General features: G+C 50.6%; 5 protein-coding genes across 18 annotated transcripts; 3 read left to right on the top strand and 2 right to left on the bottom strand.

Annotated features, from left to right (window-relative positions):
• Positions 1-285: 285 nt before the first annotated feature.
• SYT2 (synaptotagmin 2) lies at positions 286-22917 on the top strand. The gene is made up of 9 exons (XM_030233294.2): positions 286-342; positions 13833-14015; positions 14155-14324; positions 15643-15759; positions 15978-16145; positions 16296-16463; positions 16883-17000; positions 18214-18347; positions 19125-22917. The coding sequence occupies exons 2-9, from the start codon at positions 13850-13852 to the stop codon at positions 19329-19331; spliced, it is 1248 nt and encodes a 415-aa protein (XP_030089154.1). The 5' UTR covers positions 286-342; positions 13833-13849; the 3' UTR covers positions 19332-22917.
• Positions 22918-24032: 1115 nt separating this feature from the next.
• Positions 24033-158256, bottom strand: PPP1R12B (protein phosphatase 1 regulatory subunit 12B). Of its 13 annotated transcripts, XM_030231071.2 has the most exons (27): positions 157900-158255; positions 123450-123580; positions 121842-121960; positions 118831-118990; positions 114399-114543; positions 112016-112090; positions 109211-109290; positions 108505-108644; positions 103664-103773; positions 100477-100674; positions 99603-99685; positions 97393-97518; positions 91657-91842; positions 90949-91134; positions 77857-77947; positions 76729-76872; positions 75841-76024; positions 75198-75310; positions 73860-73904; positions 40962-40978; positions 40348-40495; positions 38552-38656; positions 38232-38282; positions 36854-36904; positions 36481-36521; positions 27766-27814; positions 24033-27300 (listed from the first exon to the last, which is right to left on the bottom strand). In XM_030231071.2, the coding sequence occupies exons 1-27, from the start codon at positions 158185-158187 to the stop codon at positions 27214-27216; spliced, it is 3153 nt and encodes a 1050-aa protein (XP_030086931.1). In that variant the 5' UTR covers positions 158188-158255; the 3' UTR covers positions 24033-27213. The 13 variants fall into 13 exon arrangements, with proteins under 13 accessions (XP_030086931.1, XP_030086935.1, XP_030086939.1 ...); XM_030231075.2 differs by lacking the exon at positions 27766-27814; XM_030231079.2 differs by lacking the exon at positions 36481-36521.
• Positions 158257-178452: 20196 nt separating this feature from the next.
• LOC127060777 (serine/threonine-protein phosphatase 4 regulatory subunit 3-like) lies at positions 178453-179097 on the bottom strand. The gene is given in 2 exon segments (XM_050984948.1): positions 178453-178586; positions 178589-179097. Coding segments are annotated over 2 exon segments (561 nt in total). The 5' UTR covers positions 179016-179097.
• Positions 179098-187637: 8540 nt separating this feature from the next.
• CSRP1 (cysteine and glycine rich protein 1) lies at positions 187638-202035 on the top strand. Of its 2 annotated transcripts, none has more exons than XM_030233189.2 (6): positions 187638-187785; positions 194546-194658; positions 198823-198991; positions 199335-199461; positions 201234-201327; positions 201600-202035. In XM_030233189.2, the coding sequence occupies exons 2-6, from the start codon at positions 194547-194549 to the stop codon at positions 201674-201676; spliced, it is 579 nt and encodes a 192-aa protein (XP_030089049.2). In that variant the 5' UTR covers positions 187638-187785; position 194546; the 3' UTR covers positions 201677-202035. The 2 variants fall into 2 exon arrangements, with proteins under 2 accessions (XP_030089049.2, XP_009095585.2); XM_009097337.4 differs by lacking the exon at positions 187638-187785 and adding an exon at positions 188349-188488.
• Positions 202036-206444: 4409 nt separating this feature from the next.
• Positions 206445-208743, top strand: PHLDA3 (pleckstrin homology like domain family A member 3). Its single transcript, XM_018922262.3, has 2 exons — positions 206445-207675; positions 208047-208743. The coding sequence occupies exons 1-2, from the start codon at positions 207324-207326 to the stop codon at positions 208166-208168; spliced, it is 474 nt and encodes a 157-aa protein (XP_018777807.1). The 5' UTR covers positions 206445-207323; the 3' UTR covers positions 208169-208743.
• Positions 208744-218619: the final 9876 nt, after the last annotated feature.

The raw sequence follows: 218619 nt of genomic DNA, 5'->3' as shown, positions 1-218619 counted from the left end.
GGTGGCAGGTATGAGGTGGCCGGATGGGGTGCCCGGTGCCGATTCCCTGACGCCCGCGGGCGGTGCCGCTCCCGCACGAGCCCCGGGGCGCGCCCAGAGGGGCGGGGCGGGCCGAGGTGCGCGGGCGGGGCCGTGGGCGGGACCTCCCGGTGGCGGGAGGAGCCTCGCGGAGCCGCCGCACGCGAGTCCGGAGGGGCCGGGGCTGCCGCAGCGCCGCGCAGGTCCCGCCGCCCGCCCGGCGCCGACCGCACCGACCGCTCCCCTCCCGCCCGCCCCGCTCCGAGCGCTGCTCTCTCGGACCGCTCGGACCGCACCGCTCCGCTCCGCCCGCCGCCCCGGCCGGTAAGTGCCTGCCCGCGCTCCCGCCGAAGTTTCCCCGGTGCCGCAGCGGCGCAGACTCTTCGGGACGGGGCTGCCCGAGCTCTCGCCGAGCCCGTCCCGGCGCCGCGACCCGAGGTGCGATCGTACCCCGTGGGGTGTGATGGAGTACTCGCCGTGGGCACCGGGTAGTTCACCTCCCCGTGTCTCGGTGCCGGGAGCAGGGCAGGGACCTGCGCTTTTCCCGGGAACCCATCCCAGGACACGGGTTCCAGAGCTGCCCAGCACGCGGAGGCTGCCCGTAGGGGGCTGCGCCCAGAAGGCGGCTGGGGACGGAGCCTGGAGGGATGGAGAGGGGGGCGGCGAGTGGTGCAGGAGGTTGCGGAGCTGGCAGGGAGCACCCAGGGGCGTGGGGACCCTCCCGAAAGCGTGAGATCCCCTGGGAATGCGGGGCCACTCCGAGGATGCCGCGCGGTGCCGCCAGGTCAAAGGTGCCCTCTGGGCGCTGCGGGATGCTCCAGCTCCTCATCCCTGCGGATGCCCGACAATGGGTGCCCTTGGGGTGCTGGCCCCGGGAGTGGCGGGGGCGCGGGGCTGTTCCCGCAGCATTGCGGGGAACCCACCCTAGTGCTGGGAACCCGGGGAGCGGCGTGGCCCCAGCGTGGGCAGCTACAAGCCTCGCTGCACTGACAGCTTCTTCGTAACGGCCTGGCCAGGAGCCAGCTCCAGGCAGACCCTCGGTCTGGATTCCCCTGCCGTGGCTTACACCTTCTCCGGGATCCTCCAACACTCCCCACGCTGGCTGGGTGCCGTCAGGGTGCAGCCGTGCAGAGGGGCTCGGTCCGGCGCCGGGGATGTCACACTGGGGTGCCGCAGCCCTTGCTGTGCTCAGCACATCGCTGCTCCCCTCAGCCTAGTTTTAAAGAGTGATTCCAAAGGAGCTCTGCAAATTGCGCAGGGGACAGGCAGCGTTGCAAGGTGACTGTGGCACGGGGGTGGGGGGGGGGAACACAAGTCTGTGTCACCCATTGCTTCGTGGTCTCCAACTGTATCAGCGCCTCTGTGTTTCTCTCTGCACGGGCACTCCTTGGTGAAGAGCTCTTCTGTCCTCCGAGAGAGCGGCCGGGGTGCTGCGGGGTGTCACCCACTGCAGAGTGTCCGACAGCACAGCCTCTTGCGCTGTGGAGCTGCAGGGCGCTGCCGGACTCCCCGCCTGCTCCTCTGCTGCAGCAAAACTTCAGTCCTGAGCGCAGGCTGGCTGGTACGCGAGCTGCTGCAGCAGCGGTGTTACTCCTGCACGCACCAAGCGTCAGCGCAGCCACCGGCAGGAGTCTCCAGCCTGCTGCATTATTGCCCGCTAGCACAGTGCCTCGGCCGCACGCTGACGGGGCTGCCGGACCCCCGGGGCACCCCTGGGGCATCCCCGGGGCTCTTCGCCGTTGCTGTGCTGCGCGCGGGGGCTTTTGACCGCAGGGTTTGGGTGGGAAAAAGTGAGATTTGCGGTGGTCTGTGTGCAGGTCAGTGTGAGACATTCAGGGGGAGGTGATACATCCAAGGTCATTGAGGCCAGCAGTGGCAGTAGGAGTCACCTGTGCTGCTCGAGAACAGCACAGCCCAGCAAAGCACCCCAGTGCCCCCAAACCTGAGCGCCTCTCGGAGTGATGCCATGTCTCCTCCTTGCTTATGGGTGTAGTGCAGGAATGGGTCTGACCTTGCCCAATCCCCTGGCACCTTGCCCGGCTTCCCCTGGTGAGCACCCCTGCCCTGCTTGCCGGGAGCCAGCCTGAAGCCCTGGTGCCCCCGATTCTGCAGGGCGAGGACGCGTCCCTGGCTGCCTGTGAGCCTGGTGGTGGCAGCGGCACTGAGCAGCACTGGTGGCACTGCGTGTGCTGGCTCTGCACCCCACTGCCCACAGCACCCACGGTCCCAGAGGAGGGAGGACACACAAATACAGTCATATAGACCCTGTATATACATGTACATGGGTATATATTATATATCCATGGCAGGGGGATTTCCAAACACAGCCACTGTGGCATTTGCTGCCGACTGCTCCCATGGGAGCTGCCTCTTGCTCCATAAGCCCCAGGGATGGTCACTGGACTGGAGCTCGAGGCCACTGAAGTGAGCCAGGATTCCCACTCCCCCGCAGGCCCTTCCTCCAGTTCACCATGGTTTTGGCAAAGTCCCAGCTCTGGGAGCCGGCTGACTGCGGCTCCTCATTACGACTGGAATTTCTCCTTCCCCGGGCTGCGCAGAGAGCTGCGAGCTGGCAGCCGTGATGTCCTCCAGCAGGATCAATGCCCAGTGTACAGATGGGACCCAGTGCCCACTGGTTTAAAATCCTGGATTTTTTAATTCTCTACTCCCGGTAGTGGAGCTCGGCACTGTGCCCAACCGTGCTCCTCCTCAGCCTGGTGGCCACCAGCACCTTCCCTGTGCCAGTTATCTGGAGCCACAGGGAAGTGCAATCAGGAAAAGGCTTTTGCCCTTGGCTGTGGTCAGCCTTTCCCTCCTGGGTGAGCACCCAGCTCTTCCCCAGCTCATGCCCTCAGCTTAGCTCCTGCCTGAGCCTGTGCTCCCCAAAGCACTCTTTGATTATTAGCCCTAATAATTGTGTTATCACATTGACTGAACTGTTTCAGATGCCAAAGCTAATTTTGCTCTTCATGCCTTCCTTCATCAGTAATGGGATTTTGATAACATCACGCATCCGAAAGTATTGGATAAACTTGGCATAATTCCCCATTTATTAATTAAACTGTAAATTAGGTAGCGTGCGTCTGGAATCTGAATGCCCCACACTGGTGTAATCCTGCTGCTGGGGATGGTGCTGGCCCATTCCTGTCAGTCCTGGGGTGTGGGATCCTGGTGTCTCCTGCTGAGTTTGGGGGCTGCCACATCCTAGAGGGACCACCTGCTCCATTGCTTCCTGTGTGCTGGAAGTTGTGATGTTTCATCAGATCTGGTGTTTGGAGCAGGAATTGTGTTGTCCCTGAATTTAGTTGCTGGTCAGCAGTCAGAGTCTGGCAGAGCTCCCTGTTCCCCCAGGGTGGTTCTGCTGGTGCTTTGGGAGGGGTGACTGCAGCCAGCTCTGGCAGTGCATGTGGCAGTGCTGGGCTGTGCCAAATTCCTGCCACCTGGAGCCACATCCCACTCTTCCACACAGGAATTTTTCTGACTTTTGCCCAAATCCATCCCCATTGGCTGTCTGTGGCCCCACTGGCCTGGAAGGTACTTCTGGCACTGACCGGGTGTCCTTCTCCTTGTGCATCTTAAGGAAAGCTGGTGGGTTGTAATTAATCTGGGGTGTTTCATGCTCCCCAGCTTTTCCCAGCCCTGCAGGGTGCAGCAGACGTGGACTCTGGGCTTGTGCATCCCTGGGGACATGGGGAGACCAGGAGCAAAGTGGGTGCTTGTGGCACGAGGTGTAGGTAGGTGCTGTGGGGTGCAATGGGGTAGTCCAAGACCTGAGTCTGGGCTGACCTGGAGGTGGCCTGGGGGGACTGTCCTGCTGCCAGGGACCTGGGGAGCTGCTCTGGGACCAGGCTGAAGCCATGGGCGCTGGGGGTGTCTGTGAGCAGCAGACAGGGCCTGTGTGCCAGGCTGTTTTGGGATCAGCAGAGATGATTTGGCAGCTGACATTCTGGCAGTGCTGGCATGGGATGAGGCATCCCTGACTCCTGTGAGCCTCATGTAGTGCCTCACACCATAGCAATTCCACCAAAACGCCATGGAGGTGGGATCAGCCTCCAAACTGCTCAGCATCATCCCAGGGAGATGCCTCCTACCTTCTCCTGCAGGACAGAGGGTGTCCCTGGGGACATGCTGGGACTGAGGGCTGTTGGTTCTGGGGAACCCCAAGTGGCACCACAGCTCCCACTGGCCTTGAGCAGAGGATTCAAGGAAGAAAACAACCCCAAATTTCAGAGCCATGCATGGATTTACAAGCTCCCAGTGGGCTCTGTTGCTGTCTTGCTCTGTTTCCAGGGGAGTCCCAGGGTTTTCTCCTGGAGCTGAGGTCTGGCAGAGTTGGGTTAGTGCCTGGGATGAAGGTGCTGTCTTGTGCCCACTCTGCCCATGCAGCATGATGGCAGCACTGCCAGCAGCCTGGCGCAGCCCCTGCCTGGTGCCACAGTGAGCTGTGCCAGCTCAGCCACTGCTCTGCGCCACGGGAGAGTCCAGCAGAGACCTCCTGGTGGAGTGGTGTGGGCCTGGCCATGGGGGACCCTTGGAAGGGATGGTGACCACCAACACTAGTTCAGGAACCAGGGTGCTTTGCATCTGGACTCTTCAGGTTTTTCCAGGGGAGGAACAACCTTCTCCAGGATGCATTGGTGGAGCAGCTCCTCAGTGCAGCCCTGAAAGTGTGTGCTGCTGTGCTTGTTCTGACAAAACACTTGGAGTCACGCAGGGATGCAGTTCAGAGGGGCTGGGCAGGGACAGACAAAACCCCTGTGGTGTTCAGGGGCTGTGCTATGACCCCAGCCGTGCCCTGGCTCTTCCAGTGACATTTCTCCATCTGCACAAGGTTTGTTCATGGAAGTCAGTCCTGTGTCCTGGCCTTGGTGGGGCTTTGTACCACAACAAAATCCCCTGGGCTGCTGTGGTGCTGTGTCCTTGCTGATCCCATCATTGTGCTTCCTCCATTCCCTTTACCACACCAAATGTCACAAGGCTGGAAGGCCCTGGGGACACAGAGCTCTACTCTGCCTCTGGGCTCCCCGTGCCTTGGAGCTGGGCAAGCAGCACCAGCATTGCTCCTACAGGATCTAGTCCTGGGGGACTGAGCCCAGCCTGACAGGGAGGAGGCGGATGAGCATTGGTGGGAGCTCCTCAGGGATGGGAAATGGTTCCCTGGATTCTAACACCAGCCCATCACGACCTCGTGCTTGGCTGGGAGCTGTGGAGATCTCCCTGGAGCCTCCCCCTGGAAATGGCCCCTGGTGGCTGGTGCCTGCTTGTTCGGCCCATGCTCTGAGCTGGGGTGCAGCACGGGGCGTGCACTCCCTGCTCCGTCTGGGATCGATCGCCGTGTCTCGCCTGCTCCTGGAGCCGCTTCTGGCTCTTCCCCAGGAGTTGACCTGGCTCCTTTGCTCTCCTCCCCTGCTGATCTGCAGCCATCAGTGTGGCACGGGGCCATGGCCTGGAGTGCTGGCAGTGTGGCCCTGGTGCCAGCAGCATGGTGCCCACCTGGGAGGCCACAACTTTGAGCTCTTGGCTGTGTGGTGGCTTCAAAGTGCCAGGGCAGCTCAGCCCATCACCATCTGGTGCCCTATTTAGCTGCTCTTGTGTTGCCTTCAGAGCAAGACACTGCTGCTGTGGCATCACAGTGCTGGGGAGCAGGCTGGGCTCTGCCAGCACCTGGAACCCATTTCTTGGGGGGCTTCTTTGGCCATTCGTGGCTGTGTGTGCCAAGGGTGGACTGTGTGTGCAGCCTGGGGTTGGGGTGAGCCTGGTGGTTTGCTGTGGCAGTGGTCAGTGCCATGTGGGATGTCCCCACAGCTCAGGATGTGGTGTCCAGCATCCCCAGCTGCCTTTTCTGCCTGTGCCATGGTGGCACATGGCATGAGTCAAAACCCTCTGGAGGTGAATGGTGCCTGCAGCCTCTGCAGCATTCCTGTGGGATGAGAGAGCAGTGCAGCAGTGATGGGAGACTGTGGGAAGCAGAGAGCCACAGTGGAGAGGGGGACAAGGTGCTCATCAGTCCCTTCGCTGTTGGCACCCAAATTTCAGGTGGCAGTGGCTGTGGCAGCGCCTGCCCTGGCTCCTGCAGGAGCCCTGGCACCAGTCCCAGCTCTGCTCCCTCCTGCCCTTCCTTCCTGGGGCAGCTGCAAACCAGGGCCTGATCCCTCTAGAAAAAGTGGGCTTTGGGAGATCAGCACCTCTGGGTGCCAGGCAGGGCTTTGAGTGCCTAGCAGTGGGTCCTTCTTCCTCTGATGTAGGTGCTGGCATCATGGGCTGTCACTGCCCTCATCCCCCATTTCTCCTCTTTGCTGTTCTGATTTTAGAGGCACAGAAAATCCCTGAGCTGCCTTACTGGGCACCCTGGTGCTGGTGGGTGGCAGCAGTGGTCTCCATGCAAGGAAGTGTCCCTGGGTAGGGACAAACCTGCCATCTCCCTGAGTCACAATGCTCTGGGGGGCCCTGCCATTGCTGAGAAGCTCCCCAATACCTGGTGGGTGTTGGTTGGTTGGTCTGTGCTTTGCAGAAGGAGATGCACAGGAGTGAGCAGGGCAGGGTGGGATCATCCCTTCCCCACATTGACCTTTAGGTGTCCATCCAGGGGGAAACTTCTGGCAGCAGGAGCTGATGGTTTGGCTTGGGAACACCAGAAGCCATCAATCTGGAACCCAGATGATGGACAAAGGCTGCCTTAAGGCTGCATTTACTGCTAGACCTCATTCGGTTTTGCTGTGAGTAATGCAGATCCTCTATCATAGGCAAGCAGTGGCTGCAAAACCACCATCATTTTTAAATTTTTTATTTTACAAACTCCCCCTTGTGAGCTGGGGGCTGAGTTTTCTTCCTTGAGGCCAGGGGCTCCAGGATGAGGAGCCCAGATTCTAGCAGTGGGGCAGTGAGGCAGGAGCTGATCCCGAGCTGGGCAGTGTGGTGCCCTCCTCAGATTCCTCATCCCTGGGGAAGAGCCTGGGCTGAACCCCAGCAAGTCATTAGTTTTAATTAGGGAGCTGGTGGGTGATGAGGCCATGAGTGGAGTGTGCCCTGGTGGGAGGAGGGTGCTGGCCAGCTCTGGTCCCATCCAGGGATGCTGCTGGAGCCTGCAGGATGGGGAGCAGTGCTGGGGGTCCCGGTGAGGTCTGGTGGCTGTCACTGGCCCACTCAGAGCTGGGGGAATGCTGAGCTTCAGCCCTGCTCAGGGATTTCCTCTCTCAGGATGCTGCTTCCCATGCTGTGCCTCAGTTTCCCATGGAGAGTGGGGGTGTCTGGCCAGCAGCACCTGCTCCTACATGGGTTTGGGGACCCGAACACGGGAGAGAGGTGTCTCAGCAGCTCAGGTACTCTGGTGCCACTTGCTACTAGAGTATCCTCACCCCATCACACCCCTCAGCTGTAGGAATACCCTCCCCTGAAAAATGTGGAGCTGGGGGACCAGAGACTCCCCTTGCCCTCAGCACAATGGATCAGGGTGGGAATGTGGGGGGATCGTGGGGGAAAGTGCTCGCCAAGCCCTGGGAGCTGCTCCACCATGCTGGGTGCTGAGGGTCTGATCTGGCACTGCTGATGCAGCTGCTGTAGTGTTGTGCTGGGGCTGGGGAAGGGGAGCAGGGATGAGAATCCAGGATTTGCTGTGCTGTTGCAGAGTCCCTTTGCAGCAGGGTCCTGCAGCATCTCCCCACCCAGCACCCTCCCTCCTCCCTGGCCCTTTGGTCTGGTGCCTTCACACATCCCTTGCCGGGAATTTTCTGTTAATTAAATGACCATTAGAAGCCAAGTCATGTTTTTGCCTTAATTAGAGTCTCCTGTCTCACTGCTGTGAGCTGAAACTCAGGCCCAGCGTGTGCCTCCCATGCCCCACTCCGGGCCGGTGAGGGCGCTGGGGAGCCGCTGTGCCCGGCCCAGGGATGCCCGGGCACTGTGCCATGGCTCCAGCAGGGATGGGATCTCCCCCTCCAGCTCCTGACCCCAGGAGCAAAACACCTGTTGGCATCAAAATCCAGATGGGGCACTGCCAAGTATCTCAGCTGTACTCTGGGATCTCTGCTTGCTCCCGGGCTGCACTGCAGAATTGTGTGGGCTCTGTAGGGCCCAGGCTTCCCGCTGGCATTGGGGTGGGAGAGGTCTCACCTTGAAACTGGCTCGGGATTTTCATTCATGACCATCCAAGCCCAAGCCCTGGCACACGGCAGCACAGTTCCTCGTTCAGCTCAGTCAGTTCCTCGTTCGTGGAGGTATGGGGGGGTTCCCACATCCCTGTCCCACCAGGACAGCTCAGACCTGGCTTTGCCATCCCCCAAAGGAGCAATAACTCAACCCTCTGGGCCCACGGCCACCCTTCCTTAACTAACGAGCCTCCCCCAGATCGGGGTCTCCCTGGGACACTTCATCCCTCGGGCTGGGGGGGCCAGAGCTGGGACCCCCCCTGTGCCCGCCCACACCCAGCCCATACTCGGTCAGCGCCAGCTGCTGCTAATTGCTGCCTCAGCCTCATTAATCCTTATTTGTCGCTGTTCCTGCCCTCCATCATCCCCGTGGCCTTCAGCTTCCTGGAGGGGAGAGGTTCCTGCTGCTGGAGGGGGAGGCTCCTTCTGCCCCTGCAGAGGAGCGGCTGGATTCCCCAAAAGCCTCACCCTGATGGGGACTGAGCTCCCGGGGTGCTGCTGTGTCCAGGGACATCCTGGTCCTTCTGCGCATCCCCAAATTCTCATCCCAGGTCTGGTCCTTTGCAGAACATCCTGGCTGATGAGAGGTCCTCAAAGCCCCCCAGCCTGTGACTCCCCCCCTCCATCCTTCCCCATCACCCCAGACAGGGAGCTACTGCTGGGGCAGGGGATACCCATGATGGGACCAGCCCTGAAGAAGCCCCAAATCCCCTTTTTTGTGCAGCAGCCTAGTGGGGGGGTAGTCTCTGGGATGGAGTCTTTGATGGAGGAGGAGGAGGAGGGATGAAGGGCTCAGGAAAGGGATTTTCCAGTGTCTAAACTGCTTTTCTGTACACAGGGGATGCCCTGGGGATGGATGGGGATGGGATCACTGGCTCCAGCCAGGGATTTTCATCCTGCCAGACCTTGGGGTGGTGCCAGCAAACGGAATGCAGCAAATGGAATGTGTGCGGGGGGGGAGGACACCCCCATCCCCTCTGCTCCCTAAAACCAGCAAGGAAGCCAGGGAGGTTTATACCAGGAAGGGCTGGATCGGAGCTCAGTGCAGTTTCTCGGGGTGCAGTATCAGCTTTACCGGGGGAAGGGGGGATGGACACCCAGAGCCAGTTTGGGGGCTGAGCCTGGAGGGAGTTCGCTGCATACAGCCCCGGGGGGTCCTAGGCCAGATGTTTAGAGCTGGGGGACACTGCCTGAGGGGTACAGGGCAACATAGTGTGGGGTGCAGAAGGGTTTTAGGGCTCTGAGGGTGGTGCAGCATGCAGGTGCACGAAGTGGGGCTGGGGTGATTGGTTAGGAGGTCTGGGAAGTGCTGCAGGCACAGGATATGCAATGTGCTCTGGGGGTGGGGGTGCTGCAGTGGTGGATTTGGGGTGCTGCACTGAGGGGTGCAGGATGAGGCATTGGGGGCTGCAGGGGGGTGCATTAGGGGAGCAATGCACCATGGGGGTGATGGTTTGGTGGGGCTCAGGGTTACACACTGGGGGGCTGGGGCAACACGGAGCAAGATAAAGCCCTGTGGGGGCAGAGGTGGCAGCTGGGGGGCTGTGGGGACCCCACAGCCTGGGGGCAGTGTAATGAAGGTGCGTTGGTGATGTGCCACCCTCCCCGCCCTCTGCCCCTGTGGGTCTCTGCAGCAGCTGCCGAGCTGAAGCCTGTCCTGCTCCATGGGGAGCTCCTGGTGGAGCTTTTTTGTGTGTGTAGGGAGGGGTGTAGTGGGTCCTACCATTCCCATCAGCCTCCCCTGATGGATGCTGCATCCCACGGAGGGGCTGGGGGATCCCCAGGGACCAGTAAGGCAGCAAGGGCCCCTTCCTAGCCAGAATTTATTCATGATGCCTTAACCCTCGCTTGTTCTTCGGCCAAGGAGTGATAGAAATGGTTAATTATAACCCTCATATATTCTTTATGTCCCTAACCTGCGATCTTGGGGCGGGGGGGGGGAGGGGTGCGGGAGCAGGGGGGGCTGGCGGGGAACAGCTCCGAACCAGGCAGGAATAAAGAGGAAACTTGAAGAACGGCAGCGAGTCCTCGGCAGGGACAGCCCAGCGGGGTTTGGGGGTGCGGTGGGGATTTCGGGGGCCGAGCTCCCTTCCCACCCGCACCGCCGGCCGCTCGGCTACTCGCCAGCGGCTGCCGCAACTTGCAAAGAGGAGAGAAAAAAATTGCAAAAGGAATGGAAAAAAAAAAACCACACAAGCAGGCAGCGGAGCCGGAGCAGGACTGCAATGCAGTGCCGCAGCCGTGCCCGCACGGTCCCCGCCCGCTGCCGGGGGAAGGGGCTGGGACTGGGACGGGCTCCCACCCCCTGAGAATCTGAGCCCTGGGCTGGAAGCAGCTCTGCCCCCACAGCTGAGGGGTTGGGCTGCCCGCTTGTGCCTGCTGGGGACACGGGGTGTGCCCGGGGACACCCAGTGAGGCAACGTGGGGACTGGGACCTGGAGGTGAGGGGACATCCCCTAGATCACACGGCCCCACTGGCGGCTCTCCGTGCCCCACAGACTGCCCCCCTCCCTGCCCTCCCCGGCTGCCCCCACGGCACTGCCCTGCCCTGCCCATGCCGGAGGCAGATCAAAGCCTGGTGCAGATCAGCCCCCCGACCCGTGGCAGGGGCTGTAGGGCGCTCAGCTGGAGGGGAGCAGCAACAGGGGCTCCATTGCTTCGCTGCCCGCAGGCCCCCCCGGGCCTCAGTTTCCCCCGGGCCTCAGCTCTGTCAGCGCCCGGTGAGCACCACGAGGGAGCAAGCAATTAGTGATGCTAATTAGGTTGGCCGGTTCAAAAGCAGCCCCTCCAGCGAGGCCTGATGCTGCCTTTAGCCCCCCGCCCCGGGCAGCCCCGCAGAGTTCCCCCAGCAGCCCCCGAAGCAGCCGTTCCCTGGATAAATGTCTGTGCGGCATCTGTGCCCCGCAGCCCCCCTGGCACTCGCGGCTGTGCACGGGCCGGGGACAGCCCCGGGCACACACTGCCTGCGTGTGCACTCACACACCGCCCCGGGCAGGTGGGCTCGCACCTGTGCCCGGCCACGGGCACACGCCCGAGCACGAGTATTCACACACACACGTTGTGCACGAGCATTTACATACCCTGTGCATGTTCACACGCACACATATACACTCATACCCGGTGCACTTTTACACACACGCACACTCATACCCATACCCTGTGCACTTTGACACACACACACACACACACACACACACACACACATCCATACCCTGTGCACACAGCTTGCACAAGCGTTCACACACTCACACATTTGCACGTCCCACGCACGCCTGCTTGCCTGCACCTCCATGTCCCCGTGTGCAGACGCGCACAGACCCTCCCCGTGCACACGCACCGGCCCTTGCACACTGGCGCCCGCCCCTGCACGCTCGCAGTGCCCAGGCACCCCTGGCAGGTCTCGCTCTGCCCGTGCCCACCTGTGGCAGCCCTGGGCTCCCCGCGGCACCAGTCCCTGGGTGGTGGCTCCGTGCTGCCGAGCAGCACCGACATCATCGACATCATCAAGATCATCGCGTCCCGATGGCAGCGGGGCTCTGCTGGATCCCCCCGGGCAGTGCTGGCCTGAGCGCCCGAGGGAGGAGAGGCGGCTCAGCCAGGTGCCCCCTCTGGGTGCTGCCCAACTTGTGTGGCAGGTTTGGGTGCAGAGCAGGTGCCGTGGGGTGTGTTGTGGTGGGCTGCAGCCCTGGGATCCCCCCCCTCCTGTTTCCTGGGGAGCTTGCAGGTTGTCAGTGGCCTGGACCCCACCCCTTTGTCCCTGGGTACAAGGCAGAGCCAGGACCCCTGCCCCAGACCAAGGGGGCAGGAACCAGCACTTGGAGGTTACCCCCAGCAGCCTTTGCTTTCCAAATCCTGGCTCTCCTCCCACCCACCTGGGGGGTACCCTGCACATAGGTAGTGATGGGGACAAACCCCTCCAATGTTGGGGACAGACCCAAACACATCCAGGTCTCCTCAGCTGCTGGAAGCTTTGGGGAACCTTTGAGGCCCTCAAGATCAAATAACCCTCAGCTGGTTAAATGCAGCAGCTCCTGGTTCATCCCAGGAAGGATCTGGGGGTTGTGGGGGACCTCCAGCATCCTGCTCCAGCCCCCCAGTGCCAGGTTTCAGGGCAAGGTGATGCTGATGCTGGTGTTTGGGCTGTGACAGCCCCTCGGTGGGGTGGGAAGGTGACTGTGGCCAAGGATGACAAAGCTGCAGGCTTGCAGCAGGGACCTTGTCTAGGTGGAGTCACAAAATCACATTTTGTTGTGTGAAGGACTGCCTCTCCCTCATAGGGGGCCCCCCCTTGGCCCCCACACCACGTTCCCCCAGAGCAGTGGTGCAGGAGGAAGGTGTCCAGGTGTGGAGCCACACTCTGGGTAATTCAGTGCTTAATTCACCTGCGAGGTTTCTGGAGACACAAGGCAGTGTCAGTTCGGGGCAGCAACACCCCCAGGTCTCTCTGGCTGCCTTTTTTGAGGTGAGAGCACTCCTTTCTGAGTTCTGCAGGAAAGGCAGAGGAGCACCTGGCCCCAGGGGACAGTGCTCTGGCTGAGAGGCTTCTTGAGGGTGAGGAGGAAAGAAGAGATGCAAGGAAGAGGGGGCACTCAAGCCACAGCTCACCTGCCCCCAGAAACTCCTTCCTGGGTTATCTGTGATCCTGCTCGTCTCTGCTTCCCCTGCTGGAGAGCCTGGTGCTCTCCTTAACCCCACTGGCACTGGGCATGCCCTGGCATTCTTCCCTGCTTTGGTCTTGCAAGCTGCTTTCTCATGGGCCTGTGGAGGCACTTTGGGGCTGGAGCTGGGGTTATGGGGGTACTTTGTATGAGGTTTGCCTGCAGGAGTCAAAGCCACATTTACAGGACAATGGCTGTGCCCGTCCTTGGTGGGTGCTCAGACCCAGCTGGGCTGGGGAGGGGGTGCAGAGCATGTTGGGCTGTTTGTGACCTGAACACCTTCCCTGGCTCCATGGAGGAGCAGAGCTGGCCAGGAGAGCCCTGTGGGGTTGGGAGGTGTGGCACTCAGGACATGGTACCTTTGACATATGAGTTGACCCATTAACCTGCGCACTGAACCTGCTACTGATGTGTAAAGCCAGCTCTTCCCTGCTTCCATCCATCCTCAAAATGTGCTCTTCTTCCTGGGGGCTGGAAGAAGAGCAGTGTATTGCTGCTGTTCCCAGACTTGGAAACTACCCTGGGGCTGGGAGCAAGTCCTGAGGTCCCACACCAGTGCTGGGTCCCTGTGGCTGCCCCATGCCTGGAGTCCCTGCCTGAGAAAAGGAGGAGATGAGAGGGCTGGATTTGTCCCAACCGACCTCATTCTTCTCTCCTGGGGTTGCAAACCCCTCTCCTCATCTCAAGGGGCCTTGCCACTTGGCACTCCTGGGAGGAGTGTCCCCACTACTGTCTCCAGGAGGCTCAGAGCTGGCACCATCATTGACACAGGGCTGGGTGATGCTCCCAGTGGCTTTGGAGATGTCAAGGACCAGGAAACCCAGGGGCCAGCTGGGCTTCCCACGGCTTGTGGGGGATTCAGGTGACCTCTCACAGCCATTGGGTCTGTGCCCCTCTAGCAGAAGATGAGGTGTCCTGGTGCAGCCCTGCTGCCCACGCAGGTGCTGTCCTGGGGACACTGGGGAGGAGTGGGGGCAGCAGGGATGTGTGACCAGTGGGTGATGTGTTCCAGGGAGCCCCTGGCCCACCATGACGTTCAAGCAAGCGTCCATGATGGCCCCGGAGGCCACGGCCAGCACGCTGCCCATGAGCACCATGGAGAACTCCACTGAGGCTGCGGGGCCGGGCGAGAGCAAGGAGGACATGTTCACCAAGCTGAGGGACAAGTTCATGAATGAGCTCAACAAGATCCCCTGTAAGTAGCTCCTTTCCCAGGTGTTACCCTCCTGATGGCCTCCCCACTGCACTGGTCCCAGTAGAATCTGTGGAACAAGGTTTTTGGGTGGCTGGGAGGGAGCTGCAGGGCTGACCAGGACACTGGCTTTTGCCCACAGTGCCACCCTGGGCCCTCATTGCCATCGCAGTCGTGGCCGGACTCCTCATCCTCACCTGCTGCTTCTGCATCTGCAAGAAGTGCTGCTGCAAGAAGAAGAAGAACAAGAAGGAGAAGGGCAAAGGCATGAAAAATGCCATGAACATGAAGGATATGAAGTCAGGCAACCAGGTGATGTCCTCCTGGGCTTATTGGCCAACAGCCCCTCTGGCTGAGTTATGGACTGTGTCAGGGCACTCACAGATCAGGCAGCAGATTGGGATGGAGCCACCAGGACCCTGGGATGGGACAGTGGAGCCAGGACCTGAGACAGCAGCACTGTCCTCTTCCAGTGTCTGGTGGCCCAGATGGACCAGGCTCAAGCCAGCCTTGATCTGCCAATGCTTCACCTGAGCCAAGAAATGTTGATTTAGTCCCACCTCCCTCTGGGTCAGATTCATTTCTCTAAACCTTTAGCTGAGAGGGGAGGCCCACCAGGCCAGAACACCGGGCAGTTTGGGATCCCCAGAACATCTGTGGTGAAGTGGTAGGTGCTGCTAACTCATCCTGGTGGCCAGCCCAAGGTAGGCTTTGGTACCCACAGGTTTGGGGCCACCCCAGCCATTTCAATGGCCTTGACCCGTGGCCATTTGGAGGGGTGGGAGAATTTGGCTATCTGTTCCTGCTCTTCAGAGCCATGTGGGCACCATGGGCATGCAGACAGGGCTGGAGCAGGAGAGGGGGGAGGTGTGAGGTGGGATTCCCCACTGGAGAGCGAGGGCTGTGTCCTCTGGGGCTCCACAGGTGGCACAAGCCCTGATCCCCCATCCTGCCAGGTCTGTGTAACACAGTGTCTGTGTCTCTCTTTGCCCATGGTGCCCTTGCTGTCCTGCCCTGGCTGCCTCTCTGCTCGGGGTCACCCTCCACGTAAGTGTCACCATGAGCCTTCTCCATTACCTGCTTCTGGGTGGGATGGGGGACTGGGGACACATCAAAGAGGGGGCAAGGAGCTGGGACTCTCACCCCATGGACTGTGCTTGGAGAGGCAGGAAGAGGGGTGAATTTCCTGGGGACAATCTATTTCTGAGTCTACAAAGCCTGGAAATGGCCCTGATAAGCCCTTAGCTCTGGCTGTAGTGCTCCTCCAAGCATGGACTGGGGGCACAGGACCCACCACCTGCAAGCACCAAAGCTCCCTCCACTGCAGTCAATCCCTTGTCCTGGCACCCTTGGCAGCCCCCCTGTCATTTTGGCTGGACCAGCACCGGGGCCTCCCTGGGAGCTGCGTGTCTGTGCTACTCCCAGTGCCACCCCCAGTGCCACCCCAGCCTGCTCTGTCTATGCTTCATGTGCCCAGCACGTGGGTCCCCCTCCCTGTGGTGGGGAGAACCTGGGTGTTGAGATGCCAGGACGGTTGGGGTGCTGAGGTGCCCAGGGCTGTGGGGCTGGGGCTGCTGGGGTGGGGCCATTCTGCTGAGCTGGACCTCGGCTGCCATTGCAGGACCAACAGGACGACGATGACGCAGAGATGGGTCTGACAGAGGGGGAAGGTGAGGAAGAGGAGAAGGAGCCAGAGAACCTGGGCAAGCTGCAGTTCTCTTTGGACTACGATTTCCAGGCAAACCAGGTGATGGAGGGGCTGGGGCTCAGCTGAGGAGTGGGGTTTGCCCAGGGTGGGAGTTGAGAGGAAGACAGGTCTGTGCTGGACCTGGGAGGCACATGAGGGAAGAAGCAGCTGGGTGCTGTGTCAGAGGAAGTCCTGCCCCATGTTGGACTGGAGATGAACCCTTGGCAGCTGCAGGGCATGGCTGGGCTGTCTCACTGAGGACTCCTCTGCCCTTCCAGCTCACAGTGGGGATCCTCCAAGCTGCTGAACTGCCAGCTTTGGACATGGGTGGCACCTCAGACCCCTATGTCAAGGTGTTCCTGCTCCCTGACAAGAAGAAAAAGTATGAGACCAAAGTGCAGAAGAAGACCCTCAACCCTGCCTTCAATGAGACCTTCACCTTCAAGGTGAGCCCTGCATCCATAACAAGGAGCTTGTCTACCCCTCCAGTCCTTCCCCCTGGCTGTAGCAGTCCTGTGTGCTGACTCTCCCTTCCAGGAGCAGGTGGTCCTGACTCAGGGTCCCCCTTGCAGCATGGTTGCTGTCCCTTTGTGCAGGTGCCCTACCAGGAGCTGGGTGGAAAGACTCTGGTGATGGCCATCTACGACTTTGATCGCTTCTCCAAGCACGACATCATAGGGGAGGTGAAGGTGCCCATGAACACAGTGGACCTGGGCCAGCCCATCGAGGAGTGGAGGGACCTGCAGAGTGGAGAAAAGGAGGAGGTGAGACCAGCCCACACCAGCTGAACCCCTGGCTGGGGGCCTGGGATGGGGGCTGGCTGCAGGGTGAGCTCTGCTTTCAGGGCCATCACAAAGCTCAGGGTCCCAATCACTGTGGGGTCCTACCAGGGTACCGTGAACATCCTGGCAGTCATTACTGGGATCTGACCTGCTGTTACTCTGTGTGAAAATGTTTCTACAACAAAAAAAATCAAGACTATAAAACATCATGAGTGCTGTGCTGGGCCTGGCTTGTCCTGGACCCAGTGATTAAACTCTTGTGTTGGTGCACAGGGTGCCAGCTTGAGTCTGGACTGAGCAGGGTTTGGCACTGAGCAGGTTTGAAAGTGTGATTGTGTCCAACCACTGGAGTCCCAGGCACTGGTGAGGCTTTGATCTCCCCTCCTTGCTCTGCTTGGCAGCCAGAGAAGCTGGGAGACATCTGCATCTCCCTGCGGTACGTGCCCACAGCCGGGAAGCTCACTGTCTGCATCCTGGAAGCCAAGAACCTGAAGAAGATGGATGTTGGGGGCCTCTCAGGTGGGTGTTGCTCAGGGGCAGCCTCCCCCTGCCCTGCTGGGGGCTCTCAGGATCCTCTGTGGGAAAGGACTCTGGGGCCACCTGTCTGGCAGAGCTTGGAAAAGCCCCCAGTGCCTCCTCATGCCTTGGAGGCAGCCCCAGGTCTGGCTGGGGGTTGAGGGGAGATGGGCTTGGGATGCATCCCCAACTCTTGGGAAGGACCCTTTGAATTTGGTCCCCCAAGATGCTGCAGGACCTGGGTGGTGAAAGTGCTCCTCTGCCATTTGCTCCTGGTCCTGCTCCTCCTTGACCTCGTGGCTAGGGACCTCGGTTGACAGCATGTTTTGTGCCTAAAGTGTCTTCCCATCCCCATCCTGGGGCTCAGCTCTGTGCCCAGGGGAACTCAGCTCTCTCCAGACATGCTTTAACCACGACAAGAGCAGTACCTGCATGGCTGGAAGGATTCAGCTTTATTGTGGGCTTTCCTGCTCCAGAAATGGATCAGGCCAGAGCCCACCCAATGTCACTCACCTGACAGGTCAGCTGTCACTCTGCTGTCCCCTGCCTTCCTAGAAGGGGGCCCACAGCATAGAATCCCAGAATCACTACTGTTGGAAAAGACCTCCAGGACCATCAAGTTCAACTTGTGCCTGGTCCTCACCTTGTCACCCAGACCAGAGCACTGAGTGCCATGTCCAGGCATTGCTTGGACAGCTCCAAGGATGGGGACTCCACCACATCTCTGGGCAGTTCCAATGCCTGACCATCCTTTCAATAAACAATTTCTTCCTGATGTCCAACCTGAACCTCCCCTGTCTCAACTTGAGGCCGTTTCCTCTTTTCCTGTCCTTTGTTCCGTGGGAGCAGAGCCCAACCCTCCCTGGCTGCCCACTACTGTCAGGGAGTTGTGGAAAATGAGAAGGTCCCCCCCGAGTCTTCTTTTCTCCAGGCTGAGCTCCCCAGCTCCTTCAGGCTCTCCTCACTCTCCTGACTCTCCAGACCCTTTCCCAGTTCTGCTGAATGCAGGATAGCTCCATCCATTGGCCAGTTGCTGCCACAAGTCTTCCCCAGCCCAACCATTTTGTCTTTGGCATCCATCCACAAACCTCAGACTGTCTTTACTCAGGGCAGTCTCTCCCTCACCTGGGCTGAGATGTCTCCTGGGACCAGGAGGTATCCCAGGGGTATCCCCAGGGCACTTCAGCCCTCGCTAATGCCCCATCCTGACCCCCAGATCCCTACGTGAAGATCCACCTGCTGCAGAATGGCAAGAGGTTGAAGAAGAAGAAGACCACAGTCAAGAAGAAGACCCTGAACCCCTACTTCAATGAGTCCTTCAGCTTTGAGATCCCCTTTGAGCAGATACAGGTTTGTCTGATGACTCCCCTGGGATGGAAGATGTCCTAAAGCTGCCTGAGCCTTCATCCCAGCCCTCCAGCAGCCTGAGCCGCTCCTGCTGAGCTCCTGGTCTGGTTACCCAGGAGATTCTTCCTGTCTCATCTGGGGCCTGGGCTGATGCTGAGGACAGCTGTTGTGGGGGCAAAGCTGGGAGGCTGGGCAGCACCCATGGCAGATGAACCCCAACCCAGATCATGGCTGAAATAGGGCTTTCCTCTGCTCCTGATCCCACAGTGCTCACCCTAAGCTTAACAGAGTGGTCCTGGGGGTATTTTGGGCTCTTGGCCACTGCCTTCTGCCCCTCTGTGTCCTGTGCAAGTCCCTGCACGTGGCCCTTGCGCCTGCCCAGTAGCCCACAGCTCTTGCCCAGCCCCACACCACACCTTGGTGACCTTTCCCAGGTGAATCAGCTCAGGATGAGCTGGGCCCCCCCTGGACTCCTTGGAGAAGGACATGAAGGAAGCAGGGAGGGGCCCCTGCCCCACAATGGGCCAAATGTAGCTATAGTAAAATCTGATAAAAGAAAAGTGAGATTTTCTCATATATAACGTCCAGCAGCAGATCCTAAAAGGGGAAGTTCACTATCTTAAAGAGATGGTTTAAGAATGTTTTCTTCACATTTGTTAGGGATTTTCATTGCTTCTTCTTGGGGCTCATCCTTGGGGGATCCCTGGGGCACCATGGGGCTATGGAGCTGTCACGACCACTGTGCCTTTCCACCCCTCTAAACAAGGTTTCCTCCTTTAGAAAGTGCAAGTGGTCATCACAGTGCTGGACTACGACAAGCTGGGGAAGAACGAGGCCATCGGCAAGATCTTCACGGGCTTGAACTCCACGGGCACGGAGCTGCGGCACTGGTCTGACATGCTGGCCAACCCGCGGCGGCCCATTGCCCAGTGGCACTCGCTGAAGCCAGAGGAGGAAGTGGATGCAGCTCTCGGCAAGAACAAATAGGCGGCTCTGCCGCGGCACGGCGCTGCGGACAGCTCACCCAGAGCTACTGATACCTCAGTTCTGCAACCTTCCGTTTGGTTTTTGTTCTGTTCTAAGCTGAAATGCCCTCTGATGCCTCTGGAGGGGTATCCAGGCAGTCCCAATAGCTTCCAGGGGAAGAGGTTAAAGACATGGATGGTTCTTTTTGTTCTTCAGCATTGTTCCTTTCTGCTGCATGTCCCATTGCCTCTGCTCGCCATCCCTTCTTAGTGCAAAGCCAGCAGCACACCTGGGACCTTCCCCAGCAGCTGTGTCACCAGCCTGCAGCATTGCTGCCACCATCCTGCTCTTGGGATCACGTGGGGAACCGTGGAACGTTGCATGGAGGTGATACTGGAGCCTGATGGTGCGAGATGATGAGACCCACTGTGCTTGGTTGGGGCATGACCAGCAGTGAGACAGAAAAATGGTGCAGAAGACCCTCTGAAGAGACGCAGGTGCATCCCCCTGGCCCTCCCCAAGGAAGGTTGAGTGCCCCTGGCCAGCTCCAGGTTTGGGTTCTCTGAGGAGAATCCTTGTTTGCAGGGGCCATGGATCCTGCTGTGGTGGTGGGGTGCCAAGCCCTCAGTGTTGCAGCAGGAGCTGTGGAGGCCAGTCTGGGCACAGGGAGCCTCCAGGGTTGCTCCAAGGAGACACAGGGTGAAATGTGGATGCACCAGCAGCACTGTGTGGATCACCACCACCACCAGCACCACAACCTCTGTTTTGTCCCCAGAGGGGCAGCGCTGGGTGATTTGCATCTGTGTCCCACCATGCTTGGTGAATCCCATAGATCAAAATGCTTCCACGAGGCAGGTTTACAATGAGAGGTCTCCAGATGTGATGGGGGCAGCCTCCCCAGAGCTGCACCAGGTGTCTCCCCAGAGACTGTCCATCACATGTCCCATCACTGCTGTGGGCACCCCAGCCTCAGGGCAGCTAGGGGGCCATGGGGAGCTCCAGCCCCACCACCTGCTGTGGGTGGGGATGGCAAGAGCAAGCCTGGGGCCAACAAGGGAGCAAAGCCCCCGACCCCCATGACCTGCTACTCCCCACCAGGCCATTGGCTGTTAAACCCACCCCGTCCTGCTCCCCTTGGGGGTATAAGCCATATCCATGACCCTGACAGTGGCTAAGAGCTTCTCTAGGCTACTTCTCCCACTGTCCCAGAAAAGCTCCTGAGCCAGAAACACAGTTCTCTGCAGCTGGAAGGGGGTTCAGCAGCCCTACCCAGTGCAGTCCAGTCTGTACTGGAGCACTGATGTTAGCTCGTGTCCCTGTCCCAGCTCCAGCTCCACAGCAGCCTCACGCTCTGGTCCCTTTGGCTTCCCTGGACTCAGTGCTGGGGGTTCCAGCACTGCAACAGTGAAGGGTTGAGTCCCAGGGATGTGCTGGCACTGGGGACACTGCTCTGGGGGTTCAACACCTGGGCTGGCACCTAGGTCCAGGGACACAGTGCCAAAGCTGAACTCATCCCAGTGCTGTCGGATGCTTTAGGAGCTCCCGCAGCTCTGACTTCCCAAAGGGCATCCTGGCCGTCTCCAGAGGTGGGGAGACAATGGGACACTTGGTGGCAGTCACTGGGTTTGAAACTTGGCTCGAGGAGTTCAAATGGACATGGGGACCAGCCCCTGTCTCTGGAGGGTTGTGCAGCTCTGGGACAGGTCCCCAGGGCAGGACATCTCCATCTGTGGGAGGTTTGGGGCTTGGATGGCCGAGCTGCAGTGTGGGAAGGGGATGTTGGACAGGGTCCTCTAATGACCACCTCCACCACCACTGCAGCTGCACTTGGCCATGCCCTGGCAAAGGTGGCACTGGGGCCATGCTGGGTCTGCAGGGGTCATCCAGCCAGTGGTCTCTCAGGGCTGTCTCCAGCTTTAATTAGTCCCTTTTCCTAATGGATGTGTCAGTGTCAACAGATGGGGTCCTGCCCTGCCCCTGTAGCCAAAGGGAGAAGTCTTGGGATGCTTTTAGTAAAGGGAAGCTGGAGGGGGGCTGATGTCCCATGGTCAGGAGTACTGGTAGGACTCAGTCTCATTTTGGGGTCCATTGGGGGAGAGGGGGTGTGGGGTGTGTGGGGGCATTTGCCTCGCATGGAATGGGTTAAAAGGGGAGGAATTAGAAAAAGCATTGAAATCCTTGTTTGCAGCCAGCACGTGTGCATGGCTTGGCAGCCCTCCCAGGGAAGCAGGTGGAGGTGTGTCTGCACACCTGCACATCTGCACATCACACCTGTACACCTGTACACCTGCACACCCCAGATGCACCCACTCCTGTGCTCCCCCCCGCCCATCCGCCCCCAGCCCCACCGCATGGGCCGGGGTCCGGGGATCCACGCCAGGAGTGGTGATCCCACCTGGCTGCTTTCCATTCAGACTCTTTAAGCCTTGGGGGAGGGGGAAGACTGTGACTTTAATACATGATTTAATTTTTTTTTAATAAAAAAGGGAAAACCAACCAACATCCTGAAGCCATCTGCGCTGCCTCTGACCCGCCCCTTAGCTGTGTGTAGATAAATTATATGGAGACATAGCTGTATATACCACGAGCAGTGCATGTGATGCAGCCACGTAGCAGCAGCAGCATGGCCCCAGCCCGGCGGCGCTGCCACCGCCCCGCCACTGCCGTCCCCCATCTCCGGCCTCCGCCAGGGAGGAGGCGGCGACGACCAAAACCCATCGCTCGAGAGCTCTCCACCGCCCTGATCTTTTCCTCCCAATTAAAATGAAAATCCCCGATTAAATCACATAAAAGAAGAAAATAATGCCAAGAAGCAAAGCATGCCAAGCCCGACCCGCCAGCGGAGAGTGAGCTATCACTGCCGCGGCCGTGGCGTCCATGTGTGTCGTGTTTCTGTGTCTTGTCGCGTTTGTCCCATGGCCGGGTAGCAGCAACATCGTGGCTTCGGTGTCCTGTGTCGCGTTGGTACATTTCACCGTCAGAGCAACTTTAGAAGCCATATTAGAGCACGGTGCACCGGGACTACACGGACAGGCCCGCGGTGAGCCGTGACCCCCTTCCCTCCGTGTGTCCCCCCGGTTCGTGGGGCTCGGGCTGCCGGGAGCCGCCTCGCTGTCCTTGGGTGCCGCTGTCACGCTGGGCCAGGGGACGGGACAACGCTGGGCACAGATGTTGGAGTCGACCTGCTGGTGGTGAAAAGGCTTTTTGGAGCAATTTGGGTTATTTCTGCCATGTCCAGCCGGTGGTTTCTGTTTTGGGGACGAGGGCTGGCACTTCCCTCTCCTGGCGGCACCGCGGAGCAAACCCAGCTGATGGTCCCCAGGTTACAAAAGGAAGTGAATCCTGGAGTCTTGGCAATAGGCTCGAGTTCCTTTTCCTTTTTTTTCCCGATCTGGGAGGGAGGAGCCAGCTCCTTGGGGAGTCGCAGGCTCGGCCACCCTTGGACCCGCAGTGCCGGCCCCGGTCGGACCGTGCCAGCCCCGCAGCGCTCGGCTCCGGCGGAAGCTGCTTTTAATGCCCCTTCCCCTCGTGTGGACTCTGTCATTCCGTCTCTGATCGTTTGATGGTTATTTTGTAATGATTTACGTCTCCTTATTAAAGAAACAAGCTGAAAGGAGCTGGTTCCCTTCTGGTCTTGCTGCTGGGGCTCACGGGGCATGAGGGGCAAGAGCCAGGGCAGCGAGCCCAGGGATGATGGCGGAATGGAGGTGTGGGTGGAGCACCACAAGGGCCTAGGTCCCCCAAAACACAGAATCATGAAATCACTTAGGTGGGAAAGGGCCTCTAAGGTCGTGGAGTTCAACTGCTAACCCAGCACTACCATGTTTACCACTGAACTATGTCCCAAGTGTCACATTCACAACCATTTGAACACTTCCAGGGATGGCGACTTTGCCACTGCTCTGGGCAGCTGTGCCAGGCCCTGACAGGCTTTTCAGAGAAGAACTTCTCCCCAGTATCCAACCTAAACCTCCCCTGGCAAACCCGAGGCCATTTTGTCTTGTCCTGCCCCTTTTCCCAGGGAGCAGAGCCTGACATCACCTGGCTGTCCCCTCCTGTCAGGAGTTGTGCAGAGCCAGAAGGTCCCCCCGATCCTCCTTTTCTCCAGGCTGAGCCCCTCCAGCTCCCTCTGACTTGTGCTCTGGGCAGCCTCAAACCCCAGCAGGGCAAGGCTGGACCAGACCTGGGCACAGGTAGGAAATACCAAAGGTACCCACAGAATTCTTCGCCCCCAGCACACTGAGTCTGGCCCACAGTCACATCCTGCTCCACCAGCCCTAAGGGAAGAACTCAACCTGCACCAACCACCTCCAAAGACTGGAACACTTGGAGGTTTCAGCAGCCTCACCTGAGACAGAGGTTCCCAGATGTGACACCAGCTCCCAGATGTGACACCAACTCCTGCCTATGCCATATTTTGTGCTGAGCAAACTTCTGAGCAGAGCAAAACCAGGGCTTGCCACCACAGTGGGAAAAGGGCCTGATCCCCAGTGTGATGTCATGGAGGAGACAGGACCCTCTTCTGTTTTACCTTTCCACTGGTGGGTGCTTTTCAGAGATGTGCATCCCGGTTCCTTCATTTCAGCTTCCCCTGAAAAGGTACCTGTGTGGTAGCTGCAAAACTTTTGTGCTTTATTGTTATGCCACAAGAATTTTGGGAGAAACAGGGAATTTTAGTACAAACAACTTGTAATTCCAGAAAGATGGAACCAAAGTCAAAACTTCTATTTTATCAACTCTTACTTTATTCATTTATAAATACTGTTGTGTTTACAAGCATCATAGCTGTGAATATTATTCCCAAACTTTCAAACACATAATACTTATAATACTATATAACAACAACCAGTAAAACAAATCATTCATCTCAGGGTTTGAAAGGCCACTCAAAAGTTGCATAAAAATACATTCTCTCCCCATCTCATCAGCCAGTCCTGCTTCTCCAAGGAGTTTATTTACAAAGAGCCATCACCAAACTTGCAGCCACAACAGGTGGGTTCACCCCAAGCAATAAAAATTAACTCACCCCAAGCAATTGCTTAGAAAAAAAAGCTCATGTTCCCCAAGGGAGACCACGTCTGGCAAATGCTCTGGTTCCGAGAGGGATCAATTTTAAAAACCTATTTGCTCTGCACCTTGTGCCAAGCACAGGGTTTGAGGTGTCCTGTTTGTCACCTCCTCAGTGCAGTGGTTATGTCAGGCATGAAGTGAGACAAAAAAAATCCATTCTCAAGAATGTGATTTGCAGTTGCGCCGTCACCATGAGACGCTCACAGCTTTGGCTGATCAGGGACACTGAGCTGGGGGGCCCAGGGCTCAGAGAATCCAGTGCTAAGCAGACACTGCAGCTACAGTGGTTTGGCTTTGCAAGGTGCCACTCAGAAGAACGAGCCTCCCACAGCCTTTCCACTGTTCCTTGGGAAAAAGCGCAGCAAGTGTCCTGTAAGAAGGGGCAAAACATCAGTGCAGGATGGATTTGTCAGATTGGGTTGAACCCTCTCCCTAAAACAGACACCAGGCTTCTTCCTGCTGCCAGGAACCCGCCTGTGAGAAGGACAGGATCTTGATTCTGAACTCTCCTCATCCTGCCAGGATGTGCGGCCTGAGGCGCCAGCCCAGCTGGGGAGTACCTCCTGCTCCATGGGAGGAGGGACAGGGCTCCTGACCCTGAGCTCCTGAGCACAGGAGGGACAGGGCTCCTGACCCCGAGCTCCTGAGCACAGGAGGGACAGGGCTCCTGACCCCGAGCTCCTGAGCACAGGAGGGACAGGGCTCCTGACCCCGAGCTCCTGAGCAGAGCAGAGCCTGAGGCTGAAGCGAGGAGTGGTCACCAAGAGAGAAAACACCAAGAATGGCAGAAGTACTCACAGAAAGAGTGCACCAAGAGGGGATGGCGTGCAGGGGAAGCACTGACTGGATCTCAAGACTTAAAGCCATTAAATAGCGCAGGGTTAAAATCAAGGAATATAAAAAGGATGCCTGGCTTAGGCAGTGCTCTGCAGAAACCCTGATGCCTTTACCAGCTTTGGTCTCTTCCTCCCAAAGCTCAGCAGCAGAGGCAGGGCCTCAGTGTACCAGGAGAAACGGTGCCTCAGCTGCACAAACGGCTCCACCAGCTGAAGAACAACTTGTGGTCAGAGCTGCCTGGGGAGAACTGGCAGCTCCAGGAGGAGCAAGAGAGGTGGAAACAGGCAGGACAGGGAGGGGAAGGGGGGAAAATGGAGAATTAGGGGGAAAAAAAAAGAGAGAAAACCCCAGAGAGAGGGAAACAGAGATGCTTTCTGAGGCAATAACCAAAAAAAGGTTCAAAAAAGCCCAGGATTGCCTGATAGACAAGTTTTACCCTGCTGAGCAAGCTCAAGTATTCTGCTCATGGTCAGGTATCTCATCTCTCTGGTAGTGGAGAGTCCCCCCAGCCAGAGCCAGCAGAGCTACTCAGGAACATGGCAGAGCTGCTCCATGGCCACCCCCAGGTCCAGTGACCAAGAACTGCTGCCCTTGGCCAGACAGAGCCTGGGGAGTTGAAGGACAAAGGGGATGAAAGGACAAATATGGAAGGATGTAGATGGGAGAATGTTTTGGATACAGCAGGACGTCTCTGAGAGGGAAGGTACTGTTTGGGAGGAGTCTGTTAATGGGAAGATGAACAGAACTGATGACGTCCCACAGCATGGAGAGAGGAGCCAATGTCTAAATGCCCATGGGAGAGAACAATTCCAAACTGTTTAGAGTGCATGTAACATTAAAGAGGAGTATTTTTTGGGGGTTCCTTCAAGGTCAAAGATTATCACAAGTTTCTGACAGGTCAGAAGACTTTCATCATGGTGATTAAGTTACCAGTAGCTCCTTGTCCCTCTGACACTGACACACCCTGACCTCTCCAAGGTGTGTGGGACAGGATGCTGGCATTCTCTGTCTACAAATCCTGCTGCAAATCAAAGGGAGGGTACCTGAAACACCAGACCAGGCTCTGCTATGGGCTCTGCCATCAGGGAGGCAGTGGGAGAACATCCCAGATGGCTTTTGGAAAGGGAAGCCTGGTTTCTGGCACGGGCACAACTCCCTGCAAGGTGATTCATGCTCACACACAGGTGAGAGCAGCAGAGGGTCTGTAGGGGTTCAAGTTTGTCCTTCAGAAAGCTCAGAAAGTGCCTGGGATATATCCTGTCCCAAGGAACAAGTGTCCAGGTGGCAACTGGATGCTACCAACAAGAGACAGGAGCCCTGGAAGGACACCCAGGCTGGGGGGGGAAAGGGAGGGCGAGGGACCAGGGTCTGACACTGAGTGTCAGCACAGCACTGATGTTACTGAACAGGTTCAACAATCTTATCTAAAATAGAAGACTCAGTCTACTGGGGCAAGAGTAGAAGGTGTCTGTGCAAAACAGCTCATCAGCCTGTGACAAACATGAGCTCTGGTTGCTTTCACAGCATCACATTTAACCAGAGTCCCACATCTCAGTGGGCTGATGTGCATCCTCAGAGTCCCAGCCCAGGTTCACATTTCCCACCTGTAAAGGGCTTGGATGTGCTGAGTTAGTTCTTCAGATGTCACTTTTTACAGTAGGAGCTTCCCACTCCAGGTCAGAGTCCAAAACCAAATACTGAGCTTTTGGAAGAAGTTTTGGCAGCTCAAACCCAGTCCTCACATTTCTCCCTTGAATAAAATGTCCGAGATACCACAACATGCATAAATTAAAAAAATTAAAATGGCAGGGGGTGTGTTGGGGGGAAATAGGAGTAGAAAGGGAATGTACAGCAAAGGGCAGGGCAAGGCAGGTGTGACATTGATCCCACGGCTGAAACACTTGCTGTACGTGACGGGAAGGAAGGGGTAGGGCTTGGTGGTGGGGTTGGCAGCTGGTGTAGGACACCCCTCCTTGTCCTCCCTTTGCTCTGATTCCTATTTGGAGAGTTTGCTGATGACTCGAATGAGGGCTCCATTCTCATCCTTCAGCCTTTGGTTGTCCGACTTCAGCTCTGTCAAAATCTGTGGAGAGACAAAGACAAGGTGGGATCAGAGGGACATCCCTTCCAGCAGCACACTTCCATGGCTCTGCAGCATCTCCAGAGCTTCCACAAGCTGGCTGCCAGGCGTGAGGGGTGAGGGGCCTCAAGCACAGCACTGACCAGGGAGCCCTGGGCCAGGGAGTCCCTGGTGCAAAGCAAGGCCACAGCCCCAGCAGCAGGTCAGGACCAGACCAGCAGGGCAGCAACCATTTCTGAGCTGGTTCATCTCCTGCCCAGAGGCTAAATACAGCTCAGCAGAAAAGTAAAGCTGGTTTTCCTGATATGCTTTTTCCATTTTGCCAGGACTAGAAGGGAAACTAAATGTCTGGAATCTTCATTTAGAACTGGACCTTTCAAAATCTCTTGAGAATACCCCCAAATCTCCTTGCAGATGCATAATACAGTCCCAAGTGCCAAGGCCAGAGGACTGGTAGAACACACTTACACTGGAGGTACCTCCTGGGTGCTCAGCTGAGGTTGCAACAGACAAAAGCCTTTGGAAACAGAGAAGAAATAGCTTCAACAAGACTCTTCCAGAATTTCCCATTGGCATAAACCCTGCTGGCTTCCTGTGCTGCAGTCAGTGACCTTCCCTGGACTGTTCCCAACCACTGGGCACCAGAGGGAGACCCCTGCTCCTCTCTGGGGTGAGGCACACAAGGGGTCACTCCCACTAGGGGTGCCAGCAGATCACAGGGTGACCAGCCTCAAGCCTTCAGGGGCACCCAGGGCAGAGTGGGATCACACACATGGCACCTGTATGAGCTCAGCCATGACTGCTGTCTGTCAAGGTGCATCTTGGAGGAATTCCCTCAAATTAAAAATCTGCACTAAATCTTCTTCCTCCTAACCTGGTTTGCTTTGACCACAATGTTCTGCCTCTCTCCACCTGCAGTCCCTCCATAATCACCAGCTCTGAGTGTGGGCAGCTCCTGGGGCAGTTCCAGCTCCCACCAGAGCAATTCCCTTCTTACATGGCTGGGCCAAGCCATGGTGGGCCCCAACACACCCAACTCCATCCCCGTGGGCACCGCTAGTGGATGTTTCAGCTGGGAGGGTTTTGAGAAAGGGAAGAGGGGCTGGTGCTGCATGGTGGGATATTGTGGGAAGGGTAAATCCATGTGCTGGGCTGGCCAGAGCTCCAGCCAGAGATGCTGAGTGTGTCTCCCTAGAGCCAGTGTGACACCATGGCTGGGCTGTCACCAGAACAGCACTCATGGCTCCTTGTGCCATTTCATGGCCAAAGAAGAGGTGTTGCCATCACCATCACCAAAGTGATCAGGAGCTCAGAGACACAGCAGAGCTCTTGATAAGTCTGCACTTCTCTGTTTCCTCCTGAGCTCCAACTGCCACTCACACTCGTGCCTCCCAGTGCCCTGCAAGAGCCCCTCCATGCACTGGGCAGTCCTGTCAGGCCCCTGTCACTGCCTGGGGTGGCTCTGCAGAGCCATTGCTGTGATAATGGGTGTGTGAAGTCCTGACACTCATTTTGGTAGAGAGAACCTGTCACAGTTCCCAGAAACAGTGCGAGAGAACCACTGCAGTCCCAGGGCTCAGCTGGAGCCTGATGGGGCTGTGCCTCATGGGGGACTTGGTCTGATCTGTGTCACTGATTGGAAAATGGAGGAGTGTAAGTACCTGTGAAATAAGTGCCTCTGGACACGTTTCCTGGTCATAACCCAGCTCCACCAGTGCGTTCCTCCCTTTGAAGCTGAGTAGTCTGAAGTCAGGTGAAATGAACCCCATGGGAACAGGCTGGAAATGCTGGAAGTTTCTATCAGCTTTACAGAAGTCTCACAGGAATGGTGAGCAGGGATGTGGCCCAGCCCCAGGGAATGGCAGGGCTGACCATGAGGCAGTGTTGGTGTCACCTGGGCTTGGGCTGGAGGCTGCTCTGAGCAGCAGGGCTGTGTGTCACCTGGGACATGAGAACACAGCTCCCCAGAAACCATGTGCATTCAGGAAAATGAGATTCACTGAAAAGCACTGCTGCCAGAGCGTGGTACAGCTGGCAGAGCCTAAACCAGTGACATCTCTGCACAGCTGTGATGTCCACAGACACCACTGAGGCAGAGTTTACATATACCAGCAACATCCTGTGTTAGATCTACTCAAAGAGTTGAAACTAAATCAGCAGAGCTCACAGACCATGGCTCACCCCAGCTCAGGTACTGGCAGGGAACTGCAAACCTGTAAGTGAGGAGGGAAGTAGGAGCCTCAGGCAGAGCAGAGAGGGGATGGAAGGGCAGTCCTGGGAGGAAGAGAAGTGACTTGCAGGTTGTGAAGCATCAGTTCTTTGAGTCTGGAAAGAATTTTGCCCAATTTTCCCTCTCAGATCTCAAAGCATGTGGGGAAAGAGAATGACTCAACTCAAGTTTTATGAGAAGAAATGAGGCACAGTCAGGTTGGACTATAGTTCCACAGATTAAAACCAGAAAGGCTGTGAGATAATTTCACCTGACTATCTGCACAATCCAGGGCACACAATATAACACCTGACTCTCCCGGCCCTTGTGACACACATGTGGGCTTGAGCTGAGACTCCTGGAAAGGGAAGCCACAATTCCCCTGATTAGTTTGTTTCTATGGTTAATCAGCCTTGATATAATTTGTGTGCTAAGAATAGATTTTTTTATTCTGTGGTGCCACTTCCAGCCCACAAGAACACACAACGTCTTGTGTCTCAAGGGATATGAATATCCCTACTAACCTGCAAAGGACAGGTAGGGTCTCAAGAAAGGAGCACTTACAGCTTTATTTTAGCAATGAACCAATGAAGTAGCAGGAAGAGATGTAATTTAACTGTGTGGTGTGTGAAGGCAAAGCTTAGGGAAGACTCCTCCTTGGGTTTCCACCATTAATTGTCCTGCACTGGATTTAAAACAGAAGATGAAAACACAGAGTGCTCCTGGTCTGGCTCCTGCTGCATCCCCCACCCTGTGCCAGCCCACAGAAGGCAGGGGGGCTGAGCCTGTGGAATCATACTCAAAAATTTCAGTTTAAAATAAGGAAAGTAGTTTGTCCTTTTTGCTCAAGTGACCAAGAAAACCTGCTGAGGACAGTTCACTTTGTAGTTTTTCTAAAAATACCCTTTCTGTCTAGAGTGTTAGCTTTTCACAACATCCCTGAAAATTTCCTGACTTTGGATAATCTGATTTGCTGAGTGCCAGCCTCTCCCTGAACTAAGTCTAAATAAAAAAGAATTATGTTATAAGCAGACATGTAGCATAAACCACCTATTTTCAAGTTCCAAGGCCAGGCTGGATGGGACTTGGAGCAACCTGGTCTAATGGAAGGTGTCCCTGCCCATGGAAGGGGGTGGAAAGAGATGAACTTTAACTCCCCTTGCAACACAAACCATTCTGTGGGTCTGTTTCAAGGCCAAGTACCAGGCAAGGAGCTGCTGGCATTGCCAAGCCACCCCAAAGCCATTCGCAGTGCTAAGCTGGCAAGGGCAGCAGCATCTGCCAAGCAGGGCAAGAGCCAGGGGGTGAGCAGAGCTCCAGCAAAGCCCTGCCCTGGCAGCAGCACCATGCTCTTGGAATTCAGAGATCCTTTGCCACAAGCTTCTGAGCCACAAGCTTCACAGGCAGCCTGGAGAGCAGAGGAGAGCGGGAAGTGCCCAGCCAGGAGCGGAGACCTGCCTGGAGGAGAGGAGGAGGGAGGCAATATGAGCCCGAGGGAAAGCAGCTACAGCTCCTCTGACTCCGAGGGCTTGGAGGGCAGAGAAAGTCTGGCTACGACCCGGGTCAGAGCTCTGTTCTCAGCCAGCAGCTGCTCATTCATCTGCCTCAGAGTGTGAATCTGTTTGAGCTGGTGGAGATTCTGCAGAGAGTGAGAGGAGTGGACAGAGAAATACAGAGAGAACATCACGGAAACGAACGGGCACAGAAATGGGAGTTTAGTCCATAGGCAGTGAAAGAAAAAAAGAGAATAAAAGAAATTAGTAGCAGTGAGTGCTGGGTGGGAAAAGCCTGACAACACACCGAGGATATTTTGGGAATCAGCCCTTTCTCCAGGGGCTACCAAAATCTTAACAAAGGTCAAATACAGGGATTTCCCATCACAAAGCAGGATTATATTCTAGTTTACCCAGACAGCTCAGGGACTTGGGAACTGCTGTGAGACCTATCACCAGTGACTTAACACCTAGACAGGCCCTGAAATCACTGCTGGGAACTGAGAATTTCTTTAAAACTCCTTTTCTTCATGTAACTCTAAAAGCCAAAGCAGCTGTGTGGAGCAAAGAGGAATCAAAGCTTCCTGGAAGATCCCAAAGGCACAGACTGAAGCACCTGAAAGTGTCACTGTCCCACAGCAGATCACCAAGACAGGTACTGTGTCTGCTTGTGTCCCTCATTCTTGAGTGATGCTCCTGGGTCTGCCCAGGCTCAGTCCTGCCAAAACCTCTGGGGTTTGGTTTCTCATCCTTGCCCAGATTCAACTCTTCTCTGTCTCAGGGCTCAATTTATCATTGACCTTCAGAGGGGACAAGTCTGAACCTTAAACTGTTCATTTTAGGAAGAGGAGCCTGAATAAGAGCATCTCTCACAGTGGGGATGTGCCAGGAGGGCATTCATGGTGACAAAGGCAATGAGGGGCACAGGACAGAGCAGAGATCAAGCCCCTCACTGGAACTTGCACAGGAACAAACTGGACATGGGTACAAACTGTGTGTGGGTACAAACTGGGGCTTGCACAAGTACATACTGGGCACAGGTAAAAACTGGATATGGGTACAAACTGGGCTTGCACAGGTACAGCAGCAGTGGGAGGTCAAGAACAGAAGAGCCATGAGGAAGCAGAACAGAGAAATGGTACAAACCATGCAGACATCCCAGTGCCACAAGGATGACACTGTTCCCACTAATGCCAAAGTAAATTAATGTGCTGGACATTTACACCACTGCAGGTGCCAGCAGATGCCAAGAGCTGTGGAGCTGCTTCCAGAGCAGCATCCCTGCCCTCCTTCCTCCTGAGAGGTTGGGCAGCTGGGCCACAAGAAAACAAGAACCTCTCCTGAGCAAGAACCCATCCTGCATGATGGAGGGAGCCCCAACACTGGGCAGGGGCAGGCAGGAAACATCCACAAGAAGAGTTGTAAATTCAGTGGCAAAATCCCAGTCCAAAACCAAAGCAGTCCCACAAAGAACCATATTCCTCCCTATGTCCACTTAGTGGCAGAAGAAGACAAGAGGGAAGGGTCTATGAGGAAGAGGGTTCCTTTCTACCCTTTCATTAGCAAAAAGCACTAAAAGGGAAGTGCTGTCTGTCCTGAACAAGGAGCACCATGAAAGAATCTACTGTGACACAAAGACAATGACCATCCATCCAACCTGCACTACTCAGGTTGCCCAGAGAAGCTGCGGGTGCCCCATCCCTGGCAATGTCCAAGGCCAGGTTGGACAGGGTTTGGAGCAACCTGGGATGGTGGAAGGTGTCTCTGCCCATGGCAAGAGGTGGAACAGGAAGGGCACCCTCAAACCCAAGTCACTGGAACTCTGTATGACCCAGAGCTGACTGCAGCTGGCAAGGAATCTGCTGTGTCCCAGGACATTTTGTCCAAGGGCTCATTCCTGTACAAAACTGAAGCACTCTGTACACCCCCCAACCATCAGCTCTGTTCTTAGCTGCTTAAAAGCACTACATTAACTCTCTATGACACCTCTTTGGAAAGCTTTGCAAAACCAAGGTAAGCAAGACAGGAAGGCAGGGAGCCAGCAAACGATGGGGTTTGAGCCCCTGATATCATCAAACTGACAGAGCAGCTCCTGGGACACACAAACACAGTTCTGACACTGGATAAATCAACAGATCCCAAGACAGAGCTACAGCAAACAAACTGCAGGAAAGCTGCAGTGATACCACAGCAGTGAGATCCCTGCTCACCATATCCCACCCATCCATCCATCCATCCATCCATCCATCCATCCATCCATCCATCCATCCATCCATCCATCCATCCATCCACCCATCCCTTCACATACCCAAGATTTGTTGGCTGCCACTGTGCTCAGTGAGGACAGACAGACATGGCACAGCTATCCTGTCATACATCACACCAGGAGCTGCTGGAAGATGGCTGTACTGGAATAGTCACTTCTTTTGATAGTACCAAAACCAGCTGAGAATACTCGGTCTGTTCGCCCTGGAGAAGCCTGAGGTCAGACCTCACTGGGGGCTGCAGCTCCTCCCAAGGGGCAGCTTTGATCTCTGCTCTCTGTGAGCAGGGACAGGACCCCAGGGAAGGGCTGGAGCTGTGTTAGGGGAGATTTAGGCTGGATATCAAGGAAAGGTTCTTCCCCCACAGGGTGCTGGGCACTGCCCAGGCTCCCCAGGGAATGATCACAGTCCCAAGGCTGCCAGAGCTCCAGGAGTGTTTGGACAATGCACTCAGGGATGCCCAGGGTGGGATTGTTAGGGTGTCTGTGCAGGGACAGGGGATGGACTGTGGATCCCTTTCAATTTAGGATATTCCATGACTTTATGATACACAGATAATAAAGACTCTCTGTTTTAAAACATGGCTCACAGCTGGCAGAAAGCCTCTAACATACTAGCAGGGGCATTGTGCTGTGCGAGGTGGAAAGGACTGTGATCATTTCAGAGACCACCTTTGTTTTTCCACACCAGCACAACACAGAACCTCAGCATGGTCCCATCAGCCCCTGCTCAGCCTCCACATGCTGCACAGCCCACAGAAAGGATCATTTATGTAAAAATGTCTGTGTGCTGCAGGTAGGCCAGGCTCCTATTTATGCACCAAATCCAGCAAGGGCTGGGAAGCTGGGACTGAAGCCAAGGGCAAAGACCAGGATCTGGATGATACCGCTGTGATTGCTTATCACTCTGCTTGATACTTGGCTTAGCAAAAGCAGGTTTCTCAGTTCTCTGTACCTGTCTTCAATTAACAGATTTTGTGCCTGCAACACTAAATAAAAATGCCCAGAGCCTGCACGATGCTGAAGCCAGGAGCTGCAGCACTGCTATGGAATAAAGGAGCTTCTGTGACCTTCAAGAACAATTGCTGTGTTAAGTTGGGACCTCAGGCACTTGGCAATGAATTCAGCTCAGTGCAAATGTTAATTTTCTTTCTCAAGCCTCAGCCAAGGATCTAGACCTCCAGTTGAATTGTGCAGCCACTCAGGGAAATGCTGAATGTCTGTCAACTTTGCAAGAGCAGGTCTGAGGAGCAGCTCTGCCACCAAGGTTCTTGAAGTTACCAAGCCTGTCTTGCTCCTCTTCACTTCTCTATGGCTTTGGTAGCAGGGGTCACAGTCCAGACATGAACAAAGCTCATTCCCTCAAACACAGGCCGAAGTACTGCACATTTCTGCCACCTCTGCCTTTTCTTCCTCAGAAGTCAGCTGCAAGGAGAGGACAGCCCTGGCCAGGATATCTCATGTGCACAACTGGATATAGACACCCCTGGATCCAACAGCTGGATGTGAGTCTTGCTGGATTCAAAGACTAGTGGGAAGAATTCCCAAAAACAACCTGAGATCTAATCACCTGACAGGTTTGGTTGTTTCCACTTGCTGCTTTCCACATTAAAGGAAATTGGTGGATTTGTCTTTTCCTTCACGACTCCTTACTTATTCTGACTCTGCACAGAAGCTACTCAGGTAATGCCAGGAGCAAGAATGAAAGCCCAGCCAGAATTAGTAGATTTTCCTGGCTCAACTCCCACACTAGTGACTAACAGGGATGCTCTGCAGAGATTATCTCCCTCTAGGCAAACACAGCAGGGCTGCTTATCCCACTTCAAGGCATCGTGAAAATGGATACAACAGTTTCCTTTTGGAAAGGTCCAATTCAATGCTTCTTTCTTAAGGGATTTTATATTCCTTTTTTTTTGTGTAGTTGTCAAACAAGGCATGTCACAGTGCTCTCAGGTACTCACTACATGCTTAAAGTTTTGCAAAAACTAGTATAAATGTAGTTGCACCTCAGAAGAGAGATTTTCCCAATCCTTGGCTATTTGTTCTACTAACAAAAGGCCACTCTTGTTGTCCAATGCAGCAAGAGCAGACAGAGAGCAGAGTCAGCACCCCTCTCAAGGACCTGAAGCTCATTTTCAGCTGGACCACAGGTTCCTTCCCCTCATGTCTCTCAAGGCAATGTGAGAACACATCCAACTTCCAGCAGTGCTTCTCCTTCTGCACTCCTTTGGCTTCCATGGCTCTGCAGCTCCAGACCACCTGAACTGGAGGTGCTCTGGCTGTGTCCAACAGACCCTACAGGCACCTTCCCTCATTACTTCCTTCCAGAGCAGTATGTTTCCAAACTGAGGCCACTAGAGGCCACCACCTTGTCTTCTTACTCCATGGGCTAAAGTTGCAGGTTTGCAGTGATCTGCAGAGCTGAAGGACCAACACGAACTGCTCATGCCTGTAGCTCTCTTGAAGACCACAATGCTGTAATTACAGGAAAGTCTCTGGGCAGCTGAAGGTTCCTACCTGCTCACTGAACAAAGAGTTTGGAATTTAGACATATTCAATCCTTTCTCCTTCTCCTCCTGGTTCACACATTCATGCTTATTTTCCCCTCTCTGAGAGAACAAGAGATGTTGCAGCAGAAGATGCAGCACAAGCCCTTCAGATTTATGTGCTCGGTAGAAACAAAAGCTTCAAACAGAAACAGAGCTGGAACCTCCTCCAGGGTGGCAGGAAGTCGTTCCTGTCAGTGCATGGTGCAGGGAGAGCTCTCAGGTGGGTCCTTCCTTCTGAGAGCAGCTTGGTCCCACCTGCTGATGTCAAAAGGGAAAGGAAGCACGGGGCAGAGCAGAGGGACACCCACTCTGTGAACACAGCACTGACATTCAACAGAACGTGCTGCAGCACTGCTGAGCCGGGTGAGGCTTTGGGGGTGTGAGGGCAGCCAGACACTGCTGGGCCCTGCAGGGCTCCCCTCATGGACAAAGACATCCTGGAAGCCACACCATGGGAGCAAGAATGTGCCACAGCACCAGTGGCCATGGCTTGTGACAGCAAGCCATGCTGCACATCCCATCAGGAAGCAAATTCCTGTTTGCTGGAATTATCCCAGGCTGCTGTGGCCTCCCAGCGACATGCTGTGGGAAGGGAGCATAGGAACACAACCACTCTGTGTTTTCTCCTGGCCAGTGTGCGTGAGCTCAAAGCCAGCTTTGTCTTCTTACCTATCCGGAGAGAACCTCAGTGGCTTAACTTGGGCTGCAGACTAGTCAGAGCACAGGGGGTCAGCACACTGGAACTCAGCGATGCCACAAAAAGTTAGTTTGAGAAGGCATTTAAGGAGAACAGCTTCACCATTCTCAGATTAAACAGCAGAACAAATCAAACATAGGAGCAATCAGATGAATGAGAACCAGGACAGTTTATTAGCATTTCATGTTTGGAGAACAGGGCCATTAAAGCGAGTTCTGACTGCAGAAAGGAAAATGAGATCCTTCCCATGGACACCTTTAACATCCTCCTCCTGGGTGACAATCCCCAAAGACGTGAATACAAAGCATATAAAATGGAATAGACACAGTGAAGATTATTTCTTACCTTCATTTCCTCCTCCATTTCAGAGAGTTTCCGCTCCAGGGCTCGCTTCTCCTGTTTACAGGGATTCATGACAAAGAAGGTCACAAGGATTTGGAAGAAAAATTTACAGTATATTTTCTATTAAAAAAAAATAGGAGTCTTGTGTTTCTGTAGCAGCATTCCCTGAAGAGGGGAATGCAAGGCACAGGTTACAACCAGGAGCTGATCAGCTGGGAGAGGGCAGCAGGGATATAAGCTAGGCCTGTTTGGGCAGATCACAAGCTCTATTCATACCCCTAATGAAATTATTCCCCATTTTCAGTGATCCCAGTTCTCAGGAGCTGCTGATGTAATGTGATTTTGAGCACTGTAGGTGAAGCCATGGATTTACTTATACTCCACAGAAGGTGGCAATGAGAAAAGTCCCTGAGCCGCTCAAATGGGAAACAGAACAAGGATATTCCCTGCCTGGAAATCCTGTTTCTCCCAGATAATCCAGGGCTGCAAAGCTGAGTGCTTTCAGTGCACTTTAGAAAGTGAGGATTAGACTCTGCTGTGTGAGTGGCCTCAGCGACACCTGTGCCAAGGTAAGGAGAAGAGAACTCCTTCAGTGACTTTCCCAACATGAAGGGGCTCAAATTGCTCCAGGGACATGCCCTGAGAAGGGGGAAGTAGGAAACATGCATCAATAACAAGATTTACACTCTCTGCCCTGCTCCTTTGCCCTGTGCAAAGAGCCGTGAGGCCAGGATAGTGAAGGAAAGGCATCTTCTGAGTGTGCTGTGGATGATGAGTTCTGGGTCACTTTTTGCCCACAGCACGTTTCATCCAGGGATTCAGCAGTGCAAAATGCATGAGCCATCCTGGAAACAGTTAATGCATCTTCACTGAGAACAGCTGGACATGTTTGTACTTTCTAACTCACAGAATTTGTGCTGTTGTGATCCTAATTCAAGAGAAGTTATACAGGATGTTGCCCTGACTCCAACAAGACCAAGTTCAAGGTCCTGTCCCTGGGTTGGGACAATCCTTGCTATCAACCCAGGCTGGGGAAAGAAGGGATTGAGAGCAGCCCTTCCAGGATTTTGCCTTGTTCCTCCACCACCCCAAACCAGTCTTTATTTGTAAGGATCAAGAATGTTTTAAAGCATAATGGACCAACAGTCTCCCAGTGTGATACAATCCATTGGTCCTCAGCTGCTTAGAACCAAAGAGAGGAATCCAAATGAAGCTGAGAGCAGCAGAGTCTCAGGCCCTGCAAAGGTCAGAACACAATTATCATTGTGCACTGCTCCTCAAGCCAAAAATACAACTTATCTCTTAATTAACACTTCCCTTCTAGAAATGACTGCCCTGCACAAGGCACAGCTGTGACTCAGAGGAAAGCAGAGACACGTACCCTCTTCTCCATCTCCAGCATGCTGGATCGGTCAGAAGTTTTCTCCTGTTTCTGGTATGGAAATTAAAAATAGAAGGTAATTAAACCCGAGAGCACTCACAGGGTACTGCACAAAGGCCAAGAAAGCCTACAGATGCTCTTGCTTGGGATGCAACATGTTGATTTACAAAATTACTTGTTCATTTCTGTTTCCTCTATGGCACCTTCCCTCCCAAGAATATCCTTCCAGGAGCTCCCCTCCCTTTCCCATTCTGGAACAAGTGTTGCTTTGTCATGGCCAGTGCTCAGTTTCTCCAGTCAGGACCTGGATTTTCCCTTACCTGGGCTGCTTTTTCCAACTTTGCTTTGATATCAGCCAGCTCAAGCTGGGCTTCTTGCAGCTTTGACTTCAGCTTTTGATTTTCAGACAGGGCACTCTCGTATAACTGAAATGCAAAACAAGAGCTCAATTAACCAGGCTGCTCCTGGTTAATTAACCCCATCCTGCCACACTGTTCTGAGCAGACATTGCCCTCAGCACTAAGCTGAGGGGTTCACTTTGCTCCCACACATCAACAGATGAGAAGGTAAAACAAAACCAACTTGGATGCTTTAGTTATGTTTCCATAATTCATAAATTAGAAATAAGAAAACAGCTGTTGAATTTTGATGGGAGTTCAAATACAGCCAAGAGGAGACAGTTTTAATCTAGGTAATTCTTTACTCACAGGGTGGTCAAGCCCTGGCACAGGGTGCCCACAGAAGCTGTGGCTGCCTCTGGATCCCTGGAAGTGTCCAGGTCCAGGAGCGTGAGAAATGGTTACTCACTTTTCATAGTTTAGGAAGGTTTATTAAACCTTATCAAAAATACAACAGAAGACTGAATAGAGAAGAAAGGTTACAGCATTGAGAGCAAAGGATTTCCCCCACCATGTGCTCTCTCTCCCACACAATGGAGGTTTCCCTTTTTAAACCCTTTAACCCCTCCCAAAGTTCTGTCCATCAATCCCTTCTTCACTGTCCAGTGGTAGAGATCTCTTCCTCAAATCCTGATTGGAGGTTAGATGTCGCCATAGTGACAGGCCAGCCCTCCCAGATGTCCCAACTTCAGCTGTCCCTTGATAACCACACAAGGGGGTAAAACATAACTATAAATCTATAAAACTTTTCTTAACCTATATACATGATATTTATCTGTTGATTGTGAGAGTCAACCATCGCATTACTCATCTATCACAGTGTCCCAGACTGCAAGGCAAGATGTATTCCATTTGTCATATGTATGGCAGTTCTCTTCTGTTCAGCAGGCAGTTTTCCTTATCTCTTCCACACCCACTCCTCCCTCTGGGGTGGGGGCATCTGCTGATTAGAGGCCACTGAATGTCCCTGCATGGCTGATAAGAGCTACAGCATCCCATTGGGAGATGTGAGCCCAGAGGGAGGAGCCAAGCATTCCTACCCGGATATAATCTGGAGATTCTGGAACACCAGCACGGCTTCTCCACTGGATTTCCCAGAGGAACAGCAGCTGCCTCTTCCCCTGGATCTTCAGAGGAAGACTACACCTTTCTCCAGGATCCCTGCTCCAGCAGAACCACCCCTGGCCCTGCAGGAGGGCTGAGCCACAATTCCAATAGGACTGCTGCCAGCACCCTGACCCACAGGGTGTCAGGCTGTGTTCTGGCTCTGTCAGTGTTGTTTTGGTCTACTGCATTGTTTATTTTATCCTTTTATTTTCTTCCCTGTTAAAGAACTGTTATTTCCTGCTGCCATATTTTTTGCCTGAGAGCCCCTTAATTTAAAATTTATAGCAATTTGGAGGCAAGGGGTGGGGGGGGATGGTGGTTCACATTCTCCATTTCAGGGGAGGCTCTGGCCTTCCTTAGCAGGCACCTGTCTTTCAAACCAAGACACACAGGAGCAACTTGGGATAGTGCAAGGTGTCCCTGCCCATGACAGGGGTGGAATGGGATGAGCTTTATGGTCCTTTCCAACCCAAACCGTTGGATTCTTTGAAACAGAGAAAATGAACATAAACATCTTCTCTTTCTTCCCACTGATTCTTGGTGCTGGTTTCTGCAGAACAGGCAGGTACTGCAGTGTGTGCAATGACAAGAGTAAGTTTTAAACCCCCTACTTTCTTGTAGTCCCTGCTGCTCTCCTCCTCTGCACGGCTGCTGAGCGCGGCGAGCCGGTTCTCCCTGCGGCTGTAGGCACTGGAGCGGCCAGAGGCGCGCTCGCTGTACGACGAGTCACTTGTGCTGGGATTTGTAGCTGCTTCCAACCTGAAACATGAGGAAGATCCAGCACTGTGGAGCTGTGGTAACTTGGAACAGCCAGCACAGAGCCCAGCTGGTTGGCACTGCAGGGATGGCAGAGCCAGCTGAGCCAGGGCTCTGTGGTCTGTGGGAGCACCCTCCACTTGGCCCTGGGGATCGCTGCCCCAAACCTGGCAGCCACCACCACTACAACAGCTGGAAAAAATCCCAGGGTACCAGCCCAGCCTCCCATGGGCACTGACTTCCCACGAACCTCTCATCTCCAGGGTGGGAACCAGCTCCATTTCTAAGATGGCACTGAGGTAAATAATTTGGAGAGTAAAGAATGGAAGCAAAATGAGCTAAGCTCAGGAAAGGACCAAATAGCCAGTACCAGACTGGATTTGAAGCAGAGGGAATCCCCAAAGGCATACAAAAACATGCTGCCAATAAATATTACACAGGAAAAAAAAAGAAAAAATAAGATTCTTACCTGGAAAGTCTTTCATGCTGATGGGAAAAAAGAAAAAGAAAGCAAAAGGTAATTAATAATGAGAATGAAACATTCAATTCAAAAACTGCAGAGCTTCCAGGCAGCAGCAATTTCCCACCTCAGATACCAGCACCCAGCATATGCCAGGCTACACAGAGATTTCCCAGCCCAAAATGGGAATCTCCAATCTCTGCCTGAATCAACTGCTTCAGCTCATCTGAAGCACTTATTTCACTCACCTAAGAAATCCTGAACCTTGCTGTTCAAATCCTCATTTCCAGAATTGAAATGCCTTACCTGGAATCCAAACCAATCTATTGTTTCCCTTTTCCAGTGAAGTTATTCTTCCTGACTATGATCACTGTGCTGTGCGATGTGGGTGAGGGAGATTAACAGACACAGGGGTCTCCCAGTGTTTGTGCTGAACTTGAGAAAATCACAAACACTCTTCTCTCCATGGGCAAGCAGCTCCCCATGGAGAAAAGCTTCACTGTTTGTTGTGTCTCCGTGGTAGACGGAGACACAACAAACAGCAGCTGCAGGAGGGAGGGAGAAGATCCTTACACCAGGGTGGCTGGGGCCTCTGTTGGGTTCTTCTTTCCCCATCAACACCCAAACCTCTGCTGTGCTGTCCTGAGCTGCCTTTGGACATTGAGGGGCTGGAGTGTGTCCAGAGTGGGGAACGGAGCTGGTGATGGGTCTGGAGCACCAGGAGCAGCTGAAGGAGCTGGGGAAGGGGCTCAGCCTGTTCAAGGGAGGACCTGGCTCTGGGCCCAGGGAACTAGGGACAGGACCCGAGGAAAGGCCTCAAGTGATGTCAGAGGAGGTTCAGGCTAGGTGCATACCAGGGAAAATTTCCTCCTTGAAAGGGTGGTCAGGCCCTGGCAGAGGTTGCCCAGGGCAGTGCTGGTCACACTCCCTGGAAATATTAAAAAAATGTACAGATGTAACACCTGGGGACACGGTTTAATGGTGAACATGGCAATGCTGGGGAAAGTTTAGGCTCAACAATCTTAGAGGACTTTTCCAATTTAATTATTCCATGATTCTATGAATATCCTACAGAGGCTTGATGTGGAAAACCACCATTTCAATGAAATTTTCTGGATCAAACAGTTCCTTCCTACAGTTGCATAAATCCAGTGGTGACAGCATCACTATCTTGAAGAACATGCCACACTGACAGTCACCTCCTCTGACAGACATTTACTCAAATTCCAGGTGCATTCCAGCTCTTCATGGTCCCTTGAACTGGAAGTTGATCCCAGTATTCCTCTGCTGGTTTATCAGTAGCATCATTGTTCTGAGTGAGAACAAACCTCCCACGGGCACTTCCAGCCAATTCCCTCTGCTCTTTTTAACAGAGTCAACACAAAGGACATCACAGAGCAGATGAGAGGTCAGGCTTTTTGTGCCTAGACATGCTCACACTGCTTGTGCTGTCAGCTACACCAGTAAATCCAGTGCTAAGGCCTTACTGGGAGACAGATGTGCTGCCGGTCTGGCACCCTGGTGCTTGAAGACTTCAAACCACCCACTCCCACCTGGCACCCAGACAATGCCTCTGATCCTGCAGGGATCTGGGAGTACACCCCATGGAGAGAGGGATTAAGTCACCCAGTGAACAAGTGACCCATCCACCCCTCCACTCCAAGCCAGAGGAGCAGGGAGCAGATCCCAGAGCATCCTGCCCCATGCCCAGCCCTGCCTGCTGCTTGCCAGGACATGGCAACCCATTACATGCACTTGGCTGCTCAGTTTTTAATTCATCCAGCCCAATGTGACTCTCATCTGGCATCCTGATTCAGGCCTAGGGAATCTGCAATGAGTGGGCTGTGCAGCACAGCCTCTCACATGCTGTGCTGTGAGCACCAGCACTAGGAAAATGAACTGCTGGACCCTGCAGGTGGAGCCTCGAGGATGGACCACAGCTCAGACAAAGCTGCTCCCTGCAGAGATCAAAAGGACAAGAAAACCCTGCTATGAATTAGCACATTCTCCCTCCAGCTGTGCCCACAGGGCCATCCTCAGCCAGGCTCTTGGGCAGGTCTCGTGTCAGCCTGTCTTAGGTTGCAAGATGCAGCTGGGGGTGTGTGTTCTATCCCCATCTGTCAGAGCTGGGGCAGTTCTCTCTGTTCATGGGGCAGTTTTCTTTATCTCTCCCACAGCCCATCCTCCCTCCAGGAGATCTCTGCTGTCCATGGCCACTGAGTGTCCCTGCAGGGCTGATCAAATTCCACCATCCCATGGGGAGATGCTCCGCCCAGGGGAGGAGCCAAGCATTCCTACCTGGATCCAATCTGCCCTGGAACAGCCCAGCAGCCTTTGCCCCCTGCATTCCCAGAGGAGCAGCTTTCTGCTGCCCTGCATTCCCAGAGGGAGAGCAGGCCCATCTCCAGCAGCCCTGGAGCTGCAGAGGAAAACTCCTCCCTTGTGCAGGATCCCTGCTCCAGCAGAACCACAGCTGGCACTGCAGGAGGGCTGAGCCCCCCTGGGATGGGACTGTGCCACCCTGGGATGGGACTGTGCCACCCTGGGATGGGACTGTGCCACCGCCCTGAGCCACCTTTGGATGGGACTGTGCCACCACCCTGACACACAGGGGTCAGCTCCTGTTCTGACTCTGTCAGTGTTTTTTTTTGTAGTATTGCTTTCGTATTTTTAATTTTCCTAATAAAGAACTGTTATTCCTACTCCCATATTTTTCCTGAGAGCCCCTTAATTTCCAAATTATAATAATTCAGAGGGAGGGGGGTTTACATTTTCCATTTCACAGGAGGCTCCTGCCTTCCTTAGCAGACACCTGGCTTTTCACACCAAGACATGGTCCCACCCTGTAGCCACCATAACCAAAGCTCCAGGAGGCCCCAAGCCAGGGCAGTGGGTCCAGCCTGCTACTATTTTATTTGCTCTAATAAAATCTCTTTCCTCTTTTCATCTTAGAGATGAGAAACCTCCCAAGGAAGATAGCAGATGCATTTCCACCATGGCTAAGCCCTGCCACTCAAAGCCTGGCAGCTGCCTGATGTCGTGACAGGGACACAGCCCTCCCGTCCAAACAGCCCTGGCTCAGGCCATGCCCTGTATGACACTGGAAGGCAGCTGGGACAGTTTCTGTACAGATGGCCTCTGGCAGAGGGCTGTTAGAGGCCACATCCTGGGCTCACGCAGGGGAGGGGGGGATTCTCCCCTCTGTCCTGCTCAGGTGAGACCCCACCTGCAGAGCAGCCTCCAGCCCTGGGGTTTCAGTACAGGAAGGACGTGGAGATGCTGGAGTGATTCCAGAAGAGGTCACAGAGATGCTCCAAGGCCTGGAGCCCCTCTGCTCTGGAGCCAGGCTGGGAGAGCCTGGAGAAAAGACCTCAGGCCTCTGAGGAGAACTTAGAGTCCCCTCCTGTGCCTAAAGTGGCTTCAGGAGAGCTGGTGAGTGACTCTGGATGAGGATCTGGAGTGACAGGAAAAGGGGGAATGGCTTCCCACTGGCAGAGGGCAGGGTTACTTGTGATAGTGTGAGGGTGGGGAGGTCCTGGCACAGATTGCTCAGAGAAACTGGGCACAGCTGCCCCTGGATCCCTGGAAGTGTCCAAAACCAGGCTGGACAGGGCCTGGAGCACCCTGGGCTAGTGGAAGGTGACCCTCCCCATGGCAGAGGGTGGGACTGGATGACCTTTGATGGTCCCTTCCCACCCAACCAGTCTGGGATTCTAAGATTCTACAAAGGATTTCCCATTTTCAGCCACACATGCTGATCTCTCCATGGTGCTTTGTTAGCTGACCTTTCAACATTTGTTTCTTAAACCCCTCAGCAGCCTGACAGCTCCTTTTGAATCCTGGCCCAATGACCCAACCTCCCCTGAAGAGCCAGAGAAGGGAATTACAGTGATGTACAAGGCTCTTGTTGAAAGTTCTTTGTGCACTTCATGCTAATCCCCTTCAGTGATGACTTTTGATATGATGACAAATGGCTGGGCAAGTAATCCACTCCTCAGCAAGCCTGAATTTACTTCAGCAAATGCATCTGCTAAGGGATTTGAACAGTGCTAGGAAACACCATGTGGCTGGGCAAGGTGACATGGAAACCAGGCAATGAACCCAGGCAGGTCCCCGAGCTAGCCAGAGCACTTGCAGCAAGTGGAAAAACCACTTCTGTCCTTTTTCCTGCTAAGAAATGAGAATTTCCATATGCAGGGGGAGCAGGACATTCTTCCACAAAGGAAGGCTGGAGTAAGAAGGGAATCACCTTAAACATACACAGCAAAAAGGGGGAAACCCCTCAGGTTTATTGTATTTATGACTTTCTTGTGATGGATACTGCAATGGCTTGGTTAAAACTGTGACTGTCTCTATGTGTTTAAAGAAAAGCAAAGTGCCAGATGAGAAGGGAGGCATCCCTGCTGCTGTCAGCATTGAGCAGAGCCACCCTGCAGTAACCTAGAATCATGGAATGACAGCACCATTAAGGTTTAAAAAGCCCTCTAAGAGAAAAATGATGAAGCTGTGGAAGGGTCTGGAGCCCCAGGAGTGGCTAAAAGAGCTGGAAAGGGGCTTAGCCTGGAGAAGCTCTGCACAACTCCTGACAGGAGGGGACAGCCTGGGGCGGGGGGGGTCAGGCTCTGCTCCCAGGGAACAGGGACAGGAGGAGAGGAAACGGCATCAAGGGGAGGGTCAGGTTGGGTAACAGGGAAAATTTCTTCCCTGAAGGGCTGGTCAGGCCCTGACCCAGCTGTCCAGGGCAGTGGTGGAGTCAACATCCCTGGAAGTCTTTAAAAAACATGTGGATGTGGCACTTGGGACATGGGCTGGCACTGAACATGGCAGTGTTCCTTCAATGAGCTTAGAGGGCTTTTCCAACCTCAGGGACTCTGTGATTCTGTGGAACACTGGAGGAGGTGCTTAACTGAGACATCCCTGCCATTTGTTCAAAGAGAGACAAACATCTTCAGAGGCCACTGAGAGACATAGTTTCAGCAGAAAACAGCTTCTTTCCTGCTCAGTTCTGCCCAGTCTTTGACCACAGCATCTTTGGAACTCTCTCCAAGTGCTTCCAGCTGCACCTGCTCCATCAGAGCAGCCCTCACTGGCCCTGCCCTGCCCTGTCCAACAGCCACCAAATATTCACTGAAATCCCAGCAGCACTTGTTGGCTCCCTGTGCTGCCCATGGCAGTGAAGAAGGAGGTCTTTGCTCAGAGATGTCATCCCAGAGCTGGAAATTCCAAGGTTAGAGTAAGAAGGTGAAGGACAAAACTCTTCTTCCTTCATTGCTGGGAAGAGAAGTTGGGAATGAACAGCTGAGGCATCACACGTGCACCTGACTGAGCTGGTGCAAGAAGGGTCTTTTCCTTCCTGACTTTCCTGAAGGGAATTGTTAGGATTTGTGAGGGAATGCTGAGAAACTGCTGTATCCACTCCAGTCATTATCAACAAATGCACTGGAGGCTTTTTTCCTTCCCTGGCAAATTTGGAGCAGCACTGCAGTTTTGCCCAGATTCATTTATTTCCCTTGGGATCAAAATTCAACTAAAAACATCAAGAGCCAGGGAAGCATCGAGTTGTGAAATTATCCTTCCATAATTTAAAGAGGGTCAGAGCAGGGGTTGGGGTGGGGGGAACAGGCTGTCCTGGTTCAGAATCCAGCATGGCAACCAAGCTGAGCCTTGCTGCTGCTGCCCACACACCCAAAGGAAAAAGCACAGAGTACTTGCAGACATGCTCACAAGCTTCTGGTACTCCTCAAGTCTTAGAGCTCTCACCAGAGAGATCCCATCACCTTCCCTCCCATTCATCTCATGGTGGGCAGCACATCCAGGTAGTGCTGAGGTGGTGGAGGACACAGAAGGGATTCAGCCCATTTTGCCAGCTCAGAGATCATCTAACTCAGGTGGGCTGGAAAATCATCAGGATCTGAGATGGGACCCAAGAAAAAGGACAAAGAACACCGCAGAACCATGGAGTCACAGGATGCTTTGGGTTGGAAGGGACCTTAATGCTCATCCTGCTCCACCCTCTGCCATGGGCAGGGACACTCTGCACTATCTCAGGTTGCTCCAAGCCCTGCCCAACCTGGCCTTGAGCACTTCCAGAGATTCTCAGGGTGCTGACATTGGTCAGTCTCAGGGAAAAGGCACAGCTGGGTACCACCTACCCAGAGTGCTGGGATGCTGCCTAGTGCCAGGAATATCATCCAGGACTGATTTTAAAAATGTACTGGGACTGTGGAGGGCAGGAGCCTTTCCTCAAAACCAGAAAATTTTGCAGCTGTTGGGAGCTCAGTGATGAATAATTTAAACCAAATTCCTCATGGAAGGTTTCAATAAAATACAGCCCTGAACTGCAGTGACAAAAGGGGGATTGGCTGCTGCTTTTGCCAAGGCAGAAACTGCTCTAATTGCTTCCAATTGCTTTCTGTGGCTGAGGTAGGAGCCAGTGAAGGCACAATTCCCTACTATTTACATTTTTTTCAAGAAAAAAGAAAAAAAAAAAAACAAACAAGGAAGAAAAAAGAACAAAATAGATGCTTTGGGAACATTTTATATTTCTTTATCTCCAGCTAGCCACTCTCAGGACAGTGTACACTATTTTAAGAGAGTTATCAAGGAATTTATTTTGGTGTGTTTTGTCTCAGAAATCCTGATCAATGCCTATGATTAATTAGCCACCATGTAATGAGACGCAGGGGCACAGCTCCAGCTCTGTCCTTCTTTAAGTAACAGGGGAAGTTTTAGAAACCCCTCAAATTATATTCTTGTGCTGGCAAATATCCTCTTGATGAGCTGTGTTTATTTTAGAAAGCATATGTAAAATAAAGCCAGCTGGTTTTGGGGTTCTTTCCATTTTATAAGCAAAAGTCACTATGTTCCTGCAGTTACGTAGTTCAGCTGCTCCTACATGAGCTCCAGTGTTTGGGCCAGGCTGATGTGCGTTCCAAAGGACAGCCTCCCCCCTCTTAGGAGCATCAAATCCTGAGCTGGAAGGGTTCCATGAGGATCCAGACCACCTTGTGGCCCTGCCCAGGACACCCCAACAGTCCCATGTCGCCGACATGTTTTATGAAAAATCCTTTACTTGGGATTTTTCCTCTCCTGAGAGCTGAGAGGCCTCAGGAACAAACTGTAAACAATTCTTATCTGCTGCTGTGGAATGCAACGTGAAGGTCTGTGATTGGCCCCGTCAAACTGTTTCCAATTAAGAGCCAATGACAGTTCACCTGTCCAGCGGGTCTCGGTCTGGGAGGACATTCCTTTTCTATTCTTAGCATAGCTTAGTAGTGAAATCCTTCTCTCTATTCTTTTAGTATAGTTTTTATATATTATATATCATATAATAATAAATCAAGCCTTCTGATACATGGAGTCAACTTTGTCGTCTCCTCCCTCATCCTGAGACCCCTCTGAACAGGGTAACAGTCCCACCCTGGGAATCCCTGGCAGCGCTGCCCAAACACTCCTGGAGCTCTGGCAGCCTCGGGGCCGTGCCCATTCCCTGGCGAGCCTGGGCAGTGCCAGCACCCTCTGGGGAAGAACCTTTCCCTGATACCCAGCCTGACCCTCCCCTAGCCCAGCTCCTGCTGTTTCTCTCAGGTCCTGTCCCTGTCACAGAGTGCAGAGGTTGCAGCTGCCCCTCGTGAGGAGCTGCAGCCCCCAGTGGGGTCTGACCTCAGGGCCCAGGGTGAACACACCAAGTGCCCTCAGCTGCTCCTTGTGTGGCCCCTCCAGACCCTTCCCTATTTCTGGGTCCCTCTTTTGGACACTCTCCAATAACTTCAGATCCTTCTCATATTGCAGTGCCCAAAACTGCCCCCCGGACTGGAGGTGAGGCCTTGCCAGGGAAGAGCAGGACACTGCTGAGGGCAGGAATCCTCCAGGAGCCAGAGCTGAGCTGGAAAGAAGAGAAGCCAGGAGGAGGCTGTCTGGGACACCTCGGACCATCCCCAGTGGGTACAACTCAGGTCGGTGTTCCCCCCCAGCTGCATTTGTCATTCCAGGCAGGAACAGCTGGGATCAAGTTTAGTTTTTCAGTGGGCGCAGAATAATTCGAAGGTCTGGCTGAACTCTACTTTTGAGAGTTATTTTGAGGTCATTGCCTCCCTCAGAAAGCTGCTCCTCTGACCTGAGAGCTGAGGTTTGTGCAGCATCCTGTTAGCTCCACTGGTGTGATGGATGTGCTGCTTCCAGCTCAAGCCTGCAATCGTGCAAATGCAAGGATTCCAAAATCCCATGGATATGATTAATAATCCAGTGCAGCCAAACCACCTCCATGTAACCTCCAACTCCCCAAAGCCTGATGCAAAATATGTTTTCTCAAACTATAAATCAATAAACTTTGCTTAAGAAAAACTGCTATTACTGAAACATAACATTAAAAGCTTCTCCAAGATGGAATAGTGGCTTTGGCAGCTGGCTGCAGCAGATTCATCGTTTTCAGTACAAACAGCACATACTTAATCAGAAACAAACATCCAGGGCTGTGAGGGACTGATGGCCACATCTCCTGCCATCCCAAACAAACTACAGTTGGATGCTGGTCTGTGTCATGTGTGCCATGGCCAGCCTGTGGCTCTGTGCTCCAAAACTCTCATGGGCCATGGGCTTTCCAGCAGCTGCAGTTTATTCCCATTGTCTCCTGGGGATAAAACTCACCATGTAAAACATCAGGCTGGATAGTATTTTAATTTAGGAAAGGCCATAATTCTGAAACCCAGGGTTCATTGCCCTTTTCCCCTTCTTTTCTAAGGGATCAAATTTTATTGGTGAAAAATTTAATTTCGCAAAGTGACGTGATCTTAGACAAAACTCTCCAGACGTGTGGAAATAAAAACCGAGCAGCCAAGTGACATGAGAGGAAAAGATTTCTACTCCTAAATTTCTTCCAGATGAGAATGCCATAGGTCTTCAGGAACCCCTTCCCTGCCCTGCAGAAACTCTGGCAGGATGTTCTCAGATGTTTCATTAGGGACTTGAATACCTCTTGAAGCAGCAGTGAGGGTGAGAGCTGCCAACAGCCAACCGGGAACTGTTCAGTGTGAGGTTCACTCCAAGATGCAGTGAACAGCTCCTGAGCCAGCAGCAACATTCCCACAACAGCACTGTGGCCATAGGCAGCACATGGCAGTGAGGCTGGAATCATGGAATCACAGAACTCTGAAGACTGGAAAAGCCCTCTAAGGCCATCAAACCCAAATGTTACCCCAGCACTGCCATGTTCACCACTAACTCATGTCCCCAGGTGTGATATCCCAGGTGCCACATCCACATGTATTTTGAACACTTCCTGGGATGGTGACTCCATCTCTGCCCAGGGCAGCCTGAGCCAGTGCCTGACTACTTTTCATGGAAGAAGTTTTCCTCAATATCCAACCTGCACCTCCCTTGGCACGACTTGAGGCCATTTCCTCTTGTCCTGCTGCTTTTCACCTGGGAGAAGAGAATGATGCCCACCCAGCAGTGCTGGGTTAATGTCTGGACTCAGTGATCTTAGAATGCATTTCCAACCTTAATGATTCCATGATTATATGATTCTATGCACCACCTCCCATGAATAGCATAAGTAGAGCAGCCAATACACAGGGAAATGGATGAACTGGGCTCTGCCTCTCTTCCAGCCATATTTTTGATGGGTTTGTGTTCATTTTATGAAAAACAGAACTCTAGTGGGCCCCTGCAGGAAAGCAGACACTGGTTTCCAGCTCAGCAGGATGAAGTGGTTTGCTGCACACTGAGGTTCCACCCACTCTCCCCATCACTCCTGTGGCTGCTCATTCCTGTCCTGCAGCACTTCCCCCATCTCCGTCCCTGGTGTTGTGGCTGTACCATTAACTGACCCAAATTAAGGGCATCGTTTTTCTCCTCCTGCCTTCATCCCTTTTAAAGTCCCAACTGACTCCCAGCTCTGCTGGAACCTCAAGCTGCCTCTGACCTTGTGACCTCCTGCACTGAGCCGCGGTTTTAAGGCTGAGCTATCCTGAGGGATTGCTCTCCAACTGCTTAACCAGCTTCTCCAAAGGCAACACCTCTGACCAGGCAGCTGAGGGTCAAACGGGAGCTTCAAATGAGGCTGAAGTGTTACATCAGGTCCTTTAAATCATCCATGATTACTCAGAGCCTTTAATAGTTAACAGACTCCCTGCTCCAGCTTTGGCTTGGATCAATTCTGCTGCTCAGGAGGGAGGAGAGCTGAAGGAACTTCAGCCTCAGGAACAGAGGCTGTTCAGCCCACAGGTCACAGCACATGCCCCATGCCCTGACCCATCTTGTTTATTCATCCAGAAGCAGGAGCATCGTCTGGCTCCTGAGTCACAGCAGGGAGCATCTCATGGGTGGTGCCCTGGGAATTACCACAAGTTCCCAATATGCTTCCAGATATGGACATTTACAGAGGAGAACTCAAAAAAACCCAAGGACAAAAAACAGAGAAGGATTTCATCCTGATACCCATCTGAGAAACTCTGTGCTCGAGGAATAACCAAAGGCAGAACAAAGCAAAGTGCTGGAGAACACACACAAAGGTTAATTGCCTGAAAGTTCAAGTTTCAGTATCCCACATTTTTTGTTGGCTGATGGGAGAGAAGGGAATAATTTCCACAAACACTGTGTAACAAGTCAGCAATCCAGAAATTAGATAGAAACTGTCTTGAGACAACTTAAATTTGATCCTCTTTCAATTTATGCGGCATCACTTTTATCACAATCAAACGGGTCCAAGACACTAAATGGAAACCCAGGAATGTAAAGGTTTCTGGAAAAATATTTTTGTAACACTTTCTATTCTGTAATACACTGGCAGTGGCAGCACAGCAAGTTAAATGATTCACAGCAGAAAACCCCATGTGAGAATAAACCTGTGACCAGGAACCTGTTGCAAAAACACCACAGAGCAAAAACTGACCATCTTACACATTTATATTCCAAACTCAAGGAAGGCTGTAATCCGATCAGGCATTTCTAATGACCTCCCAGCACTCTGGGACATTGACTTTTTACGTGGGCAAGTGACAGGACAAGTGGGGGGACTTAAAGTAAGAGAGGAAAGATTTACATCAGATATCAGGAAGAAATTCTTCCTGCCCTATCCTTGGAAGTGTCCAAGGCCAGGCTGGAAAGGGTTTGGAGCACCCTGGGCTAGTGGGAGGTGTCCCTGCCCTGGCAGGGGTGTGATGAGATGAGCTTTACGGTCCCTTCCAACCAAATAATTCTGGGATTCTGTGATTCTATGATCATTTAAAGGTTAACACCAACCCTGTCACAGTGATTTGCATGCTGAGCACCTGCAGCTCAGCCACTCACTCACATTTTTGTACATTAGCTTTTCTTTTTGCTGCAAGATTGGCTTTGCCTTCCCACTGTGTGTGTGCACACAAGCATAGCCAGCCTTGGTGCATTTGCTGCCATGGCAATCAGTGCTCAGAGCCCTGCTCAGAGCACCTCAGGCTCAGGCTCGTGTGGGGGCTCCTTAACAGAGACAGTGATTTGGGAATGGCTGCTTTTTATACTCAAGTATTACTATCAAGTGACTTGCTGCAAACATACGGCCCATAAAAGGTGATGCTCCTACATCCCATATTTCACCCAGCACGGCTCCTTCAGATGCTCCAATGAAAGGCAAAATAAAATAAATCAGTGCAGACCACTGCAGACACTTAGAGCTTTATTGCTGAGCTCTTCCTGATAAAATTCAGCTGGAAAGCTCAGGTTATGTACTCTGAAGGTGGCTTAACAAGGGAGTGGTCTAACATCAGAGGGAAGAGCCTTGCAGTGAAAGTGTGAGCATGGACAGAACAAGGATAATTATACAGAATCTCTTGAAGAGTGAATAACAACCACTAAGCAGCTACTTCACAGCTGGGCTGGGCAGAGAATGGGCAGAGAGCAGCCCTGAGGAGAAGGACATGGGGGTGTTGGTGGATGAGACATTCAGCGTGCTCTGGCTCCGTGCTCTGGCAGCCCAGAACCCCCCTGTGCTGGGCTGATCCCCCAGGGGGGCAGCAGGGCAGGGAGGGATTCTGCTCCTGTGGCACCTGCAGAGCTGCCCCAGCCCTGGGCTTCCAGCACAGGAAGGACCTGGAGCTGCTGGAGCGAGCCCAGAGGAAGCCACAGAGCTGCTCTGAGGCCTGGAACCTCTCTGGGAGAGCTGGGAGTGTTCACCTGGAGAAGGTTCCAGGGAGTCCTCAGAGCCCTTTCCATAGCCTAAAGGGGCTCCAAGAGAGCTGGAGAGGGACTTTGGACAAGGGCCTGGAGTGACAGAACAAGAGGGAATGGTTTCCCATTGCCAGAGGGCAGGGTTAGATGGAAAAGTGGGAAGGAATTTTTTGGCTGTGAGGGTGGGGAGGCCCAGGCACAGGGTGCCCAGAGCAGCTGTGGCTGCCCCTGGATCTCTGGAAGTGTCCCAGGCCAGGCTGGACAGGGCTTGGAGCAACCTGGGCAAGTGGAAAGTGTCCCTGCCATGGGACAATGTGGGCTTTAAGATTTCTTCCAACCCAAACCATTCTGGGATTCTAAGTGATGGCTGTCACACAGATGCAGCCACTACTGCTGAAACAGCAGCCCACACACATCAATGACAATTTTAAATTTTGATGTTCTTTTTTACAGCCAAAAATATCAGCTAATAAATCAAGAAGGAGCAGTTTATAAAAAAGGGGAAGGTTTGACAAAAAGGTGGAAAACAAATAAAAAGCTGCAATTGGAATCTCTGCAGGAAGTTAGGAGCATGCATTCTCCTTAACTTTTGTTTTCCCACCTAACCAATAGCCTGTGGAGAAGCACAAGGGTTACAAAGAACCACAACAAACAGATGGATAAGTCTAAACACAAACTACATGGTACCTTCCTGTGAAAAAAAATGACCAGCCCAGCAGTAATAGGAATGAAAAAAAAAAAAAAAAAAAAAAAAAAATCAGTCCTCGACTTCACTCTCACCCTTCCAGTCCTGTCATTTATTTGCTTAAATGCACACAACAGGTTACATGCCACTGAATGCCTGTTACATTCTTGGAAGTGAATATTATTTTTTTCAGGAGGAGAAACCTCAAGCTAAAGCACTGTGGTGCAAAACATGATGACAAGGTACCCACTGCCAAACAGTTGAAGCTTGTGCCAAATAATGGGACCTTCTGAATTGATTTCAAAGGGGTTTGAGTTTCCTCTTTTGAGGAACATCCTCATTAAAGGAACATTTACCCTGGGGTATTTAACAGGATTTGTGTATTTTGGTTTGTGGCAGTCTCAGGGCTGTGGGACAGTGCTGACCTGGCACAGGGACCCCATCCCACTGTCACCAGAAGCTCCTGTGCAGGGATATTCCCTCTCTTATGGATTGCATGAGTTCACTGCAAAGTGCCCCCTTCCTTAGCTGTGCATTTGGGGACTTCCCATCAATCAAAGGAGGAAAAACCCCAGGCATTATTATCCTAACTCCTAAGGAGGGGCACTCCAAGCAGCAGTGCAAGTGCAGAGGGAATGCCACATGAAACTGCTTGGCAAATGACACCTAATGGAGCTTTTGGCACTGATGCCTTGATCAGTCAAACCTCCTTTGCTCTGCCTGCTTCTCCAAGAGTTTTCTCCCTGTGTGCACCATGTGTGAGACTCCTGCCTGCTGGTATGTGCTCACACCCCTGCTCAGCTGGGAATGTTTAGAGCCCACAGCTCTGCTGGTGTCAATGGACTGGATGGAAAGATAAAAGACTCCACGATATCACATTCCTACCTGCTTTATGAAGGGTGGTGGCTCCTTGTGGCACAGGCCTGTTACTGTGGGCATGGGGGAGTGGGTGGGGAGGAATAAACACACAGGAGAAACCCAAAGTAAACCAAACTCCCTTCTCTTGCTTATGGCAAAGTTACATTGTCTTGGAGAAAGAGTTAACTCAGATCCTTATTTTAGCCTGAAGTCACTCCTTCCCTAATCAGCCTTTTAAGGCATGGACTATTTCCATAACCCAGATAGCACCAGGGCTGTTTCCTACCCTGAGTCGATGCTGCTGCATTCCCCACCTGGTTTTTCCCTACAGATGCTGTGGAGTCACCGCTGGCACTGCCTTACCACTGCAAGGATTTCTGTGCTCATGTGTTGGTTTTCATCAAAACCTCACTAACAAGAAGCTCTTCTCCAGGCCCTCTCATTCCCACCTGGCACCTTTCTGTAAACACCTGAGAACTCCCACCTCCTTCTCCAATACCCACAACTCCCCAGGAGCCTGCAAATCTCATTGTGGTGATAGAGAGAGAAATAAGGACCTCCTCTACCCACCTAAGAGTTCCCAGCACTTTCTCCAATACCCACAGACCCTCAGGAGTTCTACAGTCCACCCATGGCTCTGGGCAGAGATACCAGCCCCTCCTGTCAGTCTGCTCCAGGCACAGCTCAGGGCTCTTGTAAGATGTTTGTCACTCACTTGTATGCCCAGATGCATAAGAGGGAGAAATGAGTCAGTCTGAACATGCCTCACCTTAAAAACTTGGGGTTTGAAAGAAATGAAACCATTTCCAGGCCACTGGGATGGTTCCCCACTTGTTACCAGGCTGGTGATCAGCAGTGCAGCCCTTTAGGGAGGAGTGGCAAGCACAGTGCTTAAACTGATGAGGGAAGCCCATCCAAGCCCATGCGGGAATAGTTTTAGATGATCTGAACTATCCCAAAGACACTCCAGCTGCAGAAGGATGAAACCACCTGCTCCTGATTACAGTTAACAGCCCAGAGCAACCAGCAGCCACAGAAGACTCGAGGCTAAAGTTCCCTAAGTCAGGAACTGCTTCCATTAATGCCACAGCAGTAGTTTAAAACTCAAGTATTTTGGGTAATACTTTTTCCAGACCAAGATCTGTCCCTTCCAACAGAGCAGGCAATGCATATCTGATTTGAGCAAATACCAGTGCTGGAATTAATTTAATGCTCCCGTCGAAAGTTAGCCTGGCGGTTAAAAACTAATTCCTCCAGGCTTTGACTCCAGCATGATAATATTTCTTGATGGTGAAGAGGCTGCCTGTACAATGATACGGACCCAGAGGGTTTGTGACAGCTTCTCCCATGACTCTGGAGCTATCAGCAGCACTGCTGGGAAGCATTCCCAACACCCTGGGAGAGGAGGATACCAGCTCTGGTTTGGGGAGTATGGGTAACTACCTTGACTTGCCTCCTGCTACAGGTGGTCTTATTCAATTTTTTGTGGTGTTGAAATTACTAAACTACAGCACTGGCCAGCTCAGCCCCAAGGGTGAAAGTAGAACATAAACCTTGTTTCACCAGCAATATCAAAGTGTTTATGGAAAAAGTGCAGTTTAACAAGCTGGTCAGGTTCTGCCTCGTTTTTACCAGGGAGGTTTTCACCCAGCAACAGCCTACCAGGAGAGCCATGTTCCAGGATAGGTGGAAACTACCATCCCAGCAATTCCCTACACAACTAACACAGCTAATCCCAGTGCAGGGACTCTGGCAGCTGCTTAAAACCTGTTGCTGCAGAGGCACCATCCCAAGTTTCATTTAAATCATCCTCTTTCCACAGGAAACCACAGGCACAGGTCTCCAAGGGTAAGACAACAAACCGCCACCACCAGGCTCTGCTCAGGGCATGTGCTGAGCAGGGCAATACAGAAAGGAAAAAGCTGCTTACTCTGAGTGTCTTTGCGATCGGGGAAGGAGAGGACGGGGGAGAGTCTGACTGAGCCTTCCTGCTGCGAGTGTATTCCTTACTCCTGCTGTACAGGGACGACATGGCCTCGCGGGCTGGCTGGCTCTGAGATGCAACACCAGTCTTGCTCTCCTGTCGCTCTACGGTGCTGGGCAGGTCCTTCTTCCAAGGTCAGAACAAACTAATTAAACTATTCACAGCTCTGGTAATTAAACCCTCCTGTTTAGGGTGTATAATTTTAGGCATTAATCTGCTGCAGGAAGACCTGAGGCTCCACAAGGTTTCTTGTCCGAGCAGAAGCAGAGAAGGTGTCAAGGACTCGCTGTGCTCCAGTGCCGGGTGCTGCTCTGTGCCAGCCTCACTGCCTGGGCCCCGTCCCGACTTCTCCGCAAAAGGACATTTCCCCTCGTCCAGAGCGTGCCACGGGCCCAAAGGGATCAACCTCTCCCCAGAAGTGCAGGAGGCAGAAACTCCCGGCTCAAGGAGAGAGCTGGAAACTGGCTGGGTATATCTAGACACGAAGCTTTTGCCAAAAAAAGCTAAAAAAAGGAAAGGAAAAGCAAACCCTGATTTACTCTGGAGTGCGGCCGCAAGCTCTGCCCCTGCTGCATGGAGCTGCACATTTTAAGTGAAACACAAAAGCATAAATCAGGAACAAACGCTGGTTTGGAAAGGGGCAGTCCAGCTGAAGTTGGGTTTTGTTCCATCCTCCTTCTCCACCTCCTCCTCCCCCCTCCGGCGCCCTTACCCATGCACAGGCTTCTCCCGTCCCGTCCCTCCCGCCGCTGCCTTCTGACATTCTGACATTCCAGATCCTGACTCGCTCCAAGAAGAATGCTGGAGGGCAGCCAGCAGCAGCGATTCACTTTCAGCTTGGGATTTGGGCTGCCAAATTGGGTTTGGGATTGGTTTTGGGATTTGAGCAGGAAAAAAAAAGAAAAAAAATGGAAAGGGAGAGAAGAGAAAATCCCTCCCAAGCTTCTGAGGCCTGGTGGGCTGTGAGTGGGATGTTGGAGGTGAGCTGACAGCACTTTGCTGAGGCTGAATTCCAGAAGTTGTGTGTGGCTGCAACAAAGGGAGATGATTTAAAGGCCACCGAGCAGCTCATGCCATGAAAGGGAGGACACACTTGGACAGCACAAGATTTCTGTTGTTTGCTCATAAGCCTGTTTGAGCTGTGGAAGGGCGGCAGAGAGCTTGTGTATGTACGCTGGTTCAAGGGAGCCTATGGAATCAATGAGGAGGGAGAGGAGCTCGGATGAAAGGACAGAGGGTGTGGAGAGCATGTACATCTCCCAAACTCCCCTCTCTCTGCCCAGCTCTGCTGCTGCACAAGCTCAATGGAAGTGGCTCCTTGAGAAGGTGAATGTGTGTCCCTCATGTCCCACTGCAATGGGCCCATGGGATGTTCGTTTGAAAAATGCCTCAAACAAGCTCACACAACCACAGAGAATCACAGAATGGTTGGGGTTGGAAGGCACCTCTGGAGATCATCCAGTCCAACCCCCCTGTCAAGGCAGGGTCCCTTAGAGCAGGTGCCTGTCCTGCCACTGCATTAGCAGCATCTGTCCTGCTTCAGCTTCACATCTGCTTAATATCAAACATTTCCTACCAAGGCCAGGTTGGAAGGGGCTTGGAGCAATTTGGGATAGTGCAAGGTGTCCCTACCCATGGCAGTGGAGTGAGATGAGCTTTAAGGTCTCTTCCAATTCAAACTATTCTGTGAAGTGCAGAATAGTATCTATATCAAAGTATTTTAAGAGTATTATCCCACTCTGCATTGCTCTGAAATCTTGCTCCTTTTTGCACCCTGCTTGGCGCCTGAGTAATTTAACTGACACAGAGCTGGGGAAGGGACTTGGAATAGCAGCTACAGTAATTCCTCCTGCCATCCAGCATCTTCACTTTTCAGGGGCAAAGCAGCATCACTGTGTAACCAGGGCAAGCAGGAGGTGGGGCTGCCAGATTTTCCTGCTCTAAGAAAGTCACAGTGATATCAGGTTTCTTGATACCTCTTCACAAGGAAGGAGGGGACTAATCATCCAATGACTGCAGGAGAGGGGAAAAGGGGTGAGGAAAGGTCTAATTCTGCCTGGTAATATCTCTGCATTACCCTTTCAAGGTAAGGAAATGAAGTCCAGACACACGAGAAGGCAGTGACAGGCACCCCGCTGCTCCAGAGGGCTGGGGCAGGACCTGGATCTTTCCAGCCTCCATCTGTTGCACTCATCACACACCTCTCCCAATACCTGGAGCCCGAATCTGCTGTACAACAAGGTAATTCAGATGCTTCAGAGGCATATTTATAGACCCTGCACACAGGGTGATCCTTTTACACCAGTCTCAGTTTCTGGAGTTTCAAAACAGTGAAGTGAAACTGGCAGAACTGGCTGGTGGTGCACTGGAGTGTCCCAATCCCAGCTCCAGGGCTGACAAAGCCCAGCTTAATCACCAAGGTGGAGCTACACAGCTCTAAATTGCAGGGTTTGGCTTCCCCTCCCATCCAGTCCCAAATAAACCACTCTCACATCCCTTCACAGTCACGTTGCTGCTGAGGAGGGGCAGGAAAGCTCCAAAATCAACATTTTGGTACAGAACTCACAGCCCAAATCCAAAGTACACTCTGAACCATTCAACACTAATTATTTAGCGACCCAGTGTAGATCTCACACACACTGATTAATACAGCTTGGTGGACAGTAACTCAATTTAGAAAGAAGGGGAGGCTTGATTAGCCAGGACACAGAGAGCAGCAGGAGATGCAACATGGCAAAACACGCCAGGTTTCAGCATTATTCCAACAAATGCCTGATTTAGGGGTTTCTTCCTGCTGGTTTGTACAGTTTTCTTTCAAGTAGTCCCCAGTGGAATTACGAAACATGACTCTCCTTCACAGTGCTGCTATTCCTCACAGCCTCAGCTCTGTCATGTTCAAGGTCATTGTTTAGATCTGACTGTTCCTGTCTGTTCAGGAGATTCCTCAGTCAGTACCAGGCTGGTCCATGCTTTAGCTGTGGTGCTGTATACTTTATAAGGAATATTTATACAACTTTCAGAAAGACATGCACAAAAATCATCTTCCATGAGCATTTCCACAACCACTGCACACAATCCCCCAAGGGTGTCTGAATGCTGACCTCATGCTCTGACCTATTTCTGGGCAAAATCACCTTAAAGTTTCTTCTCACCTTGGACTACAGCAGCACAACTATGCTGTAGTATATACTATACAGACTAGTATACACTATATATACACTATACTACAGCATTGTGTCTTTGTCATATGAAAGAGTGTATTCCTGTAGTTAGAACTGTGGTCTTGGCTATGATCACTCTCTATTCACCTTCACCCAAAAATTGGTCAGGTTCTTCCCCAGAGGGTGCTGGCACTGCCCAGGCTTCCCAGGGAATTGTCCCAGCCCCAAGGCTGCCAGAGCTCCAAGAGGGTTTGGACAGCACTCTCAGGGATGCACAGGGTGGGATTGTTGGGTGCAGAGCCAGGGGTTGGACCTTGTGGGTCCCTTCCAGCTCAGCAGATTCTGCTTCTTCCTTTTCCATTCAGATGTCTGTCCTCTCCCTTCCTTCGGTCATGACACCTGTGTTTGTACTCCATTTTTAAAATTAGTTAGACAGGAGAACTCATATGCAGGAAAATGATGTATCAAAAATAGGATGAAACCCTGAGCTGAATATTTGAGAGGAAAATACATATACCTTTTTATCTGTGTGGAAAATCTTCACCTACAGAACATGATGCTGGTAAAACAAATGTCAGCAGTGCTGCAACATTCCAACCTGCAGCAGACAAAAATGGGAAACAAATCTGGGAGTTAAAGCCAGAGCTGCAGTGATGCTCAGGGATGATGCAAGCCCACAGTACATTCCCTGCGTGCAGAGGAGGAGAAGCCCTCTTGGGAGACCAGAATTCTAATACAACTTGAGGAATGAGAGTAGTTGGTATTTTTGGAACAAATTATCCCAAAACTATCTCCTGAAAGTCCCAGCTGTCATTTTTCACACGAGGTTTACCACGTACCTCACCTTCCCATCCAGCTGAGTTCTTTCATCTGCAGCCAAACCTCCTCTATCTCCCAGTGCAGGCACATCCCAGGGAGCACAGTGGTGTCTCCAGCTACACAGGGCTCAGCTGGGGCAGGAAACACAAACTGGGCCCACACACACCAGGACATTCTCAACACTGTGACTTTCCCCCAGGGCCTCCCTGCCTACATCCGCTAAATTAACCACAGCCAGGGACCCCCCTGCCCAGCAAGGGGAAGGTCTCTGGCACCATCTTGTCCTTGGCCAACCAGGGCTCCTCTGGGTACCACTGGGCACTCTGGATAGCACTGGGCACTCCTAGGGACCATTCCCAAAACGCACCTTGGACACTTATCTGGAGGGTGGGAGGATTCAGTCACACTTCCTTCCCAGCTGGCCTCAGGGCTAGCAGCAGGTTAAGTTGGCACAGCGGTCCTGAGCCTTTGAGGATGGGTTCTCACAGCCCCTGCTGTGACTCCCTCCTGTGCTGGGCCAAGTGATGCAAGAACATGGGGTGGCACAGCTACCTGGGAACTACAACCCAACTGAAGGAGCAGAACAGGGAGAGGCAGGCAGCAGGCTTCATGTTTTCCTTTGAACCTGTCACAGAATCATTGAGGCTGGAAAAGATCTTTGAGTCCAACCATTTCCCCAGCCACTGCCATGTTTACCAGTAAACCATGTCCCCAAGCACCACATCCACACATATTTTGAACATTTCCAGGAATACTGATTCTACCATTGCCCTTGGCAGGCTGTGCCAAGGCCTGACCACCCCTTCAGAGAAGAAATTTTCCCCAATGTCCAACCTGACCCTCCTCTGGCACAACTTGATGCCATTCCCTCTCCCCATTCCTGGTCCCCGAGAGCAGAGCCTGACCCCCACCTGGCTGTCCCCTCCTGTCAGGGAGTTGTGCAGAGCCAGAAGGTTCACCTGAGCCTCCTTTCCTTCAGGCTGAGCCCCCCCAGCCTATCACTGAGCCCACTTTGCTCACTTTTCTTTGAGAAGCAGAGACCCTCTATAATTGCTTCATGCCACTCCAGACAATTCTGATACCTGCTGGCACCTCCTTTTACAGAATTCAGCTCTTTGCTCTTTAAGTAAACAAATCTTCCCAATCCTCCCCTTCTGGGTTTCCCACTGCAGGAGCAGAACGTGCTGTTTGTCTGTGGAGTTATGTGCTGGTCCAGGGAATCACTGAAATCTGTAATTTTATGCAGTACCTAAATCAACTGTAACACTGCATTTATTCCCATGACCCCTCTCTGGAGAAATGGAACAAAATAATCTGGCAGCTGTTTCCAAGAGTCAGGCTACAAAGTCATTATACGTCCAGAAAATAATCTTTCTAGGTATAAAGCAGTTCTGTAAAATATCCAGAAAAAAAAGAGAACCTTGGAGTGGTTTGGGCTGGAAAGGACCTTAAAGCTCATCTTGTTCCAAGCCCTGACATGGTCAGGGTCACCTTTCACCAGATTGCTCCAGCCTGGCCTTGAACACTTCCAGGGATGAGGCAGCCACAGCTTCTCTGAGCAACCTGCACAGGAAACTCAGTTTAAACATAAAAACCCATTTACCATTGAACTACCCTCATGGGTTCTAGAGAACAGAATCAGAATTCAATTCCCCACTGCTTTTATGTCACTGGACTGGCCCACAAAACTGAAATCCACAGTGCCACAATCCTGCACCTCCCCTTTGCAACAGTGTTTATATTGTGGGCAAAGATTAATGATCCTGTGATTGGCATCACCACGGGATGTCCTATACTGGTGCTTCCTTCAGCCCAAAACAGCAGCCATCTTTTGTGTCCCCCTTTGTGCCCCCTTTGTGCCTACCCCTGCTTTGCTCCTGGAACAGGAACCTCCTCCTTACACCTGTCTCCCACTACATCAGAGCACACCAAGAGCTGTGATCTGCAGACAACAAGCCATGACCAGCCTGAGGGTGGCTCCAACAGCCAGGAACAGTTCTGGTTTAACACTCAGGGCTCCACAGCCAGAGAAAGGGTTACACCCAGGGGGCCACTGCACCAGGGAACCAGTCACTGCTCCCTCCACACAGGATCTTGCAGTAAAATATCCCTATCCTATCCTATCCTATCCTATCCTATCCTATCCTATCCTATCCTATCCTATCCTATCCTATCCTATCCTATCCTATCCTATCCTATCCTATCCTATCCTATCCTATCCTATCCTATCCTATCCTATCCTATCCTATCCTATCCTATCCTATCCTATCCTATCCTATCCTATCCTATCCATCCCGTCCCAGGGGATGGGACCAAAAGCCACTCTTCAAAAGTGATCACAGAACCCAGAAAATCACAGTGTCGTTAAGTCTGGAAAATATCACAAGTCTTCTCACCTATTCTGTCTTCTGGGTGGTGTTTGTGGTTTTTCCCTGACAAGGATTTTCTGCTTTGGTTGATGAGATACTTACAGAGCAGGAGAAAGACTGGACTCCAGCTCAGGACTTGATGGCACTGGTTGGTTGGTGGTTAGTTGTTTTTTGTGATTAATTGGTCTTTTTCAACCTAAAAAATGTAGTAGCTCAGCTCCACTCTTACCCTCTGCATTCCTTATTAACAGTCACGTTCTCACGACACTATGGAACCTGGGCAGGTAATTTTGACCAAGTATGTCTTTGTACAGTGACAGAACTAAAACTGGCTCCAAAATGCAGATTTTTGTTCCTGGGATATAGTCATGGGCAGCTGAGGAGCTGCTGGATTACAGAAATTAATGTGCTATACAGCAAGTATAGCCAAAGAACTGTCTGTATATAGCTGTATAAACACATATGTATGAATTCCTTTAGCAGTAACAAGGCAAACACCTATTATCTTTAAAATAAGTTATAACTTGTACTCTAGTCTACAATTTGTACTTCTGGCCATTTGATTTAGCTTATTTAATGGACCTCTGTATCTCAGAATTTAATAATTCAAATTATTAATATTATTATTATTACTACTGCTACTGCTATACAACAACTGTATATGATATATAAATCCTACTGTAAATAAATGACTTTTAAATCAACCTCAAGCTTCACCAGGGTCAAATAGAGCTTGCAGGGCTTATTTAGCACTGCAGAAGCAGTCAGCGTTATGCTGGGCTGCAGGACTGGAGCAAAGCAACATGGTCAGGCAGTAGCTGTTCTGTAAATGGGATGTGCAGGCTCTGCTGGAGTTTTCCATAAATGGAATCTGAACTGGAGGATGGAACACTTCCATCTGCAGAGCCCAGGCCAGGATTCCCAGGAGCAGATCTGCTGGGGTGCCACGTAAGTAGGGAGTAGAAGGAAAGGGTCTTCCTCTCCTCCAGACACACACAGCAGCTGACAGTCTATAACTGCATCTATAGCATCATTCTTCTCCCACTTTTTATTCCCATCTCAAAATTTATCACAAAAAAGCTGGAAGCACCATGCATTTGGCATAAGCACTGAGCAGCACATGCAGATCATTTAGTGGGGGCTGAGAACAACACAAATTAAATATAAAATTTCAGAGTCTTTTTCCTTTCTTATAGAGGTAATAAAGAGCAAGGGTTAAGACAGTTCAAAAAGCAGCATTTTCAGCAAGGAAACATCATTTTAGCACCTGCAAGTGCCCAATTCTGCATGCAGGAGAAACATCTTCCAGCAGTTCTGTGGAGCAAAGTTGAGTTTTTGGAAGAAAAGGTAAGGTGTCTTAGACACTCAAATCCAGCAGGTACAGCAGGATGAGAAGCTGGGCTGTTCACTGATCCCTCTGGGGACATCCCTAACTTCAGAGGGGGAGAACTGGATCTAAAGCAAAGGCTGCAGAGAGGGAGACGGTTTCACTGTCTTGAGTTCGTCATCATTTGAAGATGAAGCTCAGGACAAGCCCAGTAAACCAATCTACATCTGCACTTCTAGAGCAAAGGCACAGGGAACTTGAGACAGGGCCTGGATGGGGCAGACAAACCCCACAGAGTATCAAAGACAGAAATGCTTCTGAGAGAGCCCACAGATGTTCACTTTCCCCCTCTGAATGTGCTATTAAACTGTATTTCAGAGAATCCCAGAATATCCTGGAGTCAGAAGTGACCCACAAGGATCATCCAGTCCAACCCCTGCCCTGCACAGACCTCCCACCCTGGGCATCCCTGGCAGTGCTGCCCAAACCCTCCTTGAGCTCTGGCAGCCTCAGGGCTGTGCCCATTCCCAGGGGAGCCTGGGCAGTGCCAGCACCCTCTGGGGGAAGAACCTTTCCTGAGATCCAGCCTGACCCTCCTCTGGCACAGGCTGATGGTGAGAGGTAACAGAAATGGTGGCCACAGTGGCAATAACCAGAAACAACAAACCAGCACCACAAAGGGCTCCTGTTGCACGGGACAGATGCGTGAGCTTTGCAAAATATAAATGTCTCTAAGACCACAAACAGGATTCCATTCAGGATGTAAATGTAGCCATGGGCACAACCCCTGAGGTAACCCCAGCACTGCCTATTGCCATGTCATAATCTTGGCCAGGTCCGTACACCAGAGATTGGTCTGGTGGCTATGGACAGGTTGCTTCATGTCCACCCAAAACCTGATTCTTTACTGAATACCAGGCTTTGTTAGAAAAAAGCATCACAATAAACTCAGAGAATCACAGGATGAAGGATTGTTGGAAAAACCTCTGAGCCCAACTGTTCCCCCACCACTGCCATGTTTACCACTAAACCATGTCCCAACTGCTACATCCACATTTTTTGAACACTCCCAGGTATGGTGACCCCACCACTGCCCTGGGCAGTTGTGCCAGGGCCTGACCATCCTTTCAGGGAAGAAATTTTTCCTAATAACCAACCTGAACTTCCCCTGTCTCAACTTGAGGCCATTCCCTCTTGTCCTGTTCCCAGGGAGCAGAGCCCAACTCCCCCTGGCTGCCCCTCCTGTCAGGAGTTGTGCAGAGCCAGAAGGTCCTCCCTGAGCCTAATTTTCTCCAGGCTGAGCCTCTCCAGCTCCCTCAGCTGCTCCTCATCAGAACTGTGCTCCAGACTCTCCTCCAACTCTGCTGCCCTTCTCTGGACAGGCTTCAGCAAATCCAGGGAGATGCTTTGCTCTGTCCACTCACGAGTCCAGTTTGAGCACTGCTCATACAAAAAATCAACTGATTTCATCCAGTTCCAACCATTAAAGGATAAAGTAGTGTTGGAACATATTTTCCAGGGGAAGCTGTCTAGCAGTTGCACTCAGCAAGTGTTTCCTGACAGGTTCCCTCTACTCACCCAGGTTTCTTACAAGGAGGAACACAACAATTTGCACAGCTATGAACAGGCCACGCCAGAGAAGCTGAGAAAGCAAACAGCAGTACAAGAACCAGATGGAAACAGCTATTTCAAGCTAAGGGACTTTCCAAAATATGACACAGAGAAATAAAAATCTCAGGGCCCTGACAATAGTCATGATCCATTCTGCTCTTTATCTACATTGATCAGATTCTCTGTACCCAGCACAGCCACTCTGGGGCTGTAAAACCTGTCTGCCAGCTCAGCAGTGGAAGTGAATGGCTGACACACAACAATATCCCAGTGCCACTGGCCAGGCAAATCTGTAACTTCAGCACACTGTCATCTCACTGTGCTTCAGCCTATTTCTGACCATCCCTCAGCAGCAGCACCTTGTGGTACAGAGGGTCATGTCCACTGCCAAGGCTGAAATCCAAGATCAATAAAAAGTCAACCTATATGGTAAAACAGCCACTCAAACCCCTCCAGCACTGGGATTCTGGATTCTGTAGTAGCACCTGGTAGGTGCCTACTACAGAATCCCAAATGGCCTGGGAAGGGACATTAAAGCTCATCCTGTTCCACCTCCTGCCATGAGCAGGGACACCTTCCACTTTTCCACAAGCCCTGTCCAGCCTGGCCTTGGACACTTCTAGGGATCCAGGGGCAGCCACAGCTGCTCTGGGCACCCTCACAGGGGAGAATTTCTTCCAAATACTTGATCTAAGCCTCTCCTCTGACAGTAGGAAGCTGTTTCACCTTGTCCTGTCACTACAAGCTCTTGTAAAAAGCCTTTCTCCATCTTTCTTATAGGATCCCCAAAATGAGCAATGAAGTGTAAATTAACCAGAGCAGGCGGGAAATTCCTGCCAGGAGTTTTGCACCTTAAGGATTCAACATCTTGAAACACAAATTATGAAGCAGCTTATGCCTCATTATGTTACTTTTCATAGGGGAAGTCCATGTCCAAGAGTAGAAAACTAACAATGATTTTCCAAACATGAGGCTTTTTCTCTAGAGAGGTATGTGGGAGGATATAAACTCTGAACAAAAGTGACCTTTTAGAGACACAAAGGACAAACCACATCACCACTTATATCACAGCAACATACCATTTTTCCTACAGTGGTTGTTTCCAATGATATATTATTGCCAGAGAATTTGACTCCAATTTTCCAAACAAATTTAGATTACTCCTAAGTTCTCTGCTAGCCATGAGGCAATACAGCTTCTGCTTTTTGTTCATTCTGGACATGTCTGGGAGATAAATAATTTACTACATAAATGTGGGATGGCACCAGCCTGCACGGGATGGCAGGAGATGAGGACAATCAGCTTCTGTCTTTGCTAGAGAAAAGCATCCATAGAATACTGGAATCACAGAATGGTTTGGGTTGGAAGGGACCTTAAAGCTCATCTCACTCTACCCCCTGCCACGAGCAGTGACACCTTTCACTTACCAGGTTGCTCCAAGACCTGTCCAACCTGGCCTGGGACACTTAAAGGCTTGGGGCAGCCACAGCTGCTCTGGGCAACCCTGTGCCAGGGCCTCCCCACCCTCACAGGGAAGAATTTTTTCCTCATACCCCATCTATCCCTGCCCTTTGGCAGTGGGAAGCCATTTCCCCCTTGTCCTGTCATGCTATGTCTTGTCCGAAGTCCCTCTCCAGCTCTCCTGGAGAGGGGCTCTGAGGTCACCGGAAGGGGCTCTGAGGTCTCCCTGGAGCCTTCTCTTCTCCAGGTGAACATCCCCAGCTCTCCCAGAGCAGAGGGACTCCAGCCCTGGAGCAGCTTTCTGGCCTCCTCTGGACTCCAGTTCCAGCAGTTCCACATCCTTCCTGTGCTGGAAGCCCAGAACTGGGTGCAGATTCTCACACTGGGGAGAAGGGCCAGAAGCGGAGCCCGAGCATGGCACATGCCAATTCCATGTGCTGCAGCCCGTTCGCATTGCTCCCAATCCCCTTGTCCAGAGCAGACACTGGTGTCACCATGACACAGCCCACCCAGATATCTACTGCTGCAGGCAGGAAGTTTAATTCAGCAGATCAGATTTTTTGGAGGATGACTTCAAACATGTCAGGAGAGACATCCTCCCCCAGCCCACTGGATGACTGACACTGAGGTAGGATCATCAGCTCCCAGAGGGGCCCAGAACCTGCTCCAAACAGTTCTGCAGTCACAGACTCCTTTCCATAGTGTTGAATATGTCACGAGGAGACAGATTTTGACAGGTTCCCACAAGAAGTGGTGGGATGCTCTGTTACATGTATAAGCACAACCACATATAAAGCATCACCTTAAGAAAGTAAAAAATTACAAACATAAATAGATGTAAAACAATAGTGAGATTTATTCTGTCTCTGGGGTATGGGGCAGGAGCAATGCTGCTCCTCAGGCCGGTGGGTCTGGGCTAACATTCACCCAGGAGTGAGCACTCCTGTTTCCTGGAGTGGCTGTGGTGTGTCCACACAGCCCTGGAGAGACGCACACAGATGTCATGGATCCTGTTGTCACCCTGTCCATCACACTGCTCCCAGCTCCTTCTGAGGAGAAAGCAGGAGAATTCCCAGGACTCTGTGCAATAGCTGAGAAGGAGCCTGGGGTGAGCTGGGATCATCTGAACTGACTGCACAGGCCTCCCAGCAATGCCATCAGCAGCCAAGGGAGCTGTGGGTGGCTGCTGCAGGGCCAAGCCAAGCCCCATGGCTGCAGGGGAATGACTTACCAACAACTGAGAAGGATCAGTCACCTCAGACTGCACTGCAAGTCTGACAGCAATCTACTGAACAAGATGCTAAAGCGTAAAGTTACCTTAAATAATTATGAGTTTGTGACCTTGGGAATCACTCCTGGAGGACTGGCTGTTTTGCTTCATCTTCCCAGGACTCACAGATTGGCTTTTAGCTGGTTTTGTGTTACCCATCCCCATCCCCATCACTGCTTCACATTACACCTTCCTAATTCAGCAACTTTGTGAGTTAGAGGAATTCACCTGAAGGCATTCAGCTGTAACCCTGTAGTCACATAACCCACTTGGGTCACTTGGCTTTAGGCACAAACAATATGTTTTCCCAGAGCTGTAAACTGGTGCTCACAGCCAGGCTGAGGAGTGAAGTGCTGTACCAACACAGAGAGCAGCCACCCAGGCTGATGCCCTTCTCCACATACTGAGGTTAAGAAAAACCAACACAAGCACATCAGGCTGGAGACTCACAAGGCAAATCCTCTGTGCAGATATGAAGCCTTTTTGTAGGAATATTTGCAGAATGAATTTTAATTTCTCTGCTGTCTGCCCCCTTCACCTCCCAGAGAACCCAGGGCACTCTGCACACAATGAGGATGTTCTTCACCACACTCAACTCATGGCAAAGCCTCAGCTCATGCTCCTTCCTGCAGCACTTTGCTGCTGTTTCATATTGCTATACATATTAAAGATCTTTCTCTGCAGCATACACAGCCCATTAGAGCAATTTGTTTATAAACAGGACTAAAGAGAGCCAATCTCTCCCAGCCTTATGTTACACAGAATTAAATGCTCTCCAATTTAACTACATGATGCAAGTGACGCATAGTGCCATCTACGTGCCCTTGGACAGGAGCCAGATGGTTTCCTTCCCATATCACACCACATCTCTTCTAGAAATAAACATTCAAGGGTAAAACCAGGGGAAAATACTCATATCCTTAATCCCCAGAAGTGACCCCGGGCCAGCAGCAATGAAGCATAGGATGAGCACCACCATACAGCACTGTCTGGATTGAAAGGATTCTAGTTTCTTATCAGCTGGCCAGAAGTTCACCTATTTTGCTTCTTTTACTGGTCAACTTTCCTTTGTATCCCAGCAAAACAGCTCAGCTCTTGCAGACATACCTTACCATATTAGGCAATGTGAGCCCTGGAAGTGAAGGACTCTGAGCCTTCCTTGGCTTCCAAATACAGTCCACAGACACAGGGCTGGCTGCATGACACTGGAAAAGGGGCAGCAATGACTGGGGACTCCCAGGGCTCCCAGTACACCCAGTCTGACTACAACAGGACATTCACAAACAACTTAAAAAAAGCTATTCCTGATCTTCTAGTTATTCATCATATCCATCTTTCACAAAAAGGAAAACTATTTGGTGACAAAAGCTGAACTGAAGCCTTTGTGGAAGGATAAAGGGGCACTAAAAGCAAAAATATGGGTGAAAAATAGGACACACCAAAATCAGGACTCCCAGGTCATAGCTCTGAATCAGCAATAACATGAAGACATTGAGTTTGTATAATGAATTTTCCAGTTAATTGGTCCTCCCTTAGAACTTGTGGAATTAAGCTTAGAAATTCAGCCCTTCTAAGAGAGAGATTTAGTTTATATTGGTATCCAGTTGCATCTGGTGATTTCATGGTAACAGTACAAGTAGGCAGAGCACTTATTTACAAACCAGAGTGAGCCTGGTTCATTCCATAAATCAAAGCGCAGGGAGACAGGAATGGAGCCTATTTAATCCACTTACTGCAACTGTAATTGACAATCAAACGTTTCAGTGCTATTCCTCCATAAAACTTAATTCCATTAGTGTGTCTGGGGTTTATACTGGGCTATACAGACTGTCCTGAAGGCAGTTCATGACAACAGACATTTTGTTTGATACTTTTACTGCTCAGAAATTGTTATTTTACGAACATAACAATCAGTGTCTTCCTCTAAATTTAAAGTTTTTCTTTGACAAACTCTCCTGTGGGTGAGGCACATCTGTAATGCTCCAGCAGAGAACAGCAAGGAGAAACAATCCTTTAAATGATTATAAACATTTTCTACTTGTTCTCTATGCTCTGGCATTTAAAATATACTTTTCTTCCAAATTTGTTCCTAATTGTTCCTGCTGTGCAATAGCAATGGCAGAAGTTTCCCAGAGAAGCTGCGGCTGCCCCATGCCTGGAAGTGTCCAAGGTCAGGTTGAATTGGGCTTGGAGCAACCCGGGGTAGTGGGTTTGTCCCTGCCCATGGCAGGGCTGGGACTGGATGGGCTTTAAGGTCCTTTCCAACCCAAACCAGTCTGTAATAGATTCTATTCTTTTAAGTCAGGGCCAAGTCAAAGCCAGCAGAGTCAGGGATAAAGAAAATTTGCTCTGAAATGGAACACTGGAACATTCTCTTTAGTCTTCATCATCATCCTCCTGCTGCATCCCAGACCAGCCCATTAATCCCTACCCACACTGTCTCTGCTGCATTTGGCCTCAGTGGCCTCACCAACACTGGAATTCCCACTGGTATTCTGCAGTCAGCGTCTTGAAGAAACAGGGAAAGTTTCCCAGCTCCAGCCTCCCCCCAGCTCAGTCTGGGTATAACATGAGCTTTTGACTCTCCCAGTCTTTATTTTCTGAGAAACAGAGACAAGATTGTCGCCAAGCTTCTCCCCCACCTTTGTTTTGAGCTCAGGTCTCCCCAGACCACACAAAACTCCTTCCTTTGCAGCTCCTTCCTACTGGAATCACAGAAAAACTTCTCCTAAAGCTGCTTCCCCAGAGGCTTTTTCCAGCTGAAGTCCTTGTACCCTTGAACATTTGTTCCACAATAAAACTTTGTCTGCTCTTCCAACTTTCCACAGTGCATCCAGGCAGTCTGTGTCCCACGGAGGGAGCTGGGGTGGGAGCAGAACACATGAAGGACACTGACACATCCCACTATGAGACCTCTTAGTTGCCTAAACCTCAGCCAAAGCGTCTGGGCTGGCTTCCCACTCTGGTGCTCATGAGCTCAGCCAAAATAATTCATCCACTTTTGAGAATTAGAACAACATGTATTTGCTCCTTTTTTTCTTCCCAAAACTGCCTTTACCTTTCCTGTGCTAGTCTCCAGCACTGCAGAGTTTGGAGGAGGGATTTCAAGCAAGTCCTTTTTTTGGCTTCCATGAAAATAATCCTGATATCAGCCAAGATATAAACATTGGAGGAAAAATGTAACCGCTCCCACAAAATCAGATTCTTTGGGGTTCTACTACTAAAATGGGACACTCCAGACTGTTCAAGTTCACAACCTGGTGACATTTGGCACCTGCCATCCTAGAACTATATTTACTGAAGAATTAATGATTATTAACTGTACTTTCTTATTGGCACTAGAACTGAAAACAGAGAGCTGGTCTATGATTCCTGCCAAAGTGATGGCCAGTTAGGACAGAAATCTCTGATTTGGATCTCAAATAAATCAGTGAAGGCTGACTAAGTGACATGATGCTGGAAGTATGCATTCAAGAAAATAAACTGGGAACTGGATAAAAACAAGAGGACTGGGAAAATGGGAAAACCAGCTCTAGCAGAGTGGGAGGACAGTCTAATCCAGGTCTAAGGTATGTTGGGTGCATAAGAAACCAGGATACTGGTGCCATGAAGCACCTGCACAAAGGGGATGATGGAACTGAAAGAAGTGCCTCTGCTTTCAGATGGAGTCCACAAGAAAATCACTGAAGTGTAAGACAAAAGGAATCCTTGCTGTTAATTTGGGGAAAACCAGCATTATTAATTGTAAGAGACTGGGTGACCTTGAATTTTTTGGGCAGCTGGGTTCTCCCAAAGTGCAGCTTGTCCATTTACATGAGCAGTGAGGACTGTGCTCAATAAAATCTTCAGCAATTTTAGAATTAGACTCCAGGAAGACTCCAAACCTGCAGCCTCAGCTACTCTTTTGTCTTAATTTAGGTAATCTGGGACAACTTCCCAGAAGAACAAGACATTCCCAGCAAGTCCCAAACATGCCTGTTGGAAACAAGGTGTCCCTATTATGATTATTACTTTTAGACATTACAAAACTCCCCTCCTTCAGTCTTACTGTGAGGCAGCAGAAATGTCAAAACAATTTTAATGACGATAAATGGCCAAATCTTTGCTGCAGGGTTCAGTGAAGAATTCAGGAAGCTCTGCACTGTGATGAGCAGAAACTCCTGTGGGAAGAGCTGGCCTGCTTGAAGCAGATGATGCTTCTGTGAGCAGGAATATCTCACATTTCAAGTGGAGTAAAGTGCAAAGTAAGCACTGGGAAAGCAAGGGCTGGCATGGAAAGATAAGCACATGCTAAACACCATCCCAGCACCACGTGAGGCTCTGGCCCCAGCAAGGCTTGCCGTGACTTTGCCGCATTCTGACTGAATATTGCAAGAATGAAAACAAAAACACAGTTTGAAGAGAGTTATTGTCAATTTTCAGCAAAGAACCAGTTAATTCCAACTAAATGATGCTTTAATCACTCTACTGCATTGCAAAGCATAGGGAAAGGCTCCCCCAGCTTCAACGTTTCCCAGCAAAAATGGAACATCCCACAAGCAGGCTGACCTCTATGCAACCTTACATTTGCTACTTCTCCCAGGTCTTCCACATTGCACTTTAATAGCTTGGAAATGTATTTAGCTTTGACATTGTCAGAGTCAGTCATGTTGTCAGGCTCAAATGTGTTTCAGACAAAGACAAACAAAACCAAAGGAAACCAAGGCAATTTGGAAAGACTCAGTAATTATTATAAAATGAAAGAAAGGGCCTCAAAGGATGAGACTATTGCAAGAACAGGGGAACACTGAACAACCTCTGATGTGCTGCTTGCAAAGACCATTTCCCACAAGAAAACAAATCCGTGAGACAGAAGAGCAGATTCCAGAAATACAAAACATCCTGTCCAAAATAGCAGTGATTCCAAGGTCCAAGGTCACACCTTCCCCAGGACACTTGGGATCCCACTGCCCCAGCACCGCAGCCCCACCACTGCATTCCCTCCATGCTCCACAACTCCTGTGCAGCTCTCCAGGAGCCAACACTGAACTCAGGCCACTCTGCAGATATACCTCATCTTTCAGAAGAGAAATCAGTAAGGAATTTGCTGCTTGGAACTACCTGCCTGTTCATACTCCTGAGCAGAGCCTGAACTCTCTTATAGACAAGAATAAAAGTCACAGAACACTCTGCCACCAGCACCAATGAATGACACATCAGTGATTCAGATACGTGGTCTCACCCGAGTTTCCTTCACCTCCTCGTTTCCACCAACTTCATCTTCATCCTAGGAGGAAAGGCAAACAATAAAATTAGGCAGCTCTGGAGACAACAAAACTTTATCCCAAGAAGATAATGTATTGTTTATAGAATCACAGAATCATTAAGGTTGGAAAAGACCTCCAAGTCCAACCTTTGACTAAACACACCATGTCAACTCCACCACAGCACAAAGTGCCACAACTATGTGTGTTTTGAACCCTTCCAGGAATGGAGACTCCACCACTGCCCTGGGCAGCCTCTGCCAGTCCCTAACACCCTTTCAGTGAAAAAATTATTTGATGCTAATGTTAGGAAAACTTCTGTCAAAAGAAATGCCTGCCCGAAAGCTTTTGGCTAATTATCAGATCAGGTTTGCTGTCCTAATGGCCATTTAGAAGATCTTGGTATTGAGGACAGAATTACTCTCTTGAGATGACTCCTGCCATTTCAATGCTTCTGAGGAGTTGGGAGGAAGTCCCTAATACACTGAGGGAAAAAAACTTGGAAAAACTGCACATCTGAAATACTGTCATAATACTGACTTCCTGTTGTAATATTGACTTCCAAAAGTATCTCCAGTTCAGTTAGAGTCCAGGTGGAAAGACTCATCATCCCAGGTAACTTGTACTTGCATAGCTTCTCTAAGCCACTGCCCTTTGTAACTGCTCCAGGATTTCACAGAACAAATGTGAACTACCATGGCATCTCTGCTGACTCTGGACTCAACTCATGAACCATAATTTCGTAATTCTTATTCTCTCCTGGAAAAGGTGATTTATTTTCCTACCTGAGGCTCTAACCAAAGTTTGGAGGGTTGGATACCTTCCCTCAGACTGAAGAAATCCTTTGAAACCAGGACTAAGAGAAATGACCCTGACACAGACAGCTCTTCTGCATTTATGCTGTGAGTGTTCCCTGGCGCTGGGAGGGGACCCAGACATGAGTTTTCTTCCTATTGTCTTTCTTTCAGGGGGCCTAAAGAGCAGACAAATCTGGGCTTGAAGAAATTTGAAAATACTTCAGGTGACTTGTGACCTTCTTCCAAAGGAATTAGACTTTGAATCTCTCCTCTCCCATGTGGGCCTTTCCCAGTCCTGCAGGGTTCCCATGATATGGCTCAGAACAGGCTGCCCAGAGCCTGCTGCTCGCTCTGACATGGGCCAAACAGGGATGTAAGACCTTTGGATAGGCCAGTCTGAAAGAGAGCTGGAGAGGGAAGAACTAAGGGGAAATCAATGGACTGGGAAGAAAATCATGAAGCTTGGAATGGGAAGAAAATTCACCCTGGAGTTTCTGTTTCTAAGGAGCTCAGACTTACATCTTGTGTGGAGAAGATGATGCCGGTGCCTCTCCGTCTCTCTTTTGGCCGTCGCCGTTCTCGGATCGACTGTTTGTTCAGGGATCTGTCATCTGAATCCTGATCTTCACACTCTGGCCAAGCAAAGAAAGACTGCTTTGGTTTCAGTGATTTACATCTCTGTCTTTGTTAAGGTTCTGGGGTTCTCTTCAAGCTGATCAAGGTCATCTTGCCTTGTGTTATATTACAAAGGAGTTATTAAACCAAATGAAATGGAATCTCCTACTACAGCTGGATACTCACACTCCTTCCCTCATCAGAGCCAGAGAAGTTACCCCAGCTGCCAGCACTCCTGAAGTCATCCTGACTTACTCCTGTTCTGAGGACAAACTGTACTAGGGGAACCTCTTTCCCCAGCTCAAATAGCTAAATGCTCCATGATCACTATCTCATTTATTTATCCAAAATGAAAAATATCCTTTTATCCCTCTGTTACAATCAATAGGAATTTGTTTAACTTCATTTAAACAAATAACACTTGTTTTGTGATGTGACAGCTTCCCTCAGAGTAACAAGTAAACGTGTTCTCTCCATCTGTGCACACTGGAAGTTCTAAACCACAAGAAAACCCTTTAGCTTTGTTCTTTACTCTCCTGGTACATACCATTTTTCTCCATCTCTGTGCCTGCTGCTCTGAAATCTGCTGGATTCACAGAGTCCAGCCCTAGATATTTATTTGTTCGAGTCAGGTAGGAGCTTGTATAGAGCAGAGGTGCTGCTGTGGAAGGAGACACAGGTGTTGTGGGTTTGTCGGGCTGTGCTGGGCCCCTCAATCGCCGATAGACGGTCTAGAAACAAAGAGCCATGACAGAAAAATAGTTCAATGAAAAGGAAGTACCAGATTTTGGATTTCAAAGAATGGAGTAATTTTTCAGAGTGCAATGTTTTCTTCACTACTGCTAGAAGTGATCACCTGCACTTGTCAGATCAGGTCCATTCCATCAGATAAGGATGGATGTTAAAGTCATTGCACAGCTACAGTGTAAAAGCACCTTCCACAGCTGGAGATCGGGGATCAATCCCTTTGCCCCTACAGCTCATGGCAGGAGACACAACTTCTCTAATAGAAAGATATGATTTAGAGTGAAAAAAACAGAGGTGGTGGCAGGGGCAGAAAACTGCTTTCCCATTACATATTGAACATCTGTGAAACACAAAGCCTCTGCCCAGACTGCACAGCAGGATGGATACAGGCCACATTTCTATCATTAGCCTTCTCATTACACTTTCTGGGATTTACACCATTTTATTTTCTGGCAAGAGACAGAAAGGTGAAATTCCCAGAGGAGAGCAAAGGCAGAGCTAAGCGCCACCACCTCCACGTGCACCTCCCTCATGCTGAACTGCTGCTCCTCAGCCAGCAGTGCCTCTTTCCAGCTAGTGTGCCCCCCTCAGAATAAAAAGATAACCACCAATGAATATCTCTTGATGTCAGCTCTCCTAAACGGTTTTGGCAGCTCTCAGGAAAGGGGTGCTGAGGCAGAAGGATCACCTCGTCGTCCGTGCTCCGTGCCCAGCGTGCAGGTCTGTCACTGCTGTCCTCGGCTCTGTCACCCTGTGGCTCCTGCGCCTGGCGCTCCGCCCGCGACCGGCTGAACGTGCGCTCGGCCTCCTGCAGGTCCGTCAGGGTCACTCCCTGCAGGGAAACATCAGCCTTCCATTCATGCACAGAATCACAGAACCCCACACTGGTTTGGCTTGGAAGGAACCTCGAAGCTCATCTCATCTCGCCCCCCCAAAGGGCAGGGACACCTTCCACTAGCCCAGGTTGCTCCAAGTCCCATTCAGTCTGCCCTTCGACACTTCCAGGGATGGGACAGCCACAGCTGCTCTGGGCACCCTGTGCCAGGGCCTCATCACCCTCACGCCAAGAATTCCTTCCCAATATCCCATCTAACCCTGCCCTCTGGCAATGGGAAGCTACTGCCCCTTGTCCTGTCCCTTCAGGTCCTTGCTCAAAGTCCTTCTCCATCTCTCTTGGAGCCCCTTTAGGCACTGGAAGGGGCTCTACAGTCTCCTTGGAAAATTCTCCAGCCTGAAATTACATTTTCAGTCTTCCAGGTCAGTTTAAAATGCCACAGACTCACATCTGGTCAGGCTCACGTTTCATCCCCATGGTAAGAGAAAGGGAAGAATTCTGTTGCCTTTACTGTGTTTCTCAGCCTACTGACATAATCACTGACTCAAAGCAACCCAAATATATGTGATCACACTACAAACTAGGAGGCAGGTACATTGCAGAAAGCAAAGCTTGGAAATCTAAGTCATGTATGTCTGTGGGAGGGTTTTGTAATAACTGCTTGAAGGAAATTTTGCCAGAACCTCTCCAAAACAGTGTGAGTGCAGACAAGTCCCTTGTCCTAAGAAATAACATAACCAAAAAGAAAATCCTGCCTCTTTACAGATTCATGGAATGGTTTGGATTAAAAGGGAACTTAAAGCTCATCTCATTCCACCCCTGCCATGGGCAGGGACTCCCCCCACTATCCCAGGTTGCTCCAAGCCCTGTCCAGCCTGGCCTTGGACACTTCCAGGGATGAGGCAGTCACAGCTTTTCTGGGTAACCAATTAAGCAGCTCTCTTCATCCTCCACATGAATGTGAACATTTCCATTCTGTACCTGGGTAGACCTGCGAGTCTGCCGGGCCTGTCTGGATCGTGCCTTTCTCAGCGATTCTGCTTCCTCATCCCGCACTGGAGTCAGATATGACCTGGAAAGAAAGAAGGTGCAGAAGAGGTTAAAGTAAAAGCAGATGATCTGCCTTCCTGTCTCTGTAGACTCCTGAGCTATTATTCTCTTTCTCATGGACAAAAACTAATTTTAGCTCCATCTGCTATTGCTGTTTCTTTGGGATAACTTCCCCACGAGCACACAATGCACACGTGTTAACAGCACCTTCTCCCCAGAGCCTCTCAATAAACCCTTTAGTGTTGGACATGCTCTGTTTAAAAGGTGCACCTATCCTCGACATTAATTGCTCCATTCCAAATCATTGCATCATTAGGAAAAGAACCCCGCTCCTCATAAAGGCCCTCTCATTCAGACAAAAATCTCAGAACAGAAATCCTGTGCTGGTGCATTCCTCAGACCCTCCTTCCTGTCATTACAGTCACGATCATATTCCTGCAATCTGCTGCCTTCATCAATATGAAACCCATCACGCCAGGAGCCACTGAACTGCAGGCATCACACACACACGCCTTGGAACAAGCCATGGAAATAAAGAAATGACCTTCACACTCTGTGTAAATCAAGATCCTTAACACTGAAAAACCCACAGTTAAACACAGACTTGTGCACAACTAGATTTCATCAAAGCTGGGAGAATTTGAAAGAATTATTCACATGAGAATACATAAACTGCAGCCTCTGCCCTGGCATTCACTGGGAGGAACTGGTGAGGAATTGAGCAGTGCTCTGAGTCAAGAAGTGCACAGCAGTAAATGATTTCCATTCTGGAAGAGAGGCTTCAGTCTTATGAACAGTTAATTAAACTTTACTCTTCAGCCTGGTTAATATGGAATGATTATTCACACTGTATCACTGTACAGGGATGAGGGTGCTGGAATGTTCTTTGCAGGTCTATCACTGCCAGGTTAACGCTGCACCAGAGGTCTGCATGTGTTTAAAGGGCAGTGAGCTAAGTGAGGGATGAAGGTGAATACACTTACTTTGTCCTTGGACTCTTTTCCTGGTTTTAGTCCAACACCTTCATGGGAAAGGTAATGTGCTGAAGAGGATTTCTGATCCAGTATGTTAAGACATTTATTAGAAAGTTCACTAAACTGCTGCACTGTGACAAAACCACAGAGAATCTGGAAATTTGGATCATTCTACAATAATCTGCCATGGTGGGTTTTATCCACCCTCAGGACCTGTGTTCAGTGCTGGTTCAGCAGTGCAGCAAAACAGCCTGGCTTCCAGAGAGAAATCCCCTTTACAGGGTTTCTTGGCTTGTGGGAGGTACAGACAGTCACCTCCCAGCTCCTCAGGTGTTGTGGGGCTCATATAAGAGCCGTCTCACCTGAAACTGGCGCAAGGATTGACCTGATATATAATGCACTGAACAACCCTGATCTCCAGAGGCCAAGGAAAGTGCAAAGGATTGAGTCTGTGCCAGGGATGCTGCACTGGAGACTCCTGGAGGGGCAGGCACTGATCTCTGCTCTCTGTGACCAGGCACAGGACCCAAAGGAATGACATGAAGCTGTGTCAGAGGAGGGTCAGGCTGGATATTGTGAAAAAGGTTTCTTTCCCAGAGGGTGCTGGGCACTGCCCAAGCTCCCCAGGGAATGTGCACAGCCCCGAGGTTGCCAGAGCTCCTGAAGTGTTTGGACAGCACTGTCAGGGACAGAGTGAGATTGCTGGGGTGTCTGTGTACGGCCAGGGGTTGGACTCAATGATCCCTGAGATCCTGTCCCACTCAGGAAATTCCATGATTCTTTGAACTGTGCCCAGGGAGCTGCCTGCAATGGAGATGAGAGGGCTTGCAGAGCTGCACTAGCAGGGTGTGATTTATCACCTTCACAAGGAGCCTCCAGCACAAGCCATGTGCATGCACTGCAGAGGAGCTCATTTCTTCTCATTGATTGTCCAGACAGACACATGAGCTGTGATGGATATGCCAACACGGGAAGCGCCTACACTCCAGAGGGATGACTGTCTCTCAAGGATTTGCTGTTTCATGAACAAAAAAAGCTGCTGTTTGATGAGTGAAAGCTGTGCAACTCCTAATTTTGCAGAGCAGGAACTCTCCTGTTCTCTCTGCTGCAGTGTGTGCACTGTCCAGGTAATGGCACATTAAGGAAACAATAAGCATTTTCTGCAGCTTTTGACACAAGCAGAATCACTGCTGTTTGCCCAGCAGTCAGAAGCAATAAGCCACCTACAGGAAGAAGGCATTTGCAAAATATACTGCAAATTAAGTTCAGAGCAGTAGTAAAATCATATAAATTCCTGAAATTTTTAAACCAAGTAAATTTGTAGCTCAGTACAACAGGCACTTTGCTGCAATGGCTTTGAATCAGTAGAATTTACTCTGCAATGAGGACACAGGTATGTAGGAGCTACAGGTACAGAGAGGACAAAAGAGGTTTGCAAATGAAATTCAGGAATGGTTTGGCAAATCTGTGGGGACCAGGTCAGCCCCAGGCGTGGGGAGGGGCTCTGCAGAAGGGGCAGCCCAGGCACTTGCAGGAAGCTGCTGCTTTCCTTGGAGCAGTTCAGCCACAGCTTTGCTTTGGGTAGGGCAAGAGAAAAACCATTTTGGGTCTTTTACCCATCATCCTCCCAGGCTTTTTCCCCTCTGCTCCCCCAGAATTTATATAAAAATACAGACATCTTACAGCATCATTAGCCATTCTAGGAAACCAACCTGCAAGAGCAACTTGATTTTCTGTTGAGCACATCCTGCAGGTCAGCATGGCTCAGCCTGGCATAGCCGCAGTCATTCGCCAACTTTTGGGTTCTTTCCATTTACAGAATTCATCACTTCCTGGAGCTCACCCAAAGCCATTTACAGCATGAGACAACCAAATTTTCTGAGGCAAGTCAGCAGAGCCACTGCACAGTGACAGAGCTGGTTTCTGCAAGGGAGCAGCCACAGCCTGCTCCAGGTGCTGAAGGAGGGGCTCTGATGTCAGTACCTGTAACTGCTCACTGCAGCCTGGCAGTGCAGGCCAAGTGTGTCCTGCTTGGGACCCTGCGTGCTTTGCTTTTTAATTTTGGGGGAAGGCAGAGAAAAGACAGATCTTACAATGTGTCACTTCACTTACAAACTGAATTTTGAAAGACCTGAGTGTGCTAAATGGGCTGGAAGAGAGAGAGAGAACAAATGGACACGAAGGAGATGGAGAGTTGGGCGCAGCTCAGGGCTGGGCTAGGCTGGATGGCACAGGCAGTGCAGCACACTGCTCTCCAAAGCAGGAACACTGCAGAGCACAGCAGGCTGCAGGGCACAAGCACCAAATGGGGTATGAGGCAGCATCTGAACAAGCCAAAGAGTTTTTAATTATGTTTTAAAGGAACATGCTGCTGCCTGAAGTGCAGAGCCTGTGTCACCCTCTTATTTCAAGCAAATATCTCAGGGTCCAAGCCGATCTTCAAAGGAAAGGCCCTTTGTGTTGTGTTTCCTTGCAATAAGCTTTCTCTGAGAAATACTTGCAATAAGAGCAGCCATCACACCAAGCCCAAGGCATGTATAAAGCAGAACAGATTTTTACCAGAGTTTTGGCTGTAAGTTCAAGGAGAAGAATAGAAATTGTTCAAGATGTGTATGTGAGAGTCAGCAAAACCACTGCAGAGTTTTACAACTCTCACAGAGAAGAGTGTGTCCTGCTGCCCTGAGAGAGCTACAGGCTTCTGGTTTGTATATTACCTAGGAAAAAAAACTGGTAACTGACTGATGAACCTGGCTCCCACTTAATCCTGCCTATTTTCAATAAAAGACCTATTTTCATCTGTCAATTCTTTCACCAAGAACAGTGTAAAACTCAAATGGATCCCAACTACTCATCACCATATCAAGGCAAAAGGAGCTGCAAGACAATACTAATAGAAGGGGAGATTCAGCCCAGGAAATAGGAAGGCTGGGTATTCAGGCTGGTAAACCAGGAATACTGGAGCAATCTGTGTGTTAGAGAATGCTGGCCAGAGGGAAAGAAAATACTCACCTTGGGTGAGGTGAAACCCCTCCCAAGTCAAGGATGAACGATGCAGAAAAGAGAGGTACAATGCCCTGTTGGTTGGTGCATGGGTAACAAGAACAGAAGATTAATTTCTCCAAGAAACATACAGTCTTCTGATAATCCTTTTATGACACTGGTCTCCATCCTGCCATCCTGAACTCCTTCAGGCACTCAGAGCTTTAAGTGTTTCTGGCAAACACCATTCACCATCATAGAGTCCTTTGGCAGAACATCACCAAGACCCAGAGGGAACAGCAAAAATGTGCAAAACTTGGAGTTTTACATCACCTACGTGTGGCAGAGCAGCTGTGGCTGCCCCATCCCTGGAAGTGTTCAAGGCCAGGCTGGACAGGGCTTGAAGCCACCTGGTCTAGTGGAAGGTGCCCCTGCCCATGGCAGGGGATGGAATAAGATGAGCTGTAAGTTCCCTTCCAACCCAAACCTTTCTGGCATTCTATGAACACCTGGCAACAAATTTGGAAGCTAAACATCCACCAAGTTCTACAGCTGCTCTCTTCTCAGAATTTCTTCAAGGAATTTAGTTCTGCTGTCAGGACTGAAAACTGAGATACACCCTCAACAGGAGCTGCATTGGGCCATGACAGGTTCCCTCCATCCCTGTCAGGTCCTTCTCCAGTATATCCAGGTCCTGCAGCCAGCACAGTAAGAACATGAACTGCACACAGTAACTGGTTCATCACCACAGTTTTCCCCAGTCTCTGGAAATGAGACTCTGCTGGTCATGAACTGGAGCTGGGCTTGATGGGGCTGTTCTGGAGGCAAGCTCTTCATAGGCGCTCTCCAAATCCTCTCACCTCTTTCTAGCTTAGAAGAGACTCTGAACTAGACTCACTAGACTAGAACCAACAGTGACAGTGTTCCTGGAAGCCAGGACAGACTTTTGGCTCTTCCAAATCCAAGTAACACAGGTCGGGGGAGCCAGGCACAGGTTTGGTTCCCTGTCCACAAGGAGGTGTGTTCACCACATGGAAAGCTATGTGGCTACTCAGACTTAAAACGTTTGAAATTTCTCTTCTTAAAAAGAGTACAGTATCCCTATTCCAAACACTGTAGTGATTTAACAAGTCTTTGTCCCACATACATCTATTTCTCAGGCATACACACATATAACTATGTTTATATATACATGTATGTATATTAAAAGCTCACATGCACTGTGAAAAAAGGAAGATAAAAAAAAAAGTCAGCAAAAGTCTCAAGTACAGATACTGTTCTCCTGGAAACTGGAAAAGTACAGCATCCCAGCAATGCATTCCTCCAAACTGGAGAGCTGCCATTAGTAAATAACTATCCATAAGCTGGAGGAGGGAGGAGAAGCAAGTATGAGTTCTGCAGGCAACAATGCTGACAGCAGTTCCTAAAATACAATTCCTTAAGTTAGAAAATGAACTATATCCCCAGCAGAAAGTCAGTCATTGGCAGCTACATGGAAACAGTCAGAAAAAGAAACTTTCCTGCTCTCTTATCCAAGCAACAGGTTTTGGTTCTTCCCTGAATTTATCCCTGGCTGACACATTCGGCCCATCAGCCCACTGCAACTGGAAATAGTCATTAGAGAAACTGCCAGAAGCTGGATGTGCTCTGAGAGACCCTTCAGGCAGGAGAGAAGGACAACACATCAGACTGTAAGTGCTGGAGCTCAGAATGAGGTGGGAGACAGCCTGACAATGCTGAGTTATTTAATAAGCTGAAGACAGAAGGATAACAAGATCATAGTCCTAAAGCCTTTCAGAGCTGGCTTGAAAAGGCTTGGCTAAGAATTCCACATTTTCAGGCTTTTGCTGCTGGGAGCTGTTTTTCAATCTGGACAATGAATTCTCAGCTCCTGCAAGTTTCAGTATCTGAAACTTTGGTTACTGGTTGATTAGCAGGTTCACTAGCAGCAGATGAATTTCTTTATTTCTCACAGCTCTGCTTCGCTCAACATGTTCAGGTGCTGATCCAAGAGATTGTGATCTGTGCCACTTGTTAATCAGAACAACCAGCTGCCTTTATACCTGCAGAACTCCTCTTTCCATGGGACATTTACAAGGGGGTGAGGTTAAATGTATGACAGCTGAGGCTACAAGAACATTTCCCAACAGGGAGTTCTGAACAATTTTGGTGCTTTCCCATGCCCCATCCCTGGTAGTGTTCAATGCCAGGCTGGATGGGGCTTGAAGCCACCTGGTCTAGTGGAAGGCATCCTTATGACGAGATGAGCTGTAAGATCCTGACCAACTTCCCAACCCAAACCAAAGCATTCCATGGCTCCATGTTCAGTTCTGTCTGTGCCCCTCAGAGAGCAGAGCTGCTCCTTCTGTGCTGTGTCCCCACGGCAGCTCCTTGTGCTTCCCTGGCAGCCTGGATGGCTCCAACACGAGGTGAGGAGTGCTCAGGTTGCAGATCCAGCTGGGAACACAGCCCTGCAATCCCTCTGCCAGAGGAATAAAATACAGCATTGGTTCTCCTGAAAGCTCACCAAGTTTGGGCTGGGGGGAGTCAGCACATACATGAGAAGCTTTTAATGATCTATGTAATCCCTTCACATTAATTAATGTCACTCAGCATTATGGTGAAGAGTGAAAAGGCAACAAACATTCTCAGTGATCACATTCCCTAAACTGGCTGCAGTAACTGTTGCTGTGAACTCAGACCTTTAAACTTCTGCCAGAAGAGAAGAACACTTACTTTTCTAAAAACCAAAAACAATCCAGGAACTCCTTCTGTAAGAGGAAAGCAAAGAGTGCTGCAATCCCAGAGCAGAGACAGCCAACACCACCTGAAGTGGCAGCATGACCCTGTCACTGAATGTGTCAGCTGTGACCATCACAAGCACAAAGCTTACCAGGATGGAATATTTTCGAATTGTTTGTGTGCAGCACAGGACTTCAGGTGTCAATACACAACACTGAGTAAGTTATCACTGTGATAGGGAATAAGGTGCACTGTTTCAGGAGCTGCATCCTTGCATTAAAAATCTGCTGCAGGAACTGGAACAGGATGGAACTTCCTGCCACTGATAGAGGAAACCATTGTCCTGCCTCTGCCAGCATCCCTCTCATTTGCAACCGAACCAACACAATTTGACATTTTTCACAACTTTAAGCAGACCTGTTAGGGCTTTCCCAAAAGCTAGCTTGCAGTCTGAAACAGGAAATTTTCCAGGGCAGAAAATCCCTGGGGAAACAAAAAAAAAAAAATTTACTTGGCAAAACTCTGAGTGTTTGGTAAATTGTCTCCTGCAACTAAAAAATAAAGTAAAATCAAAACCTGATGGTGGTCAAATTCAGCTGCTGAACCAAGTAAGCCCGAGGAGCAGTGTTTGCCTGCCAGTGCTTCCCAGCAGCCTCTCACTGCCACCTTGTGGGAGCAGGAGATGTTTGAGCAGCTCCAAGGAACGGGATCACAGATCAGCCCCAGATGAATTATGCAAAATATCACTCAATATTAATAATGTATCAAAGATTTCCATTTCCTACTGAGCTCACATTGCAATTTCTTAGCCAGTGGCTTTGGTTCAATTTCCAGTGTCCACTGTTATCAGGTACAAAAGATAAAGTCTGCCCAAACACTTTTCAATAGAAATGCCAGGGAAGTTACTTGGCTTCTTTGGCTCCTCCAGCTGTCACATCCCCAGGTCAATACCGTGGAGCACAGAATTTAAATCAGATTAGCTGATTTAGTGCTGAATTAGCTCTCAGCTGTAGTGACACACAGGATCTCTACAAATATTTCAGGTACATCCTTGGCTTTAAGAGCCATTTTGGGCACAGAGAAGTAGCTGAATTTGTCAAAGTTAGTAAAGGCCAGCCCCTGAACATCCAGGCAGTGGCACTGGGATGGCACTGGAGCCAGAAGGTGCCATTATTGCAGTTAAACTCAGGGTGAAGCACGTGCAGCAGGGCAGTGGTTCCCATTAGTAAGCCAAGAGGAATTGCACACACACTGGGCATGGACAGGGCTGGGGAAAAGGCAGTTTTACCTGCTGCTTGCTCCACGTTGCCAAGCTGCAGTTCTTTTACAATGCTTAGCTCAAGTGGTCCCTGCTTCCTTTCCTTGACCATTCCTGAAGGATCCTGCATGGATTCCTGCTTTTGTTAGCAGGCCAGCCTACAGCCTGGGCTCCTCCACCCAAAGCAAATGCCAAAATATCCATCACCCTTCCCCTGAGACCCGGGTGGATAAAGCTCTGCTGGCTGAGCATGCAGCACACACCTGCTCACCACCCCTACAGGAAACAGCACTGACTCCAGCCCACATCTTGACCTTACTCAAAATAAAAATGCAGCCTGAATTCTGATCCAGCAGGAGCAATCTCGCCTCTTCCCAACATGGACAATCCTAGGCCAGCAGAATTCCTGACCTCCCACGTCATCTGCTCCAGCAGCCTTTGAAAAAGGGACAACTTTATCTGAAAGTGATTTAAGTGCAGAGGCAGAGGCAGTGGCAGGGAAATGCTGTCACAGCAGGTGCCAGATGATCGTTCAGCTCTTCACAGGAGAGAGAAACCTCTTAACTTCTTGTTGTCCACTGTGTAGTGTGGACAGGAATCCCTCCCTTTGCCTTGCAGCAGCTCCTTGCATGAGCATCCCACTGCTCTGCTTCCCCGGGGACCCTTCCCAGGAGCTACAGACCACTCAGCTTTACATCAGTCAGTGATAAGGATTACAGAGCCAAATGCTATTAAAAATATGGCAGCAGTGAACTATTGCTCACAGCCCTTTCTGCCAGCTCCTCTCAGTGAAATTTAAATACTCCTAAAGTGAAATTTAAATACTCCTAGAATGCAAATCTCATAGTTTAACTTTCACAGAGATCAGGGTCCTTTATTCCATTTGTCAGATCATAAGGGTTAAGGGACATATCAGGTGACACATCCATGCTCTTCCTAGAGGAGACACACTCAGAACGCCCACAGGACAAGAACCACAAGGTAAAATGACTTGCAAAAAAATGTTCATCTAACAGTACTGGTGGAGGAGGATTCAGTTATTAATATATTAATAATATATGCTACTATAATTAGCAGCTGGATCCTTAGAATGAAAAATAAATTCCTCTTGGGAATGAAGCGGGAAACAGAAGTGTTTGTCAAACACAGTTACCTGGAATGTCAGTGAATTTCCTTCAGCTGAAAAGTATTTCTAGGGGAGACTTTAGAGGGCAAGAAAGCATGGTCTGAGAAGAGCTATCAGCCCTAAAGCTGCCCAGAAAACAAGTCCACCTCACTCCTACTCTGGATTCATCATGGAATCATGGAATGGTTTGGTTTGGAAGGGACCTTAAAGCTTATCTAGTTCTACCCCCTGTCATGGGCAGGGGCAGCTTCCACCAGGTTGTTCCAAGCCCTGTCCAGTCTGGCCTTGGACACTTTCAGGGATTGGGCAGTTATGTGAGAAACTGGACAGAATAAATTAAAAAGTAAGGAGAGAGATGAGTTTCCTGTCTCTAAGAGCATGTCTGATGGCAAGTGCTGGAACCACTCTGCTGGAACCTTCCTCAGGAACAGGAAGAACACACACAACAGCAGAATTCAGTTGTATAAACACAGTGGGGGGGGGGGGTGGGGTAAAAAAAAATCCCAAATATTGGCAAACAAGGAGAGATTTCAAATTCAAGAGTCCTTTCAAACTGGCCACGTAACTGAGAGCACAGACTTGCCTTTCAGGAGTTCTCAGGCAAAGCATCTCACCCCACGGGCCAGCTGTGGGCTGCACTGTCACATTTCCAGCTGTTCTGGGAAGTAAAAGTTCCATAAGAAGAGTATGAAAAGCTTCAGCCAGATCTCCCAGACTTTCTTTCCAGCACAGATATCTCATGGCTCAAGTGACATTCCAGTCATTTGAGTGGAATTCCAGCATGGCAGGATCTCCTGTAGCCCCTTTCTAAGCCCAGGGGACAGAGCTCTGAGCAGCCCAGACCTGTGACACCAGGAATACTCTGGTGGGGACTGCAGTGCCAGGACTGCCAGGAGAAGCTGTGACCAGAGCCCTGCATTGCACCTGCACAGACAGGATGCAGAGAACTTGGGTAAGAAGCTTTTGGTGGCACTAGAGGTCGCTGTCACCCTGGATGAAGGTGGGTAATCCAGAACTGAGCTCCAACCAACAGGAACCCCCATTCCCCACCATCTACGGGCACCCAGCAGAAATGAGGAAGCTGATAGTTCTGCCCTAGGAAGAACCAGGTCTGTGTGAGGTACTGTAGGCACAACATCCACACAGCTGAAATCCACCCTCAGCAGAGCCAGGGCTGTTTGAGTTCAGTGGACAAACACACTGACAAGGGGAGCCAATTTGCTTTTGGCAGGAGATCATCCAAATGGCCAGACTACACTGATCATCAGCAGCTCCAAAATTACCAAAAAAAAATCAAAAGAAACTGCCTGGCACAAGCACTGGCTGTGGGAGATGGCACATTTCCAGCTCACAGCATTAGCACACTGCAGTGCTGCAGAGGAGCACCAGGAGGCTGGGATGTGCAGCAGGACACACAGAAGGCTGGGATGTGCAGCAGGACACACAGAACACACGTGGCAGCAGCCGGGCCCCAGCCCTGACCAGGCACAGTCCAGCTGGCACCACGAGGCATCGTACACCCCAAAGAGATCTCTGCTCCAGTGCCCCTCTGCTGTTTGTTCTTTCCTCCCCCTGTAATTTACACTATTTTCCAGCACTTACTGGAGCCTGACCCATTCAGGAGCAGGTGAATCACCACAGGTCAAACTGTGGTGGGGCAGGGTAAGGCTAATTGGCCACCACAGGTTGCAAACCAGCACCCCAGAGCACTATGCCAGTCGTTCATTCCCAGCTCTGAGCAGCCTCTTCTGCTTTAACCTTTTGGCTTCACACAGATAATTATAAGGCCACAAGTTGGGAGACATTCCTGTGATCTAAAATTAGATGATCAGGCTGTTTATGTTTTTGTTGCTAAGAGCAAGCTGGTGCTTTGGAAACACCGAAGGAGCCCAAGCACTCCTGCAACAGCTGCCTCTGGGAACTGAAATCCATACAGCACTGCCCTGACAACTGTTTGCCATTTGCCTTTTTATTTTACTAGAATTAGTCTCCTTCCCTAATAAGCTTTTCCTGCTTAGGTGACTTCTCCTGTCTCCCTGGGTCCATGTGTCCTAGTTCCAACATGCAGGTAGCTCCCAGTGACTTTATCCCACTGGGAGAACATACATTCATCAGTAAGGTTTCCTCTTCCATGATCACAATGTATAATTTCTGGGCTTTTTTCCTCTCAGTAGTTTCAAAGCATCAATTAAAGGAGGGAGGAATTTTCTGGTGTTTTCTCTTTACATTACCATAATTCACAGGAGATGGTTCTCTAATAAAAATGCACGAGACAAAAAGATCTTCTGTATTATTTATAGAAACAGATTTGGCAGTAAATGCCAATGCAGTAATATTAATGGATGCTTTTTTGGATATCTACAAATAACTATCCCAGTCCAGTTCTTCATCTGCAGACAGTTCCAGAAGACTGGGGGGGGGGGGGGGGCAGGCTATGAGCAGCCCACTTCTGCAGGGAAAAACCTGCTTCTGCAACTTGATTCTGGGCTTGCTAAAATGGAGAGACCATGGTGAAAGGTCTTTAGTGAGAACTGAGAGTACAATATCCACTCTGTCCTCTTGCACAACCTCGCTGGGCACTGGCAGTATCTTTTGGCAGCTCATCTCGATTCAATTCCAAATGACCCAAGCCAAGGGACCTCCAGCTATGCAACAGGAGCACACAGAGGCACTTCCAGGGCTAACCCAAGTGTTTTCACACCTAAGACACCTTGCAATGGCTAGTGCAAACTGTCCCCGTACACAAAGCTGATGAATGTGGCTCCTCCTGAATGTTTTAATACCTTCCAAGTGCTCCCTGTGCAAGCTCTGGGAAAAAAAAAATCCCAAGCAGCATTACAAGTTTGAATATTTTTCAACAGCACGGCCCACCTTGCTTGGATGTGCTGCAGGTGAAGCTGAGCAGCAGCTCAGCCCCACCACCTTTAGCCCTGTAGGCTGATAATCCCCATTATTGCTTTTGCCATCCTTCAGCCTCAGGCCATTTAAGATGTGTCAGAGCACTATCTGCAGGAAGGGTTGTATTTCAATAAATCACTATGACAGTTTCGAAGAATCCAAGCACTGGGTACTCTGCATGAACTCACTGCTGGTTAGAAACACCCAGTTCATCACCGCATTTTATTTATTACTATTTGTTTTCACTGATGCCATTAGAAGAGACATGTTTTGGAAAAGTTAACCTGTTTGCAGGAAGAATGTAGGGATCATTTCATACTCTGCAATTAATGCATAGGGTAGAGCTCCTTTGAAAAGAGCTCTGTCTCCCCAGGTTTGTATTTCCCCAGTCTTAAAATAGCACCACGTGATAAGAAAGAGATACCACCAGCCGGAGTCAGTCATTCCCACTGCCGCTACTGCTGGAACAGCCTCAGCTGCACATGGCAGTCTCCTACCTCTGGCCTTTCCAGTCAATCAAAGCCATACCTGCTGCTGGAGTCCATCTTCTACTGTGTCACACACCTACACACCCCAGGAATGTGTGTTTTCTCCCACTAACTGTAAAGGGAATCTGGGGGACCTGTGCAGCACAGACATCTCCATCAGGGCATAAGTAAACACAGCAGAGCTGAATCAGAGGGACAGATTTTATCTGAATGTATCTCAGTGCAACAGTCTTTTTAGGGTGGGATTCATTTGACAGAACCCACTGCGAGTGGATACACTGCTGTGTGTCTGTGCAAACACACTGGGATGGGCTGAGATTAGGAGCTGAGATTAGTACTGAAGAAAAAGACTGAGATGCTGAAGAGACAAGTAGAAAATTATGAAACTAAATTTAACCTACAAGCCAGTGATGATTCAGTTCAAAACCTTCAGACAGAGTAGGGACAGCAGCCTGGAAACTTCATGGAACACCTAAAAACCAGTTCTTACACCCCCACCATCACCACCATGTGAGAGCTGCCCACGTAGAGGGCCACCAGAGCCCTGTCCTCACTGACCTTCTGCGCTCCCTGGCCTCCTCAGCCGAGAGGTCCTTCCCCGGGGCGGAGGCAGCCCCGGCATTCCCAGTGCCGTTGGCAGCGCTGAGCACAGCATGGTTTGTGATTACACCTAGAGGGGTGCTGGCACAGCTGCCCTCTGTGTTTTTCTCTACAGCAGAATCACTTTGTTGCCTGAAAGGGGCTCTGAAATAGAGAAGACATATGGAAAGCAAAGCAAGTGAACTCCAGGGCTGACCAAGTCCAACTTCCTCGACAGAACATGGACAGTTCATCCTCCTTGCTTTACACTCATGTGTTTGTAGAGAACAGCCACGGTAAAATGAATTTTACAAAACTTGGAGAAGAATGAGCAGGAGGAATCGCCTTCACATCCCTGTTAGTAGCAAAAATGATCAGAAAAATGTACCTGGTGAAAAAGCAGAAGAAAGGAACTCCAAGAGCCTGTACACTGAGCACCCAAGGGCAGCCTGAGCTCGTGCTGTGTCACAGGGACAGAGGGCACAAGGGACACACTGCGGACTGTCACCTGCCTGCCAGGCACACCCACCTCTGGGACTGTCCAACACCACCATCCTGGGATTGCTTATCATTCTGGAACTGCTTATCATCACCTCCCATGTGGAAGCACACCTCCAATCCCTAATCCACTGCAGAACTTCCAACCCAAACGCTGACTTTTGGAGCGCTGTCTCTGGGAGCCATTACCTGGTGCTGTGGCAGGCTGGAGCAGGAGTGTTCACACCGAGAGAGGTGGGGCAGCAAGAGACAGGTTGCCACGGGGTGCCCGGGGAGGTAGATGAGCCAATGGCAGTGGGTGAGGTAGCTAGAGATGGACTGCGACTGGCTGAAATGTAGGGACTGCTCAGGTCACTACTTCTACCAAAGGAAGCACTGTAAAACATCACAAAATCACGTCCTTCAGAGCACAGTAAATACTCAACAGCACATCCCACAGCTGGGCTGGCAGCTGGGAAGGGAGCAGGTACCACAGGGCAGCAAAACGTGTGCAAGGAGATCAGAGAGCAAAGGAACTGTTGCCAGTTGCCCACATATGCCAGTGCCAGCAGAGCCCTGCTTAGCTAAGCCCAGCTCAGTTCCAGCAAGAGAATAATGGCATGGGGGTGAGCTGGGGAGGATCAGGGAAGGAAAAAACCCTGCTGTGGTGAAAGCAGGGCATATGGAGCACCCTGTGCCCTGGGGAAAGGCAGGTGCAAGGATGAGGCTGCTTAAAGCAGGACAGGAGAGAGTGACAAAAGCTGGTCTGGCTGCATGACCTATGAGGATGTTCAGGACTTCCAGTTTTAAGAACTTATTTTCAGTGGCTTAAAGTTTTGGCAAAGATGATCAGTTCAGACTTTAAATCTCTTTAAGACATGTTTTGCACAAACTGTATTTCTGGAAAATAGCTAGCACAGCTGTCCAAAAATATTCAAGAATGAGCAAGGGAAATAATATTTTGCCAGTTTAAAGCAAGCCCTGAAAACCAATCTTACTGAAAAGCTGTGTTTGTGTCAGTATTTTGGAGAAGATGGAGGAGGAAAGAAAAAGGGTTCTTATACAAGGATGGACCCTTCCACTTTTTCAAAGAAAATCCAGCCTAAGGGGAGAGAAAATCCACCCTAATGGGACAGAAAATCCATTCTAGTGGGAAAATGTGCATATCTCTGAAAACAGACTTGTTGAAATCTGGCAGAATCTCCTTCTCACACATGTCCATGCCCTGCACACAAGCTGCTCACTGCCTGCACAGAGCAATCCAGTGGCTCCTAGGGCCCTGCCAAACCTTTCCCAGCATCTGGCATGCCTGGTTGCTACTGGTCAGACTGGACTGTCTGAAGGATCAAAGGCTAGGAAGGCTGGAAGGCTGGCTCTCACCTTCTGCATCGTAATGGCTCCCATGGCAGGGCACACGGAACAAAGTGGTTGCACAGGAAGAAAAGCTGATCTAGAGGAAAGAAGCAGGCCAGGACAGAGCTGCAGGTTTTAGGAAAAGCCAGAGACAACAGAATGAAACTGGAAGTCAACTCTAGAGTAAGAATCCAGAGAGTAGCCAGAGGCTGAAATAGCACTGGGGAGGGGCAGGAACACAGCCAAGGACAAGAGGCCAGAGAAAAGATCCAGTCCTGTTCACCCAGGCACCCAATTTACAAGCCAATTTTACATGCCAAGGCCCCCAGCAAGCCCAGCATGAGCAGCTAGTCCTTGGGGAGTCAAAGGGGACAACAGAGCATCCTGGAAGGCCTCCACAGGGAGGAACCTCCCATTTGTGCTGATGGCTGCCTGCCATATCCAGGTCACACAGGAACAAGCAAGTCATTGTCACCAGGTAGCAACCACCAGACCCTAAACAGAGCTTTCTCTGGAATGCTCCATGCCTGGAGCATGCAGGAGAAGGAAGTCCTGTTGGAAGAAAGTCCCTCCCTTCTTGGCTCTCTGCTCCAGAGGGAAAAGCCAAGCCCTGGAGATGGGCTGGGAGGAGGGTGGGAGGGGGAAGAGGAGCCTGGCTGGGGGGGGTGTGTGCAGCAAGTGCCGAGGAGTCACATAAATGAATGTTGTGAGGAGAGGAGGGCAGAGGAGCCTGTGTCTGGGGAGGGGAGAGGAGGATCAGCAGGGGAAAAGGTGATGGCAGCCCTAGGGGAACACAGTTGATGTGGAGAGCCCAAGGGAGAGAGGCTGGGACACAAGAGTGGCTACAAGAGAGAGAAGGAACTTGGTCAGGAAGGGAGGATGCAGGAGGGTTATCAAAAAAGCCCTGCTGAGGATTGTTTTTCAGAAGGGAAAGGCAATGGGTGAGGATGGAAGCAGCACCAGGTGCTTAGGAGAGCAGTGATGTGGGGGATAAGAGGAAAGGAGGAGGAGGAGGAATGGAAGAAGAGGGCACAGGGATGGCATTGTGCCAGCTCCAACACACATGGGCAGATAAATGTGTTGCTGGGGCACCAGGAACAGCCTCCTGCTCCAAAGGGAGCCAAGGCACTGCCACCTCTGCAGGAATCCACCTCCCAGCGTGTCCCCTGCATGGGTGGCACTGCACAGTGTGAGGAGCACTCCAAGGTATTTGCTCCATTGTTCACATTTGATCTGAACTGGACCAGAAAATTGGAATATAAAGGTTAGCCAGGGAATCCTGTTAATTAACAGCTGTGTCCACAGGAGTCTGTGAAAGGGAGGACATATGAAATTATGCTGAATAATTCAACATCAGAAATAAAAAAAGGCACTGACACACTGTTCCTCATTCTCTAACATTATCACAACAGAACCATCAGGGAATAAGCAATGAAATGTAAAGCAACATTTCAAAGCAATAAAAAACACCCCCAACTTCGGACTTTAAGAAATATTTTAAAGGCATTAAAAACTTTTACTTAAGAACTTTCACACTCCTAAAAAGCTTCCACATGTGGCAATAAAAAAGGTTTGCACAAAGCACATAACTATTCTTTAAACACACTGCCATGGGGTATTGCAGAGATCAAACTAGGATTTGGGTATGGAAGTTGGCTGCAGTGGTGGCTCTTAAGAACAATGGTTAAATACAACCCCTGGCTCCTAAATTCCTGATTGCTGGAAGCAAGGAGAGAGTGGGAGGTAGAAATCTGCTCTGAAGCTATCCTGACTTTTGCAACTTCTCCTTCATAACCAGCTGCTGTCAGAAACAGTCTGGGCTGCAGGGACTGTTGTCCTGGCTCACTGCAATGGCTTTTATGTGACCAGAACCAGCAAGGAGGTATTTGCAGAAATATGAAATAAAGGAGAAACTGTGTGGCTGAAGGATTTCATTCCAGTGTGAGCCCTTCCTGGGAGGCAGCACTTCTGATGTCAAAGGCAGGATGCTGAACTAATCCAACCTGCTATGCCAGTTTTCCTCCACATCCTTTCATTTACAGTCAAAGTGACCTAGATTTCTGAAGGCCAGTACACACTAAAATGGACACCAGGATATTAGAGCAGGGTTCTGTAGATTTCTGGGCCAGTGGCACACACAGAGAATGCAGGACAACTACCAGTACCATGACAGAGAGAGCATCAATATATGCTTCAACTAAAGCTGAAGAACATTTGTAACATTGCTGCAAGTTATTTTGTTTCCTTTTATGAAAAGACAAGAAAAGAAAAGAAAGAAAAGAAAAGAAAAGAAAAGAAAGAAAAGAAAGAAAAGAAAAGAAAAGAAAAGAAAAGAAAAGAAAGAAAAGAAAAGAAAAGAAAGAAAGAAAAGAAAAGAAAAGAAAAAAGAAAAGAAAGAAAAGAAAGAAAAGAAAGAAAAGAAAACCCCAGTTTTTTCCCCATCTTAAGATGATCTGCTGCTGCTGTTCATTTTATGTTTGGGGTGTCATATAAAGCACTTAAAGAACATAACTAGGGGTTAGAAGGGATATTGGGAAGGAATTGTTCCCTGTGAGGGTGGTGAGGCCCTGACACAAATTGCCCAGAGAAGCGTGGCTGCCTCATGCCTGGAAGTGTCCAAGGCCAGGTTTGTGGAAGGTTTCTCTGCCCATAGCAGGGTGGGGAAGGAGATGGGATTTAAGGCCCCTTCCTTCAAAAGTCTGTGATTTTTATGGAGATCTGTCAAATTCTGAGACAAAAGGAAGCTGCAGATGTATGCAGTCATCCCCTGAGTGACATCCAAGCATGTCATATTCCCTTGAATTCCTCTCTAAGAAGAAGCTTTCACCTTGTGGAGTTGGGTTGAGAGTTTTGCTAATACTTGGAAATGACAAAATGCTTATGTCTAACCAGGTTCCTTTCCTCATCTTAGGGGTGGATGCACAAGGCTGGAGAAATCAAAAGTTCAATACAATTATATTCAATTTCTCTGTGCTCTCGTACAGAACACTATATGGGACAAAGGTCTAATTGATCATGGTTCTACTTTTTGTATATGAAATGCAAACCCATTGATCTCTCCTTTAAAAGCACATTTATTCCTACCTGACAAAGCTGTTATCTGTACCTGCATGTGAACCACTCACTCTCTTATGAAAGTGCAGAATGCAGCCTTTGGGAGAAGAACTAAGTATAGTGACTTCCCAATGCAGCCTAAACCTTCCCCACTCTCTGTACAGTTTAACCAAGGAAATACAGTACAACTGTGTGAGTGCAACACTAAATCTGGTGCAGGATTAGCTGGGATAAACCAGCAATGTTTGTAAGATTGCCTGGGGGTGACTGGGCTGTCCCTCAGCTCAGGGAGCAGCACAGGTGTGCCAGCTGCAAGGGACAAAAGTTTTCCAATGTAATCAGCTGCAGCTTGTCAGACCAGCTTCAGAGAGAGATAAGGCATAGAGGCTGGGCTGTCATCACATCCCAGGATAGCTGTGAAGTCACCAGAATAGGGCAGCAGAGCAGAAGCTCCTGCTTGAAGGGGCTGCTTCACCTTTTGTGGCAATGGATCTGTACAAGCTCAGCAATTGGCCACACGCATCCTTGAGCACCACTTACCTCTACAGAAACACAGCATAAACACTGGAACAAACTGCCTCTTCCCAAGTATCTCAAGCAATTGTTCTGACTTCAGGACAGTTATTTAGTTCAGGGTGTAGAATCTCATGAAACTCAATCTAAAACCTTAAGCTATTGCTGCTGTTTTCCTTAAGCAGAAACACAATGGCTTTGCAGTGTGACATGTTTATTACAGGCTGTTTTGGTGGTCTTCAGTATCAGCAGAAATAAAGGTGAGGTGCTGGCACTGCTGATCCTCCTGCTCACATGAGAACCCAGCAATGCACTGTTTGCTCACCAGAGCAGGGCATTGCTTCAGCTCACTCAGAGAGAGCCCTGAGGTGGCACCACAAGGACACCGAGGCTCTGCCTCCCAAGGGGGTCCAGGACACTGCAGTTACAGGAGTTCTGCCTGGAATTGCCTTCCTGCTTCTTCCTGGCTCCTTTACCAACAATCATCCTCTACAACTTCACACACACTGTGAACAAACTGCTTCTTACTGCCTTACAAAACAACAGTGGAAGCATCAGTTTTACTCCTTAGCAAGTGCTCTACATCATGCACAAGATCACTGCCACTTTCTGAAAATACTATAAACATGGACTAATATAAACCAAAATTAGAGATAAGCTATAACTTACTCACCAAGAGCTATCTGAACAATGCTTTTATTACATTAATCTGTTTTATGATCAATTTTAGTTTTATTTTCTAACCATAACACCAGCATTAAATAGAGAAAACTTTGCATTTGAATTATGTAAAGAAGAGTATTTAAATTCAGTACAGCAATTTGCAAATTAATAAAAATTACAGCCTTTAAAAACACTATTTAGCATGACAAATATCACAAATCTTTTCTTTCCTGCTCTCAGCAGAAGAGGGTCCAAAGACCAGTTACAAGATGCAGGAGGCAACAAGCAGGAGGCTGGGGTGTGGGAGGCATGTTAAGAGTGGTTCTGACTGCTGAGAACCCATGGAAGACAGCCTGAACATACCTTTTCAAGTAGGTGGATACATAGGTAGTGGGTGTACCAGAGTGGGGAGCTTCGTTTCCCTTTGGCTCGTCCCGCCAGGGCTGCCGGCTGTAGGAGCCACTCCTCACCAGGTTCACAGCAGATTCCCTACAGCAGCACAGAGCACAGGCTTGGCTTAGAAAAACCTCTGGAGTCTGCTTTTGGTTCCTTCACAGTTTCGCAACACAGATCCTTCCCTTACACCTATGTGCTTCATTGTTCAGGTGAGACAGCTCAGAGAAACACCTGCTCTGGCCTTAACATCAGCTCCTGCTCTTGCCAGCTCACTCAAGAACCACAGATGATGTAATGTTTTGCATAAAGAGGAACAAGATCCTTTTTAGTCAGAAAACTTGCAAATGAAATCCAGATTGTCCATAAAAGTAATTTAACATATTAAATAGTGTCATTTAATATTCTCACTGATGTCTGTATCAATCAGCAAGGTATAAATGGGCAGATATTGGAACTGCAGGGCAGCTTTTATTCTTGAAGGTATCCAGGCAAAGACAAAAGCAATTCAGCAGAGCAAAGCCTTTCACAAAATCATTAGGCTTGGAGAAGTCCTCTAAGATCACTGAGTCCAACGATCAACCCAGCACTACCAGGTCAACCACAAAATCATGAAGCAGAAAACAACAAACAAAATATTTACAGTATCTAAAGCTACTTGACAAGTTATCAAGAAATTCCTAGTAGTACTGTTTACCCTGGTTATCTGAAAACAGGGCTCTTTCCCTAATGCTAATGCACACTCTGGCAGTGCATCCTGCTCTCTGCTGGTGCTGGACCTGGAGTTTGCAATGCAGCACTAATCCATTCCCCCATCAGCACACAATTATTTCTCATTTCCAGCTGTCATGCCTAGACTGATGCTCTCTCAAGACATCTGTGGGTTCCAGAAAGAAAAACCCAAATGTTTTGAAAGAATATTGGGAAAAAATCTGTACTACACAGCATGCCTGGGCACCATCTGTTCCTGAAGGCCAGTACTGCTCAGCCAATCCCAGCGCCACCCAGAAAAGGACACAGCTCCTACAGCGGGATGTGCCACTCGATAGCAACTTCTGCCAAACCTTCTTGAGCTGATCAACAGACACAAATTGTCTGTGAAACTCTGGATCTCAGAGACTGCCTGAGAGTGAACAAGAGCACAGTGGGGAGGTTCCAGCAAAAGATCAGCAAAGATTCTCAAGCTGTGCTGAAATTCTCTCAGGGTGTCATCTGCCACAGCTCCTGCCCAGCAATTACAGTTCTGCTCTGCATGTGCCTTTCCTCCTCTGTTGGGGAAGTAGCTGGAATTGAGACTAAGGTCAAATTTTACTCCTTCTAGTACAAACTGAATCATAGAATGGCCAGGGTTGGAAGGGACCTTAAAGCTCATCCTGTCCTACTACCTGCCCAGGCAAGGACACCATCCACTTGCCCAGGTTGCCCCAAGCCCCATCTAACCTGGCCTTGGACACTTAAAGGCTTGGGGCACCCACAGCTGCTCTGGCCACCCTCACAGTCAAGAATTCCTTCCCATTATCCCATCTAACCCTGCCCTCTGGCAGTGGGAAGCCATTTCCCTGTGTTCTGTCACTCTAGGACCTTGTCCAAAGTTCCTCTCCAGCTCTCTGGGAGCCACTTTAGGCACTGGAAGGCCACTGAAGAAGCTGCTAGTACAGACCAGCTCCTCAAATACATCTGGAATTCCTGGACATACACACACCATTTACACCATGGTTAGGACCAGGGGCATTTACACACACTGACTGTAAAAACAGTCATGCAATGAAACAGTTCCTACATGGCAGAGCTCACAAGCTCGAGTGAATCTCAAGCGACAGAGGTGTGAACAAAGGGACTGAAGGTGACTGCTGAGCAAGTGACAACTACGAGTGCAGGTGGCAGCTACAAAATGAGGCACTTGCATATTAAAAGGAAAAAGGATTCATAAATCTGGTTGCCTGGATGGAGCCTGTACCTGTGTGAGTAAAGGGGTGGAGGAACCAGTCTGCTGATCCCTGCTCACCTAAATGAAAACCAACGTACCAGAACTTTTATAGACAGAGCTGGCTCTTGTTGTTGTGAATTCCTGTGTACTTGAGACTGCTGAGAAAATATACAGAGCATGACTACAGAAAAATTATATTCCAGAAGTACTATTGACAGGATGGAAACTGAGCATTAACTTCAGCCAGTCTCACCTGTTTTCTTTTTCTTCTGTATCACTCGTACTGCTCAGTCTTCTGGGGACTATGGTGGCAAGATAACTCTTGTTGTCTCTGTCCTGGTGAAGCAAAAGAGGAACTTCAGCTACACATCTCTTACTCTTCCAGCACGTTCAATGGTAAAAAAATTTATGTTCAAATTTCTTCAACTAAGAAAGCATCCTCCTACCAGCTGGTTTAAAGCAACTTCTTGCTTCTCTTATGTTGCTTAAACATACATCAGCACAGAAATATCAGCTCTGAAAGGGATTTCCTGAGGACCATGGTAGTGAATAAAAGCATCTTCTAACTTAGAGAATTCTATGATTTGTCAATCACAGAATCAGGGAACTGGTTTGGGTTGGAAGGGATCTTTAGTCCACTAGACCAGAACTCCATCCCAGGTGGCCCTGAACACCTCCAGGGATGAGGCATCTACCCATGGGCAGAAAAGTTACAGTTACTGAATACATGGGATGGGATTTAGAAATGCAGAGGTAGATAGAGGTAGATAGAGGAGGAATCTATATAAATGATGGAGAAGGAGAATCTCCACTGCAGGTATGTGCTGTTGTCTGGATTGGACATTTTCTGGTAAAGAACAGGCTGTGCCAGACTGGCAGCCCCTGTTCAGTAGCAGCCTGGTCCCAACTGTCTTTCCTACTCAGGAATTAGGCCAAAGGGGCACCAAACTCCAGTTCTGGAGAAACAACTGACAGGAGAAAAATATTTTTCAAAAGAAAAAGAAGGTAGGAATGAAAGAGACCCTTGTTTGTTATGGATACAAACTCCAGCAATAACTCAGAGGGAAAGGGGTTTACACCTGTGGGGTAACGTGGATACACTGAAATATCCTTGCTGAAAGCCAAACCTTTTCCTTGTTGTCCAACAGTGCAGAAATCCGAGGGCTGGATGAGGAGCGATAGATGGAAGAAGTTTTATCCCTCTGTGCCTCACGAGTGGCAGAGACTTCACTCAGCATGTTGTGGCTGCCAGTCTTCCTCAGGCCCAGCCGCCACGACGAAGGCGACTCATCCTTCTGCTCGTCTGACTTGCTGAGCCAACTGAACTGTGGAGGAGAAAATGAACATTTGGAAAAAAGGAAAGCACTGCAAAGCATACTCTAAGTTCAGAAAGTGTTACAAAAAGCTCCAGGTTTTGCTGGGCTAGACTTGTAAGGTAGAATGACTTATTTCCTGCTTCACTTTAATTACAGGACAGAGCTCAAGGTGAACTCACAGGGATGCAAACTGCTGTAGTGTCTCATCCCCAAGGACAGAGGATGAAAGGAATCTTCTGTCACTGTGCAGGTCTTTGCCTACACAATGCCCTCCCCCAGCTTTGAGGAAAGAATACAAGGAACAATGAAGCTTTTATTATCACCAATTTAGGAAGGGGGAATTATTCAGTGAAGGCAGAATACCAAAACCAAATACTCAGGTGTTACGACTAGCTGCAAATAAACGCTCACACCAGTGGAGTCCAGAAGAAGCCATTGAGATCACCAGGGAGCTGTAGCCAACAACACTGTAAAGGAAGAAACTGAGGGAATCTGGATTGTTCAGCATGGAAAAGAGAAGGCAAAGACACAATTTAGTTGTTCTGCCACCTGGGGGTGGGTTTACAGAGGACATGGAACCAGACTTCTCTACAGTCTGCAGTGAAAGGAGGAGAACAGACAAGTTTCCAATTGGGAAATCCCAGCTGACATGGAGACATAACTCCTGGCAGGATGGAAGCTGCACTGGGACAGAGAGTGAGGGAGTAGAGCATCTCCATCCACAGACACCTTTTAATACTCAGCTGAGCTCAGGTAGGACAAAGCAACATGACATGAGCTTAATCCTGCGACTTCAGCCTCGCTAAGGTCCCTCCCATGGGCAGGTAACTGTGCATAGCATAGAATGGGCCTTTGTGCTTTTTCTTACATGAGGCACTTCTGACCTGAATGTATTAGTCCTTAAATGTACAACTGCTTCAATGTACAACTTTAGCTACAGTGATCAACTCTTTCAAAAGGCTGCACACTGCCATTTGAGAGTGGAGCCTGAGCATCACAAGAGATACTTGTACAGGGCTAAGCACCAAGTTGTACAGGAAATAAAGGAAACAAATTATTAGGAATTTTGGGAAAAGTACAGAATACAAAACACACAACCACTGTGTGGCTCACTGCAGGGTCCAATCACACCTTTGGTACCACACACAGCTCAGGTCCAGCAATCAGCAGCAGTTGAGAGGAAGGGAAGAGTTCAGGGAAAGGCAGCAAGAATGAGAAGAGCAAGAGAGGCTTTGCATGAGGAGATATTCAGTGTATCAGTAGTCTCCAGGATGAGATATGACCAAGGTACATGAAACCCTCAGTGGCACACAGAAGGATGAGTAAGGAACAATTATTCCTTGGTCCTTCCCATAAAAGAATGAGGGACAGTAAACAAACCCAGTTTGTTTGTGTGTCGTTGGTTAATGGGACAGGGAGCTTTGCAGAGTTTTTAACTAAGCTGAAGGACTCTTTTTACCACTGGACATTAGAGGATCACAGTCAAAATGTGACTGCATAAAGGAAAAGTCCAACAGGGACTACCATGTTCAGTGAGTCCCTGAAATGCCAATTGCTGGACTGTAGGAGGGAATTCCTGCAAGACTCTAGTAGCTTCTGATGGTCCCTTTTGGGCAGGACACTGGGCAGACAAGGCTTTTGATCAAAGCTGATTAAAGCATTATTATACCATATTCTATGTGACACAAACCATCTGACACTATTCAGAATAAATGGAGCTACTGGAGAGCTCTGCCCTTAGACTCACTGAAGACCGCCAAGCTGAAATTATCTCTCCAGTATTTGAGCAATATTTTCAGCTCGTGTCATTTCAATACAGATGCAAAGAGTTAATCTGTACTCCACCATTTCTAGCACTGCCAGTCTACTGAGCAACACAGCTCTAACATTTTCATGTAGTTTTGATGCTTTCCTCAGAGAATGCTCAAAACCACAGCAAAAGCTGCCATCTCTAAATTCTGAACAACACAGGAACAGCACATACTAATAACTCCCCTAATAGAGGGCAACACAATCTAAAGCCCAGTCTGTCAAACAGAAAAATCAAACAGGTAAGAGAAGGTAAAGAAGCTGATCTTAAGTGACTGAGGTCAAATCAATAATTTCTCCACTCACAGGCCAGCTTCTATAACCTAGCACCCTTATTCTGCGTTCAACAGCTCAAAGGAGTGAGAGACCAAACCTCTGCAGCTGGGAAAAGGTTAACTGAAGTACTCACACTTCCCAGCATCCTTCTCCCTCTAACAGTTCCCCTGCTAAGCCAGCCTGAGCTGAACAATGCCCAGAGGAGCTCCATTTCATTTGATCTTGGTTATGCTCTGTTACATGTGAAAAATAAAAAATTGTGACTAAGCAAGAAACACTTCCACCTGACAAGCACTGAGTGCTTCAGCCCTGGGCCAGGTTTCCGTGTTATTTTTCTCCACAGTCTGGTGCAAAATGAAAGTCCTGTATAGAGCCGAGTCTCCTGGTGCCATCTAGCTGAGTGATCTGAGAGCTGGAGGATTCACATAAGATTTCAGTGACCACTTCACCTTTCAAAGCTTTTATAGCCCAGCTGGCCAGCCACATGCAAACTACCCTCTGCTTGCTGGGCAGTAACTTCACACCACTGACTCAACTGGCTCTGGCAAGCCAGAGGCACTTTAAATGATGGTGCTGAACTCATCACTGGCACACAGGCAGAAATCAGCTCTGGTGACAGATCTGCTGAGAGGACATTGGCACCAGCCCCCTCAGAACTGACTGCACACAGAGCATGTATTGTAGGCTGGCTTTCTTCACCACAATTGGCTTTGGAGGGTCTGAGATTCAAGAGGAACCGTATTGTCCCTACACTGCTGTTAACACACATCTTTATCAGAATTTCATACTACCAGGCTTTTCTAAATTCAAGTCTTAAAGTCCTCTGAAGACTGGCTTCAGAGCATTCATCTCCCAGTAACACCTTCTGCTTCTGAGCACTCCTGGAGTCCCCATTGATTGCACATTCACTTACTCTTCTGGCAGATGCAGTGAAGGAGTTGGGCTCAGGTGCTGGCATCTGCTCAGTGATGCTGGGCCTGGATTCACAGCTCGAGTGGTTGGCAAAGGGCTCTTCCTTTCTCTCTACAATTTTAAACAAGAAGAGAAACCAAATATTTCAGTATTGCACTTCTGAGGCCCCTCTTTACACAGAGTGTGGTCTGCACTCAAGTTCAGTGCTGTGTGACCTCCTTGGATGACAGAGATGTCGGTGCCTTCTGCACTGTCAGTGTCAGGGCTTTCTGCAAGGAGCTTCCCACATCCTAAAGAACAGGATGGACACATTTGCAGGCAAAGCTTTTGTACTTTATCCTCACAGACAAGCAAAATCTTTGCAGAAAGCACCGTAAAGAGGACACACAGGTTTTCTGTTTTTCACAATTTTGTTTCCTGTCTGGGAATTTCTTCCCTGGTAAATCTTGGGACGAAAAGGGACACGTGCTGTTCCTCCTTCCTGTACTACAAGTGTGGTACAGGCCAGGGCCCTGAGTGCCCAGTGCTGGGTTTCACTGCAGTTCTCTGCACTTGCTTGTGCTGCTGGGCAGAATTTCTGGTCTTCTGCAGCAAAATCCATTTTTTTACAGGAAGCCAGGACTGCTGCCCAACAAAACCCCTTACCTGGGCTCCAAGCAAGCTAAGCAACCTTTGTCTAAGCTCACAGCTGGCTCCCTGCTTGTTAGGTAAGAGCAGCTGTCCAGTATCACGTTGATTTTTTGTATCTATGCACATGCTTGAGAGAAGAACATTCAGCAGACATTACCAGGGGGAGAGTAAGCAGGAAGTGTGACTCAGGCAGTAGGTTCACTTGACAGGAGAGCACAGGCTGGAGACAGACTATTCATCATAAACCCAGGCACATGGAACCTGCCTCAGAAATGATGTACCTACACCCACCAATCAAAGCTTCCCTTATAGCTATGAGTGCTCATACAGTCATGGCTTGGAAAAAATAAAGCAATTTTAAGCATAAGCACCCAAACAGTCCTAGCAAATAACCTATGTGCAGAGAATAAAAATCTGCTGTTACACATTTGGAGTTGTTTGGGATGGAGCATCTGGGAGGATGGCACTTTGGAGTGTGAAGATCAATCTTTCTGTAACAAATATCCTCAGTCCTAAAAAAATAAGGATTCAAAGGACACAAAAAACAGAAAAGAGCAAGCCAAGAGAAACATTTTAAAATAACAGGAAGTTACCAGGACTGACAGAGCCTGAACAAAAGAGACAAAGACAGAATAATGGAATCTCCTGAGTTGAAAGGGACACACAAGGACCATCCAACCCCTGCCCTCCACAGACACCCCAACAATCCCACCCTGGGCATCCCTGTCCAAACCCTCCTGGAGCTCTGGCAGCCTCGGGGCCATGTCCATTCCCTGGGGAGCCTGGGCAGTGCCAGCACCCTCTGGGGAAGAACCTTTCCTGATACCCAGCCTGGCCCACCCCTGGCCCAGCTCCTGCTGTTTCTGTGGGTCTGCAGAAGAATGGATTCCTAGCCACTTTCCCCTCTCTCTGAAGCAGTAATTTCAGTTCTGGAGCAGAGCTTTCACCCAGCCCTGAGGAAGGGCCAATGGATCCCTCATTCCCCCCTGCAGGCCCTGCCTGCCACACTGGGCATCCAAGTCCATGGAAATGCCCATTTGCTGCCAGCTGCTCTCTGTTGTGACTGAGGCTGTAAAACACAGAGCACTGCAGGAAGAGAAGGTGGCAGCAGCTCTCCAGGCTGGAAGTTCTGGAAGTTTATAGCACACAGGACAGCTTTTAAGGTCAAGCCTAATTAGAAGGGCAAAGGCTAAAGTGGTAATGACAGGATGGGAAGGACTAACTGTGAGCAATGTGACTGGGACATTCTGGGACATCTTCTGTCACTGCAGAAGAGGGACAAGCAGAGGGACTCTGTGCTGGCAGGGCTGGCTTTAGGCAGGATCCCACATTTTATTCTACCAAAATTTCAGTAATAAACATTATGAATTCCAGACAAGATAAACTGGAGAGGATTAGTTCAATCTCCTCAAAATAAATTTGATAAGAGTAAAAATTTAGGTTTCTAATTCCTTTTCTGTAAAGGTTTTTGTTTAATTGCTTTCTAAACAAAACAACATTAAAAGCTTCCTTGGTCTGCTTTAATTCCCAGTAATTACATATTGTAATAGTTCCCAGCACAGATAATCACCACAGAATTTTACACTGATCTTTCTCTTGTTTACAGGAGGTCAATGCTAAATTAATTGTCTTCAAAATGAATGAAGTGACATGAATGCTCTTAAGTTGCTCTGAAGTGACATGAATGCTCTTCAGACAAGTTTCCTTTGTCTGAAGAACAAAAATTTCTTACAGATTATAAGAAACATACTACTCTGCAGCCTTCCAACAATTTCACTACTTCCCTCATCCAATTTCTCCCTCTCACAGTCTCTGCAAATTCAACAAATTAATTGCAACCTGAGACTCTTCAAAACACACCTCAAAATAAACTCATGTGTTACACTGCCAGCTTCTACATGTCCTGCTTTATGCTCAGCTACCAAAGGGGTTGGAATTTTTAGGTTTAAAAAGACCGCTCAGAATTTTTTTTTTTCACCTTGACTTTGAACACTTTAGAACAACAGTCATAATCTTTGTGTCCAGCACTGCTCAGAATGATAAAGGTATGGGAATATTACAGAAAATGAAGAAAAATAAGGGAATAATATTCATGTGTTCATACTCCTGCCTCCTGTACAATGCATGTAAAATGATGACCAGATAAACACAGAAGAGAGTCTCTCTTCATCTTCCTTGCAGGCTCCCTTCAGGTCCTGGGAGGTCACAATGAGGTCACCCCAAACTTCTCTTCTCCAGGCTGAGGAATTCCAATTCTCCCAGATTTTCCTCACAGCAGAGCAGCTTCATCCCTCTGATCTCCCTGGTGCCCCCTCTGGAATCACTCCAGCAGCTCAGGTCCTTCCTGTGCTGGTCCCCAGGGCTGGGGCAGCTCTGCAGGTGGGGTCTCACCTGAGTGGGGCACAGGGGCAGAATCCCCCCCTGCCCTGCTGCCCCCCTGGGGGATCAGCCCAGAAACATCACTGTCTGTCCTTGAAATCAGTAATACTGCAACATTTTATTATTTTTAGTACCAAAATGAAAAATCCTACTTCTCTTTGCAGGCCTCCTATAATGTGGGCTGACGCTGTTACCTTCCAGAATCTTGCTTTAAAAAGAGTACCAAGGATGTGACCCTCCACTCACATCTGCAGCAAGTCAGAGCTGTGTCTCCATCCAGCTGAGCAAGTCCATACTCATTTTACCAGAGATTTCAGAAGTTTACAAGGTGAGATTTCAATTCTGATGAAAATTTCTCAATGGACCCAATAATCTTCCCAGGAAAGGAGAGTACAGGTAACAAAGCCTACAGCTGAATCACTACCTGAATTCTTGTTGTCTCCCATTTCTATTAGCTTCAGTGGTTTAACATATACTCCTATAATGTGCTTTGCTCAATGAATTAATGCAATAAGAAGACCTGTTCTGGCTTTAAAGAAAATGTAATGCTGAGTGCTGTAGACCTTTCCTTGCTGAAGGATCTTAGGCTGCTCCTGACTCAGTTAAACCCCACACAGCTCCAGGTCTTAGAGGTGTGCAAATATTTGAGTTGTTTTGGTCAAAATGCCAGCACGTTTACAAGGACTACAAATGTTGACACCCAGCTAGGTAGGTATAATTTATATTTATATAAATATGTATATAATCAGGGTAAGCCCCTGATTTATGGAGAAAATAAATGTGACCTGTAGTGCGTGTCTCTTTCTACCACTGTAATGTCCACTAGACTTGCTTGATTTAAAAGCCCCAAGATCATTTCCCTGTGTTCCTGCCATGCCCACCCAGCTGGTGCAGCAGTAGCTCTGCAGAGCCCAGCCAGGATTTCCCACCCTCTCACCCTGCCCCAACAGCATTAACTGAGAACAATCCTAACACAGTGACAATTTCACTGGCACAGAAGCACAACAAAACTTTAAACCACACTTCTAATCAGGACCTATTTCTTAGTATATTGGATATAGACCAAGTAAGCTGATGTTAAAAGTAGTTTAACCATTAAACACATTATAGTCCAAGATCCATCTTTGTTTGCAGAATATTAAGTACAAATAAGTCTTGGCTAACTGTACAATTAAGTATCTGTATTTAAACTTTCTGTGCTGCACATATACACTTTTGAAATTAATTAAGGTAGCCACAGAAATTATAGAAAAGGAATGGGAGTAAGATGCCAGCAATATACTGTAATGTAAATGCTACTGTGACTCTGTGTACTTAATCCTTATTTTCCACTATCTTTTGCAATCATTATTCATCACAGCCTAGAAAACAGAAGTTCCTCACCTCTATAATCAGTCAGAACAGCTTCAGTCCTTCATTTCAGACTGATCCAAACACAAGAGGCTACTGCCTTCCCACATATACACCTGCTTCCCTACCATCCTGAAGGATTCTTCTTGAACTGGGCCAACAAGAAAAACACCCTGTTTGAGAACAAGCTATGGACAACGTGTTATTTTCAATACATGTGAGCTGGAAGTAGGAATTAAAATAGGATCTGAAGGATTTTTTAAAAATAATTATGCTGACCTGCGAGTAAGGATTTCAATCAGCTTTTTTAGCACAGTAGCTCCAGGTTTCTCCAAATTCTGTACATATACAGTGGAAGTAAAACTTTCAGCATGTGCTTAACAACTAATTATATAATTAGTTAACAATAACAACAACAACAACAACATTAATAATGGTAATAGCTAGGCCAGTTATTAAATCCAAGGCTCTACTAAGTCTTACCTGACTCCTTTTCAGCGTCCGATTCTGAAACTTCATCTTCAGCTTCTTCCTCTTCAGAACTAGAACTGCTCGAGTCCTTGTTCTCTTCCTCAGTTTCCATGGACTTCAACGTATCTTCCTCATAAAGAATCTTCTCTTTGCTGCAAAATAGGAAATTTTTAGGACTAGGCAAGCAAGCTGTACTTCTCAGAAAGACACAGACATTATTTACTACATACAGAACAAGCAAAGGATAAAATCCATCTACAGACTGAACGCTCCAGCACTTCCATCATGGCCAATTTGCCATGGATTCCACTGCCGGTCTCACATTTTCTAATTTTGCAAATATTTTTCCATCCACAAAATTGTGATCTCTCCTTTTCTAGTGCCACACAACACAGCAGCTGGGCTGTAGGGCATTGTGCAACAAAAAGGTGCAGTTCTCAGCCCAAAGATCTGATTGATCCTCAGCCAGAGCAGGAGCTGGAGAACCAAACACCAGCCCAAACCCTTGATCCACCACTCACTGGTTAAGAAACAACACAAACTGCATTTGACACAACTAAAACTGGATTTGAGAGCACTCAGATTAAAAAAAACATGCATGAAATAAACAGCAGTGAATTGTTTTTGACCCAGCTGAGGCCAGCTGTCTGTGAGAGATGAAGCTGCTCTCCCATTACTTTCTGGGCAGTTTCTTTTCAACTAAGAGAGAGAGACTTACTTGGTGAAGAGTCTGTTTTGAGGCTTCCCATTCATGTCAGCTTCAATCAGCTTATTCCTTGTCTCCTTCTCACTTCGCAGCTGTTCAAAAGTACAGGAAGATGGGAGAGAGGGAATGAGGACAGCCATTAACCAGCCCTGTCAGCAGAACCCAGTGAGCACCCAGCACGAGATCAGCCCAGCCCTGTTAGACCAAACCACTGCAGATTTGTGTAAGATGCCACTGGGACAGCAGCACATCTGCAATGGCACTGTGAGCCTTGGGCTGGAGCTCCACCAGGGCACAGCACCCAGCATGTCCTTGGAATGCAGCTGCCATTTAACAAAAACTCCAAAGGCACCTGCAGCTGTCCCTGCCAAGACCAGGGATGAACCTTGACTGCTCCCCAGAGATGTTGTGGGCTCCCCATCCCTGGAAGTGTCCAAAGCAGGTTGGATGGGGCTTGGAGCACCCTGGGATAGTGGGAGGTGTCCCTGCCCATGTCAGGGAGTGGAATGGGATGAGCTTTAAGCTTCCAGCCCAAACCATTCTGGGATTCTGCTGGAGGTCTGTCCATGTGTGTGTGCCCACGAAATCAGAATAGATTCAGCTAAAAATTTGCTGCCTTTGTGGCTGTCATTTACTTGCTACCAGAGGAAAGCATTCAAGTCTGCCCTGTACAGGCAACCAGGGAATTCCTTTGAGGATGGGTCACTTCTTAAATCTCTCAAATGCACAAAGCAATTGCATGGGAATACATGGGATCACACAGAAATGGAAAGATTTTGTCTAGAGAGCAGCAATATTAATTTTACCACCGTCACTGGACAAAATGGTACCCAAAAATTGTTTTAGTACCTTCCAGAAGCACAGAAAGAGCTGAGACAGAAGTAGGGATGGCAGTTAGGGGCTCAGTTTAAGGCTGACTCTGCTGTGTCATGGCTCACCAGGTTATTCTTTTTCTTTTGCCAGCAGTTGACACCAGGCAAAGGAAGTAAAAGCACTGTAAATTCTCAATCATAGAATCCCAGAATTATTTGGGTTGGAAAGGACCTTAAAGCTCATTCAGCCCCACCCCCTGCCATGGGCAGGGACACCTTCCACTATCCCAGTGGCTCCAAGTGCCATCCAACCTGGCCTTGAACACTTCCAGGGATGGGGCAGCCACAGCTGCTCTGGGCACCCTGTGAAGTGGGAAAAGCTGCATGGATTCCAGCGAAGAGCAAAAATCTGTGGCACAACATTGTTAAACTGACCAAACTGCTGGAGCACAGCAAAGGGAAGTGCAGGAAACAGCCTGCTCCATTCACAGGTAATTCAGTAACTGGGAAGAAAAATCCAAACTCAAACCAAATTAATTGCTTCCAGCATACAAAAATCCCCCCTGCTTTCCAATAATGGAAGCAAATATTTCAGCAAGGGTGGCACAATGCTCTGCCTTAGACTGAAAAACAGATTATTCAAATCAAATATTTGATTTGAAAGTCATTTTGGAAGAGAAATAACGACATGGAACTGCCTGGTTTATCCTTAACAAATACAAGTTTTCTGGTTTTAAGTGATAGAAGTGGGACATGATAAACACATGATAAATTGGCTTTTCCACTAAAAAAAGCATATCTACTGAAGAAAAAGTGTAATAAAATCTATATTCTTCTGCCCAGTTCTACACTGACTGATTAAATGGAGATGGTCTTCATACAGTGCTTCTATATAGAGAACAGGGGGATTGCAGACCCTGCAAAGCAGCCCTAAAAATAGGTGAGCAGTCACCCAAAAAATTCTTCTTTTTCTTTTCTTTTAAGAAGTGCAGTTATCTCCAAAATCCTGGGTAGTGAGAGAGAGGGGAATCCAAAACACAACCCTGATACTATTTATCAACATCTCATTTAGGGAGAAGTTGATTAATTTTTAAGAAGTTCCTGTGAATACTAAAGCTGCTATTTGAGGATGGCAGCAGCTGTGTTGTGATCAGAGCTGGAGTTCTAACCACCCACACTGTCAGTTCCTGAAAATCTGTTCCTAGGGTTTATCAGCAGTGCTCCCATTCTGTCTGTTTCTGAGCCCAATATTTTAAGTGATACTTACAGATTTTTAATTCTTTTTGAAAGAAGGTTAGCTTGTGTTTTGGAAGCACCCAAATGAGATAACTGAGTAGACCAGATGAAATAGGGAAAAATTCAATCCAAACCCAACTTTCTGGCGTGACAACTGCCCTTACTTTGAACAAGACATATTTTGCTTTCCTTTTTTTATGTCAACTTTTGGCTTATAATCTCTTCCAATCCCTTCCACTGCATTATGAAATGACAATTTAATATAATTTTGAAACCAGCCATTTTTTCAGTCCAGAATTCCCTGAAGTTTATAATTTCTTCTTCCTCAATCCAAAGCCTCCCTACTGTAAGAAAGACAGACATGGTAACAGATCTCTTTCTCAACATTGACAGTGTATTTCCCTGGATGCAAAAGCAAAGCTGACTTGGGTAATCACTCATTAGGAACAGGGCACTTTGATACTATAGAACCTGCCAGCCAACAAAGCAACTGCAGGATAATAACAATTACAAAGATGAACACAAATTCCTTACCAGTTCCCATAATTCTGCATGTCATCACACTACTGGCCTCCTTGCTGCTGTCATCCACTTATCTAGATTTCTAGCTATTAAAAATATTCCTGTGATTAAAGATTGCAAATGAGTAACTAAAGAAAATAGCTAGGCCTCAGCTTCCTGCATCTGTTGGCACCATATGTATTGGAGAACACCTGTGTGTGAAAAGGTAATTGGAGAGGTAATTGGAAAATGATCTCCAGAAACTCACCACAGTCTGTTTCTTCTGCAACATTTCTAAATGCTCCACAAGTCCCTCGTCAGAAACATCAAAGGGCGTCTGGCCCTGGAGCAGAGAGAACACAAGAGAATATTTGAGATGGCCCAGTGGTAATATTACAAAAAGTCCTATTTCCCAGTGCATATGCTCCACATCCTCCCTCCCCAAGTGGTGAGTGACATTGTTTCACTCCAGAGCAAGGAAACCCATGTTTGTGGAAACAGTGATCATGAAATAACAGAATCATTTTGGCTGGAAAAGACCTCTAGGATCATGTTTATGTTCAGTGAGCAGCTTTTACCAGGGCAGTGCAGCTCCCTGCTTGCTGCTGCTCAAATCCAACAGCCAGGACTATGCCTGAGTTTCCAAGTTTCCAAAAAGGACACTCTTGTATTGAGAGGGAATGTGATCAACCTCTCCTTACGTTGGATCTCAGGAAAGGTTCTTCCCCCAGAGGGTGCTGGCACTGCCCAGGCTCCCCAGGGAATGGGCAAAGCCCTGAGGCTGCCAGAGCTCCAGGAAGTGTTTGGGCAGCACTGCCAGGGATGCCCAGGGTGGGATTGTTGGGGTGTCTGTGGAGGGCAGGGGTTGGACTGGATGGTCCTTATGTGTCCCTTCCAGCTCAGGGGATTCCTGATTCTGTGTCATTTTATCATCATGTATTTAAACATTCTTAAAGGCTGTCAGCAAGCCAAAAAAATTATAGTCCATTTCCACATCCATGGGCATTTATAAACTAAAACAAACCAGAAAAAATACTCTAGTGCATAAACCAAGAAATTGGCTACATTTTCACCAAATTAAAGCTCTAAATGCCATTAACAACCTGAAACCCAACGGCTACAGGTCAAAACATAAAAGGTAGCCTTGTCCATCTGACCCAACAAGGAGATGATTCTGGGCTGGAAGGAGTAGGTAACACAGTAAATACACCTGTGGCTGTTTCAAGCATGGCATGATACAAGACCCCATACACATCCTGAACACTGAACAAGAAAAGCACCTGATGGCATTTAAACAGAAAAGATTTCCCACAGTTTGGGTGCCAAAGAGCTCACCAGGCTGAAAGGGCTCCTGATGGGGCATCTGAGTTCCAGCAGTTTCCAGCACAGCTGGATGCACTTGAACACACAAGGCCCTCTCTTAACACATCCTCCTGCCTTCATCCCCTGGTGCTCCTCCAAGCACATTCATCCTTCCCTCCTCCCCCAGAGGCAGCCACGGCACACCTGGTCCAGTGGGAAGCAGCTCACAGACCAGTGTGGACATCCCAGCAGGGATGGATGCCAAGAGCAGCCCTGGACAAGCTCTTGAAAATCCAAGGGCTCTTCAAGGAAAAACCTGCAACTATTTGAAAGGAAATCGTTTTGCTCCTTTTCTTCCATCCTATTTTTCTTCGCTCATGTCTCACAAATCTTCAATTTCCTTTTTTATTACCAATACATAGAAGAGGGAGGATTTAAAACTGCCAGTTTCTCATGGGTTCACTTGTTTTCAGTGCCTTATACCTTAATATTATATTATTTTGCACTCCAAGACTGTTTCTTTGCTGTCATTTGATTTCTCAGGGTTACACTAACTCAGGATGGCACAGATCAGCTCCCATCTCTTCTTACAAGCTCAGTGCTAAAGTTTAATAAGGTCACATCTCCCATAATAAATGAAATCTTTTCTGTCTTCTGTCAGTCAAGATTCTTCATTTACTGATTTATTTAAATAATCCAGTGCACAGGCAAGGACTGCTATGACTTTGTCATGTAGATGGATCATGATATTGGATCTCTTATGAGACCCCACCTGGATCTCTGTGTCCAGCTCTGGAGCTCCCATCTCAGGGCAGACATGGACCTGCTGGAAAGAATCAAGAGGGGCCCACTAAATTGACCACAGGGCTGGGGCCCCTGCTCTGCTCTGGAGCCAGGCTGGGAGAGCTGGGGGTGTTCACCTGGAGAGAAGGCTCCAGGGAGACCTCAGTGCCCTTTCCAATACCTAAAGGGGCTGCAGGAGAGCTGGAAAGGGACTTTGGACAAGGGCCTGGAGGGACAGGACAAGGGGGAATGGCTTCCCACTACCAGAGGGCAGAGTTGGATGGGATATTGGAAAGGAAATTTTGGCTGTGAGGGTGGTGAGGTCCTGGTACAGGGTGCCCAAAGAAGCTGTGGCTGCTCAACCCCTGCAGGTGTCCAAAGCCAGGCTGCACAGGGCTTGGAGCAACCTGGGCTAGTGGAAGGTGTCCCTGTCCATGGAATGAGATGAGTTTTAAGTTTCCTCTGAATACAAACCAGTCTGGGGTTCTATGATTCCATGATCAAGCAGAAGGCAATAGTCACTATTAATGTGGCTATAGAATACCCTGCATTAGTTGTGTACTGACCAGCTTGTTCCTGACGTCCATGTCACACAGAGCCTCAGCCAGGATGGAACATGCTTCCTTCACTCCCCAGTGAGCAGCAGCATGGAGTGGAGTCCAGCCATCATTGTCCTGGACGTTCAGATTAAACCCAGCCTGGATCAGGAGCCTGAGAAAAGCAGCAAGATTGATCTCAGCCCATCAGGAATGACCTCCTGACAGAGCAGTTTCCCCTGTTAGGCACCAAGTGGGCAGCCTGGCTCCATAACAGTCAGGAGCTTCTGGACTTGTTTATTAACCAAAGCAACATCCTAGCTGATGTGCTCAAAACTGTAACAGAAAGGGCAATGAACAAAAAATGACTTCAATGTAAAACCTGCTGGAACATGTCAAACTGATAAGGTTCCCTTTCAGCATGTCCTGAACTGGGAGAACATCTTGACTTCTCATCTGGTATTGGTGACCCAGTCTGAACTCCTGCTCCAGCAGAGGAGAGAGTTTGGACTGGCCCAGTTGTATCACTGTGCCAGGGAGCCAAGCACAGCACCTGCCAGGAGAGAACTGGAGCTCGAGCCTGGTTCTCTGAGAGCACAAAGCCACACTGGGGGGTGGTCCTCAACCAGACCAACAGGACTGCAGGGAAGCACCAGTGACAGTGACAGAGGTAAAATCTGTATGCTAAACAACCCCAAATGCATTTTTTGAGTGTAGCCCTTGGACAGTTCAAGCAAATCTTCCACAAGTTAATTTGCCTGGGAATCTCCTTTCCTTACCCTCACTGCTGTGCCCCTTCCACCCTCCCTTCTCCATCAGAGGAGAACACTGATGTTTCACAGCACCTGGAGCTTGAATATTTAACACCAAAGCAAACACAAAAGGTTTGGGACAGTCTGGAGCTCCAGAGCCATCTATGTGCACACTGATGTGGCAGTAATCAGGCAAGAGCACTGAGCAGCTCCTGTATCAAACTATTCTCCAAATTGCTTAAATAGTGAAAAACATCCCAGGGGAATTCTGCAAGTCTGGTAAAACTGCTCCTGAAAATTTCCATTGTAGGAATTTCCCTCATGCAGAGCCACCATTGCACAGCATGAGGGAAATCCAGCAGGACCCCAACATGGCAACAATAGCTTGGAAACTCCTGCAGCTTTACACCAAAGTGCTACTGTGCAAAATAAAACACAGTCACAGCAGAGCAGCTGTAGGCTTCTCTGTGAAAGAAATTGTAAATTAGGTGCTGAGTTTCTGTTGATTTTCCAGCTGGCAGAAGGGAGAAACAGAGCTGCTAAGAGACTCAAGGTCACGGACAAATTGCATGTCTTATTTAGAGTTAGGTGGCTCCTGGCTGTCAGCCCCCTTGGTTTAAGTCACTAAAGCTCTGCATTTGAACTTCAGCACAGCCATCACATACACAAGAGTGAAACAATGTCAGCTTGCTGTGAGATGTGTTTATCATTACCACAATTAATGCCAAGGAGAGGCTGTCCAGAACTAAGTCATCCTGCACACACTGAACTTCATCAAGGAGCACTGGATACACAACCCTCCCCTGACAGTTGACAGGACCAACACCTCCAATTCAGAGATATTACACTTCTATTCACATGAGCTGTGTTAGATTCCTGCTCCTGGGCACAGTACAGGCTCATCACTCAATTATAAGTTCTAATGACTGAATACAAATCAGAAACATGAAGTACAGTAAAATGCTTGAGCTTGATATGAAACAGCTCTTTGACACCAAGTCATGTCACTTAAAGTTATGAAACTTAGGATCAAGATAGATGAACACTTCCAGAATGGATTTTAACACAGGCAATAGAGTAGGTTTGTGTGTTGGTTACACACAGCCTGGCTTTTGGTAGCAGGCAGGCTACAGAGGTGGCTTCTGTAAGAAGCTGCTGGAAGCTTCTACCATGTCTGGCAGAGCCAATCCCTGATTGCTCTGAAGATGGACATGCTGCTGGCCAAAGCTGGGCCAGTTAGAGAGGCTGGTGACACCTCTGTGACAACAGATTTAAGAAGAAAATCAAAACAAAGTGGGCATGCACAGTTTTTCTTCTTGTCAGAGAAGACGAGGTGAAAACATGTGAGGGAAACAACATGGAGACACCAAGAAGAATGAGGGGGAGGAGGTGCTCCAGGCACCAGATCCAAGATTCCTCTGCAGGCCATGGTGAGACCATGGTGAGGCAGCTGTGCCCCTGCAGTCCATGGGGATCCACAGGGGATGCAGAGATCCACCCACAGCCCATGGGGATCCACGGGGAAGCAGAGATCCACCCACAGCCTGTGGGGATCCACAGAGGATGCAGAGATCTACCCACAGCCCACTATTCCAGCTTGCTGCTGGGCTAGTTTGCCCCGAGAAGGCAGCAGGGATAGCTCAGTCCTCTGGGGACAGACTGTCCGAGTACCCAAGCCGCTGTTAGCCGCAGGCAACCTTAGCAATCTTAAGGGATATCAGCTCTTTAGTGATTTATCAGCTCTTTAGTGATTTATCAGCTCTTTTATGATTTCCAGCTCTTTGCTTGCTAAGGTGCCTTGCAGGCCGGGAGGCAGACACGAGAGAGGAGAAGGCAGCCTGGAGTTCCACAGCGATGGTTTTACTGGGGGTCTGTGAAGGGTTCCAGCGACAGCTCTTCTGACCAGAACGGGCTAAAGCAGCCCCTTATATAGGGCTAGAGGGGATCAGAAATTGTCCAATAGCAGGGGCTAAGGAGAAGTGACCTATGGAGTCACAGAGAGGTAAACTGGGGTCCAAAAGGAGGAAGAGAGGGGCTTCTTTTGCTATTTCACCATGACTTGGCATTTTAAGCCTCTTCCCTCCATGAGGCCCTAGCAAGCCCAGAGCTTGCTACAGCCCACCTCCTGGGGGAGGTGCTCACACTGCAGAGGGTAGATGCCTGGAGGAGGCTGTGATCCAGTGGAGAGAGGGGGCTCTGTTTCCAAGCTGGAGCAGCCTGTTCTTGGAGAACTGCACCCCGTGGGAAGAGAGACCCAGGCTGCAGCAGTTTTGGGAAGACTGTGAGCCTCTGGGGGGAATTCACATTGCATCAGTTTTGGGAGGACTGCTGCTTGTGAGAGTGAACCCACGCTGGAGAAGTTCATAGAGAACTGTCTCCTGTGGGAGGGACCCCAGGGTCTCACAGGGGAAGGACTCCTCTCCCAGAGCAGCAAAGAAAATCTTGGTGATGAACTGACCAAACCCCCACACCCTGTCTCCCTGTTCTGTCAGTGGGAAGGAGGGAGGGGCTGGGGGTAAAAGGTGTTTTAGAGGCTTATTTTACTTCTCCTCTGATTCTGTTAGTAATAAATTCAGTTTGTAACTTTAAGCTGAGCCTGTTTTGTCCTTGAAGGGTTTTCTCCAGTCCTTATTTCATCTCATGAACCCTTTGTTAATTTTTTTCTCTCCTCTGCCCATCTGAGGGAGGGGAGGGTGAGTGAGTGTCTCCTGTGGGTGCCTGGTGTTGGGCAGTGTCATCAAACTACAACACTTTGTAAAGACTATTTACAAGAGCAGGTAGTAACAACACAAAGAGGAACAGATTCACATGAACAGAGGGCAGGATTAGATTAGATAATGAGATAAAAATTCCTCCCTGTGAGGGTGGGCAGGCCCTGGCACAGGGTTCCCAGAGCAGCTCTGGCTGCCCCATCCCTGGAAGTATCCAAGGCCAGGCTGGGCAGGGCTTGGAGCAACCTGGGATAGATGAAGGTGTACCTGCCATGGCAGGGGATGGGACAAGATGAGCTTTAAGGTTCCTCCCAACCCAACCCAGTCTGGAATTCCATGAGCTGTATGTTAATGGGGAGCTCCAGCCACAAATAAACAGCAGAGAAGAAAGTTTTATTGGTGGAAAGCCTAATTTGACATTACCTGTAACAATATTAATTTTTTTTAACAGGAAATGCTACACTGGGCAGGTTTATGGACATAATAATCTTGTTAGTGCCAGGACAGCAGAGCTGTCAGGTGCTGGAATCCCTCTGTCACTGCAGGAGCAGTAGCATGAAGGGGCAGGACAGTGAGACAGGGGTGGACACTGCATTTTCCCACAAGACTGGTCATGTTTGTGACTGTCATGGAGTATGTGTTGTCACTTTATATGCCAATATTATACTTTTATCCCCTACTACTGTTTAACTTGCTAGTCCTGAAATTATTACTCTAACAGTGAAAATCAGACGTTGTGATTAGAAAAATTAGAGACCTCCTAATTTATGTCTCTTTCTCCAAAAAGCTCTCATTACTCAAAAAGGCCTGGAGGTATTAAAGGGAATCTGCCAGTCCCTGTGTATTTCTGGGTGAACCACTGTGGTTGCACACATAAGACCACAGAGCTTTTTGAGAAACAGCAGCCTGAAAATCTCAGAATGGAATAAATTTCTCTGAATGTAAAGCAAGATGTCTTCAGCCTTAATTTCATGCATTAGCCCTGGGAGGAGCTCCTACCTCATGACTTCAGAATATCCCTTGGCTGCAGCAACATGAAGAGCTGTGGCTCCTGTCCGAGGCTGCTTTATATCCTCAATTCTCCCACTGTTCAGCCACTGCCGGGCATCCTGGAGCATCTGCTGCTCCTCCTCTTTCCTTGACAGCTCCAGGTCTACACCTAAAGGGGTGAAGCACAGAACAAAAAACCAACAAGAGATGAAAGCTCTGAAGTTCTTGTTACACTTAACCTATGCTTTATTTGCTATAAAATATTAGTAAACTATTTCTGATCTTCCACAAAACAATCAGCAAAAGCCTCTTCTGTGTCATTGACTGAGACTTTAAAAACTACCTGAGTTAAAAATTTTGAAAGCTGGGCCAGTGGTTGCAACCCAGTCCAATTAACCAAAAGCTCAGGTGTGCATTAAGGGTAGAAGGATTGAGCTCTACACGGGCTGTGTCCCAGACTGAAATAACAGAGTCATGAACAACAGCTTAACTGACTCAACTGACCTGCAGTGAGGGTGTAATCTACAGGGAAGGTCTGAGGACCCTCAGATGTCTCCTGCAAGAGCATGGTGATGCCACCTCTGTGCTCACTCCATTTTCAGGACACTGCATATGACACACAGAGGAATCTGCACTGCTCCAGAGGCATTCATGACAGGCATGCTGAGAGAAGAACTGAGTTATTCCACTGAGTAGCATACCCCCAGATTCTGACAAAACACAATTTGAAACAATTTTGGCATTAGAAGGCCAGAGGAAATCTATGCTGATGGCCTAAGTGACTGCTTAGGGCAGGTGGAGATGTGGAGAGGCAGGGGGATGATGTAGAGAGGGAGGTGTGTCTGGCTAACAGACTCATTAAACCAGTAAGAGGCAAAACCAACTTTGACTTTCTTCCTAAGTGGAGTTTTCACAGCAATGAGATCACAGAAGGACAATGTATCAATCACAAGTGTTGATACCAATCCAAACAAGATTAATCAGAGTAGAACTCTCTGAATGAGGAAAACATACAAATTAGAAGATGACAAATCTCAAAAATCAAGAAGGGTCCTGAAGAGCAAGTGTTTTTATGTCTTAATACTTTCAGTATAAGAATGACATGACTGCCAATTAAATTATGGGACATTACATTTAAAACAGAACCAAAGAAAACATTTAACTCAGAGTGAGACCCTGTGAGACCCACTGTTGCAGGATTTTGCAAAGATCAGAAATAAACTGGCTTCAGACCAAGGACTAGACAAGTTTGTAGCTATTACACCCAATTCCTGAACATGTTGGAGTTCCCAAGGAAGGCTACACGAGCTCAGAAAACAGAAAGCCATGGGGCACTTACAAATACACAGAAAGCCAATTTGGCTCAGGACTTTCTGGAGGCACAGTGGCTGGAGGCTGGGAGGGCAATTGTACACACTTGAGCTGTTGTCACAGTCTGCAGCAGGCATCTGCTCACAGCCCCTGCTGAGGACAGGCTGCAGAGCTGGACAGATGCTTATTTAAAGTTCAACCCCATTTCCTCCAGCAATATGATCCTTTAAACTGTGAGATGGGAATCTTCATCTGGAGACAGATGGTTGTTTCACGGTATCTTAGCAGGATGCCACAATTGTGGTGAGGCAATGCAAGCAGAATCCCAAAAAGTGTCAGGCAAAATACCTGCAGGTAAGGCAGAACCACTGCCTCAATGTCCTGTAAAGTTTCAACCACATTATTGTCATTTAAGGAACCTGAAAGTGCACAAGTCCACAGAACCAGTGAGATGCATCCATGGATCCCAAGGGAGCTGGTAGAAGAAGTATCTAAGTCACTCCTGTATTTAGGAAGCTGTGGCAATCTGGTGAACTTCTCATGGACTGGAAAATGGGAAACATAAACCCCCATTTTTAAACAGGGACAAGAGAAAGACCAGGAGCACTACAGGCCAATTGGCCTCTCTTCTGTGCACAGCAAGATCATGGAGCAGATCCTCTTGGAAACTATGCTAAGGTCCATGATAAAAAAGGAGGTGACTGGTGACAGCCAGCCTGGCTTCTCTGAGGGCAAGCTGTGTCTGACAAATTTGGTGGCCCAGGAACATTAACACAGGTGACAAAGCACCGAGGGACTGATTCCTTCTTAACTGTACCTTAAAAAATAAAGTCACCACCGTGTGTCAAAATATATCTGATAGAGGGACTTGATTCAATCCAGCATGTAGGCAACCCCCTCCAAACCAGCAGGAATAAAATAAACCAGACCAGAGTCTTTGGGGGTCTGTAGCCCAAACACACACTTCTAGGAGAGTAACTTCAAAGCCAGAAGAACCAGCTAAGACATGAATGCAGCTGAGTTTTGATTATGTCCAAGGATAGAAGCTCCAGGAATTCCTTGGATTCCTTTTCCAACATTGCTGCTGAAATTCATAGACATGATTTAAACTTCTCAGACACACATGCAGACATTCAACCACTCCCAAATGCATTCCATGAGTATGAAGAAAACTTAAGCCTGATAAAGTAATTCTTTATTTTAACATCAGTCCAAAACTATTCTTTAGCCAGGGATGTTTGTGCAGGGACAGCCTGGAGAGCAGCCCCTCAGCACACCTGATGAGAAAGGGGATATGGCAGAAGAAATCTAGGGAAAGATCAGGATAAAGCATGTCACTCCAGGCCTGGAATATTCATTTCCTGGTCCCTGCCTTTGGCAGTCCCATAAATCTCACCTTGGTTTTATCAAGCCTTAGTGAAACAAGACCTATCAATGATATCAGAGGTCAGAATTAAATCTCACTTTAAAAGTAACTAGATCTGATGAATCAGATTTCAGGACTGTGGTGCCTTGCTTTGAAGAGTCCCAAGGACAGAGACCACAAACCTCCTGCATCTGCTCCACTGTCCTGATAGCAAAGCAAAATTTGCCTGCTGCTTCCCAGGCCAGATCTCAGATCTCTTCACCAACAGACAGCAAGGCAGCAGCATTCTCATACAGAAACTCTTAGGGGTTCCAACTCTCACTCATTCAAACCCCTCCTTTACCTTGTTTCTTGACTTGCTCCAGAAGCAGGTCCTTCATGGCCGCCTCCTCCGCGATGTCGGACGGGACCTCCCCCTCACTGTTGACAGCAGCCACGTTGGCCCCGTGGCTGATCAGGTACCTGCAGCAAGGACAGCCAGGCCAGCAGGTCACACCTCTGGGCTTGGCTCCAGAGCAAGGCACAGGCAACCAAACAGCACCACAGAGTATCTGCCTTTCTCATGCAGGTTCAATTACCCAATTAGGACCTTATTCTTAGCCAATTTCTAGACTAAAAATGTTCATTGTAAATGCAAGGTCCTTGCTCGGGTGCTCACAGTTTTTCTTTCTCCATAGTTACTTAAATACCCCTATTATTGCATTAATCTGTTTTTTTTTGTTTTTTTTTTTTAAGAAAAGGAAATTTTACAAATTTTAAAAAAAGCGTCATCAAGTGTTATCAATTTTAAAATTTTTCCTCTTATAACTTTAAGAAAAGTTCATTGAAGAACAACAGAACAACATCTTCTTTGGCTTATACATCTTTTAATCAGTAGAATTCTGAGAAGTAAAAGAAGTATCTGTTTAAGCACACAAATATAGGAGGGTGAGGTTGCCTGTTTTTATCATTTATTTTCGATTCATTTAAGAAATAGTTATCTTAATTCAAATTTTGGAAACTTTCTGGTAGCTGTGGTGGACTAAATATATAAGCACAGTATGACTGGTAAAGAATTAAGGGTTGGTGTTCAGCCTGGAGGAAATGAGGCTCGGGGGGGACCTTCTGGCCCTGCACAACTCCCTGACAGGAGAGTGCAGCCAGGTAGAGGTAGGGCTCTGCTCCCAGGGAACAAGGAACAGGACAAGAGGAAATGACGTCAAGCTGCACCAGGGGAGATTCAGGTTGGAGATTAAGAGAAATTTCTTTTCAGAAATAGTGGTCAGGCCCTAGCACAGCTGCTCAGGGCAGTCGTGGAATCACTATCCCTGGAAGTGTTCAAAAAAGGAGTGGATGTGGCACTTGAGGTTTAGTGGTGAACATCTTGCTGGTGCTAGATTGACAGCTGATCTTGAAAGTCCCCACTTAACCACAGCACTGCTCACACTAATCTGTCTGTGGTAAGGAAATGTACTCACAGAATCCCAGCCTGGTTTGTCAGAAGGGACCTTAAATCCCATCCAGTCCTACTCCTGCCATGGCAGGGACACCTTCACTATCCGAGCTTGCTCCAAGCCCTGTCCAGCCCGGCCTTGGACACTTCCAGGCACGGGGCAGCCACAGCTGCTCTGGGCACCCTGTGCCAGGGCCTGCTCACCCTCTCAGGGAGGAGCTCCTTCACTTCACATCCCTGTAGCAGCTGTCCCATTTTCCTTTTTGCTTGGCATTTTAGCTAAAGTATCTAATGAATCATAAGACAGTCTAATGACAACAGAAAAAGGCAACCAGTTGAAGGCTTCACCTTAATCCTCTGAAGTTCAGAATTCAGTACGAAGAGAAAAGCACCTATTTCCAGCATTGCTTTCCAAAGCATTGTACAAGGCTTAGAGTATTCATCACCTGTGTACCTGCTCTGAATAGAAAGGCACAGGGAAGTGTTATAAATACCCAGAGCTGCTCCAGACTCACTCACTCTGCTATGTTCAGGTAGCCACACGATGCCACTGCGTGAAGAGGGGTCCAGCCCTCGTTGTCTTGCTGGTTCACATTGGCTCCATTTTCCACCAGGAACTTCACCATGTCCAGGTTCTCATCAATACAGGCCTGAGGGAGGGGATGTCCAGGGGGCAGAAGGATTAAAGGAAAAAGGAAGAGAGAGGAAAAAATTGTGTTGGTGTTAAATCAAACATACAACCCTTACTGGCAGCAGGCAATATCTGGGTTGAGCTTCCCATGCTGTGAGCAATCACACTTTAAAGCTTAGGGTAACTTCAATCGTCAATGAAAACAAATTAATTTCAGAACTTTCAAAAATTAACTGTAACCCAGAGTTCCCAGATGGACAACCTCTGAATTTGCTCAAATTTCACTTTTCACCAGTGATCTCCTTCCCCTCTCCCACACAGTACCCTCCCCATAAAGGGGACACTGACATGATGGATCTGTGGTAGTTTTAGGTACAGCATCAAATCCCTCTAAGCAAGGCAAGCTGTGTATTTACTTAGATTATACTGGTCCTCAAAATGTCAGTGAATAAAGGCTGTAACAGTGAACACAATGAGGCCTCACTAGGGGCAGGGATGAGAAGGGAAAGCAGCAGCTCCAGGAGCCAGACTAAAGCAGCTCAGTTACAGAGGTAATCATGGCAAAAGCAGAGTTCTAGGGAAGTTAATAACTTCTTTATTCAGCAGTATCTCTTTGTTTTGCTGAGTCTAACACAGGAAACTTTCCCTGTTTGTTCTACATCCCCATGAGATACTGAAGAGAATGACAGCCCTTGATTAGCTGTTGTAGTCATTCCTGAGCCTGCATTTACAGAGAGTTCCCTGCTTTGAAGTTGCCAGAAGAAAACCTAGCTTTATTTTCAAGTCTCAGCAATTCTGTTGGGTGGAATTCCTCCTTCCTCAAATTCCTGTCTCCAGCACATTCTTTGTTACATTTACAGTTCACTGGAAGCTGCTATTTAAGGATGAGCTGGCAACTTAATACACACATCCCAGTGTGTGTGCCTCTGCTGGGGAGCACAGGGCATGACCAGGAGGTGCAAGGACTGCTTTTTACTACATGTCCATCCCCAGGCAGAAGCACAGCTCCCCATTACTAGACAGGGAAATAGCTTGTCCAGGATTCCTCCAAAATCCCAATCCTTTTACACAGTTTCATGTGGGCACACCTATTGTTTACAGCAGCCAGGTGACTCACAGATGATCAATCTCAAATGAGCAGCACTGACTATCCATCCATTCCTGTCCCAGCAAGAAAAAAAAAAAGAGGAAATCCTCTTGAACCAATATCCACACACCCCAAAAATAAACAATCCTGGTTTATCCACATGTTCTTCTATGCTGCATTGCTCAAGTCAAAGGAGAGGCATGTCCTGGACCAGGACAACCAGCTCTTGTTATTCTTACTGCAAAGAGAGTTGGACTGGATGATCCTTTTGGAGCTTTTCCGACTCAGGACACTCTAGGGTTCTCAAGGTAAATCCCAAACTGCCTGCTTAGGACACAATCACTCCTCCATTTGCTTGGCTCACAAACAGCCATGCACAAGCCCAACTTTGAAATCTCCAAGGAAGCACATTCCAGATTAACTCCTAGTGCAGGTACTTGGCAAAAATGAGACAACACAGGGAACATCCACAGCACTGGGAAAGGATGCCCCAGGAGCAGGCTCAAGTCCCAATAAAGCCTGTGCTAAAGCATCAGTGTGTTTCCTGGCCCTGCTTTAGACTGGTTTACCTGAACCTTGGCCAGAAAAGCACAAGCAGAAGTCTAGAAATCATTTCTTTCAGGGGCTGCTCCAAACCCAGAATGGCTGAGCTCAGTCTGGACTGGCTCCATCCCCCCTACTTAGTCCATCTATGATCTCCCACCCTCAGGCCCAAAACATTTTTGTCCTGTAAACCCTGCTCTGAGAGCCTTCTCTAAGATTATTTCAAGAAGTAAAACCGGGAAAAAAAACAACCAAAAACCAACCAACCCAACACAAACAAAAAAGTCTTGGGGACTGAAGGGCATCACCATAAGGTTGGAGAAGCCCCAGGTCCAAGCATGATGGGGCAGGACATGGTTACATCTCAGCAATGTGGGTGCAAACCAGGTTCTACCACCAGCTTCAGGAGCAAAGGTTTGGTCTTCTTTTAGTTTATCTGGTTTGACCCCCTGCTCACAGCATGGCTAAATCTTGTTAGATCACACAACTCAGGGCCTGCTTCAGTTCAGTCTGCTGGGATGGAGACTTCCCATCCCTCATGCTTCACCATCCTCTCTGTGGATAATTCTTCTCACAATCTAATCAGGATTTACCTTGCAACTTGTTTCTTTTGCTTCAGCAACACAGATGCAGCCTCCAAGTCTCAGCAGGTGATGGGGGCAGGAAATGCAAGTCAAATATTCCTACTGTCCAGGAGAACTCAGCATGCCCAGTGTATATCTGATTAATTTTAAGGCACACTGTAGAAAGGATAAGTGCCTGATTTCCATAATCCCACAAACTACACAAACAAATCTATGAATGTCTTCTGTCTGTACCAATGCACTGAAATGCAGCAGGAAGGCAAAGGACGTGATGCATGCAGAGATGCATGGAAACACATGGATCCATAATAATCCCTCTTCAGCTCAAGGAGAAATTCTTAGAGAATTCAAGTCTGATCCTGCAAAACTCAGATCCAATCTCTGTTTTGCTGCCACTCGTATTTATTGTGATTTACTTCAAGCCTTCCCCCAACACACTTCAAATAAACTGCACTTAACATCTTCCTGATGATTTACTTACATTTTGACCTGGAACACCACCAGTGTTGACTTCATCTAAAAGCATATTGCTCTGGAAATAGCCAGGAAAGGCTCACCCACGCAGTGCTTTCCTTTTGGGCACAATCCCTTCTGGCTGCCCACAGCACTGGAGCCTCACAGAGGAATTTTATCAGCCAAGGCAGCAAGGTGGATGGATGGTTCCTGCCTGTGCACACTCACTATTCTGCTGGGTTTGTTCAAGTGTTACCTGTAGCTCGAGTGTGAATCCAAATTTAGACTGAAGAATGTCTCTAGAGCGTGAGCTTTGTACATATTTGACAGAGAATTGTATTTACATTGTTTATCAAATACACCCACTACATCTGCACAGGCTGGGAATCAGCCAAGGGAAAAGCATGGTTCTTGCCCAAGCCACTGGATAAACTAAACTCTAAAGTTAAATGCCTGTTTAAATGCCTAAAAGAGCCCTGTCACTCTTAACAATTTCTCCCTGTTATTTGCCTTGCTGTTGTGCTGTGCCCACTCTGCCTGGTTCTGATGGAATGCATGCTAGAACCAGCAGCATAATGGGATCAATCCCCACCTGTTCCTACACAGAAATCTGCAGAGATTTGCCTCTCCCAGCTCCTGCAGAGAGCAGTTGATGATGAGGAGTCAGGGCTCTGTGGGTGCTGACAGCACCAGGGACTCCCAAGGGAGCCAGAACCATTTAACACTTGCTGTCTGCACTTGCCACCAAGAGAAAGGCAAGTGCAAAGGTCTCCACCTTTATCCTTAATGGAGCAGAAGAATATTCTTTAATATGTAAGAGAAATAACCCTCCTCCACTCTTCTGTAATTCATGAAAAGCTGCTGTTCAATGTATGTGATCAAGGAAAAGCTGCTGTCCCACGTATGTGATCCAGCCATGGAACACTGCCTGGCAAATACTGATTTTAGTTCAAGCTGACAACACATGGGAACGGAACTGAGACAGAGTAGAGTAACATGGATGGTTTTTAAGTGACAGGTATGACCATGCCTACCTCAAACACCAAAAGACAAGATTTTTTTGCATTGTTGTATCATTACATGCAACTAATTACATTGGCTGAGATTTGAAAAAATGAGGTGGAAAAGGAGTTTCCAAAACCGGCATTAGACAAAAAAGTACTGAGTAACTCCTGTTCAGCTCTGAAAATCTCATCATGGTGTCATGCAAGAAACTATCAGACAAGGGACTATTTACATAATTTTTTAGTCAAACACCCTAAAAGAGTACACTTCTCATATCTTAACATGATAATGACATGTTTAACACAACTCAGAGCAAGAATTATGAGGTCAACAACTTGGATAATGAGTAAAATTGGTAACTTCTAAAGATCTTCTGAACTTTAAGAACTTTAGAAAGCCTTAAAAATGTTACAACAGATTAAATGGCAACTTTTAGGGGTTGCAATGTATTTCTGTGAGTACTTTAAAGATATCAACTGATTAACACTGATGTTATCAGGGAATTCATACTTGCACATACATTAATGGTATTAATAGTTTCATATATGTCACCATTTAACCAAGATACACAGTAAAGAACAAAATTCTCAGTGTTTAGAAGAACTTAGGGCACACATTTGTCCATATAAAATTTTTGAGAGGCCTGACTACTGATACCCCTCCAGCACATCTCTGCTGTGTGTTTTCTAGTGCAAATCCACTGAAATTAAGCACTGTGAGCCAGCCTGCAGGAAAAATGGCCTTCCTGGGGTTCAGGGGTACAGCTCACCTTCAGGCTGACCAACTGGGTTACCTGAGGTTACTGGAGGAAGGAGAAGAGGACAAAGAGGAAGTAAAGGGGTAGATATGTTCTCCTTTAAGTACTACTAATCCTCCAAGAGATTTAGGAGAGTGGATAAGTTTAGCAACCCGAGAGATCTATTGCTATAGAGTTCTCGTCTCTTATTTGATCCTTCATTCCTCAGGAACATGGTAAGGACCGCGACCTCGGGGAGCAGAGTCACAAAGCAGACACCTGCCCTCAGCCCCCGAAGGGAGGGGAGACAGTCAAAAAGGATTGGTTGAGGAGTAATGTTGCCTTTTTGGTGGGTAGTTTCTTCATGTAAGGAAACACTCCCTCTCTTAAACTGCCCTTGGAATCAGGCATGAAGAAAAATAGAGAAATAGGCTTAATTCTTTCCATTTCAGGCCTTGCTAACCCTCAGCTGCTTAGTTCACACGTAGGAGAGGCTAAAAGCGAGGTTAACTACAAAGCATAGCAATTTTTTCTTTAAATTTTTAATTCCTACTTTATCCTCTGCCTCTGTACAAGCTCTAACACAACCTTCAAGGTGATGTGGCAGGGTGGGAGTACAGGGTCAATATCTCTCCTTCTCATCATGGATCTTCAGCAGGCTAATCTCTTGCCACCCCTGTATTTTTCTTGGCAGTTGATAAGCTTCAAGGGCTTCTGGAATGGTACTAATGTATTACAGTTTTAGCAGTTCTTGATGCAAAACCACATCCAGTGTCCAGAATTACCCACTCAACACGCAAAGAAAGTTGGCTCATAGGATTTGAATCCCAGGCATTGCTGGGCAAGTCTCCATCCCCAGCTCATGGTGTTCCTCCAGCTCCTGGCAGGAGACCAGCATTTAGCAGTTTTTCCATAGGGAGGAAGTGCTCAGTTTCTAAAATTTGCAGATATGGCATATTAGCTTACCCCCTCTGCAGAGAACAGGTGGAGCCCTTTCCAGCCAGGGACGCTTGCTGCAGATTGGAGCTTGCCAGGAGCTGTTGCCAAGGCATTCTTCTTCCCAGCATGAAGTTTACATTACAGTAAGGAAACGGGGACACCAGGAAATGGGACACAACAACTTGGCTTGTCTGGCAAGGCTTGTCCAGCAACCAGACAAAATCTGCTCTTATCTTGAATGAAACCTCATTATTACAATGGTGTTGTGTTTGCTCTTTCCTCTGAGCACCCAGAACGCACAAGCACTGCTGAGCCCTGATGAATCTCTGCTCCAGCTGCCTGCCAAGGGTTTGGTCTGCATATCTCCTAAGCATCCCCTGGTTCTGAGATTGGTGGATCAGGGAGGAAAAGGAGACAGATGGGACGAGACTGAGGGTTTTCAGAGGACTGGGAATCGAGCTCCAAGAAGGTGTGAGCAGTGTGACACTGCTCACTTTCTAGGGATGCTACACATTTAGCAAAGCCTAGGACTGGTGTTACATTTCACTACATATTAGAAACACACAGGATAGCAGTGAGGAGAGCATCTAAACCACCTCACAAATTCCTAAGAAATTGCTTGGGATCAGCTGAGAGGGAAAAAAAAAAAACCTTTTCACCTCCACAAGGAGAAAAGTGGTTACAAACCCAGGAGAACACAGATGCCAGGCAGTAACTGCACATCCGCAGTGCTGTCACAGGCACCCACGTGGAGGTGGTTGTTTTCTTCACAACTTGCCCAGTTGTTGGTGATTTAACATAAATACAAGAATAACATTCAGTGCAGCTGTTTGCAGGAAGAACAGTTCTGGCCAGGATGTCAGTAAAAGCCACTCAGCAGCAGGGCCAAGTCCTGCCCTGTGTCTGCACAAGGTGCTGGCCCTACCAACAGCAACACCTGTAACAAGGGGGAACCTGGCTGGGAGCACAAGGCTCTGCTCCCTGCAGCCCCTCTGAGCCAATAGTCAGTTTACAAATAATATATCACATCTGCCAGTGTCATGATCATGGGATAAAGCAGCATGTAGACACTTGGCATCAGCCAGTCAGGAAACCTGTAATAACTGCTGTGGGCTAATTTTGGCTGTGTTTAATTCTCTGGTGCTCCCAATGTGGTTAGTTGGGATTTGAGAGAGAGAAACCATGCATTTGCTCCAGGCACAAAGAAAATGCAGGAAGGGGAAAGCAGAAAGGGCTGTATGCTTGGCTGCTGTGTTATGTGTTTCTACTATGAATACCCAGTCTTGTGACAGAACCCAATCTCAGCGACTTCTCTGTGCAAAGAGTGAAAATCTCGTAATCCTACCGTGTCAGATCCTGGGGCAGCAATCCCCATGGTTCCCACATGGAAATCATACTTGGCAGTTCCACTTGTCACACATAAATGTGATACGTAAACTGCCTGCTCAGGCACATGCTGGCTTTGGAAATGGAGTATGAGCTGCCAGGCTAGGAGAGGCCATGCTTCAACTCTTCTTGATTACTCCAGGAAATACCCATCTCCAGAGCCTCCCAGCACTATGGTGCCTCTTGTCCTGTGCAAAATCGTGCAGCTGCTAAATCAGATTGCTCATGAAACCACCATTATTAATTCTTCTACCAGACTCTCCTCCAATCTAGAAATCAAATGTTGAACCATGTTTACACACCCACATGGCTTGCTTCCCTCTGTTCACCACCGACCCAAATTTCTGTAACTCTTGAGTCCTCTGAGATTCTCCCATACAACCACACATCCATCATTCCTGCACTGATCTTCAGGACTTTTCTCCACACGTCCATGTGCTCAGAAGGCCACTCCTTCCTTCCATCTGGTGAAACCCCTTACAATTCAGATGGAGAGACCCTCAGAGCAGGGACCACCTGCTACTGCTTGAAGAGCGCCCAGCTCTCAACACACCCCAGTGCCAGTCAGGTACAGACCAGCCACAGACACACCAGGGAATCAGTGCAGCTGGGAAGTACCTCTGGACACTCCTAATCTAGTGCCTCCAGTCTCAGCAGGGAATTCTACTCGCCCTTCTGGGCTGTGGATTTCCATGTGGATTATCATAAGCATGTGCATATATGTTCATACAGACATACACAGACACATTTATTCCTGAAAATTCAGGGAACTTTATAATTGTGGGGAAGGACTAGAAGACATAGATTTGTGCAGCCATTCTGATCCAGACCTGACTCACCTCCACAGCTTTGATGCTTTATATGCCCAAGCCTCTGGCTTTTGCCTCCTAAATGATGTCCTTATGCTGAAAACCTGATGTAGACTCATTTGAGTGACAGAGGCTAAACCACCCAGGAGCTACAAAAAAATCTGCATGAGACATGGGGTGAACAAAGTCGGTTTTGTTTAAACAAACCAAGGGGAGACAGCACGCTCAAATTATTAAAAGGTTTGACCTCTGTGGTAAGTGAAGTGTGGGACTGAATAGAGGCCATCAAAAGTAGTAGTCTACAAACAGAATGGTTTCTCTGAGTTGATGTAAGTGCAGTCTGAATTCAGCCTAAGATCTCCATAAGAGCCCCAGCAGGTTTAAGCCCAGCTTACCAGGGTTCCTCCTTCCCAGCCATTTGCTCCCACACCTTGCCTTGCACAGGATCAGTTTCATCCACATTTTCAAAATGTGCTCAGAGGACATTGCCTGCCCAAGCTGGGTGGGATGTGCCTGTCCTTTCCCATGGCCTGCAGAGCAGCACAGACCCACTGACACCAGGTGAGCTGAGCCCCATCCTCCAGGACTGACCAGCAGCCACAGGACAACCCTCCTCGAGCCAAGATCTCCCAGGTCACTCCTTAACCTGAGCTTTGAGAGGGTTTTCTTTATAACAACATTTTCTACAGGACTGGTGTAACGAGATCACTTTGAAGTTCTGGAAATGGTTAAAGGGCTCCGGCAAACCAGAGGCCAACACTGACACCAGCAGCACCATTAACTGTTACACACTGGGCTGGAAGCACTGGCAGGGCAATTCAGTCATGCTGTCACAGCACAGCCAAAAGGATTAAATGACAAGACTCACTTCTCGACTGTTCTTCTGTCATAAGTCTAAAATACATGGAACAAGGTTAGCCAGGAGATACGAGAGTCCATCTTCCAGCAAATGCAAGGCAAGAGAAAATACGTGATGTCAACACACACCTCAAAACCACAAACAAAGGGAGGGCTGATGACAGCTGAACAGCATGAGGGTTAAATCTGGGAGCACAGAGAGAGGAGTTCACAGAAAACAAAGGGAAAAGCGCTCCCAAAATAGCCTGGCAACTGTCAGCACTTGGACTCTCGGCACTGGAAGCTATGACCTTGCCATGGTGTCCCATGATCACAGCTCTGCTCTTAAGGGGCTTCTGTCAGAACCAGCACTGCCTAAAATTCCACCTCCAAGTGATCCCCGTATCTCTAGCAGCACAGATTACACTCACCAGTGATATGGGAAACAACAAATAGCTCATTCTGCTGCTCCTGCAAAACCACAGAGCTTTTGCACCTTCTCTCTGCTCAGCCTTGGCTTCTGCATGTCCTCATGCCTTGCCACCCTGCACAGGCACTTCTGTACCACCAACCCAGCTTTAAAATCTTAATGCTTTAAAAATCTTGGCAAAACTAATTCTGAAATGGCCACATTAGAACCAGGAGAGAGAGGTAAATTCTACTTTTAAAAGAACAGAGGAAAGGGAGCGAAATGAGATAAAAAGATTCATTTTCTAGTCTGATTAATTAGCTATGGAGGTTCATTTCTTTAACAGCAGTTGAGTCATACTTCTCATGTAAGCAGGAAAAGAAATATATGGATTATGTCAGATTTTTCCACTGGAAAAAGCCCCACACACAACGAGAAGTACTCAGCAGTATCCATGTCAGTCATCAAAAGAAACCAACAACAAATCTCTTATAATGATTAGCACAACAAAAAACCCAGCAGAGCACATGGGAAGAGAGGAGTATGTGCAAAGGCATAATTATGCTGTAAACATAGCATTTCCAAGATGAAATAGCAGCATGAAATGTCAGGTGGAGAGGTGCTTTGAATAGAAGCATCTTTGAATATATTTTGAAACTCCCCACACCTTCATATATGTACTGGGGCCATCATCTTATTTACAGGGAGTCAGATGTAAATACCTGCTGCACTAAAGCAGAGATAGTTTGGCTAAATGTCTGTGGAATTCTTTCCAAATGCCAGGACTCCTGCATGTGCTGCAGCGCTGGTGCTGCCAGTGAGTGCTGAAGCATCACACTCTGCTTGTCCCTGCATGGACAGGACCTGCCCTCACCCTCGGAATGCCAAAGCTTCCAGCTCAGCTTCTGTGAAGAAACAGGAGCCACTGGGGGAAGGAGAGAGAAGGTCAGCTGGACACTCACACTCTGTGTTACTGAAAGGGGAGGGAAATGGGAAGAAAGCTAAATTGCTCTGCTTTGCTTTAACTCTTCTAGGATGAGAGGCACAGGCATGCAGGATTGCCAGCTCTTTGCCTCTCCTTGAACATTTCTAATCAAAGAGCATTTTGGCAAACTTAGGAAGATCAGCATGGACCACACAGACATGGCTTCACTATGCAAAGAGCCCCAGGGACCAGGGAATGGTTACAGCCCCAGGGCTGCCAGAGCTCAAGGAGGGCTTGGACAATGCTCTCAGACACAGAGTAAGATTGCTGGGGTATCTGTGCAGGGCCAGGATTTAGATTCCATGATCTCTTCCAACCAAGGATGTTTTATGGTTCTATGAACCCCTCCAGCCTCACAGTATTTGTGCTCCCATGCGCCCGGCAACTTGCACTGAATTCACCTCTCATCCAAACAGGGCCCAAGACATTGATTTTCCACTTCCACAGGGCTCCTTTGCAGCCAACTGACTGGTTTGCCATTTGGGTTTACAACCCACAACACAGCTCTAAACCAGCACCAGGCCATGTGGGACTGACTTCAAAATTCACTCTAGATCATTATTTTACTCCCTTCCTTTTCATCATCATCATCATCCCACTAGTTCCAGCATGATTTTTAATACCCATTATTTCAACAGCAGAGGCTAATGCTTGGTACCATCTGAGAAGAGCTTGAAATGAGTCCAGTATGTGATCAACTGCCAACACTAAAAATAAAGTCTTTCTGTCACTAAAAAGCAGGGACTGCCAGTTTTCTAATGGTGTGGAACAGCACTGGCTTTTCAAGTCTCACCAGTTTAGTCATTCTGACCACTAAGTATGAAATTTCTCTCCCCCTCAGCCAGCGCTCCCTGGCACTAGATCAAGACAGTCTATATAAAACCTTGCCTTTAAATTACTGAAATTTTCATTCCTGCCCAAAATAACTATGTTTTATAATTAGAAAACTCACAAGTATCTCAATCCTGTGTGAAAAATGGAAATTTAGGTACTGCACGTTTGCTTAGCAAAGAAATGTTCAGCTAACAATCCTCTGACCTGACAGGAGCTCCATCAAGGGCTACACTGCACTATTTAATGCAGCTCCTTAAGACTTCATTTTCACAACACAAGCAAATACAGATATGGTTCTGCCATCATCTCTACAACACAAACATATGCTAAACTTCCAAGATGCAGCCTTAGGTCAGCTTCAGCCAAACCAAGGTGGTGCCCTGCAGGCCAGGCCTGACACTCACCCCAATGCCTTGCAGGGCCACTGGTGGTGACTAAGCAGCATGGTGTGGCCAATGCCAAATGGGGACTCTCCTGGTGAATAATGGGAGGAAAAAATGTAAAATCACTTGGTGGCCCACTTGGAAAGGTGGCTCCACTCACACCACACCTGCTGGAAGAGCAAGGTGGGGTGGGAAGGCCAGGCAGGGCCCCTCTGCTCTGGCAGAGAATCCTCTACAGGAAGAGCCTCTCCAGGTCTTCTACTCCAGCAGAGACATGGAAAAACAGCTGCAAATGATTTAGCTACAACTTGGCAAACTAAAGGTGAGATTTGTGTTGCCTAACTATAGACCTCAAAGGCAGACAGAAAAATCTCTGTGGATCACTCCAGGCTTTCTTTAGTCTCTGCCGTGGCAGGATTTTGCAGCAGGCTCTGCTGAAGCCAGGGCTGCCCTCATATAACCAACACCCTGCCAGCAGACCCTCTCCCCCAGCAAGGGCACTGACACTCATTTGATACCCCAATGAACAGATCCAGGAGCTAAACTGGCTCACCAGTGGGACCAGACAAGCACTTGCACTGGTGTCAAAGGCACATGACAGGAGCAGCAGGAAGGGCAGGACTAAGATAGTCTTAAGCTGCCACATAATACCTTGCTTATGTCAAGACAGACAGCTCATGCTGCCTAAAGCCCAGGGGAAAATGGATTTTTCAACACAGAAAGCATTCAAGTCACTCCAGGGCCAGTACTGCTTTCACAGAAACCTGCTCTACTGTACAGACACCAAAGTTAATGTACGAGAAGTTTCATGAACTCCTGCAAATGCCAAAAATGCTGAATTAGCAGTAAGTGACTAGAAACCAATGTCTGTGAGCAGAAACACCTCAACACAACTACAGGTGAAGAGCAAGAGGAGATTCCTTGGAGGGATTCATTGTCAGTTTATTCACAGACTTTGGTTTCCATGCACATCCCTGTCTTGCCGCCACATCAAGTTTTGTTTCAAGACCTGAATTTTACCTTTGTGGTCAGAAAAAAAAAGGTGGTATATAAAGAGAAAAACATACAGTCAGTAATTCTATTTATTCATTTTCCTTTCCAGTTTCGCAGCATGCAGGAAAGTTTAAATTTGCTACTTTGCAATTATATATTCAGTGGCTAAAACCTCTCTAAGGATCAGTCAATGTGCTCCTAGAAGTAAAAATCATCCCCAGACAGATGTGTGGCAGCTTGCTTGGGCATTTTCCAGTCCCATGCCACTCAAAGCCTTCTCAGTCAAGCAAACAAGGGGTTTTTCTGAGTTTTGCCACTGCTTCTGCCCACACCTGAACAAGAGCCTGGCATCTACCATGGCTCAACTGCCACATTCACTATTCCCAGCAGGAAAAGGCTCCACATCAATCAGAGGACACAGAATTTTCTTTGAAGCATAAGAAATTATGGAGCTGACAAAGAGGGGGCTGGATAAAGAAATCTTTCTAAAAATAAAGTGATTCCACACTATTCCTGAAAGGTCCACAGCTACAATTTTGCAGCATTTCCATTTCTAGTGCCATCACTGCGATTTGCAACATCACTTATCACAGTTCAGCTTTAAGGAAATACTTTCTTTTAAATGCTGCTGAAACCTTGATATAATTAGATATTATAGCAGAAGTTAGATATTTTCCCAAAACATAGCAAATAAACCTATCCAAACATAGCAATTTAAGCCTAGACTACAGCTGGCATTTTTAGTGTAGCAGGTAAAGAACACAGGAGTTCATGGTCCTATAACAGAGTCTGCACATCCTTCAGAGAATCCCAGACTGGTCTGGGTTTGAAAGGAACTTAAAGCTCTGAAGCCCCTCTGCTCTGACACCAGGCTGAGAGAGCTGGGGGTGCTCAGCCTGGAGAAGAGAAGGCTCTGGGGAGACCTAAGAGCCTCTTCCAGCGCCTAAAGTGGTTCCAGGAGAGGCATGGGCAGGGACACCTTCCACTTGCCCAGGTTGCTCCAAGCCCCATCCAGCCTGGCCTGGAACACTTCCAGGGATCCAGGGGCAACCACAGCTGCTCTGGGCAACCTGTGCCAGGGCCTCCCCACCCTCACAGCCAAAAATTCCTTCCCAATATCCCATCTATCCCTACCTTCTAGCACTGGGAAGCCATTCTCCTGTGTCCTGACATTTCAGGCCCTTATCCAAAGTCCCTGTCCAGCTCTCTTGGAGCCCCTTCAGGCACTGGAAGGATCCCTAGAGTCTCTTAGCCTTCTCCAGGCTGAACACCCCCAGCTCCCCCAACCTGGCTCCAGAGCAGAGGTAAAATTTTTTCAAGAACTCCCAATACTGAAAAAATACATGTTTGAGGATGCAAGTTGTGTGAGTTTTCAAATGCCAACCACACTTTCAGGCAGATCTCATTTGTACTTGCCTTTATTAACAGGAAAAAAAGAAGAAAAATAAATCAATTGACACTGTTAGGGCTGCTTGGTCACAGCAAAGTGTCTTGGAGTTTTTTTATTCTTGTGGGAAACAAACCAAAGCAAATCTCAGCACAACCAGTAACAAAATTCTTCACTGTTTGTTTCTGAGCACATTTCATTCCTGCTGCCATCAGCAGTCCAAAGAAAGGGCAGGGAACTCCATTCTGGTGATGTCTGTGGAAAAGAGAGGTGGTGGCCAACATGGTATAGAGAGCACCGAGCTGTTAAAGGAAATGACCTATGAAATAAGGTCACTGCAGAGGGAGAGGAGCTGCTTGACTGCCCTGTGAGCCTCTCACAGGGTAGGTGAGTGTGCCAAAGATGTGGCCATGCACTGCCCCTTGTCAGAGCATGACATCAGATACTTGGTAGTTTGAAAGATGGACACAGCTAAGGTGTCAGCTTTCCCCAGTGGCATGAATCACATTTCAAATCTAATCAGAAACTGTGGTCTCTGAGATCTAAGAAATACAGACCTGATACAAACTTTTATGTGTTCCTCAGAGTAACATAAACCCAGTCATTGCCTCAGCGCTGTGCACATACCCCACTGCCAGCCTGCTGTGAACTCTGCCTGAGTGCCCCAACAGGACTTCCACAGTGTCACACACATGGCAGAGGCTGAAAAAAGGTCACAGCCAGAAATGGTGAGAGCAATGAATGCATCCAGTAAAGGGAGGGTTGGCAGCAGAGCAAACTCCCCACCTCTGGAACCACCAGGAGCACTAGCCAGGCAGCTGCCTGGGCTTACAGGTGAACTACAGCCTCTACTCATCCCTGAAGTAAATCAAAACCTGGTGGAAGTCCAGCTGGAGGATGGTGAATTCTCTGTTTATTGCACTGTGTCTCCTGAGCATGAGTCTGCCCTGCGGGTGGGTGGCACAGGAAATCCTCAGGAACAGAGTACTACAACCTGCATGGTGAACAGGAGAATTAAGGAGAGGGCGAGGTTTGTCAACAAAGCCCAACTGCCAGAGGTATGGAACAACCTCTTGTCTGAGTGGGTCACCCCAGTTCAGACAAAGCCACCAAGTTAATCAGAGGGATGGAGCACCTCTCCTATGAAGAAAGGCTGAGGGCATTGGGATTGTTCAGCCTGGAAAAGAGAAGGCTCTAGAGCGACCTAATTGTTGCCTTTCAGTGTCTTAGAGAAACTTAAAGGAAAGTTGGGGCAAGACTATTTACTATCTTGCTATTTACGTGACAAGGGAGAATGGGTTCAAATTGAAAGAGGGCAGCTTTAGATTAGATCTTAATAAAAAATTATTTACTGTGAGGGAGGTGAGGCCCTGGAACAGGTAGCCCAGGGAAGTTGTGGATGCTCCACCCCTAGAGGTGTTCAAGGACAGGCTGCATGAAGTTCTGTGCAACCTGGTCTAGTTGAAGGTGGCCCTGCCCATGGCAGGGGGGTGGGTTGGAACCAGATGGGTCTTCAAGGTCTCCTTCCAACCCAAACAATTCTATGATTCTTTGGTTTCTGCTGAAAAGTAGAGACACAAAGAACATCACACAGGAAGACTTTCAGAGGGATCAAAATGCAGCCCCATCTCTGTGCCAATTGTAAGGGAAGAACTCAAAGGAGGAAGCAGTAAAATGATCCTTGGGAGAGCAATCCTGTCTTTCTCCCATTGCAACATGACTGCAGATCCCCAAGACCATGGATCCACCCCTGCCTGCAGGCTGAGTTCCCAGCTTGAAGCAAAAGTAAGGCCATGAGCTGGTGGATTTCAGGCAGAAGTCTGGGCAGGTGGTGATGGCCATGGGATGAAGGTGAGTTCCCTGCTGCAGACATGGCAGGTGCACAGCCAGGGAAGGCTCCAGAAACTCAAAGGCTTGGAACAGGAGATGGGACAGCAGGAGTGCTTAGGCAGCACTCCTGGAAACCGCATCAAGGCTACATCCATCAGAATCATGGAATCTTCTGAGCAGGAAAGGACACACAAGGACCATCCAGTCCAATCCCTGCCCTGCACAGACTCCCCAACAATCCCACCCTGGGCATCCCTGGCAGGGCTGTCCAAACACCCCACGAGCTCTGGCAGCCTTGGGGCCGTGCCCATTCCTTGGGGAGCCTGGGCAGTGCCAGCACCCTCTGGGGGAAGAACCTTTCCTTGATATCCAGCCTGACCCTGCCCTGGTGTAGCACCAGACAAATCCACAAACACCAAGTGTGTCACTATATGACTGAGAAGATGGAAAGAAAGTCACTGATAAGTGAAGAAACTCCTGGAATGGAGAATGGGAAAGATTTCACCAAACCCAAGAACCACCACCCTGCTGGGGTCACATCAGTGGATGGTACAATGCAGAAGAGCAGGTGTATAAGAAATGGTTGTATTTTGGAAATTATCCGCTAAGGCTTTTACAGACGGAAGTCATGTGACAGAAAGCCACTGGAGTCTTTTGAAAGGTAAATAAGCATGTAGACAAGGAAGGTCCAGAGGTGACATTCACCTCAGATACATGACGTGACTTTTTGGGTTGTCCTGTACAGAGCCAGGGTGTGGACTTGATGACCCTTGTGAGTCCCTTCCAGCTCCAGAGATTCTATGGGATTTTCTAAAGGATTCTTAACAGGCCCCTCACTCTGGCTCCTGAAGCCACTGAGTTGCCCAGGTAAGACAGAAGATTCTTGCACAATTCAACATATTCTTCTAATGAGGAGACTAGAATATGAGACAGATCTTCCTGGAGAGCTCTGCAGAAAGCTCTCTCCCAGGGTCTGTGCTACCAAATGCACTACATAAAGGCCGTGGAAGAGGAGGTGATCAGTGAGGTGAAGTTTGCTGGTGAAACTATTCAAGGGGTAAAGCAAAGGACAAACTTGAAAAATCTTACAGTACTGAGCAACTGCTGATAGAACAGCAGATAAAATGTTGTGCAGATCACTGCAGAGTGAATCACAGGCACAAAATACACCCAACAAAACATACCAAAATGAAAGGCTCTGAGCTTATTACTGAGTTCAGGGAAAAGCTCTTAGGATTATAACAAATAGCTGTAGGAAAATACCAGCTCCAAGATCGGAAATCAAAGCAAATTCTAGAAATTACTTGGAGCCGAACAAAACAAACCATAAAATATCATTAGGCCTCTATATAATGCAACAGATTTTCCGTATCGTAAGAAATTCTAAACTCCGCAACTGAAAAAGATACAAGATATGAATAGGACATGAATGAGAAAAAGCTCAGCTAAAAAAAAAAAAGAAAAAAACTAAACCAAAATAAGAAACAAAACTCACTCCCAAAAAACCCTAACAACTTACCCCATTTTCCAATAGCATTTCTTAAGGATTTTTGTGGCATCACTAATATGGTTTATGCTATTTCTAGGGTACCACAGAAATAATCTCCTTGGATAAAACAAGCTGGCTGAAGAAGATTTCAGAAAGATAAAAAGAAAACAAGCTGTAAAAAGTTGGGGAAACCAGGACATTTGTTCCACATTTGCTCCCCACAGCTGCTACTCCGACCCACTGCAGCCACACAGCAGGGATGGAGCTGGGTAGGGAATCCACTGCCTGCAGTTCCCTGAGCTGTGGGAACACTCCTCCAAAGGTCCCACCGGCACAAACTAACGAGGCCCAGCTCTGTCCCTCCTGTTCAGCAAAAAGAGAATCAGAGATCACCTTTTACTGGTGCAAGATGAAACCAAAGGAGAAGGTGGAGAGCTCCAGAGAGCAGAGCCCAGCCTCTCATAAACAGTCTTACAATGAAGCAAAATAGGAATATTCCTACATTTAGGTGGGAGAATCTAAAGTCAAAACAAGCACATAAAGGACACAGCACTAGGGAATCATGGAGGAGGCCTGAGCAGCCCCAGCACTGCTGTGCTACAGCACACGCTGGCCCTGCCAGCTCCCACACTGCTTCCTGGGGGTCTCTGTCCAGCACTCACTAAGGTGTTGTTATAGCATCAGTGGCTGAGAGCACTACTTTTAATCCAGCATTTCTATGCCCTCCTCTCTGTCCCCAGTGGGTAATTGAGAGGGCTGGCTGAATGACTCAGAGGAGGGCTGCTGAAGCAGGAAGCACATCACCCATGGTTCCAGCTGAGCCTGCCACGCACTGGGGCTCTTGCCTTCTGTGGGAGGTGCAGACAAGTGCTTTGTGACAATGTTTAGGAAGGGGATAATTAACTGTATTCTCTAAAAAGCTCTGATAAACCCGATCATGTCTCAGTACACAGGACTGAACTAGAAGGGTTTCTGTGACCGCTTCCAGCCGTGTCTGGAACTCTCCAGCAGCAACCATCTGCTCTCACCTGTCTGTCACCAGAGATAGGTGACACCTCACCACTGAGACAGCCCAGTCTGGTTTGTGGGCAAGCAGCAAAAGGCCAAACACATGGCAGCAGAAGAGGTGCAGCTTTCAGCATCCTACCACAGAAGGAGAATTACCCAAGCACTGCTCCAAGAAGCCAAGGCATTAGGAAACAAGTTTAACCAAACTGGAGAAAAGGTGAGGTGAATGGTTAGAGACTGAGGCCAGGCCAGCACAACACATTAGCAGGACAGGGGCTGGCTTCCTCTCCTAGGCTAGGGAGAAGGGACAGGACAAGAGCAACAGCTTCAAGCTCTACCAGGGGAGGTTCAGGTTGGACATCAGGAAGAATTTCTCCACAGAAAAGGTGGTCAGGCATTTGAAGGGGCTTCCCAAGGAAGTGGTGGAGTCCCCATCTCTAGAGGTGTTTAAAGACCAACTGGACAAGGCATTCAGTGCTCTGGTCTGCCTGACAAGATGGTTGGTCAAAGGCTGGACACGGTGATCTTGGAGGTTTTTTCCAAACTTAATGGTTCCATGACTCTATGTTTAAAATAAATAAATTATAAAAAGAAGTTAGTAGCTTTGTCAACAATAGGCATCACCCAATCTCCAGGACTCTGAAGGTTTGTTTCATCACCACAACACTGTAATTTAAAAGATGCAGCAGTTCTTGCTTAGGCCAGGGCTTGAACTGAAATCCCAAGCACAATTTGCAGGAAGCTGGGTGTGCAGTCAGCATATGGATCCCCTCCCAAACACTACAATCAATATTTTATTCCTTGTTCATTTTCTGAAGCATTGAACCATTTTTCACAGATTAACAGCACCTAAACTGAATGAAAAAGAATGGATTTTGAGGACAGAGTTGTAGACTGTAAAGAAGCCAATACTCGGAGTAACTGTAAGACAGGATTTGGCCTTAAGCACAGGGCTCCTTCTACAGCAGCTGTTAATATAAGGGAACAAAAATAACTCTTGCAATATGCTCTGAAGTTCAAACCCTGACTCTGCTGCTGCACAGGCTGGCACAGCCCTGAAGTCTCTCATCAAGAGACAGACAGACACTTTTACCACTTATCTTTTTCAGCACGAGGGAATGCTTGTTCAGAATGACTCAAGTGATATTAATTTAAAAGACAAACCTTTTAGGGCTGTGAAGGTCGAATTCTGTTTGTCAATCACCCAAGAATGAAAAGAAAAGCCAGTGCAGATGATGAAGAAAGAGGAAATCCACCCCTTGCATGAACACCTGGACACTGCGTTCAGTCAGATGTATCAGTTCAGTCTACTATGAGCCAAGAAGAGAAAAATGCTCAAAACCTCCTGGATTAGTGAGATGATATCCATATAAATATTTTTTATAAATACATATAAATATTTTTTCTAGTTTAGAGGACATTATGAAATATAATCTTCATACCACTGCAGAAAGTTACCAAAAAATTAAATAAATTGCCCACTAAGCACAATCACCGCAATTTCTGCAGGATAGTATTAGGAGCCCTCTAAAAAGCACCAGATTTTAATTTTGAAACTCTTGCTTTCACATTTGAGAAGGTTTTTGGCCTTACTAATTTTCCCCCATCTTATTTTTTCTTCTTGACTCTCACCTGCAATAAATAATGTTTTTTTAATTGCTTTTTGTATCTTCCACCCATCCTAGAGCTTGGCAATCCAGAGCTTAACTTACACAGTTAGAATTGTACCCACTATGCAGATCCTGAACACATTGATGCTTTTGGCATCAGCTATGTCCTAAAGCAATTAGTTCCACAGCTGAATTTTACACTGGATGAGAAAAAGTATTTGTTTTAAAACTCTGAAGTCCTTAAATCCTTCCTTGTAGGAAAAACTAAACATCCCTAATGCCATTTTACATATAAATTTGGAAACCTTTATCCTATCTGTGCTTGTGGCTGTCAGTCAGAAGGAATCACAAAGTTTTGCTCTTTCCTGGTATAGAACCTAATCCATGACTTTGATCCCTTTGCTGTTATTTCCCATCTCTTTCCCTTAACTATATTTTTTTTTTTTTAGAGATGGTGGAAAGAGAACTGCACATACTAATCTACACATGAGCACAATAAAAGCTTTTCCAGCTGTGGCAGCTGGATTGGAAGCCACTGTTTCCCCATAAATATTACTCCCCATTTACAGACCAAATTTTGCCAGCCATTTCATCAGTGAATTGGCCAATACAGACACCCTTCAGGGCCAGCTCACACTTCACTACCTTGACTGTGCAGGAGCCTTAGCAAACTGTAACCTCACTCTATTCCCTTTCCTATCTCACATCAAGGTGTGCAGAGCAGCACAGACTCCAGAGGAGATGCACAGGATAACTCTCCTTCCTCTTGCAAACTGACCCTTTATTGCCAGCTTTTGTTTTCTCTCTTTCAGACAGTAATTAATAAGATCTCTTTATTTCACAACAGCTTTGTTTCTTAGAGCTTCCATAGAGGAATGTTGTCAAAAGTGTTATGGAAATCCAAACACACCATCTCCACCAGCTTTCTCCTCTCCACATGCTTGTTGCCTGCTTTGGGTTCATCACTTCACAGGTTCTTGGAGTCCCTTTTCAAACTGACACTTCCTGCTGACATCCCCTGGTAGCTGCTTTAAATGATACATCATACACAATGGATAATAGCTCAGTGACTTCATCTGCCAGTTCCAACTGATGCTGAAGACCTGATACTTTTCATTTGTCTGAGCAGCTCTGGAACCTGTTCTGTCAATACTACAGCTTGGGAAAGCTTAGAAAGCTGAATTTTATGTTTTTATCTTAAGAGATCTTTGTACAGGAGACTGACAGCAGGCAGCCCTGGTATCACTGAGAAAACACTACAAAACTGTTCTGCACACAATGCCAAAAGTGGGACAGATTTGTCATTTGAAACTATTTTGTTGAGCTGTATCCAAGACTCAGATTCTCCCAATACACTCAAAAAAATCCTCCCAAAAATAGACACTGTGTGCTCCCTGAATAGAGCATGTACCTATTACAGTGATTTAGGATAGAGAAGAGAATGCACACAGGCCACAACACATAAGAGATATGTCACAAAGAACAATATATCATTCTTTCAATTTTGAAATAATTAGGATTTAAATTCTTCTAGATCACCACTTTTCTATTTTCTTCATTGGAAGTCCTGTTTCATAGGTCCAGTGTGTAGATGTTTGCAGAAGTACCATGTGTCTGCAGCAAATATGCTTATCCTCACATACCCACCTCTCCCCATACACCCCACCCTCCAGATCCATGTGTATGGGAACAGGGAAGGGGTGCAAACCTCAGCAGAGGTGTGGGTGATCTAACCTGAAATTTGGAAAGTTCATGCCCAGAGCCTTTGCAAAGAGGGCTGACACACCAATACCTGAGGACCTTTGGCTACAGCAGTATTTTGGGTGCAGCTCAGATGGCACTGGGCATCACAGAATCACAGGATGTATCAGGTTGGAAAGGACCCCAGTGGCTCATCTGATCTCACCTCCTTGCTCAGGCAGAGTCATGGCCCAGGTGGATCTGAGATATCCCCAGGGAGGGGCACTCCACACCCTCTCTGGGCAGCCTGTTCACAGCTCCATCACTGCCCAGGGAAGAAGTTCTGCCTTATGTCCAAGTGGAACTTCCTGGGCATCAGCTCCTGTCCATTCCTCTTGTGCCAGTGCTGGGTCCCAGGGAGCAGAGCCTGGGCCCTGCTCTGAGCCTTCCCTGCAGACACTGACAGACAGGAATGAGATCCCATCTCAGCTGCCTTCTCTCAAGGCTGAACAGCCCCAGCTCCCTCAGCCTTTCCTTGGCAGGGAGATGGTCCAGGCCCTTTCTCATCTCTGCAGCCTCCACTGGCGCTGCTCCAGGAGCTCCAGGTCCTGCCTGAGGAGGGAGGTCCTGTCCTGAGGAGTGCAGACGTGGACACAGCACTTCAGATGTGCCTCACCAGGGCTGGGCAGAGGGGCAGGATCCCCCCCTGACCTGCTGGGAACACTCATCCCAATGCACCCCAGGACACCACTGGCCTTCTTGGCTCCCAGGGCAGCTGGATAAAAAGTGGACCCCTGAGGACCTGGCAGGAACTCTACTGCCTTTCAGCTTTTCACTGAATTAATCAGATTAGGTTACTATAGGGTCTGGGAAACAAATGGCAGTTGGTAGGCAAGTGAAAAAGGGCCTGGCACAAGCTCAACAGCTCCAGGGAAGTCTGAAGCCCCAGAGCAGCACTTTGGTCCAGAAAGCATCAAGGCAGCCCTGGAGTAGCACTGGGGATGCAGAGCAGCCAACACATGGTGGAACTGCCCAGGAACAGGAAACAAACAGTCCCATCCAGGACTATCCAAAGGAACGCAAAGCCACAAGCTGTCAAAGGCTGTTATCCTCACGGTTCCTTCCCCTCCTAGCCAGAGTCTATTCCACTTGGTCCAAGATAGGGACTGCAGCTGCCAAGCCCTGCTCTCCCCTCACTGCCCTGCTTGCTGGTCTCCAAACCACAGAGGCCACTGACCCCCACCCACCAGCCCAGTTTCCTCACCTGCTGGCAGAAGCAAGGTTTTGCCTGCACAAAGCTCTGGCACTCAAAGCTACTCAAACCCAGCTCCCCAAGGTGGCACATGTGTCAGCTGGGCACATGGGACTGACTTGTGACAAGCTCATGGAGTGCTGAGGTTAAGCAAATGGGACTAAGACATTCCTTTCTGCAAGGACCAAGCTGACCCTGCTGACTTATCAGTCTTGAGCAACTATCACTCACAGGCTGTGCATCCTCCCCAGAGCCCAGCCCCCACCTGGTGCCTCCTGCACTCCCTTCCCATATTCAGAAGGCACTGAGCAACACTTGAAGTGCAGCGGTGATTAAACTGGTAGCTGGACTGAAAGTAGAAAGGGCTCCACTAAAGTGGGCTCAGGAACCAAAAATGTCTGTTGAGCTTTATAGCATTTCCTACAGTGTCAGCACACTGTAGCAGCGAGAAGCATTCCTCAGCAACTGGAAGGAATTGCTAAGCCCATAATTACAATTAAGACAGCCAAGTTCTATAAGAGAATACATCCAACCTTAGGAGCCACTGATGTCTCCGCTGCAGGATGGGGAAGAAACATTTGCCAAAGTGGTAGCAGAAAGCAGAAATCTACAGTCATCATCTCTCCTGGGAGACATGACGTAGCAGCACTTCTGACTGCGTGTCTGCTCCTGAAGAACAGAGGTCACGACATGCCTTAGAACTGAACTGCTGCTGACAGACAAGCCACTTGGAACTGATGGTGAAGTGCTGTGCAAGTTTGCGCCAAAAAGTAGGGAAGGCACCACAGGCATGACACAACAGCAATGGCTCACTGGCTGTTCCTGCAGAACTGAATGCTGAAGAATGAGGAGACAAGTGAAGTGGAAAGAACATCTCCTATTTCCCTCCTGGCAGGGACTTCACCAGGGCTGGTGGAGGGGAAAATCAGGGAGATAAGGAAATCAGGAAAATGCCCTACAAATTGTTAGTTTGTGCTCACAGGAGTATCCCAACCCTACAAGAGTCCAAGGCCAGGTTGGACAGGGCTTTGAACAATCTGGATTAGTGGAAAATGTCCCTGCCATGGCTGGAACAAGACAATCTTCAAGGGCTGCTCCAACCCAAACCATTCCCTAGTTCTGTGATTCTAGGAATGTCTTACAGTCACTGCAGAGTCAGAGGCAAGTGTGGCTAAAGCTTCCTGCAGGCCCACAACTCCAGCAGCCCTCCAGACAACAGCCCTCGTTCAACAAGATGGACAGGTGCTCGAGGCAATGGAAGAAGTGCAGATCCCAGGAAGCACAGACTTGTCCTGTTAGCTCCACTGTGCAGCACCAGAGCCCAGACCCAGGGAGGGAGGGGGAGGAATGACCATGGACCACTTTTGAGACCAGGTGGGATACAGACATGGCTTAAGAGGGAGCTGGTTGATGTCACTGCAAATCACTGTCAACTTTCAAATGTCATGGTGGCAAAGAGAGGCCTGATGACATGCAAACACCCCCCCACCCCATGTTAGAAGGATCCAGGGAACATCAGACATCTCAGCCTTACCGTAGCCCCTGCAAAGGCTGTGTAATAAATCTTCCTGACAGCCATTCCCAGCAGGAGGTGGAGCAGCCAGCGTGGATTTACTGGTGGCAAATCTTGCCTAACTTGACTGCCCTCCAAGCTGCCTGTGTGGAAGACAGGAGAGCAAGTGTGGTACACCTTTGACACTGTCTCTGCAAGTGTTTTCAACAGGCAGGAGCTGGACTGCAGAAGCAGATGACTGACACTGGTGAGACTATCAGGCTCAAAAGCTGTTCAAAGTCCAGCCAGCAGCTATTACCAGCAGCATCCCTCAGGGCTGATATGGGGTCAATACAAATCTATGTCTTCATTACCAAATTCAATTAACACCAATTATGGGACAGAGAGTGCTCTCACCAAGTCTGCAGATGATATCAAATGTTGTGTTGCACTAAATAGTTTATTTAGTTGCTGTTTGCACTGGGTGGTGGGAAATCTTTACTGAGTAGGTTAGGTCAGAATGGTAGGTTAGGCAGAATGGTTCTTCCCCTCCCTCATTACATGGTCTCCCCCTCACACCCCCCCTGTTATACACACCTGGTCTGTCCCATAGGTAATTTGCCCCTCCCCAATGGCATCCCATTGGCCCCGGTCCTCTCTCCCCCACCCCCATCCCCTAGGGTATAAAACCTCCTGTGTGAGAGTTCCATGCCCTCTTTTCCTACCTGGGTGACCTCATCACCAGAGTGTCTTGCACCAAGCCAAGAAACAGGATACTTGCACCCATGTGGAGAAGAGTGCCTCTCGTCTTTTACTTTCGTCTATGCGGGTCCGTGTGGGCTAGAGTCTGAGCTAGCCGGATTGGACTCATATAAGGCCCAGGAAAACCACGGAATACAATCAAACTGCTGGCATGGCTGGGGCAGGAGATCCTTCTCAGAGGGACCTACACAGACTGGAGAAAAGGGACTGATGGAGGGTTTATGAACAGAGGCACACAGTGTCCTGCCCTGGGCAGAATAAGCTCTTGCACCAGCACAGACTGGGGCAGCTGCCTGTAAAGCAGCTCTGCAGCAAACAACCTGCCAAGCTCTCAGGGAGAACAAGGGGACAGAGGCCAGACAGACACAATAAACTGTTTCTACAGACCATCCATACAACTGTCTGGAAGACTCTGCAACTCAACAGTGACTTTCTGCCTCTCAAAAGCCTTTGAAAGAGTCCCTTTGAACACAACTTCTACCTTTCAAAGCCTTGCAGAGTACACAGAATCCTAAAAGAGTGTGATGAGAACATCAGCCCACACTAAGTCAAGCTGGCTGAAGCATGGAGCAGATCAGTCAGCTTCCTGAGAACACTTCTTCCTGAGCATGAAGCCAGGGCAGAACTGAAAGCCAGCATCAAGTGATGGAACCAGCTTTGAAGGTTTAACAAAGACACTGCCTCCTTTGGAAGCAAGTCAGCAGCTCTTTCTACCTCTGTTCTAGAGAGCTATTTCAGCCCAGAACTCATAATTCTGCTTGAAATACTTGCTGCAGACTCTCAAAACCCACATCTTGCATTAAAAAATGGAAGATTATCTGATAATAGGCTAGAATGTAGCATTTCACTGCCATCAAGTTGCTTTGAAAGCATCTTGGCCAGTGGAATATTTTTTGGTAACACAAATGATTACATTAAAACAACGTGTCAGCCATACCAACATCACTTGTGATATTCATTAAAAGGCTCAAGTAAGGGCCTAGGGTTCACTACTGCAGAAACTACCACTGGCATGTTCACTTGAAAAAAAATTAAATCACACAGTTGGCAAGCGTGAAGTGTGTCACAGGTGCAGACATCAGACTCCTACCCAGGCACAGGATGTGCACCTCTTCCGGGACATGTGTTTGTTCTGCTAATGTAAGCAGTTGCTCAGATTTAGGTGCTATCCACAAAAACACCAAAGCTGTCTACACTGAATGTGTCATCTCACTTACAGAAACCACAGAGCAAATGGGGTAGAAAAAATGACTTGTTAGATAAAAATTTAGAACATTTCATCCTCCAGTATCACAACAGTATTTAAGGTAAATATTCTGATTATTTCTGTTGGAACAGGCAGGGTCTCTGTTGATGATGTAACTCAGAGCAATTATATATACATATATATATATATATACACATATATATTTGGGTATACTAAAACAATCAAAGCTCAGCACTCACCGCCAGCTGGGTTAGAGCTCCTCTGTCCCACCAATCTTCTATGGGGGAAATCCCTATTTAAATGTCTCACATAAAGTATCAAATTGTCAGAGATCACAGAATCCCAGGCTGTTTTGGGTTTGAAGGGAACTTAAAGTTCAACCAGTTCCATTCCCTGCCATGGGCAGGGACACTTTTCACAAGACCAGGTGGCTCCAAGCCCTGTCCAACCTGGCCATGGACACTTCCCGGAGTGGGACAACCACAGCTTCTTTGAGCAACCTGTGCCAAGGCCTCACCACCTTCACAGGAAAGACTTTTTTCCCAATATCCAATCTAAACCTCTTCCCGTTTAGCTTAAAAGTGTTCCCCCTTGTCTTATTGCTATTTGCCTGTGTAAAAATCCACTTTTTAAATAAAGTTCCTGCTTTTTATAATTGTCACTCAAGATAATTCATCATTAATAGCTGTTTTGGGTATGACAATCCATATGAATTGAAATCCTGGAAGATGCTTCATACTTTGACTTCAGAATGAAACCAGCAGCACTTCTGGATGCTTCAATTCATGCAAAAAGCCCATGTGGTGAACAGGGAGCAGCTCCCTATGCAGGCCCTACCAGCTTCATGCTGGTTTGCATTCCTCTGGGTGATGCTACTCTATTTACAGGTCCAAACTAAACAGACATAAGCTAGGTATGGGCAGAGCCCACACACAGTCACCTAATTTCCCTAAATCACTGCTAGAGTCCCCTCACTGAGCCAGCACATATGTTTGGACAAGCCTGGACCAGGACTTGCTGCTATCCCACCATTTCAGACGTAAAACCCATCAGTCTTTGATACAAAATTGCATTAACTGATTTATAATTTGTCATTAACAGCAGGGAATGACAAATTATAAATAGGAGGTGGCTTCAGAGAGATTCCAGAAATGGATGGTGAGCAATCACTGTGGCAAATCAATGCTCTGGCTCAGGGGATCAGACAGGGACCAGGTTTAGTTTTACCCTGAAAAGGCAGTGACACATAAAAAGCTAATGGCAGGTGGTCACTCTGCATTCTGTACATCTCACAAAGATTTATGAGCAAGGCTGAACACTGGAAAAGCAAGGCTGAAGCTCCTTGTGTCCCTCTGCAAGGTCAGCTTATTGTATTATAGAAACATTTCTAGTGAAACCCCTAGAAGTCAAGAGAGGCCTATTTTGTCCAGCCACAGGAAAGAACTTACAAAAATCCCAAACAAATCAGCATTAAGAAAAATAAATCATACCATTTACTCTTAAGGAGTGAATTTTCAGTTATTTTGGTTGTTTTCAGAGCCCTAAAGACTATATTTAAACTTGGGAGTTTAATGCTGGAAGGAGACTGATTTTTCCAAAATTTATTTAACAAGGAAACTATTTAACAGGAGAACACACAAATGTATCTTCTAAAATACTGATCACCTGCAAGCACTGCATGTTATAATTATTATGAATGAAAACTGACACGAAAAATTTCATAGGTGTTTAAATCAGGAATTTTGATTACCTTGACTGCCAGCTTGATGTGAAAAGAGAAGCCTGACTCCCAGGATCTGGCTGTTAGCAACGTGTGGTATTGTGCTCATTAGGCTGGAAATGCAGAAAGCAAATCTCCTCTGAAAAGCATTTGAAGACTTAGGTGTTTAAGAAAGGTGGTGTTTCACTACAGTGAGAGGGGGAACATCTCCGGAGTGGAGGGAGGAAATAAAATTTGTCTCCCTGAAGCTGTGCACGTTGGAGCTTCATCTCACAGCCATGCTCTGGGTTCCACTGCTTCCATTTTAAGTTCACAGCAGTTTGAAACATCTCTGCACAGGCCTGGACAGACTATACTCACCATGAGCTTGTTCTTAAGTCCATTCATGCTGAAGTTAGCGTCATGAAAATAGGCACCTAAATCCCCACTAAATCGTTCTTTCATAGAATCACAAACTGGTCTGGGTTGGAAGGGACCTTCAAGTTCATCTCACGGAACACCCTGTCATGGACAGGAACACCTTCCACTAGGCCAGGCTGCTCAAAGTCCTGTCCAACCTGGCCTCAAAACTTTTAGCAAGTGAAATTTTCCTGCTAAGGTCCATGGCCAGCTCCTCAGGAAAGCTGCACCTTTCCTCCCCGTGCAGATCAGTTTGCTGCAGCCCAAGAAAGGAGATGGCAGGGACAGCTGTGGCACCTCCCTTTAGAAGGACGGCTGAAAATAAACTGCAGACTCAGATCCCAGGATTTATACTGGGCACCCTCAGCGTGCTGGGGCCATACCATCATCTCTAGGTCAAAAAGTTCACTCAGCTGGGGATCCTGTCACTGCATAGCAGGGGCTGCCATTCCCCTGAAAGGCTCTGGGTTTCTCTTTCATTCTTTAACCCCAGCCCTCTGCAAAAACACAATTTTTTTAAATACCATGTTTCAGAATATTTCATGCTCCACCTGCCCTCATTTGTATTCAAAAGTTAAAAAGAATGAAATATAAATTTATACAACCACTTACATAATATTCCCCTCTCCTAACTCTCTTAAAACTGATTGCTCTAATATGCACAGTCTGACAGGCCTTTTTGACTTATGGTATATAATAATCCTCAACTAGGAGCCAGCATACCAAAGTCCTATATTTTAATATTAGCCAGTTATTATCTCAGTATATTACAAAGGACAGCACTTGTGATGTCTCACAAGCCCCACAGTACCTAGTCTGAATTCTAAACCTCTAAAACTGTTTGAAATAGAAACAGATCCCAGCCCAAACACTCCCCGTTAAAATAAGCAAAAGACATTATAAATAGCAAAAAATAATGCCAGGATGATGGGAGCTTCATCTAGGTTACAGCTGAGAGTTCTGCACATAAATGTACTGAATGTTTGAGCACAAATGCTGAACGTTTCCAGCCATGCCAGCAGGAGCTGCAGTACCCTGTGCTGCTGGAGCAGGGACTGTCCAGGCACTGCATTCATTGCTAATTCCTGCATTTCTGCTGAGCTGGCTTTCAATCTTATCAAGCCATGTTGATTCAGACAAGTATGCAGCATGGAAAACTTGTCTCCATCTCTGATGTAGGCTCAAGAATTTCATTTGCACAAGTCAGAAAGCTTTCAGCACACATTAGGTACAACAAGCTTTCCCTAAAATATCTTTGCTTTCCAAATGAGCTTTCCATGTGAGACCAGTACTCCAGACTGCCCAGCAGCTCTAGTGGAGATGAGAACTTTTCCACAGGCAGCACTACGGGACCAGGGTCAGCATTTCCAGCTGCTGCCATGAAGGAAGTTGTTGCTGCAAATCCCACCAGCTCCCTTGCTCAGTATTAATGGGGAGCAGCGGAGCCTGACGCATGGAATCACTGGGTAGGATAAACAAAGGCTGAGGAAGGAAGCAATGAAGATGCACATTTCCCCTCCCAAATACCCATTTACTTACTAAAATGCAGTTTCCTCCCAGGCGCCCAGTACTGAGTAAATGATGTGCCTGACTTTGGTTTCCATAAGCCAACCCAACCAGTAGAAAGTGCCCCAAACTAAACCAGGGGAAGGTTTCCTGCCCTGCTGCCAGGAGTAGCAGCTCTCCCAGGCTATAACTGCAGCTCGAGGGTAGCTTATGTAGTCTACAGTTAATTCTGCCCACTCAGGAGATTGCTTGGAAATAGAAATGCCAGGGAAAGACAATTGAACCCTTCACGAAAACATAAGGCAAAACAGGGACTGAGTAAGCCAAAAGGAAGAAAATAAAAGCATGAGGTTGATAAAACAGCACTTCAATTTTTAACTATTTTGTCTCATAAATTCCTTGTGTATTGTAGGCATTTTCCAAGTGATCTCACTTTATTCTGAGCCCTGTGGGATGGTACATGCTACTAAATTCCCATTTATAAATGAAACCCAAAAACCCCATTCCACCCCATTCCACTAGTGATAAACCCTATTTTTGACAGTACCATATTTAACTTTGATGAGCAGTGTTACATGCAGCACCAGAAGATTGCAACTTTTATTTTTCCTGGCAGAAGAACACCTTCAGAAAGGAACTCTGCACAGCACAGTGGGAAAGGTATGACTCTCCCTAGATAACCTTCTGTTCCAGGAATGAATGTATTTTTAGGCAATGTAGCCACCCAATCTTAAAAAATGCAGCCTGATTTATGATGCTATCACTACCAACTTAAGATCAGAAGCTGAACTACCTTAAAACACAGCTGTGATATCCCAAAGATGGGGCTCCTGAACATTCATTCCAGAGTTACCATGCCACTGTAATTGTGTTATCTCCTCACCTTTCAATGCACAGACTGGCTGCTACCTTTTGGTGATTAAGAAAGTCTGTGTCCAGAGAAGGGAAGAGAGCTGGGGAAGGGGCGGGAGCACCAGGAGCAGCTGAGGGAGCTGGGAAAGGGGCTCAGCCTGGAGAAAAGGAGGGTCGGGGGGGACCTTCTGGCTCTGCACAACCCCCTGACAGGAGGGGGCAATGGGGGGGGGTGTCATCTCCCAGGTAACAGAGACAGGATGAGAGAGAACAGCCTCAAGCTGTGCCAGGGGAGGTTTAGATTGAATCTTATGGAAAAGTCCTTGCCAAAAGGATGGTCAGGCCCTGGCAAAGGTTGCCCAGCAACATAATGGAGTCACCATCCCTGAAAGTGTTCAGAAAGTGTATAGCTGTGGCACCGAGGGACATGGTTTAGTGCTGAACATGGAAGTGGTGGGGGAATCCTCTCTTCCTTCCCCCCTCAGTCTCCAGATTTTGTTCCAATGCTAGCACCTCAATGACTCTTCCAACCATCCCCAGACTGCTGTGATAGGCAGAGTGCTCTCTAATATCTCTGTCTGGTTTCTGGACCGTCCAAAAATTCTGCTGCTACCTGCTTTGTTACAGCTGCACACAAACTGTATGAGGAAATTTCAAACTTACTGAGCAGCAACTGAAAACTGCCCAAACCTTTTGACACAGATGCCACCTTATAAAGCTCTGAGGACCCACCAGGCATGCCTGCAGTTTTACAGCTCTGGCTCAGAAGGACAAATAAAAACTGAGAATCACAAACAGCCTCCACCTAACCCAGAGTTACTGCACAAAGTACCTGACTATTCAGGAAGCAGCTCCTGAATTATCACTGGTACCCAGCACCTGAAAACAAAGTCAACAGCGAGCACCAAGGTACTGCAGAGTACTGTAAATGACACAGGAGTTACTTCATGAGCAACTCACTTCTCCTTGGAACAGGCCAAAGGGAAACAGAGAGTAAATCATCAAAGGGCAGACAGAGGATAAACAATCTTTGCTGTCATCCTTAGTGAACCAGTCCTTGAAGACAAACAAGCACTGCTATTATTACACTGGGAGATGCTTTCCCAACTAGAAGCAGCAGAATGTTTTTCCCTTAAGACTCAATTTTCATACGAGTTTACTCTTTGGTTTTATCTGTCACCCAGGAGACAGAGGAGCAGTTCATACCATTTCCCACCACCTGCAAACACCAGAGAAGTTCAACGGCCACCAATAGCTAATTTCACCAACTGGTAGCAGTTTTCTTGATGATTTCTAAACATTCACTCACATTTAACTAATATCTCCCTTTCCATTCTGCATTAGACACAAAACCATTGTCAAAAATAATTCAGTGAATATAATTACGTTAATTATTGAAAATACAGGACTGATGTCCCTCCAGCAACATTCTGCAGTCACTGAGGTAGACAAAGTACAGCTGAAGCCACCATACAGGTTCCAGACATGGTCTGTGTGGCACCTGATGCTTCCAAAGAGGGCAGTGACACAGGCTGCAGGCTCAGAAACATCACTTGTAATTTAAAAGGTTATTTTCAAAATACAGCTTTGTGGCTATAAATAGCCAAGCCAGCTTCTCACACAGCAAGTACACAATGGGTCTTAGCCACAGTGGCCCAGATACCAGAGTAATTTTACCTTTGTGAACACACAGAATATTTGGGGCCACCCTGCACTTCAAACAAACTAACCTGATCTGTACGATTGGTCCTAGGTTTTGTGGGAGCAGCTGCTGAGTCTGACAAATTAAGTCAATTGACTTGGTTAACCCTTCCATTACCTAAAAAGATCTGATTGCTCATCCAGAGCAAGTCTCATGTATTAAATTCTTTAATCAAAGAAAAATATTTTACCTGATCTTTCTGTCAACAAAGACAGCTCTTTTCAATGAGTATGATTTCCTTCTGCATTGTGTGGCCATTTGGTTGCACAGGTATTAAAACAAGGGCAGACTGTCACTACCATCTCCCCTGTAATGTAACATTGTGTTTCTAATACTAAAGAGAAGTTATTTAAATATCCTCACATGTACTACATCATTTCAGCTGTCAACCAGTGCTCTGGGGATCCCCAACCTAACTGGCCTTGGCTGATGCTTTACCATAGGCAGCATTATTCTCCAAGCAACATGAAAACAAATCTATTTTGGAGAGGTTCAGAGAAAGAAACTCAAAACAACCTCCCTGACCATGCGAATAAACATTTTCATCTGATAGAGATTTAGAGACTCAGGATACACATGCAGAGAAAAACCTTTAACAAAACAGTGTTTGTTGCATTTGGGTGTGCAAGAACATCCTGTCACTCCTCAGCAAAACTGTTCTTACATCCATGGGACATTGGAACAAAGTTTTTATTCCAATCACAGTAAGGTCACCCTCTCTTTCTGTCAAGTTTGTGAAGAAACACTTCACGTAAGCAGCTGGCTGGTACTGCCAGCATCTGCTCCACCGCTCACTCATCCAAGCTCTTCCAAGTATCAAGCCCTAGGTGTTACTGGTCAGTGTCACCTGATACTGTGCTCCTAAGGCACATTTGATACAATTCTGTATCCTTTAGGTATACAGAATTCAATTTGCAGCCTGCCTGTCAATACATGGTCTGCCACAGGCTCCAGGAGTGTGACCTTGCTGAGCTCACTGCCTGCCATCAGAGTCCAGCTCACCAGACACCTCACAGTACTCACAGCAGCAGGAGAGCCAGGCCATTCTGAGGGGATCACAATCCATTCTGGCTAGAAACCCCTCATGAAGTCATCGCAACTCTACCATGTATCCGCCTTAAATTCAGCCTTCTTGGCTGTCAAAATGCTGTGAACAACCTGCTTTTCAGTGGCTAGTTCTTACCAGTGTCCACAGGACTACTTATTTACCCGATAATAAATGTACACGCCCTGTACTGGAAGCTACCAACACAGGGCAACTTATTTGCTATTGCTACACCAAACTCCACAAATAACCAAGAAAAAGGCCCATCCATTACAAAGGTCACTGCTTTGCCAGCTGAAGTCTTATTTAACCTGACAGTCTGTAAGCTTGCATGCTCTTTACTTCACTACTTATTTTTGGAAGCCTAAACCAAAATGAATACATCTCCCTGCCCCTTGCCCCCTGACAGCTGGGAGCCAGCAAGCTCCTGAACCACCTTGTACACGTCCCAAATGCTTCCATAACATCAGTCCAGCAAAGAAGAAATCCTGATTAACTCAAGAACTATCCTGCTATTTGTGCTGTTAACACATTATTCTTTACAAACACATTAGTTCCAGATGTTATTCCTGAACTGTGCTTTTTTCCCCACTCCTATTGCTATACTACATGCTTAATCTACACTATCTTGAGCTAAGAAAATTTTCTTCAGGAAGTTGGCCTGGATCCAAATCAGATTCATTTCGCTGACCAGATGCCCCAATCTGGGACACTGATTTCACATGCCCTGCTAAATCCTCAATCAGTCTTGGACAGCAACAGGTTTCCCAATATTCTGTGGAGGCAATTTTACATGTTCCCTTGCATTCCTGCTCATTTATACAAGGGCAGCCAAAGCTATGGATAGAGCACAGCACATGTTTCTTGACAGTCAAGGCGTTACTGCTCTGCAGCCAATTCCTGCAACCACTTTGTACCATCTTCACATTTGGATGAGTATTAATAGAATCTATGTCGCTTATTGGCCATGTGGCCACTCTCTGCTCCTGGCCAAGGAGCAGTTTGGGGAGTTTCAAACAAACTCTGGTAAAACACAACACAGGAATTGGCCAGACACCCCTGATCTTGCAAAATTCACACTCCTCCAGGGAAACCTTCCCAGCACTTCAGGGACCCCAATCGCATCCTACATTTTTAAAAAATTAATAAATTGGATGCCTGGTCAGGCCCGCAGCCCTGCCAGCCCCCGCTTTATTTCGCTAATTAACCTACTTAATAACCCTGTGAAAAGTTGGTACATCCCACTGGAACCGACTGGAACCACCTCGGTCTGTTCCCTGACACAGGCTGAACGCGCCGCACGGGGCTCGAACCCTTTGTTTACCGACAACCCCGGCCGGGGCTGCAGGTTCCGCTGTGCCCCCCAGCCCGGTGCTGACCGAGGGCATACACAGCCGGGCCGCCTCCCCCGTACCTGGTGCAGGGCTGTCAGCCCGTCCACATTGGTGGTGTTGATGCGGGCGCCGCGGCCCAGCAACTTCTTCACCTCCTCGGTGTCTCCGCTGGAGCAGGCGGCCAGGAACACGGCGCCCTCTTCGAAGCGGACGCGGGACCCCCCGGCACCGCGGTGCCGGCCACGGCCGCCCGCCGCCGCCACCGGCTCCTGTTCGGTCAGGGAGCCCTTCCAGCGCCGCAGCTGCTCGGCTCGCCGCAGCCGCGCCGACTCGGCCCGCTTCCCGCCCAGGTGCTCCGGCTCGGACATCGCCGCCGCCGCTCTGAGGGCCGCGCGGGGCCGCGCCGCGGTCAGCCCGGAGCGGGGCGCAGCGCCCCCGCCGCCATCTTCGCTACGCCCCCACCGCCGCTGCGCCCGCGCCGCGCGCGCCCCGCGGCACCCCGGGACATGTAGTTCGGGCGGGAGCGGCGCCGCACCTGCCCCGGAGCGGCCGCGGCTCCCGACGGCCCCCGCGCGGCGCCGCACCTGGGCGCGACCGGGACTACAACTCCCGGCGGCCCCCGCCCGCGGGCGTGGTCGGGCGCCATTGCCGTGGCTTCTTCGGATCCCGCCCTTCCCAGAGTCACAGACGCCGGCACCGCTGAGGGTGGGGAGGAGCTGCGGGAGCATCGGTATCAGCCTGTGCCCGACCGCCACCTGGCCACCCAGCCCAGAGCACTGAGTGCCACGTCCAGTCGTCCCTTAGACCTAGTGCCTTGAGGTATGGAGACTCCACCACTGCCCTGGCCAACGCCTGACCGCCGTTTCCGGGAAGAAATTCTTACTAATATCCAACCGAAAGTTTCCCCTGGCACAACTTGATGCCGTTTCCTCCTGTCCTGTCCCTGCTCCCAGGAAGCAGAGCCCGACTCCTCCAGTCTGTCCCCTCCTGTCAGGAGTTGTGCAGAGCCACAAGGTCACCCCTGAGCCTCCGTTTCTCCAGGCTGAGCCCCTTTACCAGCTCCCTCAGCCTCTCCTGGTGCTCCAGACCCTTCCCCAGCTCCGTTCTCTTCTCTGGAGCCTCGGGATAAATGTCCCGCTGCCATCGGGACGGACAAAGGGGTGCGGAGCTCCCAGAGCGGCTCGGTCCAGCAGCTGCCAGTCTAAAATCAGTCACACAAGTGGCTGATTTTATTGAGGAAGTGCCGGAACCTGTAGATTTGCAAGCAAGAACTTAGCAATAATCACCAGTAGGTCTGTGAAAACTCTCTAACCCTGGCACAAAGAATATTTAAAAAAAAAAAAAAGTATGGAATTCTGAAACCTTCATGAAACCAAAAAAAGCTCAGAAGGCAAGAAGGCTTCTCAGAACTTTGTGCAGCTCTTCCACCACACTAATACAGGATTTGTGCAAGGTTACAGACATTAGAGAATAAATACTACAAGAAATTTTGATTATCTGGGTATTTAAAGATGTATTTAAAGAATCCCTGGGGAAAATAGCGGGGGACAAACGTGCGTGATCGCATACATTTAGTATTTCAATGTCTGGCTTCCCTGGTTAACCCCGAGCCCGGGCGTCCCGGTAGGCGAGCGGGACCTGCACAGCCCCGGCCGCTCCTTCCAGCGGGACCTGCGGAGCTCCCCCCGGCACAGCCCCGGCCGCTCCTTCCAGCGGGACCTGCTGCAGCGCTCAGGGCTTGGGATGAGACGTTTGCCTTGGCTTCGTTGTGCCTTCCCCGAGCCCCCTCTCGTGGCTGCGCGTCCGTCCCGTACCGCTGAGCATCACGCAGCACCTCAGTGTTCTCGGCGGAGGGGCTGCCTTTCTCCCTGCGGTGGTCAGCTGCCGAACGGAGGATTTGCCTCAAATCGTTCACTGGAGGAATCTCAGGATGGCTACGCTGCTGAATGATGGCATTTGCAGATGGCATTTGCTCATTAGCCTTAAAAGAGCTCCAGCAGTTTTCAGCAAAGTTTCAGGGAAAACCCCCAGAAGCTGTGGAGCTGAATATCTGATATCCCACAGCGTGCAAAACATCACGACCCACTCTAATGAACAGTTAGGAGGCACAGGGCTGTTCAATGTTCATAGAAAGGCCAGATAATGGTTGACATGACAATATAAAATCACACACATGGAGTTTGGAATTGCTAGAACAGAAATTGTTCAGATCAGAGCAACGAGGACAAGGGCCTCACATGACAGAGTTCCGTGTGGAGCTCCTGACAGTGGGCAGTAAGGACAGTGGCTGTTGAGATGGTGTCCGTTCCGCTATAAAAGTATGAGTCGGCAAGGATTCTTTTTGATAGATTTCTCGGAGGAAAATAAAGCGCAAATGCAACAATATTATATCTCAGAACTGTTTATTGATAAAAAAGAGTAAGTGCTCTTACTAAAGGGGGATAGGAAAAAAAGAGCAGAGAGGGAAAACGAGAGACAGAGAACGAAACAGAAGACAGGGACAGCATCAGCACAAGAACCCGGCTGTGTGTCAGCCTAGCTTGGCAGACCGAGCGTGTACGCTGCGAACCGCGGTGCGTCTGCGTGGCTGCCGAGGCGGGCCGGGCGGGATTTCCAAACAGCAGCAGGCTGTGTGCTCCTTCCTTCGGACACAGCGGACTGCCGAGGCGGGCTGGGCGCGATTTCCAAACAGCAGCAGGCTGTGTGCTCCTTCCTTCGGACACAGCGGGCTGCCGAGGCGGGCCGGGCGGGAATTCCAAACAGCAGCAGGCTGTGTGCTCCTTCCTTCGGACACAGCGGACTGCCGAGGCGGGCTGGGCGCGATTTCCAAACAGCAGCAGGCGGTGTGCTCCTTCCTTCGGACACAGCGGGCTGCCGCGGCCACGGGCGCGGCCCTGGAGCCGCCGCGTGTTCTCGCTCGCGGCACGGCGGCTGCGGGCCGGGCGCCGAGGCAGTACTGCCCGCTCCGTCGGGAGAAGAGCCGAACACCGGCTCGTCGCGGCGGCGAGCTGCCTCGCGGCACCGACCAGGCAGGGCAGGACGGGGGCAGACAGGGACACAGGACCACAGGGAGGAACAGGCGAGGCGGAGAGGGGGCCGAGCGAACCCTATGGGCGAGCCCCCGCTCCCCCTGACGTACCCAAAAGAAATGCTCCCGGTGTGTCGGGAGCTGCTGCCGTGTGCTAACGCTCCCCTCATAGCCCTCTTTGGCGGGCATTTGCCCCGCTGGCCAGGGGGTGGAGGGCACACTCACAGCCCGATCCTGGAGGCTTCCTCTGCCCTGATTGCCTGCCAGGTGAAGCTTTCCTGGGGACAGGGCTGCCAGCACATCTGCAGTCCCTATAAGAATATAACATGTGCTGAGGCATAAATAAAAATCAGATTGGTACCTCTCAGGTGAATGTGAAAGCAACAGGACAAATTATTTTCAGTAAGTCAATAGCAAATAATTATCCTTGGCTGAAAAAGGTTTTCAGCTGTGGGTTGTTGCAGGCTGGGATCCCTCTGCACACACTCCTGGGGAACAGGAGACTGGTTGTGGGGTGGACAATCACCTTCCCATGCTTCATATCATAGAATCATATAATCCCAGAATGGTTTGACTTGGAAGGAATCTTAAAGCTTATCTTATTCCACTCCCTGCCATGTGTAGGGATACCTTCCACTAGACCAGGCTGCTCCAAGCCCCATCTAGCCTGGCTGGATGAACACTTGAACACTTTCACAGATGGGGCAGCCACAGCTTCTCTGGGCAACCTGTGCTAGGGCCGCCTCACTACCCTTACAGGGAGGAATTTATTGCCAATATCCAAACTAAAATCTCTCCTCTTACAGTTTAAAACTGTTTCCCCTTGTCCTGTCACTCCAGGACCGTGTAAATAATCTCCCTTCATCTTACTTGTTGGTTCTGTTCAGGTACCAGAAGGTTGCAATTAAGGCACCACAAGGCCTATGCTATTCCTCTATGAACAACACCAGTTCTCTCAGCATTTCCTCAATTCTCTAAGTCATCTTTGTGGCCTCCTCTGGGCTTGCTGCAACAGCTTCATGTTCTTCCTGTGCTGGGCTCCAGGGTGGGAAGCAACTCTGCAGGTGGGGTCTTTCCTGAGAGGGGCAGAATTCCTCCCCTCCCAGGGGATCATCTCAGCACAGGGGGGGTTCTGGGTGCTGGCACATGTGGATGGGCCATGTCCACCTCTCACCCACTAGGTATCCACAAGTCCTTCCCCTCAGGGCTGCTCGCAATGCCTTCATCCCCCAGCCTGTCTCTTCCCAGCAGGATTGGTTCTTCCTGAGGATGGGCATGCTGGGTCTGTGCTGAGCAGGCCTGCAGCTGCTGAGTTTTTCCCTCTTGCTTCCAGAAGAGAATTCCTTGGGGAATTCAGAAAGCCAGGCTGGCATGAGCTGGAGCCCTGGCCAGAAGCTGTGAGCATGGCCACTTTGGTGGCTTTGGGTTCAGCTTTGGGTTCTGGGATCCTCTTCCCTGCCTGAGCTGTAGGACTGGGAGAAAGACCACCCTGTTTGCACAGCTGACAAGAGCAGGCTCCTGTGAAAACTGCCTGGCTGGGCCAATCAGCCATTTGAAACCAGGCCTTTTCTTGTCCTGACAGGAAGTTGACCCTGGCATATTTGTGGGGATTTCTGCCTCTTCCCAGAACTTCGGAGTGAGCTACCAAATGCCAAGAAGCCCTGCACAGCCACATTATTGTGATAAGGCACGAAATGATGACACAGACACTGCTGCTTTCAAGGGGAACAAAAAAGAGGACCTTTATTTCCTGACTCCAACATTTATAGTTTTCCAAAGTTGACAGTGGATTGGAGGGTGACAGTGCCACCTCTCCAAAGTCACTGGACAGACCAAGGGTCCATCAATTCTCTCCACCTCCATGAAAGAATGCAAAACATAGGTTTTTTACAGAATGGTGTGTGAGAAAGTTTGTTGAAAGAATGTAAACTTCAGAAGGCTTAACAAAATTTTTCAAAATCAGGGCGACATCTCACCCTTCTCTGTCTAAAAAAGAAAAAACGAAAAAGAAAATGAACAATGTGAAAAACAAACATGAACAATGTTCAGTGTCCATTTGCAGAGGAGTCATCAGAGTGAGCACTCGCGTCGTCTGCATCCGAGTCATCACCCGATGAGTCACCCGCTTGATGCCTTTCAGGTTGGTCACGGTCTCCATGTTGCCCGTCGGCCGGATTCTGTCTCTGCGGTCACAGGTCAGGGCGAACACACTTCGAAGGTACCCAGCGTACCCCAGTATCTGTGGATACACAAGCATACCCGCGCCCTGAAGCGATAAGGTCATAGGGACCTTCCCATTGTTTGGTGACTAAATTCCGCACCCGAACCTTCGCTCGAGGCTGAAGTGTCTCATCCGCAGCCTGCAACGAGAGATGATGGTTCAAAATTACAGGATTATTTGAGTTCTGCGGCACAGTGAGATGATTGATTGTGTACAAAGCTTTTGCCAACCGACTGTGCGGGGTTTCACCCTGCATTCCCCGTTTTTGTTTTTGAAGAACCCGCTTCAGAGTACCATGAGCGCGTTCTATAATAGCTTGACCGGTTGGAGAATGAGGGATACCAAACTTGTGTGAGACACCCCACAACTGCAGGAGCTGACGCACCTTCTGTGATGCGTAAGCAGGACCATTGTCGGTCTTCACAGCAGAAGGTATGCCCAGAACGGCAAAGGCCTGCCTCCAGTGGGCAATGACATCACGGGCCTTTTCTCCAGTGTGAGCAGAAGCCCACATCGCAGAGGAGAACGTGTCCACCGTGACATGCACATACTTGAGCCGGCCAAACTCGGCAATCTGGGTGACATCGGTCTGCCAAAGCTCCAAGGCCCTAAGGCCTCTGGGGTTTACCCCTGCCGGCAAAGGCGGAGCAAGCGCGTGGCAGTCGTCACACGACTCAACAATGTCACGAGCCTCAGTTGGCGTCAGCTGAAACTGCTTCTGCAGGGTATGTGCGTTTTGGTGGAAAAACCCATGTGATGCCTTGGCCTGCGCGAGTGTATCAGGCTGAGGTGCCACCCACGCTGGGTTAGCCAACTTGTCAGCCCTCGCGTTACCTTCCACTATAAAGCCTGGCAAAGAGGTGTGACTCCTCACATGCAGAACATAGAAGGGATGAACCCGAGCCTGAATGGCACGCCACAAGGTCTTCAGCAAATGAAACAAGGCAGGATTACTGACCTCCTTCAAAACCGAATGACCCAATCGCTGCGCGATGTCGGCCACATAGGCGGAATCCGTGACCAAGTTGAAAGGCTCCTGGGAAAATTTCTCAAATGCCATGACAGCAGCCCTCAGTTCAACCAATTGGGCTGATCCATCCTCATGACCTTCCAAAACCTGCCACTCAGATCCATCCTTCCAGGTAACAATGGCCTTTCCGGTCCTCCCGGAACCGTCAGTGAAGACGGTGGGTCCTTGCACGGGTTCCTGACTATTTTTGGGCCGCAAAGACATTTGTGTGAATCTCGCCACATGCAACAGCTTATGGCTGGGCAGATGATAAGTGATCTGCCCTGAAAAGTTTTCCAGAGCACTCTGCAGGGACACACTGTTTGCAAAGCTCCAGTCAAAATCCTCCCGTTGCACCGGGAGTACAATCTTTGCGGGATCCGCACCCATCAATTGCAAACACCGTTGCCGGCATTTGATTATCAAGCGAGCGATTAGCTCAAACAATGCAGTTGCCGTCTTCTGCGGCTGATGGGGCAGGAAAACCCATTCCAAGATGTGCAAGGAATCGGACCATTTGTCACTCCACTGGCCAATGATACCTGTGGGATGCGAATCTGGAGTGGTGATGAACACAGTGACATCAACGGAGGGATCAATGCGATGAACTTGGCAAGCCGAAACAGCTTGCTGAACCACCTCCAGCGCCTTTTGCGCCTCAGGGGTCAACGTGCGAGGTGACTTTAGATCATTGTCTCCTTTCAACAAATCATACAGCGGAGACAGCTGTGCATTGGTCAGTCCCAAATATGGACGCAACCAAGTGATGACACCTACCAATTTCTGAGCATCATTCAGTGTCTTCACAGAATGCACAAATTGCACCTCTTGGTGACAAATTGTCTGTTCCAGAATTTTGACCCCCAAATACTTCCAAGGTGGTTGTTGTTGAACCTTTTCTGGAGCCACTTGCAGCCCATGAGCATGCAAAGCATCCAGCAACCGAGGCTGAATCCTCAGCAGCTCATCCTGGGTGGACGCAGCCACCAAAATGTCGTCCATATAATGATACAGACGTGCATCAGGAAACTGCTTGCGAACTCCAGACAAGGCCTGGGCCACATACCATTGGCATATGGCTGGGGAATTGCGCATGCCCTGGGGCAGCGTCCTCCATTGATATCTCTGTGCCGGCTCAGCGTTGTTAATTGCTGGCACCGTGAAGGCAAATTTCGGCCTGTCATTTGGATGCAAAGGAATTGTAAAGAAACAATCCTTCAGATCCACAATGAGGATCGGCCAGTCCGCGGGAAGCATGGTAGGCGATGGCATGCCCACCTGCAATGTTCCCATGCCTTCCATCACGGCATTGACCTTTCGGAGGTCTTGCAACAACCTCCATTTCCCAGATTTCTTTTTGATGCAGAAGACAGGAGTGTTCCAGGGACTGGTAGAAGGCTCCAGATGACCCTGGTCCAACTGCTCCTGCACCAGATTTCGAAGGGCGACCAATTTTTCATGAGGGAGGGGCCACTGGTTCTCCCAAACAGGTTTGTCTACCAGCCACCGTATAGGAGGCGTAGAACAGTCTGTGCCCTTCGTCGCAGTGGCCCCCATCAAAAACCCGTCCCGATGCGCACCCCCCAGGCGGACAGAACATCCCTCCCCCAGAGGTTAGCAGGGGTAGAGGTAACATGAGGCCTAACCCAGGCCGTCTGTCCCTCCGGGTTTGCGACCAGCACGGGCCGCTGGCTCACGAAACATTGCGCCGTCCCTCCCAGTCCTGTGACAGGCGTCTCCACCGGATCCAGGGGCCACTCCGGGGGCCAGGCAGCAAGGGAGAGAATCGTGACATCAGCCCCACTGTCAAGAAGTCCGCGGAGGCGGATGTCCGACGGCGTCGCACCAGGGTTGGACAGGGTGCACAGCATCTCGGGACGGTCCTTGGACAGGACGGTGGTCCAATGAACTTGAGGCGACCCAGTGGATCCAAAGCCGCCCACAGCACGTGACCGGTCAGCCGTCCTGTGAACAGAGGACTTAAAAGGCACAAGTTGAGCAATGCGCGTCCCTTTTGGGATTGTGACGGGGGGGTGGGTGTGGAAACCATGGCACAAATCTGCCCTGTGAAGTCTGCATCAATGAGCCCCAGGTGCACAATGATGCCCTGAATGGTGGCACTAGACCTCCCCATCAGGAGAGCACTCATACCTCCACCCAAGGGACCAAAAGCATCCAGGGGAATCTTGTGTATCCGACAAGATTCTAAGACAACAGTTGCTGCGGTGCAGACATCCACGCCTGCTGATCCGCGGGTGCTGGCCGTAAGCCGGCAGAGCAGACCTCCATCAGTTCCGGGGTCTGGAGAGAGACTTGTGTCGGAGCGCCTCTCTCCGGGGCGCTCCGCTTCCAGTTTCCCGAACCCGGCAAAGCCTGGCCATTAACATGAGCCATCGCCTTGCAAGCATTGGACATGTGACCAGGCCGTCCACACCGACCACATAAAAACATGGGATATTTGGCCCTCTGCGCTGCCTTCCCCCGCTTCTTGCCATTCCGCGCATTCCCCTGCTGCGGCCACTGGCTCTGCGGCGCCGCCCAGACTGGCTGCACAGCAGTAGCCACGGCACCCAATTTTGGCCTCACAAGGTTGAAATTCGAACAGGCCTCCGCTATGTCTGCGATAGTAGCAGTCGCAGGCAGAGCCGCTATGACCATCCTACAAGCCTCATTGCTGTTAAGTTTTAACATGTTCGAAAGGAGGCGATCCCTTGTCATAGCATCAGACACCTGCCTCTCCAGAGCTGCAGACAGCCGCGATGCATAGTCCATGAACAGCTCATCAGCCCTTTGGCGAATGGTCTCATACGGCGCCTGCAGAGCAGCCACCTCCACAGCCTGAATCAGTGCCGCCACGCCCAGCTCGTGGGCCTGTTGAAGCACAAGAGGAACATAGCCAACCTGCCCCTGAACATCACTAAAATGCCCCGTGCCCAACAGCATGTCAGCGACGACCGCCCGCCGGGGGTCTTGAGCCCCCAGCGCAGCATTCTTCTGCACCGCTGCAGCTGCCAGGCGAGTCCACTTGATGTCAAAAACCACAAATTGCACAGGGTTAAAAGGAGCATGGCCCAGCTTGCGGATGTCGTGAGGCGTCAGCACGTCTGCGGTAATTCTCCGGAGAACGTGCATAACTTCCACAGACCCCAGACCATGCTTAGCAACCGCATCGCAAAGCTCCTGCTCTACCTTAAACAAAATAGGTTGATGGGTGTTGTGAGTAACACCCCTGAGCACAGGGAAAGCCTGGAGACTCCCTGACGAAGCTGCAGCACCTGCCACATCCCGTCCTGTGGGCACCACAGGGACAAAAGCAGATGCTGGGCTGAGAGCCAGCCCGACAGCGCCAGGCCCTGCATCCCCTGCAGCACCAGCAGAACCAGAGGAGACTCCCCCTTGATCCCGCAGCTGCCGTGGGGAAGCAGGATCACACATTTCGTCACCCTTAGCTTTCACTTCCCGCCAGAAACGGCCAGGTTCTTTCGGACGCACCGTGACCTGACATGAAGGCAGCGTCCACAAAGCTAACGAGGAGTGACCACGGCCCCGAGGAGCCACCGGCCCCCCGCCGGCAGCGTCAGTAGACGCGCTAAATTGAAACACCTCAGCGCCCTGCTGCGCCGCAGCCCCGGCAGAGGGCTCCGCGGGGGAAGCGGGCGCGGGCGCCGGCACGGACCGTGAAACTGGCGTGGGACCCCCCTCCCCCGACACGGGGGCGGGGCCGGGTGCCGAGAGGGGCACAGCCCATGGAGTCACGTCAGAGCGGGCCGGCACAAGGGGGGCGGGCAAAGCCTCGATGAGGGCCGGACCCGTGCCGTGAGAAGCGGCGGCGGGCACCACCTCCGTCGGGCGGGGTGGGGCGGGCGGGCTGCCCGGCCGCAGGGGCCGGGCCCGCCGGAGGAGCGACGGACGGCCCGCCCCGGGCTGCGGCCACAGACTGCGCTTGCCCAGGGACGGGAGAAACCGCCCCCCCCTTTCGAGGAGCCGGACCCAGGGGCAGGCGAAGCCGCCCCCAACGCAGCCAAGGGGTACGTGGTGGATACCCCACAGTGCGGACACAGCGCCGTCACGGAATCAGAGTCAAACAGAGGCGGTACCAGGGCCCATGACTGCCCGCCGTCCCCAAGCGCCGGGAAGGCGCACAGGGAGGGAGGGTCCCCCCCCGTCCCGCCGGCCGCGCGGGGCGGGGCGGGGCGAGGGCGGCCCCCCGGCTCCACCGAGCCCCCAGATGCCCGCGGGGCACCCCCCGCCAAGCTCGGGACCAGCTGGCCAGGAGCCAAATCCACCCCGGGGGAACAGACATCGCCCTCCGAGGCGGAGCCGCCCCCCAGCTCTCCCTCTCGGGGCGGGGTCCTGCGTCACACAGAAAACCAGACTCCCCCTCCCCCACATCCGAGACAGAAGGGGTCCCCAGGGAACCCCGAGAGCTACCACGAGGAGACGCCCGCCAAATGCCATTCAACTTTTGCCAGTGCACCAGCAGTGATCTCACATCCACCGAGCAATCGTCAAAGAGAACAACCATGAGACGATCACCCACGCGAGACCACGCCTCCCTAGAGAGCGCCTCCAAAGGGTCCGAAAAAAACCCTTGCTCTCTGGCCCACAGAAACAGACTCCCAAACTCACTCCCGGAAAGGGAAACCCCTCTCCAGTCGAGGAGAACCTTCCAGAGGTCGAAAAGATCAGAACCATCCGAGGGACTCACAGAGGCTGCCATCTCTCACAAGAGCAGCAGGCAATGCCAAGCAAACAAGGGGGGGGGAAAAGGATACAACCTCACCCAGCAAGGCCGCACGACACTCGAGGTCTCAAATCCACACGAAGGAGTTCACCAGATGTTGTGATAAGGCACGAAATGATGACACAGACACTGCTGCTTTCAAGGGGAACAAAAAAGAGGACCTTTATTTCCTGACTCCAACATTTATAGTTTTCCAAAGGTGACAGTGGATTGGAGGGTGACAGTGCCACCTCTCCAAAGTCACTGGACAGACCAAGGGTCCATCAATTCTCTCCACCTCCATGAAAGAATGCAAAACATAGGTTATTTACAGAATGGTGTGTGAGAAAGTTGGTTGAAAGAATGTAAACTTCAGAAGGCTTAACAAAGTTTTACAAAATCAGGGCGACACCACATCTCTGGAGAACTGGCTGTGACCCACACCAACAGCCAGCCCCAAACCCCTGCACTTTGTGCCATTGTTTCTGGTTTTTGTGAAAGATACAGTACATTGGAGTCAAGCTGTCATGTCCATATGAAGACCAGATTATATAATTTGACAGACATTTGGAGCAGTTTCCCAGCCTGTGGGTTCAAGTTTGCTATAAGCACAACTTGAAGCAAAAGAATTGCCTTAGATGCCAAGCTAGGGCTGTCCCCAACAATTGATGTGAAGAGTCATAAAAATCTTTTGGAATTCTCTCCTGGTTTGGCGTGAGGAGACTGGAAATGAGACCAGGAGAGGTCCCCCTTTCCCCATGGCATTCCATGGCTGACTGTACTGTACAAGAACTCTCAGGCAAACAAACCCATTCCAGTTTCAGAGAACATTTTATCCCAGTAATATGTATCAATAATACATCTTCTACAATTACAGAGTCCAATGTCAATTCCTGAATTTTACAGCTCAGCCTTAATCTATTAATCTTAACACCTACTTTTGAACAAGCTCAAACAATTTTATTGGGAACTTGAAAAGAAAGCAAACTTCTTCTTGAACAAACTACCAACTTGTCTATCTACAGAAAACAGCAAGTCTTTTAACAAACAAGAGCTAAACCCAATACAAACTAAAACTATTTAACATCCAATTGTTCCTAGCCTGAAAATCCTCAAATGTAGGTTTCCTTCCTTAGGCCAGATGCAGCCTTTTCTTTGGAATTACTTCATCTTGATCATTGTCAGACTCCACTGGTCAAGGTCTCTGCCAAATAGAAAAAAGAAAAAGGAAATTCTCCAATTGAAAGAATACTTAGAAAGGTGAAATGTTTGTACACCCAAATGCCATCTCCTCTGTCCATGCCCCAGCCAGACCAGCCAGGGGGCAGGGCAAGAGCCAAGGAGTGGGCCCAGTTCAAGGATACCAAAGATGGAAGACGAGACTGTGCCCCCAGGTCAGCAGCAGACTCCAGGGTGAGCCCATCCTTTCTTCAAGCTTCTCCCCCAGCAGTCAGGGTGTTCCTGGGCAGGGCTGGGTGACTTGAGCCCTAAATAAGCCCCCCTGCAATCCCCCAGGCTGTTGCTGCCCGTGCTGCATTGCCCTGGTGTAGTGGCTCTGCTGTCCCTGGGCCCAGTTCTGCCACCCTGGGGGCCCTCAGCAGTGGCCACAGAGTTGCCTTCCGTGAAGAGGAGCTCTTGAAGCTCATTGGTGCTGTTTGAGCTGCCCTCCTGGGCTGCACTGATGCTCGTTTGTTCTTTCTGCTCTGAGGCTCTTGCACCTCTGCCCGAGAGGGATGGGACCCTGCAGAGAGCCAGGCCAAGTGACTCCAGCTTTGCTCGGCCAGGATCAGCAATGACTCCCAGAGTTTGGAGGGAGTGGGGCCCATTTGGGAAGGCAATCCAGCTCCATGGGCGCTTGTGTTCTCTCTGTAAGACTCAGCAGCTGCTGGCTGAGGCCCAGGCAGGCTGAATCCTCCCTTGCAGGGACAGAACAAGATGCTGCTCTGGGGAAGCTCAGGGCTTTCTGAGAGGAACAAGGAACACCCTGAGCAAGAGCAGCTCTACTCCAGGGTGCCGCAAGGAAAGGCAGAGGTGGTTTTCCTCTCATCCTGGAAGTCTTACTCCAGAAGGGAAGCCAAGGCCAGTGCCAGCCACCTCTGGCAAAGAGAAAAGCAAGGAGCAGCCCTGTCATAGGGCAGTCCCTGTCAGGCTCCCAGCACAGAGACTGGGGCCTGCCTGTGCACACTCTGCTTTGCTCGTGCTTGTCTCTCTCATATTTCCTCTTCCCTGGTATGTCTGCACATAGGATGCATTCCAGTACAGGATAAAAGTTCTCAATGACATGGGCAACCAGGGACTTACAATCTTCCTGTGGAGGAACAAAACATAGTCTCAAGTCTCTAGTGGTCACAGGCCAAAGTTCAGAAAGCTTCTGAGTTCCCTTTGCAAAGGAACAGATTCCTTGGCCAGACTAAAACACATTTGTCTGGAGCAATTGTGAGGCAATTCAGATTGATCCTGAAGGCAAGAGTTGAAATCTGGAAAGAAGGATTCATCTTCCCATAGCAAGGGACACGGAGTCAGCAGTGTCTGAGGCTGTTTGTGATACTTGCATTGAAGTGGGAGGCTGCAACTGGTCCTGTTGAGCTGAGAGGCCATGGCTGAGCTGAAGCTGCTGCTGAACTCACCAGTCTGAGGAATTCAAAGAGCTCCAGCACAGCCCAGTGGAGCAGGTTGGATGCAGCTGCACTGTCCAGCAGAGCCTGCACAAGGGGTGCCAAGAGATTTCCCTGGGTGATGGAATGGGTATAAAGCTCATCCTTCAGGCCAATGATCTTCCTAAGGAAGTGCAGAGCACCTTTGTGAAGAGAGAAATGCAAGGATTCCAGAGCCACAGGCCAGGGCTGCAGTCCAGAAATTCTTTCCCATCTGTTCCCATGAATCCTGAGTTCAAGCGTTCCCTGGAACACCCAGGACATGCTAAGCTTGAAAGAAGGAAATGCCAAAGGCTACTCACTCAAGGCCAGAAATGTGTGTTGGGAATTGATCAAGAGCACAAGTCTTCTTAGCAAATACCATTGGAGAATGCAACCCCTCATGTGCTCCTTACGCCACATCACACAAAAACTCAACAGCTCCAAAATTAAGACCAGGAGTTGTGCTGTTTGATAATCATCTACAGGAAAAGTAATACCTTCAATGAGCAACAAAGAAAAAAAAAAAAAAGAAAAATGTCCTGTGCTGTCCACCCAGCTCAAGTGCTCCTGCACTTCTAGACATGGCTTTAGTGGACTTTGGCTTTCCTGGGTTGCTTTACAAGACAGAACTTTGGGGGAGAACAAAACAGCTGACACAATGGTGACCTTTTGGCCCCTGAAACAAATCTTGGAAAGGATACAAGTCCAACTCCTGAACAACCCTCCTCCAGGAGGTCCATCTGCTACAAAGCACAGCCTGAAGCTATGTCAGAGAGAGGCAAGAAGGGGCTGAAAAGTGCTGCCTGCAGAAGCCCTGTCCCTGGGGAAGCAGCCATTTTTCTCAGGTGCATTCCCAGCTGGCCTGACCAGCTGATTGCCGAGACCACCCCTGTCAGTCCCTTCCAGACTCTACAATCCTCCAAAGGGGAAAACAAAGAAAAATCCTTATTTGCTATTTCCCAGGTACCTGTTGCTGCATTGGCAAGAAGTGGTGGAGTCAGGATGGGAAGACAGAGGGAATAATGGAATTGAAAAATCCAAGTATTTTGGATACCTAAGGGAGAAAATGACTTCATTAAATCCTGGCCTGGGCAGAGACCTTTCCAATCAGAAAGTAGTGTTATCTTACTGCAAAAGTTCCATTCTTTCTCAGTGATTTCTCACAGGCAGCTCCTTACAGCACTAACTCCTTCCCAGCACAACCAACAAACTCCAACTCTCTTCTTAACCACCTAACGCACTCTTTTGTAGCACTCTTCTTCTTATTGGACACAGCTGTGGCCTATTAAGGGCAGGCCTGTTCCTAATCTTTGGTGATTAGTACAGTTGCAACTCCTCAGGGGTGACATTACCTTCTGCACTATCTTTATTTTCTTACATTCTATCCCTCCACAAGAGAGCACAGTATAAGCAGAAACAGCCTACAAAGAATTCCCTTGGCTCCCAACACCTCTGCCTGTGTCTTTCTGGTGGGACCTGAAGCATTTAGGTGTCCCCTGCACAAAGTGCAATTTCTTTCTTTGGGAGGAAATCTGAGAGACATCCAGCCCACCCTGCTATCCCCAAAAGAATCCTCACCAGGGATACTAATCTCTCATGTCAATCCATCCATGACTCCCAAGGTGTCCTAGGGTGACTGTTATCCCCATTCGTGTGTATGTAATTTATGCTGGATATTATGTTCTGTGCCTTTAAGACTGGCAGAGTGAGAGTTTTGTTTTGGGCCTCCTATCAGCTACTCGGCGGGACATACAGATAGCACCAGAGCATGTTGCGGCTTCTCTGCTTTTTGCCCTGCTTTTTGCTCTCGCTCTTGCTTCTGCTTCGCTTCTGCTTTGCTTGCTCTTGCTTCTTTCCCCCCTTCTCATTAGTTACCTTAGCTAAACAGTCCAAATTCCTTTCTGGACTGTTCTCCCCCCCCCCCCCCCCCCCCCCCCCGTTGGACCTGCTGACTGCTCCAGACTGGGATTCAGAACACCGAGAGAGAGAGAGGTTACACCTTGTGGCTGCAGCAGCTGCCTCAGCACCGGAGGGACTGACAACAGCAAACCCCCAGGAGAGACTTTTCTGAATTTGTCATCTTTCTCAGAGCAGTGGAAGAGTGGTGTCATCCGGTATTGTTCATTGTGTGTGCTGGGGGGTGCTGTGCTTGTCAAATAAACAGGTTCTTTCCACCTCTCTCCGAGGAATTCTTCCTGAACCAATTGGGGAAGGGGCCTGTGGGTTTGCTTTTGGAGAAGCCCTTTTTGGGGATTCTCTCCAAATTTGCCCTAAACCAGGACACAAGGCTTAGCAAAGTGTCCTTCAAGTTCTCTCCAATGCAGTCATTGCATCATGACAACCTGCCAACCTTTTCCCAGGTATTCCTGTCCATTCCAGGGTATGAACCTGGGCTGGGGGGGCCAGGGCCTCTCCTGGACTCTGCTGCTGCCACTGGATGTCTCCCGCAGGCAGTGGGGGCTCTGGCTAGTGCTGCGCTGCTGCGTCGAGTGCACTTTACTCCCCTGAGAGCGGGGGGGAGGCGGCGCCGGCTAGCTCGGAGCACAGCAGCAGCTAGCAGCTGGGGGCACTACCCGGATGCGTCAGGGACGTCTGGGCAGCGCCTTTGACAGGGCAGCAATATCGAAAGGAGCGGCAAAAGCGGAGAAGCTTGAGAGAAAAGAGGGTCTTAACTCGCCTGGTGCAATCCAGAGATTTATTGTATTGTCTCCAGGGGATGCAGGTGGGAAAAGGCAGGGAACAAAGAGCAACAGCAGTATATAAAGGGGGTGGAACATAGGTACAAGAACCAATGGGGGAAACTGAGGAGGGGAATTGAATATAACTGACAAGGACAAGAACTAATGATATAAAAGCCAGGGAGGGGCTCGGAGCACCTGCCAAATCACTTTCTGGGGAAGGGAGAAGTTTCTGGAGAAATGGGCAGGGCCCCGGGAGATGGACAGGGCTCTGGAGGAGGGGAAAATGTAACAAGTGGGGTGGCTGCTAAGGGAACAGGGGTGGATACAAAGGCTTGGCAGCTTTCTCAGAACAGGAGGGAACCAACTCAGGGAGAGGGGGAAACCAGGGCTGAACCATCAACATAGGCTTAGGGATGCAAAATGGGGAGAACATTATAAGATGGGGAGAACAACACCAACGGGGAAAACAATACAAATGGAAACTGAACCCACACCACAACAGGCTAGACAGTGTCCCTGTGTCCATGAAGCACTGCTTGGCGAACAACTGTGGGCACAGTGCCCCAGACACAGCCCTGACCTCAGCCAAAGGCTCTGGAAACTTCTGCTTTGGAGCTTCTTGCCATTTAGGCTCAGTACAGCAGTACTCATGCAGTACAGCCAAGCACTGAGCCCAAGCCACACCTGTTTGGATGCTGGGCCCACAAGAAGAGCTCTCGGGAAAATCAGGGTTTCCCTGGGCTGAGACAGTCCCGAGTCTTCAGCCCTTTGTATTCCCTTACCTCAGCTGTGGCCAGATGCTTCTCTGGATCAAGCAGAGTCTGCAACAGCTCCATGACCTGATTAGCTCTTCCAAATGCAGCAGCATGATGGCATAACATCATGGCATGAGCGCACGGATGAGGTCGGTACCCTGCAAAAATCCCAGACAAAGTAAGCCCTAAATAATTAGAGTGCAATGGATTTCCTGGTTTCTGTCAGTTTGGTTAGCTTCTTTTAATAAAAATGAAAATTAAATAGAAAAATTGAGATTTTGTTTGGCTGGTTTGTTTCCTGTTTGCCTTAGACTGGTCTATCCAAGCAACTCCAAACCACTTTTACTTACATGGTCCCTCTGCTGGGCCTATTGCATGACAAATTCTTGGACCAGGAATAGACAAGAGTTGACAAGACAAGGTATCTGTGGCAGCAGATGCCACTTGCAGATCATCCATTCCCTGGGAAAAAAAGAGATTAATTTGGTAGGGTAAACAGGTTTGCTGTTTCTCATCAGGTAAAGCTGCAAAGAAAAGGGAGTGAAAGCTTTTGGGAAGGTTTCATTCCCAAGTTTCTCTGAGAAACAGTAATATGGTTTCAGAGAAGCAAGAATAAACCAGCAACCTCTTTTGCCCACTCGTGGCCTCCTTTAGAAGGCTTTCTGTGAAGCTGTGAGTCCTCTTTTAAGCAGGAACTGTTCCCACTTTCATGCCACTTCCTGTCTGGAATAGCTGGGACACTGATCTTCTGCTAACCACAACTGATTCATTTTATACCAAAGGACTGATAGTACAAATCAATCTGTCTATTTCTTCTCACTTCTTCTCTTCATCCAAATGGATTGTAAGCCAGACTAAACAACTCCAGTCCCTGCCTTGTTGTGTGGGTAAGTAAAAGGTGGTTAAGCTTAAGTTTGCCAAGGTCAGGTTTGTGATGGGCCTTCCTTTGCCTGGATGTTGCTTAAAAACTTGTCAAGTGCCTCATTCTGCCTTCATGTCCCCAAGCTTGTGAGTCAAAGATTGTTCTTGAACTTGCTGGGAATGTTAGTGTTTCTCCTCACAGGGCTGTGAGGGGTTCAAACAACCTTCCCCTAAAGCTGCCGAGGTGAGCAGGGCAGAACAAATGTTTTGCTGGCAGTGCTCTGCCTTGCTCAGTTCCCAGGTTGTTCCTGCAGCAGAGAAAGCCCCTGGAGTCTGGTGTTTGTGAGGAACAGCAGCATTGAGCCTGGATTGCAGTGGTCAGGTGGCAACAGCTGCCCCAGCAGAAGGAGGGACAAAATTCTGGTTTCCCATTGCTGCTCAGGACAGAGAAATCTGCTGCTGCCTGGAGGACAGGGTCTTCTGGAAAGGAATGAGCCAACAGCCCGAGAGGAGCTAAAAAGACTCTGGTGGCCCTGGTCCAAGCACAAGCACAGCAGTCCCAGGAAAATAACACTGATGCAGCTGCCCCGTGGCAAAGAGTCTCTTTCCATCTTAACTCTGCCTTGTCCTAGGGACTGCATTGAGCACAGAACTTGCCCCTGGTGCAGAGTCACAAGAAATGAGGGCAACCAGGGTAGGCACTTGCAAGAGCTGTGGGAGCTTTGGCATTGGGGTGGTCCAATCCACTTCCACTCTCAGCAGAGCCACTCTGTGCCAGCAGAGGGACACAAAAGTGCTCAGCAGGTCCAACAAGTGTGCCAGTGGCTCTGGCCTTTCCTGCTTTGAGGAAGAGCAGGTGGAAGTTGTACTGTTTCACTTACCAGTAGAATTTCAAGAGCAGGAAGAAGTCCCAGCTTGGCCCAGCTTTGTAAAAATGCCTCTCCCTTCTGGTGAAACATGAGGGAAAAGGCACAGAAGTCCTTCAGAAAGTTCACCTGTTGCATAGGAAAAAGAATTTCCGGTGTCTTGAGTAAGACAAGTGTCTGAAAGGAGGAAAGGGTTACAGTTTCTGGCAGAGTTAGGGTCCTGGCTGGCCCTTCCTAGAGAGTGGTCTTCTTGTGGTGTCTCCTCCAAGCTTTGCCAACACCAACAAAGCAAAGCCATGGAAAGGAAAAACACAGAGAAAGAAGAAATCTGTCACTTGGCCTTGACCTCAGAAAGACAGTGATACAGAAATAAAGTTCTCTGGGATGCTGAAGCATTCTGGGAAGAAAGCAGAGCTTGAAGTCAAGCGTGTTGGCTCTGTGCTGGTCCTTGCTACTCAAGGAAATCCTGATTTACAACAAAGACATCAGAACTTACATTGCCAGAAATATTTCTTTAAGTGAGGACTTAAATGAAGATTGAGCTGCTCTGGCAAGGATTCCTGGGTTCCAGAAAGACCTCAAGGACTGCAGAAGGCCTCAAGAGCAGTCTCCCTTTCTCTGCTTCCTCTCTCTCCTTTCAAGCCTGTGAGCACTGACTCACCAGTTCCCATTGCTGGTGGGCACCTGTCGCTCCATCTGCTAACTGGGCCAGAACTTCTGACCAGAATTTCTGGTCCTTCTGTTAGGAACACCAAAAAGGAACACAACTGACATGGGCCCTCTGGAAAGGCAGAACTTCCATCTTGAGAGGATCCCCTGCTACCTCAAGCCCAGCTCTGCACCCCTCCATTCACTGTAGCCCAACAAAGGCCAATGCCAGAGCACACAGATCCCACAGGATCCTTCCTTCCCAGGGCATTGTTTCAGCAGTGCCTGTGTGCAGCAGAAGCAGAGGCAGAAGGCCAGAGCTATAGAGGAAGCGGAGCTCAGGGGAGGCTCCCAAAAATGCAGCTCCCAAGAGGCAGCTGAGACACAGTTTGTCCCATGAGGCACCTGCCCTATTCCTCCTGCCCCAAGAACATCCCACAAAGATCCCTTTCCCTCTTGCGCACTGCAACCCTGCAAAGCATCTTTTCAAGACCTCCAGGCAAGGGGGGGCAGATGAACAGGTTCCCAGCTGGCTGCAGCCATGGCCTGGATGCCCTTCCTCACACTCAAACCAGCTCCCCCATGCAGATGCTCTGCTCTGCACTTCTGCCCCAGCCTTGACTTGGTACAGTCACAGCCTCTCCTTCCAAGGAACACTTCAGTACCTCTAGGACAAGAGCTCCCTTCTGGCCACGACTTTCCGTTCCCTCGTTGCTTAAGCCTTCAGAGGGGCAAGAAAACCACTCTGAACATCATCAGCATCATCACCATCATCATCATCTCTCAAGGCTTTGGAAGCTTTCTGCCCTCTCTGTCTCTGCATTTCTTGTCACTCCTTCCCGTGGGAAGCAGCGCTGGCAGTGTTCTCCCTGAGCCTGCTCCTTGGCATCTGAGGTTCAGAATGAATTCCACAGACATTGCCCCTGGCCTTGAGAGGGAATCCCAAAAGCGGCTTGTTCCCCAGCTTCCCCCACAAACCAGCTCCAAAGCAGTCTGTTGCTTGGCCATCAAAGAGAACTTGAGACTCTTGACAGCCCATTCAGGAATCTCTACATCCTTCCCTGAGCTCTTCCCTTTCTAAATTACAGAATCCAAGGGAGGAGAAAGAAGGGGGATCATTCCCATCCTGTGCTCATGCAAGCATGTCTGAGGAACAGTGATCCCTTGGCAACCTCAGCTCCAGGTCCCAAGCCATTGAGAGCATGTCAGAAGGCACTTACCTCCCACACATGGAAGATCTCCTCTTTATTGCAGCTGATGAATGAGGTGAGGCTGGACAGAGAACCCTCTCCCAGCCCAGTTGCCTTGGCCAAGATGACGACCTGAATATACTGTGCCAGTGTGCCTGGTGGAAATTTTGCTGAAGCTCAGGGTCTTGGATGGGAAGAAGCTCCTTCGGCTTGGTTGTTTTCTGAAGGAGCTGCTGCTTCCATTTGGGCTGTGCCAGAGAAGGGCCATACTTGAGGCATCTGACCACATCCATGAGACACTCCTGGGACAGCATCACCTCCAGCAGAGCTGCTTGGTTGAGCCACAGAATTCCTTGCACAATGGCTAACAAATGCTGCAAGGCCCATCTGAGCTGTAACTCCTCACAGATTTGGAAAAGCTTTAAGAGTTTGGGAATGTGGCCTTCCTTCTTCAAGGCCAGTGCCAGCTTTTCTCTATGGCTGACTGAGGAGAGAGCAGAGGCGACCAGTTCAGCAACCTCTACCAGTCTGTGGGTCTTGCAGGGAGGAAGGTTGATCCCAGGGCCAATTGCAGCCATTTCTTCCTGCTGTTCCTCTGGTGGCTGCAGAAGATGTGGGGTGAACTTCCAGTGAAGGTCATGCCTGCCAAAAGGCAGCAAGAGGGAAGTGACAGGGAAGCACGAGGAAAGGCCACGCTGCACTTGCCTCCTGTTGACTCTGCCCCTGGAGCTGCCTCAGCTTCCTCTGGCTCTGCAGCAGGAGGCTTCCATTGCTCTCCTCCTTGACAACCTGGCCTCAGGCTGCCAGAGCACCTACATGTCACCGACATGTTTTATGAAAAATCCTTTACTTAGGATTTTTCCCCTCCTGAGAGCTGAGAGGCCTCAGGAACAAACTGTAAACAATTCTTATCTGCTGCTGTGGAATGCAACGGGGAGGTCTGTGATTGGCCCCGTCGGACTGTTTCCAATTAAGAGCCTATCACAGAACACCTGTCCGGCTGGTCTCGGTCTGAGAAGACTTCTTGTTTGGACATTCCTTTTCTATTCTTAGCATAGCATGGTAGTGAAATCCTTCTCTCTATTATTTTAGTATAGTTTTTATATATTATATATCATATAATAATAAATCAAGCCTTCTGATACATGGAGTCAACCTTGTCGTCTCTTCCCTCATCATGGGACCCCTGTGAATGGGGTAACACCTACACTCTGCTGTGTCCCCAGTAACCAGTTGGCGGGACTTGAGGAGAGAACTTGCAGAACTGAGGGGACACATCCCAGCAGCCTCCCAGTACCCACCAGGAGAGGGCTGCAGAGGGACATTTCCTGACGGCCTTCAGGGACAGGTCAGGGGGAATTGCCTGAAGCTGAGGGAAGGCAGGTTTCAGTGAGGTCTTGGGAAGAAATTCTTGCCTTGAAGTGTGGCTGGGGACTGGGCCAGGTTGCCCAGAGAGGTTACGGACTCACCAGTCCTGGAAGTGTGCAGTGGGTTGACCCTGGTTGGACACCAGGTACCTACCAGGGCAGCTCTGTCCCTGCCCTCTGCACCTGGACAGGGCAGAGAAAATAGAACCAAGGGTCCCTGGGTTGACATAAGGACAGGGAGAGATCCTTCCCCCTTCAGCATCACAGGCAAAACTGCCTCAGTTTTTGGATATTGATTGAATTAATTACTCCCAGCATTAGGGCAGGAGCATGAGAAACCAAACAAATCTCACAGTCATTTTCCCCCCAGCCCTACCTCCTTCCCAAAGTCTCCCTGATCCCCCCTCCAGAGGCACAGGGAGATGGGAATTGGGTTCTGGTCGGTTCATCCCATATTGTTGCTGCTGCTGCTGCTGCTGGTAGAGGAGACAGAGTCCTTGCCCTGCTCCAGCATGGGGTCCCTGCCATGGGAGACTGTTCTCCAGGAACTCCTCCAACTGGAGTCCATCCCACGGGAAACAACTCCCCACAACCTGCTGCCACATGGGTCACTCTTCCTCAGGGTCGGTCCTTCAGGCCCTCCTGCTCCAGCCTGGGTCCCTCACGGGCTCCCAAGGCCTTGCAGCAAACCTGCTTCAGCATGCAGGGCTCCTCCCTGCATGGCTCCTTGGGGCCCTGCCAGGACCTTGCTCAGCAGGGGCTTCCCAGGGGCTCAAAGCCTCTCTCAAGCATCCCCCTGCTCCAGCATGCAGGGCTCCTGCAGGGGCTGCAGGAAGATGTCTGCCCCCTGTGCCCTCCATGGGCTGCAGGGCACAGCTGCCTTTGCATGGGCCACGCCATGGGCAGCAGGGAAATCTGAACCTGGCGGAGTTTGTCCCAAACTTCTGCACAGCTGCTTTCTCTGGAAAACTCTGTGCTAAATGCCATCAGTCGGGGATTCACAAGGCAGGGCTTGGCCCTAAGTAAGCCCCCTGCTCACAGTCTGCTATTGCCCATGCACCAGTACCCCTGAGTCCTTCCTCTCAGGGAGCACCACTGGGTTTGTTTGAGGTCTAAACAGTATTTTTGATGCCTTGATTGGTTTTGGTCACTTCTTTGGGCACCTCTGGCCCCATCTCACTGCCCCAGGACACTCTTTGGCTGGACCTTCAGTATGAGCATTCCTGAGTGTTAAAAGTGACCAGATAATATTGGCTTTCACATTTATGTATTAGCTTTTGCATGTTGTTATTGATCATAAGTATTTAGATAGGGTAGAAATTATAACTTTTTTATCTGCTTGTTAATATAATGCAATGTAATGTAATGTAATGTAATGTGATGTAATGTAATATAATATAATCCATCAGCTTATGTACTGTATTGCTCATAGAAATAGAAGTGTAATTAATATGATATCTAATGTATCACTTATAGAAACAGTAGTGTCATGAACGTATTGTACTATAGACCTTAGCCAACATAAGATGTGAAAAAGCTTTTGTGTAACTAAGAACAGTGCAAGGCCATCTACTGACTGACTGTCCAAGTGATAAGATAACAGTGACACAAGACAGAGCACTGGAGGAGACTGGGGAAGAGCTCCTTAACTCCTCTTATCAGAAAAGTGTGAAACAACGGGGATGAAATCACAGGAAGGAATAGAATTTATTGATTTGATCTGAGGATGTCATACAGATAAGTCAGGATGGGAAACCTAAACACAAAGAGCTCCTGCAGCATCAAAAGCTCTTGGGAATATTTAAATAATGTACAAGCTAATGAATGTGTATGCAACCCCAGCAAGTAACTGTATATAGAGAGCATGATTTTAAGTTTTTTGGTGTGCTCTTTGGCCATTTGTCGAAAGCACACCAGCACTGGAAACATTGACCTTTTTTATCCTAATATTAAACTTTTAAAAATTCTAAAGAGTGAACTCTGTTTTTCGCACCAAGCGCCCCCTGGGGCAGAGCCCTGCCAGCTTCAGCTGCACCGTGTGTCTGCACAGCAGATCTTGCTGTGCCAAGCAAACCCTTTAGTCCTTCGGGAGATGAACCTGCTGAGGGTGAAACTGGCTGGCAGAATCGGGTCTGGCTGGGGGAGCTGAGCCATGCAGAGCAGAGGATGCCACCCTTCGTTATTGATTGCACTTGAGCTAGAGGTGACTACTGGAGATATTTCTCCTCAGAGACACCTTCGGCTCGCAGGCAGTTACTATTAAGCACTTGGAATAGGCCCATGCAAAGCAGAACTCAGTTTACCTCTAGTGGAAAAGGTCCAGTGCGATGGTGAAGAGAAAGAGAGCGGGTTCTGCCGGAGGGTTAAATCCAGAGTTTATTCCAAGGTATTACAGTTCCGAATCTCAGTACTGTTCCAACAGACCCCGACCGCATGGCTTTAATGCCTTTTAATCTCACAGGAATGTGGGAGGGAGAGGATAGGTGAGCCACCAACCAGGTGGGAGGGGGAGGGTCTCAGGGGACAATGACACCTGGACAGGCCAATGATTCCAGGCCTGAAGAGCATCTTTTGAACTTCTGCCAATCACACGATACCCTTGCTGGAATGTGGAACTTGACAGACACAGTAACCAGGAATAGGGCAGGGGACAGGCAAAGAGGAAGTAGTCACAGCTGAGGGACAGGATTTAGCTTTGCACCACAACACTTCCTAATGCCACATCCTGCTGTGCCACAACTTGAGCTGGCCTGGGAGCCGTGGCTGTGCCTGCCGTGCCCCAGGGAATGGTGGGATCACAGGCCCTTGCTGCTGGAAAAGCTCCCCGAGACTGTTGAGTCCAACCATTCCTCCAGAGCTGCCACACTCAGCACTACCCCATGTCCCCGAGTGCTACACCCACACCTGCACATGAAAAGGGATGTTCTGTTAGTGTGGGGAGAGATACTTGACCCTCTGTCCTGGATTGCCAAGCAAATTGCATTCTATTTGCCATCTGTTTGGCAGTTGTCTTCTGTTCAGCAGGCAGTATTCCTTATCTCTTCCACACCCACTCCTTCCTCTGGGGAGACATCTGCTGATAAGAGGCTATTGAATGTCCCTGCATGGCTGACAAGAACTAACAGCATCCCACTGGGAGATGTGAGCCCAGGGGGAGGAGCCAAGCATTCCTACCCGGATATAATCTGGAGATTCTGGAACACCAGCACAGCTTCTCCACTGGATTTCCCAGAGGAACAGCAGCTGCCTCTTCTTCCCCTGGATCTTCAGAGGAAGACTGCACCTTTCTCCAGGATCCCTGCTCCAGCAGAACCACCCCTGGCACTGCAGGAGGGCTGCAGCCACAATTCCAATGGGACTGCTGCCAACACCCTGACACACAGGGTGTCAGGTTGTGTTCTGACTCTGTCAGTGTTGTTTTGGTTTCCTGCGTTTATTTTATCTTTTTATTTTCTTCCCTAATAAAGAACTGTTTTTCCTACTCCCACAATTTTTGCCTGAGAGCCTCTTAATTTAAAATTTATAGCAATTTGGGGGGAAGGGGGTTTACATTTTCCATTTCAGGGGAGGCTCCTGCCTTCCTTAGCAGACACCTGGCTTTCAAAACCAAGATACCCTTGGTGTTTAATTTGTCTCAGTGTCCCAGGAGAGCTAAGCCCTTGTGCCCGAGCAGTCTGTCAGCATCCTGTCAGGGGGAGCCTCCCCTGGCCATCCAGTGGATCCTGGTGGTGCCACTGACCTACTCAAGCATAAAAGAGAAGCCTCAGCAACTCTTCCCATTTTCTGACTCTTCAAGGGCCCTTCCTCTTTACTGAGTATGTTCCCTGCTGCTGGCAATGGACGGTGCTGGGGATGGACTCACCCTCAGAGTTCATAAAATAACCCCCTTTATTGAAATAAAACTGTGAGGTTATAGTTCAAGAATTGTCCATGATAACTGTCAGTAATAGGATTTGTCAGTGATAGGATCTGACTGCATAAAGGTGTTCAAAGCAATCTGCAGACAAGCTCTAATCCCCAATTAAAGTATTCAATGCACACAGAGTGTGGCTCTTACCCAACAGGTCCTGAAGGGGAAAAAGGCAGGTTCATCCCATTGACTGAGCCCAGCGGTAACCATGGAGTCTTCCCTCACTTTCCCCTCATTCTCAACTTATTTGTATCAGTTTCTTTCTGTTTAGGTGAAACTTGAGTGCAGGCCTTTATGTGTAAAATTCTTTTGCTTTGCTTTTAAAGATAAGAGTCACAAAGACCACCCAGTGAGCGGTGGTCATACTTTTGGAAGGGGGGGGTTACTTTTAGGATGGAGGGGTGTGTTAATGATACAATTAGACTTTAATGAACCACGTTTATCACAGGAGAGCATTTTCACCCCAGCTGTTGGCTTGGAAGCAAAACATTTCCTCCTCCCTGCTGTGGCTGGCAGGTGCTGAGCAGTTTCTCAGCTGCAAAGCACGATCAAATTTTTTCTAATATCCAACCTGAACCTTCCCTGGGAAACTTGATATCACTTCCTCTTGTCCTGTCCCTTATTCCCTGGAAGAATAGACGGACCGTCCCCTGGCTAAAAGTCCCTGAACAGAAAATCCTGCTCTCCTGCATCCCTGGGCTCTGCTGGGTGCTGTTGGGGAGATGGGAAGGCTGCAGACAGTGAGAGGCAGAGGGACAGCCCCCGGCAGCCCCAGATTACAGAGCCAAAGAGGCACAACTCTGCTACCAGAGATGGTATTTCCAGCAGTAGAACTGGGGGATACAGGGAACCTTTCTGAAGCTTACATGCAGCTTTTAATCCACTTGCTCTGCCTCCCCTGGAGAAAAGAAATAGGAGTAGGAGAACTCTGAAACCTGGCAGCCCCTGCCTTGCTCCTGTGGGATGGAGGCTAGAGGAGGAAGGTCTGCCCAAATCTGCCGTAGGTTGGCATCTGCAGCACCATCTCCTGCAGCCTGCCTTAGACACAGCCTCTGATGCTCGTTCCCAGATGCTGCAGTGACATCAGCTCTGGGATGTCTCTAATGCTCTACAAGGCATTGGGAATCCCTGGGGGAGATCCATGACCACCAGGAGCAGCTATAGGCGTTGATGTTTTGGTTGACAGCTGCTTAACATGAGTAGTCAGTGTGCCCAAGTGGGCAAGGAGGCCAGTGGCATCCTGGCTTATACCAGCCATGGTGCTGCCAGCAGGAGCAGTGCCCATCCCTCTGTGCTGGCACTGCTGAGACACCTCGGGTCCTGGGGGCAGTTTGGGGGCCCTTGTGGCAAGAGAGACATTGAGGGGCTGGAGCGTGTCCAGGGAAGTGAACTGAGCTGAGGAAGGGGCTGGAGCACCAGGAGTGACTGGGGGAGCTGGGGGGGCTCAGCCTGGGGAAAAGGAGGCTCAGGGGGAACCTTCTCATTTTCTACAACTCCCTGACAGGCGGTTGGAACCAGGTGGATATCTGGCTCTTCTCCCAAGTGGGAGGCAACAGGACAAGAGGAAGCGGCTTCCAGTTGTGACAGGAATTTCTTAGCCCAGAGTTCACAGCAAAATTCCTGTGGGATCTGGTGCCAAAGTTTTTCAGGTCCAAAGGAAGCAGCTCCCTGTTGCCCTCCCAGTCCTCCTCCCTTCCTGCCAGTTTCAGTTGCACAATCCCAGCAGCTCCAGCAACCTGGGCTCCCCAGCTCCGGCCAGCAGAATGCCTGCCCCCAGCGAGCGGTGGTGCCTCGGGAGGGGAGTGGGAGGAAGGGTCCCTGAGCCCCAGAGAGCAGCCATCAGGCTCCTCGTGTCAGCTGCCTGCTCTTCAGTTCCCTCTTCCATTTGTCAAGGAGAAAAAGGCCAGCCCAAGTCAGAGAAATTCAATGGGAGCCTTTGCCAAGGGCATCCTGGCCTCCCTTGGCAATCCTGGCCATGGCCACTGCCATCAGGAGCACTGGAGCATCCAGCCTCTCTCCAGCCTCACCTGCTGCAAGGGCTGACAGATCCTCCTGGAGCACAGATGCCCCAGGGGCTCCCAGGGCAGCAGCTCATGGTGGGAAGCCATTAAGCCACCAGCAAAATTGTTCCATTCTCCTGGCTTCCCCTCCAGGAGCTTCCTGTGCAGCTGCTCCTGGAAGTAGAAGCCTTTTGCTGACCTCTAGGTCCAGGGAACAGAACACTGATGGGTGGAATCTTCTTGGAATCTTCCAGGGCACTAAAAATGCCTAAGAAAGGGAAGATCCTTTCCCTGTCTGGTGCCACCTGGTTCCTGACCCTGTGTGGGCTTTGCTGGGATCAGGGAGGGTGTCCCACTCCTGTCCCTGCCCTCCTCCACAGGCACATGGGGAGTGCCAGTTTTGGGGTGGGACAGATTCAGGACACTGTTTCCCAAGGGGATGGAGAAAATGGAGAATGGGAGTTTGTACCCCAGCAAGCTGCAGATCCAGCATGGATGAGCACATGAGGAGACAGCCAAACTCCAGCTGGGATGTGGGGTCCTGCCAGGGCTCTGAGCATGGACCAGACGGAGCATTCAGGGTGGAGTCAGGCTGCAGGGCCTACACATGGACCACCCTCAGCCTTTCAGAGTGTAAACAGCATCCCCTGGAGCCTTGGAATTGTTTGTCACAAGGTCCTGGGCCTTCCTGGGCTCCTGTACTGCCCTGGCATAGAAACATGCAGGAAAAGGGAAAAGCAGATTTGCAGCCCTGCAGCCATACTTTCTGTAGGCTGCTCTGGGAATGTTTGGGCTCAGAGGGACATGTCTGAGGGTAGAGGGTGTGTGGGACATCAAGGAAGGGCAGCAGTGTCTCTGCTCCTGCACTGCTTTGGCCTCTTCACTTCTCAGAGCTCTCCCTTCACAGGGAGCCAGGCTCCCACCTATCGTCCAGCTGTGCTGGGAGTGCTTTCCCAACACCTCTGCAGCCTTTCCTGTGCAGTTTGGGGCTGTGCATATTTCTCCACCCAGAGAAATATCTGTCTGCACCCAGAGCAGCATTGTTGTGGTGGGTTCCCATGGGAGCCATTTCCACAGAGCCTCTCCTCATTCCCTGCTCTGCAATTTGCTATGAGAGACTCATAATCTCTGCCTGGGCTGGGTTGGAAGGGACCTCAAAGCCTGTCTTGTCCCACCTCTCCTGCCAGGGACATCTTCCACTGTCCCAGGTTACTCCAAGCCCCATCCAACCAGGCCTTTGACACTTCCAGGGATGGGGCAGCCACAGCTGCTCTGAGCACCCTGTGCCAGGGCCTCACCATCCATATTATACAGCAATTCTTGCTGAAGTCTCATAAACTCCTTTTTATCTGTGGAAAAGCTGCAGTAAGGCCTTCCTGGAGAATCCTCTTCTCCAGGGGAACATCCCCAGCTCTCCCAGGAGGTTCCAGGCCTCAGAGCAGCTCCGTGGCCTCCTCTGGGCTCGCTCCAGCAGCTCCAGGTCCTTCCTGTGCTGGAAGCCCAGGGCTGGGGCAGCTCTGCAGGTGGCACAGGAGCAGAATCCCTCCCTGCCCTGCTGCCCCCCTGGGGGATCAGCCCAGCACAGGGGGGTTCTGGGCTGCCAGGGCACGGAGCCAGAGCACGCTGAACGTCTCATCCACCAACACCCCCATGTCCTTCTCCTCAGGGCTGCTCTCTGCCCATTCTCAATCCTGTAACGTCTCTTTTAATTTAGAGGAAAACTTTCAGCAGAACAAAATAGCGCCGAAACATCCGGGAAGAGCTCCCGCCGCCCGGGAGCCAGCCTGGGGCTCTAACCGGAGGATCCTTGCTCTGCTGGTGGGATGGGGCTCTCGGGCAGCGTCAGGAGGTGCCGGCGCTGCCGTCCCCCCGGCCCGTGACATCAGTGCCGCCACCGCCCCGCGACCCGCCCTGCCCCGCCAGCGACAAAAGCGCCGGGCAGCCGCCGGCCCCAGCGGCTCCCGCCAGCGGCAGCGGCACCGACACCGAACCCCGCACCGACCCCGGCACCGAGACCGGCACCGACCCCGGATTTGACACCGACCCCGACACCGCCCCGGCCCGGCCGCAGGTGGGTGCGGGGCCGAAGCGGCCGCCGGGTCCCGCCGAGCACAGCGGAGCCTCCTCCCCTCCCGTGCCCGGGGCTGCCGCTCCCCCAGCCCGGAGCTGCCTCCATCCCTCTCCATCCCTGTCCATCCCCTGAGGATGCCCCATCCCCGCAGGCCGCAGCGGGAGAGATGCGGGGCTGGGGAGGGGCACAGCCCCGCCGTGTGCCCGTGGGGTGGGCACGGGAGCCGTGGGACGCCCCGAGGCTGCTCCCGCTGCCGGAGCAGGCGCGCACATGGCGGGATGCGGAAGCCAAAGCTGTTGCATCAGATCGGTACTCAGTAAAGCTCATTTCCAGGGAGCCTGGGGCTGCTCAGCTGTGGGCTCGGGTCGGTTCGCAGAGGAGATTTGCACTGCTGTGCATCAGGCTGGGCACAGGCTCGAGCACAGCTCCAAGTGCTCCTTTTCAGCCTCAGAGCCCTCAGCCCGTGGGAGGGGTTTCAGGAGCACTGGGCAAAAGCCCCGGATTCTGCCAAGTCCCTCTATCAGATTTTCTGTCTCTCTCTGCATGAGATGGAGCCGCTGCTAAAATAGTGTGAGGGGTGAGACTGGCTTTGGGCCAGGCTGCTCCTCCTGGCTCTAGAGCTTGGGGAAGGGTGAGAGGAGAAGCCCTGCAAGAAGCAACTGTGGGCATTTCGTCTGTTCCTGCTGGACCAGAGGAGCCTGAGGTCAGAACTCCCCGTGGTCTGCAGCTTCCTCCCGAGGGGCAGTGGAGGGACAGCTCTGATTTCTGCTCTCTGTGAGATGGGACAGGACCCCAGGGATGGGCTGTAGCTGTGTCAGGGGAGGCTCAGGCTGGAGATCAGGGAAAGGTTCTTCCCCCAGAGGGTGCCGGCACTGCCCAGGCTCCCCTAGGAATGGGCACGGCCCCGAGGCTGCCAGAGGTCCAGGAGGGTTTGGACAGCGCTGCCAGGGATGCCCAGGGTGGGGTTGGTGGGGGGTCTGTGCAGGGCAGGTGTTGGATGTGATCCTTGTGGATCAGTTCTAGCTCAGGATGTTCAGTTATTCTGCTGGGGGTGAGGTTGGCAAGGTGCAGTGGGCCCTGGGGAGGATTCAGCGCTTCCCAAGGAGCTCAGGGCTGTGCTGCTCCTATGGGTCATAGGCTCTGTGGCAGCCTCTGCTGTCCTCTGGATCAAGGGCTCTCCAGGCAGGATGGCAGTGCCTGAGAGCTGCCTGAGAACATCTGAGCTCAGCTCCTGGAAGGCAGCACCAAGTGGGGGGGATGCAGCCAACTGGGGCATTTCAGGGCTTTGGGGAAGCTCAAGTGGGCTCAGTCCAGTGATGGATCTTGATCCCTGGGGGAGTCAGGAGCTTTTCTTAGCACCCCTGAAAATGCTGTTGCTTTTGTTCTGGATCAAGTTGGGATTTTCATGGAGGACCCTGCTTCCAAGGAGACACAGTCTTAAGCTGCACCAAGGGAAATACAGGTTGGATATTAGGAAAAAGTGTTTTACAGAAAGGGTGATAAAGTTCTGGAAAGGCCTGCCTGAGGAGGTGGTGGAGTCACCATCCCTGGATGTGTTTAAAAAGAGACTGGATGCGGCACTCAGTGCCATGGTTAGTTGGGGTGTTAGGGCACGGGTTGGACTCAATGATCTTGAAGGTCTCTTCCAGCCTGGTCATTCTGTGAATTCTGCAAGTTCTTTGTAAGCCAACCTTCGGAGCCATGTGTGCAGCCCATGGCTGCAAGAGCCGTGTCTGGCTGGTGGCTCAGCTCTGTGCTGGCCTCTCTCAGGCCCCTGCTCTGCACAGCCAACCTGAGGATGTCTTGGTGGCAGAATCATTTGATTGCTGCTGGAGTCAAGCCTGACTGCTCTTGGAGTCATAGAGTAGATGAGCCACATGCGAGCATCACGCTCAAGCTCAGAGTCTCTTGACTTCCTTCCCTCCTATCCCAGCAAAGCCCTCAGAGGCATCTGATATGATCCAGCTGCATCTCCTGGGGCAGTTCTGTGAATTCTCCCTGGTAATTCCCAGTGGTTTTCCATGTCTCTGAGCTCACCAGAGCTCAGAGACATGGTCCCCGTTCTCTTGCTCACCCCGTTCTCTTGCTCACCAGCTCAACATCACTGGGTCACACATGATCTCTCACTTATCCTTGATCCATGATCTCTCACTTATCCTTGTTTATGCTGTTGGTGGCCCAGAGTCTGCTCACATTACTGCTCCTCCCAGCTCATGACATAGCAGGGGACAAGGGGACAAGCTCTAGCTTGCCCCTTGTAGAGCTATTCCCACCTGTGCCCAGGTGATGGAGAAGCTGCTCTGTGACAGTTCCTGGTTGCCTGGGGCAGAGTCCCCCATGGGTCTGACTGCAGGTCCTGATGCTGAGCCCCTGGTGCCATGTGCCTGGGCTTTCCCAGGGGATGTTCCCTGGTCTGTCCCTGGGAGCTGGTTCCTCTCTGCTCTGCTCACGTCTCATCTGTCTGGGTCCCTCTTGCTTTAAATTACTGCCCATTTTATGGCCATGCCAGCTGCTCTCTAAACTGAAAAGCACTACTCAGACCCCTGGGCTTGTGGCTCCTGCTGTGGCTTCCTCCCCTTTGACTTCTCCCTTTGCCAGGATGTGGATTAATTCTGCCTGGACTGTGAACATGCTTAGGAGTGAATTTTGTGCAGCACTGATGGTGCTCTTCTGTCATTCACTTGTTTTAATGCTCTCATTTGGAAAAAAAAGAACTTTTTATATGGGTCAGTACAAGTCTGCTGTTCCTCAGTGATCTCCAAACACAAAGTGATTGCTCTGCAATTAATTACTGTAGGATTTTAGTAGGGCACAGACACAGAAAGATTGTCTAGCTATTGCAGAAGTTTGGATGGTTGAGCTGACTTCTTGGTGGCTGCAGGGATGTTCCTCAGAGTGACAGGTAGGACCTGCCCTGCCCTGAGTGCTCCCATGGCCATGGAGCTGCATCCACACAGCCACAGGCTCTGTTCAGCTCCAGCAGCTCCCACCCAGCTGCTCTCAGGATGGCAGGGCTGAGGGTGTCAGCTTTGGGGGCAGTGACAGGAGCACGCTGACCTTTCAACCCACTCAAAAAAGAGGATAACTGTGTTTCTGCTGCCTGATGGCTGCATCAGCTCACTGCTTCCTCTTACAGCCAGTGATGATACCCAGAGCACCAGTACATACTGGTTCCATACTGGTTTATGCCTGGTTCTTCAGTGTAGCTTACACTGCCTCCCAGGCTGGTGCAACACAGCACCACTGAAACGTGTGTGAGTCTGAGCCTGGATTTCATAGAGCCACAGCCAGGTTTGTGTTGGAAGGACCTCAAAGGTTACCCAGTGCCACCCCCTGCCATGGGCAGGGACACCTTCCACTATCTCAGGTTGTTCCAGGCTCCATCCAAGTTGGTCTTTGCTGGAGAGCTGGACTGCTGCAACATCACACTCTGCAACTGGAGTTAATCTCCAGCAAGTGTCAGCCTTGGGTGGTTCTGCACAAGCTTCCCCTTGTCTGTGCTTCCCACGGTGCAGCTGCTGCTAAAGGATGGCATCTTGGTTTATGGGGCCTCTTCCCTTATCTGTAGTGGATAATGGAGTGGCTCCAGGGCCAAGCTTGCTTGGCACTGAGTGGTGTTTGTAGGGCTCTGGGTATGTTTACTGGGAGTTGTGGAGCTGCAGAAGGAAGGAGAATAATCTTGGTTTTTTTGGCAGCCCCTTGCCTGTGCTTAGTGAGGTCATTGGCTCTAGGATTGTCACCTCCTGTTCCTTATTTTGCAACTTGGAGAAGTGTGACTGTGGTCACCGAGTGTTGCAATTGGGCAAAATATGCAAAGTATTCTGAAAATAATGCTGAAGGGATTGTAAACACTCTGACATATCTTAAAGTGGCCATTACTTAAGGAATTGGGAGGATGGATCTGTCTGGATGGCAGTTGTGAGGACTTGGCAGGTCAGATCCAGGTGCCTAGAGCAGGGTTTTCCTATTCCTTTTTTAGCTGCTGATGAAAGCCTGTAGCACAAATTTGGTCTCTGTGTGGCCTGCTGGGCTCACAGCATGTGGGGGAGTATGTTGTGGACTAACAGGGAATTCTCAGCAACTTAAATCTTATCTCAGGTTTTCTCTGTGTCTGGCTGTGAGCCCTCATGTGGATCCCCAGGACAAACTAATTTCTATGGTCTCTCCCCTCAGAAAATCCATCCTGGTGTGTGCCAGGAGGTTTTGCTGGGATGTGGCTTTGCTGGGGCTGTGTTTGTGCTTCAGGGTGAGAGTCACCTGCTCAAATCACCTGGCATCATTTAAACTGAGTGGAGGCACCTGGAGCCCCATCCCATGGTGGATTGAGGAAAATCAGCAGCAGCAAAAGGGCTGGGACTCCTCCTGTGGTAAATGTCAGGTGAGCTTCACCCAGAAGCTCACCTCCTCCTTTAGGCTTCCAGGCAGCTCAGGTGAAGGTGTCCCCACTGCTGATCTCTTAGTTTGAGCAGGGTAGCTTTGATGTTCAGGACAAACAAAGCCTCTTCCTTCACTGCTGCTGCTTTGAGGGGAACAGAACGTGCTGTGGAGGCGAAGGGGAGCAGCTGGTCCCAAACCATGGGGTGCTCTTGTGGATGCCCTGGCTCTGGAGGAGGGAGGGCTGGCAAAAGGCTGCCCCCAAAACCAGAGATGGGGTCTGCCAGCTGTGGCGGTTGGAAAGGGATGGGGGACTAGAAGAATTGCAGCCAGTGATGTGTCTGTCGTTCCTGATGTGGGGGCTGAAGGGACTGGTGGGCTCCCATGCCATGCAGGGCTCAGGGGGTGCTGCTGGATGTTTCTGCCCTCCAAGGAAACTCCTGAACCAGGTCAAGCTGTCCTCCTGATGGAGGGGAAAAAACAGGCTCTGGAGAGAGCAGCTTGTGTCCTTTTAAGGCAATCCAAAGGCTGGGACTGGAAGAATCAGGCTGAAAGGGAGGGGTTTGGCACAGTAGGAAGCCCAGCCTGCAGGGCCTTTGGAAAAGAGACTTCCCAGCTGCTGTGATCCACACCCCAGACAGGGCTCCCAGCATCCTGGGAGCCAGCACAGTCTCTCCAGCCCTGCTCCTCCCCTTCTCTGTCTGTCTTGCACTGAGACCCTCTGGGCACCTGGGAGCTGTGGCCAGGATAAAGTGGAGTCAGCAAGTCAGTTTTGACCCCTGCCCTGGTAACCAGGCTGGGATCAGTTTCCCTTTTCTTGACAAAATACTCTCACACAGGGAAGATCTTGACTTCCCCTTGGCCTGGGAGGTGCAGGGGTCTTGCTGTGCCCTTCATGCTCTCCCACCTCTGTCTGATGTTTGCACAGCCCCCAGTCCTGCTGGGTTTAGCACCCACCTCCCCATCTGGGAGAGCCACTGGGATTGGAAGCCCAGGGATGGGGTTTCAGCTGCCCGAGGTGACCCAGGATCTGCTGCAAGGGGGGGGCTCCAAGGCTTCTGGTGTGCCCTGGCAGACCCAGGTCCTGTCCTCATCTCCACACAGCTGAGCTGAGGGAGATGATGAGATCCTACACACCTGGTGGGCTGGCAGATCTTGTACTCTGAAAATGGGGTTTGGTTTTGGAGACCCTTGCCCTGCTTTAGCTGTTCAGCGGTCATGAAGCACATGGTGACTTCTGCTGCTTGTCCCCAGATGGGAGCAGGATGGGGAATTCCAGAGATGTTGATGGAAAGAGGCCCTTGGAGACTTCTCAAGCTACAGCTTGTGCCTGTTGATCTTTCTGGTATCATTGGGCCCCTCCAAAAAGTGTTTTATTGTCTTTGTAGCAACCCCTGCTGTTTGATCCTCCTTAGCTTCCTCTTGGCCATACTTAATTAGCCTGGCTACCTCAGAATCTGCTTGCAGGACTTTGTGTGAATATCTCAAAGTTTATTTGACCTGGTCTTCACAAGTGTCAAGGCCCCTCTGGGCTGCAGCTCCGCTGCTCATGTAGGCAACTCACAGAATATTGGGGTTATCTGCAAATCTAGGGGCCTCTTGATGATGGTGTCTCATCAGACACAGTTTAGGAAAGAGAAGACAAAATAGAAGCATTTATAGCCTGCTGAGGAGCTGGATGGTGCCATACGCTGGTGCTCAGGTCTTTGCCTTGGTCTGTCTTCTTGCTATCAGATTCTCCAGGCTCTGTGACTCTGCCTGCAGTCCTGGAGGAGACAGCAGAGTGCAGGGAGTGCCTGGGAGGGAGGGGTTGGTCAGGCAGGAGCTGATGGTGCTGTGGGACATGTGCCAGAGCTGGGCTTTGGTGGTGTCAGGGGCCAGCTCCTGCCCTCGGGCAGCCCTGACTGTGCCCTGCTCTGCAGTGCCTAAGGTGGAGAAGTTGGTCAGGGAGGAGAAGCTGTGACTGTGTCCAGGGCTGTGGCAGATGTCACTCCAGCACCAAGGCTCAGTCACAGTCACCCTGACCATGGCATGGGGGGGCAGGAGGGCTGTGACCTGAGGAGGTGCCTGGGGAACTCTGTGGGTGCTTTCTCCCAGCATTGTGCTGCTTCCTCCCTTTTCCTAGCACTGACAGGAGCTGTGAGGTCCCACGGCTCCAAGGCAGGGATTTCTGCTGTTCCTGGGAGGCAGCTGGCACTGCTGGGTCCCTGAGTTCTAATGCTTCTGCTCCTTGCCAGCCCTGCAGTCTGTGCCCCCTGCAAACACTCTGGGTGCTCTCTGCACGTGTGGGTGTGGGAAGGTGGTGGAGCTCCAGGGCCTGCTCTGGCTGCCCCATCCTGGCCCCACAGAGCCCTGCCCCTGCCCCTGACTCTGCTTTCCCCTGCAGGATGCCAAACTGGGGAGGAGGGAAGAAGTGTGGGGTGTGCCAGAAGGCTGTGTACTTCGCTGAGGAGGTGCAGTGTGAAGGCAACAGCTTCCACAAGTCCTGCTTCTTGTGCAGTGAGTACCACCCCTTCCCTGACCCCCTCTCTGCTTCCTGGGCAAGGGCTCCTCAGGATCTCTCCAAAGCCCCAGCGTGGCAGGAGCACAGATCATCCCAGGACACATTGGCTGCCCAAGCTGCCAGGGCTGACCTCAGCCAGCACCCATACAAAGCCTTGGTCCATCCCTCCTCCAGGGACAGGCCAGGCTGGGTCCTCTTCTCTGTGTCCAGGTGTTAAGGATCAAAGCAGGAGGCAGGGCCTCTCCCAGCAGTGGAGGAAGGAGGTGGCACATCCCATGCAGTGCTGGAGGTGGAGCTGGCTTTGGCCTTCTCAGTGGCTTTGCCACACTAAAAGGTGGTTGAGCCTGGGGAACTGGCATGGAATCTGCTCATGTCAGAGGGGATGATGGGAAGGAATGTGGTCCTGTGCTGATGGAAAGCCTACTGAGAAGCATCACCCCCAGCCTGTCTGCAGATCCCCTGTTACTGAGGGTGTCGCTGGGGTATGTTTGGACCCAAGTGTCACCTCCAGGGAGGGGCAGCAGAGCAGGATCTGGCTGCAAGCAATCCAGTGCCAAGCTCCCTTCCTCTGCCCCCTCTGCAGGATCCTACAAATACTGCTGGGATCCAGCTGCAAGTCCCCAGACACCCTTCCCTGCCTTTGGGGATCCCAGGGCCAGTGCTGAGAGCAGCTCCTTAAACCTGGGACACACAGAGGGGCTGCAAGACATTTGGTCCAAAAGATGAGCAGTGACCTCAGCCTGTGTGGTACCAGATTATTGTTCTCTGTCCCTGGAGACTGTCACATATCAGAATTCTGATATGATTCTCCTTTGCCTACAGGAGATGGGGCATGGAGCAGCCTGGTCTAGTGGAAGGTGTCTCTGCCCATGGCAGGGGTAGGACAAGATGAGTTTTAAGGTCCCTTCCCACCTAGACCTCTCTGGAATTCTGTGGACAGGAGCACACACGTTGCCTGTGTCTGCTGATGGCTGATGGCCTGTTATATCTGTCACAGAGCAGCAGTAGTGCATCTCCAGGGTGGCCTTGCAGCAGGGCCCCACTGAGGTTTAATGTTTCCTCAGCTGGTCCCAGTGCCCTGGTCCCAGTCTCAGCAGGGAGCACAGTTGGGATCTTTTCCATAGGGGCAGCAAGCAGGAGTGGGATTTGGAAACAAGGCACACTCTGGAACTGATCTCTTCCAGCAGGGAAACTCCAGTGCCCTCATGGGATGATCCTTGTGATGCCCCTGTGCCCACCCAGCCTGGCTGCAGGACACTTCTCGTCCAGCCTGCCTGGGGCACAGAGGGCACAGCTGGCTCCAGGTGGGACAGGGCACAGGGAGCCTGCTGCTGTGTCTGTGCTCCCTGCAGGGGGGCCAGCATGGCCAGGAGCTCCCATTTGTGGGAGTTTCCAGGCTGCAAGCTTGCTTTGGCTGGAAGGGCTCAGTGGAAGTTGTTGAGACATTTCCTGGGCAGGACGAGGTTGACAGGCTGGGTTTGTATGGCAGCTGCTCTGCAGAAGGAAATCCTGTTTGTTCTTTGGCCTCAGATAAGGAGGGTGGGGAATGTTGCTCTCGCCCCTTGTACACACAGCTGGTTTGCCAGGGAAAGCTGCTGCCATGGGATGCTGGCACCCAGAGAGCAGGGCAGGCCTCTGAAATGAGGCTCAAGGCATTTCTTCCAGGTGGGAATACACAGCCAGAGTGGGGAAGAAGGTCCCCCGTGTGTGTTCATGGAAGCAAGTGTCCTGGGCTCAGGGCTGCAGGCATTTGTTATGCCACTGTGCTTTGCAGGCATTTGTTATGCCACTCCACATATACCCAGCAGCTCTGCCTGTCCTGGTTGTGGCTCCCCTGTCAGGCTGTGGCTAGTGCGCCAGCCTACCCTGCTGCCCACTGTTCCCAGTCTATGCCACAGGCTGTGGATGAGCCCCTGCATTCCCAGCCTGTTCCCCAGTGCTGCATTTGGGCCCCATCAAGGAACTTAAAACCATTATCTTTAGGGGAGAATAACAAATACTTCAACCAGATCTGCCAAAAACATCATCTAAAAGGAGCCAAGCCTACCACAGTGCATTGGAGCTCAGGGAGTAAATTGGTGATTGACTCCTGGCCGTGATCCAGCTGCCTGGGTAGTGCAGCAGAAATGAGCTGGAATGAGTCCCATGGCCTTGGAAAGCAGAGGCAGCTCTTGTCTAATTATTGTGGAGCAGCTCAGCTGCTCTTAGAAAAACAAAGGATCCTTAACTCCTGAGTGCAGTGCACTGGAATTTCTGCAATGCACAAACCCGGGGGCTGGGTAAGAAATTTTTCTGTTGCCTCTCAAAGCTCTGTGAGTACAGATGAGGGACTGTGAAAGGTTGGGCTGGAGCTCCAAATCCATCCAGATCCCACCAAGACCATTCACTGCTGCCCCCGGAAAAAGCTCACACAAAACCTTGTGAGATGCCAGTGAAAGTGCCCAAATTCCTTCCTAATGGTCTGGCTGAGCAGTGTCACTCCAGGGCAATGCAGAGCAGCTTTGGAACCAGGAGCAGCTTTGGAACCAGTTACCTGCTCTGGTCTCTCCCAGCTGGGATCTGTTCTCCATCCCCAGCTCCTGCTGTGGTCAGGGCATGTAGCCAGGAGAGGACTCTGCCAGAGCCTCCTTAGATGGCAGGAGATGCTTCCCTTTCCTCCTCCTTGGTCCAGCAGAGGCACACAGGGTTCTCCTGGCTCTATTTAGTCATGGAAGGGCTGCCTTCTGCCCCTGCTCAGTTTGTGCTGCTCCAAGGGGAGAACTCTGCTCTGTTTGCATTCCTGTGATATTGGGGAAGGCCACGGAACTGCTCTGCTGGCCCAGAAGCTGCTGGAAGCCTCGACATTTAAGGCTGGAAAGCAGGCTGGGGAAGCTGTGGCAGCTGCAGCTGGATCTGTCTGGGGCTGGCTGCCAGCGCTGCAGACTCTGCCCCAGGAGTGGGATCCTGCACAGGGCACAGAGACACTGGGCAGCACCTGGAGTTTGGGTGCTGGTGGCCTCCTGCTCCTGGGCAGAGTGTCTCAGGGAGGGCTAGGAAGGAACAGGGCAGCTGTGAACAGAGTTGGGACAGGAGCTAGTACTTCTAGCACCTTAAAGAGGTTTATAAAAGAGAGGCAGAGAGACTTTATACACAGGCAGATAATGACTGGGTAACAGGGGATGTTTTAAAACTGAAAGAGGAATCTAGATTAGATATAAGGGTGAAAATTTAGATTAGATATAAGGAAGTAATTCTTTACTCAGAGGGTAGTGGAGCATTGCTTCCCAGAGAAGCTGTGGCTGCTCTATCCTTCGAAGTGTTCAAGACCAGGTTAGACAGGGCCTGCAGCAACCTGGGATAGTGGAAAGTATCCATGGCAGAGGGTTGGAATTGGATAACCCAACTAAAGGTCCCTTCCAACCCAAACCAGTCTGTGATTCTATGGAAACCTAAAAATCAAGAGAAGGCCTGAGCCCAGCACCAAGCTCAAGCTCTGGATGGGCTCAGCAGGGCCCCTGAGCCTGGCTGCCATCTCCTCCTGTCCCATCTTACATCCCAGATTGACCCCCAGGGTTCAAATACCTGGCTGAGTTAGAGCTCCTCACCTGAGACCCCCCCATGCACATCCCCAAACCAAGGGCTGAGGTGTCAGGGGAGTCTTTGAGCTCTGGAGAGGTGACTGTGCCCAATGTGTGAAGCCCTTGCAGTACCTCAGGTGTGGCAATGGCCACAGGGCTGCTCTTGGATGGCTCTTGGTCCATCAAAACCAGCAAACACATTTGCTCACATTTCTTTGCCCTGAGTGCTTCCTACCGTGGATTTGCAGTGGACAAGGTGTGGGGCCAGGACATCCATCCCCAGGCCTGAGAATCCTGCAGTGATTTGTACAGAAAATTCACCCTCGTGGTTTAAATGCAGCTGCAGGAGAGGGTTAAAGGAGCTTTCCTTCCCTTGATATCACCCTGTTGGCTTTGGTAGTTCCTTCCTTTTAAAGCCAGACACTGCTTTTGTTGTGATCCTTATCTGCCTGGTTTGCATGTGCTCCCTGCAGCTGGATCCTGGCGAGGCCTTCCCTGCTCCTTGAAAGCTGAGCTCTGCTGTCCCTGCAAGGGCTTGTTTTCCCCAGCTCATTAGTGAGCTCTGCAAGAGCAGGCTGATGCCACACCCTTCCCTCTTTCTAGTGGTCTGTAGGAAGAATTTGGACAGCACCACTGTGGCCGTGCATGGCGAGGAGATCTACTGCAAGTCCTGCTACGGGAAGAAGTACGGCCCCAAGGGCTACGGCTATGGGCAGGGAGCCGGGACCCTGAGCACGGACAAGGGCGAGTCCCTGGGAATCAAATATGAAGAGTGAGTTGGAGCCTTGTTTTTGACACTGGGGCTGTGGACACCTTCTCCCCACACCTGTCCTGTGGTGCTTGGCTGTGGTGCAGCCGGTGCTGAGCTCCCAGCAGTGTCCATGCCCTGCCTGGCCCCTCTGCCGCTCCAGCGAATCCCACTGAACCCTGTTTGGTGGATGGGTTGGGATGGGACATGTTCCCATTGCCTGAGCGCACTGCCCACCCCCTCCCAGCACACAGCCCCCAGGCTGAAATTTCCATGGGGCTCACTGTTCTGGAAGCTCCCTTATAAATTGGGCTGGTATTTGGGATCCACCTTGCATCCCTGATCGTGAGCTCCCTGCCACCCACAGGGGCCAGCCCCACCGACCCCTGAACCCCAATGCAGCCAGGATGGCCCAGAAGGTGGGAGGAGCTGACGGGTGCCCTCGCTGTGGCCAGGCTGTGTACGCAGCCGAGAAGGTCATCGGAGCTGGGAAGGTAACAGGGGATGGGGGGCACAGGGACGGTGGGCACAGGAATGGTGGGCATGGGGCACAGGATGCTGCATGGCAGGGACGCCTTCAGAGAGGGTCTGGACCTGCCCTCAGCCAGGGCTGGGCTTGGGTCCAATGCCACGTTCACCTGGAAGCCTGGCACCAAAAGGAGATCTTGGCATCAGGGTTGATCAGGTTGAAAACAGGTTGTCCAGGCTGCAGTGCTCTCACAGACTTGTAGATGGGGGAGAAATACATTTTATGTTAAATATTTCTGGCCCTGCTCAGCAGAGGCCACAGTGGACATCCTGCTGTGGATGTGCTGGGAGGGTGAGCAGTGACATGTGCCATGGCCAGTGTCCCTGTTCACTGGAAAGTGCCTCTCCCCTCTGTGCCTCAGGCCAGGATGCTGTGGCCAGGATTTGGGCTAGGCAATGAATTCCAGTGGTCAGTGCTGTCCACAGGTCGGGCAGGGTGCTGGAGCTGAGGGCACGGGTTTGGTGAATGGTCCTGGGCTGTTCTGGTGGTAGCTGGGTCAGCTTAGGGTTTGGTGTCACCGTCACAGCCCTGGCACTCCCTGTGCCAAGGTGATCCCTTCACCAGGGTTCTTTGCACCCTGAGCTGTGACCTGGTCCCAGCCCAACTCCTCTGTGAGGCCCGGGGACCCCTTCTACCCTGCCAGCCCTGGGACCCCAGATGAGGTCCTTGCCTGGAGCTGCCCTCCCCACAAGGTCAGGCACATGCAGAGCTGGTCAGGGACACCAGGCCAGGCTGCCAGGCTTTGTGCCATGGGGACAGGGTGGCCATGCTGGGACAGCCTCACTAGTGATGAGGCTTCACTCCCTGACCTGGCTGGGCTCTGTTCTCCTGGGGTTTGTGCTTGTCTTGTGTCCCCAGAATAAGGAGAGAGGTCAACAGAAAGGGCCCCTCAGCATCATTGCCCCCCCAAGCTGGCTTGTGATGGACATGTCGAGGGTCAGAAGTTGAATTTACCCTTAAAACCATGATCTGGGCTTCCTGGTCAGCTTCTGGCCCCAGTGTTTACTAAGAACCAAAGCAATTACATTAAAGTAGACCCACAGAGGATTCCAGAGCATGTATTTCATGTGCTAATGTTTGCTGGATGACTGCATCCAATACCTCCTCCTCCGGCCCATGAATTTCACATTTTCTTCCAAAAAAGGTTTCATGTTTTCCCAAGTGTTTGTTTAAATTCCTCGGTGAGCAGCTCTGGCTACTTAAGGTCTGCCTGAAGGCTGTGAGCTCATTTATCTCCGGGGGACTGCTGGAACCATGGGGGGTTATTTTTAAACACTGTCTGGTTTTGGCATTTTTCCTCACTGTTTTCTGCCTTCATTGGAGCTGTGCTTGTGTGGGGCAGTTCTCCCATCCCTGCTGCCACCCCAGTTGTGAGTTTCAGCTGGACAATGGGGGGATTTATCTCGCTGGTTAAGAGAGGGCAGTCCCCAAAGAGGGGGGGATTGCTCCTTATGAATTATTGTAGAAATTACTGCGCAAATGACTTCTTAGACTGTTGGCAAAAAGGTCTCCAAAATAAGATCAGCACAGGAGCAGTGCCCACAACTGATGTTTCCTCTCTGTATTTCCCTGTGGGGCTGGGCATGCTTTCCAGGGAAAAGCTTTTATCCTGTTCAGAGGTCTTGCCAGCCCCTTAGGATCAGAAGCAGAGCAGGGAGCCTGGTTGGTACCGGAGCCTGGTTGGTACCAGAGCCTGGCTGCCCTGTCCCTGGGGTCTGACTGGCTCCTCTCCCACAGTCCTGGCACAAGTCCTGCTTCCGCTGTGCCAAGTGTGGCAAAAGCTTGGAGTCCACCACCCTGGCAGACAAAGATGGGGAGATCTACTGCAAAGGTGAGCCCCACCTTCCCTGCTGGCTTGTCCTGGGGTCTGAGGGGTGCGGGTGAAAGGACCCGGGGAGGTTGGAGGCTGGGGAAGGGGTGGCCCAGCAGCTGCTTTCAGGACGGACTGTGCCAGCCACAGAGCTGGAGAATTTCCTGCTGAGCCAGGGCCTCTGTTTGCCCAACAAATCTGGCAAACCTTGTCCTGGCCAGGCAGGGTGTGCTCCTTGGGGAGGACCCGCTCCTGTGCCAGCCTCACCCATGTCTCCCTTCCATCCTCTGCAGGTTGTTACGCCAAGAACTTCGGTCCCAAGGGCTTTGGCTTCGGGCAGGGCGCCGGGGCACTGATCCACTCACAGTGAGCCCCAGGGCTGAGCCCTGCACTCACCCAGGGCTTGTCCTGCGCTGCCTGCCCGCCCCACGCCGCAGTGAGTGCCCCACTGTCACCCACTGTCACCCCAGCCACTGCTGCTTCGCAGCACCAGCCCCTCCTGCCCTGCCCCAGCACTCCCTAGAGCTGGTGGGGGGTCCCAGCATTGTCCCTGTGGGGTCCTGCTGGGGCAGGGGGCACAGGGGGGCCACTCCCTGCTGCTGCAGAGAGGCCCCGGTGCCTGAGTCCTGCCCCACGCTGCCCGGCGTGAGTCCTGCCCCGCGCTGCCCGTCCCGCCGGCTGTGCTCAGCCATGACACCGAGCAAACAATAAAACATCAGCGACATCAGAGCTCCCCGGCCTGGCCTTGCCTCTGACTCCTATCTGGGACTGAGGGTGGGCACCGGGTGCCCAGGGCTGGGGAGGTGTTTGCCGCCCTGGCTTGAAATTAGAGCCCGATGGCAGGAATGTGTCAGTGCAGTCTGTAGCCAGCTGAGCTCTGCAGCTCGCTGGGATGAGCTTCTCCTCTGCTCCCACCAAGAATCAGCATGGAATGGTTTGGATTGAAGGAGACCTTAAAGCTCATCTTGTTCCACCTTCCACTAGTCCAGGCTGCTGCAAGCCTTGTCGTTGAAGATTTCCAGGAATAGGGATAACTATTCCAAAAGCAGAGGTTGATGCTGGGAGGCCAGGGACAACCCTTCTGGGGTGTGTTGGTAGCACCACACATGTGCTCAGGCTCTCAAAAACCCTTTCAGTGCTTTTAGGCGGCACCTCTCCAAGCAGGCGTGCCCAGCAGTGCCAAGTAATTAACAGCTTTTCACCTACTCCCTGCTTTTTTACAGCTTGTGGATCATTAAGCCTCCAGTTTGGCAGCTACCCAGGTTTAATTGGTTTCCATCTAAACTCTTCACTCCCTTTCTGTGATTCTCCTGTTGGACTGGTGGGTCTCAGATCAGCCTCGCTGCAGCTTAGGGACTCCACAGACAATTGAGTTCTGGGGTTTTTAAAGGTATAAACATTGTGGTTGAGCAAATGAGATGGGGAATGTTCTGAGAAGCACAAGAGAGGCAGAAATCCTTTTTTGAGGCAGGACTGGGGCTCCTTTATCAACCTCAGTGCTTTCTCCTGTTCATCACAGCCTCAGTTTTACATCGTGTTTATGAAGTGGAGATGGGGAGTTGAGTCTTTACCATCTCCAAAAACTTCCCCCCTCTAGATTCTAGCAGGACCTGGGTTCTGGGCTGTGAGGTGGCTGGGATTAGGGGTCTGGTGGCACTTGGTGTGGGGGGCAAACAGCTCAGGCTCGGATAGTGTTGGGAGCTGCAGCACAGAGAGCTCAAGTACCAGCCTGGTGTGAGACTCAAACCTACCTCCCTCACTTGGCAGAGGCCCTGCTGCTCCCACATGGAGGTGTGGGGGGAGCTTGTTCTGGAAGCTCCTGCAGAGATGGGGGGGTCAAGAAGCTGCTGCAGAGGTGTGAGGTGGGGCTGCTGCAGGGGTGGAGGGGTCAGGAAGCCACTGTCTTCTCTGTGAGCATGCAGGGGATGCTGTGCTGCTGCTGTGACATCTCAGCTGGATGTGCCCCAGATGGGATCGTGCCCAAGCAGTGCTGGTTGGTCAGTAAAGCTACAATGAGTATTTAGTCCCTTCCTCATGCACCTGTAGGAGTTCTGTCAGAGAGAGGGGAGGAGCAGGGGCCCCTCTGCTCTGTAGCCAGGCTGGCAGAGCTGGGGATGTCACCTGAAGAAACCTCCAGGGAGACCTCAGAGCCCCTTCCAGTGCCCAAAGGGACTCCAGGAGAGCTGGAGAGGGACTTTGGACAAGGGCCTGGAGGGACAGGACAAGGGGGAATGGCTTTCTACTCCATAGGGCAGAGTTAGATGGGATATTGGGAAGGAATTCTTGGCTGTGAGGATGGAGAAGCCCTGGTACGTGGCCCAAGAAGCTGTGGCTGCCCCTGGATCCCTGGAAGTGTCCAAGGCCAGGCTGGACAGGGCTTTGAGCAATCTGGGATAGTGAAAGTTGTGCTTGCCCATGGCAGAGGGTAGAACAGGATGGTTCTTAACCTTTCAACCCAAAACAGCTGGTGATTCTATGAGATAGTGACATTTCACATGTGATGGACCCCAGAGAGACCAGTTCTACTGGAGGCCTGGTCAAAGCCAGGAGAAAATGCTGGATTTGGTTTTGCAGGGCCATGGAAAGATGTAGGTTAGAAGGGACCAGCAGAAGCCTTAACTGCAACCTCCTGCTTTAGACAGGGTTCCAAAGGTCAGGTTGATCAGAGCATTTGGTGTCCACTCAGGTACAGGAACCCCCTGAGGATGGAGGTCCCATCACTGTGGATCTTGTCACAGCATTGTGCCACACAACCCTTGAAAGGGTTGTTTCATCACTGAAAGGATGGTCGGGCCCTGGCACAGCTGCCCAGGGCAGTGGTGGAGTCACCACCCCTGGGGGTATTCAGAAGACCTGTGGGATGTGGCATGTGGGGACATGGTGATCATGGCAGTGCTGAGGGAGTGGTTTGGAATGGATGATCTTGTGACTGGGAGGGCTTTTCCAACATTAATGGTTCTGTGAATCCCTGATTGTCCAGTGGGGACAGGCCCCTGTGCCTGGTGTTTTGTGTCCTTTTGCCAGGCAGGGCCATGTCTCCACAACCTTTCTGTAGACAGTGGAAAACTAAAGTTCAGCCTCCCCAGGTCCTCTTTTCTCCTGCCTAGTGGGTCTCTGCTGAGCTCCCAGCCCCAAAAATCCCTGGACAGAGACCATGCCCTGAGGATTTACCCTGCTGACCCTGCACTTGTCACTCAGAGTGGCTTAGGGAGTTACAGAGACCAGCATGGGGACACCAGGATAGGATCACGGGGGCTGCACATCCTGACAGAGGCATGAGGCGGGCTGGCAGAGGTGGTGGGATATGGCCCAGGAGAAGCAGGGTGGAACTAGAGGTGCTTTTTGGGCATCTCCTGCCTGAGCTGCAGTGGGACAGCTCTGACCATGCTACCCTCTGCTGGTCAGTGAGCACGGCAGGGCCCAGCCGTGTCTGCTCACCTGTGCCCAGGTGTTGTCCAGCTCCCCCTCGAGGCAGCAGAGCCGCGCTGTGCCCAGCAGCTCCCGCCCTTGGGGGCTGCAGCCTGGGAAAGGGGCTGTGGCACCCAAACCTGCCCTGAAGGGACAAACCAGGGATTGGATTGTGCCCAAGCACCCTGGAGCCTCGAGGTGATGGCGCCACTTGAGGGGTCAAACTGGAGCCCCCAAGCACCACGGCTAGCAGGGCTGTGAGAGGGGATGTCACCCTGTCACCCAGCTCTGTGGGGATGTCACCTCGGGGCAGGGCTGAGCCCGGCAGCCCTGTCACCTGCCCTGAGGGTCCCGTGTGGATGGGATGAGCCGTGGGCAGCCCACGGAGCAGAGCCCTTGGCTCACCCACAGCCTGGCACAGCAAGTCCTGCAGGGTTTGCTGCAGGACAGGAGGTGCCATGTCCCCCCTGGGCAGCCTGGCAGGGTGAGAGCCTTGCCCCTGCTGTGTCTGGGAATGGACAGCTGGGGAGACAGGAGTGGAGAAGGACGTTCACAAAGCTCCTTCACACCAAGGGCTGCAGGACCAGCTCCTTCCCTTGGTGGCTGGAGAAGCAGTGACTGTGGTGAGCAGAGGGGCAGAGGTCTCAGGCAGGGGTTGGCAGCCCTTGGCTCTCCCCCAGGCTGTGAGGATGGAGCTGGATGGTGATCCAGAACTGCCCACGGACATCCCAGCTTACCAGAACAGTGACAGTCCCAAAACTGCTCCCCCCGAGCTCCCAGGGCTCGGCATCCCTGGAGCTGAGCGTTACCCGTGCGTGGGAAAGCAGCCTCGCTAGGGGAACCCACACTGCTCTCTGCTCCTTCGCAAGCGCTGGGATGCTCAAGGTGACCTCCGGGGCCGCCTGACGTCAGGAGCCTGGGTCTCCTGGGACACCAGGGATCTCTGCCAGCGTGGCGAGGTTGGCCTCAGGGAGCACGAACCAGTTCTTGGCTCCGCCAGCCGCCCTGCCCTCTTAATGAGGGATAATGAGGTGCATCTCATCAGCGCTGCAGACACTTGCCCGCTGGCCACGGCGGCTGCCGGCAAAGCCCCCGGCAGGGACCGGCACTGATGGAGGGGCTGGGGCCGGACGGGACTCCAGCCGGGGGCTCTGCGGGCATGGGGTCTGCGAGGGGTGCGGGAGCAGGGTGGGCGCTGGGACAGCGGCTGCGTGCCAAGGAGCCAGTGGCTGGTCCAGCCCCCATCAGTGACCCCGGCACTTTCCCGGGGGGATTTCTTCCCATTGCAGATCTCACCTGGGTGAAGGATCCATTCTCACGGCGTTTGCAGGGGCACATTCAGCTGCCCAGCCAGCTGTGACCGTCACCCGCCCTGGCAGCCCACGGCACGGACAAGTCCCCAGTTGTGCCCCCCGGCAGCCCAGCCCGGCCCGGGGAACCCCCGGTGCCAGGCGCTGGCACAGGAACAGACGGTGCTGCGGTGGCCGGGAACGGGACGGGCTGGAAAGGAGACGGTGTTTGGCTGCAGGGGGGGAGGATCAGGCAGGAGGACCGGGCTGCTCTGCCCCGGCCCTGCTCCACGGCTCCTTCACCCTGCACAGGTCACACGGGCTGGGGGATGCTGCTCCTTGCTGTGGGAGAGCCTGAGGGCTTCAAACGGCCGTCTCGGGCTTTGAGGGATGGGAGCTCTGTGTGCTAAGGGGTGGCCCAGCACCCTTGGGTGAATGGCTGGGGGGGGGGGCGGGGGGGTGGCTGTCAGGGATTGTCCCCATTGCTGCTGTCCGTTCACTGCTTTTGTCTCTCCTGGGCTGCACTCGGGGTCCCCAGAGCCCCTGCCTGGCTGGTACTGCAGGCACAGCCTACTGTCCCAGCTGGCACTGCACACCAGAAGCCCTTTCTCTGGCACTGCAGCCCATTGTGCCTTCTTGATTGGCACTGCAACCCCCAGCCCCCCCTTGCTCAGTGGCACTGCACTCTGTACCCCTGCCTGGCTACACAGAACCCCCTGCCCTGTGCCCCACAGCCACTGTCCCACCAGCCCTGCACCCTATAGCCCTGCGCCCGCGGGGCTGCACCCCCAACAAAGAGCTGCTCTTGCACCTCCAACAGCCATGCAGCCCCATCCCGCACCCTGCACCGCTGCCGTGCAGCCCCGTCCCACACCCCGCCTGTTGACACGAAGGCCCTCAGGCTGCGCCTGCCCTCGGGCACCCCAAAAGCTCCTCCCGGGTGAAGCGGGGCTGCGCCGGGCCTGGTCGGGCCTGCGCCGGGGCTTCGCCTGGGCGTGAAGGGAGCCTGAGAGCAGGAGGGGCCAGGCGAGGCTGCAGGAATGCGAGTGGGAGAGCGGCCGGGCAAGTAGCGACAGCTCCTGCGAGCGCGGATCCCACACGCGGCTCGGGCAGGGAGCGGAGCCCGGCACGGGGCCGGCGGCCGGAATGGGGCAGCCCGTGGCTCAGCCCCTCTGAGAGCCGCAGTGGGAGCCGCGAGTCCCGAGGCCAGCACGGCCACCGCGGGTCCCGGCCCCGGGAGCTCGGCTGGAGTTCCCCCGACGGGTAATGCCCGGCTGGGCCGGCGCAGGGTGCTGAGGATCCCGGGGCCGAGTAGCCGTGATGACCCCCGAGAAGGTGCTGAGGGAGGGATTGCTGGAGAAGCGGAGCGGGGGGCTGCTGCAGCTCTGGAAGAAGAAGCGGTGCCTGCTGACGGAGAAGGGGCTGCAGCTCTTCGAGCCCAAGGGCTCGCGGCGCAAGGAGCTGAGCTTCGCCCGCATGAAGGCCGTGGAGTGCGTGGAGTGGAAGGAGAGGCACATTTACTTCACGGTGGTGATGGACGACAGCCTCGAGATCGATTTCCGCTGCACCCAGGAGGACCCGGGCTGGAACGCTGAGATCACCATGGGGCTCGTGCGCTTCAAAAACCAGCAGGCGATGCAGGAGGTGCGCGCCCGGCACAGCTGCCGAGCAGGTACCGCAGCCACCGGGGCTCAGGAGTGGGACCCAGCCCAGCATGAGGTCCTTGGCCGCAGGTTTCCATCCCTGAGTGGTTTGGGGAATCACAGAAGGGGTCCCGTGGACCAGGGTGGGTCTGCAGGTTGATGTTCCCATGTCCCTCTGCACTGGCTGGGATGCCCCATGGGTTTGGCCTCTCTGTATACCTGGACAAGGACTTTTCTAACATCCTCCCTCTGTCTGGGGTGGCCTGAGAGATACAGGGCCCTTTGCTATCCTGCACATGGGATGGGGTGGGGATGGTGTCTGGCCCCACTCCCCAGTCCCTTCAGGATGCCCCATGTTCCAGCGCTGGCTGAGTGGGTGATGGGAGCCTTCTCTCTGCAGTGGTGCAGCTGGATGCAGCCCCGGTGGGACAGCCCAGGGAATCGCAGCTTCCCAGGAGTCGGATGGAGGTGGCTCTTGGCTCAGCAGGCGCTGGGGAGAACGGGATCCCTGCGGGCAAATGAGGTCACCGCTGTGCAGCCCTGGGACGAGGACAGTGGCCCCAGGGAGGCCGGTGCTGGCGCTGGCTCCCCCCTCGCTGGGGCAGGACAGAGACACCGCAAGAGCTGGGCTGGCGCAGTTACCTCCCCTTGGCACAGTGGGGCAGAGGACACTGGCAGGGCCACCACCTGGCACTTCAGAGAAGGCAGGAGATGACATCCCTGCCTGGGGCCCCACCAGCCTTCCTTCAGCTGACGTGTACAGGACCTTGGTGCACTGGTCGGGACCCTAGGCCTCTCCTGCAGGACAGGGGATGAATGAAGCTGTGCCTGAAGGATGTGTGCCACAGGGAGCTCTGCCTGTGTGACAGTGACACTGGGACAGATGGATGTGGCTGGGTCCCAATTTTAAAAAGAGGCTGGAAAGCTGCTGCTGCAGCAGGGACCCCTCAGCAGGGCACTGAAATGATGGTGTAGTGACACAGCCATGCTGCTGGACATTGTCTCACCCTGGGATGTCCTTGGGCTGTGGGGGAATGCTGGGGACCTCAATTCCCTGTACCAAAAATGTCCCTTAACAGGGAACTTTCATTTTCTTACCGTGGTGTTGCTTTGATTTGTGGGACTGCACAGGACATGGGAGAGCACAAATCCTGCGCAAAGCTTTGCCAGTCATGACACCTAAACCAGTCGGGTTCCAAAGCCCCCCATTAGCGCTCCGGGGCTCCCTGATCACCAGTCCCGCTGCGCCTGTGTGCCCAGGGATTCCCACGGTGGTTTGTGTGCCAGTGACGCCGGAGCAGCGCTGTGGCTCCGCAGCAGGGAGGGATGGCCCTGCCCTGACAGGCAGTGCAGACAGCAGCGCCTGGAGCCAGCAGCGCTCCGCAAGCTGGAGCCTGAGCCCAGCCCGGGGCCGGAGGCGCTGCAGATCCTGCCGGAGATTTTCCCGGCCGCGTGGGAACCACGAAGTGCTGTGTCCTTATTGCCTGGGCCAGGCAGCCTGCACCCAGCCTGCACCCCAGACTGCACCCCAGTCTGTACCCTAGCCTGCACCTCAGTCTGTACCCCAGCCTGCACCCCAGTCTGTACCCCAGCTTGCACCCCAGTCTGTACCCCAGCTTGCACCCCAGTCTGTACCTCAGCCTATACCCTACTCTGTACCTGCACCCCAGCCTGCACCCCAGCCTGCACCCCAGCCTGTACCCCAGCCTGCACCCCTGTACCCCGCATGCACCCCAGCCTGTACTCCAGCCTGAACACCTGCACCCCATTCTGCACCGCAGCCTGCACCTCAGTCTGTACCTGCACCTGTACCCCAGCCTGTACCTCAGTCTGTACCTGCACCCTGGCTGCACCCCAGCCTGCACCTCAGTCTGTACCTATGCCTGTACCCCAGCCTGAACCCCAGTCTGTACCCCTGTACCCCAGCCTGAACCCCAGTCTGGCCCTGCGGGGTCCCGTCCCCGTGCTGGGGCAGCACCGCGTGGCTTTGGGGATGGTGGCAGGGCTCTCTGTACAGGGCCAGGCTCGTGCTGGCTCTGCAGGAACAGGCACCGAGGGGCTCTGCCTGGCGGAGCCTCCTTGCCCAGCGGGTGCTCAGAGATGCATTTACCAAGACCCCCCCGCCTGGGAGTGCAGAGGGATCGGGGCCAGGCCGGGGGTGCAGATGGAGCCAGACCCAAGCACTGCGCAGATGGAGCTCTGCACCATCCCAGAGTCATGACAGGGACACTGGGGGGCTCCAGGGGTGGTGGGATCCTCCACAGGACATGCTTCAGCTGTGGTGCCCTGTGTGGACATGCCCCAGACCAGGTCCCTGCACACACGTCAGGAGGGAATGGGTTGGTCAGGAAGGTGCTGCTGCTTACACAGCATTTCCAGGGCAAGAATCACTGTCCTGGGCTTTCCCCTAAATTCCCAGGTACCAGAGCCAGGGGATTCAGTAAGGCTCAGTCAAAGCAATGTGAGCATCCCAAGCCTGTGCCATGGTGGGTGCCAGGGTGAGGAGCACCCAGTGCCAGGGGGTTCCCAAAGTTACCAGTTTTATTCAGTGTGACTCCTTTTTTTTCCAATTTTTCTGCTCTCTTGCCCCCTTTAAATAGATATTTCCTGTTTTCCAACTGCCAGCAAGGAGCTGTCAGAGAAGGTTATCAAGGAGGGTGTGTAAGCACCAGCCCTGGCTGTGCTACATCCCTGGGCACTGATGATGAGGCAGCAGAGAGGCCATGGTACCCCAGAGCTGGGGAGAAATTCAGGTAGTCATTGCAGGGAGGGGACAATAAGAAAACACAAATCCCTGTGTCAGCATTTCAGGTCCAGGCACAGGGAAAGTCAAGCTTTTCCATCCTCATCCCGAGCCTTCGTCCAGACCAACACACATGCAGGCTCCCTGCCTGGACCCCGTATGCCCCAGGGACTTTAGGAAATCCCAAGCCTCCAGGTTTGGGATTTCCTTCTGAGCAGACACCCACACCTGACCCATCCTCTGTGGGTGGATTCCCAGGCTGACCCTGGAGCAGGGGCTGGGGTCAGAGCCCAGCCAGCAGCGTGGGGGTGGAAGGTATGTTGGCTTCATCTCCCCTGGGAGGACTGAATGTCTCTGCAGAGGAAAAGTCACCCCGAGACTGAAAAACAAATAAACAGCCCAGAGAGCCAGCCAGGGAGTGGAATAGGGCCAGGGAGAGCACAAATGGAGCATCCCCAGCACCAGGGACGTGGTGCCAGCAGCCTGCAAAGCAGGAGAGGACTCCTGGGAAACATTTCTAATGCCCCTGGAGATGGGGAAGCTGAGGCACAACAGGGGGATACAGGGTGGGTTTGTGACCCCTCAGCCCTTCCAGCACAAGGGCTTCCCTGGCCAGACCCCCCAGGCCTCCAGGGAAAGGAGAGAGGTGCCCTGGAGCACCCAGAGTTCAAAGGCAGGAGCCTGAAAATCTGGCTCTGCTGCTCCCAGCCCACGGTGCCCCTGTTCCAGCATCCCTCCCCACCCTTCTGTGAGGGTGCCCTGGTGCTGAGGCTGCTCTGGGGGGCTGCCCTGTGCCCCCACCCTGGGCAGGGGCTCTGCCAGCACCCACAGGGACTGGCACCCTCCCTGCAGCACCACAAGGGTGCAATGGGTACAGAGGACAGGAGTTTTTTCCACCTGTTGACATCCCAGGTCTGGCTTTGGGATCAGTTTGGGGCTGGCTGGACACCCTGAGTGCCAGGGAGGGCACTGGGGTCACAGTGCTGAGACAGGGAGGTGCAGCCTTATGGTGCCAATGCTTTTGTCACGTGGGACATCCTCCATCACCAAGGGCCCCATGGAGAGCCTGGCACTGCCCTGCTTCTCCTGGGATCATCTCTGAGCTTATGGGTGGTTCCTCTTTAGATAAAAATGAAAAAAAAAAAATCCCAGCTGTACCAAGTAGCTTTCTGCTTTTTGGCTTTCGGTCGACTATCCAGCTTCCTCCAGATACTGCTAAAATGATTTCATTGTTGGCCATCCTTAATTACAATTCCTAAATCACTGGATTTTGGTTTGGGACACACCACCTGCCCAGAGCTCTGCTGTCTGTGTGTCCATGCTGCAGGGAGCAGAGGCTGGGATGTCCCCAGCACTGCTGTGGGGGGCTTGGCTATCTCCACTGAATCCTCCTGCACTGCAGTGTAGGAAGAAATGACTGTGCTTGCACCACAGCCCCTGGGGTGCTGAGGGGTCAGGGCAGGGAGTGCTAGGATCACTCCTTCATTCCCCAGCCACAGGGTCCTGCTGGAGGGTCTGGGACTCCGTGTCCCAAGGGGTTCAGAACTGTGCCTGTGACATTCCCCAGCAGTAGAGCTGAGGATGTGGGAGCCCAGGAAGGGCAGGGACTCACCAGGAAGAAACAAAACAAGGGCCTAGACATTACTGGAGCTGCAGGGGGAACGGCCAGCACATGCCAGCACCTGTCTGTCCCCCAGTGTCCCTGAGCAGGAGCCACTGAGTAGCTCTGGGGGCAGGGGTGGCCCGGCCCAGCCCAAAGTGGGTGCTGAGATGTGTCACAGAGACAGAGGTAAAAATCTGAAAATACCCTGAAAATGTCCAAAAACTCTGTCAGGGTCCCTGCCTGGGCCAGAAATTTTGAATTATTTGGAATAGTCTTTTTTTGTAATGTAGAATATTTTGCCTTAGGCAGGAAACCAGCTTGGACTTTGTGTACTCAGACTGATGTTACTGCTGAACCATGGCTGCCACTGGCCCAGAACAGCCCAGATCCCCCTCCTGGTGAGAAGAGCCCACAGGATCAGCACTGGGAAGGTTTCATGTGTCACTGGCAAAGCCATTGAAAGTTTCAAGCCTTGAGTGGGGGCTCCATTTTAATAATGTCCTTCTACTATCCCAAAGAAGGTAATTCCTCCACACTTAACAAAGCCTTTTCCATGTGCCAGAGGCACGATCAGGAGCCTGTGCTGTTCCTAAAGGACCCCTTGGCTTTTGGGGAACCCTCCCCAGCTTTGGTACCTTCTGCAAACATTTCAGGCCTCCCCAAAGTATTCAAGCAGAGAGAAACAAACTGGCCGTATTTCTAGAAGGAAATTGGAAGGTGTTTCTTGCCTTTTGGGATAATTGTCCTGCTTTGGCATCCAGCCCCAGAGCTGCCTCCAATGGATTTGCCTTCTGTAGCCAAGTGGGGAGGGCGAGTCCCATGCCCAGGGATGGAATGGCTGGCATGGGCATCCTCCTGAGCTGCACCAGGCCCAAAGAGGTCTCCAGAGCTTGGGGTCCCAGAATGGGGGCTGGGACAGGAGCAGGATATGGAGCAGCACATCCCAAAGGGATGAGGAGCCTCTGCCCCGCCAGGCAGTGGGAAATGGGGATGACCTGGTGGTGCTGATGCAATGGGGTGAAGATCAGTGGGCAGATGAGCTGGGAGAGGTCTCTCAGTCTCTGGGGAATATTTGGGGTCTGGCCTGGGGCTGTGCTGGTTCCCAGGCTGGGCTGTGATGATTATCCAAATTCTGCCCCCTTTCCATCCCTCGGGTTTGGTGGGATTTGTTCACAGACGCAGCAGGGGGAGGAAATTCCCCCCAGGCCTGCAGGAGACATCAGCTCTTAGAGAAGCATCCCAGGAGCTTCCACGGCACTGTCACCAATCCACAGAGCTGGTGGGACTGGCTGGGTTCCTCTGGCAGCTCAGGAGGCGTGAGAGCTGCTGGATGGTCTGCAGGAGGAACACCACAGGGGACCATTCCTCAGGACAAGTCCCATGGCCCTTCACCACTTCACTGCCACCTTACCCTGCAGCCTTGCAAGCACCTGGCTTAGGGGGTGACCTCGCTGTCCCCTGGTCCCTGAGCTGTCCCACAGAAGGGAAACCTCTCACACCGTGGTGAGTCTGTGGGGCATCATCTATCCCAGTCCTGTGACAAGCCTGGTGCAGCTGGGGGCTCTCCTGTCACCCCCCCCCTCCCAGTGCTGGACTCTGAGTGTGACAGTGAGGATGAGTCCCAAAGAACACCAGAGGCTCAGTCCCAAAGGACACCAGAGGCTCCTCTGTCATTTCTAAGTCTGTCCTGGATGCTCTGGGAGCTATTGGCTTTGTGAATTCCATCGGGGTTGATGGAACGAGGATGGTGGCTGGGAGAGGATGAGGACAGGATGGGTGGGAAGGTTCTGGAGGAGGGGAAGAGATCCCTCCAGCATTGCTTCAAGTCCATTTCTTCAGGGAGATTGGCTTCATGTGGGGCAGCTGAACTGCTCACAGGAGTTGGATACCTTTGCATTTGGAGTCTGAAGACCTTGAGGAGCCAGGGACCATTGGGCAGCTCTGGCAGCCCCTGCCCTGGGTGTGGGACTGATGCACCAACACCCTCCAGGGACTTGGAAAGTCCAGAGGGGGAAAATGCCCCATCCCTCTAAACACATGCCAGGGAGTCCACCTGTAAGGGACTAAACACAGGTGATCTGTAGATCTCAGGACATTCAGGGACAAGCAGCTGCCCCCGAGGACCTGCTCCTGCCTGGGTCTGACCTCGCCATACAGCTCTCTGGGGAGTTGCTGTTGGCATCCATCCCTTGGTGGCAGCCCATGGGGAACCCTTCCCTTCAACCAGTGGCTCCGAGTAACAGGGGTATATTTGATCTGTACCAGCAGCAACAGCAGCACATGGAGAAATCACAGAATCATGGAATAGTCTGAGTTGGAAGGAACCCACTAGGATCACTAAGTCCAACTCTAAAGTGAATGGGGATCAAACCCATGACCTGGGTGTTATCAGCACCCAGGTCTGACCAGCTGAGCCAATCCCAGATATCTTTTTATTATTTCACTCTGAATTTGCCCTCAGCACTGCTTTACCCTGTAGATTTCCAGCCTGATCCTTCCCACCCTCAGCAGCTCAGAGTGGTGTCCAAGGCTCAGGTGGCACCTGATAAAACAACCCCTCACCTGTAGGCAGCTCCCTGTGGTTTGTGAGCCAGGGACAGGGACTCAGAACATCCCCTCTGTGTCAGCTGGGCAGGAGGGATGGGACATCTTGGTCCCCTGCCAGTCCCTCTGTGCAGCCCCCATGGCAGAGCCGGGGCTTTGAAATGGAAAAACCCCAAATCTAGGGGTCTCATTGCCCCTGCCCTTTCCTCCTCCTCCCTCCGGGTCCCAGCAGAGGATGAAACCCGAGACTGGAGCAGATGGCATCCGAAGCAGCCCCCGCCCCATCCCCGGAGCTGCGGGAATGCAGCGCCGTTGTCACAGGCTAATTTTGGCTCCTCTGTGCTCCGAAAACAATTCCAAGGCATCCGGGAGGAGATGCTGGAGGCCTGGCCCCGACGGGGGCTTTTCCTTATAAAGGTCTAACGGGGCTGGTTAAAGCCTCCTCCTCCTGCTCGGAGGAGAGAGCAGATCCTCTGCACTGGCGTTTGGGTGCAGGGAAGGGTCCTTGCAGGGGTCCCGGGGGTGGGCTGGATGCAGGGGGGTTTCTCCCCTGCCCACTGGGACTTGCTTGGTGCAATTCACACGAGGATGGCACTGCCACTGCCATTGCTACTGTCACCGATCTCCTGCTGCAGCTCCTGCTGTGTCCCAGCAGCTCCTGCTGTGTCCTTCCCGGCAGGGTGAAGGAGCCGGGAAGGCTCTGCAGAGTGGGGGCTGTCTGTGCTCCCCACCATGGGAGCTGCCCCACTCCTGCAGCTGTGTATCCCTCCTGGCCATAAAAGCTCCAGGATTAACATGCCAGGCATTGTCCCTGCTGGGCCCCACACTGGGAATTGTTTGCTCCTAAATTTGTCCCTAAAAATATCCTGGGGAACAGGTGCTGCCTGCCCTGCAGCCCTTGTCATGCAAAGGGACTCTGGGCAAGGGGCTTTGTGGGGAGCAGTGGGGACAGACAGCAGCTTTTTCACTGCTTTTCATGGGGAAGACCTCAGGGCCTGTGAGGGCTGGGAGCTGCTTGGGCATGTCAAGCTGCAGTGCTGTGCTGGGGGAGTGGGGCTGGTCCTTCTCCTTAGAGAGGACTCTTTGGTCCCCACCCCACCTGGCCTGAGGTGTGGCCCCACATTTGCTGGTGTTCACCATCACCCCTCAGCAATGCAGCCTGGCCTGCTGAGGTTCCCTGTCCTGCTCTGGTGCCTCTGGTGGCTCCCAGGAGTCCCCTTGGCCAGCACTGTCCTGTGTGTGCCCCACTGTGCAGGCCTCAGCACGGCAGCAGGTCCCAGGCTGTTCACAGCCCCTCCCTTGCCTTTTGCAGCATCTCTGGAGCTCTGTCACACCAGACAAGGCAGAGGTGCCAGGAGGATCCAGCTCATCCCCATGGCATCACCAGCACTGGGCAGCCTGAGCCTGTCTGTGTGTCCCCAAGAACCCCCATATGAGCAGGTGCTGTCCTGGGGGGGCATTCCAGTGCCCAAAGGGGCCCCAAAGAGCTGGGGAGGGACTGGACAAGGGATGGAAGGACAGGACAAGAGTAATGGCTTCCCACTGCCAGAGGCAGGGATAGATGTGATAGTGGGGGAAAATTCTTCCCTGTGAGGGTGGTGAGGCCCTGGCACAGGGTGCCCACAATGCACAGGACTGCCCCATGCCTGGAAATGTCCAAGGCTAGGCTGGACAGGGCTTGGAGCAACCTGGGATAGTGGAAGGTGTCCCTGGCATGGCAGGGCTGGGACTGGATGATTTTTAAGGTCTCTTCTCACCCAAACCAGTCTGGGATGCTTCTCATGCAAACAGCCCTGGAATCCTTCAAACCAAAGAGGGGTTGTGGGTGCCCTGGGGCACAAGTGCAGTGACACACGGTGACCTGTGTGTGTCCCTTTGTTCCAGGCAGGGCCCCAGGTGTGAGCAGCAGTCCCAGCACTCCCGGGGCTTGCAGCAGATGCCTGCAGAGGAGGGGATTTGTGCTATTTTTACCGACCACTTGCAGGCAGGGCTGGGATTCAATACCCCCCCTGAGCCCCAGCCCCGGCAGAGTGCGGCTGTCCCGAGGCCAGGCGTCACCTCCCTCCTGCACAGCCAGGTAAGGCACTGCCATGCCCTCTGTCCCCTCAGGGTGTGCTGGTGCTGAGATGGGCACAAGACCCCTAGCACTGGCACGGGACACAGAGGAACCCCCAGCACGAGGATCTGCCTGAAATTCTGCCCCTCTCTGAGGTGGATCAGACATTTCCTCTGCTCTTGGAGAGAGGATTGGTGAGGCTGCAATGGGGACAAAGACTTTGAGCTGATATTTGCCTGTTTTTTCCCAAACCATTGCAAGCAGGACTGTTTGAGAAGCACTTGCTGGGTATTCCAGCCTGCCTCACTGGCAGGAGGTTCAGGTTGGGAACAGAGGGAACAGAGCTCCCTCCTGGAGCTGAAAGAGTGCTTGTGGTTTGTCTCCAGCCTCCTGGGATTGGGGAGGATGTCAGAATTGACTATGGTTGGGTTTCTGGGATTATTTCTTTTAAGGATTTCCATGATACAGTGGTTCAATAAGCTTTACAAGCTTTCACAGCTGGGACAGTGCAAATATTGCAGAATTAGCTTGCCAAGATCCTCTCGTCCCCCATCAGGGACCGAAGTCTCTCATGGATGTTCCAGATCCAGCTGGAGTCCAAAAGTCCTGGCACTGGGGATTGCTGGGGATTTCTCACTGCACAGCTGAGTCCCTGCAGTTTTTTGAGAAGCCACTTTAGGACCATTTGGCCCTAAAATATGACTGACCTTGGTAGAGGTTGTGAGCTCGAGGTGTGGTGTGGATCCCACCCCAAGGAATGCCAGACTTTGCTCCAGCAGGGGACAAAGGAAACACTGAGGCTGCTCCCAGCCCTCACAGCTCCAGGGAAAAAAAGGCTCCTCTGCCACCCCCGGAATAAACATGGGGGCAGCAGCTGGGACCCAGCCTGCTCAAGGCACCAGTTCTGCCTCATGTTCTCTGGGATGTTTGTCACAGCACCAAAAACCTCCACAAAAGTAGGAAACTGAATGTTTTATGTAGTTTGAGGACAAAGAAATTCCTGGTTTTGGGATTTTTCATTGTAAATCTGGGGATATGGATTGGGAGGCTCTGGGGAAGATGATTCCTGCTGGGATTTTATTACATTCCCCCCCCTCCCCCAAACTTCATTTATTTGGGACATATCTGGCTGAGCTGTGGGGGCATGGGGAGGGAACAGGGACAAGGGAATAGAGCCAAGATGTGCCCTGAGATTTGCTTGGAACAGGCTCCACACAAACCTGTGAACAGCTGTTTGACACCAGCTTTTCATTTCTCCCAGCATGAATCCTTGGGGTCTAAAACAGTTTCCAAATATCAGGGGATGCAAAACGATCAAGGCAAAAAATCCCAGCTTGTCCATTTCACTCCCAAGGAAAAGGGCCAAATCCACACCTGGAAAATGCTGTTTGAAGGGAAAAAAAATAAAAAAGAATGGTGTTTTCACCCACATTTTTCTGCTCTTTGGGCTCACAGGGTGCCCTGGCTGCTCAGCACAGGAGGGGTCAGAGCAGGGCCAGGGGAGCACTGTGGGCTGGAGCAGCTGCCAGGGCTTGGGATCACCAGGCAAATGTAAAAATGAAAACCCTGAGTGTTTCACCTGGAATGTGACTGCTGAAGGAACCTGCTCAGCTCTAACTTAGAGAATCCCAGGATGGTTTGGGTTGGGAGGGACCTTAAAGCCCATCCAGTCCCACCCCTGTCATGGGCAGGGACACCTTCACTATCCCAGGCTGCTCCAAGCCCTGTCCAGCCTGGCCTTGGACACCTCTAGGGATGGGGCAGCCACAGCTGCTCTGGGCACCTGTGCCAGGGCCTCACAGCCAAGAATTCCTTCCCAATATCCCATCCATCCCTGCCCTCTGGCAGTGGGAAGCCATTCCCCTTGTCCTGTCCCTCCATCCCTTGTCCCAGAGTTCCTCTCCTGCTCTCCTGGAGCCTCTTTGGGCTCTGGAAGGGGCTCTCAGGTCTCCCTGGATCCTTCATTTCTCCACACTGGGCACACCCAGCCCTCAGCCCTGTTCAGAGCAGAGGTGTCACCCTTTGCT

The sequence above is a fragment of the Serinus canaria genome, chromosome 26 (genome assembly GCF_022539315.1).
Source record: "Serinus canaria isolate serCan28SL12 chromosome 26, serCan2020, whole genome shotgun sequence".
NCBI classification, from domain to species: Eukaryota; Metazoa; Chordata; class Aves; order Passeriformes; family Fringillidae; genus Serinus; species Serinus canaria.
This window is presented reverse-complemented; position numbering and strand designations above follow the sequence as displayed.

Coding starts and splice junctions, on each gene's coding strand:
- CSRP1 (XM_030233189.2), top strand. CDS start 194,547: ATGCCAAACTGGGGAGGAGGGAAGAAGTGTGGGGTGTGCCAGAAGGCT. Junction 198,992..199,334: donor CTGGGAATCAAATATGAAGA/GTGAGTTGGAGC, acceptor TGCCACCCACAG/GGGCCAGCCCCACCGACCCC. Junction 199,462..201,233: donor AGGTCATCGGAGCTGGGAAG/GTAACAGGGGAT, acceptor CCTCTCCCACAG/TCCTGGCACAAGTCCTGCTT.
- PHLDA3 (XM_018922262.3), top strand. CDS start 207,324: ATGACCCCCGAGAAGGTGCTGAGGGAGGGATTGCTGGAGAAGCGGAGC. Junction 207,676..208,046: donor CCGGCACAGCTGCCGAGCAG/GTACCGCAGCCA, acceptor TTCTCTCTGCAG/TGGTGCAGCTGGATGCAGCC.
- PPP1R12B (XM_030231071.2), bottom strand. CDS start 158,187: ATGTCCGAGCCGGAGCACCTGGGCGGGAAGCGGGCCGAGTCGGCGCGG. Junction 76,873..77,856: donor AGACTCGCAGGTCTACCCAG/GTACAGAATGGA, acceptor GTTTCCCTGCAG/GGAGTGACCCTGACGGACCT. Junction 73,905..75,197: donor TCATCTTCTCCACACAAGAT/GTAAGTCTGAGC, acceptor CTTTCCTCCTAG/GATGAAGATGAAGTTGGTGG.
- SYT2 (XM_030233294.2), top strand. CDS start 13,850: ATGACGTTCAAGCAAGCGTCCATGATGGCCCCGGAGGCCACGGCCAGC. Junction 14,325..15,642: donor ATATGAAGTCAGGCAACCAG/GTGATGTCCTCC, acceptor CAGGACCAACAG/GACGACGATGACGCAGAGAT. Junction 16,146..16,295: donor ATGAGACCTTCACCTTCAAG/GTGAGCCCTGCA, acceptor CCCTTTGTGCAG/GTGCCCTACCAGGAGCTGGG.